The 217797-nt window shown below is 45.9% G+C and overlaps 4 protein-coding genes across 31 annotated transcripts; 1 reads left to right on the forward strand and 3 right to left on the reverse strand.

Moving 5' to 3' along the window:
• Positions 1 to 405: 405 nt before the first annotated feature.
• Positions 406 to 31454, reverse strand: SLC22A5 (solute carrier family 22 member 5). 4 transcript variants are annotated; one of them, XM_082455359.1, is made up of 10 exons: positions 30806 to 31454; positions 23873 to 23976; positions 16563 to 16717; positions 15396 to 15567; positions 14076 to 14202; positions 12244 to 12344; positions 10412 to 10626; positions 8691 to 8873; positions 7326 to 7461; positions 406 to 6969 (listed from the first exon to the last, which is right to left on the reverse strand). In XM_082455359.1, exons 1-10 carry the CDS (start codon positions 31196 to 31198, stop codon positions 6882 to 6884), a joined length of 1674 nt encoding a protein of 557 aa, XP_082311485.1. In that variant the 5' UTR covers positions 31199 to 31454; the 3' UTR covers positions 406 to 6881. The 4 variants fall into 4 exon arrangements, with proteins under 4 accessions (XP_082311485.1, XP_082311488.1, XP_082311486.1 ...); XM_082455362.1 differs by having other exon boundaries at positions 30737 to 31265; XM_082455360.1 differs by lacking the exon at positions 23873 to 23976 and having other exon boundaries at positions 30806 to 30923.
• A 112-nt stretch (positions 31455 to 31566) lies between these two features.
• Positions 31567 to 89656, reverse strand: SLC22A4 (solute carrier family 22 member 4). 8 transcript variants are annotated; one of them, XM_082455355.1, is made up of 10 exons: positions 89020 to 89650; positions 73918 to 74021; positions 72384 to 72538; positions 64990 to 65161; positions 60985 to 61111; positions 57338 to 57432; positions 54767 to 54981; positions 53676 to 53858; positions 51416 to 51551; positions 31567 to 37668 (listed from the first exon to the last, which is right to left on the reverse strand). In XM_082455355.1, exons 1-10 carry the CDS (start codon positions 89410 to 89412, stop codon positions 37662 to 37664), a joined length of 1587 nt encoding a protein of 528 aa, XP_082311481.1. In that variant the 5' UTR covers positions 89413 to 89650; the 3' UTR covers positions 31567 to 37661. The 8 variants fall into 8 exon arrangements, with proteins under 8 accessions (XP_082311481.1, XP_082311480.1, XP_082311479.1 ...); XM_082455354.1 differs by lacking the exon at positions 31567 to 37668 and adding an exon at positions 38729 to 42951; XM_082455353.1 differs by lacking the exon at positions 31567 to 37668 and adding an exon at positions 46825 to 48792 and having other exon boundaries at positions 64990 to 65092.
• Positions 89657 to 103634: 13978 nt separating this feature from the next.
• Positions 103635 to 179526, forward strand: P4HA2 (prolyl 4-hydroxylase subunit alpha 2). Of its 16 annotated transcripts, none has more exons than XM_082455348.1 (18): positions 141328 to 141447; positions 141992 to 142123; positions 149030 to 149118; positions 150283 to 150382; positions 150993 to 151089; positions 151377 to 151528; positions 154295 to 154432; positions 157914 to 158153; positions 159442 to 159635; positions 160419 to 160595; positions 164416 to 164486; positions 164723 to 164822; positions 169004 to 169057; positions 169168 to 169236; positions 169606 to 169671; positions 171437 to 171505; positions 171898 to 171994; positions 179060 to 179526. In XM_082455348.1, the coding sequence occupies exons 4-18, from the start codon at positions 150301 to 150303 to the stop codon at positions 179128 to 179130; spliced, it is 1677 nt and encodes a 558-aa protein (XP_082311474.1). In that variant the 5' UTR covers positions 141328 to 141447; positions 141992 to 142123; positions 149030 to 149118; positions 150283 to 150300; the 3' UTR covers positions 179131 to 179526. The 16 variants fall into 16 exon arrangements, with proteins under 16 accessions (XP_082311472.1, XP_082311465.1, XP_082311474.1 ...); XM_082455349.1 differs by having other exon boundaries at positions 149030 to 149113; XM_082455346.1 differs by lacking the exons at positions 141328 to 141447; positions 149030 to 149118 and adding an exon at positions 103635 to 104469.
• Positions 105134 to 119687, reverse strand: PDLIM4 (PDZ and LIM domain 4). Of its 3 annotated transcripts, none has more exons than XM_082455364.1 (7): positions 119510 to 119685; positions 114866 to 115017; positions 111005 to 111086; positions 106404 to 106585; positions 106024 to 106187; positions 105582 to 105699; positions 105134 to 105450 (listed from the first exon to the last, which is right to left on the reverse strand). In XM_082455364.1, the coding sequence occupies exons 1-7, from the start codon at positions 119600 to 119602 to the stop codon at positions 105246 to 105248; spliced, it is 996 nt and encodes a 331-aa protein (XP_082311490.1). In that variant the 5' UTR covers positions 119603 to 119685; the 3' UTR covers positions 105134 to 105245. The 3 variants fall into 3 exon arrangements, with proteins under 3 accessions (XP_082311490.1, XP_082311491.1, XP_082311492.1); XM_082455365.1 differs by having other exon boundaries at positions 114866 to 115040; positions 119510 to 119630; XM_082455366.1 differs by lacking the exon at positions 105582 to 105699 and having other exon boundaries at positions 119510 to 119687.
• Positions 179527 to 217797: the final 38271 nt, after the last annotated feature.

The raw sequence follows: 217797 nt of genomic DNA on the forward strand, positions 1-217797 counted from the left end.
TTGGGAGCGTAGAGTCTTATCCACTGTGCCACCAGGGAAGTCCCATTTTAACCATTTTAAGTGTACAATTCAATGGCATTAAGTACATTCAAATTGTTGTGCAGTCAACACCACCGTCCATCTCCAGAGTTTTTTTTATCATCTCAGGCTGAAACTATTTACCCATTAACTCTTCCCCCTTAGCCCCTGGTAACCATTATTCTATTTTCTGTCTCTATTAATTTGACTATTCTAGGTACCTCATATAAATGGAATCATACAATATTTGTCCTTTTGTGTCTGGTTTATTTCACTTAATGTTTTCAAGGCTCATCCATGCTATAGCATGTCTCAGAACTCCATTCCTTTTCAAGGCTAAATAGTATTCCATTGTGTGTAATATATATATATATATATATATATATATATACCACAGTTTGTTTATCCACACATCTGTTGATGGACACTTGGGTTGTTTCCACCTTTTGTCTATTGTAAATAATGCTGCTTTAAACATAGGTGTACACATATGTTTAAGTCTATGCTTTCAATTTGTTTGGGTGTATACCTCGAACTAGAATTGCTGGATCATGTGGTAATTCTGTGTTTTGTTTTTCTGAGGAAAGGCCATGCTGTTTTCCATAGCAGTTGCACTGTTTTATATTCCCACTAGCAATGCACAAGGGTTCCAATTTCCCCTCATCCTCACCAATACTTATTATTTTCTGTTTTGTTTTGTTTTTAATAACAGCCATCCTATTGGGTGTGAAATGGTATCTTATTTATGGTTTTGATTTGCATTTCCCTAATGATTAGCACATCTTTTCATGTGCTTATTGGCCATTTGTATATCTTATTTGAAGAAATGTCTCTTCAAGTCCTCTGCCCGTTAAAAAAACTTTTTTTTAATTGTTGAGTTGTAGGAGTTCCTTATATATTTTGGATATTAACCCGTTATTAGAAATATGATTTGCAAACATTTTCTCCCATTCTATAGGTTGCCTTTTCATCTCTTGGTAATGTCCTTTGATGCACAAAACTTTTTCCCCCAGCTTTACTGAGATGTAATTGACATAAACAAAAGTTTTTAATTTTGATAAAGTCCAGTTTATCTATTTTTTTCTTTTGTTGCCTGTGCCATATCTAAGAAATCATTTCTAAATCCAGTGTCATGGAAATTCCCCCTATGTTTTCTTCTAAAAAGTCTTAGGGTTTTAGCTCTTATGCTTTTTTTTTTTTTTTTAATCCATCTTTGAGTTAATTTTTGCATATGGTGTAAAAGGTAAGAGTCCAACTTCATTCTTTTGCATGTGGACATCCAGTTTTCCAAGCACCATTGTTGAAAAGACTGTCCTTTCCCCCTTGAATGGTTTTGGCATTTTTTAAAAAAGAATCATTTGACTATATATGTGAAGGTTTATTTCTGGGCTCTCTATTCTATTTCATTTATCTGTATGTCTGTCTTTCTGCAAGTACCACAGTGTTTTGATTACTGTAGCTTTATTTTATTCTTCACAATTTGGCTACATTTTATTTCTTCTTCTTGCCTAATTATTATGGTCAGAACTCCCAGTACAGTGTTGAACAGAAGTAGCCAGATGAACATCCTTGTCGTGTTACTGATCTTAGGGGATGAGCTTTCAGTTTCACCAGTGAGTATAACATTAGCTATGGGGTTTTCATAGATGCCATTTGTCATGTCGAGGGAGTTCCCCTTCTATTTCTAGTCTGTTGAGTGTTTTGTTTTTATCAAGAAAAGGTGTTGGATATTGTCAAATGACTTTTTTTTTTTTGGCCATGCTGCGTGGCTTGCAGGATCTTAGTTCCCCGACCAGGGATCAAACCTGTACCCCCTGCAGTGGAAGCATGGAGCCCTAACCACAGGACCACCAGGGAATTCCCTATCAAATGATTTTCTGCATTAATTTATATGATCATTTTTTAAAACCTTCATTCTATTAATGTGTTGTATTACATTGATTAATGTTTGTACATTGAACTTCCCTTGTATTCCTGGGATAAATCCCACTTGGTCACAGTATGTAATTCTCTTATTATACTGCTGGATTTGGCTTGCTAGTATTTTGTTGAATATTTTACATCTATGTTCATAAGGGATTAAATCTATAGATTTCTTTTCTTTTGATGTCTTTGTCTGGATTTGGTCTCAGGGTAATGCTGGCCTCATAGAATGAGTTAGGAAGTGTCTTCTCCTCTTCTATTCTGGGGAAGAAGTTGAGAATGATTGGTGTTAATTCTTCTTTAAATATTTGGTAGAATTCACCAGTGAAGCCATCTGATTCTGGGCTTTTCTTTGTTGGGAGGTTTTGTTTATTAATTCAATCTCTTAAGTCTGTTCAGATTTTATTTCTTCTTGAGTTGATTTTGGTAATTTGTGTTTCTAGGAATTTGTTCAGTTCATCTAGGTTATCTAATTTGTTTGCATACAGTTGTTTATAGTATTCTCTTATAATCCTTTTTTCTGTAAGATTGGTATTAATTTCCTCACTCATATTAATACTGTCTTTTATATTTATTAGGTAGTTCCCTTTTTCCGTGTTCTTTATTCCTTCATGTGGATTTGCATTGCTGTTGTCCTTTTTTTTAAAATAAATATATTTTATTTTATTTATTTTTATTTTTGGCTGCATTGGGTCTTTGTTGCTGTGCATGGGCTTTCTCTAGTTGCGGTGAGCGCGGGCTACTCTTCGTTGCAGTGCGTGGGCTTTTCATTGTGGTGGCTTCTCTTGTTGTGGGGCATGGGCTCTAGGCACGCGGGCTTCAGTAGTTGTGGCGCACGGAGCATGCTCCGTGGCATATGGGATATTCCTGGACCAGGGATCGAACCCATGTCCCCTGCATTGGCAGATGGATTCTTAACCACTGCGCCACCAGGGTAGTCCTGCTGTTGTCCTTTCGTTTCAGCCTGAAGGACTCCCTTTAGCATTTCTCATAGAGCAGGTCTCACTTCTTTCAGAGTCATCAGCCTTGTTGTCCGTTTTCTCTGTTTCATCCATTTGTTTTCTACAGTAGTTGCCAAAAATCTTTGAACAGGGAAATAAATAGAGACCTTCACCCTGTCTGCTGTTTGCCAGATATGGGAGTAAGCAAAGAGACTGTTTCAGATGTTGATGACTTTCTAGTATGGCTAAAGAGCTGAGGGGCAATGTTAGAATCTTCTGTTTCTTTCCTTCCACCGATTTTTAAAGTGTATTGTTTTAAGTTATGCTGCTTTCTTGTTTGGTTAATTTTGGTGAAAAATATTCATAGGTTTTTACTTTTTTATGCTCATTTTGTTTGGTCTAGGGGAGGGCATTCTATGATGACATTTGTCATTTTCAGAACTATTTCATTCATAATCGAAGGTTACATGATTATGAATACAATAGTTCTGAAGTTTCAGTAGACTAGCCCTGTGAAATACTGATACCGCTGCATGCATTTAGCAGACTCTCCTTGATGTATAGAGTGTATGTCCACACCTCCCCTACACATCCATGAGAAGAGTTTCTCATGTGAGACTTCTGGAGTTAAAAGAGTCAGTCTGGTGCCTGGCTGTTGCCTTCTGGCTGGCCCAGCAGAGAGATGATGTCCCAGTGTCTCTGGAAGCCTCCTGCACACCTGTCCTTGAGATGAGGCCCCTTCTTCCCAAGGTGAGACCTTCTGGGGTGGGTCTGCCTGAGACTCCAGGAAGACATGATTTCTGCTGAGAAACCTCTGACGTGTCATCCTGGGCATCCTTTCTCAATCTCATAAGACTTTTATGAGGATCAAATGAAAATATAGATGTATTTTTCCAAAGTGCTTTCTTAGCAATGGCACACAACATAAGGTATTGTTAATGTTGAATTGCATCAAGCCTCTTTCTGTCACCTTAAAAAGCCCTTTAGGAAAATCAGTTAAATGACAAACACCTAGGGGAAAGATTTGTTGTGATATTTACTACCTGACAGGGAACATGGCCCTCTGCCCAAGGCATTCATCATCACTTATTCTAGGTGTTAAGCAGACTAATTCTCTTTGGCAAACACCAGCCCTTCTGGAATTCAGGATAGTGTTCCAGGGAGGTCTGGGAGGAACTAGTTGCCAAGAATAGGAAAAGATTATGGGGTACACTCCTGTATGCACTTTGATCTGTGGTAGAAGACTTTTTATTATTTTTAAAATCTGAATTGTTCCTCCACTGCCTTTGCTTTGTCCTTTGCATTTCTATGGGTATCCTGGTTTCTAATTCTTATGGGCATTAACTGAGCACCTTACCATGCACCAAACATCCCTGTGGGTTCCTTGAGAGGAGATCCCTGGGCAGGATAATCTGGTCAGTTTCCTAAAATCATGACTGATGGAAACAAGTCACACAAGAGTCCAGCAGGCCTGCACAGAGGCCTTGGATTTTTCAGATACTTGGTTCAGCCCGGGAGCAGGGACTTGGGCTATTGCCCTACCACTGGAAGAGCTTGAAGCATTCAGGTAATTATGATTTTTGCGCCCAGAAGGTCACAAATGACTGATCAGTGGCATTGAGAATAAGAGAGAAAACTCAGAACTGCTCATTTGTGCAACAGGAGAAAGAGCAGGAAGGACCGTAATTATATTCCGGAGGCACTGTGATGTCAGTTAATCAGGAACCCTGCACAGAACCGGGTGTGAGGAGAGTAGAGAAGCTAACACTGTTACAGAAACCAAGCTTCCTTCCCTCCCTGCCTGAGTTTGATGCTGCTCGTTTTGTTATGCTACACGCTTTTTGAGTTATCTATCCAGCCCTGGAGCGTTTTACCCATGTCTTTACACATTCTAGCTCAGATCGCCCTGTGACACATTACATCTATCTTGTGCACCACGTCCAATCCCCAGTCCCCTCAGCCCCACCGCTTACTCCAAGTCACTGTTGCAGCAACCAGTTCACACACTCTGACCAGCTTCACTGAAGTGCAGCCTGACAGTGCTTCGCCTCGGGCCTGCAGTGCATTACTTCTTGCTTTCTATCCAGGGGACAGAACCCGTTTGGGACTCATCCATGTGCAACCTGGAAATGTGGGAGCTGACACCTGTGGGGCTGCCTTTGACGAATGGGGAATGAAGGCCAATATGTAAATGCTTTCCCCTTTCATCATAGTGCAGATGGTTTTGAGATACATCTCATAAGGCTCCTGAGAAATCCTGGCTGGATGGAACAGTGCCCTTGGTGCTGGCCATCCTGATAATGCATCCTTGTATTGGGTCTCCCTCCTTCCCTGTTTCCTCCCCCTATCCTTTACTTCTGCTCCTTGGAATCTTATTCCCAAATAAGTTACTAACTGCACAGAAGCACTGGCCTCAGGCTCTGCTTTCTGGGGAAGCCAGGCTAAGACACGTCTGCAAGAATGCTGCCTCAGTCCATAGTCAATAGAGTGAAGGTCTCTAGTACATGGGGATTAAATTTCAGCTTTAGAGACTAATCATAAACCACTGCTAGAATTAGCCCAAGCTGACATAGAGAAAAGTGATGTGATGGTGTGGCATGGCTCACCAAATTGTGGAAATAAAAGTGGTGGGCAGTTGTTATTATTTTTAAAAGTCATTTTATTTATTAAAACATCTTCATTTCCCAAGGCACTTCAGTAGCTTTCACAAAAATACTTTTTTTTTTAACCAGGTGAAGCATATGCTTTAGGAGTACCATGGTAGCATAATCAGAAGAGAGAAGACAATTTTACACTGAACGCAAAATATCTCCCAGGGTTACACCACTGAAGTGAGCAACTCTGAAAGACTGTGAACACGACTTAATTTTCTTCTTTGTAATTTTTTTCCATGATTAAGTATCATGAAAGGAACACACACAGTGATGTCATTTTTGGCACCCAGAGAAGTGCTAGTAGCTAAGGCTGGTGAGGCCTTGCATAGGTGGCAACTGTGGACCATTGCCAGAGTGATTCTGGGTTGAAACAAACAAATAAAAGACACAAACCAGGAGGCTAAGGAACCAGCCTTTCCTAAGTCTATTCTGAAGTGCAAATAACTTAAGGAGAAAAAAAGACATAATAACAAACAACAAACAAAACACAATCAAAATCCATATTATAGTTTTGGGAGAAGAGACAAGTTTGCTCGTCTCTCTTTCTCATTGATATACTTCCTTCAAACCATACGTCAGAAACCACAGTAGCTAGGAGACTTGATTCACATAGCAGTGGAAAACAAGAATAGTAGATTCAGTGACGAATCTCTTATGGGCCTGCACAAGCCCAATGCTTTGATCAGATGTAAACAAGTCTACCCAGTAGTCACTCTGAGTGGTCCAAGAGCTCATAAGTCAATGCACTTGTCTCTGTTCTGTATCTGCTGAGTCCTCTCCATATGAAATACCTCTAGGTTTCCCCAGACTTGTGCTCTCCTGCCCTGGGGAAGCAACAATCCCATTTAATATCCTTTGTAACTGAGAAACTATGAGAAATCAGACTCCCTGTGTAATTATTTCTTTTCCTCTAAAGTGCACCATTAGTGGGAAACAGGGAAAGGATTTTTTGGCAGGGTGAGGGGGTGGAGAATTAGACCCCCAGTTCTATCAGGGGCCTTTTCAGGCAGTCTGAAATTAAAATGTAAATTTAGCAAATGCCTCTCATATTCTTCCAAATCCTACTGGTTCTAGTGAGTAGTTAACTTCTTAGGAAGTGCCAAGTCCATCACTGTAATAGTTAGGATTTACCCAAAGTTGTCCGTCAGTAGCCATGGTGTCCCTGGAGGGAAGGTGGTGCTCTAGGACCATATGCAGCGGAGTCTGGGTATCCATCCATGAGCAAGGCAGACACGGCGTCCACAGAATGAACAGCAAAGACCTTTGCCATTGAAGGACTCAGTGTCTGCACAAGCCACTCCTGATAAGACGGTCATTCCTCTTTACTTTCTCACTGGAGGCTGTGTTAGAAGCCTGTGTTTTTAAGGACTGTGGGGCTTTCTTCGCCATCTTTTAACATCCTTGTGTGGCTTGGAGTTTGCCTGTATTTTATTCTATAAGAACAAGCCAAACAAATGTTAGTAACAAATCTTAAAAAGATGTCTACCAGTCTCAAAACAAACAAAAAATCCCCCAGAGCTGAGGTTATCTCACTAAAGGGAAAATATCATACAGCAGATTCTGAAAGGTTTCTTCTTGTCTCTGTACTATCCCAGAGTTGCTATTGCTGTCGAGATGTTCATGGTGACCTGGCGGTCTGGGTCTAGCCAGAGAGAACAGGCTGTAAGTACCTGGCCATGTCTGATCCTATTATGGCTAAACTAGTCCATGGCGTTTCTGAGTTCGTGGGGAACTCTCTGCCAGGCCCAGACCCAGTGCATTAACTTTGTGAAGAAGGAGGCCCCCTTACCCTTTGACCCTTAGCATCTGGTCAATGGTGTCTGGGAGTGGGGTGCCGAAGCTCTCTGGGAGGAACAAGGTGAGGATGGCTGTCAGGATGGTCAGACTCCCCATGAGAATGTAGGGCAGGAAGCGGTCGTAGGCACCTGTGGCAAAGCAGAGCCCCAAGCCGGGAGTGCAGTTAGACATGGTCTCTCTCCCTCCCTTTGTGTCCCCAGGACTCTAACGGGATCACCTGCCTTCTCGGCCTCAGCATCTCCCAGTCTGAGCTGCCATATTGGAATCTGGCACCTAGGCAGGTCACAGAACCCAGAGTTGGCACAGAGCAGCAGCACCTCGGTGCAGGGGATGGGTGCAGCCTGGGAGGATGGGGCTGGGCCATTTCTATTCCTATTTCCTTTTAATTGGCCGTGCTGTGCGGCATGCGGGATCTTAGTTCCCCGACCAGGGATCGAACCTGTGCCCCCTGCACTGGGAGCACTGGACCACCAGGGAAGTCCCTCTATTCCTATTTTCTAGCCAAAAATAAATAAATTAATCAACTAATTAATTTTAAAAACCCAACGCAGCCAAAAATTAATTAATTAATTTAAAAAAAACACAAAACACCCTATTTCCTAATGCTGGGTTTCCAAGGAACTCAAGGTACGTGTCCAGGGATAGGAATAACTCCTCCACCTCTCCAGATGTGTCACAACCCACTCGATTTGTCTTCAGGCCAGATCAGAGGGTGTATCTGCTTGTCAGATCTATGTAGCATGTTCACAAAGCACTCTGAGTACTCCCAAGGTGGGTGCCACCCGTCCCCAGAGATGTGCCAGCTAGGTATGTGCAGGGGGACAGCAGCTGCCATGAGGAAATAATTCTGAGAAAGATAAAACTGGGGCCCTATTACATAAAATGGTACAAGACAGATCTTTGCACAGTGTAAAACTGCTGTGTTAAGTGCTTCAAGTTACAGAAATTCTTGGTTCATCAGACCTCTAGAATAGACATCTTTCCCTTCCTGTTCCTTGTAAACTATGATTCCAAGAAGAAATTTCCCCAATTAGTACACTGGCTCCCTAAACGACACTGCAGTTTCTTAGGACAGGGGAATTACGTTCTCTGATGGAAGGCCTGGGAAGGCTAAAACAGATACAAAAACCCTCCACTCTCATCAATTTCTAGCTGTCTACAGGTTGTTTTCCACATGAGCGCTTCCACCACAGTGCACCCAGACAGGAACCTTCTCCAGGCATAGATCCAGTATTGGATGGATCCCATTTGCTGAGTGTGCTTGCTTTCCTGTTAACTAGCCATCCCCAGGTCGCATTAAAGCCAATCAGTGCTTCCACCCCATCCCTCCTGCGTGCGCTCGACCCACGGGACTTACCAAGGTAAATGAAGTAGGGAGACAGGATGCTGCCCAGGCGGGACGCTGTGGAGCTGACTCCCACGCCCATGTTCCTGACCACTGTGGGGTACAGCTCGGCTGTGTACACGTAGACCATGGAGAAGGCAGCAGTGACTCCAAACTTACCCACCATCACCAGGATGGTAGCCAAATAATAAAAGTCTGAAGAGCAAAGGGAAGAAAGTAGGAGAAGGCACCAACCCAAGGCACACTGCTACTAGTTTTTGCCTGAAACAGACATACTTTCTCCCTGGGAAGGGTGGGGGAGGAAAGTTTCTATAACTTCCTATTGTGGGATAAGGGGCTTATGTCCCTCCAAGTTGATTACTGAGAGGAGGCTGAGACCTGCAGCTGTGTGAGGACATGCTCTTCTCCTCAGCCTAAAGACCACCAGAGTGAGCCCCTCAATAACCCAGAGAAACCTGCTCTCCAGTCCAAAAGTCATTAAAGACATGTCTGTCGGGGGGGGGGCAGCTGGCACCCCAGAACCTCATGCTGCAGGCACTGTGGAATTAACTAAGGATTTGTGGATGAATGGGAAGTTCAATTATAACTCACTTCACGCTTTCACTCTATGCAACACTTCACAGACCAGCAGACTCTCAGGAATGATCCTCGGATCTCTCCTGCTCACTGTGCCAGTGAGGAGATGCTGTGAGTGGCCTGTGGGTCTCCCTGAGCTCTGGTGTGAACCTCCACATACATTCCTGGGCTCCCAGCCACGCTGCAGCGGGGGCTCTTCCTGTGCAGAGTGTTGCCAGCCTCAGGGGCCCACAAATGATTACCAGAGGTCCCCAAACCCATGACAACTCTCGGTACCATGATGGACATGAGGATCCATAAACCGTTTTACGAATTTTCAGAGGGCTGCCTCCCACCCTTCTGTGGGACACCAAGATGGTGTTACAAATAAACTCCTGCTACTGGCCTGTGAGAGCCACGCTGTGGCCTGGCCCCTCCCTTTTTCCTCTCCTCATCTCTTACCAAGCGTGCCAGGCTCATTGCCTCCTCAGGGTCTTGGCCTTTGCTCTTTTTCGGCCTGAAATGTTCTGCTCCTAGACTTTCTCATGGGTTTCTCCATCATTTCATCTGTTTCTGCTCAACTTTCCCCTCTTTCGGGCCACTGTCTGTGACCACTCTATATAAACTAGCTCTCCATTGTCCTTCAGTGGCATTATTAAAGGTAACACAGTCTGTACTATAACAAACATTTTATTTACTTGTTTGTTGTCTGTCTTCTCAACTGGAGTCTGAGCGCCAGGAGGGCCTGGGGCTCTGCCCAACTCCTTTACTTCTGCACCATCAGCCCCAAGCACAGTGCCTCCCCCACAGTAAACACTCCGCAGCTACTTATTGAATGAATAAATGACTAAGATGGGGCCAGGTTAAAAAGACATGGGGATGGCCCTCTTTCCTCCCCCTCACTCTGCAAAAAAAACACACACACACATTAACTTGGGTAGAGAGTATAATCAACCGCCAGCCCCACATGGTTACTCTCCCTCCTCCCCCAAAGCCCAGGCCATGATGACTGTCTGGTCCCAGGAGATACTTTCTCTTGATTTGTTGGCCGAGAACACAGATATGCAGGCGAGCTGTAATGGCATAATTTTATTCTCTTTATTAACTGGCCGAGACAGTCTGGTAGAGACTGAGTGACTCAATGGATATCCCAGACTGCAGACATGTATGGTACCTACCTGGGGGCACCAGCTGCACGAAGAGAAGAACGCTGCCACCCAGGAAGAGGGCGGTGGCCATGGAATAGCGTCGGGGCAGGTGCTGCAGAAGCAGCCAGGCCAACACATATGCTGGGACTTCAACCACAGCCGAAAGGAAGCAGTTCAAATAGACATCCCCATGCAAGTTAGGAGTGTCAAGGGAAAGCCCAAAATAGCCCACTGATATGGTCATCCTGAAACAGAATGCAGAAAAAAGCTGGAGAAGTGGCATCCACGTGCCTCCCAACCTGGACAACTTTTAAAATACAATTATTGCAGGAAATTCAAAACTATCCTTACCAGGATGGCAGCAGATTTAACCCTGAGTCTTACTTCTTAGAAAGAAAGATAACTTCCCCCGAGACCAGGGTACCTTCTGGGTCAGAGCACTTTCAGAGCTTTCTAAACAAAGTGTTCCAGCAAAAAGACATATAATTCAGATAGATTCACTTTGTTGGAAAAAAAAAAATAAAAACCCCAAAATACCCCAACTTGCCTTTCGGCTTTAAAAATCCTAAGCTAAAGCACTCACAAAAGCTCACTTCCCTACTCTCTGAACCTCCCAAATCCAACAATTGCAGAAGGAGCTAGGGTATGAGTAAGGAGGCAGATAGCAAGTGGGGTGTGATAAGACTGATGAGATAAAATAAGGAACAATCATTAGGCCAAACATTTAGAGAAAGATCCCTGGCGGACCCTCTGGGGCGACCAGCCAGGAAGAGGCTGGTCAGAAGCTGGTGACCCCAACCCCACTGGACTCGTGGGGAGGAGAGGGAGCTCCCAGTGGGCCATCTGCATGCCCCCCGCTGCCCCTGGCCTAGACCCTGTCCCCAGTAGGCACTCTCTCTATTGATGGTCAACACTCTTTGGCAAACTAGACCAGTATGAATCAGACTGTTTTTTAACTCATCTGCAGGTTGAAACCACAGCTGGTACAATCAGGGAAAAGGGCATGTACAGGAGTCCCTGGGAAATCCAGAGCAGGAGGGGTGCCTGGGTGAACCACAGAAGGGTGACTCATCGCAGGCTGGCAGTTCTGTGCTGCAGGCTGAAAGCTGGTTTTGTTTGAGGCCGACTCAGGGGTGGTGCACTGCCCTAAGGGATCCCGTGCCATTCCTTGGAAATGGGTGGCTGGCCGCCAAGGTTTGTTGACTCCAGCAATAAGCACTCTGAGATGAAGTCTGCCTTCCTCCCCCGCAGGCTCAGGTAGTCACTTGTAATCCCAAGTGTTTGGCCACTAAGCAAATGCTATCCAGGCACTCGGATGTGTTCCTTCTCTCTGGTAAATCACAGATCCCTCCCTGACACACTTGGTGAAACGCCTCGTTAGAAGGAACCTGACGAGGACGTGTAGGCCATGGCTCTCCCTCCAGGACAGTCTCCAAACATCCCAGAGGGAGGATGTCCTGCTTCCACATTTCCAGAACATACTTAGCAGCCTCTATAACTGAAAGGACATGGTGTCTTCACTTAGAACTTCTTAAAGGCCTCAGTCACTGTCTGATGCACAGGCAACAGGAACAGCTAAACTAGGGACCCAATGTGAACAGCGATTTGCCTTATGACCCAGAGGGATCCCCAAAGATCCCATATCTTCCCCCAAAAGCCCCCACAACAGTTCTCGTTCTCCTCTTCTGAGATTCCGTTAAGAACTGGGACATGCCCACTTCTTTTATTGCAAGGCACATCCCTGCCACTTTCTGATGACACAGGCTTTCAATTCTGATCTGAGACATGTCTGCAAATGCGAGGCTTGACAGCCACTGCCAGAAGCTTTGTCTTGAGGCCTTAGGTATGTCTCACTTACGCACCACAGAATTATGGACATGATGGTGACCATCCGGATATTCCAGGTTCGGAGCAGATCCAGAATGCTGTGAGATTGCTGTTTCTTGGAGCTTAGGTCTTGTAGCTGCAGGAACAACATGACAAGGGTACGGGACGGAGAGAAGGTTGGAGACTCAGAGACCCAAGAACATACTTGAAACCCTGGCATCTTAGCTTTCTGCGTCTCCGAGTTGGGGAGTGTTTTATGCTTCTTGCTTGAAAAGAAGGGTAAGTATAGTGACTATGTCTTGGGCTGCAGAAGGCTTCACTGGGCCTTGTGGATAACAAATTAGTGAACAAGAATGAGGAGGAAAAGTAAGTGACCAGCCCTTGGTGTGATGCAGCCAAGGAGGAGGCCCAAGCTGACTGCCCCCTCCCGGCAAAACCTCCAGCCCCGTCAATGGCCACATTCCAGGGAGGCCTCTGAGCATTCCTTTCCAAGGCTGGCTCCCGGCCCTCTGGGTCAGAGAGAGAAACTGGCTGTGTAGTTTATTGATATTATATTTTAAAAGAATTAATGTTTTCAGTCCTCATACCATGTAGTTACTGGTCTACTTCCAAGGAAAAAAGTTTCAGATAGAAAAACAGGAAAATTGACCTCAGCTTCACTCTGAGTAACTTCCTATGAAATCTGGCACAGCCAAGGACATTAATAAACCACACATCTAAACACACTGATGTTGCTTTCTTAAGCAAACCCAGCTTTGGAGTTTGTTTTTCCCGAGTTAGCAGTTCAACAAAAGGTCAACTTTTGACTTAATGGATCCCCTGGAATAGCCTCATTTCCACAAAAATGCCAGTGGGACTTACGGTTTCATCCAGACTGACCTCTGCAAAGCTACCGAGGCCACCTCACTTAAAAGCCCTCCCTGCCACCTACCCCTCCCTGAACTTTGTGCACCAGAGTCCTTTCTAGGATGTGCTGAGTGGGATTTGGTGCTGGGCCACCGCTTAACCGTAAGGCCGGGAGGGCTGTCAGTGGCCAGCAGCTTCTTTGCTGCCTATAGTAACCGGTCTCTCTTTCCCAAGCCCCAAGTCTGCATCTGCATGCCTTTGCGCACTGCGGGATGACTGCTGGTGGCTGTTCTCACAGCCAGGACCTTGTCTTCCTGTCAGAGCAGGGACACACTCCAGAACCCCATCAGCCAGCAATGACAATTTCTAACCGCTTCTCAGAGGCATGAGACTGAGGAAAACCGCTTGCTGCAGAGGAGGTGGAAAGAGAGGGAACAGGAAGGAGAAGCAAGACCCAGGAATCAGGCAGAGCCAGGAAATTACTCATGGCGCGTGAGAACAGGGTTTGCAGAGAGGGGTGGGGTAGGGGGAGGGCGGATATCAAAAAGGACCTGGCTCCAAGACAATACTCAACAACTCTCCGTTGGTGGGCGGAAGGAGACAGGACATTTCTAACTCCAAATCTATTTTTGCTTCATATTTTAGGTGCTTGTATTATTTTTTAAGATGAGAAACAACCTAAGGTATAAGAAACAATGATTTCCCAAAATGCCAATTTCATGAAAGACCTATTAACTCATAGAGAGTTTTTATTATTAAAAGTAATGGTTCAACTGTATGATCACTTAGAAAATAATTATATAAAGTATGAAAACCTAAACTCCACGGAAAGGTGAAGGAGTTTACGCAGTTGGCACCTTCTCAACTTCTGAATTTTAACAGGACCTGCTTTGGGGGCAGCTGGGGCTTGGGCAGGGGGAGGGCTGGACTCCCATGTGAAGGGAGGGCTTCAGGGCTGTGCGGTCCTACCCTAAAATCACGGTCACCGAGGACCTCCCACCAGCTCCCGCATGGTGCTCACCTCACTTGAGTCAAAGATGGTTGAGGGTGCAACGATCCCATTGATTTTGGCAGCCCTGCGGATGATCACCTCTGCCTCTTTAAATCGGCCTTGAGAGATGAGCCATCGGGGGGACTCAGGGATGAACCTGGAAGTACAAGGAGCAATCTCACTGAGGCCTTCCCATCCCACAGACCAGGTGGAGCAGAAGTGGAGGTGGGAAAGGGGGTTTCAGAACCAGAGCTAGGTTTGAGGGACGTTTGGTGTTTCCAAACCAGAAGCTAAGAGATGCACCATACTAGAGCCAGTAAGTGTGAGCTTCTGATTTCACTGGAGTACACAAAATTTAGAGGGGCCAACACACCATGATGGGATTCCTCCCCTGGCTGGCCACCTCCATTTCTGAAGAGTGGTGGTGCCACCTGCTGGACACTAAGTAGACAGGCGCAAAATGGGCTCCTGAAGCTTGGCTTCTGTCATGGGCTGAGCCCAGCCCAGACCCTTACCTTGCCGTACTCCCTTGCTTGTGCCTGGCATCCACAGCAGCTTTTGCACTGGCCTCTTATAGCCTCTAGTTTTTCCTCACTCTCCCCCCTCCCCCCGCCCCGCCTTGATTCATCCAATTGACTCTCTGTAAGGCACTTAGGTGTTTTGAGACTTTATGGATCTTATTTTCTACCTCACGAGGTAGCCCCTGCCCTTTGGTCGTAACTAGGACTCATCTGTACCATCTCTGCTCTGTATCTTCTCCCACTATGCTCTGCAATGCTCTCACATCCAGGTGGACCAGTGATCTCACCATTCCCACCTGCAAGGGGCGATTCTCGCCTCAGCCCCTCGGCTGTGTTCTCTCTCTCAGTATGGAATGGTCTTCTCCTCTCTGCCTATCCAACCTCTATCTTGGAGGCTCAGATGGAGCCTGGTTTCCTCCATCCAGCTACCCTGAGGACTCTCACGACGTGCTCCCTCTTCTCCCGGTGCCTCTGGCACGAGGGTGCGGCAACATACAACCAGAGCCAGGGCCTAAGCTGTCTTGTCCTGCAGTCTGATAGCCTCCTGGAGCTTATGCTAAACTCCATCGTCGCGCAGCTACTGCTCTTTCCTCTCCTTGCACTCCAATCAACCCAGCACAGGGCTGAGAACAAGTCTGTTGATGTCTTGGGGCTGTTTTGTTTTTGGCTTTTCTGAGTATGGAGAAACATTCTGAAACACCTTATAAAGACTTCAGATTTTGTCTCTGTGAGCCCAAATGGGGATTTGTGGGTTGCTGCTGCCCCCTAGTGAAGGCCAGATAGAAGACATCCTGCTGGTGGGCACCACCAGGCAAAGGGCCACACTCACCACCACAGCGGGAAGCACAGCAACCCCGGCACCGTCAGCGCCAGCAGAAGCATCCGCCAGTCTCTGATGAAGTGAGCAAACAGCGGCAGCAGCATGTAGCCAAATGCATAAAATATGCACACGCCTAACGTAGAGAATATAATACGAACTGACTTGCCAAGAATTTCTGTTCCTGTTCAAAACAAGGGAGGAGTCATGTTAGTGTTTTAATTCCGGTTATTTCCTTATTAATCTTCTTGTGTGTAATTTTCAACATACAGATAAGAAAGCAGGCAGAATTATCTTGAAGCTTCCAAGCCCTAGGGAGGGATGGGATTCTGACCACCTGCTGGGGGTGCCTCCTTGTGGCCTCACAGCGACAGTTCTCTCATGAAACTGTCATCACTTCCTGAAGCCCTATGCTAAAGATGCCACGTGAGGCCTCAAAATTTAATCCTCACTGAGGAAGGAGATTGATTAAAGGGGAAGTCACCATTAAGGCCACACATGCTGACTATTACGCTTTAAGGAAAAATATTTTATCAAATGTGAAGAGAAACAAATAATCCTTTTAACAATCAACCCAAGGAACCCAAAGACCAATAAGCTAGAGTTAGATTCCTCTGAACAGTGAGACTGGCAACTTTTCAGTGAGAGCAGGCCAAAGCCCTGCAGTGTGGACTCAATTAAAACCCTGAAGGTCATGTGACTAAAGCCCACTCCTATCAATTCATTCTTGCCAGTCGATTTCACTGGCCACTATGTTTGGCAGAAGAGGCAGTTTTCTTCCTTGGTGAGCCTGCCAATCATGGCCCTTGCTCCTCATGTCATGCCTCCCTGTTTCCTTAGCTACCCCAGCCCTGGGCAGAGGCAAGCCCTATTTTTAAGATCTTAGGTGAATTCCAGCAAAACGGCCATCGAGTACTAATGAGACCAAGGTGCCACATCTCAGGGGCCAGAAAAGAACTGGAAATCAGCAGTCAGGCTATTGGGCTGCTGGGGACACAAGGCTGGGCACCTGGCAGACTCAGTTTCCCTGACTACTAACTGGATTCATCAAGAATCCCTGGTCGGTGTTGCCAGAGACCACTTCCCTTGGAGGGACATCACAGCTGTCTCCAGAAAGCGGGTGGTGGGATGATGGTGAAACACAGGATCAAGTACTGGACTCCAAATTGATGGCCATACCCAGGACAAATGCTGCCACGTAGTTGGAGATCTGGCCCATGCCTACAAGGAAAAACAGCATGGCAAACATCTCAAAGTTCTTCGAGAAGATCTGCAGGAAGCTGAAGCCAGTCTGCATGCCCATTGTCACAAACAGCACATTCTTCCGACCAAACCTGGGAAGGAAAGGAGAGTGATAGAGAACCAGCTGGGAGAAGGCAGCAGGAATGGGCCCCACCAAGAGGGGCTTTCCCCAGAGTCATTCAGGGAGGGGCCGCGGACACTGCTGCCAGGGCAGCTGGTGCAGGCGCAATCCTGGCCTCTCAGTCCCTATGCTGTTACTCCCCTCCCCACTCGCCAGGACCAATGTGCAGCCTGGCCACCAGGGTTGCCCAAAAGGCAGTGCCAGAATTAAGACAATGATTACAAGGGATTGACACATATTCATTATACTTAAATTCATACATTCATCATTTATTATTTTTTTTAAAAGGGCTGGTTTACTTTGGAGGATGATGGAGAAACAATTCATTATAAATGAAAGCTGGTAAATAAAGGGGAAAACATTTGTCCTGACTTTTCTATGTAAACTATGGTGAACAGTTACCAATAACAGATGAGGGAAAGTGTCATTTCATAAAAGTATTCCAACTATTAAATGAAACCAAAGTGATAAAACTAGAACATCATCATTGTACAACCCCCAATGAATGAAGAGATATGGGCATTGTGTTTCAATGACTGCTAACATAATAAAAAGAGACACTTGGGCTTCCCTGGTGGCGCAGTGGTTGAGAATCTGCCTGCTAATGCAGAGGACACGGGTTCGAGCCCTGATCTGGGAGGATCCCACATGCTGTGGAGCAACTAGGCCCGTGAGCCACAACTACTGAGCCTGCACGTCTGGAGCCTGTGCTCCGCAACAAGAGGGGCTGCGACAGTGAGAGGCCCGCGCACCGCGATGAAGAGTGGCCCCCACTTGCCACAACTAGAGAAAGCCCTCGCACAGAAACGAAGACCCAACACAGCCAAAAATAAATAAATTAATTAATAAATTAAAAACCCTTCATTAAAAAAAAATAAAAAGAGACACTTGAACATCCATGACTCCTATAGTCTTTACAAAGGGGCTGAATCTGAATCTGATGGTCTCTAGATCCAGCTGCAATTTGCAAGAAATGCAGGGAAAAGAGGAATATGCTCAATTGTACCATAAGCACACAGTTAGCAAAATTCAAACTGGGAAATTCTACAGGTAGAACAGCCCAGGCAAAGAAAAGGATGAGGAATCCATAGGTTAAAGTAGACTAAAAGACATAAAAATTTTTAAGTGGGCAAGACTAAACTTGTGTTTAAGGATGTACATTTGAATGATAAAACTACAAAAACCCAAAAGGAAGTGATTATTATAAAAGTCAGGCTAGTGTTTACTTATAGGTGAGGGAAGCTGTTGTCTTTGGGATGGGACAGATGGATGGGGCTTCTGGGTGGCCAGCAAAGTTCTATTTCTTGACTTGGTGGTATTTATATGGTTATTTCCCTGGAATAATTCATTAAGCCTCATTTGTTCTGTGTGGTTTCTGTACCTGTGTTCATTTTAAAATTTTTTTAAATGTTGGTTTTTTGGGATTTGTTTGCTTTTTAAATTTTATTTATTTATTTATTTATTTATTTTTATGGCTGTGTTGGGTCTTCGTTTCTGTGCAAGGGCTTTCTCTAGTTGTGGCAAGCGGGGGCCACTCTTCATCGCGGTGCGCGGGCCTCTCACTATCGCGGCCTCTCTTGTTGCGGAGCACAGGCTCCAGACGCGCAGGCTCAGTAATTGTGGCTCACGGGCCCAGCTGCTCCGCGGCATGTGGGATCTTCCCAGACCAGGGCTCGAACCCGTGTCCCCTGCATTGGCAGGCAGATTCTCAACCACTGTGCCACCAGGGAAGCCCTGTTTGCTTTTAAAGACAGTGACACAACAAGGAGGAACAAGTCAACCTAGTTCATTCAACCTAGCAGATTCAACTTGAGTGTGCCCAGGGCTAGCAGACACCCATTTTCATTCAATGAATGTTTATTTGAACATCTATTATATACTAGTCATTACGGATGTATTTGAATTAAAAAAAGACACTGATTCTGCCCTCAAGGAGCTTATAGTCTACAGTTGGTGAGACAGACAGTAATCATATTTTAATCGAACAACGACACTGCTGAATGTACAATTACACACTGGAACAAGAGCACTGAAGGATCAGCATCCTGGCCCACAAGGGACACAACAGAGGAACCTATCCTGGACTGGAGGTAGGGGCTGGGGACGTGGGCATTCAGGGGAGGTCTCCCTGATGATGGGGCACTGAGATCAGACCCAAAGGAAAAGAAGTTGTTGACAAGGGGGAGTAGGGGAGAGGGACCAAGCTTTCAACGATATTCACAGTACAGTGGGGGAGGCCAATATTAATCATACGATGTCATCTTTTATTTACCAATTTCTGATAGGAACAAGGAACCAGGGTAATGTAAACCGGGGACCCTGAGGAGGCCGCCTGCGTGGTCAAGGAAGGCCACGGCACGGGGGTGGGGCCGGGAATTCTTCACTGTGACTGTGAGGAGAGCACACGCAACTGTGGCTAGAGGGGCATGGTGAACACGACGGGCAGCTGTTCAGTAGAGGGTGGCAGGAGCCAGACTGCACAAGACCTTCAGCCACGGTAAAGAGTTTGGTGCTTCTTCCCATTACAACAGGGTTTTGTTGTTTTTGATGATATTGGCATCTAGTAGATAGAGGCCAGAGATGTTCTAAACATCCGAAAATGCCCAGGATAGTCCCCCGTAACAAAGCAGTCTCTGGCTCAAAATGTCAACAGTGCTGAGGTTGAGCAACCCTGACCTAAAAGGAGGCTCCCCTGCGTTGTTCTGTAACAACAGTGCCCTGCACGTCAACCAAGGGGAGGGCCCTTCCTACCCTGCTTTCCCTTCCCAAGGGCTCCCTGGATAGTAGGGAAACAGAAGACTCAGGGAGCCCTTACACTGCAATAGTCCTTGGCAATCTGGGGTTGGGGCCAGAAACACTCACTTTGTTTTTAGAAATATTTGTCTATTTTTATTCTTTGACATTTATGCATAAATTGTACATTTGTAAAATACAGAAAAGCACAGAGAAGAAAACAAAAATCAGCTGCATTCTCTGATAGCCACTAACATTTTTTTCTCTATTTTTTTAAATTGAAGTATAGTTGATTTACAATGTTGTGCTAATTTCTGCTGTATAGCAAAGTGAGTCAGTTATACACATACAGACATTCTTTTTTTATATTCTTTTCCATTATGGTTTATCCCAGGAGATTGGATATAGTTCCCCGTGCTATATAGTAGGACCTTGTTGTTTATCCATTCTGTATGTAATAGTTTGCATCTACTAACCCCAAACTCCCAGTCCATCTCTCTCCCTCCCCTCCTCCCCCTTGGCAACCACAAGTCTGTTCTCTATGTCTGTGAGTCTGTTTCTTAGATAGGTTCATTTGTGCCATATTTTAGATTCCACATATAAGTGATATCATACGGTTTTTGTCTTTCTCTTTCTGACTTAATTCACTTAGTATGGTAATCTCTAGTTATACCCATGTTGCTGCAAATGGCATTATTTCGTTCTTTTTTATGGCTGAGTAGTATTCCATTGTATATATGTGCCACATCTTCTTTATCCATTCATCTGTCAATGGATATTTAGGCTGTTATGTCTTGGCTACTATGAATAGTACTGCTATGAACATAGGGGTGCATGTTATCTTTTTGAATTATAGTTTTGTCCAAGTATATACCCAGGAGTGGGATTGCTGGATCATATGGTAACTCTATTTTTAGTTTTCTCAGGAACATCCATACTGTTCTCCATAGTGGCTGTACCAACTTAGATTCCCACCAACAGTGTAGGAGGGTTCCCTTTTCTCCACACCCTCTCCAGCACTTGTTGTTTGTAGACTTTTTAAGATGGCCATTCTGACCAGTGTGAGGTGGTACCTCGTTGTAGTTTTAATTTGCAAGAAATGCTCACTTTTAAAGTCTGTCAACAAAAGGTCAAACACACACATGCCTACAAAAATAGGAAAAATCAGCTACTTCTTCCCAGAGTTGTGCCTCCCTTCTATTTCTGCACATAGAGGTAACTCAGTGACGTCAGATAAAATGCTTTGACAGCCCAGGATTATTTTAATTGCTTTTGACTTTTTGGCTTATTCATATTCCAGCAAGGAGTCCTCTATAAAAAGTTGATATTCTAGAAAACACTGGAGGGCATGAATCCACTGCCATTAGGTAATCTGTTTGGCTTAGGTTTTTGAATTGGCTCACTTAGGAGTAAACTGTCCATCCCACAGAGCCCTGGGCCTTCCAAGGGGGTGCAGACAAGCTTGAGGGGTGGTGTAGGGAGCTGAAGGCAGATGCTGCAGCCAGAACAGCCACATTTTTAGCTATTTCATTTACTGAACTTAAACGATCCTACTTAAAAGACGAAGTCTGCTGGCAAAAAATTTTTTAAAGGTTTAAGAAACCCTGTACTAGCCCTTCTGAAGACTAAGGTGGTCCTCAACACACACACCAACTTTGTTTCTACTGTTTCCTCAGGAGCAGATCTTTGGGAACTTAAACACTTTCCTCAGGTAATCGCGGTGTTACATGGCTCTGAGGCTGGCCCACAAAGATCCACCTACTCCATGACACAGCTGACCAGAAAAATGCACTGAGTTTCAACTCTGTAACTGGGGTACCTCCTCCTAGTCTTTCACATCAAGGTAATTCCTCTGAGTCTCAGCTGCCACCCAACCCTGTGAGAGGGGAATTCCCACTACCCCTCTGGGAGGGCCTCTAAGCTCCGTCCAGGGCACGCCCTCCTCTCACTCTATACTGTTCCCAGGCCATCTCATCCACTTGCGGGGCTTTGATGAGGGTTCTATCAACTGACAATTCCCGAACGTGTTTCTCCAGCCCAAACCTCTCATGCAGCACCCTATCCATACATCCAACTCCCTACTCCATTCCTCCTATGAGACCCCTAAGTCTCATAGTTAGCCCAAATTCAGTATGTTCAAATTGAACTCAACATCTTCTCCTACAAACATGGTCCCCTTCCAGAGTGCTTTGTCTTAGAGAAGGGTATCGTCATTTATGCAGCTGTGCAGGCCAGAAGTCTCCCTCCCCTCACTTCCCGTGTCCAACTCATAGCCAAGTCCTGTTGGTTTTACCTCCTACCACTCCTCCCCATGTCTACCGCCCTCAGCCTAGTCCAAGCCACCTTCATTTCCTGCATAAATGATTGTGATAACCTCTTAATTGGTCTTTCCACAATCCTCCTTGCTTCCTTTCAATCCTTTCTCCACAAAGCTATCGAACAATTTTGTAAAAATGCAAATCTGATGATGTCACACTCTCAAAAGCTCCCCGCTGCTCTGTGACGAAAGCCCAGACTCCTAACTGTCATCTGCTAAGCCCGGCCTGCTCTTCTGCTTGGGCCGCAGCCTGCCTCGCTGCTTTGTCTCTATACCACTCTCCACCCCCCCACCCCCCGCCAACACTTTCTTCCAGTTCCTAAAGTGTGCTATGCCTCTTCTTGAGTCTAGGCTTAAGTACTCTTGGCTCTCTTGCCCAGAACACTCTTTCCCCTCTTCACCCCTTTAGCTAGCTAATTTCTACTCATCTTTCAACCCCCAGCACATGCTTCAATGCTTCACCGTCTCAGGTCTCCTCTGTCAGACCCCCTCTGAGCACCCTGTACTTCTCTCTCCTCTGTATCACTTACCACCACAAAGGATAACAAGTACTTCCCTCAATTCTTTGTTTAATACATTCTGCCTTGCTAGAAGGCAAGTTCTAGAAGAGCAGGCACCTAGAACAGTAGTCCACACGAGACAGAGGATCAGGACTCTGGGCCCAAATCCTAGCTCTGCCACTTGCCAGCTGTGTGACTCTGGGCAAGTCATTTAACTCCTCTGGGCTTCATTTTTCCCATCTATAAACTGAGAATAATAATGTTTCCTACATCATAGGGTTATGAAGATTAAATTATTTGTTGTTGTTTTTTACTTTTTTTACTTGTACAGTGCTCATAAGAGTGAACGGCACATATTAGATGCTCTGTGTTTATTAAATAAATGTAAGTAATCAGCTGATGCTTGCTGCTAAGTTAAGGGTCTGGGGAAGCAAAGCCCTTTCCCCTAAAGGGGTAAGTGTCTCAGGCTCATCTACAATCATCAGTCAGTGGTCACAGCCTACTTAACTCTTTAATGCTCACTGGTGACTGTAGGAATTTGTCCCTTTTAAAAATCCCTAGATGACACTCTGGAAAAGACAAATCTAGTGAGAAATGCACATATTTCTTATGAGGAAAGATTTCTCAGGTAACGACATTAATCCATAGATGCAAACATGCCAAAACATCACTCTGCACGTGTGCCGCAGGATAAAATGGCTGTATTCTTAAGGCAGGATGATATTCTCACCCTGAACTTCTCTATTAGAGACTCCCCCTGCTGGGAGGATGCTGGGACTCCTCTCCACTGGGTGACCCAGTGTGGCCAAGGACCTTGCTGAAGGCTGCTCTTCTTGCCATGGGCTTCACTCACAGACCCTGAAGCTCTGGGGTAACAAGACACAATATAATAAACCCCTCTGAGAACACCATGGAAACTATGGAACTGTTTTCCCCAGAAAAATGCTCACATACAATCTCTAAAATTTTGTATGTGATTTCCAGAGGAGATGAACTCCCTAAGCCATGGACTTTGAGTTAAGAGCCTTGGAATTATACAAATAACCTGCTTATGGGTCAAAACAGCACACTTCCTGATTGCTGAGAAATGACATAACCACAAGCCTGTTAGGTAAAGGGAATCAGCCCTGTGGACATGAGTTCTGCCCATCACACTGCCATTGGCTACTGAGACCTCTCACCTTGAGGAAAGAGCAATGGTTTTGGGAACACAGAGGCAGCCATCTATGGAATGCCCTAAGATCTACAACACAGCTGACATGCATGTGTGTGGTGTCTCCCTCTCCTAAGCTTGAAGATGCCAAAGAGTTACGCTCACCTAGGGAAGGCCAGCCAGGCAGTGCAGAAGTAAACTGTGGCATATTTCCTGGTCAACTGGATCATGTATACACTCGGCTGAGGTTGTTTCGCTCAGCAAGCATTAGTGAGAGGAGGATGCTGGCTCTCTTTACTTGTATGGAGTCTATACTATAGATGTGCCTTCGCCTTTTTAAAACACACAGCCCTGGGCTGAGAGAACACTACCTTGCTCTGTGCTGAGGTGCCCTGCAGCTGCAGGAGTAGACACCCACCTTACCTGTCTGAGAGCTGCCCCGAAATGAAGGAGCCCACCAGCACACCCCCGAAAAACAAGGAGACCGTGAGCGGGGCCTTCCAGTCGTCCTCACACACCAGGTTCCACTGAAAGAGGAGCAAAGGGATGTATCACTCACTTCCTTTTAAAAATGTTTTAAATGTAAGGCTTCTTGGAAAATGAAATCAGAACACCCTGCATCCCTGCATGCTCTGTTTACATTACCGCAAGGGTGTGTGAGCTCACTGAGGCAGGCGATGGCTCATCGGGCAGCAAGGCAAAGAGCAGGTTTCCCCTCACAGGGAGACTGACCATCCTGTTTTTCACAGCTCTTAGCCTCATTGTTTTGCTACCAATTTGAGATGGGGAGACAGGCTGGGAGCAAGTACTCTGCCCATGTGCCAACCCAGGAGGAGGCGAGGCCTTTCACAGTCGCTTCTAAGGATCTGGGCTGAGACTGGGGCTGTGGGTGGGGCAGGGCACCTTTTCAGTGGGGTCAGGTCATTGGCAGGGGTGGCATAGCAGTGGTTCTGGGGCAGGGCTCTGTAGCTGTAAGGGTCAAGGCTTCCAGTGAGGGACTGAGGCCAGAGGGCCTGGTATGCACCATTTGGATCTGTTCCTTCAGCTCTGCTCAGGCCCCAACTCCGGGCCAGTGACCCCTGGGTCCTTCTGCTGACATTTAGAGCTGGGATCCCTGATGCTGTGCCAACACTAGGCCCAATTACAGCCAAGAGCTCTGAGCTGGGAGTCAAGAAGCTGGGTTTTAGCTTCTACTCTACTGTTAACTAGTTACCCAACCTCAGACAAGATTTTTCCCCTCATTGTGCCTTAATTTCCCCATTTGTGAAACAGTGAATGGCGGGGGGGAACAGGCTACAGTGCTTGAGGTTCCCAGTACCCAGTGTAGAGTTCCATCTCTAGTTAGCACGGAAAGAAGTCTGTGGGCATGGGGAAGCACGTGAACACTCAGACATTAGGTTGCTCCAGCCTAACAAGGGCCAAAAGAAGGAAGAAAAACCAAAATAGGAAGCTTGGTGGTTCCCAGAAAAATGTTTCCCAGAACAGAGAGATGGTGCTCAGTAGTAACCAAGAAGGCTACCTTCTAGGGAATTTAGACCCTTGCTTGCCTGGTGCCAGGCTGCAGGCCTGCCCCCCATGGAGCCTGCTGGCTCCCAGGATGTGTGCGGCTTCCAAGAATAAAGCATCTCTTCTAGGCCAGGGTCAGAGGGAAAAGCAAGTCTGCTTTTCGGCCCTGCTGGGCAGTGTGTGCACAGTGCCTCCAGGCACCTCAGAGGGGGTCGGAGGGCAGCCCTTAGGGTGGACACAAAGAACCCCTGCAGCTGATGATAAGAGCCGCATAGCTGGCTCTCCACTCTGGAACAAGCATGCACGTTGGATGGACTGAGAATGGGGTGGTGATCCCCACTCCAGGGAAGAGTTGGGGGTTACCAACTCCTAAATCTAGAAGAAGCCCAGACTAGCAGAAGACAAGCAAGGAGCACCAAGGCCCAATCACTCAGGCTATGGCAGCCTTCCCACTTCTGCAGCCTCAGCCGTGCCAGCACCCAGATACCATCTCCCTTCTAGGAGGGTGAGTGCTCCTAGGGCAGCCCCCATCCAGACAGGGCTGCTGAAGTCAGGATGGGAGTAGCAGGGGAGTCAGAGCTGAGGGACTTGGTGATGGGGTGCTAGCCTCTGGGGGTGTTAGGCAGAGCTTCAGGACCAGACTATGCCCATTGCTGCTCTTGAATATGATGTGATCTATTCCCACCTAGCATGCGCTACTTTTGTAGCGACGAGATAAAAAAAATGAATAGAGTCAGTAGCTGCTTCTCAATAGGTCTCTCGTGAGGGTTGGGGACTGATATGGCTGAGCTAGACTAGAAACCCACAGGGGCTCCTGCAACAAATTCTGGGGTGGAACCCCACCCCCTCCCCATGTCAGGTCTCCCAATATAGGCTTCTAGGGACTTCTGGACTGGCAAGGCCGGGTGCTACCTGGAACCAGGTCAGACTATGCTCTGCAGGAGACAAGGTGACTGTAGTGCTCATCTTGGAATAGGTCCCCAGAGCATCTCTCTGGCTCCTGCAGCCTCACCGCCACCACTTGGTCCAGCCTGTCCCTACTCTGGGCAAGCAACTTGAGGTAACTGGGCTCTCTATCCACTACTGACATTTCTCAGCAATTCTCACAGCCTGGCTTTGGGCCCTCCAAAAGCAAGCATGGGTTAACACTTCTTTCCTCCTGGCCACAAGGGGCCTGTGAGTAGGGTCAGGAAAGGTAATAGGTCTCAAAATATGAACAGAAGGTCAGGCACAGGCTAGGTCCCACCCAGCGAACCCATCCACTTACCTGTCAACCACCAGATGGACTGCAGTGGGCTCTTGGACTTGGCCTGACTCCTCCTTAAGCAGGCGGGGTGGTGATGAGAAGCCCATAGAGTCCAGGCTATGTACCCCGGGCTTGTTGTGTTTATAGAGGAATGTAGTATTTCTATACTGAGCTCCTAGCTTGGCAGCTGCGACTAATGCAGCTACAGACCAGCTCACTGATGCTGCCACTTGGTACGAAGGATGGGCTGTACTGGCTGATGATAACAGGTATCAACCTTAGAACTAAATGTGTAGGTTTAAGATTTAGGTCATGAGTCTAGTATCCTTACCCCTCAGCTGGGTTAGCTATGAAAGCAGGCGCAAACTGAAAACATCTGGGAGTAACCCTTGCAAGAAGCCTAGACTTGCCACCCTTCCTGGTCAGAAATGTGCCTTTCTAGTGGTGTTGTCTTCATGGATATATATGTGTATGTGTGTATATCTATATCTATATCTATATCTCAGAGCTTTTCCAACGATATACTTTAGTTATGTACAGTTTGTTTTATGTCATTTATACCTCAACAAAGCTGTTAAAATTTTTAAGAAGAAAGAGAAATTGTGTCTCTTGTACGCAGTATGTAATTGGTGCTACTTCTCAGTTATGGGAAGTAGAGAGATGATGTAGTTCCCTGGGACTATATGTCCTTACCTGTGAGTTGGCTGGAAGAAAAAAGAGATAGGGCCTGTGCCCACAGGGCAGAAGCTCTTCCCAGAGATGTACCTAGGCTGACCGCATCAACGGTCAAACACACTGGTAAGCACTACCTGTTACTGAATGCCATGTATTCCACACACATTTCATCCTGCCTCCTGCTGCAATTAACGGTGAATCCTTGCCCCAAGGCTGTCAGGGCAAGGAGAAGAAGAAGAAAAAGAATTTGCTACCATATCCTCTACAAAGCCTGGCAGTGCCCTGCAGAGAAGAGGCTCAGTAGCTGTTTGGTACCTAGGTGAGTGAGTGAATAGATGAATAAAAGGACAGTTAACCTTCCGAACCATATTATCCCTTGGGTTTAGTCCTTGGCCTTGGCTGCCCAAAGCCCAGATGAACCCTGAGCTTCATTCTCTAGAAGATTATTTTCCTTTCTCCATCACACCTTCTCTGTGACAACTGTCAGAACTTTGACCCAGGATGTCGGTTCTCAGTTAGCTAGAGAGACTATCAATCTGACCACCCATGGCCAGATGGGTCTGTTGTGACTGCACACGCACAGGGCCCTTCAGGGACCCAGCAAGTGGCTTGCCATGAGCTGCAAAGGCAGGGAAAAGGGTCTGCGCTTTCCTAGAGTGAGGGAAGTCAGCAAAGGCATAGCAGTCCAGGTCTTTTTGGTCTCCCCACCCCAGAGTCAGCCCGGGGCCTGCCTCCCAGGTCGATGTGGCTTTTTCTTCAGGTGGATGTGGAGATAACAGTGGGGGCTCTCCTATTTTCCAAGACTACACGCGCATAAGGCTGATGGAAAAGCTGGTCCAGAAAAAGAGGTTCTCCAGGACAACAGGGAGTGAGTAAGAGTGTTGCGAAGGGCCAGGGCGGGGGGCTTCTGGGAAGCAGAGATTGGCCAGGAGCAAGGGGACGCAGAGGACTGCTGGGTTTTGGCTGAAGAGACCCCACCTCATGGGTGCCAGAAGAGTTAGAAGTTTCTAAAGAAAGCTTTCCAGCCATAGGCTGTGCTATGGAGACACCAAAAAGCAGGTGTCTCAGACCCAGGCAGCCTGAGAAATCACCCAGGTTCCCCGAGAAGGAGGCAGTCCTGGGCCAAGAAACACTCAGGTATTGGAGCAGCACTGCACAGCGGGGTAGCTGATCCCCCAGCACTCCAGGGGTGACTGAAGGGCTAGAGAAGGGGCTAGCCTAGAAGCACATGGACCACCAAACTATTCCTGAAACATGGGAGAACCACCTTTCTCACCTCATAAATAGTGTCCCCTTCTTTCTGCCAGTCCCAACGCCTTGTTGCAGATCCACGCAGGGGCAAGCCCCAGTTTGTGGAGTGGGGGATTACATTTACTTTAAAATACTCCATTCAATGCCTTTCAACCACCCCTAAGTTTCCCTTCTATAAGTTAAACTTGTCCTTTTCTTCTTCAGTTCTCACACTTTAGAGAAGATTTCAAAATTATTCATTAATCCATTCAATAAAAATTTTCCTGAGTACCCAATCTGTATCCAGCATCAATGTTAGGACTTGCAGGAGATACAGAGATGTAAGTCTACCACAAAGTTTAGTACTACATGTGCACACGTTAACCCCAACAAAGAAAAAAAATCAAACAGGAGACCTGAGGTTTTCATTTTCTGCTGAAAAACATGAATAGGAATTCAATACCAGTGTACTTACAAACACCTCTATGATTTGGGGCAGAGGACAGTCTTGGAGACATTTAGCAGGCACAGGACTAGCTGCAACGGTCAGCAGGCCAGGTCCAGGTTGAAAGAAAATGGGCCTTAGAAAAATGGAGCTCTCAGAATGTTAATGCAACAGCTTCCAACAGTGACTGTTCACCAGAAGAGAACAAGCGGCCTTGAACTTAAAGTCTGGCATTCCAACATCCTCAAACAAAGGGCTAAGTAATGTATTAATCTTGCCTCCCTGCAAAGACTGACAACCTGAAAGTAGGTGAAAGGGCACATAGCTCTTACAAAACTGTTAAGACAGCTAAAGAAATAGGCTAAATATATAAAAGGAAAGGCTGACATTGGCAGCAACATAGCTCAAGGACCCTTCTGGAACAGTCGGCCTTTGGGAGCTCATCAGTGCCATCACCACTCTCAGCTGAAGGCAAGATGGGGGCAGCAAAGAAAGAGCAAATGACTAGAGTAAGTTGGGGACCACAGTGGTTAGGGAAAAATCCTAAGAAATGGCATGAGCTACTTCTGACTTCACTGCCTTTTCCTTCCACAGGCACCCAGAAGCAGAATTTGCAGGGACTTCTGAGTCATGGAGTGTGGCTTCCCCTCCGTGTTCTCTGCCTGCAGTCTGAGGGACAGACTCTACTTTCACAATGCTCACTGGCTTCCAGGAGGGTGACAGACTCACTTGCGAGGCTAGGACCAAGGATTTGTGATGACTGGAAGTTTTAATACTCCATGCACTCTTCAGCCACAAATCACAGTCAGCTACCTCCATTCAGTACCTCTTTTCTCAAGTAACAATGCCTGAGGACACTGGAATGATGTCACTTGCTCAGAGATTCCAGTGGGGCTCTTCTCTTACTCCTACTACATACAAGTGGAGTAAGGAGGCACAGATGCTGGGGACATCAAATGTCCAAACATACAAAAAACACACACACACACACGTCTGTTGGGGCAGCACTCAAGACTCCCTTGAAGGGTGACAACCCCCAGAAGCAACACACACAGGGTCTCCAGAACCCTTGTAAGCCCCTTTGAGGCTCAAGCGGGGTTTGATGCCATACCAGGACCTGTGCACCCTTCCCTTCAGCCTCTTCTCTGTGAACTCTGCCCTCCTGCCAGGTTGTTTCTTGCTGTTCCAGACTTTGCATCTGCTGAGCTATATACCCCAGACTCACTGAGAAGACTCCTCCTCCAAGAAGCCTTCCCTAATCCTTGAACCCCTGATCCTGACACTCAGTGAACCTGGGCACCCTGGAGCCTATCAGGGAGTGCTCTTTTCAATGTCCTGCTTGCTCAGTTCTGCTGAGACTACAGGGAGTTAAGAGTGCCAGTGTCGGAGTATGATGCAAAGCACATCCACATGGATCAGTAAACATCACATCATACATCCAGCTTTAATGACTGCAAGGTCACCAGGGGACAGACAAGGCCACCCAAAAGGAAACTCCAAGGGGCTGGGGCATGAGAAAGGTTTTCTCCCTGCTTCCTATGAATTAAGGTTGTATGCTTTAACTAAATCTGGCTAATGACATTTCCTTAGAATACCCGAAAACATTCCAGGTCAACAAGTCACCCTGAATGGATCTTCAGATGCATGAATCCTAAAAGGCTAATAACTAACCCTGAGCAAAAGGTAAGCAATTCTTTATGGGGAACGACCAGACAGTCATTTGGGGGTGAAGGTGGGTGGGGAAGGAGTAACTGGAAAAAGGAGCAAGAGACAGTTTTATAGCCATGCTTCCTTTAACTTAAAAAGTTTGAGAAAGTAGAGGGGCATTTCCCCTCTCTCTGAATAGATGACAAAAGGCTGGAGGAAAAATGGTGACAGCTCCTTGGCCCAAGCTCTAGCTCTGGTCCTCAGCACTCCCACCCCCATCTAAAGTCTACGACTACTCAGGATCTTAGAGTATCTACAAGGAGTCGCCAGGGCCTTCCTGGCTTCCTCTCCAAGATAGCTAACAGGATGGGCAGCCAGCCTGACACCCGTGCTGCGATGTCCATGATCTCTCTGGAAGTCACCACGAAAAGTTCTCCGGAGCCACCTCGCTGGACGATGACCATCGCCAGTGTGTAGTGAGTGAGTCGTGGAGAGGGAGTGACAGCATCCAGCGCGCACCTTGGCGGGTGGAGTGCACGACCTTAAAGACTGTTAAGGTCCTGCCTACTCTCCGGTCCCAGGCCCCGGACGCGGATCTGGTACCCACCTCGGTCACGATGGTGGACAGGTAGATGTCCTGGTTGAACTCCCAGCCATCCAGGCAGCCCTCTTGCTCCAGCTGCTCCAGGTCCACGTCGCGCCCCGGCTCCAGCCCGAGCGCCGAGAAGTTGACGATCGTCGTGAGCCGGTAGCGGCGGCAGCTGTGAGGCACCTCGCGGCCGTCCTGCAGCTGCAGCGGGAGGCTGTGGTTGCGCCACACGCTGCTCAGGTTCGCTGTGTCCGGCACCCGACAGTGGTGCTCCGGGGTCGCCGTCAGAAACACGGACGACAGGCCGTTGAAGCCGTTGGGGATGATGCTAGCGCTGAGCAGGAAGAAGATGAGGCGCTGGAAAGGGCCCCACTCGCCCAGGAAGGCGGTCACCTCGTCGTAGTCCCGCATGCCGCCCTCAGTTGCCCGCGCGGCGCGCGGCCAGGGCTCGGAGGACGCGGCGGCGTGCGCGTGCGCGGCGGGTCCCCACTGCGCGACCGAGTGAGAGTCGGACCAGGGAATGGCCTGCCGACTGAACGGGCTCGCAAGCTCCCGCCGCCGCCGCTGCAGCCCCGCCGAAGCGACCAGCCTTACATAGTGCGCAAGGCCGGGGTGGGCTCTGGGCCTGAGCCTCCCAGCCCGCCCAGGCCGCTGGTGGTGCGGCGCGGACGGGGGCGGAGCTGGGCCGCGCGTGACGGCGGTGGGCGGGCCCGGGCCGCCGCTGGCACCTGGGGCTGGGGCCCGGTCTCTGCTCCCGGGTGGAGTTGGCCTTGGCGGACCTCGGTGGGTCCGTCCTTGAGTTTACATCCGAAGGAGCCCTGGCTGGGCTGAGGAAGGCCGGGAGACTCGTGACCTCGGCGGCGTCGGAGGCCAAGCTCGCTGGCCCAGCGCGGAGCCCGGGCGAGCCGGAAGCTAGGCTCAGGTATTAAAAATACTGCACCTGGGCTTCCCTGGTGGCGCAGTGGTTAAGAATCTGCCCGCCAATGCAGGGGACACGGGTTCGAGCCCTGGTCTGGGAAGATCCCACATGCCGCGGAGCAACTAAGCCCGTGAGCCACAACTACTGAGCCTGCGCCTCTGGAGCCTGTGCTCCGCAACAAGAGAGGCCGCGACAGAGAGAGGCCCGCGCACCGCGATGAAGAGTGGCCCCCGCTCGCCGCAACTGGAGAAAGCCCTCGCACAGTAAACGAAGACCCAACACAGCCAAAAATAAATATAAATAAATAAATTAAAAAAAAAAATACTGCACCGCTCCCCCCGCCCCCCCTTACCGAGGCCAAAAGGGGCACTGTGACTGGCCCAAGGTCTCGTTGCTAGTTTACTGCCCTTGACACCGCCCATTTTTGTAAGAGTGACCAGGATTATCTTGAAACCGGAACCGTTAACTACCCCAATGGAGAGCCTGGGAGCAAGGACTTCATTCTAATCCAAATGCCCTTTTCATATTTTGGTCTGTAACAAGCCCTTTTGTTGTCCTTTAACTTCAAACAAATGTAAAATTTTAACTTCGAGATTATTGACGATCCCAGCCTAGGATTAAATGTTCCCCTCAGGTTAGTTATTTCTGCACAGAGTTAAGAGTTGAAGGGTAATTCAAAAAAGCAACTAGGTGATTCTAAAGCTTCGCTGTCCAACAGAATAAGTAGCTACATTTGTAATTTAAAATTTTCTAGTAGTCATATTAATAAAGTTACCAGATTTAGCAGATAAAAGTATAGGACACCCATTTAAAATTTGAATTTCTGATAAACAACGAATTTTTTTTTTTTTTTGGCCTCGCCACGTGGCTTCCGGGGGTCTCAGTTCTCCCACCAGGGATTGAACCCCGCCCACGCCAGTGAAAGCCGGGAATCCTAACCATCAGGCCACCCAGAACTCCCAAACAACAAATAATTTTATACTAATAAAATATGCGCAGGGACATATGAAATTCAGATGTATTGTGCAGGGCAACCTTACATAATAAAGTCAAAAGAAATGGGTGAAATTAATTTTAATAATATATTTAATCCAATATATCCATAACATTATTTCATAATGTAATCAATATAGAATTTATTGAAATATTTTACATTCTTATATAAATAAGATCTTATATTTTTAAAATTTTCATACTAAATCTTAAGAATCCAGTGTGCATTTTATAACACATTTCTCTTTGGGTTAGCCACACTTTAAGAGCTCAGTAGCCACATGTAGCTTGTGGGCTATCTTACTGCACAACACTGTTCTAAGGCCTTTAAGAACTAGGATTGCTAAATTTAACATTGGAGCATTTTCCTTTTTATAATAATAGTGGCTTAGTGATCGAAAGAGAACTAAGTGTACACTTTTAAATGTAATCTGTTGGATAAACTATTTAATAGTGATTGTATTCTACACTGAAAATAAAAATAGAGAGGGGGAAGCTAACCTTGCCAGCATGTTTTACACAAAGAAGTAAACATTTCCATAAAGCACAGTAGATTTCTTTTTTTATAAATTTATTTATTTTATTTTACTTTTATTTTTGGCTGTGTTGGGTCTTCATTGCTGCCCGCGGGCTTTCTCTAGTTGCGGCGAGCGGGGGCTAGTCTTTGTTGCTGTGCGCGGGCTTCTCATTGCAGTGGCTTCTCTTGTTGTGGAGCCTGGGCTCTAGGCACGCGGGCTACAGTAGTTGTGACGCACAGGCTTAGTTGCTCCGCGGCATGTGGGATCTTCCTGGACCAGGGTTCGAACCCGTGTCTCCTGCATTGGCAGGCGGATTCTTAACCACTGCGCCACCCGGGAAGTCCCATAGTAGATGTTTTTTCAAAATTAGGCTAAAATTCTTAACACAGGTCTTAGTCATTTCCCTTATACTTACTATCCAATATTCCTGCCTCCTGAAGACGACGCCTGGCTAGGATTAAATGTACTTAATCCTTTCTAACATCTTATCTCAAGTAACAGTCCTTTACTAGAACTAACAGAAAAGGAAAACCGAGCTTCTTGAACATAAACTTTTTTTCTTGTATCAACTCTCAAAATTGTTTTAATATTTCAAAATAAACGAAAGCTTCTATGAGAAAAATGCTGACCTGTGTCCAGACCAAACAAGGTGAAAAAGTCTTATTTTAAGAAATATCAGTTGGGCATCAGAAAACAGTCCTGAAAGGGTTTGGAAACAATTCACCAGGCTACCAAAGAAGCTGCAGATCCTGAAAAGAAAACAAACCATTTCTTATAAATGGCTTGTCCACATGCACAAAGCCAGGAGCAACTCAGGGCCTTCCAATTCTTGGTGGGGCAGGGATTACTCTCTGAATGTCATTATTATTTGAATTGCATCTTTTATTTATTTATTTTTTTAAAATTATTTATTTATTTATTTTCGGCTGTGTTGGGTCTTCGTTGCTGCGTGTGGGCTTTCTCTAGTTGTGGCGAGTGGGGGCTACTCTTACTTGCGGTGCGCAGGCTTCTCATTGCGGTGGCTTCTCTTGTTGTGGAGCATGGGCTCTCGGCACGCAGGCTTCAGTAGTTGCAGCACTTGGGCTCAGTAGTTGTGGCTCGCAGGCTCTAGAGTGCAGGCTCAGTAGTTGTGGCACATGGGCTTAGTTGCTCCGCGGCATGTGGGATCTTCCCGGACCAGGGATCGAACCCGTGTCCCCTGCATTGGCAGGTGGATTCTTAACCACTGCGCCACCAGGAAAGCCCTGAATTGCATCTTTTAAAAGAGAGATTGAACTCAGAATCTGAGAGAATCAGTTACCTGAGGCCCTTTAACCCTCAAAATTCTGAATTGGGATGTTCCTATTTTATAAATAAGAGAAAATAAGACTGATTTATATGGTAGATAGCAGATTCAGAGTTAGAACCCTAGATTAAAGGAATTAAAATGTTAGCAGATGTGGTAGTTGGTCTCCAAGCTAGCACCCAATGATCCTTGAGTCCTGGTATTATGTAACAAAAATCAAAATGGAGTCAGTATTGCGAAGAGAGCTTTATAAAATGGAGGCAGAGGCCATTAAAGAAGTGTGATTTATGGACATCTCAGTTTGGATGGAATCTGACGTTTTGACCTGATGCAGTCATCCAGAACACCTACCAGAAACTCAAGCTAATTACTGTGACCCTTACCCTAAATTAACTTGTGGTAGTCTATCTACTTATTAGACTCCTACCCGAAAACAACTCATGATTCCTTAAGGACAATTATTTTCTGACTTGCATCAGAGTCAATTATAATTCTTGCCAGGCAACTTTTAACAACCTCCGTGGCTTTTTGTCTGTATAAGCCCCTGACTCTTTCTCTTCCATGGAACACTCCTTCAGGGTTACCCTAATCTGTGTCTCCTGAACTGCAATTCTTTTTTTTTTAAATTTATTTTTATTTTTTAAATATAGTTTTTTATGTGGACCATTTTTAAAAAGTCTTTATTGAATTTGTTACAATATTGCTTCTGTTTTCTGTTTTGGTTTTTTGGATGTGGGATCTTAGCTCCCCGACCAGGGGTTGAACCTGCACCCCCTGCATTGGAAGGTGAAGTCTTAACCACTGGACCGCCAGGGAATTCCCCAAATTGCAATTCTTAAGACCCCAAGTAAACTCTTCTTATTTACAGCCTCCTGCATTTTTTTTTTTTTTTGGTTGACAGTATTCATATCCTTGTGTAGGCTCCTCCCACTTCGTACCAGGATTGGTCTGTGTGACCAACAGCATATAGCACAAGTGATGTTTCTTCACTTCAGTGATTACATTTTAAAGTGACTTCCCTCTTAGATGTTTTCCCTCCCTCTCTCTCTCTCTATCTCTTTCTTTGGGAGAAGCAATTTGCCTGCCATGTTGTAAGCAGCCCTTTGAGTGTCCCAGGTGATGGCAAAGAATGAAGACTCCTGCCAACAGCCAAGGAGGAACTGAGGCACTTTGACCTGATGTGAGTGAGCTTGTGAGCAACAACTTCAGCATTAGTTGAGTCTTTAGGTGACTGCAGCCCTAGCCAATAGCTTGACTGCAAACTCATGAGAAACCATGAGCCAGAACTACCCAGCAAGGTAGCTCCCAGATTCCTGAACTTTATCAATTGTGAGAGATAAATGTTCATTGTCTTAAGCTGCTAAATTTTGGGGTACTTTGTTATGCAGCAATATATAATGCACAGAGTATTGAACAATTTGTTGAATTAAAATACAGAAGAATAAACATCTATAACTCCTTGATTTGTTTTACCTTCTATTCAACAGAATTTTTAATTTATTTCCCTGACACGAGACAGCATAGTGTATGAGACAGCATAGTGTAGCATAACCTCTGTATAAAGATCAGTAGTCAATTGCTGACTCCTTCAAGTCCTAGCTTGGCAAGTTTTTATTTATTTATTTATTTACTTATTTATTTAATATATTTTTTGGCTGTGTCGGGTCTTAGTTGCGGCACGCGGGATCTTCATTGAGGCATGTGGGATCTTTCGTTGCGGTGCGCGTGCTCTTCCTTGCAGCGCACAGCCTTCTCTCTAGTTGTGGCGTGTGGGTTTTCTCTCTCTAGTTGTGGCACACGGGCTCCAGGGTGCGTGGGCTCTGTAGTTGTGGCACGCGGGCTCCAGAGCGCGTGGGCTCTGTAATTTGCGGCATGTGGGCTCTCTCGTTGAGGCGCGCGAGTTCAGTAGTTGTGGTGCGTGGGCTTAGTGGCCCCATGGCATGTGGGATCTTAGTTCCCTAACCAGGGATTGAACCCGCGTCCCCTGCATTGTAAGGCGGATTCTTTACCACTGGACCACCAGGGAAATCCCTTGGCAAGTTTTTAAAGCTTTCCAAGCCTCAGATTCCCAGATGATAGTGCTTAGCTCAGTGCCTAGGACACATTAGGTGTGAAATAAATATTAGCCATAATTAATAGTTTTATTTTGATTACTGACTCTAAAGAAGCACCTTTGGATGTGTCTGTAGGTTGTGTGGGATGAAGTAGTCAGTACTTACTTGCCTGAGGAAGAGGAAGAGGAAGACTCCAAAGAAAGAACTCCTTTGAGAAAAAAAAGAGTAGAGGGTCCAGGCTTAGTCCAGTATTAGAGCTTCTGCATCAGAATGGAGGAGGATTCAGAGGGTCTGTCCAGCCTCTGCTGTTGACCCCACAGGTCGTGTATGGATTTTATAGAAAGGGGACCTTGAGTAAAATCTGCAATAGCTATTTTTGCCAAGATCTCTATGAGACATTGTTTGCGTTGGCCTCGTAACATCAGAGTGTGACCCAAGAGTGAAGGAACAGGAATCTATCCACCTCATCAGACAACATCCCAAGTAGCATGTCATTACCTATGCATATCAGCATTTTGGTTACAGTAGAGCAGCTGCAGCTGAGCTTGGCATAGCAGGACTTCAGGTGTTAGTGGGTATGCAGCACTTTTGTGCTGTTCTCCAGGGGTCCACTACAGATACATCTCAGAAAAAAAAAAAAAAAAAAGATAAAAGTCTTTGTTCATGAGCCCACCTGTGGTTGGAGGTTTGACTTTGAAGGGGATTGGAGTTGCACAAACAGAAGGGCCAGAGAAATCACATTTGTACTGTTAATTATGATTTTACATTTTAATGCTAGTCTGTTTTGGCTTGGACAGATAGGTAACTAATCATGAAGAGAATGGGCCTTGAAATATTCTGCAGACTAGAAAATTATATAATCAAATACTTTGAACAATTTTTTAAGGACTTAGATGTCCAGACTTTTCCTTTGAATGAGTATAATTTCCAATGTGAAAACCCACAATTTGGCTTCAAGAGACACATACGAGTTTTAAAATCACATATAAATAATTACTCATTGCCACAAACTTGAGTGGAGGTAGGAATGTAAACTTGTTCCCTTCAGGTATACCTACATAAAGTGAGATGTGAAATAGGCTGCTTCCATTTTAAAGGCTGGTTATCACATTCTAGAATAGATGGAAAAGACATTGGTGACAGTTAATGTAAGAAATACAAGTTTTCCCCAAAGGCTTTTATGTATGTATGTGACATAGAAGGAAAATGGGTTCATTAATGTTATTTACTTCTTCGTTCATTCAGCAAATATTTGAATAGGTTGTTATGTGCCCAACCCTGTTCTGGGAATTGAGAAAAGAAACAAGATTTCTGTTCTCACGGAGTTCACATTTTAGTTGTGGGATGGTGCTACTGACAATAAACTTGTGAAAATAAATAAGAATTTCAAATAGTGGTTAAGTGACAAGTAGAGATAAAAGAGCATGATGGTGTAAAGAGTGACAGTCAGTGGGTGGCTACTTTAGACTGATTGGTGAGTGAATATTTTTCTGAGAAGGTGATATCTAAGTTGAGACACAAGGGTGAGAAGGAAACTATCATGTGAGGAATTGGGAAGACAGTGTTCCAAGCAGAGGAGCAGCAAGTGCAAAGACTGTGAAGTGAGGGCATGCGCTTGGGGTGTTGGAGCAACAGAGGGAAGACCAGCGTGACTGGAACATAGTGATCAAAGTGAGTAGTGGTGGGACTTAAGGTCAGAGATGCTGGCAAGAGGCCAGATCATCTAGTGCCTTGTAGACAGTGGCAAGGAGTTTGAATTTCATACTTGGTGCAATGAGAAACCATCAGAGTATTTTTAAGCAGAGAAAGGATAAGGTGTGATTTCTATCATAAAAAGAGTACTCTGCCTGCTATATAGAGAGTTGACTGTAGAGGACAAGCATGAAAACAGGTCAACTGGTTAGGAAGCTATTGCAGCATCCCAGGCAAGAGCATTGGATGGCCTGAAGTAGAGTGGTATCTGTGGAAGAGATACATGGATGAATTCAGAATACATTTTGCAAGCAAAAGGTAACATGACTTATTACTGGATATGGGCATGAGAGAAGAAATTAAGGATGACTCCTGGATTTTTGGTGCCAGTTGGTGCCAGTTTTTGCAACTTGGTGCCAGTTTTTGGAATGAGGAAATTGGGTGGGATAGGGGGTTTAGGAAATTAAGAGTTTTGCTTTATTTTTTTTTTTTTGCTTTATTTTTTTATTTGCTTTATTTTTTTTTTTTGCTTTATTTTTTATCGTGGTAAAATACACATAACATAAAATTTATCATCCTAACTCTTTTTAAGTGTATGGTTCAGTGGCATTAAGTACATTCACATTGTTTTACAAACATCACCATTATCCATTTCTAGAACTCTTTTCATCTTGCAAAACTGAAACTCTGTGTTCATTAAACAATAACTGCCCACTCCCCACTCCCCCCAGCCCCTATCAACCACCCTTGTACTTTCTGTCTCTATGAATTTGACCATTCTATGTACCTCATATAAATGGAATCATACAGTATTTGTCCTTTTGTGACTGCTTATTTCAGTAAGCATAATGTCCTCAAGGTTCATCTGTGCTGTGGCATATGAAAGAATTTTCTTCCTTTTTAAGGCTGAATAATATTCCACTGTATGTATGAGTAATATTCCCAGTTTGTTTTTCCATTCATCTGTCAATGGACACTTGGGTTGCTTCCATCTTTTGGCTATTGTGAATAATGTGAACATAGGTGTATAAATATCTCTTCAAGTCCATGCTTTCAAGTCTTTGAGTATATACACAGAAATGGAATTTCTGAATTATATGGTAATTCTATTTTTAATTTTGGGGGGAACTGCCATGCTGTTTTCCATAGGGACTGCACCATTTTACATTTCCACCAACAGTGCACAAAGGTCCCAATTTTTCCACATCCTCCCTGACACTTGTTATTTTCTCTTTTTTTTATAGTAGCTATCCTAATAAGGTGTGAGGCGATATCTCATTGTGATTTTGATTTGTATTTCCCTGATGATTAGTGCTGTTGAGCACTATTTCGTGTGCTTATCAGTCATTTGTATATTTTCTTTGAAGAAATGTCTGTTCAAGTCCTTTGCCCATTTTAATTGGGTTTTTCATTTTTTTGTTGCTGTGTTGTAGGAGTTCTTTTTATGTTCTGGATATTAACCCCTTATAAGATATATGGTTTCCCTTAAACAAGACGAAAAGACAACCCTCAGAATGGGAGAAAATATTTGCAAACGAAGCTACTGACCAAGGGTTAATCTCCAAAGTATACAAACAGCTCATGCAGCTCAATATCAAAAAAACAAACAACCCAATCCAAAAATGGGCAGAAGACCTAAATAGACATTTCTCCAAAGAAGATATACAGATTGCCAACAAACATATGAAAAGATGCTCAACATCACTAACCATTAGAGAAATGCAAATCAAAACTACAATGAGGTATCACCTTACACTGGTCAGAATAGCCATCATCAAAAAATTTACAAACAATAAATGCTGGAGAGGGTGTGGAGAAAAAGGAACCCTGTTGCACTGTTGGTGGGAATGTAAATTGTTACAGCCACTATGGAGAACGGTATGGAGGTTCCTTAAAAAACTAAAAATACAACTACCACATGACCCAGAAATCCCACTACTGGGCATATACCCCAAGAAAACCATAATTCAAAAAGAGGGACTTCCCTGGTGGCGCAGTGGTTGGGAGTCCGCCTGCCAGTGCAGGGGACACGGGTTCAGGCCCTGGTCCGGGAGGATCCCACATGCCGCGGAAGAACTAGGCCCATGTGCCACAACTACTGAGCCTACGCTCTAGAGCCCGTGAGCCACAACTACTGAGCCTGAGTGCCGCAACTGCTGAGGCCCGTGCGCCTGGAGCCCGTGCTGTGCAATAAGAGAAGCCACCCAATGAGAAGCCCGGAAACTGCAGCGAAGAGTAGCCCCCGCTCGCCGCAACTAGAGAGAGGCCCATGTGCAGCAACGAAGACCCAAGGCAGCCAAAACTAAAAATAAATAAATTAATTAAAAAAACAAAAAAAAGAGTCATGTACCACAATGTTCATTGCAGCACTATTTACAATAGGCAGGACATGGAAGCAACCTAAGTGTTCATCGACAGATGAATGGATAAAGAAGATATGGCACATATATACAACGGAATATTACTCAGCCATAAAAAGAAACGAAATTGAGTTTTTGTAGTGAGGTGGATGGACCTAGAGTCTGTCATAGAGTGAATTAAGTCAGAAAGAGAAAAACAAATACCATATGCTAACACATATATGGAATCTGAAAAAAAAAGGTTCTGACGAACCTAGGGGCAGGACAGGAATAAAGACGCAGATGTAGAGAGTGGACTTGAGGACTCAGGGTAAGCTGAGATGAAGTGAGAGAGTGGCATTGACATATATACACTACCAAATGTAAAACAGATAGCTAGTGGGAAGCAGCCGCATAGCCCAGGGAGATCAGCCAGGTGCTTTGTGACCACCTAGAGGGGTGGGATAGGGAGAGTGAGAGGGAGATGCAAGAGGGAGGGGATATGGGGATATATGTATATGTATAGCTGATAACACTTTGTTATACAGCAGCAACTAACACAAGAATGTAAAGCAATTATACTCCAATAAAGATATTAAAAAATATAAATATATATGGTTTCCAAATATTTTATCCCATTCCACGGGTTGCCTTTTTTTTACTCTGTTGATCAGATCCTTTTATGTACAGAAGTTTTAAGTTCTTATGTAGTTCAGTTTTATCTATTTTTTTGTTGTTGTTGCCTGTGCAAACGAGTTTTATTTTAAATATAAAAATAAACTGATATTTAAATATATTAATATTTTAAACCTAAATTTAAATATAAGTTTGGAGGCAGTTGGACATATGAGTCTGAAGATCATAGCAGAGGTCAGAATGAGATATAAATTAGAGAGTTATCCACATATAGATGGTATTTGTAGCCACTGGTCTGGATGAGATCAACCAAGAGAGAAGATGCATAGGAACACATAGGTCTCCTTATGGGATACAGTCATACTGGAGTAAGATTCCATAGGAAAATATCAGAAGGTTTTGACTGAGTTAAATTTGGATAATATAAGTTATCGAATACCTTAATCTTCTGAGCTAGATGCCAGGTTAGAAATTAGAAATTCCTGGGAAAGTATCACCCTCTCTGCTATTGTATTATTACAATAATAATACTAACAATAGCCCAAGACATCATTTAGTCCTCACAACAGCTGTATAAGATATTCTTATTGTCCTCACTTTACAGATGAGGAAACCGAAGTAAGTAATTTACCCAGTGATTATACTAAGTATGTGGCAGGGCCAAATTAAAATTCTGGTTGGTCTGCCTCAAGCCTACACTATTAATTATTAATCTCATTGTTCTGAAAAATGAAATCTAGCCCTCGGCCCTTACCAACTGACTACATTCAGTCTCCTTAGGTTTCATATCACCATGGTCACGTCTTTGTTGGTGGTGAATGGCCCAAGAAAGATGGTACTGATCCTACCACATTAGGTAGGCTGATCTGCAGTTTCTTCTTTTGAACACTCTGGATCTTAACACTGTGCCAGGTTCTCATACACCAAAAAAAGGGAAAGAAGGTTGATGGACATGGCATACTAGAATCAACAGAAGTTGTCATGTTTTGGGGACTTCCCTGGTGGCGCAGTGGTTGAGAATCTGCCTGCCAATGCAGGGGACACGGGTTCGAGCCCTGGTCTGGGAAGATCCCACATGCCGCGGAGCGACTGGGCCCGTGAGCCACAATTACTGAGCCTGCGCGTCTGAAGCCTGTGCTCCGCAACAAGAGAGGCCGCGATAGTGAGAGGCCCGCGCACCACGATGAAGAGTGGCCCCACTTGCCGCAACTGGAGAAAGCCCTCACACAGAAACAAAGACCCAGCACAGCCATAAATAAATAAATAAAATATTTAAAAAAATACTTTAAAAAAAAAAAAAAGAATCCGCCTACCAGTGAAGGGGACACAGGTTCGATCCCTGGTCTGGGAAGATCCCACGTGCCGCAGAGCAACTAAGCCCGTGCGCCACAACTACTGAGCCCGCGTGCTGCAACTACTAAAGTGCACACGCCTAGAGCCAGTGCTCTGCAACAAGAGAAGCCACCGCAATGAGAAGCTCGTGCACTGCAACGAAGAGTAGCCCCCGCTTGCCACAGAGAGTGAAGAGAAAGCCCACACACAGCAACGAAGACCCAACGCAGCCAAAAAAAAAAGAAGTTGTCATGTTTTTATTCCCTTTCATCTTCAATCTAGATATTACAGTCCTTTGCTTCACTCTCAGTTCCTCCATTGTCTTGTCATTCTGCTCACCTGTACTGCAAATCCCCAAATCCAACCGTTTGTGCATTTCACTCCTGTCCTGCAACACTAGAGAAGATCACACAACCATGTGAATTGTTGTCTCTACAAATTTACCTTTTCAGTCACAGCTGGACTTTCACCCCACTTGTCACTCTCCCAACCCACATGTTCCTCCAATCCATCAATGATCCTCCTTCCCTTCTATCTTAATTCAGGAGCAGATTGAGAGTGAAAAGTAAAATGGTTTGACTTATCTTGGGCTTAGATTTTGCAAGATTAGTAAACAAAAGGACTAGGGTAGTGGTGTGAGTGAATCCAGGGGATCGTGAGGTATAAACTGGAAGGGAAAGGAAAGGATGTCAAGGTCACAGCTAAAGGGTTGTGAGGAAAATAAAAGGTTCTGGAATGAAGTGGAGTTGTTGTGACTGATGATGGGGGCCCAGGGTGTGTCCTTGACAGGGAGGGATTATAGAACTGGTAAAGGTCAAGTACTATGAGGATGTGGTGTAGGATTACTCATCACCCTGAGCACAAAAGTCATCAATACCTCAGGTCAGGTTCCAGAGAACTCACAGAATGTGGATAAACAACTGGCAGATTGTTGGTAACAGCAACCAGAAGGGCACAGCATAAACCTCAAAGGAGACATTTTATATGTGGGAAAGTGAAGGAGTTATGGTGGGGAACAAAGAAAATCCTGAGACCTTACCTGGCTCTGAAGTTCATAGGAAGTGGAAAAGAAAGAGCCTCCCTTTGAGAGACAGGACCACGAGGAAGTGGAGTGCTCGGGGGAAGCTGGATCTCTGTCAAGGCGAGGACATGGAGAGAGCAACCAGGGATATTCTTGATGGAGGAAAGCTGTCGGTTCGCAATGGAGTGGGGGTTTCAGAGGACACAGTAGCAGGGAAGTAAACAGTGGGAGGGTGAGACAGTGGGCTATGCAGGGACAGGGAGCACAGAGGGGAGTCAGAATGAAAGTATTTGACAGAAGGGATTAAATTTGCAGTGTTGGAGAGATGGTTTCCAGGTTCTCAAAATCAGGTTTCAGATGTTTCTGTGCCAACGCAGAGGCACTGGCTGATGACAGTTCAAATCCTCATAATTTTTTACGACCCATTCAGCAGTCTGTTAAATATAACCTCGTGGTAAGGTAATTCACCTCAGCAGAGCAAGTTTGACTTGGTCTAAATAAGGGTAGAGGTAACTGCTGTTCAAGCAGAGTGAGAGGAGAGAGAAAAATGCCCAGGTCTGGATGGGAGAAAATAACTTTGACCTGGCTTTCAGCTCCACAGAGCTCAGCTCCAGGTCGGGGCACTGAGCTAGTTGCTGAGGCCACAAAGGAAGGAGTTTATAACCTGGCTAGACTGAGCCCATGGAGAGCTCCGATTTTACATTCTTCATGTTCTTCATCTTTGCTTCCCAGGACTTTGCACTTTATAATCACATAGAAGTTTAAAAAGAAAAACTTTTATTGAGTTGACACTCAATAAAATAAAAATAAAAAATAAAAATATTTAATATTTTAACTTCTATATGATTATAAAAATAATATATGTTATTTGTGAAACAATTATAAAGTATGGAAAACTACAGAAAAGAAACTAAAATAGAAGTCATCTATAATCCCCCATCCAAACATACCTACTATTAATACCTTGAGATATTTCCTTCTAGTTTTTTTTTTTCATGCCTTTTAAACATAGTTTATTCATGCATGCATTCATTATTTGGTCAATACTATTGTATACTTTTTAAAATACTTGCATTATATCACAAGTATTGTGTTATTAAAAATAATTCTTAAACACTGTTTTTAAAGGCTGAATAATATTCTTTCATAAAAACACACCATTATTTATTTAACTATTTCCATACTAGCTTTTAAAATTGTGATAAAAAAATTAAATTTTACCATCTTACCAATTTTTTAAAAATTTATTTGGTTGCACTGGGTCTTAGTTATGGCAGGCGGGCTCCTTAGTTGCAGCTCACAGCCTCCTTAGTTGCAGGTTGCCTGTTCCTTAGTTGTGGCATACGAACTCTTAGTTGCAGCATGCATGTGGGATCTAGTTGCCTGACCAGGGATGGAACCCAGGCCCCCTGCGTTGGGAGTTCAGAGTCTTAACCACTACACCACCAGGGAAGTCCCCATCTTACCAATTTTTAAATGTACAGTCCCATAGTATTAAATATATTTACATTGTTGTGTACAGATCTCTAGAACTTTTTCATCTTGCAAAACCAAAATGCACTAAGCACTAACTCCTCCTCCCTTTTCCCCTCTCCCCCCACCCTTGGTAACCATCTTCTAATTTCTGTTTCTATGATTTTGACTGTTTTAGATACTTCCTATTAGTGGAATCATAAAAATTTGTCCTTTTGTGACTGGCTTATTTCACTTAGCATAATGTCCTTGAGGTTCCTCCTTTTTTAAGGCTTCATAACATTCCATTGTATGTATAAACCACACTTTATTTGTCCACTCATCTGTAGATGGACATTTGGGCTACTTCCAGCTCTTTGCTATTGTGAATAATGCTGTAATGAATGTGGGTGTGCAAATAGCTCTTTGAAATCCTGCTTTGAATTATTTTGGATATATACCCAGAAGTGGGATTGATGGATCATATGATAATTCTATTTTTTAATTTTTTGAGGAACCTCTGTACTGTTTTCCATAATGGCTGTACCATCTTACATTTTCACGAAAGGTGCACAAGGATTCCAATTTCTCCACATCCTTACCAATATGTGTTTTCTGTTCTTTTGATAGCAGCCACCCTAATGGGCATGAGATGGTACCTCATTGTGGTTTTGATTTGCATTTCTTTAATGATTAGTGATGATGAGCCTCACATATGCATGCTGGCCATTTTTATATCTTCTTTGGAGAATTGCCTATTCAATTCCTTTGCCCATTTTAAAATCAGGTTATTTGGTTTTTGTTGTTGAGTTGTAGAAGTTCTTTTTGTATTCTGGATATTAACCCTTTATCACATACATGATTTGCAAATATTTTCTCTCATTCCATAGGTTGCTTTTTGTTTTGGTGTTTCCTTTGACACTCAAAAGTTTTTAAGTTTGATGTAGTCCTATTTGTCTGTTTTCGCTTTTGTCACCAGTGCTTTGGTGTCATAGCCAAGAAATTATTGCCAAATTCAATGTCTGGAAGCTTTTCTTCTCAGAGTTTTATAGTTTTAGGTCTTACGCTTAGGTCTGTTTTGAGTTAATTTTTGTATATGGTATAAGGTATGGGCCCAATTTCATTCTTTTGCACATGAATATCCAGTTTTTAAAAAAAAATTTGTTGAAGAGACTGTCCTTTCTCCATTGTGTAGTCTTGGAATGCTTGTTGAAAATCACTTGGCCATATATGCAAGGGTTTATTTCTGGGCTCTCTATTCTGCTCCATTAGTTCATATATCTGACTTTATGCCAGTACCACACTGTCTTGATTACTGTTGTAGTATTACTTTAAAAAAAAAAAATTTATTTATTTTTAAATTTTTGGCTGCGTTGGGTCTTCGTTGTTGCACGCGGGCTTTTCTCTAGTTGTGGCAAGCTGGGGCTACTCTTCGTTGCGGTGTGCAGGCTTCTCATTGTGGTGGCTTCTCTTGTTGCAGAGCACAGGCTCTAGGCACGCGGGCTTCAGTAGCTGTGGCACGTGGGCTTCAGTAGTTGTGGCTCATGGCCTCTAGAGCGCAGGCTCCGTCCGTAGTTGTGGCACATGGGCTTAGTTGCTCCGTGGCATGTGGTATCTTCCTGGACCAGGGATCGAACCCGTGTCCCCTGCTTTGGCAGGTGGGTTCTTAACCACTGCGCCACCAGGGAAGTCCACATCCTTACTTTTTATATTTAGAAAAAGCTTTAAGAGCATTTTATACTTCGGTGTTTAAAAATTCAAGTGTCTATGTTTCAAACATAACGTTTTCACCACGCTAGTGTTACAAAATGTTTTAATTAAAATGAATATCCTCAAATGCCTGTTACATGCAAGAAAGCACTACAGTAAGCAGCACTGCAAGGAATAAAAAGATAAGCAAAGTGAGGTCCCTGGCCTCCCAGAGGCTTACAGACATGTTGTGTGTCAGTGGGGACAACTAGACAAGAGCCCAACTGAGTGAAGGTAACAAGTACCAGAAGAGCACAGAGGAGTGAACAGTCACTGCTGGTGGGAAGGAAGTTCAAGGAGCGCTTCCTGAAAGGCAGTAGGGCCTGCTCTTTGCAGGACAGGCAGCTACTGTCTGGCAGGGTAGATGGAACGGTGATCTAGAGGCTGCATCAATGGGGAAGTAAAGGTGCTGGGTGGATGAAGCTGTGCACCTGAGTCCCCAGTGACAAAGCATAAACTATTCTAAGATATTCTACTGGATTTTAAAGTAACAATCAAAAGGTGGGATCAATGTGTCAGTAGGATATAAAATATATGTTAGAAATATGGCAATATAAAGAACAATTCTGAGTTAATCAGAAAAGTTCCAGATAAAGATCTTAAAGAAATAAGGATTGTTTACCAAGATGTTACATCAAAGGTTCCTCTGAAAAATATTTAGATAGTGAATATTTACATTTGGGGATAATTAATTTTAGGAGATGATGCCACCAAGCAGCATATTAAAAACTAGTGGCTGCCTATTCTACAGGTGCACCATTGCACTGATATGTTAAAGGGTCAGTAGCTTGTCACGTGCTGCTCCAAGAGGAGCCGCCCTTGGCAAAAGCATGCTGCCCAGGTCTCCAGGACGAACTTCTTGCTATGTTATCATGTCAGCATGCCTAAAATGTGGTGAGACACAGAGCTGACACTCATCTTCTGAGTTTATGCTAATACATTATCCCATTAGTGGCTTTTACCTTTTACCTTGCTCATTCCTGGAACCAGATGCACCCCTGGTTGAAGAGGATACAACTGCATACCAGATTTAGGAAGGGATGTATTAAGGGAAAGAACTGTTTTAAAATGCTCTCCAGATTCTTGGCTTGGACAGCCTTCTTCCTGGGTGCTGACCCCTCTTGGCTATGGGGCACACAAACCACCTCTACCAATCTAACTAGTTTGCAGTTTTCCTGATTCTCTATTTACCAAAAAAAGGTCTCTTAAGCCAGTCTTAGTGAACAGAAAGCTTAGTCAAGTGTTCACAGAGAGCACAACAAATGTGGACCATTCAGTAGGCTGTGAGCCATAGCTGCTGAAATTGTAGCTAGGATCTGCCTTGGTTCCCTTCTTAAAGGCTGACAGGCCATCTGAGCCAGGCTACCTGATCTCTTGCTGCATTTCACTTGTAAAATGCTATTAATATCTGCCATCAATTCCTCTCAAAGGAGTATATAAAATTTCCTGGACAGGAATACTCCTTATAATCATTTGGCTACAGCAGTGTATGAGTTCACTTCAAAAACTACTGTAATTTTGAACGTGCTGGTTTACTCACTCACACACACACACCCAAGCCTGATAGTTGTGTTAATTCAATGACTTTTAAAAAAATTTGGGTAGTATTTGTATTTGGAAATGCGTGTTAATCTTTATATGGATTTACCAGTCCTTGACCAACACGTTTTGTAAAAATCCTACAAACCCATTTCATCGAATTAATTAGTACGGAGGACTTTCTGGAAATGGTTTGTTTTTTAAAATAAGGAGCTTATCTGTAAGCATGGTCCAGAGTTTGCCATATGACAAGCATTTCTTAATAGCAAGGTCCATTTTAGTGTTAATCTTCATAGTCAGTCCATTTCATCAGGAAAGGCTTTAGTGTCTTCATAGTCTTACGGATCTGTTTTTCAGTTCACCAAATAGGGTGGGAATTTTATCAGAATGAAGTTATTAGAACTTTGGGATTTTCTTCTTTCTCCATTGACTCTTTTGTTTTTTTCCTATATCTGAACCTGAAAATAAGATAAGTGCTAAAGAAAATTAAATATTTAAGACTCCCCTCCTCAAAATGCCAAACTGACGCTGAAAAACATTTCTCCAGTCAATGAACAGGTAATTATTTTAACTCTAATAAGAACCTCATGAGTCTAGAGCTAGTATTCTCTGATTTTATAGTTTTCTTGAGGAAAGAATAGAGTGGTAAGCATGAAGTTCTTGGTAAGTTAAAGTTGATATTGAAGTAGTTTTATCATTAGAAGAAACAACTTATAAAAAATGGGCATCTTTCGCTATACATGTTCAGTTTGGGATCAGAATCCACTCACATATAGACTTTTATTATGGTTACACACTAAAAACACTTTATCTTATATAACATCACAAAAGCCATATGAACTATTTCCATATAACAGATGGGAATACTAAGGTTTAGTGAAAAGTAAGCAAATTTCCCAAGTTTATGCAGTAGATTTGGGATTTGAGGCCAGGCAGTTTCACTCTAGAATCTAAACTTCTCCTACCATACCAATAGTCTTTTAAATATTTGCCAATCTATGATGTCATAGAAGGATGTTTGATTTTTGTCCCTGGTTCCTGACATAGAGCTTCTAAATCCCTTGTAATTTTCTGAGTGACAAGGGTAATAGTGTCTTGCCTCTTATTCTAATGAGGTGACTCGGTGGGTCCCTAGATAGCTTCACGATGGAGGCTGGTTGCTAGAAGGACCAAGCCTTGACTAGAAGCCTATCCTCCAGCCTCCAGGGAGGGGAGAGGGGCTGAGGTCAAATCAATATTGATCATGCCTATGTGATGAAACTTCCATAAAATCCCCTAAATACCGGGGTTCAGAGAGCTTCTGAATTGGCCAACACATCCATGGGCCGGGATGGCGATGCTCCCCAACTCCACAGGAACGGAGACTCCTGTGCTCTGGACCCTTCTGGACCTCACCCTGTGTACATCTTCCCCTGGCTGTTCATTTGTGTTGTTTATAACAAACCAGTAATCGTAAGTAAAATGTTTTCCTGAGTTCTGTGAGTCATTCTAGCAAATTCCTGAATGTGAAGAGGAGGGTTGTGGAAATACCTGACTTTGTAGCCAAGCTGGACATGTTGGAGCTCAGGGCAGGCTGCCCCAAAATTTGCCACAATGGCATATTGATTATTTTGAATTGAAGTTGCTTGTGAAGCAGCTGATGCAAAAGGAAACTCTGGCCTCCTCTGTGCCCCTGAAAGCAGGGAATAAATCCCTCATGTGAAAGGTGCAATCCCTGCATATGGAGGTAGAAGGACACCCTTATTACCAAAGACAGGGAATTCCAAGGCTGGGCCAAGAAATCTCTATAAACAAACCTTGTTACTTCTTTACTAATTTACTACACAAGCCCAAACTTTGCTTAAATTCCTTACTAATTAAGCACTCAAACCTAAGTTTCTTTGTCCTGTCAATTCCTCTCAAATTTATTGTTTCTTTGTCTAAAAAGTGTAAAAGCTGCCTGCTTTGGCCAGTTCTTAGGTCCTATTTCTGAGAGATCTCTGTGTAATGAATTAAAATTTGTTTATTTTTCTCCTGTTGACTGGTGTCAATTTTATGATTAGTTTAGCCACAAGACCTTAAAGGGGTAAAAGGGTAAATTTCCCCCTCCCCAATAGCCAGAAATGTGGATAACCTTGGGGAACCATTACTTGTGGCTGGCATCTGAAGAGAAGGCTGTCTTGTGGGAGTGAGCCTTTAACCTGTAGAGTCTGATGCTAGCCCTGGGTAATTAGAGTCATAACTGGATGAAATTATAGGACACCTGTTTGGTGTCAGAATTGGTTGATATCAGGAGGAAAACCCTTGCACAATCTCATAGGCCAAAAAATGACACTGACATTTTTTATGCTTTAATTAATGTGGACAAGTATTTCTTTTTTATGTATATATTTTCCACTGAAATTTCCTTCTCTATAAACTGTTTGTTCATGACCTTTGCCAGTTTTCTTTCTGAGTTGTTTGTCTTTTTCCCATTGATCTCTAAGAGTTTCTTGCATCTTAAATTTATTAACTCTATGTCTATATTGTGTGTTGCAAATATTTTCCCCCTGGTTTGTTGACCTTTGTTCTAATTTATGGTTTCGTTTTTGCTGTACCAACAATTTCTAAAATTACATAATCAGATATATCAATCTTCTCCTTTATGGCTCTTTGCTTTTCATAATATGCTCAGAAAGGCCTTCTCTAAGGTTATAAAAATATTTATGTTTTCTTCTGGTACATTTATCACTTTATATTTTTAGGTCTCAATTTTTAGTCTTTCTGGAATTTATCCTGATGCATTTTGAAGTAGGATTTAAGCTTTTTATTTAGCCAAAATGGCTAGTTGAATGTTCTAACACCTTTTACTGAATAATCTAAATTTTCCCCACTGATTTTGAATTGCTACTTGTTATCACACACTGAATTCTCATATTTTCTTCAGTTTAATTATGAACTCTATTCCATTCCAGTGATTTCTTTTCTTCTACCACCATCATACTGTTTTAATTACCATTGCTTAATAATATGCTTTATTATCTGATAGAGCTACTTTCCACTTATTATACTTTCTTTTCAGAATTTTCCTATTTATTCTTTCTGAGGAATTTTGATATCATTTTTTAAAGTTCCACTTACCCTTTCACTTTCTGCATCTGCTCTAAGGTCTCTGGTAGAGTCATTCCAAAACTTTCAGGGAAGAAAAGAGTGATGATTCCAATCAGGACGGTCAGGCTGCCCATGAGGATGTAGGGCAGAACTCTGTTGTAAGCACCTGTAAGGCACAGGACATAAGAACATCAATTAGATACAGGGTTTCTCCAGATGCTCTTGAGAATCATTTTGTAAAGGTGGCGAACAGTATTTGAGAGCAGTTTTAAACCTGAATATTTACAGAAGAAAAAAGTGTGCAAAATACCACAGTTTCTGTTTGGCAGATGTCATTGCCTCCGAATTTCCATAATCATTCACCTACTCAATTTTGCATTATCATAAGGTCTATCATGTCAACTGGCATTCTCTAAGCTACTACTTAATCATGTGTGATAAATGTTCCTTTGATAGAAATTTTTGCCTACCAAAGTTCTCCTCTTAAGGTAGAGGTCATTGGAGATGGGGGGGTGGGAGGACACCAAGGGGAAAGAGGCTGACCAGGATGTTGCAGGGACAGCTACTGGCTGTTATGACTGATATGACCTTTGCTTTTGCCCAAACCAGTAGGCTGCTGTGGAAAGCTTGGTCCACAGAGCTGTGAGACTCTTAAAAGAACCTAAGTAATATATTCAATCCAATTTAAATCAATAAATGTCAGGCACTGTGGTTTCTTTTTGCAGCATTTATATGTCTTGGTTTTACACGTAATTGGAAGAACCACTCCACCTCTTCTTTATGTGGTGTTACTCAGACAGGGGAATAATAGATCCTCATCTTGCTTCCCTTCTGCATACAGAGATTACAGAGGGATAACACACCCAAGAATTTTATTTGACAAAAAAATATCAATCTTGAAGCTTCTCTGAGGCCTCTGTGTCACCAACAGGAGCCACTCTGTGGAATACAAAGTTCTTTCTCAGACTCCTCCATTTCTTATGTACCAATGGTCCACCATTAGACCATATGAGCATGGTTTGAAAGTATAGGGAAGAACAAAGGGGAAACGACACCATTCTATATAATAATGTACTTTCTCAGGTGTTCAGGGCAGCTGTGTGGAAAATATCTCTCTTTCTCTGTAAGGATTTAGAGTATACCTTTTCTGAGAATTCACATATGTCTTTGGGGATGTGTATGTGTGTGTGTTTGAACCAGTAGGTAACCAATACATGACTAGGAAGAATAAGGAGCTGTGTCTACATCTCTCACCAGTAGAGTTCTTGATGAGGTTTAGGCTTGGAGTGCCAGATCCTAGATCCACTGAACATCCCACTAAAGCCCCTCTGTGGTGTTTTTCCAGATTGATAAATTCGATCATATAAAAGCTAAAATTGCCAGCAATGCAAATAAAGTCATTAAGTCAAAATGGAAATAATAAACTAGGAAGAATATTTATAAAATATATACAAAGGGCTAATTTTTCAATTACAAAGAGCTCCCAAAATCAAATATCTAAAGTTGATATGAACCATTAGAAAGATGGGAAAAGACATGAACAGATCTCTTAAAAATAAATAGAATTTCAATAAATATATGAAAAAATGCTCAACCTCATTCATAATTGAAGAAAAGGAAATGAAAGCAACAATGATATCCGTTTTTCACATAACAGACTATCAGTGATTAAAAAATTGGATGATCCCCATTGTTGGTAAGGATATGGAGAAACAGGCACTCTCATATACTGATAGTTGGATTGTAAACTGGTATAGTATTTAGAGGTCAGTTTGGCGATATCTATGAAATTTTTAAATTGCTCCAGCAATCCATTGATCCAAATATACAAAGGCTGTGGGAGGCGTAGAGGAATGTTCACTGCAGTGTTACGTATAGTAACAAAAACTTGGAAATGGCCTAAATGTTCATCCATGAACCTGGTTAAATAAATTATGTGCATACATACATTGGAAGTCTATGTACTAACTAAAAGAGCTATATATACGGATATGGCAAAATATTCTGATACAATGTTAAGTTTAAAAAAAGTTGTGAAACAATATTTATGATATCATTTTGTGTGTTTAAAAAATATATATATATATATGTTGTGCAAAATGAAATGTCTGAAGGGCTACTCACCAAACTGTTAATAGTAGTTCCTCTGAGGGCTGTGATTTGGGGAACTAAGAGAGTAGAGGTGAACTTGTACTTTTTCCAGTACTTTCTATGCTGTTTGCATTTTTCATAATGAAAACCTATTACTTTTATATTTAAAAAATGAATAGACTGATAAGAAGCATCTCACCAAGGTAAACAAAGTAGGGAGCAATGATGCTACCCACTCTGGAGGCCATGGATGTGACCCCCACAGCCATGTTCCTGACCAGGGTTGGGTAGAGCTCTGCAGTGAAGACGTACAGCATGGAGAAGGCAGAGGTGATCCCGAATTTTCCTAACATGGCCAGACCAATGGACAAGAAGTTGTAATCTGGAAAAGAGACCCAGTGTAAACAGAGGTGTTTTAGAAGTGATACTTTCTTAAACAGTTGCTTGTATTGTCCTTTTTGCTTGTATAGGAATGTTTTATAATATAAAGATATTCCCCAAATTATACAGTCTCTTCAAAGCCTTACTAATTGGACATGGACAAAGATGGAGCGTGAACGGTTGCTTTGAGCTTCGCTCTTCTGGTATTCTAGATCATTTATGCATTCTGTGACCTTGTCCACCTTTATTTATTACAACAGTTTCATAGTCAGTTGTTAGCATGTTAATACAGTTAAGTTTAATCTTTGAAGAGAAGGACCAATGATTTTTATCCTGTTTATTATTATAAAGATATATATATTTCTATGCATAGTACTATATATCAAAAATCTGTTGACTTAACATTTTAACAACATGAGAAAGTTAGACATAAGGGGAAAAGAGAAGCATATATCTTTTCATGTGCTCTCTAACTACCTAAAGATTACAGACCATAAAAATCACTGAATTTATACTGGAACTGGCATGTACTACCAACTCTAACACTTGAATATACACATCAGAGAGAAGGTTTGAAAATACCAACAAAGTACTAAGAAATTGGGAATCGGGATTATGACTCAGAGAAAGAGGTTTGAGGGTTTAGGTGAATGTTTCTGTGAAGGGGATGACTGGGAGCATTACTCTTCCTTTTCAGGTGGTGATTTCTGATTCTCTAAGGTTAACTCTTCTATTTGAAGGGAGTAATTTTGAACATGGGAAATCACAGAGTTAGTTATCACTTGTATAACTGACTTAAGAATGACTTATGATGTAAAGGCTACATAAATAGGGAACAGGGACTAATAATTAGCCCGGTCAAGGTGTGGATCTTTTCTGGTAAGCTGTTAATATTGGATAACTTCTTACCTGCAGGTACCAACTGAATTAAGAGAAGCACACCTCCTCCCAAGAACAGTACTCCAGCTATGACATAACGCCTGGGTAGGGTTCGAAGTAGCAGCCAGGCTGTAATGTAAGCTGGAACTTCAATCAAGGCAGAGAAGAAACAGTTCAGGTAGGCATCTCCATGTAAATTAGGAGTGTTGAGAGACAGAGCAAAGTAACCTACTGAGGTTAGCATCCTGAAAGACAAAAGAAAAAAGACAAAAATGACAAAAGGATGGCTTGAGTCTCTTTACAATTTCATGATGGTCAGGAAATTGTCTAGATGTTGCTGTCTTACAAATAGCCACATATGGCTATTTAAAAGTAAATAAATTAGGGACTTCCCTGGTGCCCCAGTGGTTAAGACCGTGTGCTCTCAATGCAGGGGGCCCAAGTTCGATCCCTGGTCAGGGAACTAGATCCCGAATGCTGCAACTAAGAGCCCTCATGCCGCAACTAAGAGCCCACATGCCGCAACTAAAGATCCCGCACACGGCAACAAAAGATCCCACAAAGATCCCAACAAAGATCCCACGTGCTGCAACTAAGACCCAGCGTGGCCAAAAAAAAAGTAAATAAATTAAAATTAAATAAAATTTAAAATTTCGTCCCTCAGTTTGTCACTAGCCACACTTCAATTGTTTAGTGGCCACATGCAGCTAGTGGCTACCATAAGGGACAAAAAAGATATAAAACATTTTCATCATTGCAGAAAGTTCTATTGGACAGCACTAGTCTAGATATACCAATATTCAAGAATACCTATCCTAATCTAGTTAATTTCAAGTTTCAATAGGAGAGTTTGTATATTCTCATTCCTTCAGAGCTATTATTTGAAGAAAGAATGTCAGTCACATCAGTGAACATAAAATCCATATTTCATTCTTCCCTCCAAAGAATAAGAAGGAGGAGACGAAGGCGAAGGGGAGGGGGAGGAAGAGGAGGAGAAGAAGAAATATAGGTAATACTGTGGGATCCACTTATAGTAAATGCCAATTGATTTAGTAAAACTCACTTTAGTAGGGAAAAAAGTGAAAAAAAAAGTTCTCTGTTTGTCCAGTGGTTCGGACTTGGAGCTCCCACCACAGGAGCTTCGGCCTGACCCCTGAGTCGTGAACCAAGATCCCACAAGCTGCGTGGGGTGGCCAAAAAAAAAAAAAAAAAGGAGAACAATAACAAAGTAGAAAATAAAATTAGACTAGGAAACTGACAGATATGTTAGAAAAAATATAAAAATAAAAATATAGATGAAACAACAACTGGAAGGTAAAACAGAACCATGATATTAAAAAAGAGATGGAGAAAAAAAAAAGGTGGAAAAGGCCTTGGCTGTGGAGGGCGGGGCCTAAGCAGGAACAAGGTTTGGGCAGTGGGCAGGGCCTATGCTTAGGACCCACAGGGCTGGAAAAGGCCCTGGGGGGCAGTGGGGGTGGGGCTTAGGCTCAACAGAGCAGAAGGGGCTCAGGCGTGCCCATTGCCTCTGGTCTCAGAGGGTGGGGGAACCCACCAGCAGGCTTCCTGGGCTTGAGTGGGTGGGGCAAATACCCTCTGCTCCTCTCTTGCTCCTCCCATCCTGGAGGGCCCCTCCCACCTGCCTCTCCTGTTCTCTTCCAGCCTCCCTCCTACACCCCCGGAACCAACCCGGCCTGGAGGGGACCTCTGAGAGTGTAGGACCTGGCCCGAGAGCCGGGCAGACTTCCCCGGCCGATTCGGCAGGGGAAACGCTGGGTGTGCTCCCCCCTGATCCAAGCCCCCGAGGGTCCCTCCAGGCGTGGGAACCCCTCCCCAACTCTGAGCCACCCCTCAGGGGCGCCAGTCCTGTCCGGCCTCCACTTCTCCCCCCCCCACCTCAGTCCTCCCATGTCCTACCGGTTCGCTTGGGGGTTCTTCCCAGCTCCTTGGGCATTGGGGTCCCCCACCAGCATCCGGCAGACGCCCTAGTTGTGAGGAGACGCGAACTCCGCGTCTTTCCACACCACCATCTTCTACCTGTTCTGATTACCATCATTTTTTGTGCTGCCATCATGGGGTAGGCATGTTCTTTTTGTCTTCTTCCTAATTTCTTGGCAGATACATTATTAAATCTTGCCTACAAAGTCAGTTCATTATTTCTAGACCTTAAAATCACTCGGTAGATTGCTATGAGCAAGTATAAAAAGCTTGTCAAAACTCCAGTGCAGGCAGTGAGGATTCAGGGTATTCTAACTTCACTGATTAATTGTCCGTATAGCTTCTGGAAGCAGGAGCTGAATTAGCGTCTCAGCTTCAGGCATCAGGGACATCATTAGTTTTAATCCCAGTAACTCTAGGAGGAGCAGGGAACCATTTCCCTGTGGGTCACAGTATTGCAGAGCTAAATATTGTTCCCCGTGACATTTTTTTTCAGTATCCAGTTCCATGAATTAAATTGAAGCCTTTCCAAATAACTTAGAATTCTTAAATTTTAATTTTGCCTCAGGAAGACCCAGGCCTTGACCTTGTCCCTTGAATTAAAGAAAATCAGTTGTATATTTACATTCTGTATGTCGCATTTCCAGATCTCTTATTACTTACCATAGCAGCAAGGACATAATTGTTATTATGCCAATATTCCGAGTCTTGAACAGGTCCAGAATGAAAACTTTCTGCTGCTTCAGGGGGGTTAGCTCCTGTTGTTAAAGTAATGCACACAACCATGAGATTAAGAGGTGGTGAGGAAGTATCTTTGGCTGTGACAGTATATTCTTATGCATGTAAGTCTCACGTCACTTTGAACATGCTCAGAAGTCTGGAATTTGCAGGGAATAAGGGCATCTAAATATATGATGCTTATTATAACATTTAAAAATGTTTGTGGCCCATTTTAGACAAAAGCCTTTAAAATATATAACATTAGGGGCTTCCCTGGTGGCGCAGTGGTTGAGAGTCTGCCTGCCAGTGCAGGGGACATGAGTTCGAGCCCTGGTCTGGGAAGATCCCACATGCTGCGGAGCAACTAGGCCCGTGAGCCACAGCTACTGAGCCTGCGCATCTGGAGCTTGTGCTGTGCCACAAGAGAGGCCACGACAGTGAGAGGCCCGCGCACTGCGACGAAGAGTGGCCTCCGCTCGCCGCAACTAGAGAAAGCCCTTGCATAGAAAACGAAGACCCGACACAGCCATAAAATAAAATAAATAAATAAATTTAAAATATATAACATTGGCTTCACTGTCTCTTTATATAAAGCCTGACTGCTAACATAGCCTTGCCTTGACTCGTGGGCATCATTATGGGTGACCTTAATCACACTGAGCCTTAGGGCCTGTTGAGTGGGTAGCGCCATATAGCCCCAAACTGCCTTGAGGTCCATATCTGCTTTTAATACTTTTCCTGTTGTCTCAGTGTCAGAACACACATGAGTTAACTAGGGGACCTTGGGCAAGTTACTATTTATCCTCTATGAGCCTCAGTTTAACTCTCTGTAAAATGGGTATAATAATCAAGAGTTGAGAAGATTAAATGAGATCATATATATAAATCTTAGCATAGTACTTGAAGCATGGTAGATGCCCCATACATTTTAACTATTACTATAATTACTGCACCATTGAGGAAAAGGTGTAAGCTGTCAGTGGTTGGTGACAATTTCATACCACTGTTGATGGGCTTCCTTCCTCTACTTTTAATTTACTGAAGTTAACTTGCCATGTGTTAGGAATCTAGATAATCAAGCTTATTAGAACTGAAACTATCAATGCACTATTTACAATAGCCAAGACACGGAAACAACTCAAGTGCCCATCAACAGATGACTGGCTCAAGATGATATGGTATATATGTACAATGGAATATTAGTCATAAGAAAGAATGAAATATTGCCATATGCAGCAACATGGATGGATCTAGAGAATATTACACTTAGTGAAATAAGTCAAACAGAGAAAGACAAATATTATATGATATAACTTATATGTGGAATCAAAAAAATAATACAAATGAATCTACGTACAAAACAGAAATAGACTCACAGACATAGAAAGCAAACTTATGATTACCAACGGCAAAAGGAAGGAGGATGGGAGGGATAAATTAGGAGTATGGGATTAACAGATACAAACTACTATACATAAAATAGGTAAGCAACAAGGATTTACTATATAGCATAGGGAACTATAGTCAATAACTTTTAATAACCTATAGTGGAAAATAATCTGAAAAAAATATATATGTATATATATATAACTGAATCACTTTCCTGTACACCTGAAACTAACACAATATTGTAAATCAACTATGCTTCAGTTTTAAAAAAAGAATTGAAACTAAAAAGTTACAAGGCTCTGAGGTGGAGCCTTTTATCTCCTCAGGATAAAGTACAATGACTCTGTGGCCCTATGATGTGTGTTCAGTAAGAGGCTGAGGAAGGAGTTTTTACTACAAAGGAAGGAAGAGTGCCAGATCTGCCCTTGTAGCAGGTGCTTCCCAAATATTAGCATCCTTCTTTCTGAAAACAGACACCTCCTCATTCAGCTCACAGCCATGTTACCTTTTTGCTTCTGCACTACGTGGAGTGTACGACTCTAGAACATGCCCCTGGCAGTATAACCCTGTTATCCCAACAAAGAAAGCCCCTGCATAAACTACTGGGAACTAGCAGTCCTCCTGGAAGTTTCTGGGAGTGGTACCAGGCACAGACAGGACCTGTGGATCAGGCATCCAGTTATATTGACCAAGGCTGGGAATGGAATTCTTGGTCTGAAGAGCAAAGGATTAAGACATATTTGTCCTGGCAGCCCTCTGAGAGCTTGGGCTCATGGCCACTGTAATTAATCCTCCAGCCATCACCAGGGTATCTGTTTCTGTCAGAGGTCGCAAAGGCCAGGAATGGAGGAAGCCCTCAGGGTGGAGCACTGGCGTGCTCGCCACCCTCCAAAGTCCTGGGGTGGCCAGGAGCCCAGATGTGAGCGTGGAGCAAGCATAAAGACTAAGAAGCATATAGTCTTCTTGAGGTGTCCTGAGCAGTTCCTGACCCTCTGGCCAGGAGTGCCATTGTCCCATCCTCTCCATCCATCTAAGTGTCCTCCCTGGTTTGGACCTGCCTCTTCAGCCCTGAGTCACTCTACTCTCTTTCTCTGCTGGCTCACAGTGTCCACTCCTTGGGGACTTCCTCCTTCACGTCATCACTTACCTTCCATCTAATTCTCTTAACACTCTTGGTTACATTCTATGCTCCGTATGTGTCTAATTTTTCTTGTTTTCTCTAGGAGCTGGCACGAGGCATGGCCAAGGACACTGTGAGTCCTCACTGACTGTCAGGAAGCGAATCTGCTTCCACTGAATATCTGCTTTTCCTCGTGGCCTCCTGCCTGCAGGGGTGAATCCTCCAGCCGGTGCTCTCAGGCCTTAAGGTTCTAGACAAAACATAGCAAGACTAAAGACATGTACAGCTTCCCCAGCAGACTTTGGTAAGATTCAGAGTACAGTGGGGAGCCCATGGGTGGAATACCCCTCAAACACATTTTTCCCTCTTAATCTGGACATTCAAAAATCACCAGTATGTAGCTGCATCAATGGTGTGGAGCAAGACCAATAAAAAGTTGGAGATGAACTTGCAAAAGGGAAGGGAACTAATATTTAATCAACACTTGCTATATGCTAAGCAGTTTACATATATTATTGCACTTAATTGGTCCACAGCACTTTGAGGAGGGCTCAGAACTTCATCATCATTGTGTCTCTAAGGCCTTGAACAGTGCCTGGTACATAATAGGCACTCAAAACCTATTGAATCAAATTAAATTCCATAATCAAGAATGCATAACTGGGGCTTCCCTGGTGGTGCAGTGGTTAAGAATCGCCTGCCAATGCAGGGGACATGGGTTCAAGCCCTGGTCCGGGAAGATCCCACATGCCACGGAGCAACTAAGCCTATGCGCCACAACTACTGAGCCTGCGCTCTAGAGCCCACAAGCCACAACTACTGAGCCCACGTGCCACAACTACTGAAGCCCGTGCGCCTAGAGCCCGTGCTCTGCAACAAGAGAAGCCACCGCAATGAGAAGCCCACGAACTACAACGAAGAGTAGCCCCCGCTCGCTGCAACTAGAGAAAGCCCATGCGCAGCAACGAAGACCCAACGCAGCCATAAATAAATAAATAAATAAATTTAAAAAAATAAAAAAGACTTTGAAAAAAAAAGAATGCATAACTGATCTCAGGAGGAAACATTTGCAAATCCTTACCTCCACAGGATCAAAAACCACCACTGGGGCAGCTACATTGTTCATTTTTGCAGCTTTTTGGATGATATCTTCAGCTTCTCTAAATCTTCTCTGGGATATCAGCCACCGGGGAGATTCAGGAATAAACCTAAAATTCATTTGAATGTTTTATAATTTTTCACAGCAGCAAGGTTGATGCTATCAACTGTAAGTTGCCCCCGAATAATTTTTATTTTGTAAAATTCTAGTTTGTCTTTTTAAAGAACATCAAGAGGGAGGCCTCATAAGATTTCCATTATTTGTAGGAATAAATAAAAGCACCTTCAAGTTTCAAAGTTATGATCAAATCATAAGACAGATCATTAGTTGTACTTGAAGCCAGAGCCACACTATAAGGGGTAACATTAACTGGGTATGTTTAAGCCAGGGCACCTGGAGAACACCAGCCATAACTTCATAGGCGGTGTGGCTCATAAAAGAAACACAGTCTAGTATCTTTTCAGTGTGTCTATCCCTAGGAGAATCCCTGGTGCCCCAGCTGGTGATGCTCACAAGTTTATTGGGTAAAAGAGGGCATCTGTGTTTCTCGGGCTTTTCCTGCAGTCAGAGGAGGAGGTAAGTGCACTGACACCCTCCTGTGGGCTGCCGCATGGCTTTCAACAGATTCTAAGCTCAGTGAGTACCCAAACCAGACCACAGCCAATGTGGTCTTATTTTTTTAATGCCTAGAAACATAAAAAAAATTTTTTTTATATTGGAGTATAGTTGATTAACAATGTTGTGTTAGTTAGAAACATATTTTTTTATTACACAATCTATCCACATTTTTTAACTGATGCTCAAACATGGTTGACTTTTATTCTTTCCTAATTTTTCTATTTTTTCTATTTCTATTTATTTTTATTATACTTTATTTAATTTTTCTATTCTTTCCTAATCTTTATTTCTCGGAATTGCTTAGCCATTCTTCTGCCAGCTCTTGTTTTCCTTACTTATTTGTCAGTATTAAGTTATCCTAGAAAATAAATTATATGTAGCAGATATAGTCCTCCTATAATTAATAGGCCCCTCCAAAGCCTCAGTAGGAATTATCTCAGAGCAAAACACAACATATCGAATAGCCAACCCCCAGCTTCCGTCCCTAGCCTACTACAAGCACATGGGTTGAAAAATGAACCCAGTCTGCATTTTTGGGAATATATCCCTTGGTTGGTCCCTGTAGCAACTGTGATGATGTTAGGCCACTCAGTTTCAGTAATTAGAGCTGTGCCGTCCAAGAGAACTTTTCCTGGTGTTCTGTATCTGCGCTGTCCAATACAGCAACCGCTAACCACACGTGGTTATTGAGCTGGCGTGACTAGTGTGACTGAAGAAACTAATTTTATATTTTATTTACTTTTAATTAATTTTAATTTAAATCGTTGCATGTGGCTACTGGCAACTGTATTAGTGAAGAATTAGAGGTCTTACCCCACAGCCTTTATATACAGCATGGGCACTTCTACTTCTGAGAGGTATCTTTCCCCAACCAGGTTGTTCTTAGAAATATCCTACCTTTCTTACTACAAGCTCTGAGTGCCATCACCAGCCTCAGGTTCCTAACGTTTAGTCAGCTAGATATTGCAAAGCTTTCCCCATGCTGCACCTATGGGCTCCTTCCCCACCCACTACACACATAGTCCATTTGTACCTGTGATCACTTACTGCCAAGCCTTTTAAAGGACATTTGGGACATAAAAAATCCCCAAACCACCTGCAGTGGCTCCCATTTTCAGCCCACTGCACTCAGGGTTGCTGTGATCTCTACTTTTGAATTGCCATGGTTTCTTGGTGCATAAAGAATTAAGTCTAGCTGATCATTTCAAGTTAGTGGAGGGCCAAATAAGGTTGTACACTATAGCCTCTCGGTAGATTTAATTCAAATTGAACAGGGGAAGGGTGTTGCTGGAGAGTCTATATTACATATTAAGTAGGCAACAAAGGTCACAGTAGCTCAAAGCAATCCCCACATCTTCCCAGCCCACCCGGATGGATGGGCATTGCTTCGGGAAGTCCCCCTTCAAGGACAAGATGTTCAAAAGAAAGCTATTTTATTTTTATAGGAAAATGGTAAAACTGTTGTTAAACTTTCAGGACAAGCACTCAGCATGTTTGTCCTGGCCCCGGGCTGCCTTCTGTCTGGGGCAGTCCTGTCCCTGGTACAGTGTGCCCACAGCTAGGAGCACTTACCAACCAGCCCATGGGCAATAGAGGAACAACTCTTCTCAGGGCGAGAGTAAGGCAGCTCCTTGTGGGATGGACCTTCTGTGCTAGAAACTCAAGAGGCTGACCTATCAGAGCTGTTCCTTGCTGTGATATTTGGTTCTGAGGCAAAGATCCAAGCCCCACAAACTAAAATCCCTACTAATCCCTTACAGTCAGTCAGGGCCCTTCTATTTTTGTTCTTTCTCTCTCTCTCTCTGGTAGAATCATACAGTAATAAAGTTGACTATAACATATTTTAAAAGTACTGGTCTCTTATGCCAAAGTGACAACTCGAGCCAAAGAACACAGATTACTAAAATCATTCATTTGAAGAGGCAGAAAATAACCTTTGAATAATCTTGTCTTGTGTCTTGAGAGACTCAAGACAAGACATCTTTTAAGATAAATTCAGTTAGCAGGGGGGTTGTGGAGAGAGGGACAGAGGGTATGACGATGATAATGATCACGATGCTGCAGCTGCTGATGATTCTCATTCCAGAAAATTGCCCTGCTCTCAGACTGGGTCAGGAAATCAGAAGAGTATCTAACCTCTAACACACTGTCTCTCAAATTCTAGGGAAGTAAGAAAAAAAAGTGTTCTCTCTCCCCCATACACACCCATGCCAAGAATTTGCACTGGTAAATCATAGCAGTCTTAGAGGTCATAAAAGGACAGTAGTTTGGAGTGGTCTAACAAGAGCCATCTGGTCCAACAAGGTCAAGATGTACTACCTGTCAGCCTCTGCAGCTGCCTAACAGTTGCAGCAAGATGAAGGCCCTTCTAGGAAACTTCCTTAGGCAGTGTGTCCACAGGACAGGGCAACCATGAGGGCTAGTCTAACCTCTGAGCTCTAAAAAATGATCAGAGAAACTTTCATTGTGTGTGAGCCAGTAGAGATAAAGCAGTTCAGTAAAACCAGTCACTGCTGGGAGATTTGATTTTGACATCATGAAACCAAACCAGGACTAATTAATGAGCGAGAGAGAGAGGGAGAGAGAGAGAGAGAGAGAGCCAGACCCAATAATGGGAAAAAAATCCCCTTTCCTTTTGCTTAAATATGGAAAGATCAAAGAAATGGGGAATCCCTCCCCAAAAAGGGTATGGCTGCGACCTTATTCCATCATTCTTAATCTGTTCTCTCACCTAAAATCTTCCCCATAGCCATACTGGGTGAAACTGGGGCCAGTGTCTCAACACTTTGTTATTCCCACAGTGACGTGCCAAAATTTGGTTGAAGGGTGGTGGGAGGAAAAAAGAGAACACTTTCTCTAACAACTCATTAAACAGAAGGAGTTCTCTCGCCCTTCAAGACAAAGCAGATAAACAGTGACATCTCAGACGCTAATCATCACGCGACAGGGAAGTTTGAGGAAGTTACATTAGTTGTAGCCATGAGGAGAACAAGATTTCCTAGCGAGAGAAAACTGTCAGAAGAGCAGGGGGGCAGAGCTAAAAATAACAAAACCCAACAGACCATCTCCACAAACAACCACCACCAGTAACAGATAAGCGTGGGGAGAGCCTCAGGGGGACTGGGTTTCCTGAGAATGGTGATTTGTGGGATGGTGGGGAATCAAACCCCAGCACAGAGGCCCACCCCAAAGAGCCGAACGGTCTCTGGGCTTCGAGGCCCCAGCCCGTTCCAGTGAGAGGTCTCTGGGCTTCGAGGCCCCAGCCCGTTCCAGTGAGATCAGCAAGCCCACGCCACGGTCAGCCCAAGGCTCTGGGCTCCAGGCTGCTGGCCCGCAGAAGGGGGCTGTCTGGGACGGAGCCACACTCACCACCACAGCGGGAAACACAGCACCCCCGGCAACGTCAGCGCCAGCAGAAGCATCCGCCAGTCTCTGATGAAGTAAGCAAACAGCGGCAGCAGCATGTAGCCAACTGCAAAAAATGTGCACACGCCTAACGTAGAGAATATAATACGAACTGACTTGCCAAGAATTTCTGTTCCTGTTCAAAACAAGGGAGGAGTATTAGCATTTTAACTCACTTTAATATTTGCTTTTTACATCATTACCTGGCAGTTAGAGTTTAAAACATAACCACTTAGAAAATGGAAAAGGTGTTTGCCTCATGGCCCAGAGCAGGAGCGGTCAGGGTGGAGGAAGGTGGGACGTGACCCAAGACTTACCACCTCATAGAAGGATGAGTTTCCATGAGATTTTAAAGGAGCCACAGATTTTTATTTTTTAAAGGCTTCCTCATGTCATAGGAACATCATGCCCAGCCCTAAGAGGTAACCTCTTCTGAGGATGCCACATTTCCAAAATAAGAGCCCCGGGGTAAGGAACAGAAAGGGTGTCCCAGGAGACCGGGGCGGTTGGGGGGGGGCTTTTCTGAGGGCGAGTGGATTATGGGGCATTCAGCCTTTCCCACAATTCTCCACTGTAAAAAAGCAGACACGGGTCTCTCGGAAACAGTGGAGAGTTCAGTTACTGAGTTGTGTTAGGACACCCTTAGCCACCCTTGAGCGCTGAGAAATGATAAAGAGGATCCAGCTGGCTCTGGAGGTGCACAGAGCAGGGCCCCAGCACCCAGGACTGAATTCCGCTGCAGCTACACTGTGCCCAGGGCTCAGCCCCAGGCAGTCACAGTCCACACAGCCCAAGGAAAGACAAGAAGAAGCTGCTCTTATGCCTGGCAGGCGGCAGCCCTGGAGCTGTCCGCACACAGAAGGAGCTCACAGAGCTTTCCCAGAACACCACAAAGGTCCAAGACTGCTTGGCATCCGGCCCTGTTCTGGGAAAGGCTCCTGCTCTGCTCAGCACCACACTGGATCGCTCAGCCCCACTTCTTCCAGAGATGTTGCCTGCTCCTTGGGGTGCTTGATTTGAGACAGGGAGTCCAAGAACAAGCTCCTTCTGTTGTCACAAAACTCCAGGCCCTTTACCCAGAGTTCACTCTCGGTCTTCTGCCCCAGGGCGGAGATCTGGCCAATGGCAACAGCTCCGTCTTTTGTTTGAGATCTGCCCACCACTACCGAGAAGTAGCCCAGAAATTACAAAAGAGATCATTCGAAGGTCATTCAGGCTTGGCTTTCAAGAGAGAGTTTTTCAATCGTGTTTAGATGCCCTGAACACAGGCTAAGGAATTTAGGGCTAATTCCAGAGAAGCAGTAAAATTACTACTTCTGTTGGTTTTCCTTTCTCACCTCCTACCTGTTCCTGTCCTCACCTCTCTTCTTCTTCTTCACTCAGCATAACTGAAGATGTGCCTCAGTGGTTCCCTCTTGAACAGCCATTTCTAAAAGCTAGACTGATAGAAATGGCCAGGATTGTGTACCCCTCACAACCTGGACTGCAGACAACAGCCCTAACCACCCAGGGCATTTCTCAGCCACTAAGCTCATTTCCAGGAATAGGGCCAGACTTCTTTCAGGATCGTGAGTGTTGTGTCCAGATCTTTTCTTACCTCATTAATGACCTTCCTACCACTCCATAAGAAGACTCACCATGCCATGGTTTCTAAACACTTCAGCTGTGATTATTATGACATGAGAATGAATAGGGGGTGATTTATTCCTAAGCAGAGATTCAGAGGTGAAGCAGCAGAGGATGTGACTGTGGAAAAGAGAAAGTGCCCAGGACCAAGTGAGAATCTTGCAGACTCATGAGGCCAAGGGAGCTCCCTCACACTTCCATGACCCTGATGAGAGAAGAGAGAGAAGTTACACCACTGGATTCTTCGATAATCTCCCTCTCTAAGCTTGGATCTCAGGCCAGAACAGAGTTGTTCTAACTTTGCAGAGTACCCATGGGGGACAGAAGCTTCATAAATCTACACCTCTGCCTTTCTGTGGAGCAACACAGATGGCACAAACCTGAATAGTTCCTTGTTAGCATGACTTCCTGCTCACTGACTTTTAGACAATCACCCTGCCTTGAACACCATCATCATCATCTTCATCATCATCTTCATAGCTAGCAGTGTTTTGAGTAGGCACTTTGAGCCAGGTTCCAGACTGAGTGTTTACATATATTATCTCTTTGAATCTTCACAACAATTATATAAGAACTAATATTACTTCTATTTTACACATTATCAACTGAGACTTAAAGAGTTGAAGCAAATTGTCTAAATTCACACATATGTACTAAGTGGGACAGCCAGGTTTTAAGCCTGATCAGTTTGACCTGTGGATACTGTCCAGGACAAAAAATTACCTGGGAGCAAAGTCTTGGCCCTGTCAAGCAGTCCTTCAACCGAGGTCCTAGTGGAGACATGTGGGAGATGGGTGAGGCCACACCTGCCTTTTAGAAGTTAGGATTTGTGTTTTCCCCACCTGGGCTGGTTTTTGAACTCACTAGAGGCCAACCAGCCCCCTCTGAGGGACACTGGGAGAGGAGTCCTGTTTCCTGCAGACGTTTCACGGCCTGCAGGTGCCAGAAACTCCATGTGTTCAGCTGGCAGTGAGATAGGTGACTGGTGACCTCTGGCTCTGCTGACTGGGGATCCTTGTCCTGGCCTCCTTTACCCCCTAGGTTTTTACTCCTAGGACAAAGCCCACTTGGTCTTGGTCTGGTTGGGCCTCTGAGTATCACTTGGGAGTGAGACTCTGACATCTAAGCCAAAGAGGCATGTCTTGGCCAGGAGTGTTTGCCCACTGCCTGTCACCACCACCAGAATCTGAGCACTTTCTCCAAGAGGGAGTGACTCAGAGAGTGCCAGGCTTACTACCATGTTGATCAGGGCCCTTCTGTGGTAGTCAGCCCAGGAACCACTGGATCCATTTCACTTGGAGGCAGGACCCGCCCCTCCATGAATGACCAACAGAGGTCTGCAGACCCCAGCTCAAGAAACAAGACTGTGGTGCAGTTGCCAGGATATGGGGTAGGACCCAAGGGCCCTAGGATAGGAGTGGCCTCCATTAGTCATGTGCAGAGCCTGGGCTCCTTGATGCTCATTTGCTACTAGAGTGACTTTGATAAGTCCTACTTCATGGAGCTATTATTATGAGGACTGAGATAATGTAGATAAAGGGCCTAGTCAGGTGTCTGGCATGTGGTAGGTACTCAGGAATAATTAATTCTTTCATCCTGGTCAAACAGTTGACATGTGCCAGATGTCAGGGGAATGTTGGAAAGTACAGTGCCTTTGACCAGGAGACCTGGTGAAAGACAGCAGAACCTCTCTTTGCTCCCCAGAAAATACTCAGAATTCTCATCAAAATAGCAGATATTCCCTTGCTTCCTCTCTCTCCCCTACAAACTTTCACAGATCATTCTAGTTAAAAGTAACCTTTCCTATTTCTGCATATACCCAGAAAAGTTATATGAGCTCCTCCCAACACTCCTAGGCCATGACCCACGTTCTTTATGACAACTGCAATGGCTGCCTCTGCCGACCAGATGTGAGCCCCTTGAGGACAGACAGGAGTGAGTCCTTCCTCCTCCCTGGGTCCCCCCGGTTCTTCCCTCACACAGTTCAGTGCAAACAAGGGCTGCCAGCAAATTTCAGCATCTTTTTAATGTATTTATATCCCATCTCATCCCTTGAAGGTTTTGAGGTAGCTTATAATTTGAATAAAATAAAATAATGGTAACATTAAAGTAAAATACAAAGAAAGGTGAAAAGCTATGCCTTGGAGAAAAGAACAAAAATATGTAATGGGTCACTTTGGAAAATGGTCTGGCAGTTCCTTAAATGGTAAAACATAAAATTCCCACCTGACCCAGCAAGTCCACTCCTAGGTACGTACCCAAGAGAACTGAAAACAGATCCACAAAAAACTTGTACTCAAATGTTGATAGCAACATTCTTCAAATTGGTCAAAGAGTGGAAACAACCCAGTTGTCCATCAGCTGATGAAGAGATGAACAAAATATGGCATCTCCATACAATGGAATACTGAGTCATGCTACAACATGGACCAACCTTGAAAACATTAAGTGAAGGAAGTCAGTCACAAAGGCCACATATTGTATGATTCCATTTATCAGAAATATCCAGAATAGACAAATCCATAGAGACAGAAAGTAGATTAGTGGTTGCCAGGGGCTGGGGAGAGAGGAGTGTAGGGGAGTGATGCTGATGGGTTTCTTTTGCAGGTGATGACAGTGTTCTGGCGTTAGGTAGAGTTGAAGATCGTACAACTTTGTGAATACACTGATAACCACTGAATTATACACCTTTAAAGAGTTAACATTATGGTATGCAAACGATATCTCCATTAAATAACTGTGTGGCTGATAAAGGCTGCGTAGTTGACACAGCCTGAGCTTCCTGGTAGCCAAAGTTTAAAGGAAGATGCCATCAGTTATGCACTTATCAAAAGGAAGAATTCATTTAGACCTCAGAGGAAGCAGAACTTTAAATAGTTCAGCATGCTGGAACAAATATTGCAGAGAAGGTTGATGTTAGGAGTACCAGGAAAATACTGAATTAATGGATCAGTCAAGACAGGAGACAAAATAAATTCAAGCAGCTGGTTGTGAGAGATAAAGGAGGATGCCGCTGGCATTTCACCCAGAGGCTGTGGACAGGTCAAAGGCATTATTTCTGGGAAACAGTAGGAGATTGTGAGTGGGAGCTAGACTGTGGGTAGGGCCAGTGTCCTTGGTCCTGAGTGGTCACTTCCTCCTGAACCAGCATCATTCTGGCAGCTCCCTCACTTCCAGGTGTATCCATGTTCTGTTCCTTTAAGTAGCACCGTTCCTTCCTTTCTTTTTCTTGTCTTCTGTGACTCTGGCAGGCTTTATAATTGTTAAAAAGCAGAGCAAGGAGAGGATCCATTTTTGCATTGCTTTGAGAGTGGGAGTAATTCAGCTTCCTGAATTAATGTGAAGACTCCTAAAACGGGAGATTATCATCACAGACTCTTGCCAACCCTTCCCTAGAGCCAGAGGGCAAAAGGGAAGGCCCAGACAGAACGCAGACCGGATCCAAAGCTTAGGTTTCTTTTAGTTGAATTTGACTATGCTAGTCCTGGAACACCAGAGAGCGCTGCTGCACTGCCAGAAGTCAGCCTCCTCCGAGTCTTCCCCACCCCACCCTACCCCAGGCGCTGACAAGCGAGTCTGGCTGCTCCAGGGGGCAGGTTGGTTCTCAGCGACACTGAAACGTTCAGGCCTGAGAACCCAATATAAGGAGGCTCATACCAGCGCACAAAAGTCAGTAGTTTCCTGCAGAGCACAGTAGAGTAATACTATAGCCAGGGAGGCTCCGAGTGCACCCTACCACAGCCCTGGACCAGGCTGATGCGGAGCCTGCTACACCCAGCGTCCCACCCACTGATTTCTGGCTTGTACATCTAGGCTCTGACTGATCTTACAGATCTTACTTTCCCTTTGGCCTTCTCACTCGTCTCATCATGGGGAGCAGGGAGGGAAGTTGGTTGTAGTGTCAAGGTCAGCTGGGCAGGGACTTTCTTGCAGGAGGCCTGGGTGGGCTCTCCTGGCCGCATTCACTCACACAGGGGAGGCTCCATGGCTCCAGAAGCACCCTTTGCCCCTGGAAAGGCAGGTCTCAATGCTGCCATTCGCAGGACCTGGGGGATGCCGTGCATGGCACAGACGCCACCTGGCTCCTGATCCCAATGACGGGGCTTCTCTGGCTTCACCATGACCTTGTGCCCTTCCACTTCAGGTGATTCTTTAGGTCCTCCTAAAGGGCTCTGCTGGCGTCAGGCAGATTCCTCTGTTTAGTCTCTGGTATGTTCTGGCCCAAGCAAAGCTACCCATTGGGCTTTCCAGGTATAGGGAGGGTGGTCATCAAAAGGAACATGGAATCTGCAGGGTTTAAACCATGAGAACAACAGGCTCTGCTGTGTCCAAGAGCCCTGTGTCCTTGGGGCCATCACGCATCAGGAGGTGTAACTTCTGTCCTGAATTCCTCCAATCTCCAGCTTCCAGTACCACTAGCTGGAAGCTTTCTGGGTCCTCTCCTCAAATGACCCTCTTTAAGAAAATCTTGCTCCCCTCCTTCCCTCTGCAGGGAGGAGAGAGGCCCCATCCTGCTGGGGCCTGCTGAAGAGGGTGCTTCTGCTGGGGCCGTGTGGCTTCAGCATACCCTCCCCTCCTCCCTCTTCAGACACTGAGGCTGGGCCTGTGGAGAGGGGCTCTTCACAAATGATTAAAGGAGTGGAATTTGAACAGTTCCATCTTGGCAACGTGACAGGGTGTACACATCCTCAACTAAGAGAACACAGGATCTCAAAAGCCAATGAGTCATCCAGAATCTCAAAAGTGACCAGAATCATCTTACTAGATTCAGACTTTTGAGACAAGAAGAATCATTAGACTTACATTAAAGGGGCACTATTGGTAATTACGCTGTGACAATAGGGACAAACTGAGACAGCCAACAAGGAGATATGATCACGCTGGAGATTACGGGAATTGGTGTCTATTAACCCAGATGTGCCCCCTGCTGGGGACTCTCACTCCTGCGGATACCCTTATCAACCTGCCCGGAGCTCACCCTGCTGCCTCCCAGGAAAAGCTGGTAAAGGCCCTGGGGGCCTCCTCACAACCTTTAGCTTGTGAGTCCCCCTCATGCAGCCTGATATTCCAGAAGCAAGGGTGCTGCTAGGAGATAGGACTGCTCTCAGCAGTAAGGCTTGTCCTGCATGCAGCTGATATGCTCTGGGGGTGGGCTCTGACTTAGGGGTGAGGCCAGATCTGCCCAACGATGGCTGGCTGGCACTGGACTCCTGTCTGCACGTGCCTCCTCCACCTGTGTAATGGGCACACTAACTACCCTAAGTACCTCCATGGGCCATGCCCAGCTGCCAGGAATACCCTTTAGCCCCAGCCCAGGCAGAAACCTCAAGCTTTCATAGCTCAGATCAAAGACACCCCTAGGCTGTCTCTCCCTCAAGATCCCCTCCTCTGTCCCTCTCCCGAGCCCTGTGCTCCTGAAATGTGTCTCAGTTATTACCTGGCTGGTTCTTACCAGCTGCAGCTCTTCTTCATTGTCACATTTCAGGGCCCAGCACGGAGCTGGCTCCCTGTGCGTGCCTGCCTTGCCTGCGACCCATCAAAGCACCTGTGGCTAGAGCCTCCACCACCAGCACATATATCCCCGAGGCTGATCACATTTTGGAAGCACAGCCCATGAGATGAGGTGCTTCCTTCTGTGCTAAGAGCACTCCCTGTGCCCTCTCCAGTGGCCCCCTCTTCCTAGGCCTCTCAGAGGGTTGTAAGGAGCCCTGTAGGTCAGAAGTCATTCCTACCTAGTATGAAGGCCACCACATAGTTGGAGATTTGGCCCATGCCGACGATGACAAATAATGTGGTGAACATCTCCCAGTTGGTGGAAAAAAACTGCAGGAAGCTGAAGCCAGTCTGCACAGCCATGGTTGAGAAGAGGATGGTCTTTCTGCCAAACCTGTAGAGTACAGCACAGCACAAGACATGGCCCGTGAAGTTCACAGCAGCACTCTCATCAGGGCATGTGGAAACCCTGAGTCAGGCACTGCTGCAGACTTTGTTTTTCTCAGGGCTGTGACAGGCTTTCTTCCTGTCACATCCTCCCAGGTTCTTCCTTGGTGAGGCCTCAGGCATCCATCTGCCCAGGAGGTAACTTTTGAGATTCTGAGCCTCCTGTAAGAGGCACCATATCTCGAAAGCACAGAGCAGCTTATGCAAGGACCATGTGGAAATCTACTCTTTAGAATGAGTCATAGGTAGAAGCTGCCACCACATTTCTGGAATGTAAGTACAGTACAGATTGCAGATATATCTAATATCAGCAACATGAGAATTCTGTCAATCCAGAACCAAGAGTCCCTCTATGTCAATGGTTTCCAGCCTTGGCTACTCCTGGAATCAAGAGAGCTTTAAAAAATACCGGTGCCAGGACCTGCCTTCCAACATGCTTATCGTCCGGATGTAGACAATTGGATGCAGTTTGGGTATTGGGACTTAAAAATATTTCCCAGGTGGCTCTACTGTGCATCCCAAATTGGGAACCACTGCTCTATGGAAAGTGTAGCTTCCAGCAACATCCATTAATGACACTATAGTTGGCTTAAGTCTTTTTTTTTTTTTTATAAGAATCTTAATCTGACTTTCTGATAGTGTCCAATGGCTAGAAGGGAACACAGGTATGAGCAGAACAGTCTCCCACCCCATCTTCCAAACTCAGTTCTCAGTCTGTTGGGTCTGGGGTCCCATTGGGCTTCATGACTGGGGGAGGGACAGCCACTCCTCTGGGAAGCCTTCCCCAACACTGCCGTTGAGCACTCCCACCTCCCTGCTCTGGTACCCAAGAACATTCAAGGGCCAGTGAGGGCACATCTCCCAGAGCTACGATGTTGTCTCCTCCTGACTGTGTGTGCCCCAGGAGGCCCAGAACCAGCCTGGGTCAGCTCTGTGGCCCCAGTGTCCAGCCAGGGGCCTGACCCACAGCAGAGGTGGGTGCACTGTTAGGGAAGGGTACTCCCCAGAGTCTGGCCCTGACTCTGGCTGATGGCTGGTTGTGGATCGATCACAAGGCATCCAAGAGCTAGGGGTGGGGTGGGGAGGCAGTGGGGAGGCAGCAGTGTATATTTTTGAGGGGTTTGGTGATATAAGGGCTCCACTTTTCAATGGGTCCCCGCAAGGGGCTGAGGGCAGAGGACAGAGGAGACATCGTGGTTCCTCCTATCACTCACTTGGTGGCCTAAGGGGCCTCCCTTTCTCTGGGTGAAAATACCCTAAATTCAGTCCAACCCCAAGACAGGCAGTGAATTGACAATCACCTTTCCTCCCTCCCAGTACCCTTACCTGTCTGACAGCTGCCCAGACACAAAGGAGCCGAGGAGCACGCCTACGAAGAACAGGGAGGTAGTCAGGGGCGTCTTCCAATCATCCTCACACACCAGACGCCACTGCCAGGGAAAACGTGAAGTGTGAGCCCAATCCTCTAGCCCAGCTCCAAGGGCACAGCATGACACCCAGGCAGGCTCTCCTCCCCTGTGCCAGGCTGTCACTTTTATGCAAAGGGCATAGGCCTCGCAGCCCTGGGGTTGACTCCTGACGCTACCATTTACTGGGGCAAGTCACTGTCCTGCCTGAGGCTCACCCTCCTCTTCCGAAAAGGAGGGTGATACCTCTGGCCCTGCTTACATCGTGTATTGAGAAGTGAGCTGAGGCATGGCTTTGACTGGCGACCCCTCAGCTGTGAAGCAGTATGAAGCAAAGATGCCATTTCTGCTTCAGAAGGCGTCCCAGCATGGAGGGTAGGTGTTTGAAATGCCTGCAGGGCAGGGTAGAGGGCATGGTCACATGATCCAGTTGTAAAAGATTCCTCTACTTTGTTGAAAAGTGCACGCGGTCCCCACGGTCCTGTGATTATATTTTCTGAACAGAATCCTCCAGAGAACCCTGTGCTCCCTGGCCCACTTATACCGTAGGCCACACTGAGGGCCTGATCCGGGGCTCCACTGTGCTAGGGGTGGGGTTCCCACCACTCTCCAGTGCTCCTTATCTCCCCTCTGCACTCCTCCACCCTCCTTCCCATGCAGCCCTCACAGAAGTGCGGTCCCTCCCATTCCCCAGGGCCCATGGGCTCCGGTAGCCCTAGCAAGTCCCTGCTTGTGGACCCATAGAATGAGAGTCTGAGGCAGAGTTTCAGTTTCCAGCTCTTAACTCAATTCAGCAAAATCTCAAGGGGAGGCTGCAGAAATTTCAGTGTGTTCAGTGAGCTTTCATTAATTATAAAACAAGCAGGTGGTGCCAGTAAGTATTTCGGGGCTGTGGTCGGGGCGTTGCCGTGTGTGGCAAGATGATCCAGACTATAGGAAAAATCCCCTGCCTCCCACCCAATCCCAGCCCCACTCAGCCGTGGTGCTGCTCCCATGACATTCCCAAAGCAACTTAGATCTTAATCCTCACAACTTCCCTGAAATAGATTTATAAATGAATTCACATATTTATATCATGCCCCATCTGCAGCAGAGAGAGGCGTTTATAAGGATACATACAAGGGAAATGTGTACCACAAAAAGCTAAGGGAATCCGGGCAAATGAAAATCTCAGGGGAGGAGGGGTTACAAAATAACCAAGCCAGGGGTAAGACTGACCTCTGGCTGTCCTGCCCAAAGGCCTGTCTGCTTGCCAGGGAATCCCTGAAATCTGGCTTTGAATATCCCAGCAGCTCAGCTCTCAGGATCACGGTGTCAAAGTGATAAACTCATTCTGCAAAAGCTCAGTTTTTCTGAGTACTGAGACCTGAGAGAAGCCTCTCCTATATACTTCCTTCCACAAAGGGGCCACTCTGTGATGTTGAGGATAATGTCTTTGAGAACACCCCCATCCTGGAGACAATAACAAGATTCATAAATCTGCCTCTCCTTGCTCTCACAATGCTGGTTACAGGCGGGACGCCCAAACACAGCTCTGCAGAAGAAAAACAACGTGGACCAGAAACTCTGCTCTCTACCCCTCAGGCACAACTGAGGATAAGTCTGAAACCATACCCAGAGTAGTGTTGCTTCAACTGGGGTACCTGAATAGGCTTCAGGGGAAAGGGCACAAACCCTCCAAAACTGTATGGCCAGATTCATGTGCCCTGCCAGGCCACGGGTCAGAAGGGGTAGGCAAGACAGGTACCTGAATTAATGGCCACCCACTTCTAAAACATCACTCGCCAAAGTGTCAGAAAAGATCTTGGGATCAGCCCCAACACACAGAGAGGTTAGTGATTGCGGCCCCAAAGCCTCATGATGTGGAGTGTAACCCACTTTCCAGAAGAGTAAACTTAGGCTCTGAGACTGGTGTTTGCCTCAAGTCATAGCAAGTAAATACCAACTTGGGCCTCAGAACTTAACCTTGTACCCATGTACCGCTTTGGACAAGAACTCCAAAGGCCAGACAAAACGAGTTTATTACGCCCTACACTTCTTCAAGGAATGTGACACCAGGACTAGGGGCAGAAGGTCTCCCCCACACCACAGCCTTTAGCCTTGGACAGAGCCAAGAAAATCCCAAGTTTGGTAGGGGTGTTAACCCGTCCATTATCAACCATCAACATTCCATCTGCAGTCAAGCAGAAAAGCTCTTCCAAAGATAATGTGCTCTCCTTTGTGTTTTTTAAAATATTTTTCTGTCAGGACATTGCCTTTGGGCAGGATAGATAGCACTTAGAGAAAGAAAGGAAAGAGGAAGGCTGTTAGATGTGGAGCCAGGCATTGCATGAGCAAAGGTAGTAAACAGGACTGGCTACCTAATTTGCAGGCCCAGTGCAAACTGAAAATGCAGGACCCCTTGTTGAAAAATGATTAAGAATTTCAAGATGTCGGGACTTCCCTGGTGGTGCAGTGGTTAAGAATCCATCTCCCAATGCAGGACACACGGGTTCGAGCCCTGGTCCGGGAAGATCCCACATGCCGCGGAGCAACTAAGTCCGTGTGCCACAGCTACTGAGCCTGCGCTCTAGAGCCCACGTGCTGCAACTACTGAAGCCCACGTGCCACAACTACTGAAGCCCACGTGCCTAGAGCCCGTGCTCCGAAACGAGAGAAGCCACCGCAATGAGAAGCCCGCGCACCGCAACAAAGAGTAGCCCCCGCTCGCTGCAACCAGAGAAAGCCCGTGCACAGCAACGAAGACCCAACACAGCCAAAAATAAATAAACAAATTTATAAAAAAAAAAAAAAGAATTTCAAGACATCAATAGCAGAGGATTAAAACCAAGTGTGGGGTGCTGTGTGACTGCATGGGTTGAGGCCCATGAAGCTGGCCCTGGTAGTGGGTCAAGCCTAGTCTCTTTGGGGAATGGAGCAAGGAAAGGAGTTCTGAATTGGGTGCTGAGAAAGGTGAGGTAAGGGCCAGCTCCCCATTGCTCTCCTACTGGAGGCCATGAGGCCATGGTTCTAGGTCCCCCTTCCTTCCCTGAAGAGGGGCCCAAGAAGCCCTGTCAACACCATGCAGCACAGAAGGTGGCCATGTGCACACAGCAGCCATCTGCCCCAGGCCCTTGGAGGGTGCTATCTGTCTTTGGAGATCCTGTTCACACCTGGCAGGGGAAGGCAGCTGGACCTCATGGCTACTTATGGTTGGTTCCAAGGCTGGGTTCCCTCTTGGGGAATTACTGTACCCAAAGAGTCTTTTCGAAAGCTGCAAGAGACCTGGTAATAGGATAAGATTGGCAGATAAAGTTTTGGCTGTGGCTTACGGAACTGGGGTCCAATAAATCAGCTGCCAGCCTGTAGGGGGTGCTGTTTTCTCCACGGGGCTATTCTTAAGGAGGCCAGGCCCTTCCTGCCCCAGTCCCTTGGGGTTTCTAGGGGTGTGTCTTGGGGCCTCAATAGCCAGGTCCCAGGGAACTCCCTGTGGTTAACAATGACATGGCAGGACCAGTGGGAGACAGTCTTTTCCTTGATGAGACAGAACTGTCCCGTGGGTCTCTGCACATGTGTGTACACACATGCACACACAAACATACATACATACACACAGCTCAGAGGCTAATGGCTGATGGCCTGGTGAGGAGCTGCCTGGCATCGCTCTGGAGCTGTGCTTTAAGGTCAAATACTACCATTACTGAAACATAACCCACATTCCCACACACACCATAGGCAAAGAGTAGAATGTCCCAAACTGTGCCGGGTTGAGGCACTGGATGTGCTCTCACAGGTTTACTGTGTCTATCTCATCCTCAAGGTCTTAGACCAATGTTCCCTAACAGAGCAGAGTAAGCTCCATTTGGCTGGGCCATCTAGCCTTCAGCTCTGCTTTAAAAAACAAAAAACCACGTCACAAGGTAATAGGCGACATGAGGTCACTCTTGGCCTAGAAGAATATGCATCTCATGCCCTCAACAGTAATAATAATAGGAAGGACAAGTACAGTGTATTGCGTGCTCACTGTGTGCCTTGTATTACTCATGGGATCTCAAAGTTGCCATGTGAAATGGGTATTCTCTTTATCCCCATTTTACAAATGAGGAAATGAAGGCATAGGGCAATGAAGTGACTAGCCTGAGTTCTAGTGGATTGGTAAAAGGAATTGCTTAACCATTTATTCAACCATCACTGAGCACATGCTCTGGGCCAGACTGTGTATGGGGCACAAAGCAGACATGGTCACTGCCTCCACAAAGCTCAAGGTCAAGCATACGTTACAGGACAGATCAGGTGTGCACATGTGCATGCATGAGCCCAGCTGTCCTGGGTGGGGTGGGCTTTGTTCTGGGCCACTGTGCTCTCTGGCTAGAGAGGAAAAGAGGCACCCCCTGCTCAACCTTCTCCAGATGGACAGAGTTCTAAAACCTGAACACATTCATATAATCATTCTAGATAACTAATGCATGTACAAGGCTAGGCACATGGTAGATGCTTAACAAATTGTCGATGAACGAATGTTGAACAATTAGGAGTAATGGAAAATTAGTTTGAAAATGTGTGGTATCACACACTGTCTTTTTTTTTTTTAATTTACATTTAGTTATTTATTTTTGGCTGCATTGGGTCTTCGTTGCTGCGCACGGGCTTTCTCTAGTTGCAGGGAACAGGGGCTACTCTTTGTCGCAGTGTGCGGGCTTCTCATTGCTGTGGCTTCTCTTGTTGCAGAGCACGGGCTCTAGGAGGGTGGGCTTCAGTAGTTGTGGCACTCGGGCTCAGTAGTTGTGGTTCGCGGGCTCTAGAGCACAGGCTCAGTAGTTGTGGCGCATGGGCTTAGTTGCTCTGCAGCATGTGGGATCTTCCCAGACCAGGGCTTGAACCCATGTCCTCTGCATTGGCAGGCAGATTTTTAACCACTGCACCACCAGGGAAGTCCCTCACACACTGTCCTTTGAAAATCACCCTCAACCTTGAACTCTCCAAGTAACCAAAGTCTAGCAATTTTAGCCTTTACCAAAGCCATAAAGGACCATAAAGATAAGTGTATCCCTGTGACCTGCATAGAACTGAGAACTCTGGAAGGCAGCCTGATGTTGAGCAAAGAGCACAGGCTCTCTTGGGTTCTACCACTTCCAGCTGTGTGACTTTGGGCCACTCATTCACCTCCATTAGCCTGTTTTGTCATCTTCAAAGAGGTGACAATAATACTCCCTCCTGAGGTTGTTATGAGCATTGGACAGGAAATGTAAGTAGAGTGTCTGACAGTGACACATTACAGGCCTCATTAAATGGTAGTTCCCTTTCTATTGATCTCATGCTTTAGTCCTAACCAAAACCATGACTTATAACAAACAGCATTAATGAATAAGCAAAGCGGGTTATACTTAAACCTGATGAGGCAGTAGAGATTGTTAGAAAAGAGAACTTTCTATTCAATGACTAAAAACCAGAAAAGCTTTTACCACAAGGTGTAAAATCCCTTTATAAATGGACTTCAATCTCAGAGACAGTTGTGAATGAAAAACTAGCAATAGTTCATTTAAGAATGGATTTCTATGTGTTCTCTTATATTTTTCATTCGGGGGAAGAAGAGGAAGTAGTTGTTAGTTAACAATAGTATATATATCCACCCACAATTTCTTCTTTATAACTTAGTTGCAGACTTAAAACTGGAAATTTCCTGACCATTGGGGGGAAAAAGCTGGCTATTTAATTCTTTTTGTTTATAAGGGCTTTAGTGAGGTATAATTTACACACCATAAAATTCATTCTTCTTATGTTTACAATTCAGTGGTTTTTACTATATTCACAGAATTGTGCAATCATCAGCACTATCTAATTTTAGAATGGTTTCATCACCCCTGAAAGAAACCCCATGCCCATTAGTAGTCACTTCCCATTCTCTTTCCCCAGCCTGTGGCAATCACTAATATACTTATGAATTTGCCTATTCTGGACATTTGATACAAGTGGAATCATACAATATACAGTCTTTCGTGACTGGCTTCTTTCACTTAGCATAATGTTTTCAAGGTTCATCCATGTTGTTGTACCAAATATCAGTACTTCATTCCTTTCTATGGTTGAATAATATACCATTGTATGGATATACCACCTTTTATTTAGCCATTTTATCAGTTGATAGACATTTGGATTGTTTCCACTTTTCGGCTATTATGAATAAAGCTGCTATAAACTTTTGTGTACAAGATTTTGCAAGCACATATGTTCTCATTTCTCTTGGGTATATATGAGGGGTAGAATTGCTGAGTCATATAATAAATCTATGTTTAACCTTTTGAGAAACTTGAAAAATGTTTTCTAAAGTGGCTGCATCATTGTACAATCCCAACAGCAATGAACAAGGGTTTTAATTTTTCCATATTCCTATTAACACTTGTTATTGTGTGTCTTTTTTTTTTTTAATTAATTTATTTTTGGCTGGGTTGGGTCTTTGTTGCTGCATGTGGGCTTCCTCTAGTTGCGGTGAGGGGGGGCTACGCTTTGTTGCGGTGTGCGGGCTTCTCATTGCGGTGGCTTCGCTTGTTGCGGAGCACCGGCTCTAGGTGCGTGGGCTTCAGTAGTTGTGGCTCTTGGGCTCAGTCATTGTGGCTCACAGGCTCTAGAGCGCAGGCTCAGTAGTTGTGGCGCACAGGCTTAGTTGCTCCGCGACATGTGGGATCTTCCTGGACCAGGGATCAAACCCATGTCCACTGCATTGGCAGGCAGATTCTTAACCACTGCGCCACCAGGGAAGTCCCTATTGTGTGTCTTTTTAATTTTAACCATCCCAGGGGTGTTAAGATGTATCTCCTTGTGGTTTTGATTTGCATTTCCCTAATGACTAATGATATTGAACACCTTTTGTATTGAATCTGTAGATCAATTTGGGGAGTTTTGCCATCTTAACAATATTGTCTTCTGCTTCATGAACAGAACATGAGATGTCTTTCCATTTACAGTAAGTCCCCTACATACAAACGAGTTCTGTTCTGAGAGCACATTTGTAAGTCCAATTTGTTCGTAAGTCCAACAAAGTTATCCTATGTACCCAACTAACACAATCGGCTATATAGTACTGTACTGTAATAGGTTTATAATACTTTTCACACAAATAATACATAAAAAACAAACACAAAAAATAAAGAAAACATTTTTAATCTTACAGTACAGTACCTTGAAAAGTACAGTAGTACAGTACAACAGCTGGCATACAGGGGCTGGCATGGAGTGAACAGGCAAGAAGAGTTACTGACTGGAGGAGGGAGAGGAGGTGGGAGATGGTAGAGCTGAAGGATCATCAGCAATGAGAGACAGAGGGCAAGCTGCAGTTTCACTCACGCCTTATGTGATTGGACACGCGAACGCACATTCGCATATTTGAAAGTTCACAACTTGAACGTTCGTATGTAGGGGACTTACTGTATTTACATCTTTAATTTCTTTCAAAGATGCCTTGTAGTTTTCAGAGAATAAGTTGTGCATTAAAAAAAAAATTATTCCTGAAGAACTTCCTTTAGTATTTCTTGTAAGGCAGCACTGGTAGCAAGAAATTCTCTCAGGTTTGTGTGTGCATGCATGCGTGTGTCTGTGTGTGCGAATGTCTTTATTTCATTTTTAAGAGATAGTTTTGCTAGATACAACATTTTTGGTTGATGTGTTTTTTCTTTCAGCACTTTGAATATGTTATCCCACTGCCTTTTGGCCTCTCTTGTTTCTTATGAGAAGCCAAATATAAATCTTATTGGGGTTTCCTTGTATGTGTCCTATTTTTCTTGCTGTTTTAAAAATTTCCCTTGGTGTTTAACTGTAAATAACTTTACCATGATGTATCTGTGTGTAAAACTCTTTTTGTTTCTTCTGTTTGGAGTTGAGCTGCTGAGCTGTGTAGATTAATGTTTTTCATCAAATTTGGGAAGTTTTCAGCCATTATTTCTTTCACTATTTTTTTTTCTGCTCCTTCTTCTCTTTTCCTTCTAGTGTTCCCATTATGCACATGTTGGTCTGGTAAATAGAAATGTTCTAGAAATGTTCCACATTTCTCTAAGACCCTGTTCATTTTTCTTCATTCCTTTTTTCTGTTTTTTGGGTTACATAATTTATATTGCTCTGTCTTCAAATTTGCTGATTCTTTCTTCTGTCTGTTCAAATCTACTATTAAGGCTCTCTAGTGAATTTTTAACTTTCAGTTACTGTATATTTCAAATCTGGAACTTCTATTTGATTCTTTTTTTTATAGCTTTTATTTTTATATCTTAATTGGTATTCTGTATTTGATGGGACATTGTCATCATACCTTCTTTTACTTTTTTTAATTGCTTTTTAAAAAATAAATTTATTTATTTATTTTTGGCTGTGTTGAGTCTTTGTTGCCGTGTGCCTGCTTTCTCTAGTTGCGGTGCATGGGCTCCTCATTGCAGGGGCTTCTCTTGTTGCAGAGCACGGGCTCTAGGCATGTGGGCTTCAGTAGTTGTGGCTCACGGGCTCTAGAGTGCAGACTCAGTAGTTGTGGCGCATGGGCTTAGTTGCTCCACGGCATGTGGGATCTTCCCGGACCAGGGCTTGAACCCATGTCCCCTGCATTGGCAGGTGGATTCTTAACCACTGCACCACCACGGAAGCCCCTCTTTTACTTTTTAAAGCATGAATTCCTTTAGTTCTTTGAACATATTTATAATGGCTGCTTTGAAGTTTTTGTTAGATCTGACATCTAAGCCCTTTCAGGCAATTTCTATTTCCTGCTTTTTTCCCCTGAGTTTGGGTCATATTTTCCTGTTTCTTTGCATGTATTGTAATTTTTGGTTAAAAACTGGACATTTCAGGAAATATATTGTGGAAACTCTGAGCATTGAACAGCCCCCCCAACCCTGGGGGTGCTTGTCTTTGTTTGTTTATTTGTTTAATGACTTGGCTGGACACTTAGTGAAGACTATTTCCCCTACAGTGTGAAGCCTCTGTTGTTGCTCCTCAGAGGGCACAGCCTTGGGCATGTACACAGTCACCCTGGGATGACAATGGTTTTAGCAGGGCTCTTTTTGACTGTCTCTTTCCCCAGTTTTTCTATTAAGCTGTTTGCCTCTGCTGATATCACACTTAGCTGTTAGGCTCCACCAATAACTGGCTCATTCCTTTATTGTTTTCAACAATGCCCTGGGGCACAAATCATTCCATAGTCTAGTTCAATTAAATTCAAGCCCCTTTGAAGGAGTAGTTTTGAGGCAAGTCTTTGAGGTTTGTCCTGACTGCTCTGAGCTGTCTCTTTTTCTGGTTCTCTCTGGTAATCTAGTTGCCCTATGGGTTAGCTTGTTGCTCAAATGGAGCTACCAGTCTCCCCTTAATTGTTTACTACCACAGTCTCCATTGTTTTAAAGAGCACTCTTAGGCTTCAACTTCTGCACATCTTGTTTCAATTGAAGTTATTTCCTGTGGGGACAGCTTCAGAGCTCTCTGTTGTTATGGACTACTTTTCCCCTGGGGAAAATCTCTGAGCCTCTGCTCCAGGACTGGGGGGAAGGGAAAGTGCCCTCAGAATGACACCCCCTGCCTTATGAGCTAGAGGCTGGCTGGAGGTGGTAGCATCCCTCTTTTTGGCTTGCCTCTCCTGGCATGGAATCTCCACTCTACAATAAGCTGGGACAAGGGCAACCAGGGCCTCAATATTCTCAGCCTGTGAAACCTGGAGTAGAGGCGTCACTATATGAATATGGTCTGAGTGGAGGATGGGATCCCCCAGTCTCCTGGCTGCAGTAACCAGGAATTAGCCTCTGCAACTTGGAGTTCAGGAGATGGAGGGAGGCTAAATCCTAAAATGTTCTCAGTATCTTTTTTTCTTTATATTAGAGGTAAAGAAAAAGCACCCATAGGTGGAGAGGCCTCAGTTCTGTGGTCATCAGAGGTGGAGCCAAAGCAGAAGACCCAGGTAGTTTAAATGGGATGGTGGGGATGGGAATGGAGGGGCTTGAGGGAAGAAGGGGCACTCAGGGACCTGACTCTCCCACTTGCATCCTGACATTAGATCCAACACAGCTCTAACCGGCTCCACTCTGGGAATGAGAGCAAATAGGATGGGGTCTGTGCCAGCCATGTAGCACCAAGGGGCAACTCTGGAAGGTGCCACTATGAACCTGCCTTCCAGTCCTGCAAACACAGAGCAGGAGCCACCAGCCTTGGACTGTCTGTGCCAGTTGCTAGGGCATGTGAGTCAGCCAAGCCTTTCCCCAGAGCCTCCATTCTCTCTGCTTCAAGTGGGGATCCCTGCCTTTTTTTTTTTTTTTTTTTGGACTCTACAGACATGCTTAAAACTATACCAAGGCTTCAGATGACAAGGCAGGCCTGCGTTAGCCTTGAATATAAATCGAATATAGCCTGTCACAAAGAAGAAATAACAGTCCCTTCAGAAGCCCGAGGCACCTGCAGCTCTTCTGACCAGCTCTGCCAAGCCTTGTTTTTGTCAACGCACCACCCTACCTCTTGGACAAAGTGTGAGGGCTCTGCTGCCCACCAGGAGAGATGGACAAAGTCTGTTTGTCCAGAAACTTGGCAGGAGGTTCGGGTGAAGCAGCCTCGAAACAAAGGCACATTCTGAGATCCTGGTGGCATATGTCAGAGGAATAGAGCTTAGAGGCAACAGGCAAACTGTTTGGCGTGAGGCAGCTGATAAACAAACAGATAAGCAAATTCAGGCCATTGCTAGGGAAAGCCCCTCAGTCTCCTTTATTTGTTCTCTTTCTGAAGCACTGACTGGAAATAAGTGTCTGTTGGTGCTGGCTGGAGGCAGAGGTCCCCACTTTATCCCCTTTGGAATCTGCCAGAGGGCAGGTCTGGGCTGTGAACTTGGTTAATATTCAGGCTGTCCCAACAGCCAAGTTGCCAGTCTCACTCTAGCCAGCAGTATTCCAGGGCAGCCTGCAGGCCTGATGGAAAGATAACAGCCTAAACTCTTCACCTTTGGCAGAGCCCACCCAGGCCCCAAAAGAGGTACATCCCTATGAGCTGCCACATGGAATCCTATGTAGTTGTCAGTCAGATGCCAGGCTCAGTCTGTCTCATTGTTCCCGCCTTCGCTGCTCCTAGTGCCCCCCATAAGCACCCTGTTAGCAGAGGATAAGGCTCCCTTGTTCCTATATCATACCTTTGGGCTGTGGGTGGAGAATCAGTGTGTCCTATTCTGTCCAAGCCCTGACCCCAGGTCCCAAGAAAGACGTCACAAGGCTAGTGCCTCCAGAGGCCCAGGCCCTTTGTTGGACGTTCTATCATGGGGAAGGGCATAGCTGCCCGCAGCTCCACCCATGAGTTCCTAGAGGAAGGAAACTACGTTATATACCTATACACACAGGCAGACGCACCCACACAGTTCCCAACTCAGACATCAGGTTCCCACCTCCTGGCATTCTCTAAAAGGCATTTCCACAGCAGAACATGCCATCCTTGGGCCCCTGGCTGACCCGTCTTCCCTGTGAAAGGGTCAGGGGGTTGGCTCAGGTGGGCTTCTCTGTCCCAGAGGGTATGCCCATCAGGAGATCCCTTCAGAGGTATAAAGCAGAGACAATCTGAGGGTGGTCCCTCTACCTGTATGGTGCCAGAGAGATGCAGAGAACTTACTCAGGGCCCCTGTGCTTGATCTTGTTGGGGAGCTGAGGCCATTTCTCCCCCTGGCACAGCAGATTCAGACCTGTGTCCTATTCTCTGGGCCCTAGAATTCCACCCTGGGAAAGGGGCTCTGCCTCCAGCAAGTCTCATCACCCATTATACTGGCTGCAACCTGGACCTTAGAACAGCTCCCACAATGCCCATCGTGCCCAGCCAGAGGTGATGAGGTCTTGCCCTTTCCACTCCTCATCCACCCACCTATGATGCCCATTTTGCTGGTGCTACGGGATATAGCATGGCACATGATCTCATCAAATCCTCCCAACAACTCAGATAAGCTGGACATTCTTATGATTCTCATTTTTAACAACTGTAATAAAATTCACACAACATTAAATATACCATCTTAACAATTTTTAAGTGTACAGTTCAGTAGAGTTAAATATATTCACATTATCGTGCAACCAATCTCCAGAACTCTTCATCTTGCAAAATGAAACTCTATATCTATTAAATAACTCCCCGTTTCCCTCTGCTCCCAGCCCTTGGCAACTACCATTCTACTTTCTGTTTCTATGAGTTTGACTACTCTTCATATCTCATATAAGTGAAATCATACAGTTTGTCTTTTTGTGTCTGGCTTATTTCACCTGGCATAATGTTCTCAAGTTTCATTCATGTTGTAGCATTGTGTCAGCATTTCCTTCCTTTTTAAGGCTGAATACTATTCCACTGTATGTATATACCACATTTTATTTATCCATTCATCTGTTGCTGGACATTTGATTTGCTTTTACCTCTTTGGCTATTGTGAATAATACTGCCATGAACATGGGTATACAAATATTTCAAGATCCTGCTTTCAATTCTTTTGAATATACACCCAGAAGTGATATTGCTGGATCATACAATAATTCTATTTTCAATTTATTGAGTCTGCCACACTGTTTTCTATAGTGGCTGCACCATTTTACATTTTGTGCACGAGGGTTCCAACTTCTCCACATCCTTGTTTGTTATTTTTCTGTTTTGTTTTGTTTTGTTTTTTGTTTTTGTTTTTAATAGCAGCCAACTTAATGGATGTGAGGTGACATCTCATTGTGGTTTTGATTTACATTTCCTTAATGATTAATGATGTTGAGCATCTTTTCATTTGCTTGTGTCCCCTTTTATAGATAAGGAAACTGAGGCATTGATTGAGCAGTGATGCAACCTGTTGAAGTCAGCCCAGTGCTTGGGGGTGGGGTCAGAACGGACCCACCTGTCTGACTCCAGAGCTCCTCCTTGTGCCACCACCTTTCTAGGAAGAACCACCCACCCTACTCACTTTCATGCTTCTCCCCTCCTTCCTCCCAACCACTAGTGCTCCTTTGCCTTTTATTTTACTCCCAGCACCCAAAAAGGAAGCAAGGAAGGGAAAGCCTGCTGAAAAAAGCAAATCGTGGTGCATGTGTGTGAGTGTGTGATGATGTGCATCCCCAGAGGTGTCCACAGGCCCTTGTGAGCAGGGTACAACAGGGATAGCTACGGACTTGTAAGCCAGCAGCCACCTACCCCTCACACCCTGAGGTGAACAAAACCAGTAAGGAAGCGGAAAGAGACAGGTCAACCCAGCTGTCAAGGAGGGCTGCAGCCAGTAGGGCCAGCTCCAGCTCAGGTGCTGACCACACTTCCAGGAACTGAGGTGGGGTGAGCTGGCCCCTACTTTTGGATCCCTCAGGATCAGGCTGTGGGCAGAGGGTGGGTTAGCATTAGGAGCCCCTGCTAGGGGATCAAAGCCAGAGAAGCATGGCCACCTCAGGGCCCAAGGTAGGCATGGAACCAATGATGGGGGAATCCAGAGGTGCTCCACAGGCTGAGCCCACTTTCTACAGGTCTTATAGACTCAAGAGCCACCACTCCCAGCTGGCCACCAATCTCTTGCTAAAGCAACTCCCACAGCTTCCTCACTGGTCTTCTTGATTTTCATAGCAGCTTGAGACAGTTCTTTCTAAAAACACAAATCTGACCATGTTACCCCTTCCTTGGAACCGTTACTATTTCCTCACTGTCCTCAGAATATACTCAACTCTTCAACATTCCTACAAGGCCCACTGTGGACAGGCCCCTGTAGGCATTTCTAGCCTCACCTGCCATCCGTTGAACTCCAAGCCACCCTGATCTATGAAATCTCATTCCCAGAATCTTCCATGTTCTTTGCCTGGACAAGTCCTGCTCATATTTCCAGACTCAGTTCAAATTTATCATCCCTTCTTAGAGTAGTTCCTCACCCTGCTATCCCCACAGAGAGGGCCGTTTTTTTGCCCCAGGTCACACAACAAGCCAGTCAGTATTTGAATTCAGGTTCCAGAACCCTGTTATTAACCAGGTTTGATGTTAGCTCTCTCTAACACAGCCAGTGTCCCCGTGGGTATCTGAGCTTCAAAAGCAGACCCCACACCCCAGATGTGTATAGCCTGTTGTTCAGCACAAGGCCAGACATGGTGTCTAATTATTGCCACATTGTGCTGGGGAAGGCGATAAAAGACTAGCAGAGGCCATGCTCAGGTTTTCACACAGAGCAGAGGATGGGCCAGGAACTGGGAACCCTACCTGCCTGATTAATAGCAAGAAACTAGTCTGTGAGGATACCCTCCTCAGAAGGAGATGTGCCCTGATGTAGCATCTCCTGGCCCTTACCAGATGCAAAGCAGGAAATGCAGAGGACAAAGTACATGTGTATTCTGACTGCTGAAACTTAGAAATCCTGCCACCAAACCACTTAGGATGCTAAGCGGCTAATGGCATAAGCCGGAGCCTCTGTCCACCACTGCGCCCTATGCTCAGACGGTCTCTGTGAGTCTGGCCCTTCATGAGTGCCCTGGGGCCAGGGTTATGCCTCCTCTAGTTCCCTGTACTCCACCAGTATCAGGAGGCCTTCTGCTCCTTTTCAGAGAAACTGGAGGCTCAGGACAGGACCCAAGCCTTACCATAGTTGTATGGCAGAGCAGGAGACCCCGTGATGCTTCCAGAAGCCTGTGGCCAGGGAACAGACCACACCTGCCCATGCCCTGCCCAGCAGCAAGATTCTTCTTTGTGTCTACAGGTGGCTCAGCAGCATCCCCCACACCCCCTCCTCATGCCTACGGCAGGAACTTGACTCAGGCTGTCCATCTGGGGAGCCTGGGGTTGGCGGTATCTAGGCTCTTGGGAAACAACTTCGTCTTTTGTGAAACTGCCAGAGGAAAAGGCAGTTGACAACTACTTCCCTTCTCCCTTCTTCATCCCCTCCCTACGAGACAAACCGATGGGGAATGAGCCTGAGTCCTGCTCTCTTGGGCTGCACACCTGTGTTGGATGTATAACCCAGGTGACTGCTGGCCAGGTTTGATGAGGAGGGGGGGACGCTGACCCAGGCACTGCCAGGGCATCTCGAGGGGGACTGATGCAGATACTGGGTCGCTCACATACCCACCTCGGTCACGATGGTGGACAGGTAGATGTCCTGGTTGAACTCCCAGCCATCCAGGCAGCCCTCTTGCTCCAGCTGTTCCAGGTCCACGTCGCGCCCCGGCTCCAGCCCGAGCGCCGAGAAGTTGACGATCGTCGCGAGCCGGTAGCGGCGGCAGCTGTGAGGCACCTCGCGGCCGTCCTGCAGCTGCAGCGGGAGGCTGTGGTTGCGCCACACGCTGCTCAGGTTCGCGGTGTCCGGCACCCGACAGCGGTGCTCCGGGGTCCCCGCCAGGAATACGACTGACATACCGTTGAAGCCGTTGGGGATGATGCTGGCGCTGAGCAGGAAGAAGATGAGGCGCTGGAAAGGGCCCCACTCGCCCAGGAAGGCGGTCACCTCGTCGTAGTCCTGCATGCTCACCGCCGCTACTCTGCAGCTGGCAACGAGGGATGATAAGAGCGTTCCCCGGACAGTGTCGCGCGGTGGAGGGCGTTCCCCGGGGGCGTCAGGACGTTCTCGCGGGCCAGGCCGGCTGAGGGAAAACGAGGCGCGCGGCCGGCACCGTTCCCAGGAAACGGGCTGCGGGCCTTGGAAGGTTCCCGGGAGCTGGACGCAAAGCTGGAAGCCACGGTAGAAACTCGGGACCACACCCAGATCCCGGTTGGGGCGGGGCAGGGCGAGGCAGCGGGCTGGCTGGGGTGGGGCTCCGGGGCGGCTCCGCCCGTGCTCCGCTCCCCGCCCCCGGCGACCCCGGGGAGGCTAGGAGGCCAGCGGTGCCGCCTCCGTACGGAAAAGGGGCCCAGTTCCCGCGCCGCATCCCCGGCCTCCGCGCCCCCTAGGTGCTGAGCGCCCAGCCCCGGGCTGCCGGGTAGGGCCTCACGGGCGAGCGGGCGAATGGGAAGAGTCGAGGCCGCAGAGCAAGGTCTTTGAGAGGTCGGCCCTCGGCCCTCTCTGTCGGCGTCGCCACAGGCCTCGTCCCGGGCAGGGGTCTCTCCTCTCAAGCTTCCAGCCCGAAGGGGGCCTCGGGCGGGGCGCTGACGGGCGAGTGCGTGGGGTCGGTGCTCTGCGGGCGCAGGGGCGACAGGAGCGCGCCCTCTCCTCTGGCCCGCCGCAGCGCAAGTGGCCGGCGCCCGCCCACCCGGCGCTCACTAACGCCCAAGTTGGATTCAGTCACCTGCCGGCGGCTTCGGGACAGCCCGGAGCCTCGCCTTGAAAAGGGGGAAACAGGGATGATCAAGATCGCTGTGCGTCAGAGACAAGCTCGGACTGAGGGGAGGTGGGGAGCAAGGACTACCGGGTCGTCCCAGGATCCTGTTGGGGCCTCTGGAGAACATACTACGCGGAGCTTGGTCCTTTGTGAGAGCACGGTAATGGAGGCCCAGCTGTCACCACTCCTGGGCTCTGATTTTGATCCCCTGGGGCTCTTCATCGAGGCTGGCTGCCAGAGTCTTCTTGGACTGGAGCCCTCAAGTTTGCAGAAGGGACAGCCCATGGTCCGGTAACAGAGGGAAGGAGGAAGCGAGGAGGAGAAGGTCCAGTTTGCCGCCCAGTTCTGTCAGGGTAACCAGAGCAGGGACCAGTCTGCTCGTGTCCAGGCTTAAGGCCCCTCTGCTGTTGTGTGAGCTAGCCTGGGCCTGCAGTGGGAGTCCTGGGGTTCCTGAGGCAGATGTGATTGACAGGCTGAAGGGCCCATCTCTTTGGAGATTTTGTACAAGTGTGTTTGCTTCTCCAGGCCCTGGTTAAGAGGTGGGAGACGTTTCTGCCTCATTTTTTGTAGCCTCCAGTCTACAGGGAGAGGGGCTTCCTACCCCCTTGGAACCTCAGTTTCCTTATGTGTAATAAGACCATATGTCTAGATGTGCCAGGAGAGCTCTGATTTATGCCTATTAGTCCAGTAGAATTGTTAATAGTGTTTCCCTTTCCTTTCAAAAGAATCCTTCTTTGAACAATATTTCCTGTGGTCATTGTCTTACTTAGCTTAGATTTCAGCCTCCCCTGTCCCCCAATAAAAAATCAAAGCCTGAGATAAGAATTTATGTGGAGATCATTTATTTATAGTAGTGATCCCAAGGAAAGGAGTGAAGGACTAGGGAGAGTGAACAGGGAAGGAGGTAAGGCCGACACAAGACTGTGTAATTGAGCTGGTCATTGGTACTGACCAGGATCAGTGACAGTGATGTGCTGTGACATTAGAGCTTGAGACCAAAGGAAAAAATTAGTAATAACTGATCGTATCTTAAAATTTTGTTGTTTTGTTCATCATGGATTTTTATATTGGTTTTGATTTTTAAAAATACTATGTTAAAATATTATTTATCTTGATTATTGAATTTCTTGGCACCCCCTTAAATTTTGCACCTGAGGCAAGTGCCTCACTCTTTTCACTTGCCTTAGCTTTTTCCCAACCCTAATTGCTGTGGGTAATTGGGATTTGATCCAACTGGGACCTTCTAAAGAGCCTTAGAGAATGAAGAGGCATTTGTTTACTAGTTCTGGCTCCACTGGTCGACTCCCCTGCACTTTCAGGGTGTACATGTGTGAGAGCCAGCAGGTACCGCTTCACAAAACTGTTTGCCATAGCCCATGAGTATATGTAAGTCCATACCTTGAACCACTTCGCCTGCCATACAAAATGAATGCCCAAGTACACTGCTTATAGCTGGACCATTGGGAGGATTTCCCTTCACCATTGTCCTTTAGGGCCACTCCTAAGTGGGGCTATGTTGCAGTAAACAATCCATTTTTTGGCTGATAGCACCTGTGAGACAGGGCTGAGTATTTTTTTCCCTCTATCCGTTGATTATAGAGAAACACCCCCGTAAGACCATAGGTTTGAGTTGAGGGAGAAGTGTTGGTATAGCTGAGGTGTAGGTGTCATGGAGTCTGAGCCTTCTGTTCATTAACTTACCTGAACTGTATGGACCTGCTCAATCCTGATCCTGACTCTACCATTTCTCTTATATGATGGATTGCTTATGTGCTTGCTTAATTTTATGACGTGATAGAATTTGACAATACCTAGCTCTTACTGGATATTTCTAGTTGCATAGACCCTTGATGTCCCATTGTCAGGTATAGCCAAATAGCTGTTTTTCAAAAGGCAAATAGCTCCCTGCTACAGAAGGCATGACCTTGCTCTGGCACCCTAGAGATCTTACTTAAACTCTTTTATTATGGCTTATCAGAGACTCTACCCAGCATCCTTATCACCATGAACATCTCTAGCAGCATTGATTCTGCTGGGTCATGTGGACCAAATGGCAGGGAACCTTGTACTATTGTTAGACACATTGTAGAGCTCTCTCTTGCTCTGGGCTTCACTCAAAGGTGGGAGCCTTCCAAGGCACCCATTAAATGGGTTAGAGTAGTATTCTCACCAAGCACTATGTCTTTTTATTAGTGGTAGAGGGTACAGGGTACAACAACTTGCCTTTACCTTACAGAGGATGGCCTGGCATGCTTCAGACTACTGGATCCCTAATAACTTCACCAATTGGCTTCAAAATAATATGGAATGAAAGAAGTGGGGTGAGGATATAGATGAAATAAGATTAACCGTAATATTGGTCCTAGGGGTTCATTTTACTACTTTGTCAAATTTTATATACATTTAACTCACTCTGGAACAAAAAGGTAAAAAAACCTTCACCAGCATGGAAGGCCCTCAATCATACTTTTTATCTCCCATCTTCTGGTATGAATGTGTCTTACTAGGACATCTGCTCACTAGGTTATGATATATTAGCATTATGTCATCAGTACAGTGGACCATCATGATGTTCTATGGAATATCAAGACAAAGTCACTAAATACTATATTGTGACAGAGAGCCGGAGAATTAACATAACCTAAGGGCAAGACAGTGATATGTACTGCTATTCATCCCACATAAAAACAAACAGCTTTTGATCCTCCATACTGAAGGATATAAAGAAGAAAACCTTTGATGTTGGTGCTAATCTCTGTAATTCCTCCAAGGAGGTGGTTTTACTTCTGATATAATAAATTGGTCAAAAATGTGGGTGTGTTAGAGGCTTCTGTTTGGTCCTTCCTACCATAATTGCTCTTATTTAATAGGACAGGGAGTAAATGTTAGAGTCTTGCCAGCTGCTCAGTGTATCTCTCCTAGTTATGCACTTAGGGACCAGGGAACTACTAAAGATCCAGTGTGGATCTTTAAATCCGTTAGACTTGCTTGCAGGAGAACTCCATTTACCACCTGGCTTTCATGAGCCCCCAGTATAACTGGGGGACCCTAATGGTGCTTCCTGTCCGTTGGTATCAGGGCCAGCTCGTACTCTGTATCCAACAGCTCTTGACAGCTCTGGGTCTTTCCCTTTCCTCAGGCCAGAGTTACTTGGGTTAAAGGCCACTGCTATGGACTGAATTGCAGCCTCCCCCCCCTCAAATTCATATGTTAAAGCCCTAACCTCCAGTGTGGAAGTATGGTTGGAGATGGGGCCTTTGGGAAATAATTAGGTTTAGATAAGATCATGAGGGTGGGGTTTTCATGATGGGATAGTGCCCTTATGGGAAGGGACACCAGAGGGATATCTACAAGCCAGGAAAAAGACTCTCACCAGGAACTGAATTGGCCAGCACTTGATCTTGGACTTTCCAGCCTACAGAATTGTGAGAAATAAATTTCTATTGTTTAAGCCACCCAGTCTGTGGTATTTTGTTATAGCAGCCTGAGTAGTCTGAGATAGCCACATATCCCTTACAGGGAAAGACTGGGGAAGTAATTATCATAAATACTTTTAGCAGTATAGGAGGGTTCTTCCTTAAAGAGACTTGGCCTCCTTTTCAATTAATAGGCTCTGAGCTTGTGAACTGGCCTGAATCTGGGAAATTTATGAGGAAATACTATTTTCCATTGTAGCAGTTGTCATCAGCCTTCTGATCACTAGCTCTTACTTTTGGGGGTGAGGTTGTTATACAAGTCAAGTAATAGTCATCTGCCCATTTATTTAACTCCTAGGAAAAGCATGGTGTATTAGCCATCACCACAGATCCCGTGGGTTGAAGCCCTCTGGTTGTCCCTTTGGTCTGTAATTACATCCACCCTGCCTCTGTTGTTTAAGTGTCACCATCCAGCCTCTGCTATTCTAGAATCCTACCATCCCCACTAACACTAGAGATCCGCACCTGTGCATTTTGTATTGCCTTAGTGAAGAGAGTGTCTGATGAACTTGGCTTGGGAATATAATCTGGTGATAGGTTCTCTGGTCTTGCGTGTTAAAAACAATCTAACATTCTCACTCCCCTGGGCCTTCTGACTCCTTTGATACTGTCAAGAAAGTTCTGGCATTTCCACCTCATTTCCATAGGCCATAATTGTATCCAAGTACTGAAGAGCCATCTCAGAAGCATATGAAGATGGTTTTATGTATCCTTGCTTGGATGTTAAACCCAGCGTAATGAGAGAATGCTTCCAGGTTAATAAATTCCCACATATGTTACCCCTGTTCCTACCAGAACATAGGTCCTGTCATTTTTTCAATATATATGCATTTCCTTGTGGATCAGGGACTGTATTTCCCCGCTTAGGCTATGCTGAAACCTAACTCTAGTATAGAGACCATGAGGGGAGGTAAGGAGGATCCGGAGGAGGGTAGGCGTCACCTCTGGAGCCGCTTGCCTTAGGAGGAGTCTTGGCAGGGATTCCAGGCAAGGAGAGGCTACTCTCCTGTAGTATGGGGAAGAGAGCTGCTGCTCCTGGCCTTGAAGGTTTAGGGGAATCCAGGAATTAAAAATTCTCAATTAACTGACCCAAATGTCCCTGTTCCATGTTCCAGGGTTCTGTGCATTTTGTATCAGGGCCATGACTTTGTCATAGACCTAACAAAGCTATGCATGCAGCCTTTTGTTGTGGCTCTCCTACCCTTATAGTTAAATCAATTAAATAAGCCCTGGGTTTGATTTCCAACACAGTCTGTCCTGTGGCTGCAGGAGATAAAGGTCTCTTTAAAAGCTTCTATGGAGGCCTCCTGGCTTTCACAGTGTACCTTGAGTTTAGAGTTGGCTGACCTGGGACTATCATTTTCTTTTTTCAAGGCTTCTAAAGCACTTAGCAAAAGCCAGTCAAGGCCATCATCCTTATAATCACCATTGTCCTCATGTGTTCTATGTGCCATAACCAGGGTTTCTCAATCTTGGCACTATTGAAATTCTGAGCTAGATTATTCTTTCTTGTGAGGGGCTGTCCTGTGTATTTTAGGATGTTTAGCAGCATCTCTGGCCTCTACCTATTAGATGCCATAGTACACTCTCCTAGTGGTACCAGACATTTAGCAGTGTCTCCAGACATTGCTAAATGTCCCCTGGGAGATAAAATAGCCCCTGATTAAAAAGCACTGACGCAAGCCAATGCTTCACTTTCCCCTTGCGTCTCTTTCTAATCTCTAATCATAGGAGTTCTGGTAAATGATGCTACTGCATGTTGGTATTATTACCATCCTACTTACTAACAGTAATGGGGTCCTTATCTCTGTTTGAAAGGGGACTGTTCCAGTTCTAGAATCCCTTCCTTGCAAGTCTGCCTTCTAGACTGCCTTCTATTTGGGAATGACTCTAAGGGAACAGGACTAAGGGATGATGGAGAGTAAAACAGAGAAGAAGAAAAGCAAGTACAAAGGTACAGCGTAGGGTTGTTTACAGCTGTGGGGACTTGGGGGAATGTGTCTCAGAAATGTCTAAGATTCAGAAGTAGGCAACATTTATCCATAGGTTCCCGCCCTTCTTTGGTTCAGGTGTGGGTGTTAACCCCCCAGTACTTCCAGATTGCACACCCATGCATGTTGAGCAGGTTTCTATATGTGTTCCATGCCTCAGCTTCCGAGGAGTCCAGGAGAGAAAGTGAGAAGTAAGCAGCACAACTGAGATTGGGATACCCCAGAGAAGCTGGTTGCTATATCAGTGGCTGGTTGCTATAAACAGTGTGCCTGGAATATCTGAAGTTGTGAGCTTGAGGTGTCCTATGTGGTCATCCTACTTATATATGACTACGGAGGATGCAGCCTGTGCTGCCCTTCACTGGGTGCTGCCTAGGAACATGAGGAAGGCTAGACCCTGGCAGCCTCATTTATAGGTTCAAACCCTGCCTCTGCTCCTTCTGACCAAAAGGGCCTGGAGTCAACTATGTGGGGCGGGTGGATCCATGGGCCACCCCCTGGCACCCAGGCAATCTGCTCCAACCCAGACACCTGCCATGTGAACACTAAACCACTGGTTGGGAAAGGCAGGTGGATGAGATTGGAAAGGTTGGCAGAGGATAGACCATACTTGACCTAAAAAATTCTTAATTAATAAAATTTAATTAATTTTTATTGAAGTGTAGTTGATTTACAATATTGTGTTAGTTTCAGGTGTACAGCACGGTGATCCAGATATATATATATCTATATCTCCATATATATATATATATATATATATATATATATATAGATATATATATACTATATATTTTTACATTTATATTTTAAAATATATATGTATTTCAGTTATATATATATATATTTTCAGATTCTTTTCCCTTGTAGGTTATTACAAAATATTGAGTATAGTTCCATGTGCTGTACAAACCTAAGTGGAGTCACAGTAGGACAGTCAGTTTAAGATTGAGCCTGTAGGGGAAGAACCACCCCTTGGCTGGGCCTCTGAGCTCTATCCTCCCAGACCAATTCCAGTGGGACCGGGTGAGACTACAAAAAGAGGGCGGGGGCAGTTTGGAAGGGATCTACTATTAGGCATTGCAAACAACCCAAGGCACTCTTGAGAATGAGCATTTGGAGAAGAAAGGAGAAGCTGGGCCAGAAGCTTGAGGAGGCTGGTGCCTCAGGGATAGGCAGGGGAGTGGACAGGAACACAGACTGAGAAGGCACTGCATGAAGTAGGAGGGGGAGGTGGTGAGGAGTCAGAACAGCCCATTTAGCTCAGGGATCCGAACCTGACCCAGGCCCAAGTCAGGCAGGTGTGGGGGTGGGTTCGTGCAAGCCAGAGTTTATGAACAGGTGCTGTGGGCACCAGCCTTGTCTACACCCAGACCCAAAGCTTCAGGGGTCACCTGGACTCAGCTCATCTTCCACCGTTCCATGCTCCATGGAGGAGCCTGGCCCTGTGTGAAGAGCTGGTGCATCTGAGCTGCACTCTGGGCTGTCTAGGGACCTTGACAAGCAGAGATAGGTCAGCACCCTTCAGAAGTGGCCTGGCAAGAGTCACCAGGCCATTGGTAGGACAGGCAATGTTCTCCAGGGAAGATGCATACTTGCGATTGCCCTGGGTGTTCTTGCCATGGAGATAGCTGACCAGCGTGTGACCTGGGCAAGTTTCTCAACCTTTCTAAGCTCATCCATGAAGTGAGGATAATAACTGTACTTCCTTTCAGGTTTATGTGAAGATGAAGGAAGAGTAATATCAGTTCACTAAGGACTTGAAGATGAAGACCTGGGACATATTAGCTCCTATGATATTTCTTACCCAATTTGCATCCTCTGAGACTTCCTCTGAGTCTGTAACTGTGCTCTGGCTTCCCATGAAATGTGCCTTTAGGCCAAGAATACCCTGGAGAGAAGCCGAGTGTCCTTCCACTGCTGCCTATATTGGTAAAGGAGCTGGTGTGTGGTGTGGTGCTTCAGCCTCTGAGCTTCGCTAACCCAGTCAGACTGGGGAGACAGACCTGCTCACAGGGCTGGTCAGTCAGGTCTCTGAGCCCACATGGCTGAGGCCAACCCCAGACCCTGTAGGAACAGGTAAGGCCTCTGGCAGCCTTTCCTGGGATTTCTAGCCTCTGCCTTCAGCCACAGATGGTCCACATCAGACAGGAGCAAAGATAAAATTTGGTTTCCAAGTACAGTTTCCTACTTTTGGTAGAGGGGGCACAGAAGGACAGTCCTTGCTTATTAGAGACCCCTTTACTACCCTCATTTCTTTTTAGACTTCCACCTCTTTTCAGAGGTGCTAAGGACTATTTTGTGGGAAAATTTTGAACGTTATGTGAGAAAATGATAAACCAGGAAATTACCCAGAGTTGTAGGAAGCAAATCAGGAGTTAACGTGGGGACTAAAGTCAAGAAGCTGTTACCCTGGGTAAGAATGAGCCCCAGGATGGAGCTGCAGTGCAGATAAGCTGGGCAGGGAGACCCACAGGTGGAGGAGGAGGCAGGGCACTCCCTGAGTGGTCAGCGGGACTCTCTGGGCCCATAGCCCAGGCTTCTGGGCCTCACAGTGCAGGTCACAACACCCCTAACTCAGCTGTTCATGGGCTGTTACCCCAGGGCCAGGCTGCTGTGCCACCAAGAGGGGCTGAGTCCTTGGCCGGGAAGGGAGGGCTGGCTTGAAGCAGCATCTGGGTTTCTCCTGCCCTCACCCCTTTCCTTGGTTCTCAAGGTGGAAGGTGGGAGAATAAAGCTTATCACACAGAGAACCAGAAAGAAGGACTCAGTTTTCATTTCTAGCTCCTTGGAGGGTCAAGGAAGCCTGTAAGAGTCTGGAAAAAGATCTTGAGGAAGCTGAATTTACAGATCAGCACAACTGCAATTATGGGGGCCTGAGGCAGGGCTGTCAGCAAATTTCAGCAGGGACTACACCTCATGGGGCCTTGTGGGCTGGGTTCAGGAGTTTAGACTTTGTCCTAAGAGCAATGGGGAGCCATGGAAGCTTTAATAGACAAGAGTGGCATAGTCAGATTTGCATTTTAAAAATCTTTCTTTGCCGTTGGGTGGAGAAAGGATTGAGGGGCCAGATGGGAGACAGGAAGGCCAGTCAGGAGGCTGTTACAGGGGCCAGGCAGGAGAATGTAGGGGCCTGAACTGGGGCTGGAGCTATGGAGGCAGAGGGAAGTGGGCTAGTTAGGGATTAGTCAGGGATGAATGCAGTCATGCTTACGAACTGGTCTCCTTGCTTCCACCTTTGCCCCTTACAGTCTATTCTCCATACAGCAGACACAGTCATCCTGGTTAAAACATAAAAGCCCAGGTCATGCCACTCCTCTGGCTTCTCCTCTCCGAGTAAAAGCCAAAGTCCTTCCTGAGGCTTACAAGGTCAAGGTGGCCAGTCTTCCCACCCCCACGTCTCTCTGAGCTCATATACTTCTACTGGCACCTCACTTACACCACTCCAGACATTTCTTCACTGCTCTTAGAACAGGCAAGCACATGTCTCCTCCTCCCTGCCCCATCCAGGGCCTCTATGTACCCTGCTCCCTTGGCCTGAAATGCAGTTTGCCCAGATATCCACACAGATGCTCCCTCACTCCTTATTTTCTACTGTAGTGTCCTATTTATTTCCATTAGGCACTGCTTATCATCTGTGCTTTTTAAATATGTTTGTTCAAAATGTCTCCTAGTATGTAGCACAATGCCTGGAACATAGTAGATTCTTAGTAAATAATTAGTTGAATGAATGAGTTGAGGTTGAGGTTGAGGATGCAGGAGTGAGGCAGTTGCCCTCTAGGCCTTACCTCCTCTTGAGGGTTTAGGCAGTATGCCAGCAGAAACTAGGAGAGCAAGGTGAGGAGGAAAGTGGTAAGAGGCAGGGACGCCCAAGGTATGTGTGTGTGAGAGAGAGGGTAGGTGCTGGCCCCAGGGCCCCTGCACCTCTCCGTGCCTGACCTGAGATCTGGGCAGGATGGTGGTAGGTCTGGGCCAGGCTCTGACCAAGGAGATAACAGGCTGTGTCAGAAGCACCAGGAAGGAATGGAAGGGGTAGGATGGAGGGCATGTGGATGGGAACTACTACTGATTTTGCCTGGGGATGGGCCGACCAAGGCTTTGCTCTAGGGGAGGGGACAGTGGAGCTGGGCCTTAAAAAGTGAGTAGGAGTTTGCTGAATGAAGAAGAAAGAATAAAGGCATTTCGAGCTTGAGAAAAGGTCTGAGGGTATGAAAAGCCAGGATTGCTCAAAGAATGGTGAACAGTCTTGTGTAGCAGAGGAAGTAAGAACGCACAGTCGGTCAGCAACCCGCAGTCCAAGAGGTCTTAAATGGTAGGCCTACAATTGATCGGTCAGGGGCTCTATCCTGAGGGCCTTGGGGCCATGTTGGCCAGGGGAGGGGGTCCATGAAGCAAGGGAATAAGAGAATTCTCCAGCTGTCCTGAAATGGACCCCAGAAATGCTTAGGAGGCAGAACCCCAGACACAGTGATGGGTAGGATGGGATGGCTGGGGAGAAGGTGTAGAGGATGATGTCCAAGTCTCTGGTTTGAAGGCCCCTGAGGTGAAGACGTGAGAGAGGGGCAGGTTTCGGGACAATAACAAGGGGTCGGTCTGGGGCAGGTGGGCTGGGATCTCTGAATTAGGGACCCTAGATCTGTGTCTCCTCCTGGAGATTCGGCTGCCCCGTCTCAGGACTGGGACCCTGGGTCACAAAGACCTTGTTCCACAGCTTGTCCCAAGCTTTTCATGGTCCAGCACATTTGGGGTCAGTCAGGGCCCCTGGGCAAAGAAGGTAGTTGGGGGACTGGGCAGAGCCTGGGCCTTGAAGCAGGGAAGACTGGCAGCTCTGGCACCACTCCTCTTGGCTACTGCCCACCCCCGCCCCTCCCCACAGGATGCCTACCTTGGCAAGTGTTGATCTGGTTGTGAAACCGTGTATAAGCCCCTGTGTCCTTGTCTTTTGAAGTAAAAGGCTGACTCAAGAGTTAGTGATTGGGAAATGTGAAGATGTAGAAACAAAGAATAGCTGTTGGGCTGGGGAAATGGTAAAAATTAGACTATAAATCTGTCACATGGCAGAATCACCGAACTCCCAGTTCCCTGAAAGATATAAAGGCCTGACACACATTACTAAGCTGTTTTTATAGGAAGCAGCCCCCCTCCCACCAGATGAAAACTGCTGACCCCAAGAACATAGACCCTAGACTGGTTAAAGACAGAAGGTTGATGATGCTTGAAACTTCACCTTATGCCAACCAGTCTGAGAACTGTCCACAAGCTGATAATGCCCTGCTCCTTGAACACTATAAAGCTCCTCACTACCCCCTCCAAGGTGGGTCACAGAGTCTCGAGGGCATTAGCTCACTGTGGCCCCCTTTGCCTGGCAAGGCAATAAAAGCTATTCTTCTCTATTTCACCCCAAAACTCTGTTTCCGAGTTTCTATTCAGCACTGGTGAACAGAGGCTGAGTCTCCGCAACAGTTGCTGCAGCTTTGCTTGATCATGATCTTGATGGTACCTAGGTAACTGGAGGACCCCTCAATTGGGGTGGGTAGGCCCTGTGTGGGGAGGTGGTGACTGTGGGATTAAGGCGAGTAAGGGCGCCTGCTGGGAGTGGGGAGCCAGGTTTCGGCAGGTTTGAGTCTGGGAGAGGAGTGGGGGCCTGTGCCTGAGGCTACAGGATTTTTTCACTGGAGATCCTGAGCCTAATAGCTTCCCCCACTGCGGGCCAGTCCTCTGCTCACCGTATGAGCGGGTGGTGCCTGACCTTGTCTGCAGACTGCATAGGCCTGCAGGACCAGGGCGCAAGACTCCAGCCACTCACTTCTCAGAGGACACTTGCACACTGCCCTGTGCTCCTTGAGGGAGGGGAGGGGTGGGGTCCGTGGGAGGAGCCTTGGAAGAAATTCCTAGGAACAAATTAAAGCAGGAACACAAGATCTATAAGAAGAAATGGAAATAAAAATATACCAGAGTACTACACTCTGTCAATGAAAAAAGTTAATCAATAGTCAACCTAAGAGAGAAATGAAATATTTTATTTGAGCCAAACTGAGGATTATAGCCCAGGAGACAGTCTGAGAGCACTCTGAGAACTGTTCGTAGAGGTAGGTGGGGAGGTCAGTATATATGTGATTTTGGTTAAGTGGATACTAGCAATCCAGCTCACATCTCAGTAGAAGGTTGCTGCTAGCCATGAGCAACAGACATCTTAGTTTTAGTGCTTTTCTCAGTATGGGAAGATGCAAGAATCAAGATTCTTAAAAATTTCTCCTGAAAATATCTAACTCTCTGAAGGCCTGTTCTGCCACTTTTCCCAGAACACAGAGTGCCTCAACCTGATCTTTGCCTTGAATTCTTTTCAGGGTCTACTGTAGGTCAGTGACTGCAGTGGCTAATGACTTGATTCTTGTAGAACTGGATGGTGGGCAACATTCTTTATTTTACAATCCCTTCCCTTTCGGTCTTAATTTCAACCAAGGTTTGGGGGCCATTTCATGACCAATTTGTCCCATGGCACTAGGAATGTTCATTCCCAGGTCAGTCAAGGATTTCATTGATAGGCCACTCAATGTGCTATTACTGGACTAGGCCCTGTTAACAGTAACCAAAGGCCTCTGGACTGCCTATCTCACTAGTCTGTTATGGTCCAGGAAATGGTTCTCTCTTGTTGCTTCTTCACATATCTAGAGTTACACTATCACACTCATTGATCTTATAGAACTATATATTTGGTCAGTCATTTCAAGTTGCCTAATCATTAATTTTATCTGAGGCTCAGTCACACATTTGGTAATGCAAGAAACAATAATCTGGCAAAATAGGCAGAATATAAGAAATATATCGAGTAACATTAATAAGGTCATAAGTAAGTATTTAAGCTAAGAACTTCCACTAGGTGGGGCCCAGTATTTACCCAGGTCGTCTGACCAGTCTATTCTGCACCAATCGCTATCTTTAAGGAAAATTATACACTGGCATTGTACATAAAGTTCACCGAAGATGTAGGCACATACAAGGCAAGTGGTGGTGTGTCATCATGACCCCTTACAGGATTGAGAAAGGAATGTTACCTTCTAAGAGTTACATGGCTGGCACCAGGAGAAAAATTGATGTTTATGGTTGAGGAGGTATTTCTGCCATTGCGGAGGTCTAGTTAACGCATATGGCAGCTGCGCAGTGCACACTAACGGGAGGGAGGAGGCTAAAGGGCAGAGAAAACGTTTTATGTTTAAATTTTTTTTGGTCTTGCCTTAAAATCTGAATTTTTATTTCATCAACATGAATAAATGCAGAATAAGCACAGATCACAGTATTCTCTGGGAGGAAAGGACTCTAGCCAGTTCTCCCCAAGTGAGTCTCTAGAATCAGGGCAACCCCAGTCATGGTTCAAAGGGGTTTGTTGTCTGTTTTTCCAGAGCCTGATACTGAGTCTAAATCTCTGGACAATTGAAAGTGTATGAGAATAACCTTGGCAAGTTTGTAAATGAAGAACAAGGAGGAGAGATTAGCACGTTAAACTCTTTAAGAGGTAATAATTAAATCAATATGATAGTTTCAATAATAAAATATTTCAGTGGAATAGGGTCCAGTAACAAAGATTCTTGCAAAAATATGAAAAGTTCCTATCTATCATTGAGAAGTTAATCCTCAGAAAAATGAGTGAAGGGTTTAGAGGAATTCTTGGAGGGAGAAGACCATTTTGTTCCATGTTCATTCAGCACCCACCTGCAAACACAACAAATGTTTGTTGAATGAATGCTCATCCCTGGTAATCAGAGAAATGCAAATTAAAGTAACTACATATCGCATTTTACTTATCAGATTGGCAAAAATGAAAAATAAAAACCTGGTAATACCCTGTGTTGCAAGAGCGTGAGGAAATGAGCACTGTCATGTGCTGATGGTGAGAGTGTGAATTGGTAACGTTGCCGAAATGTCGGCTTCCCTGTGCACCAATGCCGAACAGAAATACAGAGACAGAGATTTTGGAGGAAGAGAAAGATGGCTTTATTTTTCTTCCATGCAGAAGGGAAGACAGAGCTGGCAGTGCCTCAAGAACTGTGCCTCTCTGTCCTAGGGAATTACAGGGGGTCTTATAGGTGGAACCCGCAGTCCAGGGTAAGTGAAAAGGATCAAAGTGGTGAATGTCTTGCATTCTTCTTGCAATATTTTAAAACAGTTACTGCTGGCGTCAGGCAGCCTGGTAATTGGGTCTGTTCATCTCTGGGTTATCGGCCTGCGACCTTCTTTCTGAAATGTAAACAGCTAAGAGGGGTGATTTGCTACAAGAGAATGCAGCAAGAGTAAGTGCCAGGTGCAGGGAACAATTCATATGGAATCAGAGAGTAATTAGTTTTGCTTAGCTTTGTGAAGGACAGGTCTAGCTACAAGTGTTTGTTAGTAGTAACAGCTAAAGTATAACCAAGATTGATTAATTCTTTCAGGCCTGTTTATGCTGTTTCCCCAGCCTGCTCATTGTTTCTTATTTTCCTTGTTTATCAGAAGAGTCTCATTTCTATTTTTGCTGCAACAGTAACAGTCTTTTGTGGTTTGTGATAGTACAAAACTGAATATAGCACAACCGTCCATTACTCGGGGCTCACTAAATAAACGAGGCTGCTTCCTCTTCCGAGCAACCTAAGGAGAGGGTAGATCCACGTGACCCGGAGTCCAGGATGCGTCATCGAGTGCGAACAGCCACAATTCACCAACTCTGCTACCACTTATATTTTTTAAAAGTGCGAGTCTCTACAGGAGTGTGCAACCGAGCTGTGAAAGGCCAGGCTTCCGAGAAGGAGTGGCGTGTACTCTGGAGGCGAGTGTTCTTTTCTTTCTACTAAAATCTTACACACACACACACACACACACACACACGCCCTGCGCGCTCCCTGGTGGGGAGAGTGGGAAAGGAGAAAGAAGGAAAGAATACATTAGGGTGGGGGTGGGGGCGGGGGGATCGGAGAGGACGGGAAGAAACCCGGAAGAAAGAAATGCTGAGATTGCCGGGAGGCAGGTACCGCCCCCAGCCAAACCGGTGATCTCCCCAGTCCTATCCCCCGCGGGGCAGTCCCTCCTGCGGCTGCTAGGGGCCGCCCGCGCTCGTGCTGGTGCCCACACGGGGCCTTTGCTGCCTGTGCTCGCCTTTGACATATCTTTGCACACAGTTCCTCACCCTGTAGAGCTCTTCCCTCCCTCATCCCTTAGTTCTCAGCTGACACCTTCCCTGACTCCATCCAGCTCAAACCCTTTGGCATGACGTCCCCTTCTAGCACCTCAGACCTCGCTTCCCTATTAACAGGACTGCCCTTGTGATTCATGTCTGCCATCCACCCAGGCTGTGGCTTCCTTGAGGGCAGCACAGTACCTGTCCTGCTCCCCCTTGCACCCAGTGCCTAAGAAAATGCTTGGCACCTGAACAGGTGTAGCACTCGAGAGCCATGGCCTGTGCTGGAGGGAGGCAGGCCAGGGCACCGACACGGTTGAGGCCAAGCAGAGGGAGTTTATTAGAGAGGCAGGGCGTAAACATATTTACACGGGTGCGCGGGGACATTAAAAAAAGCAGAGTCGGGGACGGGAGGTTCCGGGAGCGGCTCAGACGAGTTCCACCTTGGCATTGGGGTACACCGCCACCACGTCGTAGCCCTCAGGCGGCTTGACGCGCGCCTTGGCGTGGCTTTCGCAGTAGAGCCGGTCGTCCAGAAAGAAGTAACCGCGCTGCTTGAGGTTCAGGCCGCAGTCGCTGCACATGAAGCACTCGGGGTGGTAGAGCTTGTCCCGCGCCTTGACGATGGTACCCCTGATGGGTGATCGGAGAGGACAGCGTCAGGGGCTAACCGATCCGAGAGCACGCCCCCACTAAGGGCCTCGGGCGGGGTCAGGGGACCACGGGGTTGGGGGGCGGGTGGGGAAGACAGGGGAGGTACTCACACGATGCCGTGGCCGCAGCGCGTGCACTCCGGCAGCCCCTGCAGGCCGCTCAGCGGAGCGCCTAGCTTGCCCGCCGTGGGCTTGAGGTTCCGGGGGCCGCCAGGCCCGGGCCGTTCCCCTGAAAGCCAGAGCACGATTGGCAAGAGCCCGATGCGGAGGTCAGAAAAGGGAAAAACTTCATTTCCGCGGAGTGTGGGGCTGGGCCCTGCTTCCGTAGCCATCAGCACAGAGACTGGGACGGGGGTTGGAAGGGCGACAGGGGTTGGGCGGGAATGAGAAAGCCCGGGCGCAGCGAGGTGTGTGGGAGCGCGCTGAGGACACGGGGGAGGGGCTAATGGCCGGGAGGCCGGACGTGGGGTCGCAAAGGCGTGGCTTGGGCTGGTTGGGGGCGCGAAGTTCGGTACCTCAGGGAGCGGGGAAGGCGGATGAGGTAAAATCTTACCGCCCTCGCCGGCCTCTAGCATGCCCTGCAAGTAGCGGAAGGAGCCTGACTGCTTGGGCTCCGCAGCCGTGGGCTCGGCCGACTCCCGAAGCATCCTGTACACCTCTGAGCCCAGGTCTACTCCGCAGTCGCGGCTCCGCGAAAGGCCTCTGGCCAGGTCAGTGCTGGGCGAAAGAAGATGCACTAAGGGACAGGGTTGCAGTACCAGCCTTCACTCTGCCAGCTCTAGGGTCTGGTGAGGTTTCATGAGTCAGAAGGCAATCAGCTGAGACCCAAGGATCAAGTGTTAAGGGTCAGGATGGGACCTGGTGTGAGATTTAAGGCATCGGGGATTAGGATGGGATCTGGGTATGGCATCAAAGATTATGCCTCTGTACTACCTGTGGGGTGGAGACACGTGCAGGGTGCCCATCTGGGCCAGTAAAGTAGCCTCACTGCTGCTGCCATTGTGAGGGACTGGGAGGCGAGGTGACTGCCCGTAAGGAGATCCCAGGCCTGGCCTGCCATCTTCTGGCCCAAGCCCCGTGGCTGAGGGCCACCTGCTTGTCGCTGGACTGCCATCCTAGGAGAGAGAGGAGCCTGAGGCACTGGGAGACCCTCTGGGGTAGGACCTCTGGCCATTCCTTGTACACCCACCCCTGCCCTGCTATGCCAAGCCTTCTTGGGTGTTGGCTGGCTACTCTTGCTCGGGCATCTCTCGGCTATGGTGCCCGGTCAGGGAAGGGGTTTGTGGGGAAAGGCTGAGCCTTGGGCCTGGTTCAATCCCTGCAGAAATGAGAAATGCTCATGGAAAGTCAGACACAAAAACCTGAGTCCCTGAGACTCAACGTTGGCTCATGAGCCCTGTGGTGGTTCTGACTACCAGTGCCCATGGGGGACAGTGTTGGGGCAGGACCATCCCAAGAAGCTTTTTAAGGCCAGCATGTCTGGTTCTGAGTGTGTGGCTTCCTTGAAGAGGTGGTCCTGATAACAAAGTCTTCTTCCCTGTCAGAACTGTGCTGGGTACTGGATGGGCCCATGGCTAGGAATGCAAAAAAGGAATTCCTGTTCTGCAGCCAGGAAGGGTCATCAATCATTGTGTCCCAAGACCCTTTAGTGGGAGCAGGCTGAGGTTTAAAGGTACCATTGTGAGGTCAGCCCCCTCCAGGCCTGTATTTTTTCCCCCATTTCCTGCTTCCCAGGCCAAAATAGGTGGCCTTCTGTAGACATAGCAGATAGGGGCAAAGGCTTGGCCAGGGCTCAAAGCTCCCCACACCACCACCCCACAGCCAGCCTGATGCCCACGGCTGAAACATTTGAGGAGGAATGCCCTGAAAATGCCTCCTCAGTCCATGAGAAGAGGTCAGTCTCTCTGCAGGCGTGGTTTCTGAATGGGGATTTCAGATCTTTGTCCCTGCAGAGTCCAGGGCCATGTTGCCCCTCGCTTGCAGGCACACAAGCCTGCCCTCAGCAGTGTGATAACAGGCATGCACACTCTCACAAATACATTTACAGACATACCCATGCATGAAGGCAACACATAGGCACCAGCCAGTCCTCCACCTACATACACCTAATCACACAGACACAGTTACATATATTCGGAGCCAGTGCTGGTCATGCTGGGGATGACCATGGTGACCTCCATGACACAGTTGGTGGCCAGAGCAGCCTGACTTTAGGGTGGGCCCCAAGAGCCCAGGCCATGAAGGTGTTCTCAGCCTCAGTCTGGGAGGTGACATGTAAATTGTTCCTCCCCTCTACAGTGTGAACAGGGATGCTAGGTGGGGAGGAAAGGATGCCTACCCTAGAGGGAAAGAGCAAGCCTTGGACTCGGTCAGCCTCCAGCTGGGGCACAGTTGAGCCTGCAGGTCTTTGCCCAAGCTGCTGCTTTCTACAGGCTCTGAGCTGGGCAGGGGCGTGAGGAATGGGCAGACTAGCAGCTGAGTGACTGAATGGGGGTGGTATCCCAACTTCTCCCAACCCAACAGACAAAGGAGAGGGGGTCTCTCACTGCCCAGGTGGGCCCCCATCAATGAGGCAACAGCAGCAGAAAAACCCTTAGCCTTAGCCTCTGAGAAACCTGAGCACTCTCACACATGTGTCTGCAGGGCAGGCAGGCCGGGGCTGGCCTGGCCTCTAATAGGGACCAGATGGGCCATGGGCCGTGGGGGCAGGGCTGGGCCCCGTACAGAAGAGGCTTCAACAGGAAGGGGGGGCTGGAGGGACCTGGAGGGAGGAAGCCCTCACTGACCCCCACCCAGCAGGGTGTGGGAGTTTATTGCAGGGTCATCAGAGCCACTGCCCCTCCCACGGCCACCCATGCAGCAGCCTCTCTAGGTCTGAACTCAGTGGTTAGGACACACGTGGTGATCTCAGTGTTGGTTTGAGTCTCAGCTCTATCACTCGTTCACTGAGCAAGTTACATCACCTCTCTGAACCTCAGTTTCTTCATCTGTGAAATGGGGATGATGGTTTCTATATCATAAGTTCCTCGTGGAGATAAAATGAGTCAGTTGCATACAAAGCACTTAGCATAGTGCCTGGCACACATCCATTGTTGGATGAATGGCTGTCATGGGCATTCCTGAGCCCCCATTCCTGGATTTCCCTTCTCCATGGTGTGCCTGGTACCATGTGTTCCCCATGTCTGAGTACCCGCCAGCTGCCGACTTGGTTGTTGAAGCCTCAGTGGGCTAGTCAGCAGCATGGGGGTAACTGCTAGCTTGCTCATCAGCTCCAGCATGACTGTGGTCAGAATCTGGGACACTCAACTTAGACGGAGGTGGGCACTAAATCCAGGTGAGCAGGTGGCACCTCCCAGAGGCCAAGCTCCAGCTCCCTGCTAGTCTGGAGAGGACAGGCTGAGTCCTGCACTGCCTGCTGCACCTGGCTTGCCTTAACCCATCACCTGGTTCTCAGTTCAAATGTCACCCTCTCCGGGAAACCTTTCCTGATCACCATCCTTCCTCCACTCTGGGCTGTGTTTCCACGTGAGGCCTGAGAGAAGGAGTCTCCAGTGACCCTACATGGAAGGTGGGCCTGAAGCCCCATTTGGTGAGAGCCAGGGTACCTTGTGCTGGTCTTAGGGCCAGCTGTGGTCTTCCCCTCCTGTGATGGCTCCAGCTGGGCCCACCGCCCTCCCCCCTGCAGGTAGAGGGTGGGAGCAGTATGGAGACAATGGGCCCTGTATCTGTGTTCCTGAGGACACGGCCCTACAGGGGCTGGGTGGGGGTGTTTCTGTCCCCCACCATGGAGCTCATGACCTTTTAAGTACAAAAGGGGGGCAGCACCTGAGGGGCTGCCCTGTTGCTTGTGGAAAATCCCCCTGCTTCCAGCTTGAGCCCCCAGCAGCCTGGCCCTTGAGGAGGTCAGTGAGGGAAAGTGTGGGACAGAGGGAGCTGTTCTCCAGCCCCCAGCCCCACTGGCCCAGAGCCTCTCCTGGAGGACTCAACAGACCTGAGCTTCATATTCCAAAGCTCAGGCCCCCTTGTCCTATCCATCTTGGCGCTTACACACGAGAGCTGGGCTCACGCATGAGCTGGGGGCCTGTACTACGCTATTCCCGTTTTGCCCATGTCAAGTCTGGGTGATTTGTCTATGCCCCCCAGCCCCTGTCCCCATGGGTCCATGGCACTACCAGAGCAAGCTTCTGAGACCCAGGTGTGGCCACAAATCTCTTGAAGAACAGCTGAGGTCCTGGGTAGAAGAAACCGAGAGCCTCTCTGTGCCCTCAGCCCTCACCTCTGCCCCCTGCCACCCCTGGGACTTTTTTCTCTGAACCTACGGTGCACAATCTCACTTCTGGGCCTTTGTATGTGCTTCACTTTGTATGTGGCACACTTCTCTCCATGCCCCTTTGCCTCCCTTATTCTTCCAGACCCTCAGGTCTTGGCTTGGATACCCCCTCTTCCAGGGAGCCCTCTCTGACCCCTTGAGTCATATACCTACTCTGGACTCCTTTGACCCCTGGCTTCTGCCATCCCAGAACTGCTAGGTGCCTCTCCCCTTCCAGAATGGGCATATGGTAAGCACCTGGCCTCAGGGATGCCAGCAAAAGCAAGGTAGGGAACAAATGTCAGAGAAAGATGGGGACTGGGATAGGGGGTGAGGGAGAGGCCATGGCAAATCATTCTCTCTGGTACAGCAAATCCTCCGTGGAGAGAAAGTGGATATGAGCAGGCCCAGGGGACCATGGTCCCACATGCTGGGTCCCAAGTTCTGGCTCCATCATAGACCAGTCGAGTCTCCGCCTTGCCCAAACTCAGTGGCCCAGAAATAACGAGTTCACTCTGGATACCTCAGCTTTGCCCACTTGGCCACCCCTCAAGCCCATGGCAAAATGAGGCCCTAAAGCAGCCTGGCTCCACCTCACTCTCCTTGAGGACAGCACCATAGCTGTGACTCTTGTCATACACAGAAAGGTGACTGAGCAGACAGGCCTGCAGCCTGAGGTCTGCTAGCTGCAATCACAGAATGGCCAGGAGAAAACTTCAGTCTTGGATAGGGCAAGGCAGTGCCTTATATTCTAAGGTTGGCTCTGGCCAGGTAGGTGCCCAAGGCTGGGATGAGACAGAAGAGTGCCCCATAGCCTGAGGTCACTTCACAGCCTATGGCTGTCCCCCACCCCTCCCCTAAGCCTGGCGACTTCCTCCTGATCTGGCAAAACTGGGCGACGGAGTGAAACCCAGCTGGGTAGGTGGTAGCCCTGAGCCAAGGCCTGGCCCAGTCCCTGCCCACCACAGGCACTATTGTCCCAGAATCCAGGACTGCTTAGAGTACTGGCAGAGCCCACAGCAGGTACCCGTCACCTTAGGAGCACCTGATGGGGCATGGACAGAGCCCAGAGAAGTCTTCTGCTTCAGTCTCTGACCTGGGCATCTGAGAACCACAGTGAGGACATCCAATGCAGTTAAACCCGTGGACAAGGCCTGGCCTCTCTGCCCTGGGCTTGCTCTGAGCTAGGCCAGGCCAGGCCAGGCCAGGTGGTATACGTACATACCTGGGCCTCGGGATCGATGTGGATCCTGTGTGCCTGAGCCTTGCTGTCCTCTGGGGTATTGGGCCAGCTCCTGCCTTCAGGCCTGTGGCAGGAATTAGGATGGTCAGAAATCTCTGCTTACTAGCCCACCATGCCTGGGAACTAGGACCAAGAAGCGCTGGAGTGTGGGCCCAGGGCCACCCAGGACCAGGCTTGGTACCCTGCATGGATAAGGATACTACCCCAACTCTTTCCCCTGCACCAGAATGCTGGCCTTCGTGGCAAGGAGACACAACTCTAGATCTGCCACTCACCTGGGGTAGGCTGTGTGCCCCTTCTCCACCAGCTGCTCCTTCCCCCTCTGGTCTGGTTCCTAGAAAGGAAGCCCTGCAGCTTCCCCACCTTTCCACCCTCTCTGTGGCCTACGGAAGCTCAGCATAAAGAGGGCCAAGCTCGTGGCGGAGCAAGCCAGGCCTTACACGTTGATCAGCTAGGAGCCCATCCACTCATCCCGCTTCCATTCACAGCCTCTGACAGGGCCTGGGAGTCAGGCATCCGTGGGCCTAGGAAAAGTGGAATGGAGGCTCTGAGGGGTGCACCTCCCCTCCTGCTGCCGTTGGCAGAGTCATCACCAATGTCTGCCCAGCCCAGATGGGAAACAGGCCATTAGGAAATTCCTGCTTCGCCATAGAAACCAAAAGCCAAACACCACTCAGGAGGGAGAAAAACATCATAAACCTGCCATAAGCGGGGGCAGGCGGGGCCGAGAGGCTACAGGCCTGGGGCCCAGTCCTGCCACTGAGTAGTCCTGTGAGAAGGTAGGACAGGAGGGTGTGTGGACCCCGGATTGGCAGGTGGGTGTGAGTGAGGCTGGTTACACCGAAGGGGAATAATGTCCCCACTCTGCCCCACAGGGCTTCCTGGGTCTTCTCAGGGGTCTTACCACTGGGCTAGCAGCTCAACCCTGCCCCTCTCCCCCGACTCAGCAGAGGATTTTAACAATCTGATTACACGTGTAGTCCACACTCACTCTGCTCTTCCTCACATTGCCCATTCCTTGGTCCCCTGCAGGCTACCTCTCTTCTCCACAGCCTTTCACAGGCCTGTGGCACCAAGGTTCTGCTGTTCCACCCCCCACTGGCATCTGGCTCCAGCCCCCTCAGCCAGGCTCCCAACTGACTGCCCTAACTCACAGCTCTAACTATGGTCTCTATGCACTCAGAACTCTGCTGGAATAAACCTAGGACAGCTTGTGTGGCTATTTGGCCTTATACTTCCTTGAAGTCCTGCCCAGAAGAGAAGTACAAGCCTGAGGTCTGAAGATCAGAGGGTACAAAGTACCCAGAGCCATCAGAGTGGCCCAAAGGCATAAGATTGGAATGAGAGGCTTATTCATGTGTCAACCTCCACCCCCAGGTCTCCACACTTAAGGCTGAGCAGGTAGCTCCATCTGCCATCTTTAAGCTCACCAAAGGGTGGGCTGTACAAATCCATCCTGTATCCCATGTAATAGGTGACAGGGACCTCACCAGAGGCCCCAGGGTTGCAGCTGATGCCAGGAAGGTCCTGGACCTACAGAACATGCCCAGAAATTGTGGGTTAGCTTGGATTGCTGGATACCTGGCTCTGAGTTCCGGACAGAGTAAGCATAGCGGGGAAGCTGGGCCTTTACTTCACTTTTGATCCTGTGGAGAAGTCTGTGGAGGATTACAGCCCTCTGTACGCAAGAGGGCAGGTAGGGAAGCTGGCCTAGGTAGAGCTCTGGGAGTGCTGGCACAGAGTAGCTCCCTCCAAGCAGCTCACCAGGCCAATCTTCCACAGACCCCATGTTGGGGGTGGTCTTTGGGGGCTCAGGCCTCAGTCCTGGCACAACAGGCAGGATAGAGAGCAGGATCAGAGGCCTTGCAGGTGAGAAAGCACCCAGGAGAAGAGATGCTGGCCCAGAAGATCAAGGTGGCCCCTGTGTCTTGATCCCCCAGAATCTGCATGTGTGAGAATTAGGGATAGGGGGCTGGGGGACAGGACACCAGGTTTTCACCCTGACTGAGCAGACCCTGTATGTCATCCTCACTCAATCCCAGATCCCCCATTTTGAAGTTGAGGAAGCTAAGGGCTCTGATATTAAATCACTAGGACAACACAGTTCTCCAGTGCAGAGCTGGGACTGGAACCCAGATCTGTGATAGGAGAGAGTGTGCTCTCACCTGCTCCATGGCCAGGCAGCATCTGGGGGCTAAAACACCCAGTGTGGAACAGGTCAGTGGACCCCTGGCTCCATCCATGCCTGCCTTGGAACAAATGGCCAGGGAAGGAAGGAAGGAAGGAAGGAAGGGGAACCTCCACCCTGCCCCCACCCTGCTACCCTTCCCTGACATCATTCCCTCTGTGGACCTCCTGAATCAGGCCCCCTGTGAGCCTTCCCTGCCCCTTGTCCCACTACTACCAGGGCTTCCCTTATTCAGCCATGCAGAGTCAAGGCCAGAGGTGAATCAGGGCCCAGGAACCCAGCCAAGTTGGGTGGCCTCAGAGGCCCCTCGTGGGCAGAGCAGTGCTGATGCTTCCCCCAGCCAGCCTGTACCTCAGTCTCAGAGAGGGTGATGAATGTGATCCTGCTTTATGGAGAAGGAAACCCAGGCTCACAGAGGTCATCTGGTGAGCCTAAGAGCCCAAAGAGTCTGGAAGAGGGCCAGCTCTGCTGAACTCCCAGGACAGGGCATCCTCACTGCGGGCCAGGTGGAGTGTACAAGGCCCTGGACTTGCAGCTGGACCCACTCAGCGCTGAGAGCAGAGTCAGGGGTCCTGACTTCAACACGGACCCGGGCCAGACATAAATGGGGCTACTTCAGAAGGCTTCCCACCATGTTTAATGGCTCTGAGCCGATGGATTACCCCATGCCCTGCTGGCTCTAAGGCCTGGTTAGCCGTGTTGTGGTTTGGGGAGGATTCGCCTACACACATCCACATGGGGTCGTGGAAAGTCGCTGTTAACAGTAAACGTGGCAGAGCTGAGCAGTTATGTCTGACTTCCCTGGATCTAGGCAAGACATGGGGAGGGAGATCCCGCCCAGCCCGGACCCAGCTGACTGCCATCAGCCTGAGCAAGGCTGGAGATGCCCCAGGTAGACCTTCCATCCTGGAGCACGTCCAGGGCACAGATGGGGCTTGGTGACCCCCCCAATCCTCCCCTTCCTGATGGGCAGTATAGCACTACACAGTCCACGGCATCAAGATTTAAGCAGGGCAGAGGTTTGGGCCATAGTGGGGACAACTGAGGCGGGGCAGCTGTGGGGCTGGCAGAAGTGGTCAGCGGTCAAGCAGAAGGAATGGAGTCTTTGGGAGTGAGAGAGACGTGAGGTCAAATCTTGCTTCCCCATTGCTCTGCTGTGTGACTTGAAGCACCCTCCAAACTTTCTGAGTCTCAGTTGTCTCACGTGTAAAGTGGAGACTATATTAGGTTTTACCTTATCGAGTTGGTTTGACAGTTAAACAAGGTGTTGAACGATAAAATTCTTTGAACTGGTCATCAAGCTGGTCACTCAGGGGTGGGAAAAGGACTGAAATCACACACACCTCACCCCCAGTTTGAGGCTACTCAAGGTCTTAGTTCAGCCCTGATTTTGGGCTGCCTACCCCCTGCCATAAGTCCCCCAACATAGTTCCAGCCATAGGTTAAATGGGGGCTTCTTCCTCTTTTAAGCCACCTGCATCTCCAAACAGTGCCTGTCAAACCCCTGTGAAAGTGCTGCTCCATAGGAATGGGGTGCCAGGGAGCTGAAGCAGAGAGGCTGTGTGAGGCCCAGCTCACCCAGGCTGCTGGCCACCCAGAACTGAGCCTCCCCTGATTCACCCGCATCATCCTGGCCCAGCCTGCCCTGTGCGTACCTGCTCACGGAGAGTGTGAGGTGGTCATGGCAGCCCTTGATGCGGTTCTGCGCCTCCAGGTGTGTCATGAGCTCTGTGCTCTCACCATTGATGGCCTGGATCAGGTCTCCAGGGCACAGGGCAGCCAGGGCAGCCTTGCTGCCAGCATGGACCTGTGGATGGACAAGCCAGATGGCTGGACACTGGTCATTATGTGGCCTTGCTGCAGGCTCTGTTCTAGACCCCTTCCAACCTCAGAACCGGGCCAGTGTAGCCCTGCTACCAATGTGACCTGTGGGTGGGCAAGTTGAGTTCCCATATGGCTTTGCTGGAGCCTCTGCTCTAAACAAGGCCAACTCTAGCACCTGGAGGTCTGGCGAGGTATGAGGGCATATGAGAGGGGCTTCCTCTGGGCTGGGACAAATGGGATGTCACTCTTGCAGCCTGCATACATGCAAGGGACACAGAAGGATATGTGTTCTCCAGAAGATACAAAGCATGGACATGTCACATGTACCCTGTATTGCCCAACCCAGACAGACCACATAGTAGCCCCTTGACCTGACGTTCAAACCCTTAGTGACCTTTTTTCCTCTCATCTCCACCCTTCCGCATTTACCTCCACACACCCACACTCTATCCAGACCATCTGAACGTCAAGGGGGTACTCATGGGTACCAGATAGCTCTCACCTCCGCACTTCTACAGATGCTGTTCTCTCTACCTGGAACACACTTTCCTTTGACCCCAAACCCTAATTACCAGCTAACGCCTCCTCATCCTTCAGGTCTCAGGCTCTCAGCAGAGGCCATTTCTCCTGGAAGCCTCTCCTCTGGGGTCCCACAGTACCCTGTGGACCCCCTTTACCACTCTGCTCCCCTAACATTGTTAGTGCCTCATTCTGTGCTGTCACCTACCCAGGCAAGTCGAGGGCCATCTACTTTTAGCTGCCAGCCTGCACTCCCGGGTCACAATTTCACCTCCCCTTCCTCTGGAGGACAGGCACTCAGGCCACCCCAGTGCCACTGTTGACCCCAGAGGGTCAAGCAGTGTCCACATCTGGAGCCTCCTATAATGCTGGTCCCTTGACATGTGCCACATGAGGTTGGGAATAGGCTCACAGGAGGCCTAAGTAAGCAGCCTTGGGGGGGAATTCAGGCAAAATGACATCCTTTACCCTGTCCCTGGTCCCAGCACAGCCTTTGGAAAGAGACTTTAGGGACCCTCATTCCTCCCAGCCTCTCAAGCTGTGGCTCAAGAGCTGTCAGTGGCACTGTCCCTGTTGGGGTGGGAGCTCCTGGAGGCCTGGCCAGGCTCAGCTTAGCCAGTTCTCTGTAGTGAGTGGACAAAGCTGAGGTGCCGGCAGCTCCTTGGCTGGAGTCCTGGTGTGGGTACTGCCAAGCAACCTGCCCTGAAATAGGCTGCCCCAAGGAATGTTCTTCTGGAGCAGGCTACCCTCAGCCAACCAGCCCACCATTAATGTTCCCTTGTAGGGCATGGGCACCTACACAGGCCTGTCTTCCCAGGGAAGGCACCCACTTGGCACCATCCCACCCTCTCCCCAAGGCCCTGCTCTAGGCCCCCTCTCCTACACGATACCTGCTCTGTGACATGGCCTGGGCTCAGTGCTTTAGCCATAACTAGCTCATGGCAACCTCTCAACCACCTGATGAGACAGAGGCTGTTCTCATCCCTATTTTCAGATGAAGAAAGAGAGGTTTTGGGGATGGGGCGCTTTGCCCCAGTCCCCATGCTGGAGAGGAGTCTTCTTCCTCAGGGGGGTGGCTAGCTGCAGGATGACTCAGCCAGCACAAGGGGTGCATTCAGGCCCCTGTGGGTGGAGGAAGTTCTCGAAAGCAGGGGTGGCTGGGACTCTGCCAGCTCCGCTAGCTTGGGAGTTCTGGTCAGAGAGGGCGTGAGGCCAGGAAACCGTGACTCTTCCAACTGCCTTTACATGCATTGTTTCATTAGTCCTCAAGGCAAGCCTATTTCCTAGATGAGGAAACCAAGGTCCAGAGAAGTACAGGACACTCAACTGATAAACGGCAGAGTTAGGATTTCAGTCCAGACCAACCGATTCCAAATCCTATGCTCTTAACCAGTGTGCTTTTCTGCAAAAGGGAGTGAGGGGAGAGAGAGTGTCCCAAGTAGAAGGATCAGCATGTGTAATGGCTCATCTGGGAGTGAAAGTAAAAGCAGGTTCCTGTGGCAACAATATCATCAAAATATCAGTGAGGAGAGAGTGGAAGAGATGAAATCAGAGGGAAAAGCAGGGACCAGACCTACAGGCCTTGTAGGCCCAGGCGAGAAAATTCTAAACAGGGAAATCGCAGGACAGAGTTGAATTCAGGCTGATCCTTCTGGCTGCTGAGTGCGGGATAAACAGACAGAAGGAAGAGAGAGGGGAGTGGTGAAGTCAGCTGGGAGGCTGGGGCGTGAACCAGCCCCTTCACCTATAGCAGCTACATTTAAAGCCCCTGTGTCACTCCACCTGGCCTAGATGCAAAAAGCCCCTACAGGGAGCTGGGCATACAGTTGGTGGTGTTCATTCCAGGCACTAGTTTCTAGGGACCTGGTAGCAACAACCCATTAGGATTACAAGGCCAGCGGTCACTATAGTTTGTGAGGAAGGAGCCCTGGGCAATGTTTGGGGGGCCTCCCAGAAGCTTTGTGGGCTGAGGTTGCATAGTCCCAGCTCTGCCAGGCAGCCAGCCTCCTCTCTGTGTGAGTGTGGCTGTCTCCACTGGGTGGGGAAGTCCCGTAAGCATGGGAGGGGTCGGGTCTTGAACCCCCTCGGTGAGGACACTCCCACATATCATCAGTGTCTGTAGACCTGCCCTTGAGGTACCTGCTGGGCAAGCTGTGGCCTGTGCCTCCTCAGCCCCGTAAATCTCCCCAGATCCCACCCAAACCCAGGCTCAGCCATCCTGGCTCCTCAGGCCTTAGCTGCTGCTCTGTGACTTTGGGGGGACAAGGCAGGGGTGTTCTTCCTGGTAAACCCTTTCCAGCCTGTCTGCCTGCCAGCGGCCTGCATCCCGATTAGCTCCAAACAAGGCCGCCGCTGTTGCTGCCGCTGTGACGTGTGGAGGCCTTTCCTCGGCGGGCAGGCAGCCGCGTGGGCAACAGATGTCTCTGCTCCCTGCTGCCTGCGGCCGTCAGCCGCTGCCACTGAGCCTGTCAGCGGCCTCACACCCAGGGTGCCTGGCCCGCCGGCTGGCCTAGCACCCCCAACAGCCTGCCTCGGTGGACACACAGCATGACACTCACTGGCAGACACAGATGTGCGTGCTCTCTCTCTCTCTCTCTCTCTCTCACACACACACACACACACACACACACACACAGGCCCCCAGCAGGGCTCTCTCAGGGAAGTGGGAGATAAAAGGCTCCCGGATGTGTTGAAGGCCCACCTCACTCAGCCCCAGGGACCTGGTGGCCATGGGGTGAGGGCAGATGTGGGAATCCTCCCAGGACAGCTGGGCCTGCCTGTCACCCTGGCCCCCAGAAACGGGATTCCATGATTCCATGCTCCACCAGGTGCCCACCCCTTCCCCTAAACTGGAAAGAAGACTCTGAAAGCCCAGCCAGCTTGGTCCAGCCCCCATGGTGAGAGGTGGCCGAAGGGTGGGGGGAAGGTGCTCTCAGTTCCCCCGATACAGGGCCCCGAAGACCAGAGCAGCCTGTATGGGGTCAAGGGATGGCCCCAGGTCCCCTTCTCTTTTCCCTTCAGACTGGGAGCCCCCAAGGGCAGGACCTGGGTTCTCGCCTCTTCTGTCCCCTAGGCTGGGACCCCCAGGGGCAGCGTCTGAGTCCCCTCTTCTGGCCCTTCAAATATGGGACCCCAAGGCTGGGCCAGGATCCTGTCTTTCCCAGTTTGGGCACCCCCTCTGACAGGGCCCGAGTCATGTCCTCTGTTCCTCTGTCCTCCTCAAATTAGCCACCGCCCGGGGCGGTGCCCCCTCCTCCTCCTCCTCTGCCTAAACCTGGGGCAGTGCATGGCCATAGAAACTTGAGGAACTGGGCGGAGGTTATCCTGGCCCCTGGCCTTGTGTGTCTTGTGGTGAGGGGGTCTCACAACTGCATAGTCAAGTCTCCCTTTCCCCTGGAAGCCAAAAATTCCTCCTGGTCACTTCCCCTTAGGACAAGTGAGGTCATGGATGAGAGACTGACCAAAACCAGAGTGGGGAACTGGATGGATGTTTCTTTCTTCAGTTTCAGAGAGGACCCCAGACCTCCTTGGGATCACCCAGCTCTACTGGCAGGGACCCTTGATAAGCGAAGGAGTCTCTCAAGTCATTTCGCTCGAAATTTTCAGGCGGGGTTCAGTCGAAGCAGCATCTCTGGGCCTCTGGAGATCAGTCCAGATCTCTGGCCCATGACTTTGGCCTGCAGTGAGTCCCCCAAAATGAGGCCAGCAGGGAGGCTGGTTTGTGAACTCTTGGGGGGAATCCTTCAAGGGATAAGGGCAGGTAGGCCCAGCGGGAGGGGGAGGAGGCTGTGGCGACGCTGCCCAGCCTGGAAGCCTCCTCTACAGCCTGTGGGTCACCGAGGCCAACCCTTGGCCTTCGAGCCTCCAGGACGTCGGGGATCCGGGTCCCGGGTGGACTGTAAGGACCGGGTCTCAGATTCAGGACCTCCCCGCCGCCCTGTGGCCGCTGGACTCACCCGCGAGATGGTGAGGGGTACGCTGAAGTCCCGGCCGCCCACCAGGCGGAAGCCCCAGGGCGAAGGGCCGCGTAGGGTCACCGAGTGGGGCATCGCGAGCCAGAGCTGCAGCCGGAGCTTGCGCCGGACACTGAGGAGCCGCCGCCGTCGCCGCCGCCGCCGCCGCCTGGACGCCGCGCCCCGCCCCTGGCCCGCCCGCCCCCGTACCCCCCTTCGCCCGGCCCCCGCCCCTGCTCCCCGCGCGCCGGGATTGGCCCCGCGGCCGACCCGACCCTCCCACTTCGGGGGGCTCAGAGGACCCGCCCCTCAGCCCCGGCCGCCTGCAGCCCGGCACCCCCGCCAGGTTCTCAGAGACCCGGGACTGGAACGGCCCCGACGTCCGAGATCCTGCCCGGGCCTCCGCTCTGCGGGCCGCGGACCGGAGCCCGGCTGTGGAAGCTCAAGCCTGGCCCTTTGAAGTCGCTTCTGCGGGGCGGCGCCCCAGCCCGGGGAAGGATGGGGGGCAGGGGCAGCCCAGATGGGGGATGGGGCCGTGCCTTGCTCCGAAACCTCCTCAAGGTCCTGGCAGGCAAACTGCGATCCCACCCCTCAGTGCGAGGAGTCCTCTGAACAGCGAGCGAGCACTGATGGGGAGCCCTGGGCCTGAGCAGGCCTGGGCCAGTGTCACAGACCCAGGGTGATAGCTGGCAGTGCCAAGTATGGGAGCAGGAACAAAAAAGTACCCAGCCTCATTCGGAGAGGTCAGGAAGGCTCTCTGAAAGAGGTGACCGCTGACTTGAGTTTAGAAGCAAGGTGCCCTGTCTTGTCCTTCCAGGTGTCATTGCTTCCCCAGGACACTCAGGCCTTCTCCAGCTACCCTGTCCTTCCAGGCCTTATTCCTGCGTGCATGACCCCTTTCCCTCCTCCCTTGCAAGGAGCTTTGTTTCCCCAGGCTACCTAGAAAAGGAGCAGCTAGGGTAGCTGGGGTCTTGGCTGTGCCACGTTGGAGGGGTGTGAAGTACTGAGGGGAGTGGAATTTGGGGCAGCCCTTCTCTTGGGACCCTCCCTAGTCTTCTCTCCACTCTCAACCATTGTCCTCCAGGGACAGCCTTTGCAGGTGCCATGGCCTAGCCGGGGCCCCACTTACCACTCTCAGACCCTCCTGGACACTTTGGTCTGGCTACATCAGGGCGGCACTATCCGTCGTTACAGACCCTGAGGGGCCCCTAATTTAGCCATTCTTGATAACCCTGTGTGCCCTCTTGTCCAAGTTCTGTTAAGGATGCTGCCTTTGGGATGCTAACAGGTTATGGGGTAAGGTGTCTGTGGGATCTGTAACACCTCAAGAAGGAGGACACTTGAGAGGCACAAACTTAGGGTAGTCCAAGGAAGTGCGGGTGCCCTTCAGGGTGGAATATGGATGCCTCTCTGGGAGACGGGGTGCTGCTGTCTGTTCAGCTGGCAGAGAAACATGAGTGGTGTGTGTGGCAGTGGTGTGTGTGTGGGAGGATGTATATGGGGGGGTGTGTGTGTGTATGTATCATATCCAGGGAGTGCCAGCCATTGGGCTCTCAATACTGTGAGGGAGAAGGATTCTGCTCAGCTCTGTACAGACTTAGGCTCAACAGGGACCGAGTGGAAGGGCCAGTAAGAGAGTTGGCTGCTGGATGGTCTCTTGGGGACTCTTAGGCCAGAGGCGCCCCAGGACTTGGACCCCACTGAATGATGTGAAGATTGGGGGCAACTATCACTATCACTGACTGTCCGAGGATTAAGTGCACAGCATGGCTGGGTGGTCAGAAACCTCATCGGGACTCCAAGAGCCATGGTGAATGAAAATGGTGCAGAGCTTTGCTGTGGGGAGGGGGACCTCAGGAGTCTGTGGAAGTTCCTGCCCAAGGCATCCCATAGTGGATTCCTGAAACTCTTCCTTAGACGTTGCTTCCTTCTCCCAACTAACACACCCCCAGGGACTGCCAACCCCGTCACCCACCATCATGAAATCCCTTCATTACCTTCCTGTTTACTTCCATTTGGGGGGGAGCGTATCACCCCCTTGCAGAAGTGATCCTCCCGAGTATGACTTTCCTAGCCCTTCAGCACCTGGGCTGTGTAATCCATCTCTGAAGGCTTCTCGCACAGGGTTGAAGACAGGGGTGTGGTGGGGAGTGGCTCTTCTAGAATCAGGTGTATAAACTTTCCCCATTTCATTGAGCAGTTTCTGGGGTAGTTCCAGGGTCCATGCCAGTCATCCCCCACAGTGGGTCCTTGATGGCATCCCTGTCTTGAGAGGACATCAGAAGCCCACTTCTGACAGCACCCTCCCACAGGACACAGGCCTGGACAAGGCTGTGCTCCTGGAGACTGGAAGCAGCCCTTCTTAGGGGCCACACTGTAGGCTCACTCCTGAGATACCCTGCATCCTGGACAGCAGGTTAGACAAGCTGCTACCAATGCATCCCCAATACTCCCTCCAGGAAACTCTCAGAATTTCCTTTTCACGCTTAATGTCCTTGTTCCTGGGGGACTGCTGTATTGCTGAATCTCTATCATGCTGGAGCACCAGGTCATGGGATGATTTACAGGGTCTGGGAGCCTTCTCCAAGGTGGGGATGGTGGTGGCTGAGTCATGCCTCACCTCTGCCCTAGTGGCCTTCACTTGTTCACTGCACACCCCACCAGGCATCTGTGCTGCTGAGTATAACCAGACTGCTCATTTCATGCATTCTTTATTCATTCAACAAAAACGTATTGAGTGCTTTCCATCTGCCATGGCCTATGCCTGCTCAGGGCTGTGGTAGAGGCATCCATGGGGACAAGGACTGTGTCTATCTTATTTATTTATGTTTCCCCAGCACCCACAGAGAGGTGGCACACAGAGGGTGTTCAAAAACATTTGTTAGTAACAATATTATTACCGTTATGGGAATTATTATCACAGCTCACCCCCCAGCCACAGCCCAGAGAGAGGCAGGGAGGGCATGAGGGGGCCCAGGAGGGGGAAGACTTCTGCTCTTGCTGCCTTGGAGGCACACTTAGTGGCCCTGTCGTTCAAGGGAGCCCCAAGTAGCTCAGGGCACTATGCTGAGGTCTGCTGTGTGTGGCCAGGTCTGTCCAAGGTCAGGAGAAACTACAATGCTTTTTCCCCAATGGACTGGCAGGCTCCAGCAGGAACAGATGCCCTTGGGAGATGCCCTTGGGACTGAGCCCAGGGTGAGCGGGAGGGAAGGGCCAGAACAAGAACAACCTCAGGCTGAGGTTGAGGCCAACCCAGGGGAATATCCAGAGTTGGAAGCAGCCCTGGGTGGAGTGTGTAGTGAAGCTGACGGAGCAGCCCTTTATACCTTCCTGTGAGGTGCCAGGGGCTGGCCAGAGAGCTCAGACCCTAACCTGCCCTGTCCTGGCCCCATGGCCACAGGTCTCTGGGTAGAATCTGCTCCATTCAGGCCAATACATCCTTCCTTCAAGGCCGAGTTCTCTCCCTTCAGTCAATAGCCTGGATTCCAAGGGATCTGAATCTTGATGGGGCATTTCCTCTTCATGGGATGCCCACTCCTCAGTACTGGCCACTCCAGGGCCCAATGGGTAGCCAAAGAAGAACCTGAGAAGCCCCCATTTCAGTGTGGTCTAATGTGGCCTAATGTGGCCCGACACCAGGTCCCATGGCCTCTGGCCTCCTTGGGGTCTGCTCTCCAAGAGGCCTGCTGGTCAAGGCTAGGAACCTGTGAGTCTGTAGGGTGGAGAGGACAGCAGTCTGTGGCAGGGCTGGATGGGGAGGGGCTATGTGGGCCTTCTGCAGGGCCAGGGCTTGGCGCCACAGTGGTAGGGAGCAAGGCAGGCCTAGGCAAGGTTTGAGGGGCTCTGAAAGGGGTGAAGGCAGCCAGGGGCATGGGCACCAGGCGACATCGAAAAGGAAGGTCTGGGGTGGTGTAGCTTTTGGGCCGGCTGAGGATCTGATGCTCCACATCAGATGTCATCATCCTGGGATGACAAGGCTAGTCAAGGAGGCAATAAAGCTGGCCTTTGAGCTGTGTTTGGTGCAGCAGAACACAGGGGAGGGCATGCCTGTGACAAAGGGAGTTTCCCAGCTCTAGTTTTGTGCCATTCGATCCCTCAACAAACTCTTATTGAGTGCCTGCTGTGTGTCTAGCCTAGACCTGATTCGCTAGACTTGGAGGCGTGGTGGGGACTCCCCACTCTGCCGCACCTCCTCTGGGGGCTGAGAGGCTAGAGGCTCTAGAGAGAACCAGTCTCTGAAGGTCCAAACAGGGACAAAGCCAATTCTGACAATTGGAGCCTAGTTACTGGCCCAGAGCCAGATTCCAGGGCGGACACGAAAGCAGAACCAATTCTCATCAGGAAACCGAGCCTTGGAAAGGGTGAGTGTCCAACCCAAGCTCACATAGCTTCTAAGCAGTTGATCAGGGGTTTAGACCCTGCATTGGTGACATTGCCATGCCCCTTGCACCAGGGACTAGACGTGTCTCAGTCATACCTGCAATCCCCAATAGCACCCCTGTCAGACCTGCTTTGTCTCTGTTTTTACAGAGAAAACCCATCTGCTCTGGGACCCAACAAAGGGACTGCCACGCAGCAGGGTGGGGCAGGTTTACCCAGCTGGGCCCAGGGAGGCCCTGGCCCTGAGGCCTGGGAGTGGAGGGTGTTGGGAAGAGTAGAGGGAAGCAGCAGACAGGTGGGAGAGCCAGGGGCAGCTCAGCCCAGCCCAGGCAGGGAAGTGACAGAACAGGCTGTTGGAGGTGGCGGTGAGGCCCATGTAATTGAGGGCTGTGCTACTGGGGCCTCAGGAAAGCAGCTTACAAAGCCACCATGGTCTCAGCCCCTGCCTCAAGGACACCCCCATCTTACCCTCCCTCCTACTTCTCATTCAGGCCAGAGGGTGCAGGCAGCCTGCCCTAGATCACCCAGCCTCTCCTAGCACCAAATGCTTCAGTTCTACCTGTAGCCCCAAAATAGAAGTCCAATGCAGGGGTTCTCAAGTTTCCAGCTTCCCCTGAGAGTTGAAGGCTTCTATCAGCCAGCCACACTTGTCCCTGTGCAGAGAAAATACCTCCTTTTACAAATCAGCTTCTCCAGGCGGAACAGCAGAGGGATCAGGGAGCAACTGGACTGTTCATTTTGTTCCCTGGATGCTCTTGGCCCTGGCCCGATCATCACCATGCTCTAGCATAAGCAGGACTATTCCCTCTGCAGCTCAGGGGGAGAGACATGGCTGTCAGGTGCAGGTAAGGCTCTACCAAAGGTGCAGGCATGACAGAGAGGAAACAAGCATGGGAAGCAGCCCAGGAATCTAATCACTGGGGCTCCTGAGACACACACCTCTACTCGTCTGTCAACTTGGGACTTGCTCCCTGGGCCTGGACTCCTGGCACGGCTCAGCTCTACCCCAATCCACACATCCACAGACACTCACATTTGGCAGTGATCTGGCCAGGATACTCTGTTCTCCTGGCTGAGAACCTTCCTCCTCTTCCTGACCATTAGAGCTGACACCCAGGCCACTCAGGGAGAGCAGGAGAGGTCCTGGTCACTTCCATATTTCTAAGCTCTCAGTGAAATAAAAATGGAAAAAATGTGAAAATAGTGTTTTAAGAATCATGGCATATGTTATTTATGCTTTGGTCATTTATTCAACAAATATTTTTGAGAGCCTCCTGTAGGTCAGGCATTGTTTTAAGCCTGAGTATCAAACAGTTGAATGTCTGTAACACACATAAAAATGTATAGCCTCATTTGGAGATAACTTCAAAGATTTAAATTCCAGTCTTCCTAGTCCTTCTCCTCGAGATGAACCTTAACAGCCCCTACCCCTCGTAATTTTCTTACCAGTATAGATTTGGCCTCTGTCCCCGTCTACCCAAGAGTCTTGGGGACCACAGTGAGATTGGTGGAGGCCGCGAAGCCTTCCTCAGGAGTCCAGCAAGCATGGCCCTGCTTCCAGCCTGTCTTCCCAGCTGCATCCTTTCTATGTCTAAGGGCCACCCACCTCACTACAGCACCAGCAACTTTAGGCACTGGCTGGTCTTGGTGAAATGCCCTGCCCCGTGGAGCGCAGCACTGCCAAGTCGTGCCTGTGGTGCCTCTAGTGGCTGAGTCACAGGCTGGCAGGGACTGTTCAGGCTGACTTCACCTCCGGGCCTGGCTATGGAACACCCCAGCTGTGGCCACCTGGTGTGAGCCTGACCGCCCCGGTTGCTGGGAGAGTGGGGCAGAGCTGTGCCCGCAGAGTGCAGCAGTCACCAGCTGGCCCCAGGGTGTGGGAAACCAGGTGCAGGGGGCCACGGGGATTAGAGCAGAAAGAGCCAGATACAGGCCTGGAAGGGTGAAGCTGGGTTGAGGCTTCTCCAGGTCCATGGGGTGAATGGACTGGAGCAGGACCCATGAGTGAGCCTCAGGTCCTGGGTGGCTATATTTTGGCTCCCAAGAATCTTCAAAAAAATCCTTTCCCACTTACTTTTCCTCCCCAGGCTAGGTCCATAGCTGTGCAGACCCAGGCTCAGCAGTGGGAAGTGGGCAGAGCCCTCAGTGTTGGGGGCTGAGCTCCTCACACCCCACATCTCTTATACCCGCCCACAGTGGAAAGAGTGTATATGTGATGTGAACCCCCGCTGAGAGGACACAGGATCAGATTGTTTGCTGCCTGTGAGATCATTGTATTTCCAGGAAGGTAGGCTTGCCAAAGAACGGGGGAGGTGGGGCTGGGGGGTGTAGAGGGCTGCCTCTCCCACACAAGAAGCCAGGATTGCTCACAGAGAATGTATAATGAGCATTCTGTGTGCTGAGAGTTAAGCAAGAACCGCCTCATCTCAGGGAAGACGAAGGGAAAATGGCAGGTCCGGACTAGACATGCACTGAGTGTTGGAATGGGCCCTGCCCAGAACTCTGGAACCAGCAGGCCCTGAGAGGTAGCTGTGTCTAGCATTAAAACAAGTGACCACAAAGAGCTGTGACGTTGGGCATTCAAGCATGAAGCATTGTTGGCCCAGATAAGGAACACAAACATTCTCCCTCTGAGAACGGTGGTGCTCCAGGGCCAGCGCAAGATGGAGAGCTTCCACAATTATTGTTAAGCTCTATTATCCTAACACCGAGGCAGCCCCCTGCAGAGAAAATGACAGATCCATCTAATTTGTGAATATAACAAAGTGGCTTCCGTAGTATGATAAAATAGTTATCAACTTGGGGATTTTTTTCTAGGATTGCAAGCTTGATTTAACATTATAAAATCCACTAATTAATAGATTAAAGAGAGAAAAAGGAACACTGTGATCAACTCAAAAGGCATTTGATAAAATTCACCAGCCATTCACAGTAAACAGTTAGAAAATCATGAAGAGAAGGAAACGTTAACACTTTAAATAACATACACTAGAAACCAAAAGACAATATTGGACCTAAGACTCTAAAATTCCCATTAACGTCAGGATCCAAACAATGTCCCTTTTGCTACTACTGTGCAGTGTTGTTTTGGAGGTCCTTACTAGGACGATAAGGTGGAAAAAAAGAAATAATGGATAAGTAAAAAAAATAAGTAATGGAAAAAGTCAAAAGGGTCATTATTGGCAGATGTTATTGTGGTTGTGCCTTCATAAAATCCAGGAGAATCAATTGAAAAACTACTATGACTAGTAGAGGGATCTAGTCAGAGGGAGCAGAATAAGGTATATTCGTGTACGTATACAGGTTTTAATAGCTTTTAAAAGTATTAAGTCACAACTAATTAAAAAATATGATGTAAACAATTTACCATTCACAATAACAGTGACACATGAGAAATACCTAGAAACTGACTTAGGACACATGGAAGGCATATAAGTTTTGCTCTAGGATAAATAGAAAAGAAGACAAAATAGAGGCATATGTCATGTTCCTGGAAGACTCAATATTTTATGTTTAGTTAATTGATAAATTCGAAGTAATTCTAATCAAAATTTATTTGGATGGGAGGAATTGGCAAGATGATTCTAAGATCAACTGGAAGGGTAAATATGGACAAAAACCAGAAATTTGCCCTATAGGCATTAAAATATGCGATAAAGCTGAAGTAATTGAGTATGGTGCAGCATAGGAAAAGACAAATATATCAATGGAACAAGACAGCTCATAGCATGTGGTAAAGCATACATATTAATTCAGAGTATAAATAGTAGTTTATTCAGTAAATCATGTTGGAGTCATTTATTATCTATACAAAAAAGTATGGTTATAATCCTATATACTATATACTTCTCCATACTATAAAATGACTTCCAAACTGATTCACAAATTATGTTTCAGTTTTTCTGATCTGAGTGTTCTTATAAACTATTCATATACTTAAACACAAAAAAGGGCTGGTAGAAATTATAGATAAATATTTTATAATATCTTTTTCATCAAGATAAATACTTTAAACCAGGTTATGTATTTCTACAGTGTTTTAATTTTATCTAAATAAATTTGTATTGTATTTATAACTAGAAAGATGAAGATAATGAAAAATAAAGAAGAAAAGGATAAATTTTGCTTCTTAGACAATGTAAAAACCTTACAATAATATACTTCCATTTACCCCTCCCTTCCATTTTACTGTGTTGTTGTACATTTACTTCTACAAATGTCATAAACTCCATAATGAAGAGTTGTTATTTTTGCTTTAAACAGTCAGTTGTCTCTTAAATAATTTAAGAAACAAGAAAACGTATTTTATATTTACTTATTACAAGTGTGTTCCCTTGTTTAGAGCCAAATTTCCATCAGGTATCATTTCCCTTCAGCCTTAAGAACTTCCTTTAACATTTCTTTTTTTTAAAAAAAATATTTATTCATTTATTTGGTTGTGCCGAGTCTTAGTTGTGGCAGGTGGGCTCCTTAGTTGTGGCATGCATGTGGTCTCTAGTTCCCTGACCAGGGATCGAACCCGGGCCCCCTACATTGGGAGCGTGGAGCCTTATCCACTGCACCACCAGGGAAGTCCCCTCCTTTAACATTTCTGATAGTGCAGGTCCACTGGTGATGAATTCTCTCAGCTTCTTTTTTTAATCTGAAAATATTTTTATTTCTCATTTCTTTTTTAAAGGTATTTTCTCTGGACATAGAATTCTAGGTTGCTTTTAATAGCATATTTAATATGCAATATATTGTCTTATGTTTCCCTGTTTTCTGGCTTACATTACTTCTGATGACTCGTAAATGTTCATTCTTATCATTGCTCCTCTTAATGTAACGTGTTTGTGCTCTTTCACTGTTTTTAAGATGTTCTCTTTGGTTTTAAGATATTTGATTATGATGTACCTGGATGTGGTTTCTTTTGTGTTTATCCCGCCTGGGGTTTTATTATCCTAAGCTTTGGGGGATGATGTGTTAATAATTTTAAAAATCAAATTTAGAATTTCAGTTACTATTCTTTTGAAGTTTTGCTGCAATCTCTTTCTCTCCTTTCCTTCTGGGGCTTCAGTTCTATGTATACTAGTCTGCTTGATATTGTTTCCAGGTCACTTCACCGAGGCTCTATTCACGTTTTTTCAGTCCTTTTTCTTTCTATGTTTCCATTTAGATGGTTTCTATTGACTTAACGTCAGGTTTGCTGAACTTTTCTTCTGCAGTGTCCAGTCTGCTCTTAAGACCACCTGGTAAATTTTTCATTTTATATATTATATTTTTCAGTTCTAGAATTTCCGTTTAGTTCTTTTTTACAGTTTCCATTTCTCTGCTGAGATGGCTCATCTGTTCATTTATTATGTCCCTCTTACTACTCAAAAAAAATTTTTTAACATCTTTATTGGAGTATAATTGCTTTACAATGGTGTGTTAGTTTCTGCTTTATAACAAAGTGAATCAGTTATACATATACATATGTTCCCATATCTCTTCCCTCTTGCATCTCCCTCCCTCCCATCCTCCCTATCCCACCCCTCTAGGTGGTCACAAAGCACCGAGCTGATCTCCCCGTGCTATGCGGTTGCTTCCCACTAGCTATCTATTTTACGTTTGGTAGTGTATATATGTCCATGCCACTCTCTCACTTTGTCACAGCTTACCCTTCCCCCTCCCCCAAAATTCTTGAACATATTTATAACAGGTGTTTTAAAGTCGTTATCTGCTAATTCCAATATCTGTGTTATCTCTGAATCTGTTTCTATTCATTATTGTTTCTCTTGGTTATAGATCATATTTTCCTGCTTCTTCATATGTCTGGTATGGTAATATTTGATTGTATGTTGGGAATTGTGGACAATACATTGTTGAGAGTCTGGATTTTGCTCTTCTTTATAGAGTGTTGAGTTTGTTCCATTAGGCAGTAAATCTACTAGAGGCTTAATGTGATCCTGTTGAGGCTTTGTTAGAACAGGTGTAAAACTAACGCATTTTGTATGGCTAGAGTAGCCCTATTCCTAAGGTACGGACTTTCTAAGATTTTAATTAAATGCTCAGAGTGTTCAGCAAGGTCTTTCCACTCTGACCAGAACAGGTCAGCACTGTGTTAACTCTGGAATCCCCATTTAGTTCACAGACTCAGAGTTTTTATCCATCAGGCCTCAAAGATTCTTTCCTTGCACGTGTACAACTTAGACAAAGCCTCAAGACTGCATCTATGCAGATTTCTAGAGCTCCTTCTCCGTGCAGCTCCCTCCTCTTTAATACCCTGCCCCAGAAGTTCAGCCACCTCAGTATCCTCTACCTCTGATCTCTGTTTCCTTTACTCAGGGAGACCATTGCTCTGTTTGGGCTCCACTTCCCTCTGCCATAGTTTGGAAAATGCCCTAGGCAAAGAATTTTAGTGAATGTGGAATTCACTTCCTGTGTTTCCTTTCTCTCAAGGATGAAGTCTATTTGATGTCCAGTGCCTGTAATCAGTTGCTATAAATGTTTTATCTAGCTTTATAGTTGTTTAGGTAGAGAAGTAAGTCTATTACCAATTACTCAACCATGGTTGGAATCCAATACAATTTTAAAAGAAGAAAGGAAGAGAAAGGAAAACAGGGAGCCGTAATTCAGAATGTGGATCTGATATCACAGGTGTCTAAGAATATAAGCTGGAGCTGAAAGCAGCTGGGCCAGTGGGGCCTATCCCTTTCCAGTATTTTCTAATCTGGCACCAAAATTGGACTAAATAAAACTTCCAGTTCTGGCCATGGTGGTAGGTTGTATCAGACTAATACTCTTGCCAAAAACATTTATGAAAATTGGACAAAACATAAAGAACAACTATTTGAGGGCATTGGAGAACAACCAATACAGGTTAAGAATTGAAGGATTATGATCCTTGAGAAAGGGAATAATGTGTAGTGAGTTCCACACTTACCCTGGCTTTTTCTGGGGGCATGTCCCACATTGTTGCATGGAACAACGGGAACTCTCATACATTGCTGCTGGGAGAGTAATTTTGTGCAACCATCTAGAAAAATGGTTGGAAGTAACTACTATAGCTAAATATATGCATATCCTATGACCTAGCAATTCCACTCCTGGGTTTATATTCTACATAAATGAATGTTTATTTCCACTAAGAATTAACAATGTATGCTAAGAATATACATGTGCAAACATATACAAAGCAGCTTTATTTAAAATAAAACTAGAAACAATCCAAATGTTCACCTACAATAGAATGTATAAATTGTGATATATTCAAACTCTGGAATACCACACAGCAATGAAATAGAATGATGTACTACCAAAAACAGCAAGGTGGATTGCTATCACAACCATAATGTTGAGTTTAAGAAGCAGACATAAAAGTATATAGTGTATATGTTCACTTTTATAAAATTCAAAATCTGTCAAAAATAATCAAAGGAGAAAGAAGAAAGAATAGTAGTCAACTTTGGGAGATTTTATTGACTATCACGGAGTACAAGGGAACCTTTTGATATTGCAGAAATAGTCTATATCTTGATCTAGGTGATGCTTATATGAATTTATATATATTCAAAACACATTGAGCTATATATTAAGATATGTATAGTTTTCTGTATGTTAATTATATCTGAATAAGAAGTTTTTAAACAAAAGTTTAAAATGGCACTGGCTGCCCATGCCATCCCACCCCTGCTAGTAGGGGTCTGTGAAGTTCAAGCAGGAGATACTAGCTTTCCAGTGGGTGGAATGAGGCTCTGCCTGGCCACCACAGGCTTCCATGTGAATTAGTCATCCTCCACCCCAGCCTTTTAATTTTTTTATTTTTGGCCACACCACGTGGCTTGTGGGATCTTAGTTCCCTGACCAGGGATTGAACCGGGCCTTCGGCAGTGAGAGTACAGAGTCCTAACCACTGGACCGCCAGGGAATTCCCCCACCCCCCCACCCCAGCCTTTGTTCCTTCTGTCTCCCAGACCTCCAATACTCCCCCTGGCTGACTACTCAGGGAGACCCAAACCCCACTCCCTTACCTGACCACTCAGCAGGTGAGATGCCCCTTCTGCAGGTTCCCTCAACCCCTAGGATTCATTGTCAGTTTCCTGTCTGTGTCCTTGGCCCCCCTCAAAAAAAAAAAAAAAAAACGCTTTAGCTCTGTCAGACGCCTTTGTCAGACTCATCTCTGTATCTATGTCCCTGGGCACCTAGGCCTGGGCACAGAGAAGGTGTCAGCAAATATTTATTGACATGGGTAAGTGAGGGTGTAGAAGGCTTCTGAGTCCTCCGGCTGAGTGATCCAGTGTGAATGCCCTTCTAGAGCAGATGGGCCTGGCTGCCCTTCAGTATAGCCAGGGCAGCTCAAAGACAGTCCTGAGGCTAAGTAGGTCACTGAGCCAGGCCCTCAAGTGTAGGCTGCAGGCAACTTCCCCAAAGTCCATTTCCTCCCTCTGGCTGACCATTTCTTGGTACTCCCCATTGGTTGAATCCAATCAAAAGTCAAACGGCAGGAGCACCTGTTGATGTCATCCATATGGGTAGGCAGCCAGGAGCACAGAGCAAGGGAAGGGAGAGAGACAGGGATCTGAAGGAGCAAGCAGAAGCCATCCAGCACAGATGATGTCTGCGAAGTGTTAGGTTACACCTGGTACAGGGAAAACGCTCCCTCCATTAGCTGCCCTATTACAGAAGCACTTGGAGCATCAGGGGAACCCAGATGAGGACTGCCCATTCCTTCTCCTCTGGCCCCTCTCTTTAAAGGAATTATCTCAACACGAGCCATGATATTCTAGGTACGTTCAGAGTCCTGTCAGTGGCCTCCCCCATCTCCTTACCTAACTTCACTGCACTACTGCACCTTGGTTTTTCTTTAGGCCTGTTGGCTCCTATGGCCTGAGTCTCCCCCAAGGCTGCAAGTCAACTTAACTGGCTGTGAAGGGCCTTGTTCACCCATGGCTGAATAAGGGGTTTGGGACCCTCCCAACATCCTCCCTGCCTTTCTCACCGTTGGAGGTCCCAGCATTGGAGGCATTCCTTATGACCTGGTAAACATCTCTATCTGCCCCAGTTGCTCATGATTATGCAGTTCTAGGCAAGGGTCCCAGTTAAACCTTGGCAGCTTGGAGGGGTAGAGCATGGGATCAAGAACTGAGGAACTTTTTGAGCAAGGTTGGGACTGCTCCTTTAACTGGGTGGCCCATGGCGGGCTCCATGCACCCTCTGCTGGCCATCCTCATTTTTGCAGATGCAGCTCTCTGGGCAGGACCAGAGCAGCAGAATTCTCCCAAAGGGTTTTGAGGCCCCATGCGTCTTAGCCCAGGGACACAGATAACTGCTATTGTCCTGGGATGGAGTAAAGATAAAATCCCAGGTTTTGATGAAGGCAAGGGGTCAGCCTGGCCTAGAGATGTTGGGTGACTGTTGGGATGAGAGAGTAACGCTTGCTTCCAAGACTGTTGACGCATGATAGTGTCTGATGGCTAGACACTGTGGAAAAGCCATGTCTCCACCTTCACCACCTGGATCATTCACTCTTCAGCCAGGGAGATACCCTGTCCAAGTCATCCCTGATCCCCTTGGGTGTGTGATTCCTGCAGATGATGGAAGTGGACATCTTTCTGTTTCCAAGCCTCAGCTGAGTGGTTCAAGGTCAGGGATAAGGTCAGATTCTGTTTCAAAGTTAATATTAAGTTGTGAGACAGAGTCAAGGTTAAGGGCAGAGCCAGAGTACAGATCACAGAACCTCCTCCTCATGTGAGAGGCCAAGTTCCACAGGCTTGTGCATGCCTGCACATCCCTGTGTGCATGTGTGCATGTGTGTGTGCACCTGCGTGTCCAGTGGGTAAAGATTCTCCTACCAAAGGCTGTGGCCAAGTCATTCTGTCTTTCAGCACTAGAGGCACAGGGATCATCAAGCTTCTCACAGGTTCATGCAAATAATGGAGAGAGGAAAAAATGTAGAAAACTACAAAAAAGAAAATGTAAATACTAAGTGCCAGCAAATATAACATTATGTCATGGAAACTAGTTAACTGTGACTCAGCCATGTTCTTACTGGGGAAGTATAAAATGTACTTATATGAGATGTGGGTGTACTGGAGTGTGTTTGATGTGGTGTGGGGTAGTCAAGGCCTCCAGAGGAATGAGTGCCTTGGCCTCCCTGTGGTGGGTCAGAGTCCTGGGCAGTGTCCCTCGGGCAGAGGACAGGGCCCACCAGTAAGTTCAGATGACTGTGTCTACTCAAGGGGCTTGGGGAGAGTCAGAGCCACAACCAGAGCTGATACAGGCAGGATAGTTGAGGACAGGAGAGAGCCTACGGGAGTTGAGGTCCTTAAGGCCTTATCCAAAAGGGTGACTCAGGATCCTATGATTATGTGGTGGTAGATGTACCAAATCATATGGCGATTTTTTACAAGTCAGCAAAGAATACCCCATTTGCAATTCACTTTATTTCCATCTACTGGTAAGTTGTAATGAATAATCAAATCTACAATGTCTGTGATGTGAATGGAGCCCCAGGCTTGTGCAGCACAGAATCTGCACAACCTGACTAGGTTAGGGTCACTCATGGGTGGATATCCATCTCATTCCAGAAAGGATATAAGGCGCCTTAGAAACATGCAGCACTAGAGCAGAAGTACATTCATTTAAAAATAAGAGCGGGGGGACTTCCCTGGGGGCGCAGTGGTTGGGAATCCACCTGCCAATGCAGGGGACACGGGTTCGAACCCTGGTCCGGGAAGATCCCACATGCCATGGAGCAACTAAGCCCGTGCACCACAACTACTGAGCCTGCGCTCTAGAGCCCGCAAGCCACAACTACGGAGCCTGTGTGCCACAACTACTGAAGCCGGCACGCCTAGAGCCTGTGCTCCACAGCAAGAGAAGCCACAGCAATGAGAAGCCCACACACTGCAGCGAAGAGTGGCCCCTGCTCGCTGCAACTAGAGAAAGCCCGTGCGCAGCAACGAAGACCCAATGCAGCCAAAAATAAATAAATAAATTTATTTTTTAAAAAATAAATAATTAATTAATTAAAAATAGGAGGGGGAAATGAAGCACAGGGAGAGGAAGGGTGACGTTAATAAGTTAGTGCCAAGACCATCATTAACTGGGTGGTTACCTTGTTGTAGAAGGAGCCTCACGACTGAGGAAACCAGATGCGTGATTAGGATTCCATGTCAGTCTAAAACTCCAAAGGGTGCTGGTGTGTTCTCTGGGGGTAACCAACTTGCTCCCCATTCTTGTGTTTTCTGAGGGCTGCCACTGATTTCCTTTAGCAGGGCCTGCTTTGCGACGGCAGGGCTGAGGGAGCCAAGGGTGAAAAGATCTCATTCTGGATGTGAAGTAGGGCCTCATCCCGAAGAGGGAGTGCAGAATGGGGAGCAGAGCATTCAGTAAATATTTGTTGAATAAATGAATGAACATAGCCTTCCTGTTTTACCTCCTTATGAATTCTTAAATCTTCCCCCTTCTTTCTCTATGCATTGCCATTCCCTACTTCAGATCACCATCAGCTGTCATGTAGACTTTGCACCAGCCCCGTCCCCAGTCGCTTCCAGGCTCTGCTCCTCCTTCTCCCCCTTCCCCGTCAGCAGGCAGACAGAGTGCTCTTCCTAGATTCCAAATGGGATCCTGCTCCTCCCTAGCTTTCACTCGGGGGTGGCTGCTCCCTGCCTTCAGCATCACATCCAAATCCATTTTTGGGGGCCCACGAAGGGTGATCTGCCCCAGGACCTCTGCAGCCTCACCTCTCGTTTCTCCTCTACCCTCTGCTATACTGGCTTCCTGACATTTTGACAAGGCCTGAAAAAAATAGTAAAACCACTGAACTTTCGGCCTTTTAAACAGTAGCTAAGTCAGATGTCCAATAACTATCCCCACTCTCACCTCATCCTCACCCATCCCTAATCCTTACCCAGCCCAAGGCTGGGGGAGGAGGGACGGGGATGGGAGTGGGGGTGGGATGAGTTTCTGTGTTGTAATAATAATAATTTTTAAAAACATATTTACACTGTATGCATTAAAATATCAAGATTTGTAAGCACCATACCTAGCTAACTCCTGGCCCTCTGGGTATTTGCACCAGCCCAGAAGCTCCTTGCTCAAGATGGAAGTGGGGAGAGTGTGGTGAGGAGGGAAGCGGAAGTCTAAGCCCACCGGCTCAACCCTGAGGGCCTGTCCTGGACCTGCTGCATAATTATGGCTCCCAGAGGCCCTGGATGCCTCTCTCCACCCTGTAATGACAGCCCAGCTTGTGCTGGCTCTGCTTGGGCTGCAGGGGTCCGTGGGGAAGGCAGCTAGGAGGGGACTTGTTGGCATTCTATCAGGCCTGCCTCATCTTTTGCATGCACCAGGTGGGCACTCTGTGGGGACCTACTTGGCCCTGTCCAGGGCTGGCATTGTAGGCTCCTGGGGTTTCTGCCAGATTCTTTGTCTCTACCCCAGGGTCCTACACCAGACTGTAAGACCAGACTACCTGGCAAGGCCCTATTTCTGAACCAGTGAGGCCACCACTAGGTGGCCCCACTCAAGCTGCACCCTCTCTCACTGGCCTTGAGTCAAAAGTGCTGGTCAATTGGGACACATCCAGTCTTTCCTTGGTCCCTAAAGGAGGAACCTGGAGGGGAGGGTTGGTCCCAAAGTCCAGTGGACAGCTCTATGCTGACGGCGCTGAAAGGTACAGATGTGTATGTATAATACCCTCTGTGGCCTTCGTTAATCCCGGGAGCCCTGCTCTGGGGAATCCCATGGAGGGACCAGGTGCTCATAAACCCTGACCAGGCTTCCAGCTACTGTGGTAGTTGCCAGGCCCTGAAAGTGCCATCAGCAGTCAGAGAGGACTCAGTGTCAGGCAGTGGAAGTTGTCCCTTCCCCTTCTCCAGGGCAGGGATCACAGGTGAGTGGGGGAAGGCAGGAGCAGGGCAAGCTGAGGATGCCTCTGTTTAGAGGGAAAGCCTGCACCACACCTGCCTTCCCATTCATCCAGTTACCTGTCCATCCAGCACAGATATTTTTGCCATCCTTTTCTGGAGAGATACCAGGTTCTTCTCCTGGGATGAGGGTGGTGGGCAGACAAGTCTAGCCTGCTTTGAGGAGCCATTGGCCAGGGCTGTCACTTAGGGACAGCGTGGGGCTAGGGCTTCATTTGGCAATGCCCCTGGCCAGGCTGGGGTCAATGGTGGCAGTGCATACCTGATCTTGAACCTGGGAAGGGTCTCTAAGACTGGGACTAGGCAGGTAGCACCTTCTGTCACCAGTTGGAAATGGCTGGGTGTTTCCCTCCCTGGGTAAGTTTGCTTTGTGGGCCTCTGTTCACCTGCCAGTTTTCCCCACTAGACAGAGCCCCTTTGATCTTCATGGTCCCTGAATCCCCAGCCAGGGCCTCAACTGGTGCCCAGCAAATGTTTGTGGAATGAATGCATGAACGAATAGGATAGAGCCATTACCAGAAGGGAGGTGTGACTTTATTTACACAGTAGATGTGGGGGAAAGGAGTGTGACATGGCTGCTCAAGATGGCTGTTGATTTATTAAGTCACCCAAAATGGGTGTGCTTAGTGAGGCCTGCTGGAGGCCACATTAGTGGGGGATGTTCATTCATTCATTCATTTATTCATGTATTTTTCTTCCCCACTCCCTCGCTAGGTCCTGGCTTCCAGGCCCTATGCTAGAGCTGGAGACATAGTGGTAAACAGGACAGAAGCAGCCCCCATTCCTAGGAAGGCAAAGTGGTGAAGGAAGTAGAAATGAGAGTCAGATAGCTTGCATGAAATTCATCCACGAAGAGTTATGGGGTCTATGCAGGGACCTGGCTCAGGCTTGGTCCAAAGGGAAAACCTTTTGGAGTGTTCCAGACAGGAAGAATGACACAGTCAAAGGTCAGGGAACTGAAAAATGCCTCAGGTGCTGGAGCATCAAGTTTGAGGCTACACATGATAAGAGAGGCCATCAGGGCTGTATAAAGGGGATTGGCAGCCGTGGTGAGATCTGTGTCTATCCTTGTGGCAGGGACACCTTTGAGAGGTTCTATGTATGGAAATGACATGATCAGAATCACACTGTTAAAATATCACTCTGCCTGTGGCATGGAATAAGGATGGAAGGAGCTGAGTGGAAGCTGTGGGCCAGGATGGACCATCCAGGTAAGAGATGGTGGTGTCCTGAATTTGAGCCGTGGCTACGGGAATGGAGAGCGGTAAATTGATTGAGTGATCTACCAGGTAAGATCTACAGTGGGGGAATGTGGTGGGGAAGAAAATGGAAATGACCAGGAGATGTTGATTCTGCTTCCTGAGATATGGGAAATGCTGGGGTGGAAGGAAGTGTGGGTGGTGTGAGGTAGAGTGTGGGGAGATAATGAGTTCACCTAACAAGTGGCCTCAAAGAAAAGGCTATGTGGGTCTGGAGTGGGCCTGGGCTGGAGATTCAGAACTAAGAGCCAAGGATTTATAAGGGGCCCAGGAGCCCCTGGAGGGCATGAGGGCATGTCAAGTGTAGTAGGTTGAATTGTGGCCCTGAAAAGATATGTCCATGTCCTAATACCTGGACACTGTGGATATGACCTTATTTAGAAAGAGGAATTTTGCAGATGTAATTTAAGTTAAGGATCATGAGGTGAGATCATCCTGATTACCCAGGTGAGTCCTAAGTCCAATAAGTATCCTTATAAGAGACAGAAGAGGAATAGAAGCAGACACTGAGGAATGAGTGGGGTCCAGGACTCTGAGGCCCTGTGGAGGCTTTAGTCAGAACTTTGGCTATGGTTATGTGGAGCAAGGCATTAAGGAGACACCCATCCCTTCATATAATCATGAAATATTTATTGAGCTCAGTTCTGTGGTAGTTGCTGAGGATGTCATGATGGACAAAACACACATTGTTTACATACTCCCAGGCCAGTGGTGTGGGGGGGGGGAGGGGGGGCAGACATGAATCAAACAATCATCCAACTGTATCAACTGTAGCAAGTGTTAGGAAGCATGTAGGACATGAGAGGTTGTGATAGGAGATTTTGACCTGGCCAGGGAAGCGAGGAAATTCCCTCTGGGAGGATCTGAAGGATTTAATTGGGGAGGAGGGACATTTTCCTAGACAGAAAGAACAGCATGTGAAAAGGCCTGGGAGTGGAATGGGGAGGGAGAATGGCCAGTTAGAGGGACTGGAGGGGAAGGTCAGTGTGGCTAGAGGAGTGAGCAGGGACCAAACCATGCCGGGCCTTATAGGCCACTTTCAGGATTTTTCCTAAGAACAATGCAATTTACTAAGCTGAGAGTGATGGGTTCAGATCTGCATTCTGAGGAGGTCACTGTGGTTGCCGTGTGGAAGAGAGACGGGAGGAAGTAAGAATGGAGGGGGACAGCCAGCCGGGAAACTGTTGCAGTCATTCAAGTGAAAGAGGATGGAGAGAAATGAATGAATTAGAGAGGGATTTAGGTGGTAGAATTGAATGGACGTGGGATATGGAAGGACAGGGTTTGGGGGCGGGGCAGAGGGAAGTGATGAGGGTGATTCCCAGGCTTCTGGTTAGGTAACTGGTGGTGGTGCAGGGGGCCGGGTGGCTCCCTCAGTGAAGCAGGGAATATGAGAGGTATGGGGGTGGGGGAAGGCGAGAGAGCATGAACTCAGTGTTGGGCACGTTGTGATTGAGGTGCCTGTGGACACTCAGCGGAGATGTAGACTCAGCAGCCAGTCATACGTGTCTGGAGCTCAGGAGTCAGGGCAAGGGTAGAGAGAGAAATTTGTGTCATCTGTGTATAGGACGAAATTATAGAAAGAGGAGAGGAAAGTAGAGCGCCTAGGCCTGAACTCTGAGGAACCACCAACCTTTACCGACTAATGGGCAGAGAGGGAAAGGAGGGTGAGCTGGGGGCGAAGATGCCTGGGCAGAGGTGGCGAGAGAGGATAGTGACAACAGAGGGAAATGAGTGTTCAAGGGAGACAGTGGCCAAACACTGCTGGGTGTGAGGTGCTGCTGGGGGCTTTGGCAGATGAGGACTGAAGAGTGGCTGTTGAATTTAGACTTGGAGGTTATAGAGAGTTTGTTGAGATCTGGTTTGGTCTTGTCGGGGGGCCAGAAGGCCCACTGCAGGGTTCTGAGGGGTGGGAGCAAAGTGAGGACAGACTGCTCTTTCGGGGAATTTTGCTGTGGTTGGAAGGAGAGAGACACTGCAATAGTTGGTGGGGTCTAATGAGGGTTTTGTTTCCATACTAGAGACCTGAAAATATTTACAGGTCAAGGGATGGATCCATTTGGGGAGAGGTTTAACATTCAAGTGAGAGGAGGGGTGATCCACAGGGCAAGCTCCTGAGAAGGGGGAGAGGATGGGAGGACCTGGGCAGACAGAGGGAGACTCCTGCAGCATAACAGGATGTAGCAGAGGCAGGAAGATTTCTGTTTGGTTTTAGTTGAGCTCTGGGGAGGTCAGCTGGTGGCTGAGGAAGGGCGGAACAGTGGCTCATTCCGTGTTTTATGTGTCTTGTGTGTATTTTTCTGTGTGTCCATGCCTTCCCCAGGTCTGGGCTGCCAGCCTGGATGGTGTGCCATAGGGAATATCCCCACACTGGACTGGGCGGAGGCTGAGCACCTCCCACTCTGGCCTAGCTCTCTGATGAGATTCTCAGACAGTTTCCCCTCATTCATGACCAGGAAGGTTCACAGAACAGGCGTGGGAACCTGCTTGGCGGCCAGGGCCTCCTCTAGCCCAGGCTGAGATTTGCAGCATCCCTGCCTTCACTCCCTCCCAGCCTGGACTGGCTGAAGGAAGTGCCCACTGTTTTTGGCCCATGTTGTATGTAAGGGCTTGGGGAAAACGAAGGTTGGCTCCAGCGTGCCCCCCTTCCCCCCGTCTTTGATACGCTCCCTTCTCATCAATCCTTTCACCCACACATACATCCCCAGGAGGAGTGTCGGATCCAGGAGCTGGGGACAGTCTGCATCCCTTTGGGAGCTTGGCCCTGGGGGTGGATGCCAGGTCTCCAGTCTTCTTCAGGTCCTTCTCCACTGTCCCCATCCCTGATAATCCAGCTCCTGGGCCGGGTGACCCCACCCCCTGGAACCTGATGGTGGTGATGATGGGGAGGCGGCAGTAGGAGCCGTGTATACAGCAGGACCACCGAGGAAATGGGCATGAGCTGGGGCCAGGGTAGCTGGCCAGCATCCAGGGATGCTCCCCGCGACAGCACCGGCTTCAGGATAGGGTCGTGGGCCCCTCTCCAGCCGCCCAGAGGCCGGGGAGGAGGGCGGGCCGAGTCCCACAGGTGCGGGCGCCAAGGAGACGCCGCGTACGTGCGGAGAGCGGCGGGCGGCATGAAGGGCGCGGGCGGCCGGCCCCAGGCCCGCTCCCGGCTCCCGCGCGGCCGGGCGGCCTCGGCCTTCCCGGGGGTCGCTGGCTGTGGTAGTGACCCCCGGCCGACGCTGTCTGGGCGCGGAGCCAGGGCCCGCGGGCGGGGGAGCAGGGGGCGGGGCGGGAGGTGGGGACGTGGCTGCAGCTCAAGCGGGCGGAGCCCGGCGACGGCGGGAGGTGGAGCCGCCGAGGGAGGAGGGGCCGAGCGGGCTGGGTGCCGCCGCGGGAGGTTCTGGAAACGCCGGGAGCGGCGCGTGTCCGGGTGAGCGTCCCGCGCGCCCGGCCCCCGGGTCCGCCGCGGGGCTCGGGCGCGGGCCGGGGTCGCGGGTTCGAGCCTTCTGCCTGCGCGGGTCTGGGAGCTGCGGAGCGGGGGTCGCGCCGTCCGGGCCGCAGCCCCGCGCCCTCTGCTCTGTTTCTACACCCTTGTGGGTTCCTGTCCCGCCGCCGCGTCCCCTCCCCGAGCTCAGGGTGGTGAGGTCAGCCGCGCCCTTCCTGCTGGTCCCCTCGGGGCGGCCGGACCTGGCGGTCAGCGTGGCCGCCCCGCCTGTCAGGCTCCCGGGAAGGGGCGGCCTGGCCCGAGGGCTGCCAGAGGTCGGAGGCGGTGGCAGGGGCGGCGGGCAGGCCCTGAGGGGCCGCTTAGTGTTAGGGAGGTCCACCATCCTGCCTCCAAAGGGCTGGGAGTCTGCGGCCTTGGCCCCGCTTGCTGCGCATTAAGACAGGCTGTTGGATGAGAAAGTTTTGTTTTTCTTTTTCTTTTTTCCCCCTCCAGACATCCTTTTCTAACCTGCATGGTTTTGCCTCAGCAGGCGCGGAGACTTGTAACTAGTTAATTAATTCAACAAACGGACCCTTCTGCGTATCAGAAACTGCAAGGAGTTGCTAGCCCAGTGGGGCAGGCGGACTGGAAGACCAGGAAAGGCCAGGCCCCGGGCAGTGTGGTGAGTGCTGTGCTGGGAGGGAGCACCGGACTGTGGGTACTTGGTAGAGGACAGGATGCTTCAAGCCAGAGGGCTTCCTGGAGGAGGTGACCCATGAGCTGGAGTGGTCAGATGAAGGCAGTAGAAAGGGTAAGCCGGACAGAGGAACAGCGTGTGTGAGTGGAAGCAGACCTGGGCACTCTAGTGGAAGCAAGGTGATGGGGGAAGGGACACTTTAGGGAATAGCTGCCCATGGACCCTGTCCAAAGAGCTTCAAGTGAAAGGACAGTGCCTGGTATTGTGCCCTGTATGTGGAGGATGCTCAGTGAACCCTTGCAGCATAAACATGGATCAGCATAAACCCTCCTTCTTCAGGGCAGAGGCCCCTGGCCTCTGTTTTCTAATCTGACACCTTTAAGGTGGTGTAGAAGAACATGAGAGTCCCTCCCAAGGCTGAGACTGGTGTATTCTGCTGTAGAGTGACACCTAAGGCTTGTGCTGCTTGATGTAATCCATCTGAAGCTCAGCAACCTCAGTGCTTTTGCAAGAGATCCTGGCCCTGAGAGCAGGAGTTGGGGAACATTGCTTTGTAGCTTAGGGCATTCTCAAATGTCCCTGATTTTGCAGAGATCCACTGTCCACCTAAGAATTTATAGAATGGTTTTGCAAGCTGCTGCCCGTATCACATCTGGGATAGCAGGTTCCATGATTTAGTTCTCTGTTAAATGAACCATGGTTTCCTTTGGCTTGTGCTTAAACGGCCCCTGAAGCTTCCAGGGTGCACTCTCTCATTTTATTCTGGGCCTCAAGGGCCAGCCTCTCTGTTTAGTTCTCCCTACTCATAAGATGTTTGGGCTTTGAATCCTTTTATCCTTGGGTCTCATTTGTAGACGGCCAAGCCCACGCGCTGTGTGACCCAGCCAAGGAAGCCACGTAGCAGTGTTGGAGTGTGTTGGCTGGGGGCCTCATCCCAGAGATGCTGTCATACTGGGCCACCCTAGTTCTCTGAGAGGTCAGCAGGCAGACATGGTGGCGACTGAGCATTGTCTGTGGCTTGTGATAGGCCCTTCTACCCTGTCCAATGCTCTGAAATGGGTGTGCCCAGGAGAGTGCCTGCTTTGTCACTGGTTTAGCCTGGCCACAGCCAATCTCTGTTCATTCCTGGAGTACCTCCTGTGTGCTGGGCTTCTGCTTAAAGTGTACCTGGGGCTGGAATGAGGGAGGAGGGAAAGGAGGCAGTGGCGGTGGCTCACAGTCTCTCTGAGATTGCTGCTTCACGCTGGCAGGTGGTCATGTGCCAGGGAGGAGCTCAGAGTGTCAGTGCTCATGAGAAGGAGAGACCGCATGGGTGCAGCCCTGAGGAATGAGTGGGGTGAGCGAATCTGGGGTCTGCTCATTTCCTGAGAGAACCTCCCCTTTTGACTCTGCCCTCCCACATCCTTGGGAGGGTCTGAGACTGGATGTAAGACCTTGGCCAGTGTGTGGCCACGCTGGCTGTAGTGTGCATTGGTCTGGCCGGTGTGTCCCTGGCTCCTGGGATCTCTCAAGAGTTTAATTCTATGCAGATGGAAGTTGGCAGGAGATGCTGTGATGCAGGCACGTGCAAGCCCAGACAGGGTGCTGGAGTGAGGGTTAAGCTTTGAAAACATTGCTCGAGTCTAGCAATTTGAACTTTTGAAGTGCACCAGGATGGGACATCAGTCTGTTCTTGAGCAGAGAGGGCTGGTGGCTCCTGTGGTCTCTGGGGTTTGAGCTGGAGATGTGGAATGAGGGATATAGTTTTTATTCTCAGAAGGAGAAGAGGAGCATGAAAAGTCTGGATTAGAGACCGAGGAGACCTAGGTCTAGGAGACCTAGGAGAGAGTGTTTGTTCAAGTGGTGTCATTGCAGGGCAGAGGATTAAATGTTTGGGTAATGAGTTCCCCAGCTCTAATAGGATCACAGACCAGCATCTGCTCTAGACCTGATCACAGACCACCATCTGCTCTAGACCTTTCACGAAGTGCTTGCTGAAACATAGCCTGCTCTGTACCCGGCACTCCTGAGGGCCCAGGGTGTGGCCGCGATCCTGAGGCCTGGTACTTGTAGGAACTCAGAGTGAGCAGGTCAGAGACATAGAAATACGTGAGATTCTAGAGTATTGGTCCAGTCACCTGTTTTTGCCAGAGAACTTTCCTTCCTTGGTGAGAGTTAGAGCCAGTGATTGACCAGTTTCCAGAGTTATTCCCTGATGGTCAGTATGTTGCATTACGCCTGACTCCACCCTCTGCTGAATCTCTTAACACTCCTGGGACATGGAGTGTTAAGAGATTCAATTTCTGTCTTGTTTTCATCTTCACTGTCCCCTAGACTGGACCGTCTTTCTCTCCAGGGATCAGCTGGGAAGCTGGCTGCTTCAGGTCTATTGCCGTTCCTCTAGTACCCTTGGTGCTCATGACTGGTATAAGTTGTGCCTGGTGCTAGGCTGCCCACTGACATCTGTCATCTTATTCAGTCTTCAAAACAGCCCTATGATATGCAGATTCTAATATTTTCACTGTTAAATATATGGGAAAACTGAGGCTCAAAGAGACCCTGTAACTTGTCTAAGGTCCCAAAGCCTGGAAGTGATTGTGGAGCTAAGCTTTAATTCTGGGGCTCTCTGACCCCAGGGTGGGTGTGCCTGCCTACTAGACTGTACTGTCTTGCCCTGAGCTGGGCCATTTGGTCATTTGTGAGTGCTGTGATGTCTGGGCAGGAGTGACTGCTCACTTGAACTTGAGGCACCATGTTTTTGTCTTCTGGGTCCATGTTGTTGTCTGCCTTCTGGTGGGATCCAGCCACGGACGTCATGAGGCTGCTTTGTGAACCACAATAAAGTCCTTGACCTGGGCAGGCCTGTTCTGCTAGGCCAAAGTGTGGCTCCTCCTTCTGGGAAGTCCTTGTGCTATAAGACAACAGATGTTACTGAGTAGGATTGAAGGCAGCAATATATAGTAGAAAGTATGTTTTGGATTTGAGTCTGGGCTCTGCCAGTAATTTCCTGTAGCATGTGAGGTGCGCAGGAAACTCTCAGCCTCAGTTATGTATCTTATATATCTATATCTCAAATGGAGATGGTTATCTAGTTTACAAGGTGTTGGTGAGGATTAGATGGTAGAAATGAAAGATTTTTGGAAAAATGAATAGTGGTTATCTTAGCCTAGAAAACAGACCCCAAAGCAGAGCTTAAGTACTTAACGCTTTGTTAGAAGGTAAGTTGCAGAGTAGCAAGGGTAAGGGAAAATAAAAGTGAGGTCGAGAAGGAGGCGAAGCAAATACAAGGTGGTGCTTTAGCAAGCTGACCAGTCTGCACAGAGATACACTAGTTGCTCAGCCATGCAGGACATCTCTGGGTGAGCTCTACAGAAACTCCGTGCTGCAGAACAGTTTCTCAGTGAAGGCCTGGAGAGGGAATTTATCTGCTGACGTCCTCTTGTTTCTGTCCTTCATTGGTCACAGTTGCCCTAGGAGGAGTTAATTCCCCCATGCTCACTCCTCAGTTGCACTCCCAGGGCCCTCCAGCAGCCCCTGGGGAGGTCAGCGTGGCGCTTTGCTGGAGTCTGGAAGTAGCAGGAGGAGTCAGAGATTTGGGGCCTGCACAGTCTCCTTCACTGGGTCTGAGGCAGAGCAAGTGGCCCACGGCCCAGGAGGCAGGTGAGACCAAGAGAGTACAAGGTGGTATGTCAGATTCATCCAGTATAGTGGTGTGTGGATTTTATTCTTTCCGGTAGTTCCTTATAAGGTAGTCTTACCTGGACTGCCAAGTCTTTGCCAAGACTGATTGAAAACCCAACTGGCTTTTGAATGTTGATTTGTAAGGCCTTTTCTGCTACTTAATTGTCTAGTTACTGAAGCAGGAGACTTTGTGGTTTTGATGGTACCCACGTGGGAAGTACAAGTCAACATGTCCAGGTACTGGATAGAGAAACTACAGTCAGCCCTCCATATCTGCAGATGTAAAACCTGTGGATACGGAAGGCTGACTGTACTACACCTATTATATAAGGGACTTGAGCATCTGTGGATGTTGGTATCTGTGGGGCCTCCTGGAACCAGTCCCTTGTGGATACTGAGGGACAACTGGATAAGGATAGGTATGCATGAACATCTAGGCTTTGTTAGGTTCTCAGTGAAGGAGAATGTTTTTTCATGTGATGTGGTAGTTAAAGGTATAAAACCTGGAGTCATGAGATGGGGCTGGAGAGGGCAGTAGGGCCAGGTCACACAGAGTCAAAAAGGCCCTTAGGACTAAGTAATTTGGACTTTGTCCTGAGAGTAGTGGAGAGCCTTCGGAGGGTTCTTAGGGAGAAAGAGACCAAACGAGGGGCTGTAGTAAGCTGTGATGGCTATTTTGTAGAGCAGAGGTGGGAGGGAGGCCATGTAAGATGAGAGACCAATGCAGGTAGGGGCCAGTATAGCTGCAAGAGGGACTTAGGGGTGGCTCAGATCAGGGTGATGATTGAGGCATGACATCAGGTAGGGAGAGTAGAGTGCCTCCCATCCTTCCCTGGGGTGCCAGTGAGAGCAGCTTATGGGCCCAAACGGACATCCATGTACATAGGTGGTAGGGCCTCCTGGAGCCTCTGTTGAACTCTTCCTGGGTTGAGCACGCAGGTCCTCTTGGCTCTGCCATTTCAGGGTTGGCCACGCTACTGGGAGGCAAGGCCGCTGCGGGGAGCCCTGTTCAGGCTCATTTTGCCCCTTCACAGAAGGCAGGCAGCCTCTTGTTCAGAGCTAAGCCAGACAAATACATTGTTAAAACTCAAGCTGTTGCATTTGGGTTGCAGCTGGGAGCTTGGCAGAGGTTCCTGCCTGATGAGGTAAGGGGAGAAGCTAAGGACGCTGCTGGTTTGCAGTTGGAAACATCTTTTCATGGTCATTTGGCCAGGTTGTAAACGCCCTTTCCAAAGAGCGGGCTTGCTAAGGCATGTGATTGTATGTCTTGGAATTGTCCTGTGCTTAGAAATAGTGCCGGTCGCCTGGTGGGTGATTTATTGTCACTGGGGTGTTGGCAGGCTTTGGAGGACCTCCCCGTGGGGGTCCAAACTCAGGCTGCTGGGCCACTTTAGAGTCCATTTGAGAGGGCCTGCTTTGTTTTCTTTTCATTTTAAATATGAAATATATTTTAAATTTCTCATAGAACTCCTTGTAGAAAGATTAGGAAATACAAGTAAACATAAAGAGAAAAATAAAATTATTTCACCAAGATACAACTAGATTTATGACTCTCCGCTTGCATATATATGCAGGTATGTAAATTTCCATATATAAAAATTTTTCCTTATAAAAATGAAATCATAGAGTATATATTGTTTGGGAGCTTTTCTCACTTAACAGGATGCTTTGATCTTCTCTCAATGTTAATGTGCACACAGTGTCCATTCTTACACAATCCATAACAATCCACTGTTTGGAAGAAATGTAACATCTTCTGTTGTTACAGTTTCCTGGAATGAACAAGTCTGCGGTGAGGGTTTTTTTTTTTGCTGTTTTTGTTGGGCCAGACTTTGCTCTAAACTTGGGATGCAGCTCAGATAAAACTCAGTATTGGTTTTCTGTTCAGACTTGGTGATACTTTATTTTCATAAAAGGGGCCTCAATGTTGCCCATTTCTAGGCCTATTCAGCATGGATTTCTGAGGCTTCCTGGAGGGCTTTTGACAGCACTGGACACTGGTGGGGGCACTGGGCAGGCATACATGCTCCCACTTATTCTGTCATAAGCAAACTCTGGGTATAGGTATGAGATGGGATGGGGGGCATGTAGGTGGTTGGCTTTTCCCATACTGTGGCACACAGTCTTTCTTGGAGACTGCCTCCTCCCAGCCTGACCCTGATTAGATGGCCTTTTGTACACCTAATACAAATTAGTGTTCGGGGGCTCAGGATCAGGGGAAATGGGCTGGGACTCTAGTGTACCTTTGCCTGGGGTGGCAGTGTTGATTGTGGCGGTCTGGGGGCTGCGTGGGAGCGCCTAGCTCTCTGGACCAGCAGGGTTGTCATCCCCCTCCTCCATCAGAGCAGGACTTCGTAGGCTCTTGGTCAGCCCAGAATCCCATCTGTGATTCTTTGGGCTCTGCCTCCAGGCTGGGATTCGTCGATAGGCTCAGTCTAAGCCAGATAGCACATTCCAGAGAAATGACAGCTGGTATTCATGTAATGAAGGAACTTGGCTGCTTTTTCCTGAGTGCTGTAAGGCATGAACCATGGGCAGTATCACCAGGGTGACTTGAAAGGAACAGAGAGGCTTCTCCCTCCCTTCAATTTGTTACCTGATCTCTGAATGGGCATGCCACTGCAACTGCTGATGGAACAGGGGACAAACGCTGGTGCCCCCAACTTCCAACTGTGTTTGGTCTGGTCTCCTGCCTGGGCACTGCTCTCCCATCACCCCAGCCTGATGGGTAGTTGGCTGATTCATTGTCCACAGATACAGCCTCCTGGCTCTGGGTTTTTACTGTTCCCTCCCTACACACATACAGAGGGTGTTCTCCTGAGCGGATGAAGCCTCTTGAAGTACAAGGAGCAGACCGTAACCCTGTGAATGGGTCTTACGTAAGCAAGAATAGAGGCCTTCTGGAATCCCGGGGTGGAGATGTGGTATGCTGAGGCCTGGGAGCAGATTTGTGGCTGGCAAAAAGGGGATCTGGGCTTTACCTTGGGGCTAGGCTGGGCCGTCTCACCTCTTCTCGGTGACTTGCTTTCATCTGCTGCCCTAACTTTATAATGGATCCCTTAGCCCATACTCCCTACCCTGCAGTAGGTTGTGGGCTGAAGGATCTTGTTCTGTGTATCTCTGGGCCCCTGACACCTAGGGTATTGATGGGCATGATGTCAGCTCTGCAGACATTTGGCAGGGGATGAACAAATGGGGACACTCACTTATTCTCTCCTCTTCCTCATATAGGAACCCGTTTGAGGGTGGGGGTCGTGGTTGGGCTTCTCTGAGCCTAATCTGGAACCACAGTGGATTGGAATTTCTTCTGAAAGGGTGAGGTGAGGAATGGTGGGTGTGACTGTGCATCTAATCATCGCAGGCAAAAAACTGCTGATCTGGCATTAGTCAGCTCAGACTTAGAATTCTGTCAGATAAGGCTTACATTTTGGAGAGAAAGCATTTGTATTTCCTTTATATTCCTTGTTTTCGCTCAGTAAATTTCCAGTGGGGCTTGGCTGAAGTAGAGCAGGAAGAGGAGGGGCTGACAGAACTGGGGCTTACGTGGGTGCTGTTCCTTCAGCGTGCTCCAGGCTGCATGGCTGAGCTGGGAGATGATGTCCAAAGCTTCCATTGTGTACTTGGGTCCACTGCCAGTGGGGCTTGCCCCATGGTGTGCCTGCTGCCTTCAGAGCTGGGTCTGGCTATTTCTAGGCTGATGAGAAGACAGCAGCTGGCCTCTTACTCATGTCAGCAACCCAGCCTGGCCTAAGGTTTTGCCCCTGTGTGGCTGATTCATTTTTGTATCCCGAGTGCCTAGCTCAGTGCCTGGCATATGTGGGTCTTTAGTAAATATTTGAGAATGGTGATTCTCCATGAGGACAGTGTCTTCCAAGGAGCTCACTACAGGAAGAGCAGCGTCTGCCCAGTCTGCTCTAACTGTGGCCAGGTGCAGACCAGCAGGGAGCAGTTTGATTTCTCTTCTGGCTCACCATCTGCTGTACACCTTATTTTGGGTGTGGGTCCCCTGGGGCATATTGAGTCAAGTTCTCTTTCTGTCATTGTCTCTCCTATACTTTCAATTTTCTTGTGGGCAGGGACTGTGTGTTACATCTGGGTCCTCAGCACCTGGCACTGTCCTCGCACCTGTGTTGGAAGGAAAGACAGAAACAGAGAAGAGGTCTGGGCCAGAATCTTGAACTGACAGACTATTAGACCCAGAGGTGACTGTTGTCCACGGCCCCTGCCTCCATTCAGCCTTCCCGTGTTGTCAGTGGTTACCAGAAGTCGAGAGGCAGAGTCTCTCCCAAGGGCACTTGGCCTCCCGGAGCAGGGGACAGAATTAAGCATACATCTCTGGTTCTATACCCTGACATCTTTCCGCTGGTGGTCCTGAATATCTTCCCTGGCTTCTGTGTGTTAGGTCAGGATTTTGGCATGTTTGAATGTGTGTATATATGTTACCATTGTTGATCTAATGACTACTATCACTGAATGCCTTGCAGACACTGCCCTCTGTGACCATGAAACTCTGGGTATCCATGTTGCTGGTGGCCTGGTTTGGTGTCCTGGGCTGTGTGCAGGCTGAATTCTTTACTTCTATTGGTATGTGCCAACAGGACTGTTGTCTACCTGAGCAATCCTTGACTCATGTGCCAGGGGATGTCACTGCCTGAGGCCTGTTCTCATTCAGGGTGGGATGGCCTCATCCACTGGTTTTGACCAGAGCTGGGGAGAGCTGCTGTTTCCCCCTCTGAGCCCTGATGACCTGGATGTCCTTCCTGGGAGCCAGCTGTCTCAGCTGAGCCTCCACCCTGGGTAGTGGAGGCTGCTCCTGGGCTGCCTGGCATTTCTGACCAACTTTCTCCTGGACTAGAGAGTAGTTCTGAGCAGAGAAGCCCCCAGGATGTCTGTGTCCCAGTAACATGACCCAACTGGGTGGCAGTGGGAGAATGAGATTTGGGGTTTCTTCCTTAAGGTGTCCTCAGTGCACTTAACATTCCGTTGGACCCTCTGCCTCTCTCTTCCTGAAGCTAGGGGCCAGGACCATACGAATGTCTAGGTCTCGTTTAACTCTAGGGCCCCATGATCCCAAGAGAGTTGATATGCCCTTAGCCCAGGAGGCTTGCCTCTGAGCTGGTGTTTTGTGCCCCAAGTTCGGGAGCTGGATGTCCCTCATCCATTTCTTACTGGCCCTTTTTTCTCTCCTTTGCAGGGCACATGACAGACCTGATTTATGCAGAGAAGGACCTAGTGCTGTCCCTGAAGGAGTACATCTTGGTGGAGGAAGCCAAGCTCTCCAAGATTAAGAGGTGTCTAATGTCCTAAATCCCTACACCCACCCTGAGCCAGCCCTCCTCCCCCACACCACCCCCCCGCACCGGAACCCATCCTGGGTGCCCATAAGAGGAAGCCCGTGAGGGGGCAATGTGGGGCTGGCCTGGAGGTTACTTCATGCCAGTCCCCCAGAGTAGCTAAGTATGTGGGCTAAGGACTCACTGCTTTTTCCTTTTTAAATAGAGACCCCCTGAATCTCACCAGGAAAATTACCGTAGGTCAAGATCCGTGTGTTAACCTTCCTTTTTCTCTGGTTCCACAGCTGGGCCAACAAAATGGAAGCCCTGACCAGCAAGTCAGCTGCTGACCCTGAAGGCTACCTGTCCCACCCTGTGAATGCCTATAAACTGGTGAAGCGGCTAAACACAGACTGGCCTGCGCTGGAGGACCTTGTCTTGCAGAACTCAGCTGCAGGTGAGGGACAGTGAGCAGGTGGTTGGGTGAGCCAGTATGTCTGTGTGCTGGCACCTGGGGAGTGTGGGTCTGAGCCTGTCCTGGGTCGGGGTGTTGGTGTGCACGTGCAGTGTGTGAACATGTAGCCTGCCAGTCCGGTGGCTCTCATCTCTGTGGGGACCTGGCAGTTGTCTGTCCTTGCTTTTAATATGTTATAATAATCAGTTCTTGGGGATTCCCTAGTGGTCCAGTGGTTAGGACTGCGAGCTTCCACTGCAGGGGGCACGGGTTTGATCCCTGGTTGGGAACTAAGATCCTGCATGCTGTGCTACGTGGTCAAAAAAAAAAAAAAAAAAAATCAGTTCTTGCCTTTTCCTAGTGTTTTTGGGTCCCTTTTTTTTTTTGGTAGTGACTTTTTTCTAATTACGCTTTAGTAATACATATTTATAGAAACATTGGAAAACACAAAAACAATCATATAAGAAAATTACAGTTCTTAATCCAATTGCCTAGTGATAATCACTGTTAAAATTCTAGTCTTTTTACACATGTATATACATTTTAAAAAATGGAATCATACGTATATATCGTGGAATGCAAACTTATTTGCTTTGAGGGACCAAATGAATTAACAAAAGTAAGATAAGTGGGCTAAGTGGTGGGACCAGTGCAAGCTGGGGAGCACGGGCCTCATCTAAATTTATTCCCATTCATATCTTTTAGAAAGAAAACATTATCTGTTGGCAGATTTGTGACATAAGCATATACTGTTTTCCTGAATTTTTCAGCTTCTCTATATGTCCTTTAAATGTTCTTCTGCAACATGGTTTTAATGGCTGGACAGTAATATGTCATACTGGTGTAGTGTAAAACTGGTCAAGTCAGTGGATGTGGAATTGTTTCCAGATTATCAGCAATCTTACACATATCTTTATGCCCATCTCTGATTATTTTCTTATGATAAATTCCTATAAGTGGGATTTGCAGGTTAGAGTATGAACTTATTTAAAGCTTTAACTGTGCTTAGTCTTTTACTATGGTAGTACTTTCTATGCTCTAATATTTTCCTCTTAGCAGGAGATGGTGGGGCAGGCCTGGAGGTGGGCCCTTCTGATTCCAGCCTTGAGCCCAGCCCCGCTGGACTCACTGTCTCTTCTCCCTGAGTTGGAAGTGCTGATTAACTTCAGACCCGTTGTCGTCTCTCGGGCTGAGGCATTTTAGCCCTTAATGGCCAGACTGGGCTGGGCTTGGCTGGGAGCAGGGTGGCCTCTGGGCAGGGATTGGTGAGCTCAGCTGGGCGGAGCTGTGCCCAGTGAGCTCACTGCCTCCAGAAGCCACGGCTGCCTTTCCCAGACCCTGCCTCCCAGCCTGAGCCTGTAGCTCAGAACTGGCTGTCCTGCCTGCAGTGCGGGAGAATAAGCCTGCCCATATGATCTTCTGTTCTCAAGTCTTGTTCTTCATACCCATCCCCCACCGTCAACATCTGGTTCCTCTGGAAAACCTTATAATTACCCAGAGGGAGACAGGACAGTCCCAGTCAGCAATACGTTGTTTTCACCTCTTTCTTTCAGAGTTCTTTCCCCTGAAATGGGGAGAGGGGGAGGCAGGGAGACATGCTAACAATGTGGTTTTTTTCTGGAAGCATTTTTTCCCCCTGGATTGTAAACTCATAGAGTCCCTGACCATGCAGCCGTGAGGAAGACAGGGTTGCAGCATCTTGGTCCCAGGGTCCCCAGGCAGGGCTAGAAGTGGGTGTTTGAGCCTGAGGTCGTGAGAGTAGGTGGCTATGGGTCCTGCTGCTCTGGGGAAGAGGCCAGAGAAGAAATGGCCTTGGACTTCCCCTTCTAATTCTCAGCTTATGAGCACAACTGAAGCCCCTGAATCAGCATGGGAGGGCCTGGCCTCCACCTGGAGTCCTGAGATTGCAAGAGGTGTATATCTTGCTTTACAACTAGGGCTTGGAGTCCCCAAACAGCTTCCTTGGGTGCTTCTGTGCTCAGGGGCTCTCCCAGGCTCCAGGCTGTGGTCTTGAGCACCACAATTGGGGAACTCCTGCCCTGAGCTCATTGTGGGTCTGAGTGGTAGGAGTGCCCTAGTAAGCAGAGCAAGGCCCAGTGTGGTCTCTCAGGGGAACCATGCCGGGCTTGTGCAGCCCCACCTCAATACTGGCCTTGGTCAGATGATTCTCCAGTCCCTAATCTTGGCGTGGGGACAGCACCAAACACCTCCAGGACTGTCATCATCACCTTTCTGTATGATAAGGGCCAGTGGTCAGTAATGAGTGGCCAGCTGGGCTCTCTGAGTTGACCACTTCTGTCCCTTGGGCTCTTCAACCTGAGATGTAGGCTAGGAGTCTGTGATTACCTGGCCAGGCTAATAATCCTAGATCAAGGTTTTCCATGTGATTTGTTTTTCACTGAGTGGTCAGCACGTCCTCCCTGAGTCCTTTCCTGTGTCCCTGTCAGTTACCCTCGCTGTCCTCTTTTCCTTCTATCTCCACGCCAAGACTCTCAGATTCCCACGTGTTAATTAGTGTGAGGGGGCCTTTCTCTTCATTTTCAAATGAGCAGCACAGGCAGTTGGTACAGTGAGGAGTAAGAAAGGGGAGGTCTCCCTGGACTGGAACCATCAAGGAGGGCTTCCTGGAGGAAGGGGAAACAGCCTTTGAGGGAATGGGCAGGGAGATTGCACTAGCCAGAGACCCTCCGGTGGGTGCCTGTCTGGTTCCAGGTGAAATTCTGTCCCTGGATCAGGGTAACCTTTTGTTCTCACTCTCTCCTTTGGAAGGCTTTATTGCCAACCTGTCAGTGCAGCGACAGTTCTTTCCCACTGATGAAGATGAAACGGGAGCCGCCAAGGCCTTGATGAGACTTCAGGACACATACAAACTGGACCCAGACACAATTTCCAAAGGGGAGCTTCCAGGTAACTTACCACTCCAGACAAAGCCTGTCCAGCATGTGTGTCTGCTGTGGTATATGGACAAGGATGGAGCCACTGCTGACTCATGGTCTCTATGCTCAGGCTCACCACGACCTCTGGCTGTAGTTCTTTCTTGGGTTTCCAGTTGGTGTCAGTCCTCTATTCCCATGACAGCTGTCTCCCCATAGCCCCTGCCCCACCACCTCCCTCCAGTATTAGCCCAGGCCTGTCCTCTCTCAGCTCAGAGAATGCCGAGGTTGCTGCTCAGGACCTCCTTGGGCTCTGTCCCCAGGGCACCACTCAGGTCTGCATCCACACCCACTTCTATTCCCCACCCTCCGATTTCTTCTTGCCTAAGACTGATCTCTGGACTCATTGCCCCATGTCCTGTGTGCCCTCAGTTACAGTCTCTGTCCCTGTTCATTCTGTGTCCACCTCTCTGGACTCTTCCCCCTGAGCTCACACACATGCTCTGTTCTTGCTCATCTTACAAACCCCTCCCTCAGGATCCAAGGCCCTTTTGAGTCTCTGCTGCTGACTGATCTCTTCTCCCTCCTGCCTAGGCAGCTGGAGAGTCATCCACACTCTTTCTCTACTTCCTTGGTTCCTGTGTCCTCCTGAACACACAAAGTCTGGCGTCTTTCCCCCCCATTGGCCAATCCTGCCCCTGCAAGATCACCAGTGGCCACTTGGCTGGTAAAGCCAGTAGACAGGTTTCAGGCAGAATGTTCTTTAGCTTTTCAGCAGCATTTGGCACATTGATTGCCCCATTCTTCCTGATAGTCTCCCCTCCTTTGAATTCTGGGACACTGGTCTTGGCTGTTTCTCTTTTGGCTCCTCTCTCTCTCTCATTTTTTTATAGGCCCCTTTTCAATTCAGTTGTCTGCCTCAGTATGTTTATAAGAAGACGTGTTGGGGTTTGGTGGCTATTAAAGGCCAATAAACCCAGGGATTCAGTTAGACTCCATTAGAACTTGGATGCCACCTCACCCGTGGGGACCCTGTAGGAGGCACAGCAGAGGGAATCACAGTGAGGGGGAGGGATGCACTGTGTTGTTGGCTGGTCAGGGCCTGGAGCCTTGGTACTGAAGAGTCCAGTGAGCCAACAGGAAGGAGTGTAGACTTCTCCTTAATCCTCACTCAGTCAGGTTTTGGACCAAGCCAGGCCTTGAGGCCAGAGAGAGAAGGTGGCTTGGGGCACCTGCAGGATCTCTTCACCCTGTAGCTGTGAGAATGGTTGGTGGGAGGAGAGAGCCAGGCATTGACCTTTTACATTCAGATAACAGACCCATGCATATCCTGGAGGGGAAATGAGGGGTGGACGGGAGTTGTTCCCCCAGGATGCCATCCCTACCTGGTGTCTCCCTAAGCACCTTCTCCAAGTGAGCCCAGCCATTTCCATCACTTGAGGTATCACCTGTACATGGATGACATCCAGATCTGTGTTCCCTGTCAAGGCTTGTCTCCTGAGCTTTCAACCAGTGCAGGCCAGTGGCTGTGGGACATCTCTACTTGGATGTTCCATGGGCTCCTTAAAATTCACATGTCCCAAACTGAAATCCTCATCCCTTTTTGAACCGTCTACTGTCCTTCCTCCTTACGTCAGCAGAAAGCTCTCCATCCACTGGCTGCTCTGGATTCTACCTCCCTACAATGTCTTTTGTACTTGGAGGCCCTGACTCCAGCCTCATGGTCACTTCTTTCTCAACTGGATTATTGAAATATTATTCTAACTTATTGTATACCTCCAGCTCACTCCTGAAAATCACCTTCCACGTGGTCTTAAGCACATATCTTTTTACATGAGTTCCTGATCACAATGTTTAACTTTTAGGGCTAAACCAAATTCCTCTTAATGTGTGGTCTTTGTGGTCCGGTGTGGCACCATCTCCTTGGCTTCCTTGTCTGTTGTACTAAGCTTTGCCACTGCTCAGCTTCTTTGTTCATCCCACAACCGCTGCAGGAATACCTTTACCCCCTTCAGCTGGGTTTCATCATGTGTGATTACCCTTCAGCCCTCAGCTCTGCTGGCATTCTCCAGGGAGCACTCTCTAGGGAGCAGACTTTCAAGTTGGCTTCTGGGAAGGATGCTGAGTGTCTGGGAGCCATTCTTGACCTTCTTGGTATCTGTGAGACATGTTGATAATAGCTACTGATTATTACCACTCTGGGGAATTATAGGAGACATTTTCATATGTCGTCTTGTTGAATTCTTGGCGCAAGTCCTCTAAAACTGATGGTATTATCTCTATTTAGAGATAAGGGACTAAGAATCAGAGAGGCTACTTAACTTGTCCATAGTCACACAGTTGTGGGGTGCCATAGTTAGGCCCACACAGACCCTGTTTTGTCCAGCTCACTCAGCTGTGTTATACTGCCTCCATCAGTGTTCAGTTTCTCGGCCTACAGAGCCAGAGATCCGTGGAGGTACGTGGAGAGTGAACAGGGACTCAAGGACCTCCCCACCCCAATCTGTGGTCTGCCTACTAACTCTGTCTTATGTTTACTCTCCCCATTTTCCTTTCCCACATTGTCTGTTCCTGAGCCATCATGGTGAGCAACCCTTGGTCTCTGAAGCAGCCAACACATTGCAGCAGGGGTTTCATCCTGGACATCTTGGACATCAGGCAGCAAGAGCCTGCTCTGAGGCAACTCTTCCATGTCAGCCATGCCTAGGCTGCTCTTAACGGGGTTGTAGGGAAACTCCCTTGCTTTCCAGGGAGGGTCACAGCCTAAACCCTGCATCTCCCCATAGCTTACACACCACATCTCCTTTTTGACTTGAAACTCTCTTAATGGTCACTTTCCAGCGCCTAGCCAACAGCAGATGACCTGTGGTCACAGGACCTGCTGAATTGATCTTCATCAAGGGCCCCACCACCTAGTGGTCAAAGCTGGCACTGCAGTCTTATCTCTTGGTCTCCCTTGGCATCTGGCACATCACTCCTGCTCCTTCTGTTTCTTTCTCAGTGTTATTCACTCTGTCCTTTCTGTATAGGTGGTCTCTGGGGCCCTGGCCTCAGCCACCTTCTCTACTCTTTCCTGACACTATTTCTGGAAGCGATTATCTTCATCCATGGCTTTACCTGCCACCTAAGTTCTGTTTTTTTATATTTAACTTATTTTTCTGACTTTCAGTCTCAAATGGCCAGCTGCCTCATAGACATCTGCCGTGTGGCTCACAGGACCTTTATACTCTCCTGAACACTATTTCTTGGGCTTCCTCGGCTCTTCCATAACAAAGGACCCTTTGCACTTGGGGAGTCTGAGGTTAGGAGATAGGCTGTGCACCCCAGCCTGAGGCAGGGCCAGCCTGGCTGTGCTTTCCGTACTAATATCCCTTGGAGGTGTGTGGTCTGAAATCCTGGTGGGGCTCTGCTGGGATGATGCCCCCCACCCAGGGACCCAGGCTCCCTCAATGGGGGAATCTTTCTCCCTAACCCAGAGGCTGTTTGAACCCGACTATTTGCCTCTCCTGCTGCAGGAACCAAGTACCAAGCAGTGCTGAGTGTGGACGACTGCTTTGGGATGGGCCGCTCGGCCTACAATGAAGGAGACTATTACCACACAGTGCTGTGGATGGAACAGGTGCTGAAGCAGCTCGATGCAGGGGAGGAGGCCACCACATCCAAGGCCCAGGTGCTGGACTATCTGAGCTATGCCGTCTTCCAGTTGGGTGACCTGCACCGTGCCCTGGAGCTCACCCGCCGACTGCTCTCCCTTGGTAAGGAGGTTCTAGGGGAAGGTCAGATGCAGAGGGGGAGGTAGCAGGGGAACTGGTCACCCTGCTGTCCACTACCTGGCTGCTCTCCAGGGACTGAGCCAGTCTGACCTGCCGCCTAGCCACTGACTAATGCTTTGCTGCTTTCAGGCCCAGTCCAGCTGCCAGCTAGCTCTTTACCCACTGAAGTTCTGGCCTTAGCCCTTGCCCAATCACTGATGGATACACTCAGGCCTATGGCACCCGTGGCCCTACACATGGATTCCTATTCCATTTCCAACTAGGAATCCAGTGCTGCAGTGCATCTGCTGCTATGTAGGATGGAGCCTATACTGCGTCAGGAGTAGCTCGAGAGGCAAGCTGTATTTCAGGATTGCTGCAGTGACAGTGACCTGACCTGTTAGAGGCCTGAGGTCTAACTGGTGGACTTGCCATGGCTTTGGCGATTTCAGTTGTCCTGTGGTGTTAGACTGAAGGGGATCAAAAGCACTGTGTCTTAAGAACCCATTTGTTCCACCTGTTACTAATATATGGGATATCATAGTCTGAGATTTCACAGACCAGCAAAGACTTCCTTTTGCTGCTCCTTTTCATGGGCCTTGGGTCTGAGGCCAGCTAGTGTGAATGTCTGTAAGACGGATGTGGGAAGAGAGCTTTTTGGAGTCTGTTGTGTTAGTTAAGAGCCTTGTACAGGGAGTCAGGACACCTGGATTCCTCTTCTGAATAACCTAACCTTAATCTCTAACATCTTTGGGCCACAGTTTCCTCATCTGAGGGGTAGCACAGTAATCCTGCCAAGCTTGCTCCTTCTTGTTGTGAGGCCCACAGGACAAAGCTGTGGGAGTGTCATGTGGCCCTTCTTGCCACTGGTGTTTCAGCCTGCCTTCTAGCTGTGGCCAGCAAGTGGTGTGGTCACCAGTAGTGGATGTACTCCAGGGGACGGCTGTCACTAGCACACAGCCACGTGGGGAGGAGGAGGCAGAACTCTGGCCTGCTTCTCTGGACCTGTGTCCTTGGGACTTCCAGGGAGTTCCGGAGGAGAGCCGCGTTGGTGGCTAAGCGGTCCCCGCGCCCCGCTCTTGTTGCTCCTTGCTCATCTCTGACCAGAGGAGGGAGAACCTCTGTTGGCCTTTCCTCTACGACCAGCGAACCCTGCTTAGGTGCTGTGGAAGGCAGAATGCTGCGTGCGAGTGAGCTGCTGGGAGAGAAAACCACTTACAGAATAATTTCTCTAAATGACCTAACAGATGTTTGTGGTTTCCTTTTCCTTCTTGTTCTTTGCTTTTTCTAGACCCGAGCCATGAACGAGCTGGAGGGAATCTGCGCTACTTTGAACGGTTGTTGGAGGAAGAAAGAGAAAAGATGTTATTGAATCACACGGAAGCTGAGCTAGCACCCCAGGAAGGCATATATGAGAGGCCTGTGGACTACCTGCCCGAGAGGGATATCTACGAGAGCCTCTGTCGTGGGGAGGGTGTCAAACTGGTGAGATATGTGGATGGGTCAGGGCCCAGGCTGTGGACCTAGACTTTGGCTCTGGACAGGCAGATCTGAGGAAGATGTTCCTCTGTCTGTAGGTCGTTTTCTCAATTCTTGGTAGCATCTGCTGAGGCTGACATGTGGGTGTGCTCTGAGGTATAGGACAGGAGACTTGTCTTCCCTGAGGTACCAGGCAGAGTTTCAATCCTCTAAGTTATTACTGAGCTCCCCTCCCCACCCCAACAGGCCAACTTCTACTTGACTCACTATTCTGAAGAAAGCCATGAGTGTGGATGTGCCTTGGGCCCCCACGGAAGTCATGATCTCTAGCAAAGACAAGGCAGTTGCTAGAGCTTGGTATGGGGTATCACTGGCCTTTGAGAGCCCTGGGACCCCAGTGCTTCCTCACGGAGGCTCAGGTGTGAGACAGTCTCTCGGTCTTCTCCATGCCCATGTCTGCTTGGCTCCCACTGGCTCCTCTGTCTAGAAAGACTTCTCCCCAGCCCTAGCCCTCTTGACCTACTCACATCTCTGTGAGAGGGGCCAGGGATTACACCCTGCCACAGGACTTGTCAACATGAGGTATTCTTGGGAGAGAAGAAACATTGCATGATTTGTGGGGTATCGTTTCATGCCAGTCAAACTGAGGGGCTTTTGTTTTCTTCTCTGGTGAGGCGGGAGGGAGCGGCTGCTGGACATGGGGTGTGAGGCCAGTGTCTGCAGCCAGCTAGCCTGGGACTGAGGGTTAGGACTCACTCAGTTCAGGGCTTGTTGCTCTGTGCTCCCCAGACACCCCGAAGGCAGAAGAGGCTTTTCTGTAGGTACCATCATGGCAACGGGACACCACAGCTGCTCATCGCCCCTTTCAAAGAGGAGGATGAGTGGGACAGTCCACACATCGTCAGGTACTACGATGTCATGTCTGACGAGGAAATCGAGAGGATCAAGGAAATTGCAAAACCCAAAGTAGGTGACTCTGCAGTTCCTTCTTGGGCCACTCACTCCTGGTACCATGGGGCATTTAGTTGCTTACCCGGCTGGCCTTTGCTTATGTCTTGCATGAGTCCACTGTCGGGTACTAAGGTACTACAGACTCAATTTGACCTTGAGGGTTCATAGTCCAGTGGGGGAAGAAAATTGAGGGAACCAATGTGGACAGACCAGGGCTGTGATAGAAGGGCACACTGGAAGCAGGGCAAGCCCACAGTGAGAAGTGTCACCTCACCGTGTTGGGGGCTGGTCTTTGGGCTAGTTTTTAGGAAGTTATGCCTTGGGGCGCTGCCAAGCTGGGTCCTGTGGGTTTCCTGATTAGGATTGCAAAGAAGTGATTGACTTGGAGGAGCACGAACATCTCTACAGTATTGAGTCTTCTCATCTAAGAGCACTCTGGGTCTCTCTATTTATTCATATCTTTAAAATTTTTCTTCACCTAAGCCCTGCACTTTTCTTGTTAAATTTATTCCTAGGCAGTGTTTTTTTTTTTTGTTATTGTAACTTCACAAAAAACTGTTTCTTTCATCATTATGTTTTTACTGGTTACATTATTAAATTAGTTTACTATTATGTACTAAACTATTGATTGTAAAAATATATTTCATAGTAGTAGCTAATGTTTACTGAATTGTGAAGTGTGGCAGGCCCTGGTTTTGTTTTTTTGATGAATTTATTTATTTTATTTTATTTTTGGCTGCGTTGGGTCTTCGTTGCTGTGTGCGGGCTTTCTCTAGTTGTGGTGAGCGGGGGCTACTCTGTTGCGGTGCACGGTCTTCTCATTGCGGTGGCTTCTCTTGCTGCGGAGCATGGGCTCTAGGCGTGTGGGCTTCAGTAGTTGTGGCATGTGGGCTCAGTATTTATGTCTCACGGGCTCTAGAGCACAGGCTCAGTAGTTGTGGCATACGGGCTTAGTTGCTCTGCAGCATGTGGGATCTTCCCAGACCAGGGCTCAAACCCGTGTCCCCTGCATTGGCAGGTGGATTCTTAACCACTGTACCACCAGGGAAGTCCCGGCAGGCCCTGTTCTAAGTCCTTAACATATGTTAACTGCTATGTCTATTTAGCAGGCTCTGTCATCATCTTCATTTTACCTGCAAGGAAACAGTTGTGGTGCAGATCACAGCTACTTGTTGAACTCACTTATTCTTCATTTGGTTTTTAGCTAATTATCTTGGGTTGTCCAGATAGTATTAGCATCTGCAAATAAGAAAAATTTTGTTTTCTCCATCCTAATAGTTATAGTTCTTTTGTTTTTGGTGTCTTGTTGAACTGCCCAGAGCTTCTAGAGCATTTTAACAATAGGAATCTTTGTCTTGTTCCTGAATTTCATGGAAATTCTTTTGGTATTTCATTGCTAAGTATGCAGTTGGTTGTTGGTTTTGTATATATTCATCATGTTATAAAATTATTCTTCTATTTCTAGTTCATAAAAGATTTTCTCCTTTTTGACATCTTTCAAAGGGAACTACTTTCTGCCATATCCCCATCCTTCTCCTATCACTGGTGATTAGAAGGGAGGATTTAGCTGGAGATCCTCTATTGCTCTGCTCCTAATAGAATTGTAGAGGCCAGGAGGCCCAGCACTCCTGGAGAGATCTAAAATAGGTTCCTATCCTAGGCCCTGGACTGTATCTTGGAACAACCTTGGCTTGAGATACTAGGACATCTACGGCTCAGAGTCAGTTCTTAGTGTCATTGATGTCGCTGAGGGAGGGTCTAGCCAGTGTGTGTGGAGAATGGGGACCAGAGACACCCCCCCCGCCCCCCCACTTCCATTCCCTGGACCAGCTCCAGATTCCTCCAGGAAAGAAAACTGCTTTCTTGGCTGTCAGGTGAGAGAGGCACTGTTGTGCCATAACCTCCTGAGAGAGTTCTCCCCTGTCTCTCCGACCAAAGCACTAAAACATCTCTGTGTGTGTGTGTGTTCATGTTGGGTGCATGTGTGCACATGGGTGTGGCTGGGCAGTGTGGGCAGGGAGGAGCATGTTGGGAAAATTTGTCTTTGAACAGAAGCCGTGTGAAGAGCCAGACATGTTGGCTATTACAAGCTGACCTCTCCTTTCCGGAGCCTGTGAGGGACAGATGCTATGCTGGCTTTGAAGTAGGGCGCATGAGCTTAACGTGGCCTGTGGGGAACGCCTGGCAGCTGCCTGTGGGTCTCTGGTCTGCTTTCAAAATAGCCCTGTCTATCCCTGGGAGCAGAGCCCCAGCTGCCCAGAGCCTCCCTGTGGGTGTCAGGCCAGTGCTGCGGCTCACATGTTTGGATGGGGTCTAGCTGCAGCTGCAGTTGTCATCAGGAAAGGACCGTAGATATGATCTCAGGGAAGCTCTCTGCTCTGGGTGCAGTGCCATCTTACCAGAATGTGCTGCAGCAGCTCGTGTCCAGGTTGGTTGATCTCACCTCCTGGCCAGTGTTCTAGTCCATCCACCCTCTCCATCCCTTCTGCCACCTCTTGCCCTGACCTCTCCCTTACATCCTCACTGGCCTCCTTCTTCCTGCTTTGACGCCTCCTTAGCCAACCCTCCATGATGTCTCCACAGTGATCCTTCTTACATTCAGATTGTGGTGTCACTCCCCTGCATAAAGCCTTCCCTGCTTCTCAGTGGTCATAGGTTGCATCCAGCCCAACCCCCACTTAGCTCCTCAGCCTATTCTCATCTCTTTGCTCTCAGTTCTAACCCCCAGTCATAGTGCCACATCCATTTTCACCTCTGGGCCTCTGCATCACTGTTCTTTCCCTGTTCCTGTAATGTTCTCCCACCTGGCTAACTCCTACTTACCCTTCAAATCTCAGCTAGGTGGTCCCCCCTGTAGGAAACCATTCTTGACCCTGTAGACTGAGCTCCCACAGACATTGAGCTTCCCCTCTCCCAGCACCTACCATGTTGTGCTGTGATTACCCAGCTAGTTTTCTGCCTCCCCCACTTGACTGAGTTGTATGAGGGCAGGGGCCATGTCTTGGTCACCTAGCAGTGCCAGGCACATAGTAAGCACTCATTAGGACAGTCCACAGCTGAAGCACTGGGGGCTGGCTCCAGGCAGCAGGTCCTTCCTGGGAATATCACTGCACCAGTCTGTGGAGACTGGGGGGATACGAGGTAGGTGAGATGGTGTGTGTGTGTGTATATGTGTGTATGAGCGAGTATGTGGAGGTGGCTTCCAGGCAGCAGTTTACTTATTGCACCTTGTAGATTCCTTTCCTATTCTATCATCTGACCTTGCAGGCCTCCCAAGGGAGTGAAAACTGTGCCTTCTCTTTTTGTTCCTTGCAGCAGTGGGCGGCCAGCGTGGGCTGGTGCAGTAGGACAGTGTTTGGGTAGGTTTCTGGGCAGAGAAGGCTGCTGAGGTTCAGAAGGACAGTGTAGTTGACCACGTTGAGAGGCACATGCAAGATTGAGGCTCAGGGATGGCAGCACAGTCTGAATGTGGTAGGAGCAGCCAAGTGCAGGAAGGTGTGGTGGGTGGGCCTGGTGAGAAAGGGGCTGTCCAGGCAGATGGGCAGATGGACAAAGCAGACTCCATAGGCATAATTCTGCAGACAGCATGGACCTGGGAGGGAGCAGGGGCAGGCAGCAGCCAAGCAGGGTAGTGGCCAGGGTCTGATAGAGCAGGAATTTGGAGGCCCCAGACCACTGCCCTGGCCTGGCTTGCAGGATCATGGGGCCTTGTCTAGAGCCACTGACTGCAGAGCTCCTTCCCGCACTGGCCTGATTGGCAGATCAGGTCCCAGTCTCTTCAAGAAAATACTCAAGGCAAAGAATGATAAGTCTGCCCTTTCTTCCTGCCTTCCAGCTTGCACGAGCCACTGTTCGTGATCCCAAGACAGGTGTTCTCACTGTTGCCAGCTACAGAGTTTCCAAAAGGTTAGCAAAGGTGATGGTGGTGGCGGGGTGGCTGCTCACGCCCCAACTCCTGGGCCTCCCAGTTCCTATTGAAGGGAGGGTGGCTTGGCTTGTCCTCCCTGCTGGCACCTCCCCTACATGGAGCACTCACCCTGTGCTGCCTGTTAGTGCTGGCCCTGATGCTGGGGAGAGAGTGCAGAACCTCATCTAAACCTGCCTTCCCCACCTTCCTTTCTCTCCCTCTTGTTTTGGCTTAGCTCCTGGCTGGAGGAGGATGACGACCCTGTCGTGGCTCGGGTGAATCTTCGGATGCAGCACATCACAGGCCTAACAGTAAAGACTGCAGAATTGTTGCAGGTATGGCTTGTTCCTGGGACCCTGGAGTTGGGAAGGGAGTATTTCTAGCTAGATGGTCTTCCAGGGTGCTCAGGGCCAGGCATAGGGAGGCTTGCCCAATAAAGTGTAGGACCGCAGGATGCTGTGAGTATGGAGTGACCTCGTGTTGGGAAGCCAGAATTAAGTATGCCCACTGACATTCAACAATTAGCATTCAACAAATGTCAACTGAACGTCTTCTGGGTGCCCAGGTATCATACTAGGAGCTAGGGATCATTGGTGGGCATGGCAGGCCCATTTATGTCTTCTTTACTACAGAAGCTGAAATCCTGAGTTGTTTCAGGGACACCTCTAAGAGCTATAAATATCTTCATAGGTCATGGTTCTGAGTCATAGTCAAATGCACTTGGAGGTAAAGTGTTCTGTAATACATTGGTAGCATTGAGAGGCCTGGACTGGCTGGCCGGTGAAGGTGGAATGCTCCTTTCTAAGTACCCACGTGGGACCCTGGCTTCCTGCTTTTGATTTCAGAGGTGATTGTGAAGAAACATGGTAGCACCATGCTGAAAATTTTGGGTAAAGCTCCTACTAATGTGTTGTCTGTTCTGTTGAGTTCAAATCAGTACTGGCCACGCTCCCTTCTGAACATCCCAACTTCTGGGTTCTGCTGTAAAATGACGACCTGAGACACTGCCAGAGAAGTTTCACTGGCATTTTTCTTGAGTCCCCTGGATCTGTCTGTTTGGCCAGAGTTTCCGTGTATTTAAGGATATCACACTTTACCTGATCAACCATGGCTCTTCAGTAGAATATTGAACTGAGATCACTTGGAAAAGATCCTCTGAACTTTTGCCTGGACACATCCAAGCAAATCAGCACTCATTTTTCCCCCCTTAGCTGTGTCAGCAATCAAAACCAATATTGAAGATCATCCTCATGAATTTATGTGAAGTCCACCAGAGTTTTTAAAAACATGCTGATTATCTTACAGTCCTGTGAAATTTTAATATAATTTTTTAATTTCAACTCAATTTAGTGTTGAGTTTGTAAGCCTAATTTTTAGGTAAGTTCTGCAGACAAGCACATCAAGAGAGGACTTCTGCCACATCTCCCACTTTCCTCTTATGTGTGAGAACACCACCATTTCAAGAGCGATAGGGGCTCTCCATGCCCTGGGTGCATCCCTGTTGGCTTAGTTGTGATTCATATCTTCCTGGAGCAGCTTTGTTGTTGTTGTTAAGACATCTACCACTGCATATCAGAGCCAGTGTTAGGACTGTTGTGGCCCTTACTGAGGATGATGTTCTTCTTGGTTGCTGATTCCGTACCCTGGACCTAGAGGCTGAAAAGAGTGTACAGGACCTGTGCCCCTGTTGCTCTCCTGGCTGGCTTCCTGACTGCACCCTCTGAACCCTATCTCACATGCAACCCCAGAAGACAGCAGCTTCGTGCTTGGACTGGCTTCTCTGCCACAACCCTGGCTTCATCTTAACTGACATCTTGTCATGTTGTAGCTCAATTGATGAATGGGATCTGAATGCCGCAACTCCAGTGGAGGGGCTTTTATGGTCAGGGCTCTTCTGGAAGACCTGGACCACAGCTGCCAGGAGGTTGAGACACCGTTTTTGTTTGCTTTCATTCTCTAGGAACTGTCTTGGCATTTTCTTTGCCAGCCAGCATTGTTGAAAGCTTTGATCCTACCTGGTCTGAGGATAGGAACCTGGGTTTCAGTACCTGTCTCTCTGTGCTCATTCCACATTCCACACAGTGTGATACATGCCTAGGCACCAGCAACAGCTTTCTCACCAGAGTCCCTACAGGCTTCTGGAAAGGAACTGGTTTTTATGCTATCTGTTGACACTCTTTCATCTGTAGTTGATGTGTTTGCTATAGAATATTTGGAAGAAAGGGCAAAAGAGGCTTTCTTTTGAATTGGATGAGGGCCTAAGAGTGGAAGAGATGCTACATTGCCAGAATGCTTGAAGATTGAAGACACTTCTGACTAGATGTCTCAGCCTCACCAAATAAGTGATTTCTAATCATTTTTTCCCCTTCATTCTGACCGCAGTATCATAAATACCCACATTTTTCAAAGGACTGATTCTTCTACTTTTGTAACAAATGAATACCTCCTCCCAGGAATCAGTTTTGATGTACAGTTGCTTGTTATTAAAGGTATGGGTCTGTGGCCTGGAGTTTTCCCAGATGGTGATTCTGATGGCTGCACATCCGGAAGTTCCCGTGACACTTGTACTATTTGGGGACAGTATTAAAATAGTATAGGTACAATAGCTTTAGCACCATGATCAAATGTGATTCCCAAAACTGTTAAAAGATGAGCCAGCTGTTGACAATACAGCTTCTTTCATTATCCCCAGGTAGTGAAAGTTTAAGCACTCCATCCAACAAGTGGGAGTGTTGGAAAATGCAGTCATACCCTGCTGCTCCAGCAACAAGCAGCAACTGAATTTTCCTGAGTGCACTGGCAAATTGATCACAGTCATGTTTAAAATTTTCTTCAAGTTCTCGACTATAGTGGATCCAAAGAAAAAGCATTTGTAATGTCACTTCATCAACTGCTCTAGAACTTTCCTCCTTAGATGAACCTCCAGGCTTAGGGTCACCTGCTGACCTCCTTGCACTAGACCTCCTTGCACTGTTGATAGGATTTCTAGCTATTTTTGGTGTGGGAATCTTTTTTTTTTTTTAATTTTTTAAAAAATAAATTTATTTATTTATTTTTGGCCTCATTGGGTCTTCGTTGCTGGGCACGGGCTTTTTCTCTAGTTGCTGCGAGCAGGGGCTACTCTTCGTTGCGGTGCGCGGGCTTCTCATTGCGGTGGCTTCCCTTGTTGTGGAGCACGGGCTCTAGGCGCGCGGGCTCAGTAGTTGTGGCGCACGGGCTTAGTTGCTCCGCGGCATGTGGGATCTTCCCTGACCAGGGCTCAAACCCGTGGCCCCTGCATCGGCAGGCGGATTCTTAACCACTGCACCACCAGGGAAGCCCCTGGTGTGGGGATCTTGAAGGCTAAAGCAGTATATGACAGCATATTTTCTCACTTGATTCTGATTCTTCATATCAACATTTTTATTTTTTTGGACACCGAAAAATTATGCTGCCGAAAATCCACATTTCATCACATTCGATAAATACTGTTTTCTACTCCAAGAGGAGGATTTTCTCTCTTGTAAAGCTCATGCTTCCTCTCTCTCCCTCATGTCCATGGGTCGCCATTATTGCCAGTTTTGCAGCATCTTTCACCTGTTAGAATCGCCAAAACGGATATACAAAATCAATTTTCTGAGGACTAATAGTTGAACTCCAAAGGTGTTTATGGTTTCATTAAGACACAGTAGCCAAGTGTTCCCAGATGGACATTGGTGGTACCATTTGGTACATCAGCTTTCATGTCAGATTCTGTATTTTGTCTTGAACTTCATCTCTCATCTAGCTACTGAAGCTAAAATAACCATTGTGATTTAGGACTTATATTGTGCTGATAAATTGTTCATAAAGGCATTTATGATTTCTAATCTAATTAGTGACACCTGAGGTGGCTCAGGCCCTATTCCAGGTCCATGCTCCCACTGGGGGCACTGAGGTAGAGCAGCAGTTTTGGTCCCCCTGCAGCCAGCCGCCCATTCCCTGCTGCTTCACTTGGATGCAGAATTACTCTGTGCAGTGTACCACTGGGAGATGGAGTGGGATTTATTTGTCCTATTCAGCCTGACCAAGAAGAGCTTCTGGGGCATGGTGACAGAGGTGGCAGGAGCACTGCCAGGCACTGAGTAGCTTCCAAACTAGCATTAAAAAAACCCCCCAATCCTGAGTTTGTTGTTGGCATTCTTCTGGATTACCATCTCATTATCTTCCAAATAATCAGGGCCCAGGCCGGGGCCTGCCTCAAGGAGGGCTCGCTCTGCTGCTGTCCAAGTGTCCCTGAAGGGCTGGAGCTCCTCCACAGTGGCCATCTGCAGCTTGCCCATCTTTTCCTTTTTGGGAAACCACATTTGTGCTGCACCCTTCCTCTTGGACACAGCTGTAGACCTGTTTGCAGCATTTGTTCTGCCCATACTGGGAGGGGATAGTTACCCTCCTTAGAGAGGCTGCTCTTGGGGGTTCTGGTTGTTACCTAGGGAAATGGGCTGCTTCAGGGTGGTTCATGCTGCTAACAAAGTCCAATGCTGTTATTTCCCACCAGGTTGCTAATTATGGAATGGGAGGACAGTATGAGCCACACTTTGACTTCTCTAGGGTAAGGCCCAAATCACAGGTGCTTTCAAGGGCTCTGCTGTAGCTGGTTTGAGAAGGCTGGAGCTTTCAGGAGCACTGTGGCCTTCACATCAGGCCCCCCTGCCTCACCAGGGCCCCCTCTTTGTTGCTGGAGAAGCCCAAGTCCAGAGCCAAGTGCAGCCCGACTGTTTCCCCTGTGAGGTCAGGAGTGGTCCCCCTGGCCCAAGCCTGCCGTTCTTTGCCCTGACTCTAAAGCAGAGGACCTCACTAGGTTTCTGTGAAAGCTGTTCCTACCCCCCTCCCCCATGCCTGGCCAGGGTTTCCTTTGCAGCCTTGGCTCCTGGTCCAGGCCAATATATGGAATACACACTTAGTACCTTCCCTTGACCTTTTTGGCCCCAGTCCTGTGGGTGGCGGGTGAAGTCAGTTGCAAACTCGGGTGAAAGTTGTTGTCTATTGCAGCGACCTTTTGACAGCGGCCTCAAAACGGAGGGAAATAGGTTAGCGACGTTTCTTAACTATGTAAGTATTGGGTACAGGCCCACTGTTTACTCTCACTTAATTTTATAGAAGGATGAGCAAGATGCTTTCAAGCGTTTAGGGACGGGGAATCGTGTGGCCACGTTCTTAAACTACGTGAGTATGACGCGTGCAGCATATGGGCCTTAAGGGGAGCCTGGGTCCAGAGTGCTCTCTTATATTCACTCCTGTCAGAGCTGATAACACCAGCTGTTGCTTGATGGCGGGGCCCTTCTGGCCCTCAGCGCCCTTCTTGGCTGGAATAGAGAGTTGCCCTTTGTTCCCATTTGTGTGCTTCCCCCAACCCCTGTGACTTTTATATCCCTGGCTCCTATTTGATGGCCCAGAGCTAGTCTGGACTTTTGGGATGGGTGTCCTGGAGGGTTCCCTGCTTGGCAGCAGAGTGAGGAGGTAGCCTGGAAGTGCTCTTAGATGAAGCTGCCTTCGTTTCCCCAGAGCTCAGTGGCCTGCCTGCCTGCCACCTGCTGCCTGTACTCCAGCCACAGGCTCTTGGGTTTACCTCTCACACAAGGAAGAGTTTCCTCTCCCCTCTGCTGAGAGAGCCAGGTCTAGAGAGGCATAGAAGCTGTCAAGTAACTTAGAGACAGAAGCCTGTGTGCACTTTTCCCTTTGGTGTCTCATTTAAGTTTTTATCGTGTGGTTCTTATGTGCTGGGGACTGCCGTGAACATGCTGGTGAGCAGGACAGCATGTGTGGTCTCTCTTGGGCTTACGGTCCTAATATGAAAGACTTACTTTTAAACATAGGAGAGGTAATTGTTTAGTTACCATAGTGATAAGTGCTTTGAAGAAGTAGTGCAGCGTTGGGGTTCAGAGAAGGCCTACCTTGGGAAGTAACATGTCCGCTAAGACTTGAAGATTGAGTGGAAATTAGTTGGTGGAACATGATTTCTGGTAGAGAAGAGAATGTGTGGAGACCTGGAAGAGGGAAGGAGATTGGGATGTTGGAAAAAGAGAAAAAGGGTTGTGTGTCTCAGAGATAGTGCATTAATCTGGGGTGGCTAGAGGGAGAGGCTGGTGAGACTGCCAGGACCTTCAGGTTCTAGAAAAGAGCCTGGATTTGATCCCCACTCTGGTGGGAAGTGATCAGGGGTTTTCATCTTATTCATTTACCATACGTCTGTTGGGTGCCTTTCAGTCTGTCTGGTATGTGTCCTGTGGAAATATTTTAGCTCCACGTTTGATTACATTACAGGCAAAAAACTTGAAGTAAGAGACAGACGAGAAAGTAGTGGTGCTTTGGGCATGAGCTGAGGCACGCTCTGTGGGCATGAGTGCAGCCTTGCTACTGTGGATATTGTGTTCCATTTAGTTTGAGGTTTTACTGTGGGAGAAAGCAGGCCCTCTGGAGACACAGTGCCCTAGCTGGCCCTGGGGAAGGTAGCTGTTCTGGGAAGGTGAGGGTCTGACTAGAGCTGCACGTTACTCAAGCCAGAGAAACAGAATCCATAGTTGGGACCATAGATGCTGTTAGAAGCTGCAGGGAGCTCCTGGTCAGGGCAGCTCACAGGGCACAGTGGCTTAGGCAACGGCCGGCCTGGATGAGGATAAAGGGGGTGGGGGTCAGTCAGGCATTTTCCCAGTACAGACTCAGATTTTTCCCACTTGAGGGCAGCCAGGATATGGGTATCCTGCAGGCCTACATCCCTCCATGGCATGGAGACTGTCCTGATGAACCACACAGATTAAGCAGGGTTTAGGGAAGGGCATGGTGTGGGAAGAGCCTTTCTTGGCCAAAAGGCTGGTGGTGGAGTTGCTCATGCTCAGAGGAGGGCGATCTGCATACTTTGTCATGTCCTTGGTGGCTCAGTTGCTCTGAGAGCATTGAGTAGAAGGGCCAAGCTCTATCCTTGTATTCCCAGATGAGTGATGTGGAAGCTGGTGGTGCCACTGTCTTTCCTGATCTGGGGGCTGCACTTTGGCCTAAGAAGGTAAGTTCTGGTTCTTGTGGGTCAAAAGTTGAAGTGCAGGACTCAGACCTCATCCATGTCTCCTAGTCCCATTCTGTGGCCTGCTTGACTATCACTTTGAGGGGCCTTAGCCCCTTCCTGCCTGAACCCTGACCTGTGGTCTCAGCTTCCATCTGGGGAGATGGGATGGAGAGGGAAGTCCCTTCAGGGCCAGGTGGGATTCCAAACATCCACGCTACCGTGAAGGGTAGATGCTTTTTGGGGAGCTTCTCTACACTGGAGTCCCAAAGCCCTGTGCCCCTGGACATGGGAAGGTGAGGGTGTTTCTGCTTAGGGAGGGCTCTTTGGTACTCGGGGTCAGATCCTTGAGCCCAGTATCTAAGGGTGTTGTATGACAGGCCTTCTCTTTCCAGGGCACGGCTGTATTCTGGTACAACCTCCTGCGGAGTGGGGAAGGTGACTACCGAACGAGACATGCTGCCTGCCCCGTGCTTGTGGGCTGCAAGTGGGGTGAGTAGCTTAAGGTGTGGTGTTGGCCTCTGGGCTCTAGTGGTCAGCCTGAGACTCTGAGCTGGGAGACAGTTGCTGCTAGATTTTCACAAAGCCAAGACTGTCTCCCTTTTTGAGATTTTGTTTTTCGTTTTAGTTTCTTCTTGCTAACTGGTAGTCCCACCCAGCCATGTTGCTGTCCACTCAGCTGGTTATGTGCCAAGACAGCTGGTTGGGAACACTCTCAGAGATGCCTAGAGAGCTAAGGAAGCCCCAAGGAAGAATAGCTACATAAGCATCATAGGTCCAGGATGGCACCCCAGAAAAGTGGACTCTGGCAAGGGTTCTGAGGTTGCAGTGGGGGAGAACTGGAAACAGAGAGGAGAGGGTGTCCCAGGCAAGCAAAACCCACGTGGAACAAGGCACTGGCTAAAACCAGCATCATAGGTGTGGGGGCTGCCTGCCTTTGTCTTCTGCACAAGGGGAGGCCTGTGGCACAGGGGCCAAGAGATGAGACTCAAGGCTGGGACCAAACTGTGGAGGCTAAAAGTTGAGCTTTGTTCTGGAAGCAGCTGTGGTGAGTCATGGAGAGGCTTGAAGCAGGATGTGACAGGAAATGATCACAAAGAGATGATTTTATAGCCCTCTTGGAGAGTTATGGGGATAGAGAGTGATAGGTTCAGAGAAAATTAAGCAAATGAAAAAGTAAATGAGAAAAGAAAAAAGTTGTACAAGAAAGCAAATATAAGTACAGTTGACCCTTGAACAAAGCAGAGGAGGAGCTTCAAGATGGTGGAAGAGTAAGATGTGGAGATTACCTTCCTCCCCACAAATACATCAGAAATACATCTACATGTGGAACAACCCCTACAGAACACCTACTGAACGCTGGCAGAAGAACTCAGACCTCCCAAAACGCAAGAAACTCCCCACGTACCTGGGTAGGGCAAAAGAAAAAAGAAAAAACAGAGACAAAAGAAGAGGAACGGGACCTGCACCAGTGGGAGGGAGCTGGGAAGTTAGGAAAGGTTTCCACACAGTAGGAAGGCCCTTCGTGGGTGGTGGAGGGGGGAAGCTTCGGAGCCATGGAGGAGAGCGCAGCAACAGGGGTGTGGAGGGCAAAGCAGAGAGATTCCCGCACGGAGGATCGATGCCGGCCAGCACTCACCAGCCCAAGAGACATGTCTGCTTACCCGCCGGGGGGTGGGGGTTGGGAGCTGAGGCTCGGGCTTCGGGGGTCAGACCCCAGGGAGAGGACTGGGGTTGGCTGCATGAACACAGCCTGAAGGGGGTTAGTGCACCACAGCTAGCCGGGAGGGAATCCGGGAAAAGGTCTGGAGCTGCCGAAGAGGCAAGAGACTTTTTCTTGCCTCTTTCTTTAGCGGTGGGCGAGGAGAGGGGATTAAGAGCACTGCTTAAAGGAGCTCCAGAGTCGGGTGCGAGCTGCGGCTATCAGTGCGGACCCCAGAGACGGGCATGGGACACTAAGGCTGCTACTGCAGCCACCAAGAAGCCTGTGTGCAAGCACAGGTCACTATCCACACTCCCCTCCCGGGAGCCTGTGCAGCCCGCCACTGCCAGGGTCCCGTGCTCCAGGGACATCTTCCCCGGGAGAACACACAGCATGCCTCATGCTTGTGCAACGTCACGCTGGCTTCTGCCGCCACAGGCTCGCCCCGCATTCCGTACCCTTCCCTCCCCCTGGCCTGGGTGAGCCAGAGCCCCCTAATCAGCTGCTATGTTAACCCCATCCTGTCTGAATGGGGAACAGATGCCCTCAGGCGACCTACACGCAAAGGCAGCGCCCAATCCAAAGCTGAACCCCAGGAGCTGTGCGAACAATGAAGAGAAAGGGAAATCTCTCCCAGCAGCCTCAGGAGCAGTGGATTAAATCTGCACAATCAACTTGATGTACCCTGCATCTGTGGAATACCTGAATAGACAACGAATCATCCCAAATTGAGGCGGTGGACTTTGGGAGCAACGATATATATATATTTTTCCTTTTTCTCTTTTTGTGAGTGTGTATGTGTATGCTTCTGTGTGTGATTTTGTCTGTATAGCTTTGCTTTTACCATTTGTCCTAGGATTCTGTCTGTTGGTTTTTGTTTTTTTTTTAGTATAGTTTTTAGTGCTTGTTATCATTGGTGGATTTGTTTTTTGGTTTGGTTGCTCTCTTCTTTCTTTTTTATTACTTTTTAAATTTTTAAAAAATTTTAATAATTATTTTTTATTTTAATAACTTTATTCTGTTTTATTATTATTATTATTTTCTTTCTTTCTTTTTTTTTCCCCTTTATTCTGAGCCGTGTGGATGACAGTGTCTTCGTGCTCTGGCCGGGCATCAGGCCTGTGCCTCTGAGGTGGGAGAACTGAGTTCAGGACATTGGTCCACCAGTGACCTCCCAGCTCCACGTAATATCAAACGGTGAAAATCTCCCAGAAATCTCCATCTCAACACCAAGACCCAGCTCCACTAAACGACCAGCAAGCTCCAGTGCTGGACACCCTATGCCAAACAACCAGCAAGACAGGAACACAACCCTACCCGTTAGCAGAGATGCTGCCTAAAATCATAATAAAGTCACAGACACCGCAAAACACACCACCAGGTGTGGACCTGCCCACCAGAAAGACAAGATCCAGCCTCATCCACCAGAACATAGGCACTAGTCCTCTCCACCAGGAAGCCTACACAACCCACTGAACCAACCTTAGCCGCTGGGGGCAGACACCAAAAACAACAGGAACTACGAACCTACAGCCTGCGAAAAGGAGACCCCAAACACAGTAAGTTAAGCAAAATGAGAAGACAGAGAAACACACAGCAGATGAAGGAGCAAGGTAAAAACCCACCAGACCAAACAAATGAAGAGGAAATAGGCAGTCTACCTGAAAAAGAATTCAGACTAATGATAGTAAAGATGACCCAAAATCTTGGAAATAGAATGTAGAAAGTACAAGAAACGTTTAACAAGGACCTAGAAGAACTAAAGAGCAAACAAACGATGAACAACACAAGAAATGAAATTAAAAACTCTCTAGGACGAATCAATAGTAGAATAACTGAGGCAGAAGAACAGATAAGTGACCTGGAAGATAAAATAGTGGAAATAACTACTGCAGAGCAGAATAAAAAATAAGAATGAAAAGAATTGAGGACAGTCTCAGAGACCTCTGAGACCTCTGAGACAACATTAAATGCACCGACATTCGAATTATAGGGGTCCCAGAAGAAGAAGAGAAAAAGAAAGGGACTGAGAAAATATTTGAAGAGATTATAGTTGAAAACTTCCCTAATATGGGAAAGGAAATAGTTAATCAAGTCCAGGAAGCACAGAGAGTCCCATACAGGATAAATCCAAGAAGAAACACGCCAAGACACATATTAATCAAACTATCAAAAATTAAATACAAAGAACAAATATTAAAAGCAGCAAGGGAAAAACAACAAATAACATACAAGGGAATCCCCATAAGGTTAACAGCTGATATTTCAGCAGAAACTCTGCAAGCCAGAAGGGAGTGGCAGGACATATTTAAAGTGATGAAAGGGAAAAACCTACGACCAAGATTACCCAGCAAAGATCTCATCAGATTTGATGGAGAAATTAAAACCTTTACAGACAAGCAAAAGCTAAGAGAATTCAGCACCACCAAACCAGCTTTACAACAAATGCTAAAGGAACTTCTCTAGGTGGGAAACACAAGAGAAGGAAAAGACCTACAATAACAAACCCAGAACAATTAAGAAAATAGTAATAGGAACATACATATCGATAATTACCTTAAATGTAAATGGATTAAATGCCCCAACCAAAAGACATAGACTGGCTGAATGGATACAAAAACAAGACCCGTATATATGCTGTCTACAGGAGACCCACTTCAGACCTAGGGACACATACAGACTGTATGCAGAAAACTATAAGACACTGATGAAAGAATTAAAGGTGATACAAATAGATGGAGATATATACCATGTGCTTGGAATGGAAGAATCAACATTGTGAAAATGACTATACTACCAAAAGCAATCTAAGTATTCAATGCAATCCCTATCAAACTATCACTGGCATTTTTCACAGAACTAGAACAAAAAATTTCACAACTTGTATGGAAACACAAAAGACCCCGAATAGCCAAAGCAATCTTGAGAAAGAAAAACGGAGCTGGAGGAATCAGGCTCCCTGACTTCAGACTATACTACAAAGCTACAGTAATCAAGACAGTATGGTACTGGCACAAAAACAGAAATATAGATCAATGGAGCAGGATAGAAAGCCCAGAAATAAACCTACGCACATATGGTCACCTTATTTTTGATAAAGGAGGCAAGAATATACAACGGAGAAAAGACAGCCTCTTCAATAAGTGGTGCTGGGAAAACTGGACAGCTACATGTAAAAGAATGAAATTAGAACACTTCCTAACACCATACACAAAAATAAACTCAAAATGGATTAAAGACCTAAATGTAAGGCCAGATACCATCAAACTCTTAGAGGAAAACATAGGAAGAACACTCCTTTACATAAATCACAGCAAGATCCTTTTCGACCCAGCTCCTAGAGAAATGGAAATAAAAACCAAAATAAATGAGACCTAGTGAAACTTAAAAGCTTTTGCACAGCAAAGGAAACCATAAACAAGATGAAAACACAACCCTCAGCATGGGAGAAAATATTTGCAAATGAAGCAACTGACAAAGGATTAATCTCCAAAATTTACAAGCAGCTCAATATCAAAAAAAACGAACAACCCAATCCATAAATGGGCAGAAGACCTAAATAGACATTTCTCCAAAGAAGATATACAGATTGCCAACAAACACATGAAAGAATGCTAAACATCATTAATCATTAGAGAAATGGAAATCAAAACTACAATGAGATATCATGTCATACCAGTCAGAATGGCCATCATCAAAAAATCTACAAACAATAAATGCTGGAGAGGGTGTGGAGAAAAGGGAACCCTCTTGCACTGTTGGTGGGAATGTAAATTGATACAGCCACTATGGAGAACAGTGTGGAGGTTCCTTAAAAAAGTAAAAATAGAACTACCATACGACCCAGCAATCCCACTACTGGGCATAGACCCTGAGAAAGTCATAATTCAAAAAGAGTCATGTATCACAATGTTCATTGCAGCTCTACTTACAATAGCCAGGACATGGAAGCAACCTAAGTGTCCATCGACAGATGAATGGATAAAGAGGATGTGGCACATATATACAATGGAATATTAGCCATAAAAAGAAATGAAATTGAGTTATTTGTAGTGAGGTGGATGGACCCAGAGTCTGTCATACAGAGTGAAGTAAATCAGAAAGAGAAAAACAAATAATGTATGCTAACATATATATGGAATCTTAAAAAAAAAAAAAGAAAGTGGTCATGAGGAACCTAGGGGCAGGATGGCGATAAAGATGCAGACCTACTGGAGAATGGACTTGAGACCACGGGGAGGGGGAATGGTAAGCTGGGACAAAGTGAGAGAGTGGCATGGACATATATACACTACCAAATGTAAAACCAATAGCTGGTGGGAAGCAGCCACATAGCACAGGGAGATCAGCTCGGTGCTTTGTGACCACTTAGGGGGTGGGATAGGGAGGGTGGGAGGGAGGGAGATTCAAAAGGGAAGAGATATGGGGATATGCATATATGTATAGCTGATTCACTTTGTTATAAAGCAGAAACTAACACACCATTGTAAAGCAGTTATACTCCAATAAAGATGTTTAAAAAAAAACCAAAAAAAAACAAAGCAGGGGTTAGGAGTGGTGACCCTCTGCACAGCTGAAAATCTGTGTCTAATTTATAGTTGGCCCTCCATATGCACGGTTTCTCCATGTTCAAGGTTCTGCATTTGCAAGTTCAGCCAAGTGCGGATCATGTAGTACTGTAGTATTTACTACTGGAAAAAATCCGCATATAAGTGGACTCACTCAGTTCAAACGTGTTGTTCAAGGGTGAGCTGTATCATCTATTCGGTAGCTCAAGTGTGAGTAATATTTACATGACATAATAATGTAAGTACTGAATATTAAGTTAACTAGAACTTGTGATTTAACTATATTGGGGGATGGGAGGGGGATCTATGTATTTTAAGAGTGGTGTAAAAAATTCCATATCTACATCTTCCATGGTAGACTATCAACATATAAGATCTAAAGTTGGAAGTCAAGAAATAACATTATGTTTTAGAAAAATGAGGATAAATATCAGAAGAAACAAAAGAGTTGAATGTTAGAGGAAGTGGGAATTGGTGTTGGGAAGGGGTAGGTAGGAGATTGCTATTTATCATTATAAGCCTTGTAGAACAATTTGATTTTTTCAACTAAGTACGTGTATTACTTACAAAAATTAGTTATTATAAATTGTATTTTAAAAGTACTATGACTTGATTAGTACATTAAAAGCAATTTGTTTTTTCATTCATTATGAAAGAGTCTATGTTGAGAAGTGAAATTGTGGTTTGTGAGCATTTAAGACACAACTTTAGGTGATAGTGCTGGCATCAGCTCTGCTTCTCTGCTACCCACAGAACACAAGATTGATCTGCTGGCCCAGAGCTCCTGAGGTTGACATCCAGGCTCTCCACAATCCTGACAGGCTTCCTCGTCTCTTACCTCTGAGTTCCCACCCACCACATCCCAGTAATATCAAGCTTGTTGGGGTCCTTGACACATACCAGCGTGGATCATGCCTTGATGTCTTTCTCATCCTGTTCCCACTTCCTAGACCCCCTTGGTATAGGAACCACCTGTTCTGTCCATCTTCTTCACTGGATAACTCCTATTCAGCTCTATGTCCCAGCCCTGGAGTTTCCTCTTCCCCCACATGGTTAGATGCCCTTTGGCTCTGTTTCCATGGCAACCTACACACATATATCTTGTGTCACTGACAGAGTTTTGTACAATTATCTCTCTTCCTCACCAGCTCATAAGCAACTTGATACCCGAAACCAAGTCTTACTCATGTCTGATTCCCAGGCCCAGTGTAGGAGTCATCAAGAAGGAATCATTAATTTTGGCTGCTGAACCAACAGGATTGTAACATACTTTCTATCTGTTCACAGTCTCCAATAAGTGGTTCCATGAACGAGGACAGGAGTTCTTGAGGCCATGTGGATCAACAGAAGTTGACTGACATCCTTTTCTGCCCTTCACCTCCCTGGCCCCACAGCCCATGTTGTCTTCAAGTTCAACGTGACAGACCCCCTCTACTTTCCAGCCCTTGTCAGGCGGGTCTTTGGAGGCGTGAATGTTTGTCTGGAGCAGAGAAGGTCCTGGGGAAGGTCCTGGGTGACTTGGGTGACCTGGGTCCCAGCCTCACCAGTCAGCTATCTCTGGCCGCAAGGGTAGGGTTGGAGCAGAGTCAGGTGGTCTAGCACCTAGCAAGGTGCTTTTGTACCTCAGATGCTTTAGGTGTGAGATGTTTCAGTGAACCAAAGTTCTGATACCTTGTTTACATGCTTGTTTTTATGGAATTTCTATTAATGTGGCTTTAACCAAAAAATAAAATGTCCCTGCCAGAAGCCTTAAAGAGCCTTATTTGGAGTATTTTTTTAAGACGGGGAGCTTTTACCAAGTTCACCATTTCCTATGCATCTTCTCTGTACAGGCAGAATCTAGGTAATGAATACTTGAGTGGCAAACCCTGATGTTAGGTTCTAGACCAGGTTTCAACACTTATTTTTTCTCTAAGCTTCAGTGTCCTTTCTGCAAAGTAAGGGAGACAGTCCCTCCTTGCGTCTCAGAGAACATAGAGATCATATATGTCCATGATTGTGATGCTGTTATAATTTGAAATTTCTAACTTTAAAATTTTGAGATATACACACAGAATTGTTTGTGATACATAGATGTACAGTTTGAAGAATATGAAGGTGAGCACGAGCACCCATGTCACCATCACCTGGGTTAGAGAAGAGATTATTTTGAAATTTACACCTCAGGACCTCCTGTGAGTCCCCCCATGATCACATTTCTGACCTTCCCCCAGTACCTCGGTGGTAACCATTGTCTAGTGATTTGTGGTAGTCATGCCTTTGCTTTTCTTTGTAGTTTTACTATATGTGTCTATATCCCTAAATAAATAGTAATAAAAAATAATAAATAAAAATTTTATTTTAGATAAAATTTATTTAAAAATAAAAGTTTTATTACTAAATAAATAGTAATAAAAAATAAACAAAAATTTTGTTTTCCCTTATTTTGAACTTTTTGTAATGGAATCAGAGTATATTTTGGGGGGTGTTTGGCTTCATTTATTTGACAGTTGTTTCTAGGATACATTCATGTTACTGTGCAGCTGTAGTTTATGTTAACTCGTGTAGTTCAGTTCTGTTAGTGTATTTGGTAGGACAGCACCATATTATAGCTGATATACTGTTGATAGACATTTGAGTTGGTTTCAGTCTTTTATATTATGAATAAGGCTGCCGTTGCATTTTTATACGTGATTTCTGGTGCAAATAAACACATTTCTGGAGAATATATTTCTAGAAGTGGAAATGCTGAGTCTGAATAAGTGTGTCTTCAACTTTACCATATAATGTATTCCAGAGTGGTTATGCACATTGTCACCAGGAGTAAATAAGGGTTCTTGTTATCCCAGCCTTCTCCAATATCTGGTATTATCATACTTTTGCATTTTAGCTAGCTTGTTATGTGTATAGTGTTATCTATTTTAACATGATCATTAATGACATTGAACACCTTTTTGTATGTTCATTAGTCTTTAGGTTTCATCTTTGTTAAAGTCTTTCTTACTAATTCACAGGAATTTTTAATATATTAGGGACACAAGCTCTTTGTTGGTTACATGTTTTGCAAATATCTTTTTTCTAGTTTGTCTTTTCACTCCTAGTTCTGTCTTTTGATGAACAAAAGTTCTTAATTTCTATGTCAAATTTATCAAGCTTTTCCTTTTTGATTTATGGTTTTTATGTCTTAAGAAATTCTTCTGTATCCCAAGATTATGAAGATATTTCTTATATTCTTTTCTAAAATCATTATAGTCATGTCTTTTACATTTGTATCTTTAATACACCTAGGTTTTATTTTTTATGTGAGGTGCAAGGGTCTACTTAAAAAGATTCTTTTCACATATTTTATTAGGATAGGCTAGGCTAATGCTAGAGTAATAAAATAATCCCTAAATATCAGTGGCTTAATGTATAAAACTGTCTCTCATGCAAAAAATCACTAGCTCTAGGGCAACTGTTACCCATCTACTGCCATGCAATCTCCCTCTAGAGCCTTCCACCATCAGAACCTAACAGGAAGCCAGCTAGTAAGGGAATCTGAGAAATATAGAATTGCAACTCCAGTATAACAGCAGAGTATAGAAAGATGAGTTTAGAGCTGAGAAACAACAAAAATTACTGGTAAGCTAGGTGGGTTTGTTTGTTTGTTTTTGGTCCTGTTTGAGATTCTTTGGGCTTCTTGAATCTATGCAGTAGTATCTTTAATCAGTTTGGGATAATTATTCAATCCTTTTCTCTTTCAATATTTTCTGCATTCCTTCTGGAACTCTGGTTAAATGTAAATTAGAGTATATTGGACTATTCTTATCTCTTAAGCTGTCTTTCATATTTTTAATATCTATGTATGTTTTTGGGTGATTTTTACAACTGTCTTCTTACATACTAATTCATTTCTATTAAATGTATCTAGGAGTTTTTTTTTTTCTTTTTTAACCACTTTAAAGATGTAATTCCATTCTTTTCTGTCCTTATACTATTTCTGTTGAAAATTCAGGGATCTTGTCATTTTGTTGCTCTTTTGAAAGTAATTTCCCCCACACCCCCTCCCTACTATCTGATTTTTAAGATTTTTCTTTGTTTTGGTTTTCACTAGTTTTACTATGATGTACCTAGTGTGAGTTTCTCTTTTTATTTTCTGGCCTGGCATTTACAGAGCTTCTGGAATTTGTGGGTTGATGTCTTTGATCAGTTTTGAAAGTTTCTCAAACATTATTCAAATATTGTTTCTGTCTCATTTTCTGTCTCTCCTCTCTTGCTGGGGTCCCAGTAATCTGGATTTTCATTGTGTTTCATTATGTCGCCTTTTCTATATCTCCCATTCTTTTTCCCCCTTGTGCTTCAGACTATTTTCTATTAATTTGTCTTCTAATTCATTCATCTATTTTTCAGTTCTAGAATGTCTTTTCAATTTTTTTAATAGATTCTAATTCTCTGGGGAATTTACCTTTTGTTTTCTCCATGTTTTTCTTTAACTAATGAATCACTTATTTTAAAATTCTTGTCTGATAACTCCATGATTTAGATTTTGTATGTATCTCTTTCTATTGTCTTTTTTTCCCTGTGGTTTCTGGTCATTTGGTCCATTCTGTTGGTATGCCTGATAATTTTTGATTGAATGCTGGACACTGTGTATGACAAATTATAGAGGCTCTGGATGGTGATAACCTCCTACACCACTCTCCTACTAGTCAGAGTGAGGATTGATCACCTTAATCCAGTCAGGGCCTGGGCTGACTTAATTAAGGCTGGGTTGCAGTTTTCTTCAGACACTACCTCTGGTTTACCCTTGTTATCCCCTGTCAGGGAGGGGAAAATTTCCCCCTCTGCTCCTCTTGAGTTCTTGTGGCTGGTATAATAATAAAATTGATACAAGACAGATTAACAGGAGAAAAAAACATTTTAAATCATGCATACAGAGGTCTCATAGAAATGGGATCTAAGAAGTGGCCAAAGCAGGCAGCTTTTATACCTTTTAGACAAAGAAACAATAAAGTTGTGAAGCACCGGCAGGACAAAGAAACTTAAGTTTTGGGTGCTCAATTAATAAAATATCTAAACAGAATTTGGACTTAGGGTGGTAAATTAAATAAGTAACAAGATTTATGCAGGCTCCTCAGTCTGAATTCCCTAACTCTGGTGATAAGGGTGTCCTTCTACCTTCAGATGCAAGGAGGGCACCTTTTACATGAGAGATTTCCTGCTTTCAGGGAGACAGAAAGGAGGGTCAGAGTGTCCCCCTTGTGATGTCTATTTCTTAAGTAACTTTGATTCAAAATAATCAATATGCCATTGAGGTGCGTTTTGGGGTGGCCTACCCTGGGCCCCAATACCCCCTTACAGGATGTAGTCCACCAGGGATTTTTTTAGTTGACAGCCTAGAGTGTTCCCTGGATCTGTCTCACTGGCAGTTCTACACTTGTAATCCTTGTATCCTCAGTATCCAGACACTGCGCCCCAAATACATTTTTTCCCCAGATGTTTTCTGCTTAGCTTCTTAATCTTCCATTGTGCATGGCTTCAGATTTCAGAAAATGTCCTAATGGGTAAACAGTCTGAATGGTTTACTAAGTTCCACACCCCTCCCTCCTATTCAATATGCTAAAACAATTAGTCTTATTTTTGTCTTTCAGTGCCCTTTGAGACCACCAAGACCTCTGCTGGTTTCTCTGTCTCTTAGCAGTTGCCCGTTGCTTGGGTCCTTTATCTGGATCCTCAGTCTCTTATGCTATGCCTAGAATCAGTAAATGATCAAAGGATAAAAGAGGCCAGACTTTTGTCTCACCCACCTGAGATTCATCCTTCCCCAGGATCTTGATGCTCAAGCCCTTTTTGCTTCAGCAGTCTGTTGATGTCTTCAGATTTTTAAGAGATTTATCCAGCTTTCATGGTTGTTTTTGACATGAAAGTTGATCTACCATAAGCTATTCCATCTTAGCTAGGAGTAGAATTCTCTTTTTGAGTTTTTGAAATTAATTTTCTTGTGAAATGAAATACAGATATCATTTGCCTTTGATATCTTCCTTTGTTATCTGGTATAATAAGATGTTCCACATTCATCTTAAACATTTCCTGCATTAAGCATGGAATCAGCCATTAAGGAATCTGTTATGTGTTGTTGCCTTCCTGTCAATCCCTGTGTGGTCCTGGAAACAAACAGAAGATAACCTTAGAGATATGGCATTGTTTTCAGTAATCTTTATTAACCTTCTTAGCTAAGTATTAACATGTTCACTATGGCACCAAAGAGTTGGAACATTTCAGTGTGCGTGCGTTTGGTAGTGCGCTAGGAATGTTGCAGTCTGTTATTTCAAACTCACAACTCTTTAGAACAGATACAGAAGAAGCTGAAGGTCAGAAAGGTTAGATAATGTATTTGAGGTCACATGAGGTCTCATTGCTGGTTAGTGAAAGGCTTGGAAATCAGACCCTCATCTGGCAGCTTCCCAAAGCCTTTGACCTAAAAAAAGTAATTTATATTTTTATTCATTCAACAGTTATTAAAGATTTGACGTGGTAGCAAAGATAAATACTCCCTTTATCTTTAAATAATTTTGGGTAATGGAAGAGATTCATAAAGAGATGTGTAAAGTTTGAGAGGTTTGATAACAGAGAACCTAGTGCTTGAGTAGCACAGGAGAGTGAGGTCTCATTTAACGAGGGAGTTGGCACCACAATAGATCTGGGTCTTGAAGCACAAATAGAAATTTTTTTCCTCTGTTATGCCAGTTTAAAATACATGCACATGGCTTAAAAAATAAGGAACAGAAGAGCTTACCATGAATAATGCTTTCCCACCCTACTCTGTCCTCCTCTAGTCCCCCTTGTTGGAGGAACTTTTTCAATTGTCTTTGATTGTTCTGACTATAAAGCATATATTTACAAAGTGCTGTCTCTTGATTTTTCCACTTCAGAAATTTGAGAGATGATCATCTAGCTTTATTCACTATCCTACATTACATCTTCCTCCTCCCTTTGTCACTTTTTGATAGTTATAGTCCTTTCTTCTTTGCCTGGTAACACAAACATCTTTTTTGTTCTGTAAGCCTAAGGTAGCATCTCTGACATTTTAGTATGTGAGCTGAAGATCTAGTGTTTGACCAAACAACTGGTCACCATAGTCTAGCCAAGTTAACATATAAAATTAGCTTTCACATGCCTTTTTACCTTCCAACTTCTGTCAGTTAGTTATACTTTGGACACTTTTAATATCCAGGATAAGTTGAGTTTAAAAGTTGGAAAACCAAAAACTATGTATGTATCTTAATTTAATTGAACTTATAGTTAGTATAATGTTGATGTAGCTATCATAAAAATGAATCTGTGCCTTATTTGTCTAATAAAGTTCAAAACAAATTTACAATGTGTATCAGTTTGCTAGGGCTGTCAAAACAAAATATCACAGACTGGGTGGTTTAAAACAAATTTATTTTCTCACAGTTCTGGAGGCTAGAAGTCCAAGATGAAGGTGTCAGGAAGTTTGGTTTCTTCTGAGGCCTTTCTCCTTGGCTTGCAGATAGTCACTTTCTCACTGTGTCTTCACATGGTCACCCCTCAATGTGTTGTGTCCAAATCTCCTCTTATAAGGACACCAGTTATATTGGATTAGGGCCCATCCATATGACCTCATTTTACCTTAATTACCTCTTTAAGGCCCTAATTCCATATACAGTTGCATTTCAAGGTACCAGGTGTCAGGACTTCAACATATGAATTTCAGGGAGGTACATAATGCTGCTAGGAAATTATATTAGATCTGAAACATTATTGGGAATAAAAGAGGCCAAATACTTTCCCTTACTTTTTGTATATCAGATGTAGCCCATCATGAACAAGTGTGTCAGATTTTTAAGTATGTTTGCATTAAGAATATCATACCAGGGACTTCCCTGGTGGTCCAGTGGTTAGGAATCTGACTTCCAATGCAGGGGATGCAGGTTCGATCCCTGGTCGGGGAACTAAGATCTCACATGCCCCAGGGCAACCAAGCCCACACACTCTAGAGCCCACGCACCACAACTAGAGAGCCTGTGCACTGCAACTACTGAGCCCACACGTCTTCTGGAGCCCGTGTGCCACAACTAGCGATAAGCCTGTGTACCGCAACGAAAGATGCCGCATGCCGCAACGATGATCCTGCGTGCCACAATTAAGACCCGATGCAGCCAAATAAATAAATAAATATTAAAAAGAAAGACTATAATAGAAGAAATTTTGATTTTATTGAAGAGATTAAGGGATATGAGCTATCTTATGAAATGAAACTTTTAATAAAATACCTTTGAGGCCAGAGTTATGTTAATGGAACAAATATTGCAGGTGTGTATATAGGGTATATAAGCCATTATTTCCCCAAAAAGTGATTATGCCAGATTTGTGCCTTGCTCCACAGCTCATAATTTAATGTGCAAAAAAGACTGCTTTCAGTGACTTCAAATATAACCTTTTTAGTACTGTAAAGATATAGATATATTGATAGATATAGATAGATATATATAAAATTCATTGAGCAGTTAGAATATTATGACTGTTCTAAAAACTACATTAAAACACAAATACTAATCCTGAGGGGCATCAAGATCAAATGCAAGCAAGGCACTTCATACAAATTAAAGATGTTTGTCAAATGTTAAAGGATAATGACATCAAATGACAAAATACAACATGCTGAAACATAAAGCATCATTGTGCAAATAGATTACAAATTTTTATGCAACTTATATGTTTGGGATGATATTTTGAACCAAGAAAAAGTTTTTAAAAAATCACGACTATATACAAAGCTGCATGCTTAATAGAAGTCCTATCCCTTTACTTATAACAAATGAGAGCAAGTAACTGAAAGTATGTTTGATTAATGTTAAACTTTAGCAAGAGGTATGAATATACTTCCTGAATTTGAAAACGAAAAGAAACTGGGAATGTCCAAATTATTGGATGAGTCTATCAATTATTATAAAAAAAGTGTTTATCAAATAGAAATTAAAGAGATTATAGATATCCTAGATGTGGACTTACCAAGTGAAGTGTCTTCAGATATTCTGAATTTTTACCTGGAGAAAAGTTATTTTCTATGAATACATCTGATTTACAAAAAGCAGCCTGTTAAATAGTCTGATAATTTAAATACTATGGACATTTCACCTGAAGTAGTTTTAAGCAGCATACAATAGCAATGATTTGTAATATCAAATCAGCATTGTGTTTGGATGCCCTAAAACTGATTCACAAATTTTTCTTAGCGCAATCTTATACAAACTTGGAAGTGGTCTAGGTAATTTTATTCTCAATACCAGTCACAGTGGCATCCTATAAAAGAAGTTTCAGTAAACTGAAGCTAATTTAAGATGAATTAAGATTACACTTGGTCAAGAGAGGTAAATTTTGAAATTTTTACTGACGAGTTTGCCTCCACTAAAACCAGGAAAATAGAACATAGTAATTTTTATTTTTGGTATAAATAAAATACTTAAAAATAATGTGAATTTTAATATACCAATCTTTTCAATTTTGCAATATTTTCAACTAATTTACTACGTTGGGAACACTAACAAACTACACAAAAACACGTATATGAGGGGCACGCGATTTCTTCTGTCGCAGGCTCTAATATGGCTTGGCATAGCACCGTGCTTAAGTTTCCAAACTTAGCATCTGAACTCCAACATTAGGGTTGCCAGATTTAACAAACAAAAATACAGGGCACCCCTTTAAACTTTAATTTCAGATAAACAACGAATAATTTTGCATGAGAGGTATTAAAAAATTATTCGTTGCGTATCCGAACGTCAAATTTAACTGGACATCCTGTATATTATCTTCCCACCCTAAATCATTCCCACCCTAATCATCATTATTTTACATGGGCGAGAAAGCTGCCTGCCTGTTTCTGGGTCCACCAAGGCCGCCTCGTCTCCCGACCGCTGGTTATGCAGAGGTGACTGGGGCTCGTAGGGGCAGTTGCCTGGCTTCGAGTCACGCTGAGCGGCCTGTAGGCACGTCCAATCCTTCCAGGTAGGGGGACCCCCGCGCCCTCACCCTCACGGAGGGCGAGCGGCTGGCAAAGGCGGAGAGCACCTTCCGGTTCCCACCAACCTCCCTCCCCTATGCCTGCGCTCCAGCACACTGGCCTCCTCAGGCCTTTGTGCTTGCTGGTCCCTCTGCCTGGAATGTTCTTCCCGCAGGTAGTCAGAGAGTTTCTGTCCTCATTCCCTTCCGACTGACCAAGTCCCACCTTCTCAGGCACCTCATCAGACAGGCCTTTCAAGACTTCTGTGAAGATCTGCGTCATTTCCCTCCCGCCGCCCCACCCCGCTCTGCTTTCTTCATAGCACACACCGCCACCGTTAAATGACAAACTTATTTGTGTATTAGGTTTTAACCCAACTCGAATAGAAGCCCCCTAAGGGAAGGAGTTTTGTCTTCCCGCTTCTCTGTCCCCAGCGCCCGAAACAGTGCTTGACTACCAGCAACCCTCCCTCAAGTGGCGATAAAGCGCGGCCTTCCGGCCTTCCGGAGGGAGCTAAGTAGCCGGATGGGGCGGGCCTGTGAACAGCCTTGGTAAGGAGGGGGTGGGGCTTGTGGTGGCCGTCTGCAGGAAGGGCGGGGCCAGGGGTTTCCCGAAAGGCTTTGGGCGTGTGGCGCGTGATCCCAGAGGTGAGGCGGTGAGAGCTGGTCTTGCGGGCCTCGAGGGTAAGGCAGTCTCTGTAGCCACTCTGGTTTAGGGCTTCTGGCCCGCCCGTCTGTTCAGGCCAGTCCTGTCGGAGCAGGCCCTCAGGGCCAGGTTGGTCCTGCGTGGGCCTGTGGGGCTGTGTCCCTGTGAGGGGGCGCTCACAGCGCAGGTGGCGTGGAGTACGCGCCCTGAGGGAGGGCTGGGGAGTGCCCAGCGCTGTCTGGGACATCATTTACGAGGGTGAGGCCACTTTGAAGAGGTTTTTTAAACTTCTGTGAAGATTTTTTTATTCCTCTAAAGTCGGGGAAATTTTTTTGTGTGTGAAGTGTTTGGGGGTTAAGAGAATAAGTGGAAGGAAAAGGCCACGGGTATTTGGCAAACCCGAAGCTTCGTGTTTTAAAGGAACTTTTCGGTGTGTTTCTGAAAGTGCTTTTATAATATGGGGGATAAGCAAACCCCCAGGTGGTCTCTTGTCCCTGACAGTACTCTCTTCTCTGGAAAGTCAGCCTCTTTCTTTCCCTTGCTTCATGAATTTGCAGCCACTGGGTCTCGCTGAAGTCATAACCAAAACCTCTGATGGCATCACAGCTGTCCTCTTGTCTGTCTTCTTGATTCATTGGCAAGCTACTTAAAACTATATACTATATTGTCTTTTCACCTCCCATTCTTTATTTTTTGGCATAGTAAATCTACCACAACCAATCCGTGAAATTGTCTGTTGAAGTGTTCAGGGTCCTCCTAGTGGCCAAACTCAGTAGACACTTTTGACTTTTTTTCAGTGAAGGAAAAATAGCTTCATGATTCTTGATTTTTCTTTCTTTCCCAGCCTCCCTTGCCCGCTTCTCTTCATTGGGCCACATTTCTCCTGTGTATGTTCCCCAGTCCATGTTTCCTTTTCACAATACTATACTGTAGGAGGAGGAATCTTATTTACTCAGTGCTGTAACAGTCCTTTATGTGCTTATGATTTATTAAACTGCGCTCAAATCTTTCTCTTGAATTCTGTTCTAGACCCTTATGTCCAGCTTCCTAGTGGACATATCTACCTGGACCTTGCACATAAGTCTGGAATGGATGTCACAAATTATGCAGTGAATGATCATAAATAGGGCCTAAGGTGGAAAAAAAATACAGTTATAGTGACTATTAACTTTTGGGGTGACAGACCCTCTTGCGAATATTATGAAATTGAGGACTTTCTCCCTAAAAAGGTGCACAGTAATTTTTGCCTGTGGTTTCAGAACTTCCCAGACCTGCTACAGTTCAAGAACTCAGATTTTGAGCTAGGGTTTCCTCAAGTGATGATAAAATGAGAAAGTGTGTTTTCATAGATATACATCAGATTTAGAGCTTTTCCATGAGAATACATTGTATTCCATTCTCCATTGACCAATAACTCAAATTAATCCATCAGACTTATTTATAGAAACTTGGTCTTTAGAAGTAGAATGAAGAATGAAAAGCCTGGAGCCCAAAGAAGAGCATTTCTGATTAATTATGTAGATTTTGTGTATCACAGGCCAAATGGGATCTACCTTAGCCTGGTCAGAGATCAGGGTCTGCTGCAGACCTTTCAGAAAGTGCTTGCTAGTGAGAGTGTAGCCTGCTCCTCTCCTCTGAGTACAGGTCTGAGGCCTGGTGCTTGGCAAAAGCCCTGAGTAAGGAGGCAAGAATGATAGAGGTGCGTGAGAGTTCAGGTTTGTTGTTGTTGTTTTAGCAGAACCTTCCTTTGATGATTCATAGGGCCAGTGATAAGTGGTTTCTCAGTTCCAGAGTTATTCCCTTGATGGTCAGTGAGTGCTACTTTGAGACTGACCCCACTCTCTCCTGAATTAAATCTATTTTATCTCTTTTGTTCTTGTGCCAATAGTCTACTTAATATGTTTTTTTTTAATAGAGATGAGATCTAAGGAAACATTAGCCACTTTAAAACAAAAACAAAAACCTTCTCTTGGCTTCCATGGGAAGCCAAACCAATTGTCTTCTGCTTTTTCTTCTATCTCTTTGACTACAGCTACTCAACTCTCCCCTGGCCCTTCCTTGTCAGTCCTTAGTTATGGCCCAGAGTTTCTTTATGGCCCTTTTGCTTTCCCCTGAAGGCTCATGATTTCCAAATACTGCCTATGTATTGACAACTCTTGAATCTTTAATTCTAGCTTTTATCACTTTCCAGCTAGCAGCTATAGCTCTGCTTAAAGGGCCCACAAGTTCTTCCATGTTAATATATCCCAAACCAGATTCATTATACTTCCCTTAAGTGGTTCCTATTTCTGTTTTGCCTGTCTCTGTGAATGGCAAAAATAACTGATCACTTCTCTAGCTACAAACTCCTGTGAGATCCCAGATTCCATCTTCTTTCTCCACTGCTCTTCATAACTAATCATGTGAACTTTCTAACTTTCATTGTTCTTTTTTTTTTACTGCACCAGGAAATTGATGATTTGTTTCCATTTTGTTTTTAGTATTTACAATAACCTTGGAGTTTAGGTATGTACTTCCCATTTGTACCCATGGGAAAATAGCCTTAGTTTTTAGATTATTAATTACATAAAGAACATGTATGTACACATTACTGCTAAACAATTTAGGCAAAACAGAAATAGAGCAAAATGTTAACAATGTTTCCTCCCTCCATTTTCCTCCTATCGCTAATGCAGTGGGTTTTTTTTTTTTTTTTTTTTTTTTTTTAGTATTTATTCGTTTATTCTATTGATCACTCTGAAGTCTCTCCCAGGGTTCTTACAGTGTGGTCCACAGTAACTTGTTTTTCTTTTTCTTTCTTTTTTTTTTTTTACATTTATTTTATTTTTTTATTTTATTGGAGTATAATTGCCTTACAATGTTGTGTTAGTTTCTGCTGTACAATGAAGTGAATCAGCTATATGTATATCTATATCCCCTCCCTCTTGGACCTCCCTCCCACCTCCACCCCCATCCCACCCATCTTGGTTGGCACAGAGCACCGAGCTGAGCTCCCTGTGCTATAAAGCAGGTTCTCACTAGCTTTCTATTTTACACATGGTAGTGTATTTATGTCAAATCTAATCTCCCAATTCATCCTACCCTCCCCTTCCCCCCTGTGTCCACATATCCATTCTCTACATCTACGTCTCTATTCCTGTCCTGCAAATAGGTTCATCTGTACCATTTTTCTAGATTCCACATATATGCATTAATATATGATATTTGTTTTTCTCTTTCTGGCTTACTTCACTCTGTATGGTAGACTCTAGGTGCATCCACATCTCTACAAATGACCCAATTTCATTCCTTTTTATGGCTGAGTAATATTCCATTGTATATATATACCACATCTTTTTTATCCATTCATCTGTTGGACATTTAGGTTGTTTCCATGTCCTGGATATTGTAAATAGTGCTGCAGTGAACATTGGGGTACATGTGTCCTTTTGAATTATGGTTTTCTCAGGGTATTTGCCCAGTAGTGGGATTGCTGGGTCATGGTAGTTCTGTTTTTAGTTTTTTAAGGAACCTCCATACTGTTCTCCATAGTGGCTGTATCAATTTACATTCCCACCAACAGTGCAAAAGGGTTCTCTTTCAGGACACTATTTGCCCCACAGGGAACATTTGGCAAGGTCTGAAGATAATTTTGATTATCATTACTGAGAGGATACTATCGGCATCTAGAGGATAAAAGCTAGGGATGCTTCTGAATATCTGCAGTGTCTAACCCCAACAATAAAGAATTATCGGGTCCCAAATGTCAGTGGTGCCGAGGTTGAGAAACACTCTTCTAGAGGTAATCATTATATATTTATCTATAACTACACTGTCCAAACTGTAGACACTAGCCACATGAGGCTGTTTAAATTGAAAGTAATTCAAATTAAATTAAAAATTCAGTTCCTCAGTTGTATTAACTACATTTTAAGTGTTCAACAGCCACATGTGGCTACTGAATTGAACAGTAGATTATAGAACATTTCCATTATTGCAGTAAGTTTTATTGAACAATGCCTCAGGTATATATCATGCAAATAAATTATCTGTTTTACATAAATAGAATCATATTAAACATTGTTCTACAGTTTACTTTTGTTAGTAATATGTCTTGAAGATTTTTCTTTTATTTATTTATTTATTTATTTATGACTGCGTTGGGTCTTCGTTGCTGCGCATGGGCTTCCTCTAGTTGCGGCGAGCGGGGGCTCCTTTTCATTGTGGTGTGTGGGCTTCTCATTGCGGTGGCTTCTCTTGTTGCGGAGCATGGGCTCTAGGCGTGCGGGCTTCAGTAGTTGTGGCACGTGGGCTCTGTAGTTGTGGCTCGTGGGCTCTAGAGCACAGGCTCAGTAGTTGTGGCACACAGGCTTAGTTGCTCTGCGGCATGTGGGATCTTCCCGGACTAGGGCTCCAACCCGTGTCTCCTGCATTGGCAGGCGGATTCTTAACCACTGCGCCACCAGGGAAGTCCAAGATTTTTCTGTTCTTTGTATATACAACTAAATATTTAAATGTAGTGGTCTTGTGAGATAGTTCATTTTATAATTTAGCAATATAATTTTACCTTTTTAAAAGTTTATGTTCATGAGCTCAATACACTATGTATTCTATTAGGTCTAGTTTATTTTATTCAGTGTTACGTTTTTAAGATATATCCATGTTATTTTTGTGTATCTTGTGTAGTTTGTGTAGTTCATTCCTTTTAAGTACTCTGTGGTATTCAATTGGATAGAAACTGTGGTATACCATAGTTTCTTTATCTGTGCTACTATTGATGGACATTTGAGTTTCTTCCACTTTAGGGATATGATGAACTCTGGTATGAATATTCTTTTTTTTTTTTTTAAAGGAAGTTCTTTTTTATTTTTAATTTAATTTTTACTTTATATTGGAGTATAGTTGATTTACAGTGTTGTGTTAGTTTCAGGTGTACAGCAAAGTGATTCTGTTATACATATACATATACCCATTCTTTTTCAGATTCATTTCCCATATAGGTTATTACAGAATATTGAGTAGAGTTTCCTTTGCTAAACAGTATGTCCTTGTTGATTATCTCTTTTATGTATAGTAGTGCATATATGTTAATCCCAGACTCCTAATTTATCCCTCCCCCGCACCTTTCCCCTTTGGTAACCATAAGTTTGTTTTGGATGTCTGTGAGTCCGTTTCTGTTTTGTAAAGAAGTTCATTTGTATCATTTTTCAGATTCCACATATAAGTGATATCATGTGTTATTTGTCGTTGTCTGACTTCACTTAGTATGGTAGTCTCTAGGTCTGTCCATGTTGTTGCAAATAGCATTATTTTATTGTTTTTTTTTATGGGTGGGCAATATTCCATTCTCTCTCTGTCTCTCTCTACATATATATATGCCACATCTTCTTTATACATTTCTCTGTCAGTGGACATTTAGGTTGCTTCCATGTCTTGGCTGTTGTACATAGTGCTGCAATGAACATTGGGGTGCATGTATGTTTTTTTTGTTTTGTTTTAAATTTATTTATTTATTTATTTGGTTGCGCCAGGTCTTAGTTGCGGCAGGCGGGCTCCTTAGTTGTGGCACATGGGCTCCTTAGTTGTGGCATGCAAACTGTTAGTTGTGGCATGTATGTGGGATCTAGTTCCCTGACCAGGGATTGAACCTGGGGCCCCTGCACTGGGAGCGTGGAGTCTTATCCACTGGGACACCTGGGAAGTCTCACATGTATCTTTTTGAATTATGGGTTTTTTCCTGGGTATATGCCCAGGAGTGGGATTGCTGGATCACATGGTAACACTTTATTTATTTATTTATTTATTATTTATTATTTATGGCTGCACTGCACAGCATGCAGAATCCTAGCTCCCTGACCAGGGATTGGACCAGCGCCCCCTGCAGTGGAAGCATGGAGTCTTAACCACTGGACCTCAGGGAAGTCCCTCTATTTTTAGTTTTTTAAGGAACCTCCATGCTGTTCTCCGTAGTGGCTGTACCGATTTATATTCCCACCAGCAGTGTAGGAGAGTTCTCTTTTCTCCACACCCTGTCCAACATTTATTGATTGTAGATTTTTTTTTCACATCTTTATTGGAGTATAAATGCTTTACAATGTTGTGTTAGTTTCTGCTGTATAACAAAGTGAAATCAGTTATATGTATACATATATCCCCATATCCCCTCCCTCTTGAGCCTCCCTCCCACTCTCCCTATTCCATCCCTCTAGGTCATCACAAAGCATCAAGTTGATCTCCTTGTGCTATGCAGCAGCTTCCCACTAGCCATCCATTTTACATTTGGTAGTTGTTTATAGACTTTTTGATGATGGCCATTCTAATCAGTGTGAGGTGATACCTCATTGTAGTTTTGATTTGCATTTCTCTAATAATTAGCGATATTGAGCATCTTCTCATGTGCTTTTTGGCCACCTGTATGTCTTCTTCAGAGAAATGTCTCTTTAGGTCTTCTGCCCATTTTTTGATTGGGTTGTTTGTTTTTTTGATATTGAGCTGCATGAGCTGTTTGTATATTTTGGAGATTAATCCCTTGTCAGTCACTTCATTTGCAAATATTTTCTCCCATTCTCTGGGTTGTCTTTTCCTTTTGTTTATGGTTTCCTTTGCTGTGTAAAAGCTTTTAAGTTTAATTAGATCCCATTTGTTTTTTTTTTTTGTATTTGTTTTCATTACTCTAGGAGGTGGATCAAAAAAGATATTGCTGCGATTTAGGTCAGAGAGTGTTCTGCCTATGTTTTCCTCTAAGAGTTTTATAGTATCCGGCCTTACATTTAGGTCCTTGATCCGTTTTGAGTTTATTTTTGTTTATGGTGTTAGAGAATGTTCTAATTTCATTCTTTTACATGTAGCTGTCCAGTTTTCCCAGCACCACTTATTGAAGAGACTGTCTTTTCTCCATTGTATAGTCTTGCCTCCTTTATCATAAATTAGGTGACCATATGTGTGTGGGTTTATTTCTGGGCTTTCTATCCTGTTCCATTGATCTATAGTTCTGTCTCTGTGCCAGTGCCATACTGTTTTGATGACTGTAGCTTTGTAGTATAGTCTGAAGTCAGGGAGCCTGATTCCTCCAGCTCCATTTTTCTTTCTCAGGATTGCTTTGGCTCTGATAAATATTCTTGTACTTGTTTCTTGTACACATATTTCTATTCAGTTCATGGGAATGAAATTACTATTTATTTCATGGAAATGGAATTACTGGGTTGTCAAAATTTATTAGATTATGCCACTTTCTCAAAACAGTTGTATTTTCACTTCACCAGCCATGTGATTGCACTGCAATCCTTACCAATATTTTGTATTTGTATGACTCTTAAATTTCAGACCTTCTGGTGGTGTGTAGTTGTATTGTGGTTTTATTTTGCATTTCCCTGATTATGAATGGTACTGAACACCTTTCATATATTTATTGGCCATATGGGTATCTCCTTTTATGAGTTCTTTTTGAATCTCTAGCCCACTTAACATTGAGTTGTTTTTCTTATTTGTAGGAATACTTCATATATTCTGGATACAAGGTTTTTATTGGTAGCCTATGTTGCAAAAATATTCTTTGGCTTTAGTGGCTTGCCTTTTCTCTCTCTCTCGATGGTGACCTTTTTGTCTTTTTGGAAGAGAAATACCAAGGTTTCTTCCTAAAATCATTCAGCAACAGTAAAATAACAATGAGAAACTGCTTTCAGTTTAAGTGAGTTTAGTTCCTCAGTTCTACAGTTTATACTCACTTTAATATAATCTAAAAAGAAAAAAGAAAAATATTTCTATAAATCATGGTCAGTGTAAAAATTAGTTAAACCTTCTCTGTTCTCTTACATTGTGTTCCAAGTTTGGAGATAGCCACCAGTAAATCGTCAACAAATGTCAATACATGGACATACCACTTAAATATTTAGAGCATTGGGTTCTTCCAAACAGTAGGAAAGACCTTGTCTTATCTACTTTATAGAGTTTGTTGGATGCTACATCAGTACTAGTTAATACTTAGAACATGATTATTCACTTTTTAAGCTCTTCATATCCTGGTTAGACAGTAAGATACCTGACTCCACCCCTTAACTCCGTGACCTAAGACAAGTTAACTTAATGATGCTGTGCATTAATTTCCTTAGCTATGAAAGTTGGTTAACATATCAATTCCATAACTTTGTTGTTACAGTGAGTAGTCTATTGTTTAGATAGAACAATTGAGAGAATTTATGAACAAAAGGACTAAACAGATGATTTAATTTTCCTAATTGGTCAGCTTAAAGGGGAGAGTTATAAGGACTGTAGAGTTCTAGATGATATTATAGCATACCTCAAAGAGACAGCCACTTACCCCCTGGTTAGATGTTCTTCCTGAAGTATTTCTTGGGGCTGGGGGCAGGTGAGGATGCAGTCATGAGCCTGACCTCAAGTTACTAATAGGGAAATGAGTGGTCTTCTCATTTATTTCAGGGGGCTAAGCATAAATGTCCTTTAGGGGGGACTTCCCTTGTCCTTCAGGTAATATAAGCCTTTCAACTTCATTCTTTTTCAAGATTTCTCAAAATTTTTCAAATTTTTGGTTATTCTGGTGTGAAATGTGAAATAAACTGGAGTCACTTATGTCAAGGAATTTTTTAATGGAGAAAGGAGGTCATTAAGGAGGTAAACTTTACCTACGTCCTCACCAAGTGGAACCAAACTTTTGAACTGGGCCAAACCACAAATATTCCGAGGACTCTGCAAGAACACCTGCAGCTTGTCACAGTAATGAACTTTTACTTGCTTCTAGTGATAGTCTTAGCACTCAATCATACTTAGCCAAGACTAACTTCTGCCTCCAACTCCAATTACATTTGTTTGTAATGCAAACCTTCTTTCTCTGCCTTTAAAAACTCCTGACTTTTACTCCCTAGTGGGGCACTGGGTTGCTACCCAAATCTATATGCCCCATATTGCAATTCTTTGATCCCAAATAGATGCTTCTTGCTTGATTATTGCCTCCTAGGTTTGTTTGGGTTGACACTGGGAGCCTTGCATTTCCATATGAATTTTAGAATCAGCTTGGCAATTTCTGCAAAAATGCCAGCTGAGATTTCAGTAGGGATTGTATTGAATCTTTGAATCAGTTTGGGGAGTATTGCCAACTTAATGTTAAGTCTTCCAGTCCACAAACATGGAATTTTTTTCATATATTTAAAGTTTTAAAAATTTCTCTCAGCAGTGTTTTGTAGTTTGCAATGTATGTCTTATACTTTTGTTAAATTTGATTCTATGTAGTATATTCTTCTTGATGCTATTGTTAATGGAATTTTCTTAGTTCTATTTTTTTTATGTTCATTGTTAAGATATATAAATATAATTGATTTTGATATGTTGATTTTATACCCTGTCACCTTGCTGAACTTTTCCATTAGTTCTAGTAGTTTTCTTGTGAATTCCTTGGATTTTCTACCTGTAGTCTGTAAATGATGGTTTCATGTCTTCTTTTATAATTTTAAAAAATTATCTTATTGCTCTGGCTAGAACTTCTAGTACAGTGTCGAACAGAAGTGACAAGAGTAGACATCCTTACTTTGTCCCTGTTCTTAGCGGGAAAGCATTTGCTCTTTCACCATTAAATATGATGTTAGCTACGAGAGTTTCACACATGTCTTTATCAGGTTAAGGAAGTTCTTTTCTATTTATGTTTTGTTGAGGGTTTTTTTTTAAGTCATGAATGAGTGTTGAATTATGTCAAATGCTTTTTCTGCATCTGTTGAGGTGATCGTGTTTTTTGTCTTTTATTCTAGATAGTATCGTACATTAATTGAATGTTAAACAACATTATATTCTTATATAGTATATTCTTATATTAAGTAAGATAAATCTCACTTAATCGTGGTGTTTAAATCCTTTCTACATATTGCTGGATTTGGTTTGCTAATAGTTTAGGATTTCCATGAGGCTTCTCTAGTTTTCTTTTCATATGATGTCTTTGTCTGGCTTTGGTATCTGGGTAATGTTGACATTATATATTTAGCTGGGAAGTGTTCTCTGTTTTCTGAGAGGGCTTGTGAAGGATTAGTATTATTTTTTAGTTAAGTGTTTGATAGAATTCACCAGCATTCACCATCTGGGCCTGGATATTTCTCTGTGGTAATATTTTAAATTACTAATTCAATATCTTTAGTTGTTATAGATCTATTTAGATTTTCTGTACCTTCTTGAGTTTGTTTTGGTAATTGTACCTTTCTGGGAATTTTTTTCTTTCATCTAAGTTGTTTGCTTTGTTGGCATAAAGATGTTTATAATATTCCCTTATAATTTTTTAAGTTTCTGTAGGGTTGGTACTGCTGTTGTCTGTTTCATTACTTTATTCCTTTATTTATTTGTCTGTTTATTTTTAAGTTTTCTCTTTTTTCCTTGTTATTCGAACTATAAGTTTGTTAATTTTGTTCATCTTTTCAAATAAACAGTATTTGGCTTCCTTTATTTTCTCTATTGTTTTTGTGTTTTTTATTTCATTCATTTCTGTTCTTATCCTTATTATTTCATTCCTCTACTTGCTTTGATTAGTTTAATCAAAGCAAGTTTCTTAAGGTGGAAACTTAGGTTATTGATTTGAGACCTTTGTTTTCTGATATAGGTGTTTAAAGCTATACATTTCCTTCTAAATATTGCTTTAAGCTGCAGCCCATAGATTTTTACATACTGTAGTTTTGTTTTTACTCAGTTCAAAATGTTTTCTAATTTCCGCTGCAAATTCTTCTTTGACCTATGGGTTATTGAGAAGTCTCTTGTTCAATTTCCAAATATTTGAGGATGTCTAGGATTTCTTGCAGTTTTTTATTTTTAATTTTATTCCATGTGATTGCAGAATGTATGATTTAAATCTTTAAAAATTCATTGAAACTTATTTTATGACCTAGCATATGATCTATCTTGGAGAATGTTTTATGTGAACTTAAAAGGTATGTGTATTCTGATGTTATTTGGTGGAGTATTCTATAGATGTCAGGTCAAGTTGGTTGATATTGTAGGGGAAGCAAAACTTTATATCTACTCTCTTAGGGCCTAGGTTTGGGCCTGAGAACTAAATTGATATGACAGATTAACAGGAGAAAAACACGTAGAATTTAAAATGTACATGGGCGTCCCCATAGGAAAATGAAAATCCCCAAAAGGATAGGCCCAAGTGCTTATATACTAGGTTGAACAAAGAGTAGCAAATGTGGAAAACTGACTAAAATACATGGGGATACTAAAGGAAGTTGAGTTATTTTTTTTTTTTTTTTTTATTTATATTTATTTTTGACTGTGTTGGGTCTTCGTTTCTGTGCGAGGGCTTTCTCTAGTTGCGGCAAGCGGGGGCCGCTCTTCATCGCGGTGCGCGGGCCTCTCACTGTCGCGGCCTCTCTTGTTGCGGAGCACAAGCTCCAGACGCGCAGGCTCAGTAATTGTGGCTCACGGGCCTAGTTGCTCCGCGGCATGTGGGATCTTCCCAGACCAGGGCTCGAACCCGTGTCCCCTGCATTGGCAGGCAGATTCTCAACCGCTGCGCCACCAGGGAAGCCCGGAAGTTGAGTTATTTTAACAAGGTCTGTTTGTACAGATTTCTCTTGGCCTCTGCTCCCAATCTCTGGGGATTAGAATGTTGCTTTCATCCTGGTATTCAGAGGACATCTTTCACATAAGTTTTATCTCCTGCTTTCCAGGAGAAAAGAGGAGGTCAGAGTGCCCTACTTGCACTTGCTGTTTTTCTAGTGTCTTTAGCTCAAAATAATTCTTATGCCAAAGTAACATAAGGGTGCCATATTAGGGTGCCATATTCTGCCACTCCAGTAATATTGTTAAAGTCTTCTGCATTCTTACTGATTTTTTGTGTAGTTGTTCTATCAATATGGTTGCTGTTTGCATGGTATATCTTTTACCTCCCTTTACTTTCAAATTTTCTTAGATTATTTTAATTTAAAGTGTGTTTTTGTATGTAGTATGTATTTAGATCTTGTTTTATTTACTCAAACTGGAAAACTCTGTGTTTTGCTAAGAGAAATCAAAAGTGATGGAGAATCTTCAGGCAGGAGGATTTCAGATAGGATGTTCAGGGAAGACCTCTTTGTGAAGGTGATATATAAACTGAGACCTAAAGATTGGAAGGAATCAGAGTGTAAAGAAAGGAGGGGAAATAGCATTGTAGGTAAAGGGAACAGATTCTGAGTTGTAAGAGAGCTTGACATTTTGAATAACTGAAAAAGAAGGCTGGTACATAGGGAGCCAGGGGACTGTGGGGGCAGATGAGGTTAGAGTGCTAAAAAAGAGCAAGCTCATATAGAGTCTTGAAGACTATGATCAGGAATTTGTATTTTATCCAAAATATTTAAATATTTGAACAAGAGAAGAAACTTGATCCAAATTATGTGTAGTAAGTCTGAATCTAAAGCCTGGTAAGCAAGAAATAACATATGCTGAAAATTTTCATTAATTCAAATTAAATATGATTTACAGCCTCTTTCCTGCTGTGCTGGTGAGAAATTTACTGTCAGTCACTATGGGAGTTCTGTTCTTTGCAAAGTTCCCATCAAAGTGTAGCAGCCTAACAAGGTCCACAGAAAATGGAAGGAAGCCTTCCAACTTTGACTTTGTCCTGGTCATTGCTGATAGTATATGGATGTTTGCTGACATCCACAGTGTTTCCTTCAAAGATGACAGTTTTCTGCTTGTGTGCCACTTTGGGGTTCAGGAATCTGTGGAGGCTGAGAATTCTGGTACTCCTTTTGGTGTACCATAGAACCATCATTTCTGAGACCTAATTCTTTCTTAGAGATGCTGCATGTGAGTGTAGTATTCAGTTCTCTTAACTAGACTTTTGTCTTTTTTCTCTCTCTACTGACCTTTTTTTCTGTTTTGAGAAGTTGCTCAGTTTCTCTTGTTCTCGTTAAAAGCTCTGAGCATGGTCTCACTTAGATTTTTACAAGACAGGAGCAACAGTTATTTCTGATTATCTTCTTTTATGAAGAAAAATAAAACAGCCTAAGGGGATAGAGAGGAATGGAGTCTGGTATTTATGGAGATAAGGGGGAGTCCTCTCTTAGTAGAGTCCTGAATGCAATAAAGAAGAAGAGCATTTAAGTCAGAAGGAATAATAAATATAAATTACCTGGAGATGGAGAATAGTTGGTGCTTTTGAGGAACAATAAAGGTCAGGCCACTGTGGCTGGAGTCACAAGCAAGGGTGGGGAGGTTTAGCAGATGAAGTAGGCAGATACCAGAGCATGGAGGACCTTGCAGGCTGGGGCAAGGACGTCATGATTTTACTGAGTGAGACCATAGAGGATCAATCACTTCTGGTTGCTCTGTGAAGAATAGGCTGTAGAGGTGGCAAGATAGAAGAAAGCCCTGCTAAGAGACTACTGCATTCATTCAGGAAAGAGGTTATATAGTAGCTTGGATGAGAGTGGTTGTGATGAAAGTAATGAGAAATGATTGCATTTGATATACATTTTGAGGGTAGAGATGACAGGGTATGGTAATGGATCTCGTGTTTGTTATGAAAGCAAAAAGGAATCAAAGATGACTCCATGGCTTTTTGGTTGAATGGATTGAATGGTGTGCTAATTACTGAGATGGGGAGTGAATGAAATAATATTTATAAAGCATATATTCTGATACCAGGTACAAAGTACTCAGTACATAGACTTTAAAAACATTAGACCTGGGGCTTCCCTGGTGGCGCAGTGGTTGAGAATCTGCCTGCTAATGCAGGGAACACGGGTTCGAGCCCTGGTCTGGGAAGATCCCACATGCCGCGGAGCAACTGGGCCCGTGAGCCACAACTACTGAGCCTGCGTGTCTGGAGCCTGTGCCCTGCAACGGGAGGGGCCACGATAGTGAAAGGCCCATGCACAGTGATGAGGAGTGGCCCCCGCTTGCCACAACTACAGAAAGCCCTCGCACAGAAACGAAGACCCAACACAGCCATAAATAAATAAATTAATTAAATAAATAAAGTAGCTATTAATTTAAAAAAAAAAAAAAACATTAGACCTGTGCCCTATATTCTGAATGCTTTGTTACCTTGGTAAGGTAATTATCTTTTCCTAGACTCAATTTCAAACAGTGGTAACAATTCAATAAATGTTAGCTATCCATGAGAGAATGGGAACAAGGCTAAGCAGTTATAGAAGAAGTCTTCTGCCATAGGAAGGATGTACAGCATTGGTATTTGAGCTGTGCCATCAGTGTGTTGTAGGATTCTCCTTTGAGTGCTGCTTAGCTGGATCCTTGCTCTGTCACTATCAACTGATTTATTTATTTATTTGTTTACTATCTACTGATTTTTTTTAACATCTTTATTGGAGTATAATTGCTTTACAATGGTGTGTTAGTTTCTACTGTTTAACAAAGTGAATCAGCTATATGCATACGTATATCCCCATATCCCCTCCCTCTTGCGTCTCCCTCCCACCCTCCCTATCCCACCCCTCTAGGTGGTCACAAAATCCCGAGCTGATCTCCCTGTGCTATGTGGCTGCTTCCCACTAGCTATTTTACATATGGTAATGTATATATGTCCATGCCACTCTCTCACTTCGTCCCAGCTTACCCTTCCCTCTCCCCGTGTCCTCAAGTCCATTCTCTACGTCTGCATCTTTGTTCCTGTCCTGCCCCTAGGTTCTTCAGAACCTTTTTTTTTAGACTCCATATATATGTGTTAGCATACAGTATTTTTTTTTTAACATCTTTATTGGAGTATAATTGCTTTACAATGGTGTGTTAGTTTCTGCTTTATCACAAAGTGAATCAGTTATACATATACATATGTTCCCATATTTCTTCCCTCTTGCGTTTGCCTCCCTCCCACCCTCCCTATCCCAGCATACGGTATTTGTTTTTCTCTTTCTGACTTACTTCACTCTGTATGAGAGACTCTAGGTCCATCCACCTCACTACAAATAACTCAGTTTCTCAACTGATTTTATAAAAACAGTATTTTGTAATTTGTCTTTACAAATTTGACCATAGGGACCCAACCCATAGGACCCAACCCACAGGGACAGAAATTCCATTGGCTGGTTCTGACACTCTCCTGGCTTCAGCCTTGTTTTAAAATTTTGGTCCAAAGCACTAGATACTAGATTTGGAAATTGTCTGCTTAGGTGTTATTTGAGGTAGCTATGGCATGGTGGTTAAGAACATGAACTTTAGGGACTTCCATGGCAGTCCAGTGGTTGACTTCGCCTTCCAATGCAGGGGGTGTGGGTTTGATCCCAGTCAGGGAGCTAAGATCCCACATGCCTCGCAGCCAAAAAACCAAAACATAAAACAGAAGCAGTATTGCAACAAATTCAATAAAGACTTTAAAAATGGTCCACATCAAAAAAAAGTTAAAAAAAAAGGAACATGAACTTTAAAGCTTGAATGCTTGATTTTGACACTTTATTAGCTATGTGACCTTGGGCAGGTTACTTAATCTCACTATGCTCAATTTCCACAAATATTAAATGGTGAAAAGAGTTCCTACCCTCATAGAATTGTTGTGAGGGTTAAATGAGTTTACACATGATGATATGTAGAAGAGTGGTAACCACTCAATAAATGTTAGCTACTATTATTATTAAAAGGATAGAGAAGGAGAAGTAGACCAAGGGCAGAGTTTGGGCAAACATAGCAACATAAAAAGAGCAGAGACTTTTTATGTTTTATGTTTATGAAACAATGATGGCTGTAGTTATCTTTAATGGAATGATGGCTGTGTGCCAGTCACATTAAATCTATTATCTAATCCTCATTACACTAACCACATACAGAGTAAAATCAGAACTTTAAACATAAATAAACTTGCCCAAGACATCACAGCTAGTAAATGGGTAAACTATCATACACCAGAGTTACCACAATATATACCTATATTGTATTTCTTCTTTGAGGCAGGATTTGATATATATCATAGACCTTCTTTGAAGCTAGAGGTGGCCTTAAAGATCATGATATCCAGATATACCACTTTACTGATGAAGAAATTTGTCCTTTGAAAAGTGAATAATTGATCTGTGTTTCCTGAGTCTAAATGTTCAGCTTTTTTGTTATGTGCTCACTTATGTTCTTGTTTATTCTCCCAATGGGATCTGAAACTTTCCAGGACATGCTCCTCTCCATTTGACCTTAAGGACCAAATTTAAATAAAGACAGCTGAGTAATCTGTGAATCTAGAATTATACCTTGTCTGTTCGAGCTTATTTTTCTTATTGAGCTCTGCCATTTTTGAAGGCTATAGACTTTTAACCAGCTAATAGTTTGGACTTGGCTTTTTAATGAATTGTGTGCGCAGCTTTTTTTTTTTTTTTTAATAAATTTATTTATTTATTTATATTTATTTTTGGCTGTGTTGGGTCTTCGTTTCTGTGCGAGGGCTTTCTCCAGTTACGGAGAGCGGGGTCCACTCTTCATTGCGGTGTGCGGGCCTCTCACCGTCGCGGCCTCTCCTGTTGCGGAGCACAGGCTCCAGACGCGCAGGCTCAGTAGTTGTGGCTTACGGGATTAGTCACTCCGCGGCATGTGGGATCTTCCCAGACCAGGGCTCGAACCCGTGTCCCCTGCATTAGCAGGCAGATTCTTAACCACTGCACCACCAGGGAAGCCCTGTGTGCTCAGCTCTGATCATTTTATTTCTAGACTGAACTGTTTAGTTTCAAGTATCATAGCATGCTTAACTTATGGTTCCCAGCAGCCAGCTTATATTGATCATCCTGGCATTAAAAAACTCCTTGACCTACGTTTAGTTACTTCCCAACTGGTTGCTTCCCTCTAGTGCTTGGTTTCCTGAAGAGCATATAATCAGATAGTTTCCTTTTAGCTTTCACAGTGTAAGTCAATTAATGTGGTTTGTGTTGTGTGTGTTTGCACATGTGCATGCATTTGTATTAGTCTCACGTTAGTCACTCTTTTTTCTAACTGTAGTGGTCTAATGAATGTTACTAAATGCCTTGCAGATGCTGACCTCTGGAATCATGAAACTCCAAACCTCCATGCTAGTGATGGCCTTGTTTGGTTTTCTGGGCTGCACAAGGGTTGACATCTTCACATCTTGGTATGGGCCGGGCAAGGTCGTATTCTCCACAAATGATTCTTAGTTCCCAGCATCAGGTGTGGCCCACTTGTTCTCTGTCAGGGTGGAAAAGTCTCACCCACATGTTTTTAGTTATAACTAGGGGACAGTGAGAAAGGAGTTTCCAGAAATTAATACTTTTCACTTTGGAGGTCATTAAGGGACTGGACCTCACATAGCCCAAAGGTTTTTTTCTGGGAAACATGTGTTTATGGTGTATATCCTTTTTGTGAGGTCTAGATATTCTCAGGACCTTTAGGAATGTTCAGATACTTTTCGTGGAATGTCAGTGATTGTGGGTAGTGTATATTGTATGGCCTGAGAATCCAGTCTGCTCTTTTCTTCCTCACCTGAAATTTCAGAGTTCATTCCTATGTATTGAAGTGGTTTTATCCTCCAGGGTTTCCATGCCCCACATGGTAAGATTACCTGTAGGGTGAAAGGATGAGATAAAGGTCCTTTCCTGATGACATAGTTCACTGTATGGGCAAAGTGTTGAACATCCCACTGGGAGTGCCTTTCTGTCTTTCTTGAAGCCAAAGGCTAGAACATTGTGACCATCAGATCTCCTTTAGCTCTTCAACTCAGTGATGCAGAAAGAGCTGACTCTCTCCTGGCTCAGGGGACCTGCCTTTCATTGGAGCTTTTGTCCCAGTGAAGCAAGCTGGGAAGCCACTTGTCCAGTTCCAATGGGCCCTTTCTTCTATCCCCTTGTAGGGCGCATGGCTAACTTGATTTCTGTGGAAGAACAACTGGTCCAGGCTCTGAAATAATGTATTGTGTTGGATGAAGCCAAACTGTTTGATGAAAAGGTAAAGATAATTCATTATTCCCACAGTCAGTCTAGGACCTTGCCCTTTTCTCACTCTCCAGACATAGAAATTGACATGAATATGATCCTCTAGTGTGCCTAGTGTGCCATTCCTAGTAAACGGAAATCTTCTCTGAAGGGACACACCACTTTAAATCCAGGCCACACAGGCCCTGCTGAACACGAGTTCACAATTCTAAATTCCTAAACCCATTCACTATAAATGTCAGCAGAAACAATAGAAAACAAAATTAAAATTAGACCCCCAAGAACTTTTGAGATAATAGAGACTTGTAAGATAACTATATTTAAAATAATTAAACATACAAAAAATGAAATAGAAAATGTTAGAAAGCAACAAAATTCATCAGGTCATGCAGATTTGAAAAGAACCAAATATATATATATATTTTTTTTTTAATAAATTTATTTATTTATTTTTGGGTGCGTTGGGTCTTCGTTTCTGTGCAAGGGCTTTCTCTAGTTGTGGTGAGTGGGGGCCACTCTTCATCGCGGTGCGCAGGCCTTCTCACTGTCGCGGCCTCTCTTGTTGCAGAGCACAGGCTCCAGACGCGCAGGCTCAGTAGTTGTGGCTCATGGGCCTAGTTGCTCCGCCGCATGTGGGATCTTCCCAGACCAGGGCTCGAACCCGTGTCCCCTGCATTGGCAGGCAGATTCTCAACCACTGTGCCACCAGGGAAGCCCTCTTTTTTTTTTTTAAATAAATTTATTTGTTTATTTTTGGCTGTGTTGGGTCTTCGTTGCTGTGCGTGGGCTTCTCATTGCGGTGGCTTCCCTTGTTGTGGAGCATGGGGTCTAGGTGCGTGGACTTCAGTAGTTGTGGCACACAGGCTCAGTAGTGGCTCACAGGCTCTAGAGTGCAGGCTCAGTAGTTGTGGTGCATGGGCTTAGTTGCTCCGCGGCACGTGGAATCTTCGCGGACCAGGGCTTGAATCTGTGTCCTCTGCATTGGCAGGAGGATTCTTAACCACTGTGCCACCAAGAATGTCCCCAAATATATATTCTAAAAGTAAAAAAGCAGTTCTTGAAATTGAAAGTTCACCGGATGGGTTAAATAACATGTACTGGTTATTAAGCTATCCAAGAGACATCTTAGATCCAAACTTACCCTTCTATATTCTGCTTTGGTCCTGGAGCTAGGACTTGGCAAACTACATTTCTCCTTTATTAATTGGCTTCCTGTCAGTTTCTACCAACTGGAAGGCACTAAAGGTAGAATGAAATGTAGTAGGAAGAAGAAATGACCTGTACTCTTCCTGTTTTGCTTGCTGTTCCTGTGAATGTCAATCCATGAATAGTTGTAAACTTCAGCATTGGTAGGTGTTCCCAGTTTTTTCCCAGTCTCCTAGAAGCAGTCTTATTTTGTGTTCATAGATAGCAGTTTCATGAAGTCAGTGCTCTTTCTTCAAAGGCTTGAGTCTCAGACCTTTGGTGCCCCCCTCTGCAGCTCTAGAAATAGTCAGACAGCATCATCCTCTTCAGAAATCTGTGTTATAACTCTGCAGGGTCCCTTGGTTTAAACCACGGTCCTCCTTAAACCTCTTCCCTTGTTCCCCTAGCTGTAGGGATGGGAGCTGCTTCTGCAGTTACTATCACTGTGTTATTTCAGTGTTCCTTTTCTGTCTTTTCATTCCCTGTAGTGAGTTCTCTTTGATTTAATTGTGTGGTTTCACAGCAGATACACAGCAGATTAGGCCGGCTAAAGAAAGAATAGGTATCCTGGAAGATGGCCTGGAGAAGTCAACCAGACATAAAAAGCCACATATTGTATGATTCCATTTATATGAAATGTTTAGAGTAGGCAAATACATAGATACGGGTATTAGATTAGGGGTTGCCTAGGGCTGGGCGGCAGGAAAGACATTGGGGAGTGACTTCTAATGAGTATAGCATTTCTTTATGGGGAGATGAAAATGTTCTGCAATTAGTGGTAATGTACAATTCTGTGAATATTCTAAAAATTACTCAATCGTACATGTTAAACAGATTAATTTTCTGGTATGTAAATTATATATCAATAAAGCTATTATTTTAAAAAGTGAGTTCACTCAGTTTTACATATAAGACAAAAGATCCCCAATTATGGTGAATGAGAGAGCCCATTTACTTCATCAAGGCAAATACGTTGACCAAAGAACATTTCAATGAAGGATTCCATCAATTCTTGAATTTTCTGGTCAAGATAGAACTGATTGGCTAGCAAGAAAAAGCTGTAATATTTCAGAAATTTACCTTTTGTTCCTTAGATGCTCTACTATTTTTAATAAGCATTAAAAATAACATTGTAGAAATAAATCTGAATATAATAGTAATCACAAGAAATATAAATGCATTAAACTTAGCAATTAAAAGAGAAATAGTCACTTACTATTCAGCAAATACTCATGAAGTGTATACTTTATGCCAGGCCCTATTGTAAACACTTGGGACATCAGTGAGTAAAACAAACAAGGATTCGCATTCTCAGAAACTAACGTTCTAGCTAAGGGAAGGAGACAATACAATATACTGGATAAGTATGTTATGTAGTATGTTAAAATATAACAAGTGCTATGAAAAAAGAAGAAAAATAGAATAAGGTAAGCAAGACTGAAGGTGCTAGGAAGCTACGAGTTAACTGATACATTCTCAGATTCAGTAAAAAAATTTTAGCTATATTATGTTTACAAAAGAGACAGAAAACCCAAGAATACAGAAAGGTTGAACAGTAAAAGAATTGTAACATATACTCCAGGCAATTATTAAAGCCAGTATGGCAAATTAATATCAGACAAAATGACCTTTAAGGCAAATAATGATATTAGGGATACTGAATTTGTTTGGGTGTATTATAATATAGTATACAAATACTAAAACAAATATTTATAAAATTGCTGGGAAGAATTGATAAAGCCGTAACTATTGTGAGATATTTTAACATACATACACAGTCCTTGATAGATCAAGCAAATAAAAACACATTAAAGTAGTAGATGATTTTAATAATACAGTCAATAAGCTTGGTATAATGAGCGCATATAGAATCTTGCATGCTCATTTCAAGTGCATATAGAACATAAACAAAAAAAATTCCTTACACACTAGGTTATAAGATAAACTTCAGCTTTAAGAATAGGTATCAGACAGACCATGTTCTCCAATCACCATTCCGTGAAGTTAGAAAGTAACAAAAATAACTTTTAAAAGTTCATGTTTAAAAAATATATATATTTTTATTATATATATATAATAAAAGTAAACTATATAATGAATATATATAATGAATCTGTAATGATATCATCATAGAAATTAGAAAATATTTAATGGAATAACTATAATGAAAATATTATATATCAAATCTTGAGGGATGTGTCTAGATTGTCTTGGAGGGATATTTATAGCCTTAGATGCCTAAATTCCAAAGGGAGAAAGGCTGGAATTAATGAGGTAAGCTTTGTTAAGGTAAGTGAAAATTCTGCGTTGTATTTTAAGCCTCAAAAACTGCCATCACTTTATTTTTTAATTGTAAAATTGGTTTTATAAGGATGAGTGCCTCATCTATGTTCTGAATGTTAAGAGAATCTTTACAATTATTTTAAACAATTTTGTTGACTAGCACATGAAGACATAATGCCTTGATCGTCAGGAATAATGTCTGACTATGTCTGACAAATATAGTTTACGTCTTTAATGACGTAAACTATACCCTTTCCAAACATATGCCCTTTCTACAGCAATTATTTTAAAAATCTTCCTTTCCTATAGCAAACCCTTATAGTCTCAAAGTTATAAATTAAACATATTTTGGAATTATTAAAACAAACCTTTCAACATGACTCAGAAACTTGATTACATATAATGACAAGATAAAAAATAAGTATACATGTAAGTTAAACTGTGTAAGAATAGACATTAAAGATTTGGTAACCTTTTCCTTATCGATCAAACTAGTTGTAATTGTAACATGGCTTGTCTTTTCAGAATACCTTTAAGAGTCTCCTATGCTTTCAAAGTTCGTTCAAGTTGTTAACTGAGACTTGCCAACCCCTGACTTCATTTAAACTTTTCTACACAAATTGAGTTAGCAACTATGGGGCTTACAGTTTTCTGTTTCCACAGTGTGCCAGTCAAAGAGTTAGAAAAATAACAGGGGAAACCCCCAAGAAAGTAGAAGAAAGGAAACAATTCAGATAAAGCAGAAATTAGTGAAGTTAGAAAAAAAAAAGGTGCAATTTAGAGAATCATCAAAACCAGAAGCTGGTAATGTTTGTAAGTATTAACAAGATAATCAATCCTCTGGCTGGGATGGTCAAGAAAAAAAGAAAGAAAAAATACAAATAAACAATATTAGAAGTAAAAATTGGGACATAACTATATATACCGTGAGGTTAAAAATGAATGTACAACGTGATTCACGTGATTCAGAAATGGGCAGAGGAATTGAATAGACATTTCTCCAAAAAAGAGACTCAAATGGCCAACACGCATCTGAAAGTACACTCAGCATCACAAGTCATTAGGGAAATGCTAATCAAAACCACAATGAGATACCACATCACACCTGTTAGGATGGCTAGTATCAAAAAAAAACAAAGCCAGAAAACAATCAGAAAATAACAAATATTGGCAAGGATGTGAAGAAATTGGAACCCTTATGCACTGTTGGTGGGAATGTAAAATGATGCTGATCCTGTGGAAAACAATATGGCGATGCCTCAGAAAATTTAAAATAGAATTACCATATGATCTAGCAATTCTACTTCCGGTGTATATCCAAAAGAATTGGAGGCAGAGTCTCCAGGACTTATTTGTACACCTGTGTTTATAACAGTATTAGTCACAACAGTCAAAAAGTGGAAGCAAACCAAGGGTCCATCTACAGATGAATGGGTAAACACAATGTGGTATAGACATACAATGGAATTTCATTCAGCCTTGAAGAGGAAGGAAATTCTGGTACATGCTACAATGTGGATGAACCCTAAGGATATTATGCTAAGTGAAGTAAGCCAATCATAAAAAGACTAATACTATATGGTTCCATTTATATTAGGTATTTAGAGTAGTCAAATTCATAGAAACAGAAAGTGGAATGGTGGTTGACGGGGGCTGCCGGGAGAGGGGAAAAGGGGGAGTTGTTGGTTAGTAGGTAAAGAGTTTAAGTTTTGCAAGATGTAAAAGTTCTGGAGATTGGTTGCACAGCAGTGAATATATTTAACACTGCTGACCCGTACACTTAAAAATATTTAAGATGGTAAATTTTATAAGTATTTTAGCACAGTTAAAAAATTTTAATTAATAAATATTAATAATTTAAAAATTATGAACAACTGTATGCTAATAATTTTGAAAAGTTAAATGAAATGGACAATACCTTAGAAAAATGTAAATTACCAAAACTGAAAACATGAATAGATCTATAATTATTAAAGACATTAATTCAAAAGTTTGATACTAGGCTTCCCTGGTGGCACAGTGGTTAAGAATCCACCTGCCAATGCAGGGGACATGGGTTTGAGCCCTGGTCCGGGAAGATCCCACATGCCACAGAGCAACTAAGCCCGTGCGCCACAACTACTGAGCCTGCGCTTGAGAGCCTGTGAGCCACAACTGCTGAGCCCGTGTGCCTAGAGCCCGTGCTCCACAACAAGAGAAGCTGCTGCAATGAGAAGACTGTGCACTGCAAAGAAGAGTAGCCCCTGCTTGCCACAACTTAGAGAAAGCCCGCACGCAGCAACGAAGACCCAACACAGCCAAAAATAAGTGATAAAAAAAAAAAATCTTATCTATGAAGTTTAATACTGCCCAAAAAAGATAAAACCACTGTTGCTTTGGTTCCCACATTCTTCTCTGACTGACCTCAGCCCTTCTCATCTCTGCTAGTGAGAGCAGTGAGGGAAGAGTTCATGGATCAGCGTGTTGGATCCTGTGTCCCTTCTCTATGTGGTCCCAGCCACTTGGAGCTTTAAATCCCATTGCTTCCTTCTACCCACCCTCTGCTTCAGTCAGTCTAATCTCTTCAGTCTTTCCTCATAGTCTCTGTTTTGAAACTGTCTTTGTATAGCTTCTGCTTGGAAGCCTGCCTTTTCATTTATTTTTCCAGTTGTCCATTATTAGGGTCCATTTAAAATCTCAGCTGATCAAGGGCTTGATAAGTCTGTAGGAGGCTGTCCTACTAGCCTAACCCTTGATGGTTCATGCTCAAAAAGTGTGGATTTGACATTTCACATGCTTACTTTGAAATTGCTCATTTTGCCCTGTCCTGTTTTGGGTTTTACCCATTGTCACCTGTTCGATGTAGTCCCCCTGGTGTCATGGGTGATACGTGGATAGTTAGGGCGTGAGTCCAGGGTTCTTGAGGGTGGGGGAGAAGGGGACAGTTACTCTGCTAAGAATGCTCACCTCTTCAGCTAAGCTGCTGATGACCAGACTCCCTTCCGGGCTCTCTGTCTGCTTGTTGCTTCCCTGGGGTTCTGATTACACCCTGGAAGCCTAGTTCACAGCACGTTTCCTGCACTATGTACTCAGCTATCTGACCTATTAAGATATATGGATAGTTTCCTGGCTATCTTAAGTTTCTTGTTTCTCAGATAAGGTTGATTGAGAGGTATTTTTGGAACAATGTCAATGGTTTCATCACCCCTCCTCCGTTTAATCATGTATTCAACATGCAGCAAATATTTAGTGAGTAATTATCATGTGCCAGACACTGTTTTTGGAGCTAGACTACAGCAGTAAAAAACAAATAATTCTAGCCCCAGTAGCAAGGGGTGACAAAGCAAACAAATAAACAAACATAGAAGTAAATTATTTGCTATTGTAGAAGGTGTAAAGAATCATGGAAAAAAAAAGTGTAACAGGGTAAAGGGTATCTGGAGTGCTGGAAGTAGGGACTATTTATACTACTACATAGGATGGGCAATGTAGTCCTCATCAAGGAAGTGATATTTAAGCCAAACAGTGATGTGAGGAAGATAGCCAGATGGCTGTACAAGGAAGGAATATTCTAGGTATGAAGAACATCTACAGCGAAGGTCCTAAAGGAGGAGTTTGTCTGGTGGGTTTAAGGAGTAGTGGAAAGCCAGAATGAGGAAGGCATAGAGTAAGCAAGGGGGAGAGTAGTAGAAGATGAGGTCAACAAGGGAGTGAAGGGCCAGATTATGTAGGACCTTGTAAACCATGGAGACTAATTTTTACTGAGTGAAAGTGGGAGTTTTTGGAAGAGTTTGATCAGAGGAGTAACATGGTCTACTCTTATTTTGAAAGGATCTCTCTGGCTCCTATATTGAGAATAGATTGACCTGTTAGGAAAGTTATTGGAAAGATCTAACTAAGAGAACATGGTGGCTTGGACCAGAGTGGTCATGGAGGAGTTGGTGAGAAGTTGTCATATCCTAGGGTAATTTTGAAGGTAGAACCATTGTTATTTCATGATGGAGTAGAGAGGGAAAGAGAGAGAAAATGAGAGTGAATCTAGTTTTTAGCCTTAAGAGCTGGAAGAATAGAGTTGTTAACTGAGACGGGGAAGGCAGTGAGTGGGTGGAGCATGTTTGGGGGCAAAGTTCAGCCGTTGAATTTGAGTTATCTATTATACTTCTAAGTAGAGATGTCAAAATCATACATTAATGTTGTAAACAAAATTAAGACTATACAAAAATTTTTAATTAGAGATGCTTTTGGCAGACAATAATAGCTTAAACAATGAGGAAAATGTAATATCATATAAAAAGAAATCCCAAGATCAGGCAGTTTTAGGGCTGGTTGATTGAGAGGCTCAATCATGTTATGAACTCAGGTTCTTTTCATCTCTTCTGTTGTTAATGTATCTGCTTCTCCTCAGTTTAGCTCTCTTTAATTAACATGTCTTTAATAATTTTAGGTATCATATTTAGAGACAGCACAATAACCAGCTAAAGAGCTATTTTTTACTTTTATTTATAACACTGAAGAAACCTTTTCTGATGTCTCCCAGTAAACTTATATCTCATTGGCCTAAATTGCATTAGTTGCCCATGCTGAAACAAATCACTAGCTAGGGGAATAGGACCATCATGATTAATTTAGATTACTCAGTACATGATCAGTGGACGGCCCCAGCTTTCCTTGAAGCATTTTGTATGTTGAGGGGGTTGGATACCTGAACAGAGTTATTTTCATGGGAAACTAGAAGATGATTATCAACATGAGAGCAGAGTTGGCAACCAACATGACACTTGTAGCAATAAAGAAGTAAAAACCACCTGTAATCTACCTGATAAAAATAAACATGATGTCTATATGTTTACAGGCTTTCTTTTTCTTACATACACTGGCATAAAAATATATACAGGTACACCTCAGAGATATTGTGGGTTTTGTTCCAGACCACTGCAGTAAAGCAAATATTGCAATAAAGTGAGTCACATGAATTTTTTGGTATCCCAGCGCATATAAGTTATGTTTACACTATACTGTAGTCTATTAAGTGTGCAATGGCATTATATCTAAAAAACAATGTACATACCTTAATTAAAAAATACTTTATTGCTGAAAAGTGCTAACCATGACAACACAGAGTTGCCACAAACTTTCAATTTGCAAAACAGTGTGAATGCAGGGAAGCAAAACACAATAAAATAAGGTATGCCTGTATTTCTTTTAACCAAATTTAGTTAAATTAAGTTTTAACCAAAATTGTATCGTAACATTTACTATTTTATAACATGGTTTGCTAGCTAATGCCTTTCTGTTAGTAAATATGGATTTCATCATGATTTTAATGGTACCCTATTCTATTATGTAGCTGCATCATAATAAAGTTCCTCCTGTTGAACATTTTGAGTATTTGGAAAAACGCTTCAGTGAACAGTGTTTGTTAGTCTTACATGTTTGCACACTTCCTCGTTGTAATGTCATACAAATGAAATTGCTGAATCATAAACTTGTAGGGTTGTCCTTCAGAAAGATTATATCTAGCTGACTGTGGATGTACTTATCATCTTTCCTAACCTGTTCAACCAGATATTGCTGATATGTTTGTTGATCTGTGAGGCAGTTATAGCTTAGTGATTAAAAGCATTGGTTTGGGAGTTACACCTACCTGGGCTTATATCCTGACTATTATTTATCAATTGTATGACTTTGGGAAGACATATGACTTAACTTTTCTGAGCTGGTTTTATCTGTATAGTTGGATAGGGGAGGTGTTAATACTTGATTTATGGGATAGTTGGGAAGATTAATGGAGATAATTTTTAAATTCCTTATTCTAGGGCCTGGTATATAGTAAAGTCATAGTATTTGAGAGATGCATTTTAAATTTAAGATAAAATCTCTTAATTTTGATTAATTATTCTTATCTTCTCATTTTTCCCCCCGACAAATCCCATAGCTGGGCTGAGAAGAGAGATTCACTGAACCTTGTAATCCCTGAAGATAAGGAAGACTTGGGAAAATTAGTGGATGTGTACAGGGTGCTGAAGCATCTAAATAAGGTTTGGTCATTAGTGGAGAGCTTTGTCCTTCAGGACCCATCCATTGGTGAGCTGGCTTTGTGTGTGTGTGCATGTGCACATGTGGGTGTATACACGTGTGTATGTGAGCTTTCTCTCATATTTCTGAATCTCTTTCTGAGCTTGTGAGGGTACTTGAGAATAATGTGTTCCTTGAAAGTTTATTAGATCTTACAAATAAAACTTTTATTTTAGGGATTTTTTTTAGAGACAGGTATTTGATGTATTTTTATTTCATAAATGTTTATTGGTCTATTTAAGCTTTGTGTTTCTTCTTGTACCCACTTTTGTCACTTTGTCTTTTCTAGGTTTTAGAATTTATTGGCCTATATTTGTTCATATTTATTCCTTTATGATATTAGATATCCTTTGCATTGTTGATAATTTTTATTCTTATCTCACTATTTAATTTATATCTTTTATTCTTGACCATTTTGACTATTTAAAAAATGTTTTTAAAGAATCAGCTTTTGGTTTTATTTTTTTCTGTTCTTTATTGTGGTAAAATATGCATAACATAATATTTATCATTTTAACCACTTGTGAGTGTACAATTCAGTGGCATTAATTAATTCACAAGATAGTGTTGTACCCATCAGCACTATCTGTCTCAAAACTTTTTCTTTTGTTATCTCCAACATAAACTATGTAACCATTAAACAATAACTCTCCCTTCTCCTCTTCCACTAGCCCCTGGTAACTGCTATTCTGCTTTCTGTTTCTGTGAGTTTGCCTATTCTAGGTAGCTCATGTAAAAGCAATATTTGATCTCTGTGTTTGGCTTAAGTCAATAAGCATGTTTTTGAGGTCCATCCATGTTGTAGCATATATCAAAATTTTATTATCTTTTATGGCTGAATAGTATTCTATTGTGTGTATGTGCCACATTTTGTTTATCCCTTCATCTGTTGATGGATACTTGAGCTGTTTCCACCTTTTGGCTGTTGTGAATAATGCTGCTATGAATATTGGTCTACTGATACCTGTTCGAGTCCCTTCTTTCGGTTCCTTTGGATGTATACCTAGGAGTTGTATTGCTGGTTCATGTGGTAGTTGTATGTTTAACTTCTTGAGAAATCGAGAACTGTTTTCCACAGTGGCTGCATCATTTTACTTTCCCACCAGCAATGCATGAGGGTTCCTATTTCTCCACATCCTTGCCAACACTTCTTATTTTCCATTTTTAAAAATTATACCCATCCTATTAGGTGTGAAGTGGTATCTCATAGTGGTTTTGATTTGCGTTTCCTTAATGACTAATGATACTGAGTATCTTTTCATGTGCTTATTGAGCATTTGTATCTTTTGTATCTTATTGGGCATCTTCTTTGGAGAAATGTCTACTCAAGTCTCTTGCCCATTTTTAAAAAAATTAAATTAAATTAATTAATTAATTAATTTTGGGCTGCGTTGGGTCTTCGATGCTGCATGTGGGCTTTCTCTAGTTGTGGTGAACGGGGGCTACTCTTTGTTGCAGTGCGCGGGTTTCTTATTGCAGTGGCTTCTCTTGTTGCGGAGCACAGGCTCTAGGCGCGCGGGCTTCAATAGTTGTTTGCACGCGGGCTCAGTAGTTGTGGCTCGTGGGCTATAGAGCACAGGCTCAGTAGTTGTGGCACACGGGCTTCATTGCTCTGTGGCATGTGGGATCTTCCCCGACCCGGGCTCGAACCCGTGTCCCCTGCATTGGCAGGTGGATTCTTAACCACTGCGCCACCAGGGAAGCCCATTGCCCGTTTTTTAATTGGGTTGTTTTGTTGTTGAATTTTAGGAGTTCTTTATCGTTTCTGAATATTAATTCCTTATCAGGTATGATTTTTAAATATTTTCTCACAATCAATAGGTTGTTTTTTCACCTTCTAGTATTCTTTGATGCTCAAAAGTTCTTCATTTTAATGAAGTTGGGTTTTTTTTGTTGCCTGTCATTTGGTCATATTGTTGCCAAATCCGGTGTTATGAAGATTTTTCCCCAGTGTTTTTTCCTAAAAGTTTATAGTTTTTGCTCTTAAGTGTAGATCTTTGACTAAACTTAATGGATTAAACTAAATGGATTTCAAGTTAATTAAG

Source organism: Balaenoptera physalus, assembly GCF_965194825.1.
Source record: "Balaenoptera physalus genome assembly, chromosome: 3".
Lineage (NCBI taxonomy): Eukaryota > Metazoa > Chordata > Mammalia > Artiodactyla > Balaenopteridae > Balaenoptera > Balaenoptera physalus.

Bases quoted from the DNA above. Each gene is read 5' to 3' on its own strand.
- PDLIM4 (XM_082455364.1), bottom strand. From the start codon at position 119,602: ATGCCCCACTCGGTGACCCTACGCGGCCCTTCGCCCTGGGGCTTCCGC. The intron at 115,018-119,509 runs GTGAGTCCAGCG...GTCCATCCACAG, and splicing joins TACCCCTCACCATCTCGCGG to GTCCATGCTGGCAGCAAGGC. The intron at 106,188-106,403 runs GTAGTACAGAGG...TCTTTCGCCCAG, and splicing joins CACGTGTCTCCACCCCACAG to CACTGACCTGGCCAGAGGCC.
- SLC22A5 (XM_082455362.1), bottom strand. From the start codon at position 31,198: ATGCGGGACTACGACGAGGTGACCGCCTTCCTGGGCGAGTGGGGCCCT. The intron at 12,345-14,075 runs GTGAGCACCATG...TTGTTCCTGCAG, and splicing joins CCATCTTTGACTCAAGTGAG to CTACAAGACCTAAGCTCCAA. The intron at 10,627-12,243 runs GTGCGTAAGTGA...ATTCTGTTTCAG, and splicing joins ATCATGTCCATAATTCTGTG to GATGACCATATCAGTGGGCT.
- P4HA2 (XM_082455346.1), top strand. From the start codon at position 150,301: ATGAAACTCTGGGTATCCATGTTGCTGGTGGCCTGGTTTGGTGTCCTG. The intron at 151,090-151,376 runs GTGTCTAATGTC...CTGGTTCCACAG, and splicing joins AAGCTCTCCAAGATTAAGAG to CTGGGCCAACAAAATGGAAG. The intron at 171,995-179,059 runs GTGAGTAGCTTA...ATCTGTTCACAG, and splicing joins GCTTGTGGGCTGCAAGTGGG to TCTCCAATAAGTGGTTCCAT.
- SLC22A4 (XM_082455351.1), bottom strand. From the start codon at position 89,412: ATGCAGGACTACGACGAGGTGACCGCCTTCCTGGGCGAGTGGGGCCCT. The intron at 53,859-54,766 runs GTAAGAAGTTAT...TCTCTTTTCCAG, and splicing joins AATTCAGTTGGTACCTGCAG to ATTACAACTTCTTGTCCATT. The intron at 51,552-53,675 runs GTGAGATGCTTC...TGTGCCTTACAG, and splicing joins TCCCTACTTTGTTTACCTTG to GTGCTTACAACAGAGTTCTG.